The sequence below is a fragment of the Dendropsophus ebraccatus genome, chromosome 7, assembly GCF_027789765.1.
Source record: "Dendropsophus ebraccatus isolate aDenEbr1 chromosome 7, aDenEbr1.pat, whole genome shotgun sequence".
Lineage (NCBI taxonomy): Eukaryota > Metazoa > Chordata > Amphibia > Anura > Hylidae > Dendropsophus > Dendropsophus ebraccatus.
The window spans coordinates 56,419,958-56,708,315 of NC_091460.1; the positions used below are offsets into that span (position 1 = coordinate 56,419,958).

The 288,358-nt window shown below is 41.8% G+C and overlaps 2 protein-coding genes across 7 annotated transcripts; one reads left to right on the top strand and one right to left on the bottom strand.

The window, feature by feature from the left end:
* The first annotated feature begins 1,414 nt into the window (after window positions 1-1,414).
* On the top strand, window positions 1,415-207,638 carry LIMCH1 (LIM and calponin homology domains 1). Of its 6 annotated transcripts, none has more exons than XM_069977568.1 (35): window positions 1,415-1,651; window positions 68,843-68,913; window positions 104,261-104,330; window positions 135,574-135,680; window positions 138,203-138,233; window positions 147,831-147,941; window positions 151,615-151,810; window positions 156,062-156,314; window positions 159,842-160,084; window positions 162,253-162,528; window positions 162,834-163,088; window positions 163,675-164,001; window positions 164,525-164,785; window positions 165,020-165,313; window positions 166,490-166,726; window positions 168,186-168,218; window positions 177,786-177,912; window positions 180,353-180,507; window positions 181,856-182,264; window positions 182,960-183,187; window positions 183,299-183,389; window positions 183,900-184,048; window positions 184,927-185,023; window positions 189,027-189,101; window positions 191,471-191,499; window positions 194,455-194,562; window positions 195,803-195,895; window positions 196,713-196,847; window positions 197,536-197,663; window positions 200,747-200,847; window positions 202,154-202,247; window positions 202,728-202,805; window positions 202,891-202,999; window positions 203,503-203,605; window positions 204,326-207,638. In XM_069977568.1, the coding sequence occupies exons 1-35, from the start codon at window positions 1,559-1,561 to the stop codon at window positions 204,349-204,351; spliced, it is 5,193 nt and encodes a 1,730-aa protein (XP_069833669.1). In that variant the 5' UTR covers window positions 1,415-1,558; the 3' UTR covers window positions 204,352-207,638. The 6 variants fall into 6 exon arrangements, with proteins under 6 accessions (XP_069833669.1, XP_069833670.1, XP_069833671.1 ...); XM_069977569.1 differs by having other exon boundaries at window positions 200,750-200,847; XM_069977570.1 differs by having other exon boundaries at window positions 164,528-164,785.
* A 29,300-nt stretch (window positions 207,639-236,938) lies between these two features.
* PHOX2B (paired like homeobox 2B) lies at window positions 236,939-240,653 on the bottom strand. The gene is made up of 3 exons (XM_069976503.1): window positions 240,107-240,653; window positions 239,210-239,397; window positions 236,939-238,566 (listed from the first exon to the last, which is right to left on the bottom strand). The coding sequence occupies exons 1-3, from the start codon at window positions 240,345-240,347 to the stop codon at window positions 238,117-238,119; spliced, it is 879 nt and encodes a 292-aa protein (XP_069832604.1). The 5' UTR covers window positions 240,348-240,653; the 3' UTR covers window positions 236,939-238,116.
* Between the last annotated feature and the right edge of the window lie 47,705 nt (window positions 240,654-288,358).

Genomic DNA, 288,358 nt, shown 5'->3' on the forward strand with positions numbered 1-288,358 from the left:
TTCACGGATAGCGCGTTCAGGGGCCCACTCTGCTGCTGTGTAGTGTAGTAAGACGAACTTTCCCCGCTGCACACCCAACCATGTGTAGCGGCACACTGGTTGAAAATCACTGCTATAGGGGACAGTGTGTAATAAAAAAAAACCAAACAAACATAGAATTACTTTTTACTTCAGGGGACAAATTTCTTTCAAATCAGCTGGTGTCAAAAAGCTGTATAGATTTGTAACTGATTTCTTAAAAAAAAAAAAAAAAAAACTCAATTCTTCCAGTACTTATTAGCTGCTGTATGCCCTGTAGGAAGTGGTTTATTCTCTCCAGTCTGACATGGTACTCTCTGATGCTGATGCAGGAGACTTTTTCTATGGGGAACTGCTACTGCTCTGGGCAGTTGCGGTCATTGACCGAGGTGGCAGCAGAGAGCAGTGTGTCATACTGGAAAAATACACCACTTCCTGCAGGACATACAGCAGCTGATAAGTACTGGAACACTGAAATTGTTTAAATAAAAATAAAATTACAAATCTATATAACTTTCTGACACCAGTTAATTTGAAAGATTTTTTTTTATTTTTATTTTTTGCCAGAATACCCCTTAAACTCACCTTCTGTTTGTTTTACCTCACTGAATGGGTTATCCAGGATTGGAAAAACATAGCTGCTATATTGCAAAAACAGCGACAGTCTTGTCTTTGAAGCTTAGTTCGATTGAAGTTAATGGAGCTGAGTTGTAATACCATGTGCCTAAACAATATACAGAGTTAAAAAAAAAACAAATTAAGAAAAAAAAGAGAAGCAACACAATAGTGCACTATAGACCTTCATGTATCTGGCTGCAGAATTTCTGGGCAAGAAAAAAACACACAAGAAAAAAAAAATACCCAGGAAAACACTAATTCACCTACTAAAGAGGAGGGGGTATTGTTTAACATACAGACCTGACTATTCCAGAAGCCAAAATGAAGTCTACACTGAACTGTATAATTTAAACCCTATAAATCCAAGAGAGACCAGATGATTCATGGCAGGGCTTAGCTGCTGCAGGATTTATGCACATATAGAACATAAGGGGTCAGGTTCTGAGCACACAAGGCAATGGCAGACACTTGTTGCAGGCTATTGAGGTGCACTGCCTGCCTAATGATTCTCCCATCATGCCCTGTGGCAGACACCTGAGTCACTGCAGCCATCCACACAATGGCAGGCCTGCACCCAGGGCACTTGTCTGCCCAGCAGGCTGATGTTGCTGTGTAGCCTGTGCCTGCTGGTTGTTCCACCCTCTTGTGGGCTGCAGCAGTGAGTGCCTGGCTCTGGGTGAGCATGTAATGAGGCATGTGATTGCTGCCTCTGCTCCAGGAGGAGGTGGCTTCAGGATTTGCATGGGCTGAAGGCAAAAGCTGCAACAGTCTGATTATTTTTAGCTGGTGTGGTACAGATCAGGTTGCACAGAGCAGGGGATTGCTTGTCTCTTGCACTGGGAGCAGGAGGAAGGAGATTGTGGATCCCTTTTCCCTCAGCTAGCTCATCTGCCTAGAGAGGAAGGCACACTGCTGCCTGGACATGGCCAGCCCTGCACTAGATCTGGGGGACATCAGCCAGCCCCAGGAATCCCCCCCTGATGCTGCCTGCAGAGAAGCCCAGAAGTGGATCGAGGTAAATCAGCCTATTTCTCCTGCATCTGACAAGTTTCCCTCATCCCCAGAAGCTTCTCCTGTTTGTGATGTATTCATAAATATTGACATCAGAGGAGGCGTTTGTTTTAACTTCAGTGTTATTGTTGTGTTTATTTTAGTTCTATTGTTACTTGTGTCCCTGTAGGTGAGCAAAGTGCCCATTGTGGCCAGTGCACCTCTCTGTAGTGATGCATCTCCTTGTACACAGTGTAGTATTTGGCTATGAAGGTGTGCTGACAGACCACTAGCTCTTTGCAGCAGTCCATTGGTAAAGGCTGGAATAGCTATTGTTGTGTATCCAGTAGCTGGTTGACAGGCAGGGAAGCTGGTATTATTGTTACTACATGCTACTGTTATTGTGGCAGGAAAGAATGTTATATTTTGCACATACCGACCATGCTTTGTATTGTATCCTATTCATTGCCACTGACAATTCAGCTCATTTTGCAGCTTTTTGTCAATGCATGCCTCCTAAAATACCCATAGGGTCCATGCATGGTATAGGGAAAGCTGAATGCAAGCCAGGCTGCAATGTATAGAAACAGTTATATACAGTATGACATTTATTTCAAGTGTCTTATTTCCCTTGCAAATGACTGTGCTGTGGGGACTGCATACCTTGCTGTGGCTATAGCCTCTTGGCTGACAGCTCTCAGACACAGAGCCCTATTCATCTGTGTTTTAGAATGGGAGACCAGGGAAAAAGAGGGGGCACAGACGCTTCCTGGCTGGAAATACTCTCTTATTTCTCTTGGGGTTTTTTTTTTTATAGGCTACAGCTTGCCTGATACTTCTTCCACTGTGTGCCACTGACTTGTACAGCTGGAAAAAGGGTAAAAATTGGGAAGGGATAACTATGGGAAAAGAAGAGTCTTTCTGGGCCAAGTAACACAAGCATTATTGTGTGATTGATGCAATGTCTGTTGTTCCCTGGGACTCTGAAAAGACTGCAGAACTTTCCATTGCATTGCTACTGTGAGGCGGCTCAAGCTTCAGGCCCTTCATGGGACTGAATTGTTTCTTTTGTGAGGACGCAGGCGGAATGCAGATTTTTTTTTTCTCCCTCACTTTGGATGTGGTATAGTGCTTGGATTCATAGGCATGAATGTGTGATCCAGCAGTGCCTTTTTATAATCCACATTCTCATGTATGTAGTCTGTAATCATATATGTAATATAAATGCATACAGTAAGTGTCATTGTTGGCTGTAATTATAATTTGCAATATATTTTTATGTAGCCAATGCAAAATGTTAATGGCGGACATAAACAGAAACTATACATTAAGCATCTCGCTGGGACTCCTGGTTGACCTACCAGCCACAGGTTGTCAAAGTTAGTGGAGCCATTGCTGCAGCTGGTACATGGAGCTGACTAATGTTCAAGGCTAGTCATTTCCAGGTGACATTATGGGCTCCAATGGTAGTTCTCAGGTATATAAGAAATCAGATATTGGATGCAAGAGTATACATGGTATATGGCTTCTATGTCTGTGAAGGAAGATGGTGGTACGCTCAAGCTGGTTACCAGTCTCTCACTGTTAATATGTAATGTATTATACAATTTGGCTGTATGTTATCACTATAAAAAGGAATGTGCTTGGATTGGGGAGGCATGGCTTGTACTACAGTGATGTAAGCTTCTCTGTAGGTTTAAACCTTCCTATATGTTTATCTTTTACTTACCTGGGTAGAGAGCAGGCAATGATAGTCTGTACTGAGGTTTCTGTATAAGCTTAGCCTATGTACTCTAGACTGAATCTTGTTGGCCCTTGGACATATTATCTGAGATCACAGTATAAAACATTTATTTATTCATCTCCATAAAGCACCAGTTTGTAGGGATGTTCTAGTAAAGTTTACCAGTAGTAATGGATGCAAAGTCATGTTCTAATGTTTTTGTGTGCATAGGGTGACCATGTGTCATGTTATTGTTAATAGATCCTAACAACTTTCCCAGGTTCCCACTGTTTCCATGTGATCCAGTTGATGGATCCTGGTAATTTCTTTGGGTTTTTGTTCAAAATTCTTAATTATGATAAACATTTGGCTTTTAGGACTGAAGATCACAACACAAGACAAACTTATGGTGCATTTACAGAGAGATATCTGACAGATTTTTGAACCCAAAGCCAGGAATGGCTTTGAGAAGAGGAGAAATCTCAGTCTTACCTTTATGACCTGTTCTATGTTTATAGTCTGTTTCTAGCTTTGGCTTCAAAGATCTGTTAGATAAATCTCTCTGTGTAAACGCACCATTAGAGCAGGTCATTGAATTGGACTATGCAGACCACTAGTGTATGTAGATTTGGGGGGAGAAAGAGTTTGCTCCTGATCTACTGTAATATTTATTGTATGTTTTCATACAATCCCACAGGTTGGGCTCACACTTCAAATTTTGGTAGGTATTTTTATCCAAAGCTAGAAGTAGGTGCAAAACATAGAAAAATAATACACATATCCGATATAGACATTTTTCTGTGTGGGATTTACTTGGTTTTGGTTAAAAATACTGCCTAAAACCCAGCCACATACATTAGTGGATTGTCATAATCTGTAGGAAGTAAACCAGAATAACCCGCCTGTCTCTGTGTCCCTGAGTGCCAGGCAAATAGAAATTCTGTTACTAGAAAAATTCAGTCCTACTGTAAGCAAAAATGTATACAGGACACTTTTCTGCCATGTACTTTAGTTACTGTATGATTCCTCACAGCTCTTGTTACGAGGCAAAAGCAGCCAAAAGTAGATGACACTGGATATGTGTATGAGGAGTCACAGGTGACACAGCACAGTTTCCTTAGCTATATCTGTTATTGGCCTGCTGCTGTCCAGGGCTGGAAATAGTGTCAGTTCTCCCCTTGTTGCAAGACATCACTTGGTCAGTGTGGTGTCAGACAGAATGTTCCAGGATTATTTTTGGTTTTCATCCTCTACCACAGTAGAGGAATGTGGTGAGAGACACAGAAGTCACTTGCTCGTCCTTTTATAATTTTAGTATAAAGCTGCATTTTTTGGATTCCTGGAAGGTTTTAGGTGAATATGAGGGCATTGTACCCTAAAATACAAATCATCCGCACATCTTCCTGCGTAAAAAGAGTTATGTATGGGCCAATAATGATAAAGAGAAACTGACAGCACAAATATGTATATATTGGGTTCTGGGATATGTATATATCTGTGCTGTCAGTTTCCAGATCACAAGCAGTGTATACTTACCATCCGTGCTGCTTGTGATCTGGCTCCCCAATCCTCTGGCCGCTGGCTGTATCTTCAGGCCCTGACTCCTCCAGAATGGTTGACAGCCTGAGGGGTCTGAAAATACAACTGGCTGCCGGAGGACTAGCTAACCGGATCACAAGCAGTGTGGATGGTAAGTATATACTGCTTGTGATCTGGAAACTTACAGCCCTGATATATGTATATCTGTGCTGTCGGTTTCCAGGGCAGCATAAACAATACAGCCGCCCAATCTGTTGTGCGGTCTACTAGAGGCACTGCCAATGAGCAATGTTCTCACTGACTGACGCTCATTTGCAGCCCCCCTGACCAACAAATCTTTAGGTCTAAAAGGACCTTAATAGTCCAGCTTGGCAGGATAAGGGCTAATTTTATATTACTCGCTGGATGAAGAGCAACAAATGCAAAAATATAGCTGTAGTAAAAGTATTTTGGTGACTATTTGCTCAGGTTTCTTTAGCTAAAATTAGAAGTACATCCAAAACACACAGAAAAAGGTGCAAATTAGAGATGAGCGAACCGGGTTCGGGTTCAAGGCCATCCAAACCCGAACGATCAGCATTTGATTAGTGGTGGCTGCTGAAGTTGGATAAAGCTCTAAGGTTGTCTGGAAAACATGGATTCAGCCAATGACTATATCCATGTTTTCCACATAGCCTTAGGGCTTTATCCAACTTCAGCAGTCACCGCTAATCAAATGCCGAAAGTTCGGGTTCGGATGGACTCGAGCATGCTCAAGGTTCGCTCATCTCTAGTGCAAATCTTTCCAATATTGGTTTATTCTGTGGTTGTTCCAATCCAGGTTTTGGCTAAAAACTCCGACTGAATACAACGTGTGAACTCCCACAGGATATGTCACTTAGCCTTCCTGGAGTCTTAAGGCCCCCATACACCTTCAATAACAAATGACCGAATGATCTCCTGCCTGTCATCCCCATACACAGCAAACATTTGGCACCTCTGAGTTTTCCTGTGTTCTCTATGGAAAGGGGTATGCTGCGGCTTGTCTCTCTCTGAACAAAGGGGTTGGCCATGATTTTCCATCACTTCTAACCTCTATCACCACCACCATTTGTCGGTGGTAGTCCTAGCCTGCCCCATACACCTTATACCAGCAGTATACGGGGGGAGACAGAACTATTTTGTAAACAATGATGGTAGACGTGAAGAGCATATAAGCATGATAATTATAACATCCATTTTTCTTGATGGATCCCAGTGACTTTGTATCCGGTTTCCTTTGGGCCTTGTTGACTGATATACTTGCTACCGAGAACTTCTGGCAAAAGTATAGTGTAGGAACTAATGGTGTTTATTAGTATTTTAATGTCTAAATACTAGTGCCAATAGTATCCTGAGTATCTGACACAAAATAATATACAAATATACAGTTGTATTATAAGGGGCTCGTTCATATACTTTGAAACGTATGTGCTACTATTTGTTGTAAAGTGAAATCAGAAGAATGATGGAGATACTATTTAACTGACTTTTTTTTACTGTTTTGTTTGGTTTGCATTGATGAAAATGAACAGGAAATGACAGAGAGGGTTCATGTGTTACGCTCTGGGTAGTGTTCATATAGTGGAGATTATAAACAAGGCAAAGGCCCTTTCCCTTGAGGTTTAATGAGGATGGAATTCTAAAGTATCATATCTCATTTTTTTTGTCCATAGAATAGGCTCATTGTTCTCAATACACAAGTGTTTCAGCCCATAGTAAACCTCCGTGTGTAGAGCTAAACTGCATATCTCAGGAACTTTGGGTTTTACCCAGAGATCTTCTTATGTTGACAAGTTCAGAAAATGTGAGTGTGATGTGTGGACTGGTGAGGACTGTGCTGTATAGTATCATGGCTTTTCTCTGTTGTCAAGCACTGCATTATTAACATGGTGGCTCCTCTTACAACAAGCTGGTGTACATTTCATTTAGACCAGATCGGCATTGCAAGTGCACTATAAGACACAACATAAGAATAGATTCCTATTCACACACAGGTGTTTTTGTTCATTGTGTAACTGGTAAGTAACTGTACTTGTCAATCAACCCAACATAAAAGGGTAGTCTGAAAAACCAGTGTTCATATGCCCTATCAAGGTATAAGGGTTTTCTACTGCTTAGAACCCTCCTGTGTGAGTCAAAAGTGTGTGCTACTAAGTATCAGCTTTCCGACTCTGTCAAACCCAGCCCATGTGTTTTTGGTTGACCGTCTACTACTACTGTACTACTGTAAACTATACTGCCTGCACCTCACCCTAACGGGTTCTCAAGTGTGGATTCAAGGTGGCAATAAAGATCTATCTGTCGGATGTGAACATCAGGGAATCCCTAAGATTCATGCTGGTGTTGGGTGTCTCCATCATAGGCTCAGAAATACCAGATGAAAATTCTGGACACCATGTTGGCCCCCTGGCAGATCCTGTTAAAGGTAATGAGGACTGTTGTGCTTTGTTTGCGTTCTGTGTGTAATGGATCTGCCACCACTGTGTGTGATTCTAGCCTTAATATCCACTTTAACTAAAGGCTTAAGCTTTGGCTGTCCAGTAATGATGAGAATTGTAGTTTTGCAACAGCTGGAGGGCCAAAGGTTCCCCATCCCTGTCTTAAAGTGACTCTGTACCCACAATCTGACCTCCCCAAACTGCTTGTACCATCAGATAGCTGCTTTTAATCCAAGATCTGTCCTGGGGTCCGTTCGGCAGGTGAGGCAGTTATTGTCCTAAAAAACAACTTTTAAACTCCCCACCCTCTTCATCATTAGGAATGCCACTGGCAGAATTTTTCCTATTCCTCTGAGTGAACCCTGCACAGGTGCCTTAACGATCCAGCCCATGTGCCATGTTCTCACAACTGATGAATAGGAGACAATCTGCCTGGAGCGTTCCTAATGATGAGGAGGGCGGGGAGGAGGGACAGAGAGGGTGTGCCAGCCTAATGCATACACAATCTAGGCCACGGCTGTTTGACACAGGGCTGCAAGTTTAAAAGTTGTTTTTTGGACAATAACTGCATCACCTACCGAACGGACCCCGGGACAGATCTTGGATTAAAAGCAGCTATCTGAAGGTACAAGCGGTTTGGGGTGGGCAGATTGTGGGTACAGAGTCGCTTTAAAGGGAAGCATTGTCTCTTTCACTGTGCCTGAATGTGGAGTTGGGTTGGTCTCTTGCTGGTTCTCCCTAAACTGCCAGGCTTGTTTTGATCTTTCTTTATACCCATAGAGAGATCTATCTATCAATGGAAAGGCCTCTGGGGGCTGCTCTAATGACTAGTAGTTCAGCCAGCAGGAAAGTAATGACGGGTTTCCATTAGGACCTGTCTAAAACTAGGGATGAAGAGGTCCACTCTTGTCCATAGACTGTGCTTGGCAAAAGTATGTCTGTTTATGGTAAAAAGACGCCCTTTTCCTATTTTGAGAAGTGGAAGCACTGGGGATATTGTAGTTAAATTGTGTTCTAGAACGATGATTTGCTTAGTTGATGTAGTTATACAGTAAATTACTGAGAACTGAAGCGATCAGAGCTAGAGGTGTAATTCAGCAGTAAATACAGACCATAAAGCAGGTCCCTTCCAATTGTCTCAGCAGGGGTGTCACTTTGGAGTTGTCATATTATACACATGTAATTATATTCTTTGCATTCTTAGGAAATGTGCAGAGTGTCTGCTCTCTAGCAGTCTTCACAGCATTCGTGCAGTATGTGCATTATGTAGAAGTCTTTTGCCTGAGCTCTAGCTAGTGGCCTGCTTTTACTTTTTCATGCTTATACAGTATACGAAACCTCCAAGCAGCTTTTTATACCGAGGGGGATATGTAGTGTGTGCAAATGCATTGGATTTGCATTGAGTCTGCAAGATCTTGGATCCGTTTGTACATTATCATTTCTGTTAGAACAAGCAACAGTTTGGCTATTATAAGTAATAGTCCAGAAGTGGAAAAATGTAGCTATAGCTAGGTCTTTATAGATCTAGGCTGTAACAAGTATCTTTGGGGCCCCATAGCAGAACTTGGAATGATGCCCCAGTCCTTCGTAGCTCCCAACCGTGGAATGGAAGTAGGTCCCATTAGTTGCTGTTACGTCTGCTCCCCAGGTAATCATAGCCATGATATCGATCCTCTGATATTTTTTACGCTGTATAGGAAGAACAGGCTTTCACAAGTGCATGAACTTCTTACATACTCCTATGGTTAAGTGATTACACTGCAGCCTATTACCTCCATACACACAAAATGGAAACCTGATGGACCCCACAAGTCTATGGTATCCGCCAGGATTCTTTGGGATCTTTTCCAACAAGGATCATTCACCGCTTCATTACGGACAGAAACTGTGATTTTTATTATGGACAGAGCCTATGAGGGATGTATGCACCGCTCCCGCATTGTGTACTGTATATCAAGTTTAGTTTAGCATGCAGAAGTGCCAAATTCAACAAGGTCTGTGGCACAAATTCATTAAAGAGAAACTCCAATGCAAAAAAATAAAATAAATAAATAAAAAAATACATGAAGACAGTGGGTTGTGTGAACATAATAAAGATAGTATACTTACCCGTCCCCTTGCCTCTGTTGTGCTGCTCTCCAGTCTCTCTGACAGCCGCCAGAAGTCATTTTCGTCGTGCTTCTCCATACTTCCTGGCTCCCAGTCTTGCTGCTGGGGAATCCTGGCCCCGCTGATGGATTGCCCACTAAGCCAGTTCTCCCCTATGTCTTTACTGAAGTTTTATCTCAGAAAGTGGCCGCAATGCAAAGAAAATATTCCTGCAATAGCAAACTTACCACTACTACATCTGCAGCTTTATAGATATGTGATACAGATCCTATTATCTCTTTATAGTTCACATTGGGTTAAGCAAATTTAATACATAATACATGTGAATTAAAAAGCATTTTATAATGCTGATGGACTCTGCCCAGAAGCTGAAGCAGAGGCGATTGCTGGCCCCCCTGTGTTTATCAGTATCTGGAGGACAGGTACAAACTCTAATACAGAAGATGTCAGGTGCCGAGCACATGCTTTTCCCTAACAGATCTCTCCCCGAATCTGTGTAGTCAGCAGGTGCAAGCAGCTAAGTCACATGTGAACATGGAGGATTGTGTTTTTGCACCATTATCAGCATTCACAATCTATGGAGCCTTTGAATGGCATGATACCCTTATATACCATATACATACCGCTGGACTAGATTCACACTATGCAGGATTAATACACTGTGCAAAGCAGAGCCATGTGCTTTCATGTGCCATAGTGTTATACCCTTCATGCAATGCTTATAGAGGAATATAAAGCCATGCTTACACATTCTAAGACTCACAATTTAGCTTGTTTCACAAATAAAATGTAGGAATTTTATGCTCATTTTTGTTTTATGGAGTATATTATCCAAATCAGGTCAGCTTGTAATATGTGAAAAATGTAAAAGGCTCAAAACAAGTAATTCATCTTTTTCTAAGGCTTTGTATTTTACATGGGAACAGGCATAAAATTAGACTATATGGGAGCAGGTGTTTTCCCATTGAATTCAATGCAGACAACTATGTGTAAGCATAGCCCAAGGGCCCTATTGCACTTGATAATGCATGCTCTAAATGGCGATATCCTAAATCATCTCTCGTTTAGAGAGCTAAGGCTTAGATTGTGTAAGCAGAGCTACTCAAACAATTGTTCATGTGACCCTTTGCTGCCATCATTTTTTTTTTTGGACACACCTCTTAGGCCGGGTTCACACTATGTATTATACCGGTCGTTCTGTGACTGAAGATATGAGTACTAAAGATCATCCCGGCCAGTACTGCAGTACTCCATTGTGTAAACTGACTCTCTGCGGCTGCTATTCAATGAATAGCGGGCACAAAAAACTGACATGTCATTTTTTCACGCGGCCAGATGGAATCCCGGCCAGAGCGTATACTATGTGTACACACTCCAGCCGGGATTCCATTCATTCACATACAACGTGTGTTTTGCAAATTGTGTGAACATGGCCTTAGGCTGTGTATCTTCATATTTGTTTAAAATGCATTCAGAAAACAGTGGGAACCCTGCCCCATTTCTCCCTCAATGGTCCCGCGATGTTGCAGAGATTATCAGCAACATTCACAGGTTATAACCAAACAATCAGTCAACATACAAGCATTTTGCTCATTGTCGACTAATCGCTGACCCAGTTAGGGTGTGTTTACACAGACAGATTTATCTAACAGATTATTTAATCCAAAGCCAGAAATGGATTTGAAAAGAGGAAAAATCTCAGTCTTTCCTTTATGACCTGTTCTCTGTTTATAGTCTATTCCTGGCTTTGGCTTCAAAAATCTGTCAGATAAATCTCTCCATGTAATAGCTCCCTACCATACGGCATGTGATGCTCATCTATACCCTGTAAAGAGAAGCTCTAAGTTATAGTATGGGCCATTAATTATTTTATTTTTTTTAAGCAAATAGTGATAGGGGGTGTGTGCATCTTATTGTATGCTACCTTATATAATGTGGACAACTTCATGCAATATTAGGTTTGTTTTAAAACAATAATAAAGATTTATCTGGGAGGAAAAGGGGGGGGGGTGTAGGTCTACCCTTGTTTTAATGTCTATTTTATAATTCTCATCACTATGACTTAATATGTTTCCTATTTTTTTTTTTGTCCTTACAAATCTTGGTTATACAGGATACACTTACTTGCCTCCCACAGTTTGCTGTGATTGACAGACTGACGTTCCATCTGCTAATTTCATCTGTCAGATGTCTTAATTGGGAACACTTGTCACAGATGCTGTTCAGATATATGTCTGGATTTACCCTTTGTAGACTTGTGGATCCACAATAACAGGTGTAAAATGTCATGTTTTAGGCCGCAGGGCAAGTAAATTTTGTTATGTATATTCTCTCTATCTGGCATGGATCGCTTATCTAGTAATTTTGTGTTTTTTACATAATCTGCAATAAAGACTCCTAAAAAAGCACCAATTTTCTAGATACTCACCCAGTGTAAAGGAAAATCTACCTTGAAAACATTGTGGGAGAGTTGCTTTGCATATTCTTTCTTTAGGGTATGTTCACACTAAGGAGTACGTGTGAAAATTTCAAGTGAAGGCCGTGCAGTGGCTTGAAGTACAGGGCTGGTCTTTGGTCTTGAGGACTAAATTCTCTTTTTTTTAGCTCATTCTTCCTTCTGCCCACTTCTAGGTAAGGGCATTTTTAGTTTAACTTCGGCCTAAACAGGACTTTGATTATGCGCTGCACATATATTCCCATATATACTGACTTGACGTTCCGCCCGTCCAATTGACTCAATGAATTTCTCAAGCTCAATCCGCCGCCCGCCCAAAAAATTGACATGTCAATGGGATGGGCAGAACTTCAAGCGGAGTCCGCCGTGCAACCTCCGCTTGAAATTTCCATGCATATTCCATAGTGTGGACATACGTTGACATTGTACAGAGTCTCTGCGTATGGCCAGGCATTACTAGTTGATGTCACTGACTATTTTCATCCTGTATTGGGAACACCTAAATTAGTAGTTTGACTAGTCTGTGTGTTTTTATTAGATTACAGCTTACTTAGGGCTATGCCTTGAAAACACATAAAACCTAATCCTTTACAGTTCTCCAATACAAATGTTATCTCCTGTGTGTAAGGAGGATGTTATAGAATGAAATCATGTTTTGGGTGGAAAATAGTTTTGTTTTGATGACATCATGGTCAGGGTGCGTCTGGGAAAGTGTGCTTTGGTCATTTAATTTTAGACCCACCTTACATAGCAGTTCCTGTAGACTGAAGCGAGACAATGGCTGGACCAGTCCCCGGGGAGGTTGTGTTGTGGTGCCGGTCAGCATTTAACCAGCAGGCAGGATGACATGCTGGCTTTGCATCTTTCTTTCCTCCCAGCTGTGAACAAGGCCAAACAATACACAGTATAAGTGCTAATGCTGCCCTGTATATCACAGATAGTTAGATGTATAGTCACCATAAGATACTTGTTTCATTTCTCTTGTTCAGAAGAGATGACTGTCTTGAAATGGTGAGAGTATATAAAAGAATTGTTAGTATTTCTTTAATTTGATTACTCCTAATGAAGTGGCGAACAATGGATTAGCACACACACATAACAATGGGAGCAGTCCTAAGGCCATATTACACAGCACGATAATCTGGGGTAAGCAACCACTGACCTGTCAGTTCAGCACTTGCTTCTCCCTTATTCCTTGCTCGCTGCCTGTTACAGACAGAGAGTGGTGAGCAGCAGAAGGGGCCACCTGAAGGATCCTTACATCATTAGGGCGGCCCATTGAAGATCTGCTGCCTCCACTCCTATTGCCCCAAATTGTGATCTTTCAGCATGTTGAAAGACCACGATCTGTCGGCGGATCGTTGCCTTTTAACATGCACTATTACACTAAATGATTATTGGCTAGTAATCAGACAAGTTAGGCGGATCATTGTTTAGTGTAATAGTGTAAGAGCATCCTTTGTTGCCAATAGCAACATATTTATGTTCAGATTTCATTTTACTAAAGCTCAATAATATTTGAAAGCTGAGCTGTGATTGGTTTGCTGTGGGCTACAGAGGACCAATCAGAGCTCTGCTTTCACTTTACCAGTGCTCAGTAATATTTAAAAGCTGGGCTTTGGTTTGGACAACAGAGGACATTCTTAGTACAAAGACTTATAATTCTCCCCAAATCTGATCACAGGGCTGGTAAATACAATGCATACAATTGAGTTACATAAGGTAAAGGTGAATAAAATAAATCTTCACAGCCATTACGTCATGAGGTGGTAGTTGTTAAAGAAGTAGAAGCGCGCATGCGCGCGAAATGGCCATCTTGTTAACGCTGTAAGGTGTATGGCGTCTGCCCGCATGTCTTGATGTCTTCATGGACTTTTAACCGCACATGTTGTGAATAAAGAAGTCGTAGTGCCACATATGGGTGAGTGCCCTCATCTTTCTCTCTTTGTTTGGACTGTTCATATACTATTATATGAGGAGCACCCCATGGACGACTGAGACATAGTCCATAGTGCCTAGAAATCTTCCACAAGTAAGCCGCCGATAGAGAGTGGTGCCGGTGATCTCTACACACGTGTATCTGTTTGTTAAAGGAGTAACTTTAACCCTGTTGGTGATAAAGCTGAATACTGACAACATGGTGGACTGAGCAGACCACACTATTCAGATGGGAGAAGATACGTATGACTATAGAGATGGTTGGTGACCATGGAAGCACTTAGACCCGCACAGGGACTGTATATATAGCATATATATAATATAATAGGATATCTTTTATATCAAAACTTTTTTGCAAAGTTTCTCTTACTCACTGACCTGTGCTGATACAATGAAAAATAATCTGCAATTGTGTACGTATGATGATGCCGAAGCCTATGTCATAGCTTCCCATATAAACCAGGTGACTATAAACTACTCTGTAATCTTGGGATGATCCCTTTAAGCTATAGGCATAGCGTCTGCTCCGAGCTAAAGTCCCTACAATCTTGTACTACATAGGCATAGGCACACTTTTGGTGCAGTATGCTGGCTTCCTAGATCAGGGATGGGGAACCTTTGACCCTCCAGTTATTACAGCAGTACAGTTCTCATCATGACCAGAGTTTGCATGATGGGAATTGTAATTTTGCAACCGCTGAAGAGTCAAAGGTTCCCCATCCCTGATCAAGAGCATCGCAATTTGTATTTTTGCTCCCCAAGAGACAATGCATCTAAGTTAGCATAGCTATGAAATACAATGTCAATTTTAGCACCCCAATATTTGTATTCATTCTGTATAAATCCAATAGAAGAAAAACCTATGAAAGCCCTGGTGATGGGATATGAGGCCTGCAGAGGTACAGTAGGTCTATGGCCATATCCTCGCTCTATGTAACTAAGTTATAATACATCTGTGTGTATGTGACCCAGACACTGCATAACACAGAGGCTGGTTATAATACATCTGTGTGTATGTGACCCAGACACTGCATAACACAGAGGCTGGTTATAATACATCTGTGTGTATGTGACCCAGACACTGCATAACACAGAGGCTGGTTATAATACATCTGTGTGTATGTGACCCAGACACTGCATAACACAGAGGCTGGTTATAATACATCTGTGTGTATGTGACCCAGACACTGCATAACACAGAGGCTGGTTTTAGAATAGGCCATATGGTCACTCATTTAGGTTATCTTTAGTACATGGTCTACTATGATAAGTGCCACCACTTTCCCTGCCATTACCCCCTTTGTGTGTGTGCATTGCATACATACTATGTAGGATTACATTGTTACTATTTCTGATTACGCCATATGTAGTTTGTGTGATAACATTCCTGGCACGCTGTCAGGGCAGGTGATTACACTGAGGTAGGCCGTCCATCATCCATACTTGTCAGCTCCAGGGGCTCTGACATTATGGGTGGCAGCACTCCGTGTGGGAACAGTAGCCGTTTCATGTGGTGAAAGGTATTGGGTTTATTATGTTGCTACATCTCATAACTAAAACAACTGGCAGAAAGTATGTTTTCTTAGCTAATGAATATTCCTGGCGTGTAGGTGGAGATCACAAGGCAGGATTGTGGATTCTACACGCTCACATGCATGGCCATATTACTATTCATTTGGGAGCCTTTTATCCTTGTCTTTTATTTACTGTAGGTCCGAAGCTCTGTGTTGGATAATTTATAATGCATCTTTATAGGCGAGAGCTGTGTTTTTCTGATACAGAGCTGAAAATATGCTGCTTACTAGCTCCAATGGAAGGGACCAAGGCAGCAGACTGTAGATTGACTTTACTGAGTTCACTGTATAAAAAAAATAAAATAAATAACAGTAAAATAAGTAATTCTCTAATGGGGCAGTGTGAAGCCAGCATATTTTGTTTTAGGGTACCTTCACACATACAGTACCGTATCGCTGCGTATTTATCGCACAAAACTCGATGAAACTAACATGAAAGTAGCTGCGTTTTTTGTGGTGTTAAACTCTCCTGAGAAAATCAAAACTCGCATGTAAAAATCGCACCAAACACGCAGCAAGCATACACATACATTGACTTTATAGCAATCGGTATCACTGGATTTATGTGCGAGAAACTCGCAGCAATAAATACGCAGCGATAAGGTACGTGTGAAGGCACCCTTAGGGTCTGTTCACACGTACAGACTTGCTGCGTATTTATCGCTGTGAGTTTCTCGCACATAAATTCACAGCGATACTGATTGCTATCAAGTCAATGTATGTGTATTCTCGCTGCGTGTTTGGTGCGATTTTTACATGCGAGTTTTGATTTTTACATGATTTTCACAGGCAAGTTCAACACCACAAAAAAAACACAGCTGCTTTCATTCAAGTTTGATGCGAGCTCTGTGCCAGTTTTACACAGCTAGTCTGTACGTGTGAACAGACCCTTAAAGATATGTACATGCTGAGGGTTTGGTGCTTTGTATCAGAACAACAGAGCTTTGTATTCTTTGGAATTACTTGTGTAGATAGCTGTCCTGTCAGTCACATTTTACAAGCTTGACCTGACCCTGTGTATACAGCAAGCTAACAGTATCCGTGGAATCATCATTTCCTCAAAAGTAAGGATGTCAGTATGCTGAGCCCAGGGGCTTATGAGATTGCTGCTATTCCCAAGGCCCCATTCACATCACTGTTTCTCCACACTGCACTGGTATACCTCAATATATGCACTGGTATACCCAATGAGTGCTTCTTTAGAATTGGGGTCATCTATAGGAATGTGTAACTGTCTGTGGTGAAGGGGGCACCACGGGTGGCCTGCATCTGACTACCACAAATATTTGGTGTTGTGCAGGCTTAGAAAAACATGGCTGCTTCTTCCCAGAAATAGCGCCACTCTTGTCCCCAGTTGTGGTATTGCAGCTCAGTTCCATTGAAGAGAATAAAGCTGAATTGCAATGCTACACATAGGACAATCCCTTTAACCTCTGCACTGTATAATATTATAGCAGTGCGTAGCAGTGTAACTTTGGCAACTGTATGAAAGTTTTGAAATTATTATGAACACTATTGCATGACACTATTATTTGGGCACTGTATTGTATCACATGGTATTTGCAGAGGTAAGGCTGGGTTCACACTACATTTTTGCAATCTGTTTTTTGTCATCTATTTTTGCAAAAAACTGATGCAATTGTATGTATCTGTTTTGATCCATTTTCCATTGACTTTTATTATAAAAAAAAAAAATCAAGATGAAAAACATCAGTTTTTTCTAACATACACAAAAATAAGGCCAAGTACGTTTTTGTGTACATAAAAAAGGTGCGTTTTGATACGTATTTTTATAATGGAAGTCAATGGAAAAATGCACACAACTACATCCGTTTTTCCATTCGTTTTTTGCAAAAACTGATGAAAAAATGGACTGCAAAAAACGTAGTGTGATCCCAGCCTTAGCAAAACTACAGTAACCTAGTCCGAAATCGAATCTAACAAATCAGCAGTCAGTTTAGTCTGGACTAATTAGTTCTGCTTTAAAGTGTTCTTATCACCCCCTTTCCATATCAGGAGTTCTCAGCACCATTCTTAAACTTATAGTCTGGACATTTCATATCTTACCGTATAAAGGCGTATGGGGCACCACAGCCATTGAGTCCCGCCCTTATGGCACTGTCTACCAACACCATGCATTTTTGAGGGGAGAGGCCACTAAGAAATACTTTATACGGTAAGATATGAAATGTCTAGAATATATGTTTAAGAATGGTGCTGAGAATTCCTTACATTGAAAGTCTGAGGTACCATAAGATTTTATCCACCTTTTAAAAAAAAACCAAGCATTTTGAAAGTAGAACTAATTTGTCCAGACTAAATGACACAATGTAGATCTGCTAGGTCCAGTTTTGGCCAAGGTGACTGTAATTGAGCTCATCTCTAGTTATGTGTATTCTCTATGACAGTAGACCATATTTGATACGGCATGGAGCACCATCCATGATGAGGCTGACTATGACAATAACCCCTAGGTAACCCTACTAACTTGGACCAGTCATTTAGTTGTTATATAAAATAATGTTGGTAGAGGATTGAATACATTGCACTTCTCTCAGATGTGTGACCTTCTATAGCCCCCTCCAGTAATATCAGCCAATTGCTGACAGTTTCCGCAGCTGGACCCACTAATTTCATACATGGAAATGACATGTGACTGTCTAAGATGTATGTGGATGAAAGATTTGCAAGGTGGAAGCATATCTGTGTGCATGTGCGCATTCTCTAGGGCCTATAAATTGTGCCAACAAACCTTTCATCAGCACCGCCAGCTGTGGATTTCTGAGCCTGAAGAATGTCACGTCATGACTTCAGCCCCATGGAGAGGGATGTGACTGTCAGCAGCGGCTGTCGGTGGACATTCCTATATTGCAGCACGTTTCACGTGGCCATCATAATGGCGGTAGTCGGTAAATTAGGGAAATGGGTAGAATATAGGTTTTGACTGCTGTGAACCCAGCCTTAGGTGTTATTTCATGAATTGATGGGAAGGGGATTACATATATACACAGAGGAGTAGACATTTTTGTGGGACACTAGGGAGTGCAGCGAGGTTAGCATAAGATGTCTATGTTTAATAGAGCAGCAACATATGAAAAATAACCCCTTTAAGGGCTCAAGTATCAGTGAAATCAGCTGTACACTGCACAAAAATATATATTTTTAAATATAATTTGGCCAAAACTACTTCTGTCTGTGGATGTTTTGCCTGTGTTTGCATACTGTGATGTAACTAAGGAAACAGTAGACGTTAACACACCCATCAACTTAGATGCCTCTACCAGGAGTCCCCCAGGGTATGCCTTTGGCTAAGACATAATTTAGAGGGTAATAAAAGGGCAAGCACTGTGTAGAGTGAGCACTCTTTAATATACCCATTGTAGCATTTCACTCCAGCCAGTCCCTGATCTGTTCTCGAGAACCGTAGATAGACATTATTCTTTACAGATACATATAGTATTTCTGTAGCAGATGAATGACTGCATGAATCCCTATGAATATGTATTTGTCAGCTGTGGACATGCTCCATGTGAGATTCATGAAACCTGATCTTGTTGATAGAAATCTTTTCTTAAAGTGAGTTATATACAGGGATATGACAGTAGGGACTCGCCTATAGTCTTAAGGTTTCAGCATGTCACATGTATAGTTTTATTAAATGGACAAATAATAAATGTGTTTATAGATGTAAAAACAAACGCTCTTAAAACCTATAAATGTGCCCCAGTTTGCCTTATTGCTTAGACCCAGCCCTTCTCTTTTCCTAGTGTTCATCATCTTTACAGCATGGACGGCGCAGTGTTTATTACGGTCTACTGATGGAAAACAAAAGTGCCCTTCTCTGTAGTTAATGGGTCAGTGTTCCCGTACTGTAGGGTCAGGCGAGCAGCATTGGTCTCCCACAACCCCAGAGGATTCCTACACTCTCTTCCTGCAGTTGTGTTTCTGTAGGTTTAACTAGTATATACTGAAGTTCTTCAGAGAATACAGTCAGCTTGATGAGCATTCCCCTGGCTGGCAAGGCTCTTCCATCAATCCGCTCCTCGCACGCAGCACTAACATTGTGGTGTGTAGGAAATAAGCACAAGCATCTTGCATTGAGTAAACTGGTCCCGGATTGTTTTCTTCTACCCCATTCTTATTAAAATAGTTGGACGGCAGACGAGGATCCTTTTGGCCCACCGAGTAGTTTCCGCTATCCTACTGTATCTGTTTTTACTCTGTGTGACTGGAGATTAGCTCCTGCTTATAAATGTGAAATAAAGTACAATACATCCATGGCTGGGAACGTTCACTACTATTTATTATGTCTAATTGTTGATATCTTAAAGCTATGATGTCCTGAATTAAAAAAAAAAAACAATTCATGCTGTCACTGCTTATAGTACATTGAATACATTATACTTTTTTTTTATTGTTACTTTTTTTCCTTTTTACCCAGTGAACATAATGCTACAGTACAGATGAGTATTCCGTTATTAGCCATTCATTGGTAAGGAGATAGTAAGCTAATTGCGTGGGTCTGTCTGCTGAGACGTCTACCAATCACAAGCACAGAGGTCCCCTGATTGAATAAAGGGGCAGAATGCATGCTGGGCTGCCACTCCATTTTCTTACTATGGGACTTCTAAACATAGTTCAGAGAATTATTCAAGAGACGGCTGGCAAAAAGAAGAGTGGAAGAAGAGTGCTTCTTAGTGCAATATTATAGAGTTCATGTAGGATTGGTCAATAGAGGGGGGTAGGTACCTTGCCGGACCACAGGAACCACAACAGATCCACTAAATGCTAAGCGCAGGTGGTAAAACAACCCAAGTAACCTACTGCATCCAAACCACATTATGGTCGCTGTAATATAAGTTCACTTGAGTTTGTTTCCAACAGAAAATATTTATCAATATTCGTGACAATGCGTTTCGGCACCCAATTCCGGCAGTGCCTTTCTCACGCCTTAGGAGAAAGGCACTGTCGGAATTGGGTGCCGAAACACGTAACGAATATGAAAAGATATTTTCTGTTGGAATCAGACTCAAGTGAGTTTATAATACCGTGACCGTAATGTGGTCTTGATGTGATAGTTTTCTTGGGTTGTTTTACCACCTGCGTTTACCACCTTAGCAAATCTGTTGTGGTTCCTGTGGTCCAGCAAGGCACTTCCCCTCTGGAGAGATGGCTGGGCATACATGCTTCCTCTCTATTCACTTAGGGGATAGTGGACTTCTACTCATGTGATTAGTGGGAGTCTCAGAAGTCAGCCACCCGCCCCACAGCAAGAAAGGGATCCACAGGATGGGGGCTATTACTTATCATTGGGCTAACTCCTACAAGGTGCAACCACATGAGTAGTGAGCCTCATGCGGCAGAAGCAGCCTGTGGATCGGGAGCTGTCAGATGAAGAAACATTCAGCTGATACCTAAAATGTAGGAGATATATGTGCTGATGTTCGCAATAACAATTACAGCTGCATGCCTCTGGCCACTTGTAGGGCTTCCCCTTAACCTGCTATTCTAGTTAAATTTACAAGTGAATGAGGTTTATAGGAATGTATGCACCGTCTGTAGATAATCCCTTTTAAGATATACAGGTCTTATATTCAGTCACAGTTCCTCTGCAGTGCCTCCTTAGGCAGACGCATATGGTAGCCCTGACAACATAGTAATGCTCTTCGCTGAAAGTGTGGGGGCATGAAGTGTATTCTATAGACACTCATATACAAGACATTGACTCATGCAAGGACGCTGTACTGTGGCATGGTATAGCAGACCAATAGGAATTCTAGGAGCCTCTATAATAGATACCATATTCTAGGGGAGAATACCTCTGTAATACAGCAACAGATCCCAGAAAAGGCAGCACTCCAATATTCAGTGAAGATGTGCGACGTTTCGATCTCCAAATGAGAACTTTTTCAAGCAAAAAATCTTATTGGGAGATCAAAACGTAGCAAATTAATGGGTGAATAAAAGTAATCTTCTCTTCACTGAATATCGAAGTGCAGCCTTTTCTGGGATCTGTTGTACTACTTTGGTGGTCTGGAGTCCGACCACCTGAGGTTGTAGTACCCACCTGAGCCACAGTGCTGCACGGTGCTGTCCAGTACACTTTTGCTTCTGTAATACAGCATGTGTTAGAGCAAGTCGTCAACGGTGTGTTATGGATCCATTCAACACAGATCTGTTGTATGGCTGTGAGTCTGTCAGTATAAAACCTATGTTTAAATTATATGTTAAACAGTTTTACAAGGGTTTAAAAAAAAAAAAATCTTTAGGATAGGCTGGAAATAACTTATCAGTGGAGGTTTAAAGGCAATAACAGATTTTGCTTCTGGCGCCCCAGCAAACAATTGATTTTGGCAAAAAAAAAAAAAACCTGCACCCATCCAGGCATTGTTCTTTGTAGTATTGTATGGTGCAATTCACACAAATGGGTATACCTGTAATATAAGGATGCCTCTCATTAAAAGCCATGCTTTTCTGGCTCGCAGATGGGTATCCTGAGTGGGGGCCACCCTCTTGTCCTCATAAGACATATGGGCAGTAGTTGTCTTCATGTGATGACCCATTTAATGTAAAAGCAACTAGGATCTAAGCCAAGCGGAGGATCCCAGCAGTATTGCTTGTGCAGAGCTTTTTGTGATATAGAATAGCTGAGAATAGTCTAGATACCAACGTATAGAACGGTTTAGTCCAAGAACAGGTGGAAGGGTCACACGGATAAGTAATTTCCCCTTTTCAGATGAAAGACTTACACCACGGTGGCTGGGGACGCTCCTGCTGCTCTTCAGCTACAGTCTAAATATATGGCAGCTATTTCACAGGCTCAGCTCTTTCAGGGGGTTAAAGGTTACAGTGAAGTCAAATCACTTGACCCTGTCGCTCAGCATAACCCTCTTCATTCATGCTGATTGCCACGGTGCCAACAGCTGAGCCGGAGACCTGGAAGGGAGATTCAGAAATAATCTACTGTATGCTGCAAGATTTTACTGCAATTTACAACCTCCAGATGACTATGTCATTGTATAACTTATGTCTGGAGGTGTGTGATATATTCTATTCTATTATTCTTACCATACGTACCCTGTGTATGGTACCTGACGATAGCTGTCCACAGGTGCCATCCAAGGAGTGCACAGGACTCCTTAAAAATACACTGAACATTTTTACTTCTGATCCAGAAGCTACAGTCATGGCCAAAAGTTTTGAGAATGACACAAATATGATATTTTCACATGATCTGCTGCCCTCTGGTTTTTATTTGTGTTTGTCAGATGTTTTTATCACATACAGAAATATAATTGCAATCATAATATGAGTAACAAAAGTTTATACTGACAGTTAGAATGAGTTAATGCAGCAAGTCAATATTTGCAGTGTTGACCCTTCTTCTTCAGAACCTCGGCAATTCTCCCTGGCATGCTCTCAATCAACTTCTGGACCAAATCCTGACTGATAGCAGTCCATTCTTGTATAATCAATACTTTTCATTTTGTCAGAATTTGTTGGTTTTTGTTTGTCCACCCGTCTCTTGATGATTGACCACAAGTTTTCAATGGGATTAAGATCTGGGGAGTTTCCAGGCCACAAACCCAAAATCTCTATGTTTGTTCCCTGGGCCATTTAGTTATCACCTTTGCTTTATGGCAAGGTGCTCCATCATGCTGGAAAAGGCATTGTTGATCGCCAAACTGCTCTTGGACGGTCGGGAGAAGTTGCTCCTGGAGGACATTCTGGTACAATTCTTTATTCATGGCTGTGTTTTTAGGCAAGACTGTGAGTAAGCCGATTCCCTTGGCTGAGAAGCAACCCCACACATGAATGGTTTCAGGATGCTTTACAGTTGGCATGAGACAAGACTGGTGGTAGCGCTCACCTCCTCTTCTCCGAATAAGCTGTTTTCCAGATGTCCCAAACAATTGGAAAGGGGATTCATCAGAGAAAATGACTTTACCCCAGTCCTCAGCAGTCCACTCCCTTTACCTTTTGCAGAATATCAGTCTGTCCCTGATGTTTTTTCTGGAGAGAAGTGGCTTCTTTGCTGTCCTCCTTGGACCAGGCCTTGCTACAAGAGTCTCCGCCTCACAGTGCGTGCAGATGCACTCACACCTGCCTGCTGCCATTCCTGAGCAAGTTCTGCACTGCTGGTAGCCCGATCCTGCAGCTGAAACACTTTTAAGAGAGGGTCCTAGCGCTTGCTGGTCTTTCTTGGGCGCCCTGGAGCCTTTTTGGCAACAAAGGAACCTCTCTCCTTGAAGTTCTTGATGATGCGATAGATTGTTGACTGAGGTGCAATCTATCTAGCTGTGATACTCTTCCCTGTTAGGCCATTTTTGTGCAGTGCAATGATAACTGCACGTGTTTCTTTAGAGATAACTATGGTTAACAGAAGAGAAACAATGATGCCAAGCATCAGTCTCCTTTTTAAAGTGTTCAGTGGTGTCATTCTTACTTAATCATGACAAATTGATCTCCAGCCCTGTCCTCATCAACAGTATGTTAGCTGGTCCTTTTAAGGCAGGGCTGCAATAATGTTGAAATGTGTTTTGGGGGATGAAGTTCATTTTCTAGGCAAATGTTGACTTTGCGAGGATTTGCTGTTAAGCTGATGACTCTTTATAACATTCAGGAGTATATGCAAATAACCATTTTAAAAACTGAAGCAGTACACTTTGTAAAAATTTATATTTGTATCATTCTCAAAACTTTTTGCCATTACTGTACACTGGAGCACACCACTGACCACACCTAGACACAGAGAGATTTATCTGACAGATTTTTTAAGCCAAAGCCAGGAACAGACTATAAACAGGGAGCAGGTCATAAAGGAAAGATTAAAGCTCCTATTACACAGGCCGACATAGAGGAGCAAACAAGCACTGCCGCCGCTATTATAGCCTCGGCAACGAGCGCGTAGGTGCAGGGGAGCTGCCTGGGTGATCGCTAGATCGTCCTGGCAGCCCATAGAGGATAGCGGCGGTCTGCTGCTGCCACTTCTATTCCAGGAAGCGACGGCAGCAGATCACTGCTATCACAGTTGTTTGTCTTTCCAACATGTTCATCGTTCATGACTGCTGATCGTTGCCTTCTATTACACGGGACGATTATCGTCTGATAGGGCCTTGAGATTTCTCCTATTCTCAAATCCATTCCTGGCTTTGGCTTGAAAAATCAATCAGATAAATCTCTCACGCACCATAAGGGCCATATTACACCAACAGATTATCTAAAAGATTTTTTGAAAGCCAACGCCAGGAATGGGTTTGAAAAGAGGAGTAATCTCAGTCTTTCCTTTATTACCTGCTCTCTGTTTATAGTCTGTACCTGGCTTTGGCTTAAAAAAATCTGCCAGATAATCTGTTGGTGTAATATGGCCCTAAGACTCTTCCTCGTGTATCTTCAAAGGCCATTGGAATTATCCAAAGTATACTTATACCTAATGTATTCTGATTATTTCAGGATAGTAACATTCCATGTTATGGGAGGTTAACAAAAGCCAGTGCAATAGAAATATTTGCCATAATTGCTCATATGGCTTCTTGTAAGAAAAGACTAAGCACATTTTAGCTATAAGATAGCCTTTAGTATAGCCTTAAAGGAATAGTGTGAAATTAGAAACAAGGTCTATTTTTCCATAGACAACGCCTGGTACAACAGCTTGCTTTCTAATTTCATTCACCCTCTCTAAATAGATGTTAAATTACTTGACTTATGTCAGTGCCTAAACAATAAAGCATCCCCAATACAATTGCAAAAAATGGCTATGTTCACACAACGTTGTTTCAGCTCCGCTGTTTGCAAAAGACGTCCGGAAATAATTGACATGATCATTATTTTGACGTCTGCCCAGATAACATCTGTCATTTAATACACTGTGTGCATTGGATGTCCGTCATTCCGTTGAATCCAATGCATTGCATTGCAGTCAGTTAAATCACAGCAATAACAGACGTCTTTTTAAATCGGACGTCTTTTCTATTTTTTTTACGTTGTGAACATAGCCTGTCTCTGCCATAGAGAGCAGTGTTATGTGCAGCATGTCACCTTGTGTTTCTGAAGTAGCTCGGGTCTACCACAGACTTTGTTTACTACTACATTGCAAGTTATGAGCCAAGGAAGCAGCTTTGCTCTGGTTTGGAGGATGTGTTTTTGCTCTGGTTTCACTCACAGCTCTGCCTACAGTTCTGCTTCTTGTCACAGAGAACATTTCTATTGTAAATGGATGTTCGGTATAAAATATTACCTACTTTTTATCTAAATCTGACATCAATCAATGTGGCGGCTTTTGCATTAAAAAAAAAAATCCTCTTCAAAGAGACTACTATACTGCCCTTTCCTATAACCCTTTATTTGACTACTCTACCCTCTTCTTAGATATTACTAGTGGATTATTGGTAAGGTCTATCAATACCTATTCCTTAAAGGGGATCTGTCAGTAGTTTTTATGTTCCAAACCACTAACGCTGTTAAATGGCTGTCAGGACAAGGAGACACATTGCACCTTTCATATATTGATCTGTGCTTCCAGAACATAGAACAATGGTTTTATTCTTTGATACAAAGAGTCGAATTGAAAGCCCCTGAATAGCTGCGAGCTGGAATTCTTCCTCTCTCCCCCCTCCCTGTATGGATGATACCTGGAAGCTGAGTCCCAATCAGAATCCGGTATGGAACGGAGAGCGAGTAGATGTTACAGCTTGCTGCACTTCAGGGACCTAGAAAGCCCATAAAACTCCTTGTACTATAGCATAAATGCATTTTTCTACATTTTGGAGGCACAAAATGGAATTGTAAAGGTACCAGGTATCTCCCTGATCTAACGGCTATCGAATGCTGCATTTACACGGAACGATTATCGTTCGAATTTTCACAATAACGATCGCATTTGAACGATAATCGTTCTGTGTAAAGACAGCAAACGATCAAGCGACAAGCGAAAAATCGTTCATTTTGTTCTTTCCATATGTTCTTAAATCGTCGTTTGTCGTTGGCTAAAAATTCGCAGATCGCTTTGTGTAAACAGTCTTTCCAAGATTCATGTAAAAGATGGGCTTAAGTGATCCTAAAAACGGTCGCAATAATGATTTTTCTTACAAATTTTCTAACGATTTATTTTTCTAAACGCTGATCGTTATAAAAACCCAGATTGTTGCTTCAAAATCGTTAGGCGATCGATTGGGTGAATTATCGCCTCATGTAAACCCAGCATAACAGTGCCAGCAGTTTGGAACATGAAGTGCAGCTGACATTCATTTTAATCTTCTAGTGGATGGACTTGACTTCACATGTTCATACCTTTATGTACTCATAGACCTCTCTCTTGTTTTATTTTACCACGTTAGCTACTGAAGAGGTTTGGTCTCTCTGTAAAGCATTTCAATAGTGGAAATCAGAATTGGCCTAAGATCACAGATGTCACCAATTTAATCCTTGACCAGGAGATAATTTCAACTGACTTTCCCCCTTTTTAGCATCTCGGAAATTGGCCAACAAGGTAAATAAAAAAGGTAAGGTTAATTTTATATTGAACACAAAATCAACATTCAGGATCATAACTATAAGGCAGGGATGGGAAACTGTTGCACTACAGTTCTTGCACAACTATGATTCCCATCATACCTGGACAACCAAAGCTCTGTTTCTGGCTTTGGCTTCAGATCTTTGGCAGATAATCTCTCAGATAATTTTTCTGTGTAAATGGACCCTAAGAACTGGCATCAGAAAAATTTGGACGTGATGAATTAGTGTTGCTCCTAGTGTTTGTGCTACGCCTCCTTGTTTCCTTATACATCCGTCTAATGATTTACTTACTGAGAAATGTGCCGGACATGTGTTTTTCAGCTGTAAAACTTGGAACATTGCTTTGTGTTTGTGTATTTAAGGTTTGTCATTTTTTTAAATATCTGAGCTGAGTCCTCTAGATCAGTGATTTTGAACCTTTTTTGAGCCGCGGCACACTTTTTATACTTAAAAAATCCCGGGGCACACCACCAACCAAAATGGCACAAAATGACACTAAAACAGTACATATTATACATATAGTTAATAATATAGATTCTAAATGTATTTATACTCACTCAGTGTGAAACCTGGGCCTGTTTTCTTCTCCCCCTGTGCTTCTCTCCTGTGCTTTTCTCCACCATACTTCTCCCCCCTGCTTCTCTCCTGTGCTTCTCCCCCCTGCTTCTCTCCTGTGCTTCTCCCCCCTGCTTCTCGCCTATGCTTCTCTCCTGTGCTTCTCTCCACCATACTTCTCTCCCCCCTGCTTCTCTCCACCAAACTTCTCTCTCCTGTGCTTCTCTCCTGTGCTTCTCCCCCCTGCTTCTCTCCTGTGCTTCTCTCCACCATGCTTCTCTCCCCCCTGCTTCTCTCCCCTGTTTCTTCACCATCCCCAGGTTTCTCTCCCCCATTGTTTTCTCCTGTTTCACAGGGGCACCATAGTTTGGGGAACTTTCCCAACCATAGTTTGGGGAACACCCAACCATGTGTCGTGGCACACTAATGTGCCACGGCACACTGGTTGAAAATCACTGCTCTAGATGTTTACTTTTACTAGGGACTTAACAATCCAAAGCAGAAAATGTATGACATGTAACAATAAAATCCCTTAAAAAAATTCCTTTACTATGAACACTACGCTAGGGCTGCAGTAGTTACGTTACAGTGGGGTGGGAGCCCAGGCTTGGTCCGCCCTTCGAAAGAAGTAACATGGACTCACCTCTCCCACTCCAGCGCTGATTCCAGTTTCCTGCAGCTCCAGTCCCTCGATCCCCAGGTGCTTCCTGGTCTGAATGGGGACCTGGGACGTGATGTGTCAGGCCCACTCAGCCAGTCAGCAGCTGGAGCGGAGCAGGTGAGTCCATGTTACTTCTTTCATTCTTTCATCCTCCCTGCTACTCACACCTCGGAATTTTCCTTTTAAACTGTATCAGAGCTTGATGCCAGGAGTGCCAACTTTTGTAACTGCAGGACATGTGAATGACCCCTTACTCAGCGATCAGGTGCTTTCATGTCCCTCAGCAGTTTCCTACATGGTCACCGGTGTAAGCAGGCCTCAAACATGTCTCTGTATATAGCCTAGGCCTGCTTGTTAAGGTACTCAAAAGCTTTTGATATTGTGCTGCTCTTGTATAAATTATAATAAATATCTTATTCTTACCTTTCCATGCTTCCTTGTTGTCCTCCTGTGGCCTCTCTGAGTCCCCCTCTTATTGCAGCAGCCACCACTTTCGAGAGAAACTCTTACCAGCAGTGACTGCCCACTCGGTCAATCACTGTCCGCTGTTCTGGACTGTCTTAGTCAGTGATTGGCTGAGCGGACTGTCACTGCCAAAACGAGTTCACGCTGCAGGAGGACACCAGGGCAGCATAGTGAGGTAAGTATATGATGATTATTATTATTTTTATTTTTTTTTATAAAAGTGCAGCACAATTTCAAATGTGTTTAAGTGGCAGATAACCCATTAAAAGCTCATGCACTTTGCTGCCACCTTTAAGGTTTTTCTGTTTCACTGCAATGGATTTCATTTTATATATATATATATATATATATATATAGGCACCTGTAATTGGATGGGTCTCAATATTGGTGTTTTTAGATATACAGATGTATAGAACAGACACAGAGCCCCTAGGGCCATATGACCTGATTATATTGTATTACACGTCTATTTCTGTGAATGGGCTCTGTTCCTTTGCTTGGTAGGAATGTTGCTAAGTGTAACCTCATGATCATATCATCGTGGACCGGAGTGTCCTTGTAGCTATGAGCTCATCTGTAATAGTTCCCAGAATTTCGGTCTTTCTATCCGTCTGGCTTGCCAGTCATTGAGCTACGGTGCGGGGAATCCCTGAACATCTATGCCTGATAGAACATTTTCTTCTTTCTCCAGACAGTAGTTATTTCTCAGCCAGGAGATGAACAGCAGCAGAAATAGTTCCCAATAGATCTCATGTGGACAGAATTTTCCCCCTTTTTAGTCTAGCAAGTGAACCAGAAACTTGTGCTAAAGTGATTTGACAAAACCTAATAGCCATGACACCTGACGGGAGTACAGCGTGTATAAATATTTAAGGGATTATATTTGGCTCAACATCCTTCTTATCCTTCTGTGAAAATTCAATATTTTGGCATCACAGTTTAGCAGGTTTTGTCTGCGTAGATGGTTGCTAACTCTAAGCACTTAAAGCAATTTTGCTGCCCCCTCTCTTTTCAGATGTGTTTTCCAACTTTAGTATATGTTGTATCAATACATTTAAGCTTTTAAAGGACTTATCTGTGTTTTATATATATATATATATATATATATATATATATATATATATATATAGATGATATTTGTTTGTTCATTTATGTATTAATGTATGTTTGTATATATTTTATTTTCTCTTGTCCTCCATTACACAGACAATCCACTAAGGTTAAATATACACGTTGTATATTACCTATGGTGTCTAGGGTAGTGTAAGTTTCTCCGCAGTTTACCGCTGATCACTATTGATCCCAGCAAGTGGATCAGTTTATTGTCAAGGACCCTTTAAAGGAAATCAGTCAGCCCTACAGTATATCATACTCAGAGCTTGAGTGTCAGGAAATTGTTGCTGAGCTGCAGCGTGCACTCCTTCTCCCTCCCCCACCCCTCTCTGCCCTGCATGGCTAATTCTGGCTTCAAATATTGAGCCCTGTACAACTCAGCATGAGCTCTGAGTATGATATACAGCTGACAGATTGCTTTTCCACAAGTGAAACAGTAAGTTAAATCGTCAACGTTTGTTGTTGTATAGTGTAAATATCAATGGGCAAATATTTGCTACAGTAAAATGCATCAATAGGCCACGACTTAACAACGTCTTTTTTGGTCATCTGACGGACGTTTTTTGGACGCCCATAATTATGCACCCCAGTAACGAACGTTATTTTAAAACACCTGCCGTTATTCCACAAATAAAGCCATTATGTGTGAAATGAAACAGGAATGGCAGGGCGTGAAATGGCAGAATATGCTGTCAACATCCTTCTGCAACACTCCCTGTGCAGGTACGCACCAGAGACTGAACTCTTCTAGCAGCGCCATTGATTGCATTGTATAAAACAGTGCTGCCAGAAGAGTAAAATTGAAAAACGTGAGAAAGGCAGGGGGGTGCAGGAAAATAATAAACAAAGTATCTTTCCCCATGCTGTGTAGCACCACTCCCAGTTCTGGTGACAGCAGCAGGCGGCCTGAAGCTCCACCAGCGGCAACGTCACGTACCTGGTTGATCGATTGTCGCTCCGTCGATCTGTGACTGGGAAGGGTCTGGCTTAGTGAGCAATCGCTAAACTGGGCTATAATGTTGCAGCTGGAAGAGCCAGGTACATGACGTACCCGGATTCCAGACAAAAAAACGGTGGCCCTCAGCTTAACCTGGGAGTGGCGTTATTGAGGCACAGGGTGAGTTTACCTTATTATTTACCTGCACCCCCTGCCTTCCTCCTGTATTTCACAGGACTTCTCCTTTAACAAGGGTGGTCCCCTCTGTGTTTAGTTTTCAACAAGGACATGCTCAATGATCCCTGCTTTGGGAATCGACTTGCTTCACAAGAGAAGCTGTGGACCAATGCATGGGGAATGGGGAACCATGTAATTGATCTCCATAGCAGGAGACATACTTTGCAGCAGCTCTCTGCTTTGTCTAATACTCTTTGTCTTAAACCCTCTTTATTCTGTGTCCTAGTAGGGCAACTGGAAATGGGTTCTTCTAACTGAACTAACCCTTAACGCTGCACCCACCCAGCTACCTCTTAGTTTACTAGGACCTGTTCATCCTCGCAGTACTACAACTAATAAGGTTTATATGCCTTTTAGGGTAGGTGGAGTGTTAAGTGGCATCTGCTTATGGTCTTAGACCATCTTATAGCTGAAAAATGGCAAATTTAGAACATTGAAAGACGAGCGGATGAGCGGAGTCGTTTATCCGGAAATATAGAGGAGATTTCCTTTACAAATCCTCTTTTTAGAAGGACTTTCCCACTAGTCTGGGGTCACATAAGGTGACCTTGTGGACTTTTATTTTCTGTTTACACTAAGAATATCTATCCTGTTAATTCTTCACTAACCGATCCACTTGTACTCGTAGAGTTTTAATCAGCATGAACAACTCTCATTATTTTTAATTAATTTGCCATTACCGAGAGACATTTTTTCTGACCTCTTTCTTGTTCAACTAATTCATGTTTTCCGTGCATAAGGACAAGTGAAAGTAGGTTTACATGTCACTCACTCATTTCTTAGGTTTTCCACTCCGCGTCCCACTTTGCTTCTGCAGCTTGTTAATTTATCCTCAGTCTCTTGACGTGTCTGGAATCCTTTAGGAAAATGTACGTTTTCAAGAACAGATGAGCCATTCTTTAATTGGTCTTTGGTAGTGTAAGATGATTGACGTGTATTGCGCAAAGCATTTTTGATGCAATGCCAAACTCTTTTCTCAACTGCTAAAGTTCCAGTGGGTCCCACAGTTGATCTGTTTGTTCACTGTGTGCTTGAACCAGATAACACAGAGCCACCTCAGACTGGCCAATAATGTGTCATTTCTAGCATGTAAAATGTTTGTTTTCAGTATTTGTTTGCAGATCAAGACAATTTTATCTTCTAACAGTCTCGATCTGCCAACAAAAATAAATTCTGCGGCCCTTTTACATGGGGTCATTATCAGCAAAGAGGCCAATATTGCCCTTTATAATAGAGGATGTGCAGTCAAGGCAATGTGAACGATCAGTGATTGTTCATGCAGTTCTCCCTACATGTAATAAACTGTGGTGAGCTAAGGCCAGCTAATATGGCCCTAAATCTAATTAAAATGGGTTTTCTGGGAAACCATTAATGAATATAGCTGATTTTCAGGATGCCGACACCCCCATGGCACCAGAATGTACACAATGAACTAATCCAGAGATGGCTCTGGATAGGTCACCAATATCAGGGATGGCAACACTTTGTACCCTCACGGCACTTTAATGTACACACTGTGTGGAGCTAGAAGCTTCGGCTTTGTAGATTGTGTAGTGGCTTGTCTGTGTGCGCAGGTTTCCAGCTCCATACATTGTGTACATCTGGGTGCCATAGCTGTACCTCAGCTGATCAGTGGGCTACCACCACACCAATCAGCAAATTATGACCTGTCCAGCATCCAGTGATGCTCCCCCCCCCCCCCCCCCCCCCCCCCCCCCCCCCAAACCTTCTAAATTGGTGTTCCAAGAGTATACACTGGCTTATAGTTGAAAAGCATACCTGTCATTTTAGGTGACTTTTCAAAATAAGCTGCCATGTGTGTATATGAGGAGCATTGTATATGGCTCTTCTTCTTCCTTTTTTTTTTTTCCTGCTGGTGGACAGAGCCTGATGTCTATGACGTCTGTACACGCACAGGATGAAATCCTGTACTTCTATGTCTTTGTGCACAGCACAAAAAGGAGCAGCAGCTTGGAAGCTGTGATAAAGCTATTGTGAGCCCTGAGGTGAGAGCTCTTACAGAACCAAGGGAATCGCTAGGCATCAAGGCCCAGACATTTAAAGGCTAGCTCTGAAAGTTTGACCAGCTTGAGGAAACATGAAAAAAAAACAGCTTACCTGTCACCTTCTTCTCAGCAGCTCTTCTCGTGACGTGCCTTCTCCTCTCTCATCTTCTATAGAGGCAGCGTGGTACAGAGACAATACCTGCACCGGATGCCCACACATCATTTATCTGTGTATTTATTACACCCACAGATAAATGATAGAGGCTGCAGGGACATCTGGTTCAGGTAGTGTCTCTGTGCCATGCTGCCTGCACCAGAAGATGAAGAGACAATGTGCACCGTGAAAGAAGCTGCTGGGGAGCAGGTGACGGGATTTCAGAGAGAAGAGAAGGAGGCTACTTTTGAGACTGAATGCTCATGTGGGGGCACTAATGGGGTAGTAACTAGGATATGGGGCACTCACTTCAACCAAAATTGATGTACCACTCAACCTGTCCTGGTTGTGTCTCCATTACCAAAGAGGTACATACAACGCCCAGGAGCTGGCTGGGTGCACGGCAACAAATCCAAATCCAAAAATCTCTTTTAGCACTCTATTTCATAAAATCAAGGTCCCGTATTAACTCACAAGTAAAATACATTTTCACGTTTCCGTCTTTCACAGCATAAACATTACAACACAAGTAACATTACAAAACAAGAGGAACGGCACTTACCCTCACCCATCTTCCGGCATCCATGTGAAATGGTATGCGTATGTCTCTAATCAGAATAATGTATCAGATGAAAATCCCTAAACTCACCATATCCATCATCATATCATTTTATTCGGTTTCATAACCACAATAGTGTGAACAGCAGAACGTGTTTCGGCCATATGCCTTCGTCAACTGCCTAATACATAGTAAAAAAAATGTATATATGTATTAGGCAGTTGACGAAGGCATATGGCCGAAACACGTTTTGCTGTTCACACTATTGTGGTTATGAAACCGAATAAAATGATATGATGATTGATATGGTGAGTGCTGGGATATTCATCTAATTCATCTGTGCTCTTTTCCTCGTGCACCACCAGCTTGCACAGAGTGCCGCTCTGATTTCTCTCCGTTCTAATGAGAACCTGATAATATGATGTCAGTGACTCTGGAGATAGATGCCACTTCTAGTGGACATAAGCAAAGGCAGGTTCTAGTGAAAACAGCAGTAACACAAGATGCATCAATTAATATATACATAAGATCTTTGATAACTTTGAATTGCCCATGCCAGGCCGGCCTCCAGTGCTCAATGGGAACGTAGTAGCATTGCGGATTAGAGGCAAAAATAACGGCAACCATGCAACTGATTGAAATAGCACCACACCAGCTGATTCTCCACAGCGGCACTGACAGGCTGGTATGTAAATATCAGTATTGGTCGTTAAATTGTATATTCGCTTTAAACTATCGAGTCGTCTTTAAGCTTTTATTTAAACCATGGGGGAGAAAGGTAGACCTACGCAGCCCCCAACAATCTGCAAAACAAAGGACTTACTGGAGTGCCTCAACTGCTTCAAAGTTAACCCTTCAAAGACAATGTGGTGTGTCCATACCTACAGCTGTTTCTATAGCTCAGTCATGCTCATCTGATTAGCATTGTGTTGATTGAAAGAAGATCCCAATGTTTGGGCCCTAACGGATCATTCTAATGCCGCGTTTACACAGAACAATTATCGTTCAAATTTCTGCACTAACGATCACATTTGAGCAATAACCGTTCCGTGTAAACACAGCAAACGATCAAGCGTTCATTTTGATCTTTTAACATGTTCTCGCCAGAAAATCGCAGATCGCTTTGTGTAAACAGTTTTTCAGAGATTCGCCCTATGTGAAAGATGGGCCTAAGGGATTTTAAAAACGATCGCAATAACAATTTTTCTAACGATTTATTCGTCTAAATGCTGATAGTTATAAAAACCAAATCGTTGCTGCAAAATCGTTAAACGATCGATTGGGCGAATTATCACTTTGTGTAAATGCAGCATAAGCCAAGGCTTAACCATGTATACTGAAACAAGAGAATAGCTGAAACATTGCAATATTTGATGTATGTTTTTGTAGCATGGATATGAAGGCTAATTTTTATCCTAAAATTTTATATTTTTGGCTTGGTTAATCCTTCCTAAATTAGATTTATTGACACTTTTTTTTTTAAGCAAATCTTTACAAAGTTAAGATGGTGATGGCATATCACTAGACCACTGAGTTCTGCATGGGAAAATCTGGCTTACCGATGTTAGTAAAGATTGTGAAAGTCTGGGGCCTTTTTTTTCCAGGAGACAGGATGAGTATAGATGATCTCTTGGTGACAGACAACATAATTTGTTCTAGAAATATAGAACCTTGGTGAAATAATATTTCTTTTATGAAGCTTATATTGCATGTATCTTCCAGAAACAAGCTTAGTAGATCAGGGCACACTTTGTCTATGCTAACATTTTACAATACTTGAGTATTGTGTGCTACAGATGTGAAATTATCTTGTGTTCCTGTCTAAGCATATAGTGTAACCTTCTTTTCTTCGTTCTGGACAGTCCCATTAAGTTTGAAAACTACAGATTTTTTGTAGATTTAGCACCACAGATTGTTTTCTACAGAGAAATGTCAGACGAAGTACTAAATTTGAGTTTATACGGACCCAAAAGGGCCCATTGTCTTAATTTATCTTGGAAATATTAACTTTCATTTCTTCCATGATTTGGCAGTCTGATTGGTTTTAGATTGTATGGTATGTTACCATATATTATGGATGTATGCCTTGTAATTTACTTGCAATGGTCGATGAATAGACTACTATTGACCGTTTTTTTCTGCAGAAAATGATGCGTGAAATGATGGCATAGTATAATCCTGTGTGCACAGCAAGAATACGATGCAATGCTTACCTTGCAGGTTGCACTTTTCTTGGCAGCTATTTATCTTTTTACCTTCTCTGGCTCAATTTTAAGTAGAAAAGGCCACCGGGTCAAGTAAGATGTGTATGTGAGAACAAGAACATATGTTGAAGGTTCATAGTCTTTCTGTATTAGTAGACTATATTCAATATTTTCTATCAGAATATGCTGGGCTATAGCATCATTATGTAGCACTTAAAGAGGGAACCCCATCCTATTAAGTCATTCTTTATGCTCAAAGTATGGGATAGTAGATTGGTTGGTGAGAGTCATGCCACAGATCCCCAACAATTCTGAGAACAAGGATAAAATTTCCCCCCAGAGGAAAGATGACCACTATATGTACTTACTCCATTTATTGTCTATGGCTCTGCTGAACATTAAATTGTGCCAAATTCAGAATTATTCAGCGATTATTCAATTAATGTGAATGAATATAGGGCTGGCAATCCACACACATACACACCATCCAATCCAAGAACAATTATGTCCTTACTTTAAAAATCCCAGGGGTCAAAAGGGTTGTAACCTCGCCGATCAGCTTGTTCTCCTATATCGTTATAACTTCATAAGATTGAAATAGCCGTTTAGGTGGGATTATTATTTTCTCTCCTAAGAGAAATTTTTCACATATCTAGAAAGTTTGGTGCTAAAAGGAAATAGTTTCCAAATATAATTACATTTAATTACACAGCAACAGTGCCAACTATATTAATGCTGATTTATAACCTGTAAACTGCACTAGCAGAAGTTCATTGTTTTCTTTTACAGAGCATGGCCATTGAGGTTGGTTATAGAATTCTTGAAACTTAAAGGGAATGTGTGACCTAAATTTTCTTTTACTGATTTACTGAGTCAGATACTAAAACTTGTTCTTCATTTTATTTTTTTTCTATTTCCTGACTGTTTTTTTAGCATTTAGTGACATGCTTTTCAGCAAGCCTCATGAACATAGACGACAATAGACAGAGACTTTAACTGTCCGTGACAGTGGTAATTCCGCAGGGAGCTGCTATTGTCTCCTCTATCTACTGCTGTCACTTGTCGCTGCAATGCTGTACAGCCTTCTCTTATCACCACAGACACAACAGGAAGTGTCAGCTTAGTTTTAGCCCCAGTGGTGAGAATGAACACTACAAGATATCAGGATTATTTTATAACATAGAGAGAAAATGAGAAAACACAACATCACCAAAAAATGTAAAAAAATATATTTAACATAAAAACATTATTTAAACAATTAAGTCCTTTTCTGATGACACATTACCTTTAAGGCTACTACTAACCTCCTTCCGCCGCTGCACTATAAATTGCCTTATGCTGCAGCAACATTAATTTACGCTGCAGGATGACACAGGCGCAAGAGCTACGCCTGTGTCATCCATGGCAAGTCCCGGCTATCGGTGATAGCCGGGGCCCACCGCAACTCTCAGCACCAGAGCCACGCTCCGGTGCTGAGAGTTAACCCTATAGATACTGTGGTCAGCACGACCACAGCATCTATAGGGCTCCTGACAGAGAATTCTCCCTCTACAGAGCGAGAATTCTCTGTCCGGTATTCATCGGGGCCCTGCGAAGTTATTGCAGAACCCTGATGGTAACCATGGAAACCTGAAGCCTCAGGCTTGCAGTTTCCCGGCTGCGAAGGCCGGCGGGTGGGGGTCGGGGGGTGTTAGGGGTTCAGGGAGGGAAGGCAGGGCGGGTGGCCGTGAGCTCTGCCCCTTCCTCTCTCTCCCCTGCCGCTGTCACACGATTGTAACAGCGGCAGGGGACAGAGGAGAGGGGGCAGACATTGGGTCATCGGCTTATGGGATCATTATGATCCCATAGGCTGATGTCCAAAAACGACCTGGGCATTGATGCGTCAATGATCTCAGGTTGTGAAAGGGTTAAAGGAAAAGCAGAAAAAATTTTAATCAATTGGTGCCAATTAAATTTTGTTTTTTTACAGATCTGTAAATTATTTCTATTAAAAACCTGAGACCTTCCAGTACTTTTTATCAGCTATATGTCCTGCAGGAAGTGGGGTATCCTTTCCAGTCTGAAACAGTGCTCTCCTTTTTTTTTTTTTTTTTTTTTTTTTTTTAAACACAGAAAATATACATATCTTTAAAACTTTCTGGCCCCAGCTGATTTGTGAACATTTTTTTTCTGGAATAGATACTAAGTTACTGACTGGAGACTGATAGATACATAGAGATCCCATTGTGCTGTATAATGCGTCTTCAGTCATCTGTTTACTGGAAGCAGTGTAATGTAAGGGGATTTTGGTCAGTGTACCAAAACTATTGAGCTCCAACCGAGTTATAAAAAATATATTTTAAAGTGATTCATCAAAGAGCGGTAATAGATTCCTTCTCTTCAAACCATTTGTGTCCTGAGGGGTGACAAATCTTGGAATGGTTCCGATGATATGAGTAAGACCCTTTCTATGCTGCTGTTTATTGCAAGACTTGGAGTTACCATATTTGTACTAACCTGAAATATTCCCACACTATTTTATTAAAAAAGTACTGTGCTAAAATATGCCAGGTGGGCTAATAAAAAGAGAATACATTCATGAATTTATGGGCACCTTTCATTACTTTTATTTGTTTCCCTAGAGAGTGGTTTGTAAAATAGTTTAATGAAAAAGATGACCCCACCCTATTCAATGACTGGTCGTATTCAGTAGGTTTTATCCCTTTAGGTTGGTAACTGTGATGACTTTTGTTTCTATTTAAAGCGACTCTGTACCCACAATCTGATCCCCTAAACCGTTTGTACCTTTGGATAGCTGCTTTTAATCCAAGATCTGTCCTGAGGTCCGTTTGGCAGGTGATGCAGTTATTGTCCTAAAAACAACTTTTAAACTTGCAGCCCTGTGTCAAATTGGCATGGCCTACAGTGTGTGTGCCTAAGCCCTGCACTGCCTTTCCCTCCCTCCTCCTCGCCCTCATCATCATTAGGAATGCACTGGGCAGTATTTTTCCTATTTATCACTTGTATGAACACTGCACATGTGTTGGATCATTAAGGCTCATGTGCAGTGTTCAGACAGGTGATGAATATGAATAATCCTGCCCAGGGCATTCCTAATGATAAGGAGGGCAGGGAGGAGGGACGGAGAAGCGGTGCAAGGCTTGGGCACAAACACTGTAGGCCACGCTGGGCTGCAAGTTTAAAAGTTTTTTTTTTTGGACAATAACTGCATCACCTGCTGAACGGACCCCAGGACAGATCTTGGATAAAAAGCAGCTATCCAAAGGTACAAGCAGTTTGGGGTGTGCAGATTGTGGGTACAGTCGCTTTAACTAATGGTATAATAATAAAATGTGGGCACAATTGGATAAAAAAAAAATCACAAATCTCTGTACTAGGTTGTCACATGAATTACATTTCCTTGATCATCTGTTTGTTCTATATACCTTTTGCTGTTCACATTCCTGATTTTATATTTTAGACTGTGATTCAGTCTTCACCTGAGTATATTTGGCTCCCATACTGTATATTCCTTCCATGCATCTGTGGATGAAACCTTAGACTGTCCCAGCATTTTTTCTGCACTGTTAATAATCGCCCTCCACCTATGACTCATTTGTTAGTCGCCGTTCTGCCAAGAGTCACAGTAAGTAAAGTGCCCACACGTCCAAGATCTCAACCTTTTAAGAATTGAAGGCTGGATTGGCATTGTGAAACATCAGTGAGAATTTCAGCAGAGCCAAGTCTTCTCAATGGACAGAAGCAGGAAATCTCTGGACAGACAGTTTAAAAAGTCACTGAGCGGAGGAGGCAAAGGATTCACTGTCTGCCCTGGTTTGTTTGTCCTAATTATGATAAATACATGCATTTGGAGGCTTAACATTTTTATTAAAGTATTATATCGCCCTCCAAAAGTTATACAAATCACCAATATACACTTATTACGGGAAATGCTTATAAAGTGCTTTTTCCCTGCACTTGCTACTGCATCAGGGCTTCGCTTTCTGGATAAAATAGTGATGTCATGACCCGACTCCCAGAGCTGTGCCGGCTGTGGCTGCTGGAGAGAATGATGGCAGGGGGACACTGAGGGACACAGGGCACTGGAGGGACACTCAGCATCCCTCTGCCATCATCCTCTCCAGAAGCCACAGCCCGCACAGCTCTGGGAGTCAGGTCGTGACATCACCATTTTATCCAGGAAGTGAAGCCTTGATGCAGTAGTAAGTGCAGGAAAAAGTACTTTATTATGTGCATTTACCGTAATAAGTGTATATTGGTATTTTTTATAACTTTTGGGAGGTAATACAATACTTTAATAGTGGAGAAGTCATACATATGGCATACCCAATAAAGACATGATACAGACATGCCCTCAAGCCACATTTATACATTACAGTGTGATTTACAGAGCGGCAGATTGACCTCTGGTCATGTTTTCATTTTAAGAATCAATATTCAGTAGTCTTTGTCTTTGATAGAACTCCACATATCTTACATGATTTTTAGAGTGAAATCTATCTAAGCAGGAAGCTGATATCATACAGCCATAATATGGCCACAATTACCTGTATTATGGTTGTACACCATGGATATCTACATAGGGAAGGTTAAAGTAATCTAACTATAGTCCTTTTGGAACCATGGTGGTTCTGTATTTTGAAAGTATAACATTTAAGGGGATATTCAACGATTACAACTTTTCACTGTTAATGAAATAGATAAGTATTTGATTGGTAGTGATCTGACACCTGTGACCACCACCGACCATGACAAGAGGGGTCTTATAGCACCCTTTAAATTGAGCATTGTGCACTAAAAAGAATGAACAATGTGCAATTACTAACACTGAACGATAAGTGAATAAAATGTGAAATTACAGCAAACCATTAGTGAACAATTAGCAATGATTTTAGGGTCAGATCTAAACAGGACCCCTGTTTTCTTGGTTAGTTGGAATCCTAGTGGCCAGACCCTCAGCCATCAGATACTTTCATGTATCTTGGGGATCTTGGAATAACCCTGCTAATAGTTCCCATATACTTTAGTGAAAAGTCAGCTAACCCCTCCGGTTTCAACACAACCATCTCACTATCTTTCGACATATGAATCTGGGGAAAAGAAGGGACAGGTGGTTTAACGTGGTCTAATTTAGAAAGACCAAAGCTGGATACATGGAGCCATATGTAAACCCTTTATAAGCATTTTATAGCCCATGTTATCTTGTTTGGTCTTGTGAAGTGTTTACTCCAGGAAGCCAAAAAGAAAAAAATCTGGCTATATTTTTACAATAACAGGAACATTCGTTGTTTTGCACAGCTGTAAAATCTCCATTATATTCTCTCTTCTGTCTCTACAGGACTAAATTCTTAAAAGATTTTGTATTTACTTGCCCAGGAAGACCCAACCCCTTAAAAAAACAAGGTCTTGTATATCTTTTTCCTCACTTAGTAAAAGAAGCGGTGATGCATGCAGTCCGCCTTCTGTATTATTTCTCCAATACAAGCTTCCTATGAAAATCATCTGCAGCTACTTGTTCTATGGAAAGATCCAGCGTCTCACGCACTATTAGAAAAAGGATGTGCCAGGGTTTTGACTTGTCCCTGGAAATGATTGGCAGCCTGTTTAAAGTGCCTTGGTGCTGCCCAAGAACTATTGGGCAATTTCAGCTTCACACTTGGAATGAAAAACAAGTTGCAAAAAACTGTGTCCATCTCACAGATATCCTACACATGGTTGGACCTTGTTGCATTGGTAGCAAGGTCGCTGATTTTTTTCACATCTAATTATATCTGTGACATAGATCATCATGTAGACCTAGCTTTAGAGTGAATTATTTCATGGTAACAGTCTTATATTGAATCAGTCTTGTGAAGGGAGGGATGGAGATTTTGGGTAATTTTCTCTGGCTACAGTTTCCATTTCTAGTTGCAATCATTCCACTTGAGTATGCGAAATACTGTGGAAAGTAAGTTACTTTTACAAGTTGTTGCCATGCTTAGTAATACCCCACTCTTCCCATGACATTGGCTAATTCCCAGGAAGGCACATTTGTTTATAGTAGTGTCGACGCCACGATTGGGTGTTTTGTTGGGTTTGTTGGTGGCAACCTTGGCTGTTTCCAGTGATGTATGTCAGGCTAATACGTGTTTGTCATTTTTTAAATGCCTGTTGTTTCTCGGGGTACGGAATTAACCTTTTTGCTCATCATGTCCTGATGATATGTAGGCATGCCTTCTATTTTAGTGTTCTTGATATACTTAGCTCAGTGTTGTTACTACCAGGTCATACGATGATCTCTTAGCCTGTATTTAGGATAATTAGGAAACTGTAAATGCAGATCACTCTTTACTTACAGTGTCAGCGCTTCTTACCTTCTAGAAGGACATCTATTCTTTGATACAGAAAAGTAAATATCATAGTGACTGACCAGTGTAAATTACACTCTAATGTCTTTAATTTTATTGAACTACCACTGGTATTATAGGGAGGATCAAGGTCAGGAGCTTTAATTCCTTCTTAGGCTTTGATTAGAATTAATGTTCCAATTGAAGTCAATGGTCTTACCTTGAAACTGTTATTGACCCTTGAAATGTTGCCAGTGGTTGCATCTTTATCAAATCTAGTGTTACTTTGTGTTGTGTGTATCATTTAGAGCTCATGCACTTTGTATGGAGCCATAGAGGTCTATGAACCTGTGTTTTACCTCTTTATATCTCCAGTTTTATACAAAGGTACAGTGTATATGGATGTTTGTTCTATTCAGTTTAAATGAATATTTTGTGAGAATACCGTTAGGTCATTCTGCTCAGGCTGCTGTCGAATAGAAGTAAAATATATACTTGGCTTCCTTGCTCCCCTATTACCGCTATTATTAATGAGCTTTTTCTTTCTACTGTACAGCCCTTCCGGGGTCAGGTTGGCTTGTGAAATTGGCCGCTCAGCCAGTTGGTAAAGAAAGTAATTCCATAGCTGACCTCAACCCTGGAGGTGCTGTGCAGCTTAACCGGGCTCATTCATACCAGCGGTACCATGAGGTAGTGGCGAAGGCAAGTATGTATACATATATGTTTTATTTATATTGAAATACCCCTTTAAAGTCCCACAAAAGTAAACTAGTTGTGACAAATTTCATTGGATGATTCTAAGGTGGAGGTGTTCTTTAAGGGGACAATTTGTAATTATATACAGCATCTAATATAGGAGACAACATCCTTGCAGAGGACTCTATTTTTGTATTAGGCCATGCATAGGCCAATATAGTCTCATTCTTAGAATAGGTCCTTTCAAGCATAAGGGTTCCACTATGGGCACATATAAGGGATCAAACCCAAGTCGTGTAAGTGCCTGCTGGACCACAGTATAATGCTTTGCACACTGTGCATCCGCACGACATTATCTTATTAGTCATTCTGTTAATAGATCTATCTTATACTAGATGTATTCTTTTAAGTAGATTTATGTCAAAGTTTGTATCTACTACACGTAATCTACGCTGACATTGTTTTGTCAGTCTCCACTATGTAGAACACAATACAGTATGTGGCTGCAAATACCTGATAGCGTTGAATGCTTGAGCGCCTTTTGTCTGTGTCTTTTTTAGTCCAGAAATATAATCTGAGATCTATAGGATAGTACTGCTGTGTGTTTAATGGCTAAGCACTTATAAGGTTTACAGCTACCATCATTCATTTCATGGTGATGCAAATTGCCAGTATGCGTTTTATGACTGGTAGCTGTACGCGGTTTATGGCTGCTATTAAGAAAAAAAAGAACATCAAGACAAATCTTAGGCAGTTAACCAGTTCAGTAACTATACTGACCATTTCACTCCTTAGGACTGGTCAAGACTCCGTTTGTAGCCTAAAATCTAATAAGGGTTGTAGTTAGTATGTACCCCTAGATATAACAAACTATTGCGGGTCGTTGTGATCGTGGCGAATCAGTGCACTGGGAGAGTTAGTCCCGCCTCCAGTGCACCAAAACATTTTATAAGCATAGGGAATAAACTTTTCATACCCCAGAAATAGTACTGAGAATGAAAGGAAGAAATTTAACATCATCCTCAGGAGGTTACATACTTCTAACCTGCTTTAACCTAAAAGAATTTCTTTAAATTTCTCCAAATTTTTGAACCTGTTATTTTTTTTTAATGCCCTTAGGGTGCTCTTAAATTCTCTCATCCAGTTATGTGATTTAGCTTTATAGTCCCTGACATAATGTGAATGCTTGGCTCCAGTATGGAATATTTGTGTGACAGACAGATATAGTATAAAATCTTACAGATGTTACATAAGTGTATTTCATCCAACTCCCTGCAGTCTCCTATACTACGGCTGCTGCGATTTAAAGAGACGTCACGTAACAGGAAATATGGACACATGTATAGCCAGGAATAGGATTATCTAACACATGATGCTGTTTTGGAGCATGGCACACTTTCCAGATGATTCACAATATCCTGCAGCTAAGGCAGCCAGGAAAGTGTATTTAAGCCCCCTTACCTGGTGTAGCGCCAGTATAGCCTGTGCAGATGTGAGGAGTGAGAAGGTTAAGGAATGTTGAGCTTCAGATAATGTATCACAACTGTATGGGGTTTGGTCCTTGGGTCCAAAGGTCTGTTTCTATAGGTACTGTTTCTCTAAATATACTTAGTATGAAAAATACTGTGCCAATAATATATAGAATACGTAAACTGCTGTGTATATACTAAGCGCCCCAAATCAGCCACCTTCATGGTGAAAACCTGCTCCTCAGGGCCCCTAATACTGCTGTGTACATACTAATGAGATAATATTGTGCTAGAATATGTTCTCTTCATACAAATAAAACATGGTTTTTGCAACTATTATCTGGATTTGTTGTGATTTCACAAAAATTAGGACAAAGAATCCCAAACTGACTTCTGTGTTATAACACCTGTTCATAGATACTAATTAGAAAAACATGGGAATTGAAGGGGTATTTCATAAAGGTATTGATCTGTTGCTGGGGATTCTTATCCGTGCAGCTCTTGTTCCAAAGACCTCCTGCTGCTCCTCTTTGCCCTGCTTGAGGGATGAGAGGTAGAGAATAGCAGAGACAGGGCCCCTGTATATACCGAGTCCTCCCTAGGGGTGGCTGTAGGCAAAGTCCATTTTGTCAAGTCTAAAGCTGTTTGGTTCCCTCAAAAAAAAAAAAAAATATATATATATACTGTATATATATATATATATATATATATATATATATATATATATATATACACTAATGTACTGGATTTATTGGTTCACCAGATTTCACTTCAGTTTATTACAAATAGCATATAAGAGGCAAAGTTCTCTCCTTGTAAGAGCTGATCCTCACCCATCTGACATTTTAAATTCTCAAAGTAATAATGAACATTTTTTTTAATGAAATCAACTGTCAGGTTATGCCATTCTCTTTTAGGACACAGTTTGGTTACAGGGTCTACAGAAGTCTGAGATAGACCTCTTGTCTCATCTTTGGTGTAGGCGACAGCACTGCCTCATCAGATTTGCTGCTAAGTATAAACACAAGCACAACTCACAGGGGCTGGACCCACAGATCACAATGCAAAAAATGAACCATGTAGATGGAAAAATAAAAAAGCCATAGATGGGCTATAACAGGACAATTTTAATCATACTTGGTAAAAAAAGATTTTTTTTTTTTTTTAAAAAGGGTAAAATAATACAAAAGCTAAAGCTAAATATAAATCTGGATATTGCTGTAATGGTCCTGGTCCACAGAAAGTCCACTATGTAAAAACAAAACCCTCAAAATTGCAAAATTTTAGATTTTTAGTTTTTAAATATTTACTATACATTTTGGGGTAAAATGAAAGGTGCCATTACAAAGTACTGTACAATTAGTCCCACAAAAGCAAGCCCTAATATGGCTGTGTAGATGGAATAAGAGTTATAGCTCTTAGAAGGTGAGGAGGAATAAGCGTAAAATGCAAAAATATTATATACAGTGGTACCTTGGTTTAAGAGTAACTTGGTTTAAGAGCTCACAGTTTTTCAAAATTGTTGCTCGGTTTAAGAGCATTGCTTTGGTTTAAGAGCTCCCTGTACTGGGTGGGAGCGCGAGTTGAGGAGGGGCATGGTCTGCATAGCGGTGTCTACGGCTCTGTACTCTGACCTAGGAAGTCTCCCTTACCTTCCAAATCATTGCAGATCCACTTCAGGCTGGGGCTTACATCAGGGGACAGGACTGTGGAGGTAATCTCTTCATAGCTGTAACCCGTCTTTCCCCGAACAGAGAGCGCTGCATGTATGTGCCCACATCTGCCCTGCTCATTCCTTCATACTCCCTTGCAGTCTCTCTGCCCTTGTGTTTCCCATCCTCTCCATTACTGTACAGTTACTTATAATATCACAAATTCTGCCGTTTCTGAATGTTTGTTTCATCTGTTTTACATGTTGTTCAGAATGATAAATCCTAATTTTTGGGGTGTGGAACCAATTGTCTGCATTTCTATAATTTCTTATGGGAAAATTTGCTTTGGTTTAAGAGTGGATTTGGACTACGAGCATGGTCCTGTAACAAATTATGCTCATAATCCAAGGCACCACTGTGTATGTATATATCTATATCATAAAAATCAAAGTCTGTCTGTCTGTCTGTCCTTCTGTCTGTCTGTCTGTCCTCTATAGACTTCCAAACGCCTGAACCGTTTGACCCCAAATTTGGCCCACAGATACATTGGGTGCCCGGAAAGGTTATTGCAAAGGTCCCGTCGCCGCCAGTTGTACAGGAGGGGAGGGGGAGGGGAAAGAGTGCTCCATAGAGATGAATGGGAAAATCTCCTCACTGCAAACACAGGTGATATAATTAGCTGCAGCAGACACGGCAGTTGGAGCCTTAGCAACCAATAGGATTACTGCTTTCATTTTCACAGGGAGCAATGGTTGCTAGGGCAGCTGCCTCACAACATCCACAGTAATAACTGGTAGACCCCCTACTCCATCTATACAGTACATGTATATACAGGACCCCCTACTCCATCTATACAGTACATATATATACAGGAGCCCCTACTCCATCTATACAGTACATGTATATACAGGGACCCCTACTCCATCTATACAGTACATATATATACAGGACCCCCTACTCCATCTATACAGTACATGTATATACAGGACCCCCTACTCCATCTATACAGTACATGTATATACAGGACCCCCTACTCCATCTATACAGTACATGTATATACAGGACCCCCTACTCCATCTATACAGTACATGTATATACAGGACCCCCTACTCCATCTATACAGTACATGTATATACAGGGCCCCCTACTCCATCTATACAGTACATGTATACAGGAGCCCCTACTCCATCTATACAGTACATGTATATACAGGACCCCCTACTCCATCTATACAGTACATGTATATACAGGACCCCCTACTCCATCTATACAGTACATATATATACAGAACCCCCTACTCCATCTATACAGTACATGTATATACAGGACCCCCTACTCCATCTATACAGTACATGTATATACAGGACCCCCTACTCCATCTATACAGTACATGTATATACAGGGCCCCCTACTCCATCTATACAGTACATGTATCCAGGACCCCCTACTCCATCTATACAGTACATGTATATACAGGGCCCCCTACTCCATCTATACAGTACATGTATATACAGGACCCCCTACTCCATCTATACAGTACATGTATCCAGGACCCACTACTCCATCTATACAGTACATGTATATACAGGGCCCCCTACTCCATCCATACAGTACATGTATACACAGGGCACAATAGGTATACCAAACTGTGACTGAGTAACACTGCCACACCAGACCTGACCAATACCGCCATACTGTGCTGGATAACACTGTCATACCAGACCTGACCAATACCGCCATACTGTGACTGGATAACACTGTCATATAAGACCTGACCAATACCGCCATACTGTGAATGGATAACACCGCCACACCAGACCTGACCAATACCGCTATACTGTGCTGGATAACACTGTCATACCAGACCTGACCAATACCGCCATACTGTGACTGGATAACACTGCCATACCAGACCTGACCAATACCGCCATACTGTGCTGGATAACACTGTCATACCAGACCTGACCAATACCGCCATACTGTGACTGGATAATACTGCCATACCAGACCTGACCAATACCGGCAAACTGACTGGGTAACACCGCCACTCCAGACCTGACCAATACCGCCATACTGTGACTGGATAACACTATCATATCAGACCTGACCAATACTGCCATACTGTGACTGGATAACACCGCTATACCAGACCTGACCAATACCACCATACCGTGACTGGATAACACCGCCATACCAGACATGACCAATACCGACACACTGTGACTGAATACAGGTATACAGGACCCCAAAACTATACACTACAGGTATACAGGAACTCCACCAACTATATACTACAGGTATATAGGACCCCAAACTATACACTACAGGTATACAGGACCTCAAAACTATACACTACAGGTATACAGGACCTACACCAACTCTATAATACAGGTATACAGCACCTTCACCAACTCTATACTACAAGTATACAGGACCCCAAATATACTACAGGTATACAGGAACTCCACCAGCTATATACTACAGGTATATAGGACCCCAAACTATACACTACAGGTATACAGGACCTCCACCAACTCTATACTATAGTTATACAGGACCCTCAAACTATTTACTACAGGTATACAGGACCCCCGAACTATATACTACAGGTATACAAGACCTCCACCAATTATACACTACAGGTATCCAGGACCCTCAAACTATAAACTACAGGTATACAAGACCTCCACCAACTATACATTACAGGTATACAGCACCAACTATATACTACAGGTATACAGGAACCCCGAACTATACAGTACAGGTATACAGGACCTTCACCAACTGTACACTGCAGGTATACAGGACCTCTCTCAACTATACACTACAGGTATACAGCCCCCCCCCAAATACACACTACAGGTATACAGGAACCCCCCAACTATACACTATAGGTATACAGCCCCCCCAACTATGCACTACAGATATGCGAGACCTTTAAAAACTATACATTGTGGGTATACAGAACCCCTCCAACTATGCACTACAGGTATACACTAATTCCACTGATTAACTCAGATGAAACAATACCTTTAGCTTGACCTCCTGGGCACCTTAGAACAAATCTAATTAACACACTGACACTTTATACCCGGGCAGCGCCGGGTACATTTTCTAGTATATATATATATATATATATATATATATATATATATACACACAATTTTATTATTAATAAAATTGGCTGTGTCCACTAGGCTAAATCGGGTCTGTCATTAAAGGCAACCATATAAGCTCAGTTGGGTTGATATGGTTCCCTGGAGCACAGTATAAAGATCCTTAGCAGCCCTTGGCATGTACTGGCCCGTTACTGGCCTCTCTGGCCTGGCCTGGCCTGTCAATCATCCCCGCCAAGCGCACTGACAGGCAGAGAGCTCTGACTAGACACATGCGAAGAGCCGAGATGACTACCTTCCCACCTTTGCCTGCCGCTAGCCCAGGTAATAAAACTCCTTTTTTTTTTCTGTATAAAGCTTCTGCTGCAGACGCGGCCAGTATGTGCCGCAGGCTGCTCTTTATACTGTGCTGCAGGGAACCACATAAGCCCAGTTGGGCTGATTGGTTCCTTTTTAAGGGGTTAATCTCAATCTTTACTGACTGTTTAGTAACTAATTTAGTACAAAATTAAGCTTTATTGGGTTTGAGCCTGTGTCATGCCTGGTAATGGTCCCATAATGCACATGGGCCACTATAATAACCGTTAAACACAGTTAGCTAACTAAATGAGAAACAACTGGAACTAGTTGGAGGTCATGTATACACATTTTGGAAGATGACCTGTCCATAATTGTAAGTCCTATGTAACAGCCTATGATTTCCTAATCTGGTGACCAGCTCTAAATCTGTGGATGAGTCCGTCCAGTAGTTGCGACCAAAGAAGAATATTAGTCACAGAAGTGACAAATTACCAACACATAAACAACTACTATGTGGATGTCCCCTGTGCAATTGTTCTTCTTTATCACCATTTTACATTGAACGCATACAACTTTTCTATGTAAAAAGTTGAATAACTACAGTACTGCTTGTACATACATTGCTTTATTGTATGGTGCTTCAAGAGAACCCCAGACCATCACTCTTCCTCCTGCATAATAGCTGACGTCCCAACGATTTGTCTCTCCTGTCCTCACCATATACCGCATAGCTGAGTGTTCCTGTGTCCTATGAGGTCCTCTCTGACTCTGACTGTGGCTTATCTTTCAGAACAAAGGGGTGAGGCAGTGATTTTTCCATCACGCTTGACCCATTATCTTCACTTACATCATCTGTATGTGGACAGTCAGGAGCGTCCCATACACCCAACCACAAGTGGCAGGTACGGCCCACTAAATTATAAGTTGTATGGTGACTACGGATGAGTGACGTGTGCTTCATTAAGGTTTGTACGCCATAGGCTGTATCCATGTTTTCCAGGTGGTCCTCAGGATTTATCCACCTTTTTCCATGGTGCGGGCAGACAGCGGCATTTCAAAGCCTATTGTCTTTGTATGAACCTTAAAGTGTCACTGTCATTATAACTTTCTAAATTTAAATCAACCGTAGATATGATTATAAAGCAAGTTTGCAGTTTACATTTTTTTTTTTGTTTTCTTTAAAAAAAAAGTAATACTTATCAGAAATCCAGGTCCAGTCTCCTGAAGGCAGCTTTTTAGTCTTGTGCTGGTTGAAAAAAAAAGAGACTAAACACATGAATTACAGCAGTACAGAGTCACGGCTCAATGTGTCCATCAATCATATGACTGCCTTCTCTGTGAGCGCTCAGATGATGGGACGCAATGTTTTCCATGATAACAAAAAAAAAAAAAAAAAGTAAATTCATAGATTCTGTAATTTGCAATTTTGACAATTTAACTAAGCCTGCCTCACTCATTTCTAATGGGGACCTTGAGCTGTGACATTTTGGTATATTTTTGCCCCCTATTTCATCTCTAAACATCACATTTTCTAGGGCAGATACAAGCCCTCATCCTACAGTATATGAGGGTCCTCCAGCGCGCCAACAGATGATTTCATGTATTTTTTTTTTCCTTTTCCATCTGATAATCCTTCTATTCATGTTTTATACCTTGTGTTGGTTAGTTGAATCTTTTGACTTCATGGCTCATTTGAAAGTACTACATAACTTTCTGGATGAGGAATGTGAGTTTCTTCTTGGCTTCGTAGACTAGGTGGGAGAAAAGGATAGTCATCTATAAGAAGCCTCATTAAGCCAAATCTGCTTTGCATATGGCTTAAAGTGAACCCACCTATTTGCATACCAATGGTATTTGCTAAAATAGAATTAAAGATTACTTGATTGAGAAGGAGCATGAAACATGGATATGGAGAAGTTCTTCAGAGATTATATGTTTGTACTCTGACAATGGCGACCTGTGTTTCTTGAAACTGTTCATGAACTCTTTACAAGAGATTATAGAATTAGTGAATATATGTGGACGTCTAGTAATGACTAGATTTGATCCATTTTACAAGCGTATACTTTTTATACCGGACCCAAAAAGAATGGTGTACTGTACTTTTGAGTCCCACACAAAATAGTTAAAGGGAATCTGTCAGGTCTGCACCAGGTACAGAGCTGCAGACACAGGCATACAGGTAATAGGGAGATAAAATGAATTATGCCTTTGTCTTTGCTGATTTACCTTTTGCAGAGTTTAAAAAATTGCTTTTTTCCTTCAAAGGGAAGGTGCCACAGACGTAATGCTGAGCCGCAGCATGCTTGCTTTCTCCCTCCCCCACCTCTACCTGCTTTGGCTAATTGATTAGGAAGGGTGTAGGAGGGAAGCTTCCAAAGAATATTGCAATGTTATAACTCTGCAAATGGCCATCAGCAATCTGCCTGTGTCTGCAGCTCTGTACCTAGTACGGACCCAACAGTTCCCCTTTAAATAGAAATTGGAAAATGGATTATACAGTCTAGTAGACTATATTTATTTAGAGCCAATAAAGGTACTCCACAGTATGTGTTGGTTTGCTGTTTTTCTGCTATACCCACAATCTGCCGTATGTGATTTGAAGGGGCCTTATAAAAACAAAGTTATTATATTTGGAAACTTTTTTAAGTTTTCTGTTTTTGTTCGTTTATAATCGACTATATTTCTTTATTTCCTAAATGTCCTCATATTGACTTAGCAGCCATATATATTTCTTTCAGAAGAGCATAAAACACTTATAAATGTCAGAATTTGTGAAAGCAGCCATACCAGAGAACAATGCGGTTCTGTACTGGAGAATCTGGTTTGCTGTTCTGTGATGAAATAAACACATCTCTTTGGCAGGGAGCTGCTGAGGGATGGGACACTGGAGACGCTGACTCCATAAAGTGTTGCCATCAAAGCCTTTTTTTCCCCCTGCAATGAACATTGTAATCGTGCATATCAAAACACCCACCAGGCTCTCCCCCAAGAGCCTGTCCATGTATTGGGAATCCTTGGATGAGAGCCTTATTAACCTCAGATGGGCTAATAGAACAAAGCGTGGAACTTCTTTTGTGGTTCGTGTTTTGGCTTTGTCATGGTTCTCTTGTTTTTTTTAAAGAATTCTGGCCTTGCTTCTTGTAATTAATATCTGGGTAAAAGATCAAGAACCACTCCCTCCATATCCCACTGTAACCCTGTGTCTGGAGCTACTTACATTATAATTTACTTTTTTCTTTTCTTTGTATTGTTAAGCAATATCTTGGCACTTAAAGGTTGACCTGAATGGAGGCTCGTAAATAATAGCCCTGCCGGCTGCCCTCCGTGAGCGGAACCATTCTGGTTCTTTTCTGCTGCCATGTAAAACATTGCATGAAAGAACTAGCAGAACCCAATGGCTTGTGCTCTGCCAAGAAAGGAAAGCAAAGTCATTTTACTAGTGCCAATATGCTTCAGATTTAGAAAGTTTCTTATGAACTATATTAGTTACTTCATCAGAGACCTACCGCATTCTGCAGGTTTTATCAGATATTTTTTTAAAAACTTCATTGTTTCTATTTTCCTGTTTTTCAAGGAATCCAATAAATGGTTTTTATGAGCATAAAATAGATATTTTAGGTTTCCCATAGGCGCGGAGATGAAAGATCAATGGTTCCCAGAAAAATAGTGCAGTGTATATAGAGCACCAATGTCCATTGCATTGTGAATTCCAATGTTCACATAATATTAATAGTTTTATCTTAAATTTCTGCCAAAGTTTGCTCTCGTCTTACAATTTCCATCCATAATAAAATTCCTCATGTGCAAAATGGTAGAAGACTGTTAGTCATGGACCTGTGAACCTATAAACGTACACTGAGAAGAAGTGAATGATCAAAAGAAAATGAAATGGTCAAAGTAAAATTTTTGCTAAATTCTTAGACAAGAATAGAAATTGTCCTTTATGGTTAGCTTTTCTGTACTGTCTATGGGCATCTTTAGGCTTTACGTTTGTCACATCAAACCCTCTAATTCGAATATAATGGTAATATCCTGAGAGACTAGATCATATAGTGGTTGTCATTTTATATTGTAACTATTCTTACATGTTCTTATACTTTTGTTAATTTATCTTTAGGGTTGCAAATTCAAGGGAACCTGTCATCACCTTCATGCTGACTGAACCATGAGTCGTCAGAGTGGTCTCTGTTGGCTTCTCCTTGCCCCATTGGCCTATACCCAGACAGGAAGAGATTTATCAATCAAAGCTGGTGGGGAGAAGCCACTGGGGAGCAGCTCGATGACTGCTGGCTCAGACAGTGTGGAAGTGATGACAGGTTTCCTTGGTTGAAACTGACTGCATTGAGGTCTGCCTAATAATATGAATCTGCCATTAGGAAGTAATGATAGCTTAGCCGCAATGTTGTCTTCACTGACAAGTTGTTTGGAAAGGGGTTTGCAAAGCACCTATTAACCTGTTGATTGACCAGGTATCTCTGACTTCAATTACTTCCTGGGGAAAAAGGGTATCTAAGACCTCCTAAACATGAGCGTAAGTGCTCTGTAGACTGAAAAAATGCAGATCCATAGTCTACACTTTTCCCACATAAGACAAAAAAAATAAAAATATTAAATGTGTATTACAATCTGTGGAATCCATATGTTTAACGGAACCATTGACTACTTTGGGCAAGTCAGTTCTGCAAATATAGACCGTATAAGTACATGTCCTATATTTATGCAGGTAGGACTCCCTGCAAATACAGGGACTGTGTGTGTGTGTGGGGGGGGGGGGGGGGGGGGACAAAACTGTGTGTTGTCCCATAGAAATCGCTAGGTTCTATACTGTTCGTAATTACAGATCTGTTATTAACCCCTTCATGTCAACAATATATCTCTTTATGTTCCAACTGCCCTTAACCCCTCGCAATGTCCCCATGCAGTTTGTGGTGTAATCCTGCATCCGGTAAGGTCATTTGGTGAACTGGGGGCCGGGCCGAGGCAGATCAGCGCTCTGGGGGCTTTAGCCCTGCCCCCATTTGTCCAAGCATCCTTACTGGATGCAGGATTACACTACAAACTGCACAGGAACGGTGCTGAGGATGAAGGTAAGAGACTTACCTTCATCCTCAGTGCCCCATGCGCAATAGGGGGCTATCGGCAGGTTAGATTTGTTTAACCTGCTGATAGTTTCCCTTTTGTGTCATTTGGTAATAAAGGGGTTAAGGACAATATACAGCCAAATATACAGTTGTGTAAAGGAGGCCTAGCAGTTTTGTATCCAACCTGTCTATCACTTGCTCTGCTGCAAATGTTGGAGAACTGTCTATTGGCCTTGGTTGATTTCACTTATGCATTGCACGTATATGTGCTAATTAAAATGTAATGTCATTGACCGGCTTGCTGGCATGGTTTATAGTGAAGATGGTTTATATGAGCTCATTGCCACCCTCGCTATACATATTGTATTAATTTTAGTTTCCATAGTTTCTATATTGGTGACTGACATGTATGAGTATTTAACAGACGTGTGTTATTGGTTATAAAATAGTGCTAAAAGTTGAAGGTTGCCAATTTTTGGTCCTCTTGATATAAATAGAAGTGTAATAAGTGAGATCTCCCAGACAGCACTGTTAAAGGGGTAGTGTGGCGCTAAACATTTATTCACAAAATAAAACACATTACAAAGTTATACAACTTTGTAATATGTGTTATGTATGTGAATGGCCCCCTTCCCCGTGTTTCCCCCCACTAACGCTAGACCCGGAAGTGTTGGTGCATTATACTTACCGCATTCGTGTCGACCCCCGTCCGCCATCTTGTGACAATGACGTCCTCTTCGGGAAGCCGACCGAACCGCTCCATCCGTCCCTCATGCTGGCCCCCCTCTGACGCGTCATCAGCTGCTCAGCCGCGATTGGCCGAGCATACTGTGCTCAGCCAATCGCGGCTGAGCAGCTGATGACGCGGCATAGGGGGGCCGGCATGAGGGACGAATGAAGTATAATGCACCAACACTTCCGGGTCTAGCGTGAGTGGGGGGGAAGGGGGCCATTCACATACATAAAACACATTACAAAGTGGTATAACTTTGTAATGTGTGTTATTTTGTGAATAAATGTTTAGCGCCGCACTTCCCCTTTAAGTATTATTGCCACGTTAAAGGACAAGTTATATAACTCTGTAATGTGCTTCAATCACCTATCTGCCACCCTTCCCTGTCTTCCCCCCCCCCTTTCAACCCCCCCACCAGGAAGTGTCCTAACTCACACAGACCTAATGATTGTCGTCACCGTCACCAAGCTTTTCTCTTAGCTCCTTCTCTTGTTACACTAGCCTCCCCCCTCCCCTGCCTTGTCAGGTGACTCAGCTTGCTCAGCTCTCATTGGCTGAACAACTGCAAGCCATCACTAGTCACATGTCACTTGCTTATCTTCCCTCCGACTGACTCTGGCACATAGTCAGCTCCCCCCTCCCCTCATACTCTCTCCTGCTGCCGTGGACTCAGTGAGTGAATGAGTCATGTCACTAGAGAAGATAAGCAAGTGCCAATCGGAGCTGAGCAAGCTGAGTCACCTGACAAGGAGGGGAAGGCTGGTGTAACAGGATCTAGACCAGCCCTCCTGCTGATGACTCATCCTCACAAGAAGGAGCTGCCTGGTGACAGTGACGACAGTAATTAGGTCTGTGTGAGTTAGGACACTTCCTGGTGGGAGGTGGAAAAGATAGGAAAGGGAGGCAGATAGGTGATTGAAGCACATTACAGAGTTATATAACTTTGTAATGTGCTTCAATTACTGGGAAAAAGTTTTTCATGGCACTTGTTCTTTAACAAAGACATGTCAAATGTTTTGATCCATCAGGGTCCGGATGTTCAGGTGTCTGGATAGAGCCGAGGGAAGTGTGCAACTAAGTGATCACTTTGTGGCTTGCTGGCACTGTTTTTACTAATTATCTGCTGATGTATAAATTAAATGCAGGGCCAAGCTACCAGCTGACGGTCAGTCAAGCAGGGATAGGGATGGAAAGGGGAGCAAGAAGGTGAGAGGAACCATATTTTGCCACTCACAGTGCCTGTAGTCCCATAGGGACTATCTGCTCTGTTGTACAGACTCCATCACATGGTGTTACTGTCTGCATGAAGCTGCCGTGTAAAAATGAGCAAAACTTATTTCCAATCTAAAATACATTTTGCCGCACTGTTTTGCCTCATTGATCTCAGGGCACTTACCACTATGTAGCTGGACTGTACATTTCTAGGGTTGGTCTAGAAACCTGTGCTAACTATTACATCATGGAAATAGTGATGGTAGCTACTTTGTCCTAAGCTTGTGATTAAGGATGTAGTATAAGGAATGTTATGAGTCTATTTTCTGATCTGTTAAGTAAGTGATTTGTGCAGTCCACCGTCTCGAGGCCCCCAGGCACCTGGATTACCTTCAGCTTTTAATTACACCGGTTGTCCTGACTTGGTGCTGAAGTTTCCTTCCCTGCAAAGTAACTAAGTGTTCCATAACAGGCCTGGGAACCGGTCCCTTCCAGAGCGAACACGGGCACGCCGAGCACAATTGGCATTCAAAGCTAGTATTAACTATAGAGACATCGAAATGTAATCCATACCTGTAATTATCAAATTCATTTCAGACTTCAGGGCACAGTGTCCCTTCTTCTCAACCTTTTGTGTTTTCTGGTCTAATTAAACCATTGCTATAATCTGTAATTTCCCAATTTAAAGCAGAACAACACTGACTTGTGTTTGTCATGAGGAAATGTACATTGTAATTCTTTACTTGCTACTTTTAAATAGTTGTTTATGCAGATTTATATTTAAAGGGGTAGTGCGGCGCTACACATTTATTGCTCAGCCAATCACGACTGAGGAGCTAATGACGCGCCAGAGGGGGTTCGGCCTGAGGGAGGGCTGGAGTGGTCAGGCCGGCCTCCTGAAGACTACGTCATTGTCCCAAGATGGCGGCCGGGGTCGACAGTAATGCGGTGAGTATAATGCACCACACTTCCGGGGTGGGGGGGAACACACATTACAAAGTTGTATAACTTTGTAATATGTGTTATTTAGTGAATAAATGTGTAGCGCCACACTACCCCTTTAATACAGCGTATCTGCTGTTAATCTGGCCATGATTGTTTTCCATTGAGATAAAGAGAGAGATCATAAAGTGTAAATTGTACAGGATTTTATTACAATTTTAAACTCCTCACTCTATCTATCTAGATGTAATATATTTTAGTTGTACTGTATTGTTATTTAGGCTGGTCTCATAACATAGTTGCATTTATTTTATAGCTGCCAGTCCCAGCCTATTCATGGGTGTAATGACCCAAACTGACAGGATCATATAGATCTATAATGTCTATGATGTTGTCGATTTAGGTTATTAGACCCATGATGGGGCCAGTGGGTGTCACTAAAATATGAATAATGATAGCCTATCCTAAGGACAGGCCAGAAGGTTTATAGTCCTTCAGAACCCCTGGAGAACCCCATACTAAACTGCCTGGTTTGGCGAGGTGTGCTCTCAATTCTTCCATTTTCCTTTGCAGCTGCTACTTGTGCTTTGATAAAGAAAAAACAGACCAGTTTCAATCTAATCTTTTATAATATAAGTTAATGTACAGTATGGCATACAGCAGCATCCTTTTTCACCATCCATGGCTGCATCCATTTGGCATAGAACGAAGACTTAGGGTCCTATTACATGGGATGATTATCATGCAAAAAATCATTATATTGTTCGCATTTAAATAATAATCGCTCTGTGTAATTGCAGGCAACAATTGAAAAATCGTTTGTATGTCGTTGATCGTTGATTTAGATCTGAACCTAAAATCATTATTAATCGGTCGCTGTAATTCTACATTTGTTTGATCAAGTTCCGCATTCGTTCACTAATCGTTCAGTGTAATTGCACATTGTTTAGTGTTTGGCTGGGATCAGATGAAGTAAACGATTGTAGTAACGATAGTAACTAGCGACTATCATTCTGTGCAATATGGTGAACGATTTCAGGCTAACGATAAACAATCTCATTTGCGATCGTTTATCATCAATCAGTAATCTTTAAAAATCGATTCCTCTAATAGAATCGTTAGACTGGTTTCACACACAGCAGTTTTTTGGAATACTGCCACTGCAGTTTTTGTGCCAAAGCCAGATGTGGATTGGGAATGGGAAATATAGAGGAAGGACTTACACTTCTGCTTCCTACTGGATCCTCTTCTGGCCTTGGTTTGTGGAATTGCCCTAATGTGGTTTATTAGTCCGAGAGCCTAGGGCAGCACAAACTGTAAATACGGCCCTGGTAGAGACATGCAAATTGTGTTTTTTATGCCCTAGTGGACAAACGTCTGGTTTATAGCACAATCCGATAAGTACGAAGAAATTCATTTCAACTTAGATATATTTGTTTTTGGCCTCTTAATCTTCAGTGCAAGATATAGAATCAATGATTCTTTATACGTATGTACTCAAGTTCCAGTTGGCCGAAACATAATTCTATTCTATAGGTATGATTGGATGGTTATTCTTCGGCCCTATGGCAGGCTGTCAGGACATGCTGAGGATTGTAGTTCTGCAGCTGTTGCAGGTTGATTATGCCAAAAATGAAGGTAACAAGTGTTCTCCTTCTTTATACTAAGTACCAACCTATTAACTCTGAGTAGTTGGAGAACTTAATTGATGATACCGATTCTTTGCTGTGTGTTTTTAATGGGTGAGTAATGTATCCCTGAATGTCAGTTGTGCTTTTTTTTTCCCCCCTTGGAAGAGGACAGCCAAAGGGGAATGATCCGTGTCAGGCGCACACAATCCCATACAAAGAGTTAAGGCGGTGGAATTTCACACGTAATCGTTTCAATTATGCAGCATGCATTCTTTTGGAATTTTCTCACTGATCTCAAAAGACTGTTGTGCTGTATGCCAGTGCCTGTCTGATGACTGCGCAGACTGATCTTTCCAGTGAGATGCACTAGATTGGGGACATGGTTACTGGAAGTAATGACGTACAATCAAGACCCTAGTTTAAAATGACTAGACTTCTTTTGTATCTTTATATGTGTCCATCCAGTAGTAGTTGTGATTAATGTTTTGTTTTTGTATGTCTTACATGCTGTTATATATGCTTGCTGTTTTCAATAAGTGAGAGAAAAAAAAGCATTAGCCACCTTACCAATCCCCTGCAGCTGCTGTCCCAATCCTCACAAGGTTCCCATTGATTAATCTCCACTTAGCCAATTACTGGACACAGCATTGACCCCTGAGTAATTGCTATTGCAGAAAATGGGAGCAGGAAGTGGAGATCAGCAGGGACCACATGCTGAACTGTTCGAGTTTGGCAATGTTCTCTAAACCCGAACGCTCAACATTTGACTACTGGCGGCTGGATACAGCCATTGGCTGTATCCATGTTTTTCAGGACTCCCTAGGGAAGCATCCAACTTCTCCAGCTCTCAGGAGTCAAATTCTAAGCATTCGATGGAAAACATTTCCGAACCCGAACATTTCAGTAAGTTCGGTCAACACTACTTTTAACAGTTTTTTGCTAAGTTTTGCACCCACCACCTCCATAAGGTAATAGCTTAGGAAACAACTTTGTGGCCCATGGAGAAGCCGGACATCACCTGTCAATCATTCTGGAGGAGGCGACTGTCTGAAAATACAATGGTGGCGGGAGGATGGAAGAGCCAGAGAGGGAGATGCTGGATCACATGCAGCGCAGAAGGTAAGTATAGACTGCTTGTGATCTGGAAACTGACAGCACTGGTAAATGCATATCCGTGCTGTCAGTTTCCCTTTGCTATCGGTCGCACATCTCCTGTGTAGCTGATAACAATAAATTTTGAAGTCTGACTGAAAGATGCGATAAGCGAGGATTGGCAGTTTTTCCCGCTCCTCGGCTGATCGCAGTTACTTTTACATGGGCCAATTATCGGCAGAAGGAGCTTGTCTAAGAACACTCCTGGCCATTAATTGAACCATGTAAAAGCCCTTTAAGATAGGGTTATTAAATGCTTTTATGTAATGAGATATACTGGGTGGTACTGTTGTTAAGTAGTAGTTAGCTACTAACTTCAAAAAAACAGTGCCACATTTATCCTCAGGTTGTGTGTAATATCACAATTCTACTCCATTAACGTCAATGGAATTGAGCTGCAATATCACACAGAAACTAAAAACAAGAGTGGTGCTGTTTCTCGGAAAAAGCAGCTATGTTTTCCTAATTCTTAATAACTCCATTAAGGCCTTCAGGTCATACAGTGCTTCTTCTTTTCCGTATTAGCTGTCTATATATTCTACATTATTGGAATACAACCACATGGCAGATTGTCGCTATAGTTTTATCACACAGGAACTCATTGTACCATTGGCTTGTTTTGTATTAATTGAGGGAATTCATTTATATAAGAATTTCAGCCTTTATTGTGGTCTTGGCCATAAAATGCTATTACAGACTTCCTAGAGCATTTGGACAGCACCTAAAGTGGCATTAGTAATGCTTCCTCTTTATGCACTTTGGATATAACTGCGCCTGGTTAGATCTCGGATATAGCTTCTCTGCTTCTATTCAATTATTGCCATTTGTCTTGGCTGTTGTTCAGTCCTCCATATCACACCCCCATGGTGCACTTGTCTGCCTTCTCATACATTCTTACTAAGCTCTTATTTCCACTCTGTGCCAGATGACTACTGTGCTATTAGTGGCAGACGAGGATGCTGCTCCGTGTTCTGTAATAATGGTGCAGAGGCCGAGCGATTTTTTTGTTATGCTGCTTTTTGATGTACATTTTTATCTGTTAGAGAAAAAAATTCTTACGTTCACAATTTACCTTTAAAAAACAGATTGTGTGTGTATGGTTTATTTAAAACGCTTATTCCCACTGACAAGTAAGGCAATCTCAAAGATTTTTGCCCAAATGACGGCAAAGCACCATCCATGTAATGATCCTGATGTTAGAACCCCTTCATAATAGGAATTTCTTTTATATTTATCCTATACGTTCCTGTTTGAGGCTCATAAATCTGCATGAAAAATGCACAAACTGACTCCAAATGACATATTTGTAGCCCACAGGCCTCTAAATCACAGTGATAACAAACGTTGTAATGTGCACTGTGTTCCAGAACTGGAACTATTTCTGGGGTTGCGTCAGGAGATGTAAACAAAATTGTTGGCTGCTGGCAACAAGGGAGGATCTCCTATGTTAGATCAGGACACAGTTGCACCATTATATATATATATATATATATATATATATATATATATATATATATATAATTAATTTACATGCTGTATGCTATAAAACAAAGGCTAGTTATTATGGTACCAGGCATACCTTACCTATCTCATTAGTCCATGCTAAGATATAAACCTTTCTGTTAATATGTACATGAAGCTTAAAAGCCCAGGGGGCATTCCCCAGCACAGTAAAAGGCCAGGAGGTTACTCAAAACAGTGAGATCACAGGCAACTCAAGCCCATGTCCTGCTAATCTAGTGTCTGTCAGTCAAGTGCAGTAGATGTATACAAGTGGATACAAAGTCAGTGTTGCACTTTTCTGTGTTTTTGCCCTGCTGGTGAACACCCCCTGGGCTTTTTAGCCTCATTTACATATATTCAAAAAAGGTTTTTTATCTTACCAATGAAAAGGAGATAAAATGTATGACTTTTCCCTCTATTTTCCTGCTAACAGGTCTGCCTTAAAGGGGCTGTACAGTGTAACTCTCGCTGAGGAGGAGCCCAGCAGTACAGGATGTTGGAATTATTTTAATGGAAATTCATTAGTTGGAGCAGTTTATGCAAAATCCACCTGACCGATACCCTTTAAATGGACCTACCAGTGGGAGGTGTGCCACTCTTTCACAAGTTAAGCAGCCATGTTTTTGTAATCCAGGACCACCCTTTTAAGACCTCAGTGGATGGTACTGGTCACAGGTGGGAGTGTGAGTAGACGTGACCTCACAAGCAGTGCCAGTCCTACAAATTGAGCTACAAGACTCACAGCTGCTAGACAGCCATGACAGCTGTACCCAGGAGCAGAGATCTATTCATGTCTTTCTCTCTTTAACATTACACAGCAGGTGAAGAATCCACAGTCGGTGTTTATGATGATGTCATAATGAGCAATGTCAGTGACCTGGTGTCTCCGATAAGGGTGTAATGGTGTCATCAGAAGGAGTAGCAGTTAGAGATGAGGGAACCTGGAGCATGCTTGAGTCGATCCGAACCCGAACTTTCGGTATTTGATTAGCGGTGGCTGCTGAACTTGGATAAAGCCCTAAGGCTATGTGGAAAACATGGATATAGTCATTGGCTGTAGCCATGTTTTCCAGACAACCTTAGAGCTTTATCCAAGTTCAGCATCCCCAGCTAATCAAATACCGAACGTTCGGGTTTGGATCGACTCGAACCCGAACCCGGTTCGCTCATCTCTAGTACCAGTCCTAATGAAACATGGACAACCTCAGCTGCCTCTTTTGAATCTGTGGGCTCATCTCATAGGTGAATTGTATTGCATTGCAGCTGTTTTAAAGGGATTGATGATAAAACATTTAAAGCAGCAGATTATATTTTTCCTAGTCACTATTATCCCACACAAAACCTAGATCATAGTATTTTTAGATCTGAAAATGCTTGTAGCTATGAAGTACACCTGGTTGAGATTGAAAGAGCTTGGCTGGTAGTGTGCGGTATAGCTGCATGACATACAGTTAATGAAACGTTCAGGTTCCACACAGAGGTAATGAGACATAAACCCGGTGTGGGAGGACAAAAGGTGTAGGTGCAGCTTATTATAGCCGGGAACTGTTCCGGACGTCCGTGCTTCTTTGTCCTGTTAGACTACAGAAGAGTTGTGAGAATAAGAGCGTTCCAACAATCTGCAAATCAAAAAGCAATTTGCTTAGCCCAGCTGTTTTCTCTAAAGATGTTTCCAGAGTTCCAGAGCGCTGGCTTCTTGCTTCTCCCATCAAGCGTAATCTCCATGGGATAACAGTCATGTCTTTTTTTAGGTTTAATAGATGTCTGTGGTCCTGAGCGTGGTCAAGAAAAGCAATCTGAAACCCTGTCCAAAAAATCAGACCAGGTGGAAAAAACTATCTGACAGTGTTTAACTGGTGGGAAGTCAAATGGAACGCTAAAAAAAAAAAAAGATATCCACACCAGGCTTTCCATGTCTTAATCTGTATATTAAGAGGGATTGGTGTCTCCCTAATCCTTTAATAGATCCATCACATCTTTTGACCATAATCGGATTACTGCATTCAGTGTAACTTTATATTGTGAGCCTACCTCTTGGAAAGGTTTGCTGAACAGAACATGGTGGCGCCATGTCACTTTATGTTCTTATCTGTTCACTGAGTGTACTGAATAATGATTGCAGAATTACATTAAAGAAGAAAAATAAAGTACTTTTCCACTTAAAGTAAAAAATCACCATATAATCATAAGAACATATACAAAAGTGGGGCTCTGCACAAAAGTCAAAGTTAGATAGCACTTTTTGCAGTTGCTAATATTTTTGCTGTATAACCTTGTTGTATAACTTGCCTTAAAGGGGTGTTCCTCTCAAACATAACTTTTCATATGTTACTGCCCATGGTGAGAATAACAATTCATTCCACACTTGTTATTTTCTATTCAGTTTCCTTCCCCAAATTTTGAGCTTCTGCTTTTTGCTTTCTGCTACAAAAAAATACAAAAACGTGTGTGAGCTTTTCTCTCATCTCCCCCTCCTCTCCCCTCCCTTCTGAGATGGAAGATAAGTCCCTATCTGCAACTTTGTAGCAACTTTGTAATGCCAAGAGAGATAATCACTGTGAGTTGATCAGCACTTTGACCTCAGTTTTATCTCCCAGCATTACAAAGAAGCTAAAAAAGTTGCAGATAAAGCCTGCCTGGGACTTGTTTACATGAGTCATCTTGGAACCTGGGTCGGGAACGGGAACCCGGGTCGTGACGGGTCAGCCTCAGTCAGCTAGAGTCCCCGACTCTTTTGAAAAAATTTCCTGTTGCCAGACTTCTTCTTTAATTGCCTTGGACCACAACTATGGTGCAGCAGCCATAGTAACTGTGGGCCTATATGTTTAAAGCACGTGTTGCATTGACAGATGAGTTTTATAGGTAAAGAACTGTAGGAACACTTTGGAAGCTATTCAATTATTTTTTAAAGGATTATTGCAGTGTTTCCATCTGCAGATAGAATATATATTTCATTAGTCTCGATCCACTATTTTTATAAAGTTACTGTTTTTTGCTCTTATCAACCAACAAACACAACTTATCTTGTTTGGATATCCATACCAAGACTTGTTCCAGAAATTCTTTGCTGCAATAAGCATCACAAGTTTTCAGCGCTGCAAAACTTCCAAATCAGGTCAGAAGTTTATGAAAACGGGTATGTAATCCACTGAAAACATGCCTGTTATCCGCATACCATTGTATGTCAGTGCCGCTAACCAAAAATGTGTCTAGCGGCTCCCTCAGCAGTTTGTGGTGGGACAACACCCAGAATCCATGCCTGGCTTGTTGCTCTAAGACCATTGTATGTCTAAGTAGTAAATCATCAAAACCACAGCAGTCATGCCTTGCCGAAACGTCTTCTTAGCCACAGTCTATGAACTGGGCACGTTTTTTTTTCTCATGAATACTTAATTCCCCGAGAACGTACAGATTTCTTCAAAATTACATTTGCTAAAAAAAAAATGATTGAAAGGGGAGTCTAGTTTAGATAACTTGAGATAAAAAAAGGTAATCCTAAGGTAATAAAACTTCTGTCAGTAACCAGAAGGGGTCTGCATGACTGGAGGACCCAGCATGTCCATGAGTGATGGAGAGAAGCCATTGATTTAACTGGACGCTGTGTAATGCCGTATTTAACCTGTGGTGGCACTGCAGGGGATTTTGACACTTGCTAGGAGGATTTCCAGCAGAGAACCTAGTTGCATCTTCTTTTAAGGATAACCTTTTAGCAAAAAGTCATTGCCCTATAGGGACAAGCCACTTCTTGGTTATCAGAACTGAGCATACTGAGCTCTACAGAGAAAATGTATAGATGAGTGTATGCATGTATTATAATGGGCCCCATATATTATAATGGCCCTTCCCAAAGGACCATAACTGCATATTTAGACCTATGTCATTTTGTTTTGTGCCTATACAAGGGCTGCTACTGACATAGTCTTGTGCCGTCTGAATAATGGATGATGCTCTGTTGATAGAAATGGCAGGTGTTAAAATAATTGCAAGTGACCATACGTTTGTTCTTTCACGTAATGCTGCACAAAGTCTGGATCCTCAACCCTTTTACTAGCCCTGAATAGTGTCATACTGCACACCTAATATTGCCCTATAATCCACCTCTAAATATAATACTGCTACATACTGTACCCTGATTACAATACTGCCACATGCTGGTCCCATACTGCCAAACACTGTACCCTGAATTAAATAATTATGCCACTGTGCTGAAGCAAAGATGCTTCAGTGCCACTGCCCCCAATTAACTTTTTCACTGACCCCTTTGCTGCTGCCCCCCAAAGAGCCGTGCCAGTGAACGTTCACTGTCTTCTAATGAACTATACCACTGGGCCTTAAGAAACTTTGTAACTGAACCGTCACTTATGCCACCTAACATAGTGTGCCACTGTCATTGTGTCAACCTACAGCTCTCCAGCTGTTGCAAATTAAAACTCCCATCATTCATGGACAGAAGAGTATGGCTATTAAAGGGGATGTAGGTACAAAGTGCTGCTTGCTGGTCCAGTCAATTGGCTGCCACATCTGTTTGTTCCTGATCTCTGCCAAGTCTATGGGACTCAAAATTGATTTATATTATATATTTAGGTGCTGGAATACCCCTTTAAGAAAACTTCTTTTAAGTGCTGGCAGAAAGCTTTTTGACCATTATACTCAGATTTTCTGCGATTGACTTTGACTACATTGATTAGTTTCTGAGCATAAACGGTGCACGTTTTGTGCGATTGATCTGCAGGAAATCTACAGTGTGTGATTATACTGTGCATGTTATGTCTAAAGAAGGAGGAAGAGTGATTTCATGCTGGACAACCTACTTATGCCCAGAAAATAGTGTTGGCTAGGAGTAGTTACATATACAATGCTTTCTGACTTCTGATTAATCTCTGGGTCTTCTTCTGCTGATAAACGTGCATTGGGTTTGATTGGTCAGTCATAAACACTTAGGGCCCTATTACACCAACAGATTATCTGACAGATTATTAACGCCAAAGCCAGGTACACACTATGTACAGAGAACAGGTGATAAAGGAAAGACTGAGATTTCTCCTCTTCTCAAATCCATTCCTGGCTTTGGCTTAAAAATATCTGTCAGATAATCTGTTGGTGTAATAGGGCCCTTGGGGGTTTATTTATTACCTCAGCATTTTTTGTGCCTGTTCACTTTTTACTTGCTGTGCAAATACTCACAGACCTTGCTTAAAATGTATCATTAGACACACATGGTGGGGTTGTGATTTATCAAAGGGTGTAACATATAGAATGGTGTAAACTGCCACAGCAACCAATCACAGCTCAGCTTTCGGCACTGGTAAAGTCAAAGCTGATCTGTGATTGGCTGCTGTGGGCATTTTACACCAGTCTATATGTTACACCCTTTGATAAATCTGGGCCACAGAATTGATGAATCTACACAATTTTTGTATAACTGCCAACTCTTTTTAGGAGTTATGTGGCTTACAAATTGGCTAAAAAAACAATGCCAGGTTCTGGCTGGAGTACTGCTCCACTTTTTTATGCAAAAAAAAAAAAAAATTGCACATGATAGCTCTAGCAAAGAAAAAAAAGTTGCCAACTTAAACCATGACCCCACCACACCGTGTCCCAGCGAAAATTTTCAAAAATGGCGCAGCCAACATAAATTGCTTAAAAACACCTTGATAAATGTGGCTTAAAAATTTACTCTTTATTTGAATCTATATAGTCTGGAGAAAAGAAGAGAAAGGGGGGGGGGCATGATGGTGACCTTTAAGTATGTTAAAGGACTAAATAACACCAAATTAACCAAAATAATGGTGCAAAGATAATGATAAATGTGCGCCTTAATGGACATCATTTTTGTAATATTTCGTAATATTCTTGCTCATCAGTTGTCTGTAGTCTGCCATTGTACCATGAAAGGTTTTGTTACATTGCTTAAACAATTGGGAATTCTGACATGTTTTGATTGTTCTCATGAAGATTCCGTGTGCAGCTGCTGTCATGTAATCTACCGTCATTGACTATAATGCCAGTGTCAAACATATCAGCAGTGAGTGTTTAGCTAATTCTCTGTCAGTACTAAATATTTGTCATGTTATAAAGAGATAAAAGAAATGCCAATCTGACTATGACCATCACTGTGCAATACTGAGAACAGGAAATGAAGAAGAGATTTATTTTCTTTTAAAGTGAATCTGACACTGGCAAAACACATGTTAAACAGCCATCACTGTTACATACAGGAAATATGGCTTCAGTTCCACAAGGCAGCATCGCCTCTTTGCTTGTAGTTCCTGCCCTCTGCCTCAGTGCCAAGCCTTTCCAATATCCTGTGTATGCATTGTAGTGTCTTAGAGTGTTTGTCAGTTAGCCAGCTGGTGAGGATTACGAGCAAAACATTTTGTTTAGTTTTTTTGGCCCTGTGGCACTGAAGATACTAGGCCACACCTCTCTGACACTTCAACAGGCCTTATACTGTAAGTACTAATTTTAGTGGCATGAAGAGGTGTAGAAATATTTCACAGGCATATTCTGTGTGCTTTTATTGGGATGTACAGTATCCACTCTGTTGTATGATGTACAGCTTCATCCTATTGTATGACACTACTATGTCTATTCCATTGTATGATATTATACAACTTTATTTCATTGTATAATACTACCTCCCCTTCCTTCTCCTTTCTTCTCCTACCTTCTCCTTCTTCCTCCTTCTTCTTCCTTCTTCCTTCCTCCTTCTTGCTTTCTCCCTCCTGCCTTATTCTTCCTCCTTCTTTCTCTTCCCTTTATAAATCATTAAGTCTAAACAAGGATCATTTAGCAATTTTAAAGTTGCTGAACAATGTAATAGCGAACAGCCCTAAATGAATAGAGCTGATTTATAATACTACACAGGGGTGGTAGTGTTTTTCTTATCCTGGATAACCCCTTATGAACACAAAGTATATATGAGCCACTTTATCACACCAATAAATGGATATAGACCCCAAAACAGATCCCAGACCACCTACATAACACAAGCACCAGACGTATAAACTATATACAGACCTAGTGACCTTGCTAGTGAGTATGCCATTTACTTGTACAATACACCACGTATTCCATTGTATGATATTATTGATGATTTCATTATTTATTCAGGGACAACAAATACATGACAAGTTGATGACTGTTTTATATTAGAATGCCTATTATAATCACTTTATATTTTTCTTTCCATTTTCAGCAAGTTACGGGTAGAAGTTTTGGCGACAAAGATTTCCGTACTGGCCTGGAGAATGGAATCCTTCTTTGCGAGTAAGTCAGACCTTTTCCTTCTCTTTTCAGATTTTACAGCAAGTGATTTGTGCTGAAGTTCAGACATGTCTCAGACATGTAAAGCTTGTGTTACACATGTACATGAGCCGTGGCTTTTTATGTGTGATGATGCCAGCATCCCTGAGCTGGTTTCCCACAATATTAAGGGGAAAGGGTAAAATTTATAGGAACCTGCTAATGATACAGGTCCCATGCTCCTTGTTTAAAGCAGTACTGTCATTTGTAATAATTTCTTAAATGTCATTCAGCCTTGTCAAAAGTTAAGATTGGTCGGGCTCTCAGTCCTGAGGCCGGTTATGATCATGAGATATAGCCAGAGAAAGCATGCAATCCCATCCTTCACTTCCCGGCCAGCATCCCGATCTAAATGATATCAGAGGTCAGTCTCTATTATAAGCCCATCTCCAGATTGGGTGGCTGTGAACCGTGTGATCGCATGCTTTCTCTGGCTACGACTGCCGATTGCAGTGGGTCCAGACTGAGACCTAGTGTGATCTTAACTTTTGACAAGTCAGAGTGATAGGTGGAAACCGTTGACAGTACCGCTTTAATGTGAATAAATCTGCTGCCTTATTTTGGATAGTTTACTGCAGAGTCAGGTCACCAAGGCTTTCCAGATGTTGCAAAATTACAACTCCCATCATCGCCACAAAAACCTTCAGCTGTCAGGGCATTATGGAAGTTGTAGCTGTGGAACATCTGGAGAAACACAGGTCGGCAAATTCTGCTCCACAGGATAGTTCTATTGATGTCCGTTTTACACAGTTTAGCCACATTATGATCACCAGCTAATATCCGCTGTGTAACCGCTGTGTGCAGCATGGACAGCAGCTAGACAGGCCAGGAGTGACTCAGTAAGGTCCTGGTAGGTGTCACAGGTATCTGAGGCCATGCTGACTGCAGTGCATCCCACAGCTGCTGGAGGGTGCATAGGGGAGGATTCATACAGCAAATACAACAATCAAGGTGTTCCCACAGATGTTCAAGTCTGGATAGAAAGGGAGCCAGGGTTCTAACTAGTGTCAGAATATCTAAAGCTTTGTGACATGTTGCATTGTCTTGCTGGAAGATCCATTCTGCTGTAAGGAGGTAGCCAGCATGTATGGGGGGGGGTACATGACCTGCAAGGATGGTTTCATATCCAAGTTGGATAACATTGGCTTCCATATTGGCTCAGACAATGCCAAAAAACACATTCTCCAGACCATAACGCTTCCAAAGCCATCTTATGCTCTTCCAGCAGTGGTTGCAGGGTGTTTCTCTGATGTTTCAGAAATACTGCCACCTTTTCCCCTTTAACGATACTGGTAAATGTACAAACAGCAAGCATGTCCATCTGGATATAGACAAATCTAACCTCCTGATAGCTCCCTAGAGTGCATGGGACATTGAGGATAAAGGTATGTCTCTTACCTTCATCCTCAGCACTGTTCTCATGCTGTTTGTTGTGAAGTCCTCTTCCCGGTAAGGCCTATAGGAGACCTGAGGGGCGGGGCTGCCGCAGAGCCCCAATCAGACCCGCCTGTGGCATGCCAGCTCCATTCATAATCATTAGAAGGGGCAGGCCAACTGGGGGTGAATTGGTGTGCAGGGGGTGGCGGTAGCCCCGCTCCCAGTTCTCCTAATGGCCTTACCAAGCAGAGGATTTCACAACAAACAGCATGGCAACGGCAAAGGATAAGAGACTCCCCTTCATCCTCCGTGCCCTGTACGCACTAGGGAGCTATCAGCTCCTTCTCATTCAGTGAGAAGGATCATGCTTATAGACTTCTTATCTGCACATTAAGTCATTGAATAAATTGGGACTAATGCAATAAATATTTGTATCTTGGATTAGTGCTCTATGCATGCAGTATTATGGGGACTGGTACAAATATGCACATGAGTTTTTCAACTACATTGGTAATGTGCAAACAGCACACATGTCTACCTGGACATAAATTGTCTTTTAAATAGAGTAACCTAAAGCTTAAACTGAATATTAGTGCATTAAGAACTGGGTTAAAATGTTTTATCTGGATTTCTAATAAAGGGATTTTTTTTTTCTACTGCTGTTTCCATATGTAATATTATTATGGAATATCCCTAGTGTCATACTTCCACATAGGCTTTATATTGTATCTATGCAGATTGAGTTTTCTAAAGACAACTGATTGGCTGATAATAGTTTCCTGCTGGGATTAGCTGAACAGCAGCTGCAGATCTGTAGTTTACCCCTTGTATGATATTGGGGCTTCTATTATGTACTATGTATTCTGATGTCCGCCTTCTCTCCATACGTTCTTGCAGTGTGGGTGGCTTCTTGTCTTGTGTTTTTTACATGTACACAATTTCTTTTTCAAAAAGCTGTAATTTTAGTGTAATTAGGGTGAGTAATTAGAGACTCTGTTTCATCCATTGAACTGCTATGAGATCATGTAGTGAGCAGGTCCGGGGCAGGCATGTGGCGGTATAATAGGTGCGGAAGTAGGGGGAGCTATTATAGTCCTGTCTTTACATTGTGGTTTAATTAGGTCTTAGATGTAATTGAGTTCTAAGGATAGAACACTAAGAGCTGTTATTGTGAGGTATATTTAGTCTCTGTGTTTGCATTAGCTTGTTTAGAGGATTAGGTAACATGGTTTTAAGTAGCTACATTCTAGTGGCAATGTAATTGTTGCTGAGGTTTACATTTGGCCACATCAAGTAACTGCAAGTCATTTGGGTCAGATCCATAGACCATACAATATAATACAGCAGTGTCATAGTATGAAAGCATCACCAAATATTATATAAGTTAGCTTTCCTACAGAAAGAAAACTACAGTACAGTGTCTCATACTAGTCATCTAGATCTAATATACAGTGATCCCTCAATAGACGATATTAATTGGTTCCAGGATGACTATTGTATGTTGAAAATATTGTATGTTGAGACCAAAATTTTATGCAGTACAGGACATGTAGTATCACACTATACTCTGGAGAATCAGTACCAGACAGCCAACCAATGCAGGCATTACAGTAATACTGGGGTTGTATCAGTAAAATGCCCAGTGTCTTTGGTTGATCATCTAGTTATTCACATGTGCCACAGATCCTGACTGTCCATAGCATTGTATATTGAATCTGGTCTCAAATTATGATGGTCCAGAAAGGAACATTATATGTCGAAAATATTGTATCTTGAGGCCATTTTAAGTTGAGGGATCACTGTACATTCCCTATAAAGCATTGCCTGAAAAAGTCTCCATATACCACTAATCTCAATTAAAGCAAGTACCCTACTTCTATGGAAGGACATGAAAGCTATTGAAATAGCGTAGCACCATGCTCTCCTCTCTCTGCAACCAGGCAGGGTGGGGTTGTGGGGCCTTATTCTAGACATTAATATGCTATAACTGTCTATGATGGCAATACTCCTTTTTGTATTGTACTGTATAACTGCATAAAGCAGTTGTCTAGGAAAAACATAGCTCCTTTCTTTTAAAATGGTACATGATACATCAACCCAACAGTAGAGGACAAAATACCCACATATGTATAGGTAATACATGCAAAAATGCAGAGCAGTAATGAGTATCTGAAAAGTATGCACAGCTTAAATTACATACACAAAGAAATGCATACAAAAGTAAAAAAAAAAAAAAAAAATATATATATATATATATATATATATATATATATATATATATATAAATTGACAAACCAAAACTGTTGAACTACGTCCCATAGAACATAAGTGCGATGGGTATACACCTCCACAACTATATACTTGCATGAAATTAACAAAATAACAATAGCAAGCCACAATCTTGTAGTAAGTAACAATGCTAAGTAATGCATTGCAAAGAAATACATAGGATTCCAAAGAGATAAAACTGAGCCCAGACCTACACAAGTTATCAGGCTGAATTATCAATTCCCCCAATCTAAGGATCGATGGGGGTCTGAACACCTAAACCCAGATTTTTCAAAACCTTTGACACGTCTGTGCCCCCTTAAACATCTAGGCAGCACTAAGAATGGTAAGAAAGGGACACTGTATACGGAGTTATTTATTTATAGCCGTCTTAGTGAAGGACTTTTCTTCTAAATGAATACTGGTGGACACACATGTTGCCTTGAAACAAGATTAGCATATTCAGCGAGGTCATGGATCTCTCAATAATGGCAGCCAGCCAGCACCATATTTCCAGGAGATTTTCATTTGGTGGGTTGAGGTGACCCCTACAGTCAAGGCTTCATTTGGGGATAAGATACAGTAGCTCACCATTTCTGTTGGCACGGGGCCAAAACTTTCATCATCCAGAGGACAAGTGTCTACTGTACTGTGTCTTATCATTAACTAATCCTCTGACAGAGAGGCTTTCTAGAGAAGTACTACAGCTTGCAGACCTCTTCAGAGGCTCCACTGCTCTCCCTTTCTTAACAAATTGGCAGCTGTTGGTACTTGATGGTCTTCTTATGTTTATGTAAATGTGGACATTTTCACTATTTCACATGTTGCACAAGGGGGCACTGAAATTACTGTTGTACCAGAGAGGACATGAAGAAAATTAAATGTTGATATCATTGGATCATATTACTATGTTAACATGGCACCCTAAACCTTGTGGGGGACACTGCATTACCTCTATACTTGTAGAGGTGAAACATCTACAGAATTAAAGGACCCATCAGAATAAAGGCAATGTTGTTACAATTTACACCAAGGAAATATAATGATTTGCCAGAAAATATCCACTGTTGTCATTGAGTAGTGTTTGGTATTGCAGCACATCCTCAACCAATGGAATGGGACTTCTAGCTGACCCAGTGGCATACACAAGGGAGCAGTAACATGGTTACAATGGCACCCTTGCTATAGGACACTTATCCAGGGACAAAAAAGTTATTTTATATATGGATGGGGGAGTGATAAACATTAAAAAAAATCATACTCGCCTACCTTAAAAGGGTACTCTGGCCAATGAAATGTTTTGATATAGTGTTGGAGCTGCATAGAAAATATTAAACATCCTATTTTTGCCCAACCACTAGAGATAAGTGGAAGTATGCTTAAGTCTGATTGTCCGGTATTTGAATATTGGTGGCTTAAGAAGTTGGATGCAGCCGTAGGGAGTAAGCTAAAACATGAATACAGCCATGGACCTCTTTAAAGGGGTTATGCAGCTTTAGAATTTTTTTTTATATAATGCTGCCCTTTTGGAAAACATAATATGTTATGCTTACCTCTCCACGCTCTGCCGGTGTCCCCCGCTGACTGCAGCCGCCACCACTTCCAAGACAAACGTCTCTTGAAAGCATCACTGGCCGTGGTGCTGTCCCATCTTAGCTATCACTCCCACTCTGAGTTGACGCCGTCTGCAGTCAGCAGGGACACTGGCGACAACGCAACAGAGAGGTAAGAATAATATGTTTATTATGTTTTCCAGCAGGGCATTATATTTTTAACACACTGTTCTTTCTAACCTGACCACACTGGATCCTAACACCATCAGGATAAATTGAGCTGCAGCATCCTGTGTGCGGTGTCCTGATGCTGGCTGGTGTCCGGACTGTGTGTGCGCTGGTGACTGCAACAGTTGAGAATTGGGAAGTGGTGAGTATTAGGTGGTTTTCAATCTAGGAACTCAGTATTTCTTTACTTTGGTTTGAGGTCTGACTTAAGTAATGATTTTTTAGTTTAGTAGTAATGTCTGAATTTAAGGGTATGGTTTGGGTTTTATTAATTTTCAGGTCTAGTTTTGGGGTCTGATTAATTTGTATTGGTCTAGTTTGTTTTGAGCTTGGCTCTGGAGTCTGTTGTCTTGTCTGGGGCCAGAATAATGAAAGGGTCTCTTTTCTGAGATCAAATTAAATTAGGGGCCCTTTTAATGTGTGGTCAGATCTGAAATTGAATTTTAGCAATCTTGTCTGGATTCGGTATGATTCAGGGGGGTCTGGCCTGGGGGTCTGAATAAATTTGATGGTTTTCTCTACAGCTCTGCTCTGATTTAATTTCAAAGTCTGGTCTGGGGTCTGCATTTATTTTGAGGTCTTAATCTAGTCAGAGGTCTGGTGTGTATGAATGTGTCGCATGGCTCCTGTGTGAGCTGGGTGTGAATTCATCTTACAAAAAAAGAAAACATAAAAAATGGGCTCCATGTGGAGTTATTATTTTACCACTGTTTGGCAATATTATTTCAGAAGTACATTTTGGTTTTAATTATGTTAGTAATTTTGTAGGGTCACATATGGAAACATTTTCGGTGTAAAGGAGGGTGGAATTTCATGATCGTTTAGATGTGCTGTATGGGTTTGTTATACACTGAGTGCCTTCATATTAAAGCACATCTATGTGTCTGTAAGATGTTGGGACTTTTGCTGCACAGGGTAGAGGCAGAGTATGCTGGCGATCCTGAATTGAGGAAGCACTGCAATGGGTAATAGACACAAGTTGTGATTTCCTGTTTTTTACAGCCAGAACGTGACAACATTAAGGGCTTATTCCCATGTCCTGTATTTTGCGGATGCTACGGAAGGGGAAGCCCTGTAGATGAGTGTTTTCCCACCTGGCATCATGTATCAATATCATGCCAGGAACAGGGACACTGTGTGAATCTCTGCAACACTGTAATGACAAAGCCATGCAGCTCTGTCACTACAGTGATTCCAACATCCCGGCATGATATTGATATATGATGCCAGGCAGGAAAACACTCATCTACAGGGCTTCCCTATCCGTAGGACATGGGACATGGGAATAAGCCCTAAAGGTCCTATTAGACAAACCGTTTTGTAACTATTACCAATTAAAGATAAACTATCGCAAATGAGAGCTTTTGGGAACAACCTGAAATCATTCACCATAACACACAGAATAGAGCATGGCCGGCCTTCTGCAGGTCCTGCTCCTGCAATGCCGCAGTTCTTCTGAAAAGGTATTTCCTGCCTGCGGCTAGTGAGTTGTGAGGAGGCTATCAGGATGCTGGTGGCGCTGCAGGGGCACAGGGACGGGTATTACAGTATATACATTTTACTAGAGGGGCCTAGTTTGAATTCACTTAGGGGTCTATTGTTTGTGTGATATGACAAGTAAAGTATACAGAAATATCTATAAATATATGTAATTGTATATTCCCCCCCCCCCCCAAAAAAAAAAAAGAAAAGAAAAGAAAAAGAATGTTACAGTGGTTGCATTATTATTATTATTATTATTGATCACTGATCTGTGAAGAATTTAACAGACAACTGGGATGGTGCTGCAGGGTGCCCAATAAATCAGTACATGTTACTGTATTGATCCTCGTGAGTTTTAGCTTGAATGTTACTGGTGTCATCAATGAGACTCGCTGTAATGGAAAATTCATATCATCCTGTAGTTACACTATATGGATTGTTTGCAGTAAAAAAAAACAAAAAAAAAACACTTCAATACTGAGTAGTCAGGTAAAATCCACTGATGTATATGCCGAACAAAGAGCCCTAACACAAGCACCTCTATGCCATAAAACTGCATGTGTTGCCCATATAAAGAAGAAAATAGGTTATTGTGCCCCATGTGTTTCCTTGTGTTGCTCACTGGTTTTCATAAAAGTTATGCTGCACAACTGCTACCACCTGCACATGTACCAATAGAATACTTATATGGCATACTGTACGTAGGGTCCACAGGAGTGTGTGCACATACATTCAGCCTATGCATTAGAAGTATTTGCGGCACCTCAAATAAAGTAGAAAGGCAAGGTCTGAACATGCAGCCAAATTGTGCTGGGGTTAAAAAAATTCACTGTTATGATTGAGAAGAAAATGTATGAATTACAGAACACAAGCAGAAAATCCATGCCACAGGTCAATTCCTGCTGCTTTTTTTTTCTTTTGCAGCATACAGATGCAATTAAAGAAAAAAAAAATCCGATTCTCTTAGTTGCTACTGTATTTGCTGTGGCTATTCAGAGATTTCTTATATGCCACATGTGACAGCATCCCAAGGAAAAACAGTATCCTCCTCCACTCCAAAACGGGTAAAACAGGCCTAAGGGGTAATAGTGATATAAAATGTATTAAAAGAATTATGCCAGCAACACAATGCGTTTCGAGACCGCACCAGTCTCTTTATCAAGTGTCCAACGTCCCAAGGAGAGAATGCTTTGTTGTGCACCAGTTCCTTTAGGTCCAACATTATGAGACAGTGGAGCAGATTTACTGAACCATGCACCAAAATTTTAGCGCAGTTTGTGGCAAAAACAACTGGTTAACATATTTAACCGTTTCACCATATAAACATATAACCGATTAACCATATTTATTCTGAGCATCAGACACTTTTGCATCTCAACAAGCTCTATGGATACCAACATAAATATGAGCCTAGCCATATACAGCTTTTTAAACAATTAACCCTTAGGGGACACAGCCAGATTTCATTTTTGCGCTTTCCTTTTTTCCTCCTCATGTATATAAGGCCATAGCGCCTGCATTTTTCCACCTAGAGACCCAGATGAGCCTTTATTTTTTGTGCCACTAATTGTACTCTTGAATGGCAGATGTAATTTTTGACTGAAATATGGCATGGAAATAGAAAAAAATGAAATATGTGGTGGCTGTTTTTACGCCGTTTGCCCTGGGGTAAAACTGACTTCTTATATGTGTTCCTCAAGTCGGTACAAATATGACGATATGTAACTTTCATTTTATTTGATGGCCTTTAAAAAAAAATATGTTCCTTAAAATTGCTCCATTCCCAGGCTTATAACACTTTTATCCTTTGGTCTATGGCGCTGTGTGAGGTGTAATTTTTTGCGCCATGATGTGTTCTTTCTATCGGTACCTTATTTGCGTATATGCGACTTTTTGATCGCTTTTTATAAAAAAATTTCTAGATTTGATGTGACCAAAAATTCGCAATTTTGCACTTTGGAATTTTTGGGCGCTTACGCTGTTTACCGTGTGAGGAATGTGATAATTTAATAGTTCAGGCGATTATACATGCTGCGATACCAAACATGTTTGTTTATTTATTTTTATTTATAAAATGGGAAAAGGGGGGTGATTCTGACTTTTATTAGGGGAGGGTTGTTTTTTTTTTATTAAAAAAAAATATTTATTTATTATTTTTACACACCTACTAGAAGTCCCCCTTGGAGCGGTTTTCTAGGGTAATTTGTTACTGCTCTGGACAGTTCCTGACCAAGACAGAGGTGGGAGCAGGGAAAGCTGTGTCAGAGACCACTTCCTGCAGGACATACAGCAGCTGATAAGTACTTTTCATTAAACTCTCTGTAACCACATACTGTATGTAATTATATTATATGACTATAACTCACTGTAAGTGTGTTGGGGTATTGCTATAAATCTATTTGGACTTATACATTTATATAGATATCCATATGAAGCTTGATGAAAGTGCGGTGAGATCTCCTCTAAGCTGTACTGTAAATTGTCTCCTAAGTATGACTGCAGCGTTTTGAAATTCAGATGAAGTGTTTAGTTGTACAGAACAGTTGACTTTAGACTGGAGGAAATGGGCATTCATTTGATCACGCCACCGAAGTGAGACACAAAGGGAAAGAGGCCGTATAGCACATCATTAAGAGCCTTTTTAGCATTACGTAAAGGGGATTTTGAAGGAATGTGGCGTATAAAGCTGAGAAAGTAATTTTTAAAGATCTATTTGCTACTTTTATGATCTGTAGTAACAGACTACACGTCAAGTAAAGTTGATGGGCAGAGACCCTGAGTGAAATGATTATTCATTTCCAGAGTTTAAGGAATACCCTGGGAAATTAGACTTGGAAATGTTGATCCTTCTGGCTGCACCAGCGCTTGTCTGGCCAAGGAAGAAAATAACCATACAGGCTGATACTGAGAAACATGTTAGAAGGAGAAATTGTGCAAACCTTGTGAAGCCTGTCTGCTAGGTTCCAATAAGGAAATGAAAAGCGGAATACCTTGCTGGTGAGGTATATGGCTGAATTAATTGTAGCGTGCTGGATTTCATCACTCAATTATGTGGTTGTATCCGATGTGTCATAAGATGGTGTTAAGAGTAATTACGTGACTGCATTTACACGCTTATTACATGACACCTTTTTAACTTAAAGGGAAAAGTCCAGACTTTACGTGTATACGCAGATATTCAGAAGGAACTGGTAACTAAATGTCAAGTTGCTGCAGCAGGTGCATATCCATTCTTAATTTATTGAATCCTTGTTTAATAAAAATAATATTTCTACTGTGCCAGCGACTGTTTCAATCTTCGACTACAAGGAATTATACAGGAATAAACTGCTATAATACCTGGATAGATATTGCTGGGAGTGCCATACTGTGTCCAGACAGTGCTGTAAGCACCAATCTTGTGCAAGCTCAGATGCATGGTTTGTACTATATTGCTCATATCTTACCATAACTTACCCTTCATACAGTGATTGGAAATGATTAGAGACGAGCAAACCTCAAGCATGCTCGAGTTGATCCGAACATGAACTTTTGGCATTTGATTAGCGGTGGCTGCTGAACTTGGATAAAGCCCTAAGGCTATGTGGAAATCATGGATATAGTCATTGGCTGTATCCATGTTTTCCAGACAACCTTAGGGCTTTATCCAAGTTCAGCAGCCCCAGCTAATCAAATGCCAAACGTTCGGGATCGGATCGACTCAAACCCGAACCCGGTTCGCTCATCTCTAGAAATGATATAATGAAGTAGAATGTAAATGGACATGGTCAGTTTAAAAAAACTTTTTATATGTTGTGGAGACATTTTAAATTGATTTGATTTGATTTGACTAATGGTGCGTTTACACAGAGAGATTTATCTTACAGATTTTGGAAACCAAAGACAGGAATGATTTGAAAACAGGAAAAATCTGTCTTTTCTTTATGACCGTATCCCTCTTTACAGTCTGTTCCTGGCTTTGGCTTAAAAAATCTGTCAGATAAATCTCTCTGTGTAAACGCACCCAGGGCCGTTTTAATACATTGGTGGGCCCAGTGCACAGCCCTCAAGAGTGGGCCCCCCCTTCCCTTTCGGCACATTGTATAATGTACTGAATTTGCCCCCACACTGTATCAAGAGCCCCAATACATACAGTAGTTACCTTATAACACTATTTCCACCATACAGTGATTACATATTACATAAAAACTGCACTGAACAAAACAGAAAGATATCACCAATGATACCATTACATAATACCGCCACATCATGACCCCTAACACTACAACCCTATAACAGAGTGCAGTTACATCCAGTGACTCACCATGGACGTCTTCTCTGATCAGAGTCTGTCACCTTTTCTTTTTCTCTCCATCCAGCCTGGGCCACCTTGAAGTCTTCTCCTGGCTGTGAAGCTCTCTCCAGAATCTGCCAAACAAATATTTTAGGCTCCAACACATACAGTAGTTAGGTCCCTTGTACCCCTATACAGTAGTTACATCCCTCTGTACCCCTACATAGTTACACCCCTCTGTGCCTCCATAGTTTTAAGGTGTCCCTGTAGTATATAGCCCCTCATGTGCTCCTCCAGTTATATACAGCCCTCCTGTGCGCTCCCCCATTAGTATATAGCCCCCCTGTGCACTCTCCCCAGTAGTATATAGCCCCCCCTGTGCTCTCCCACAATAGTATATAGCCCCCCTGTGCTCTCCCACAATAGTATATAGCCCCCCTGTGCTCTCCCCCAATAGTATATAGCCCCCCTGTGCTCTCCAATAGTATATAGACCCCTATGCTCTCCCACAATAGTATATAGCCCCCCTGTGCTCTCCCCCAATAGTATATAGCCCCCCTGTGCTCCCCCCAATAGTATATAGCCCCCCTGTGCTCTCCCCAATAGTATATAGCCCCCTGTGCTCTCCCCAATAGTATATAGCCCCCCTGTGCTCTCCATAATATATAGCCCCCCTGTGCTCTCCCCCATAGTATATAGACCCCTGTGCTCTCCCACAATAGTATATAGCCCCCCTGTGCTCTCCCACAATAGTATATAGCCCCCCTGTGCTCTCCACCAATAGTATATAGCCCCCCTGTGCTCTCCAATAGTATATAGACCCCTATGCTCTCCCACAATAGTATATAGCCCCCCTGTGCTCCCCCCAAATAGTATATAGCCCCCTGTGCTCTCCCCAATAGTATATAGCACCCCTGTGCTCTCCACCAATAGTATATAGCCCCCCTGTGCTCTCCAATAGTATATAGACCCCTATGCTCTCCCACAATAGTATATAGCCCCCCTGTGCTCCCCCCAAATAGTATATAGCCCCCTGTGCTCTCCCCAATAGTATATAGCACCCCTGTGCTCTCCATAATATATAGCCCCCCTGTGCTCTCCCCCATAGTATATAGACCCCTGTGCTCCTCAATAGTATATAGCTCCCTGTGCTCCCCAATAGTATATAGCTCCCCTGTGCTCCCCAATAGTATATAGCCCCCTGTGCTCCCCTATAGTATATAGCTCCCCTGTGCTCCCCCATAGTATATAGCCCCTGTGCTCCCCCATAGTATATAGCCCCTGTGCTCCCCCATAGTATATAGCCCCCTGTGCTCCCCAGTAGTATATAGCCCCCTGTGCTCCCCAGTAGTATATAGCTCCCCTGTGCTCCCCAGTAGTATATAGCTCCCCTGTGCTCCCCAGTAGTATATAGCTCCCCTGTGCTCCCCCATAGTATATAGCTTCCCTGTGCTCCCCATAGTATATAGACCCCTGTGCTCCCCAGTAGTATATAGTCCCCTGTGCTCCCCCATAGTATATAGCTCCCCTGTGCTCCCCCATAGTATATAGCTCCCCTGTGCTCCCCCATAGTATATAGCTCCCCTGTGCTCCCCCATAGTATATAGACCCCTGTGCTCCCCCATAGTATATAGCCCCCTGTGCTCCCCCATAGTATATAGCCCCCCTGTGCTCCCCCATAGTATATAGCTCCCCTGTGCTCCCCCATAGTATATAGCTCCCCCATAGTATATAGCTCCCCTGTGCTCCCCCATAGTATATAGCTCCCCTGTGCTCCCCCATAGTATATAGCCCCCTGTGCTCCCCCATAGTATATAGCCCCCTGTGCTCCCCAGTAGTATATAGCCCCCTGTGCTCCCCAGTAGTATATAGCCCCCTGTGCTCCCCCATAGTATATAGCCCCCTGTGCCCCCCCATAGTATATAGCTCCCTGTGCCCCCCATAGTATATAGCCCCCTGTGCTCCCCCATAGTATATAGCCGCCTGTGCTCTCCCATAGTATATAGCTCCCTGTGCTCCCCAGTAGTATATAGCCCCCTGTGCTCCCCCATAGTATATAGCCCCCTGTGCTCCCCCATAGTATATAGCCCCCTGTGCTCCCCCATAGTATATAGCTCCCCTGTGCTCCCCCATAGTATATAGCCCCCTGTGCTCCCCCATAGTATATGGCCCCCTGTCCTCCCCCATAGTATATAGCCCCCTGTCCTCCCCCATAGTATATAGCCCCCTGTGCTCCCCAATAGTATATAGCTCCCCCTCCCATATAACATTGAAAAAAACAAACACTGTTACTCACCTAGGTCCACGCGTTCCTCTTCTCTTCCCTCTTGTGGCCACACTTCCTGCAGTCACAAGAGGCTGCACTCCCCTTACCCTCGCGCCGACGCTCCAGTGACGTAGGGCGCTAGAGGGAGAGTGCGGCCTCTTGTGACCGCAGGAAGTGCGGCCACAAGAGGGACTGACAGGGAGGGAGCCAATGGCTCTCTCTTTGTCAGTGTCGCTGCTGCTGCAGCGCTGAAGCGCCGCAGCAGCAGCGGGCGGGGGCAGCGGCGAACGCCGGGGGAGCCCTGCAGGGGGCGCCATGGAGGGGTAAGTAGATTACCCATCCATGGCGCTCCCCCCTGACAGGCTGGTGGCCGCAGCCCTGTGCGACCGGATTGGTCGCACATAGCAACGGCCGGCCTGCTCGGGGGCCCCTTTAACCAGTGGGCCCGGTGCACGTGCACCATGTGCCCTCTGGTTAAAGCGGCCCTGAACGCACCATTAGACAGAGGTATCTTGTGTGGCACATACACTTCTCCCTGCTTACTCTGCTGAAGTGACAGGTACACATATTATGTTATAATTTTGGAGTGCCAGGACCATCACTTGTAAAGTTTTGTCTCTACATCTCTATTTATTTATTTATTTATTCATACATTTATTTTTTGGCATTGACATGCCTTAGAAGTCAAAAGGTGCACAATTTGTGTATATAAAACTATTACTGTTATGGATAATTTTTTTTTAAATTAAATTGAGTGTATAAGGGTCCATAGCATTTAAAGCTCACACTTGTAAAACACATTTTCCTCACCCAGAATACCTAGAATATCATGCAGACAGATGCTCCATATGTAGAACGGAACGTTATGACTTTCAGATTTCTGGCTATACAATTTTCTTGTTGGCGGATCTATTGTAACATTCAATGTGCAAACTGTGTAGCCCTTAGGCATATACAAAATAAATAATTAAAGCAGGTTTTTTTTGTTTTTTGTTTTTTTTGGGGGGGGGGGCATAGATTGTGCACTCATCATCTGTAGTTCAGCAGTGCCATCTGTTTCATCCAGCACAGCTGCACCCATGTGTTTGATTACTGTAATTGTCATGTGCTCACCAGCCTGACCCAAAGAAAATCGCAGTGTTTAATGTGTCAGAGGAAGTGATTGGTCCTGGGTCAGCTGACTTCCTGTAAACTACAGGATAATATCACCACCTGTTAAATCTCTCATCGCAGTTCACAAATCTCTCTTTGTCTAACTCTACCTGTATGTTGCTGCTGCTATCTCTATGGGATCAGGATACTTAGTAATTATACACCTCCTCTGAGGCTAGTAATTATACACCTCCTCTGAGGCTGTGTTCACACACTGCATTTTTGTCCTGCTTTTTCCTGCTTTTTTTGCCATGATTTTCCAAGGCAAAATGTTTGTTAGTTTTATTACAGTGAAGATGCATAAGAAATGTGGTAAAATGTAATGTGTAAACACTGGCTGAAGCCATAAAACCTTCATTAAAAAAAAACTAAGTTGTGATTTATAGATCAGAGGCTTTATGGAAAATGTAGGCGCATTAGAAAATCAGTGTGGTAATAGAAATCAATATGGCTGAAAACCCACGCTAGCTAAAACAGGTAAGCACAAAGCGTATGCAAAAATTTTTTTTAAAAAAAGGTCTGTGGTTCCTCAGTCACAAGTCTCAAAACACGGGAACAGCCAGATATTCCTCCTTGGAAGGAGATCCATTGCTAAGGGATGCCTCCCACTGGCGAGATCACCAAACTACCCTGATGTGTAGCCCCTTAAGTCCCACTAAGTTGTGAGTATTAGGACACAAATAGTGAAATACCAGGGTGGGCACTTTTGCGTCAAGGTCTAACTCTGTTGCGAGTATTGTGACATGACAAGGGTTTACCAAAGCCAGGCATCCATCCACAGACAGCTGTTTCGGGGTATTGCCCCTCATCAGTGTGGAGCAGGATTCTTGCTAACGGGGGTAATGAAAAGTAGACCAACAAAACACCATAATCGCTGAGCTCAGAGATCAGCAAAAAAATTCAATGGAGTAGTCAGTCAAGAGTCTCCATTGATACATTGCCCCCTAAGCACAAGGCATACCCAAGAACATCTACATTATTCTGATAATAGCCTATGCTGCACTGTATAAGTTAACAAAAAAGTGCTTATAATTAAATTACATTGTGTCTTGTATGATCTCACATTCAGGTTTTCAGAGGTAATTTTTGAAGCCAAATCTAGAAACGGATCATAAAGGAAGGACATGTATTAAGCATAGGCTGAGACTTCACCTGTCTGTAAATCCATTCTTGGAAGCAAAAACTGAATGTTTTACGGTGTTTTTCATGATTTTAGAAAATCGATGCTAGAATGAGCATGGTTTTCATGGGTCTGATCAAATCCGCTTTAGCATCTCCTTGGGAGCCAATATCCTGATTCTTAGCCTATTCATGTTTCTGTTATGCACTGCTGCTCACCATTTTGTAAGGGGATTTAATGTGTAGGAGTTGGTGAAGGAACAGTTTTCAGTATTACACTTTATATAGAATTTAAAATGACCATGATGCTTGTTCTGAGTATGATTGCATACGATTGTTCTACCTTGTTTAGCTTATTTAACTTTTCAAAAGGTTCAATCTGAAATATTTAAAGTGCATTTGGGAGGTTTCCCCTTCTACCACGTAAGGGTATGTGCACACTACGGATTCCCGACGGACACTCGTCATGGATTCCGTAGCTCGCACCCACTCACAGACTTAGGTGGCCGTGTGCATCTCCGCTGCTCCCATAGGCTTCATTCTATGGTTTGACAGATTCCGCTGTCTGCCCGAAGAATGAGCCTGCTCATTCTTAGGGTAGATGGTGTAATCTGGTAAATCATAGAATGGAGACTGTAGGAGCAGAGGAGATGCACACGGCCGCCTGAGTCCGTGAGTGGGTGCGAGCTGCGGGTGTTCCATTGGGAATCCGTAGTGTGCACATACCCTCAGAGAATAAGTAACATGGGATAGAAGGGGAGTCATTGTTTTTGCATTTTCATATCAGAACAATTTAAAGCGGTATTCTTAACTGACAGAGCTATCCCTAATCCACAGCTCTGTTCTAATGGGAGACCTGGGTCCCTGTTCTCAAGATCATTGGAGGGTGGTTGGTGAGGGAAATTAGGGTTCCAGCACATGAACGCTATTCATTCTGTATGGGAGCTGCCAGCAGCAGCTGAACACTACTCTGGACTAGAGATGAGCGAATCTCAAACATGCTTGGGTCCTTCCTAACCCAAACTCTTGGCATTTGATTACCAATGGCTGAATAAGTTGGAGGAATCCCTAGGGAGTCCTGGAAAACATGGATACAGCCTTTTCCAGGTAGCCTTAGAGCTGCCTTCAACTACTTCGGCCACCAGTAATCAAGTGCAGAGAGTCCAGGTTTGCAGAAACCTTGAGCGTGCTTGAGATTCACTCATCTCTACTTGCGATGCAAAGACTTTCCTGGTAGCATTCCTGCATTGAGATTTTCTACATTCAGATTAAGTGTTCCTGAAATTAGATATGACTAGAAGTCTGGATTCTTTCAGAGGGGAGCGAAGAAGTTGGTGTGATGTGCCGAAATAAGACAAAGATATCTGTAAAATGCAGTTTTCGGTAATCTGAACGGCATCTGAAGTTCCTGGAAATAATTTAACACACTGGTGGAATAAAGTGGACCTAGATTTGTAACCCTGTATAGAGTCGGCATCTGCGTTTGAGAAAGAGGGCTCCTCCCTCGAAACGTAGCTTCCCAGAGGGTGAGAGCCTCGGTGGGAAATCCGCTTCCCAGAGGGTGAGAGCCTCGGTGGGAAATCCGCTTCCCAGAGGGTGAGAGCCTCGGTGGGAAATCCGCTTCCCAGAGGGTGAGAGCCTCGGTGGGAAATCCGCTTCCCAGAGGGTGAGAGCCTCGGTGGACAGAGACCAGCAGAGCACCGTGCCATGGTGTGAAGACCAGCGTTCAGCTGTCCAGTACACTATGGTGACTTTCTTTCTTTTTGTTTTTCTGTAAGAGCAACTTTGCCTTGTACTATTGAACATGGCAAGATACAGGGCCGTTTCTGGGATCCCTGCTGCCTGACGCAAACCTCAGACGGCCGCCCCATCACTAGCCACCATTTCACTTTCACTTTGCTAAAGATAATGCAGGACAGAGGAGGAGGGAATATAAGGTGATGGAAGACTGAGGAGGAGGGCAATATAAGGTGATAGGGGACACAGGGAGGAATATAAGGAGATGGGGGCACAGGAGGGAATATGAGGAGATGGGGATACAGGGGGAATGTGAGGAGATGGGGGCCACAGGAGGAGATTATGAGGTGATGGGGACACAGCGAGGTGAGCGGCTGCAGGGCTGTGACTGTTGTCATTTTTGTTAAGTGAAAATCACAAAATAACAAAAATTACAGCAGGGGGAACGTAGTTCTGCCCCCTGCAGGACCGCAGAATCTGCCGCCTGAGGCGGAATACTCATTCTGCCTCACGGCAGAAGCGGCCCTGGCAAGATATATATATATAAAAAGAAAAAATGTTTTTTGCAAGTACTATTTTGTTGTGTCCCATGTTTACATATTTATTGGATGATACACCAAGCGAGCGACTTGGCTTGGGACTCAGTGTACAGTGTAATCAGCACCACCTTGCGGTTTTTTTTTTAATTGAGGCATCTGAATTATGCCATAGGGGTAGTTCAGCAATAACATTATGGAAGTGGGCCATCGATGTGGCATATTTAAAGGACTGTCTCCTTTATAGATAAGGGGCATATGTCTTCTTCTTCTATGAAGGAGTATTTAGAGAACAGACCATGCAGCTATTGAAATGAATGTACTGCTCATGGAATGGGTAGCCTGGACCCGATAACTGATTAGCACACCCTCATCTCTGGCAATGACCCTTATCAGTACATCATTTTGGACCCCGTGACTTAGTGTGCGGTCTGGCTCTCTTTGCATGTCAAGCTGTAAATTTTAAGGTTCTTTTTATCATGTTACGATTCATGGAGGCCCACCTCTGCTGCACCCACTTTAATTCCTGTTATTTTGTCCAAAAATGAAGGTCTGGATAAAACATGTGGAGAAAATCTTACTGGCAGAATATGGATTGCAGCTTTATTTATGGAGCTTAATATACAGTATATGATTTCAACATGGAAATATAAGAGCCCTGAAAGGTTCAGGTTATAGTTTTCTAGAACGTCAAATTAACTTTAAAAATAATCAGGAATAGAAATGATGGTATTTACATGTAGATTAAGTCAGTCAGTGACTGAGAATCACAACAATTTATCTGAATGGCTGACATGCAATACTACATTTTGCATTTCTCTACAGACTGGCCACAGCTTTCCTGGAAAAATCAACTGATTGCTCAGATATGAGGGAGCTGAACTCTATTGTGCAGGTGATGGATCTGTGTAGCAGGCAGATGTCCAGCTTTATGACTCTGCAATATGAAATGGACCCCAACTCCCAAGAATAATAAGTTAAACCAAAGAACACAAAATAAAGACACAACACATTGTAATCAGGTGTCAAAGGGGCCCAATTTTATTTAAAATTACATGACACTGAAAATAGCATATCCCCGACTCACGAAGAGTCACCCTCCAGCACTCAGGCGAGGAAAAACCCCCTGTGGAGGAAACCTTGAGGGAGCCGTGGCTGGAGAGTTGCCCCTCCCCTGGGCTCAGAGGGTAATATCATGCTATAAATATAATAATCTGGATGTGAGAGAAATCTGGCTGCAATATCTGTAACCTTATTGATGGCTAGGGGGATGTATCTCTTCTCCATCACAGATCCAGGTCCACTTCTCAAGAAGGTGGAGACTTAATGAAGGGGTAGTCTAAAGCAGACCACCCCTTTTCCCTGCTAGAACCTCCAAATTACATCAAGGGTAGGGGGCAGTAAAGTAGTAAAGCTCAAGGTCCTCTGGTGCATCCAAGATGGCACTGATCAGGGCGCGGTGCATTGCTTTATGGAACCTTCTTTATGACACAAGCGCTTGTCATCACAGTGCACGGTTGCCATGGTTACTGCAGGTAAACACATCTGAAGCATTGACCCATTAAGGACTAGCGATGCCCTTTACTGCAGAGGTCACTAAAGACACTTGTAACCAAACAGCTTATGGTTAGGCCGCACTAAGATCACTAAATAATATGGTTTAATGTGGCCCATAGCAACCAATCACTGCTCAGCTTTTATTTCTCAAATTACACTGGTAAAATAAAATCTGAACTGTAATTGGTTGCCATGCGCAAGACAGATTTATCTAACAGATTTTTGAAGCCAAAACAAGGAACAGATTATAGACAAAGAACGGGTCATAAAGGAAACACTGAGATTTCTCCTGTTTTCTAATCCATTCCTGGCTTTGGCTTAAAAAATCTGTCAGATAAATCTGTCTGTGTAAACGCACCATTACACTGTCTAACTTGCCCATAGCAACCAATCAAAGCTTAGCTTTAATTTTATAAGAGCTTGATTAGATATGAAAGGTGAGCTGTGATTGGTTGCCATGGGTGAATCAGACTGTGTTTTGTCTCTGGCAGGTTGGTAAAGCTGCTCTACTGCTGTAAAGATGATGCTGATGATGATGACTGAAAACACATGACCTCAAGCTCCCCCATAATGCTTTGCAGTCAGCCCTTCCTCCATACCTCCCAACTTTTTGGAGGGACGCTTGTGGTTCACAGACATTTCTATACACTACAATTCCCAGCATTTCCAGTCACTCAGTTTAGAATCCACTGGTATACAGTTATATATGGCGGGTTTGTTAACATGAAGGAGACTGCTGACAATCTGATGTAATTGTATGTTGAAAGGGCGGCCAAAGAGTATGATAAAAAAAGCTGAAATGAAATGAATAGACAAGGAGGGTGTCCCTACCAGGATATTTATGAAGCGATTTGGTTGGTGAGCTCCCAAGTCTCTCAATAATTTCACCAATCAAAATGCATGGTAAAAACGTAACAGATATACCATACCTCCCAACTGTCCCGGGACAGTCCCGTTTTCAGGGTGCTGTCCCGCGGTCCCGGAACGGCACCCAGTGTCCCGCATTATATGTGGCCCCACCAAAAAAAAAAATAAACCAGTAACTCACCTGTCCGCCGGTCCCAGCAGCTCCTCTCCTGGCAGGGCGCGCGCTCCTGTCATCCTCCGGGGCGGGCAGCGGGGTATACAGACACTGACTGTGCCGGAAGTGACCTGCAGCCTCTGTCATGAATTACTTCCGGCACAGTCAGTGTCTCTGTACCCCGCTGCCCGCCCCGGAGGATGACAGGAGTGCGCGCTCTGCCGGGAGAGGAGCTGCTGGGACCGGCGGACAGGTGAGTTACTGGTTTATTGTTTTTTTCGGTGGGGCCACACAAATGGGAGGATTGGCTACTATGTGGGGCGCTATATGGGGGGATTGGCTACTATGTGGGCACTATATGGGGGATTGGATAATATGTGGGGCACTATATGGGGGCATTGGCTACTATGTGGGATACTATATGGGGGCATTGGCTACTATGTGGGGCACTATATGGGGGATTGGCTACTATGTGGGGCACTATATGGGGGGCATTGGCTACTATGTGGGGCACTATATGGGGAATTGGCTACTATGTGGGGCACTATATGGGGGCATTGGCTACTATGTGGGGCATATTTGGGGACATTGGCTACTATGTGGGCACTATATGGGGTATTGGCTACTATGTGGGGCACTATATGGGGGCATTAGCTACTATGTGGGGCACTATATGGGGATTGGCTACTATGTGGGGCACTATATGGGGGTATTGGCTACTATGTGGGGCACTATATGGGGGATTGGATACTATGTGGGGCATATATGGAGGCATTGGCTACTATGTGGGCACTATATGAGGGATTGGCTACTATGTGGGGCATTGGCTACTATGTGGGCACTATATGGGGCATTGGCTACTATGTGGGGCACTCTATGGGGGATTGGCTACTATGTGGGGCACTATATGGAGGGATTGGCCACTATGTGGGGCACTATATGGGGATTGGCTACTATGTGGGGCACTATATGGGGGGCATTGGCTAATATGTTGGCACTATATGGGGAATTGGCTACTATGTGGGGCACTATATGGGGGCATTGGCTACTATGTGGGGCATATTTGGGGACATTGGCTACTATGTGGGCACTATATGGGGTATTGGCTACTATGTGGGGCACTATATGGGGGCATTAGCTACTATGTGGGGCACTATATGGGGATTGGCTACTATGTGGGGCACTATATGGGGGATTGGCTACTATGTGGGGCACTATATGGGGGATTGGATACTATGTGGGGCATATATGGAGGCATTGGCTACTATGTGGGCACTATATGAGGGATTGGCTACTATGTGGGGCATATATGGGGGCATTGGCTACTATGTGGGCACTATATGGGGCATTGGCTACTATGTGGGGCACTCTATGGGGGATTGGCTACTATGTGGGGCACTATATGGAGGGATTGGCTACTATGTGGGGCACTATATGGGGGCATTGGCTACTATGTGGGTCACTATATGGGGATTGGCTACTATGTGGGGCACTATATGGGGGATTTGCTACTATGTGGGGCACTATATGGGGATTGGCTACTATGTGGGGCACTATATGGGGGCATTGGCTACTATGTGGGGCACTATATGGGGGCATAGGCTACTATGTGGGGCACTATATGGGGGCATTGGCTACTATGTGGGGCACTATATGGGGGCATTGGCTACTATGTGGGGCACTATATGGGGCATTGGATACTATGTGGGGCACTATATGGGGGCATTGGATACTATGTGGGGCACTATGTGGGGGATTGGATACTATGTGTGGCACTATAATGGGGGATTAGATACTGTATAGGGCACTATTTAGTCAGCAGCATGTGGTGACTGTAGGAGAGTGGCTATGGAGGGTTGTTATGGGGGCGTGGCTATGGAGGGTTGCTATGGGGGCATGGCTATGGAGTGTCACTATGGGGGCGTGGCTATGGAGGGTCGCTATGGGGGCGTGGCTATGGGGACCGCGGTGCACATGTCCCTCTTTGCTCTTTGCAAAAGTTGGGAGGTATGGATATATGCATTGTGTGAACACAGCCTTCTACCAGAAACAGCTCCACTCCTGCCTATAGGGTAGCTCTTCCTTAATTATATCCAATAGCCACTGGTCTCTTGCAGCTCCTCCAGCTGCAACATCACATACTCGGCTCATTGATGGCCTGTTCAGCCAATCACTGACTGGGGATGGACACCGCTGTAGTCATTGACTGGCTGAGCAGGCAGTGCATCAGCTGAGTATGTGACATTGCAGCTAAAGGAATTGGGGCTGTGACATACACAGAGACCCGGTCGAAAATTACTGAAAATGACTTCCAGCGGCTGTGGGAGAGAGAATGGCACAGGGGCTCGGGGACTGGTGAGTATAGTCTCTTTATTATTTTCCTGCATCCCCTGTCTGCCCGTCATTTTTTCATTGTTTCACAAGACTTCTCCCTTAAAGGGAATCTGTCAGCTGTAATTCATGTTTCCAACTGCTGACACTGATGCTTAGGTCAAGAAGACACATGGTACCTTAAATATATTTGTCTGTGCTTCTGTAGCATAGATAATGGTATTATTCTCTGGTACAAAGAGTCAAAGAGGCTTCTCCAAGCTCCTGAATAGCTACAAGCTAGAAAGTCTCCTCCCTCCCTGCTTATTTGACACCTGGAAACTGAGCCCACAGCAGGTTTAGGTGTGGGAGGGGGAGTTACAAGTGAGTGCACATAGTATGTACATACATATTACATACAAATATGCATAATACATACACAGATATAAAGAAATGCACATTATCTATATGTAACATAGTGTGTACACACACACACACACACACACACACAAAGAATACACGCATCTACACATCTAAACAAATGCACATTACATATACACATAGATAATACACAGACAAATGCTCCATACACACAGACTCACACAATATTCATACTTCATGTGGACACACACATATTTACCTCTGCTACAGGAAAGCACCAGGTACAGCTCACATGCTGTCAGATTTTCAGCCCCAGTGCCACACTGTACAGGCTGCAGCCCCTCTCCTCCTGTGTCCTGACTGCCAGCAGCAGCACATAGCAGAGCAGGTGGCAGAGGGTCCCAGGGGAGAGCAGAGGGGCTGCACTAAATCTGCACACTACATGCTGCTGCTTGTCAGCCCAGTCACTCCCTGCCTCTATATAATAAGATGAAACCCAAGGTTACAAGATGGAGGCAGTAAGTAATAATAATAATAATAACAAATAATAATAATAATAATATTTATTTGTATAGCACTAATAGGTGAAAGGCATGTGCAGCAGTGTTGGGGGATTATATGTCATCCTGGAGCTGCTAGAAAGGGAGGCCCACCTCCTGTTTAGGGGCCCACCAAAGGTTAGGGCCTACCGGGGGATTCCTCTGCTCCCTTGTGGGCCAGTCCGAGCCTGTCAAAATGTATGGCTGTGCTGAAGTTAGTACTAGGGATGGTCCGAACCTGCCGAGGTTCGGGTTCGTACGAACCTGAACTCTCGGCAATGATTCCGCTGTCTTCCACCTCCTTGGAGAGGGTGGATACAGCCGGAGGACCGCCTGGAAAACTGGGATACAGCCTATGGCTATGGCTGTATACCAGTTATCCAGGCTGTCCTCCGGCTGTATCCACCAGCTGCATGGAGCGGGCAGACAGCGGGAATCATTGCCGAGAGTTCAGGTTCGTACGAAGCTGAACCTCGGCAGGTTCGGACCATCCCTAGTTAGTACCATGTTTGGCTATCTTTAGCAGTCCTATAAACTGAATGGAGTGGCAGCACGCATACTTGACAGCTGCTGAATTCAACCGCACTCGCGTATCACAGTGATGTATAGATTGTTTGCATCCAGGTTCACTTTACATTCATCAGATGTAAAGTAACAGGAGCAGGGATTCTGAAATTAAACCGCAGTCCCTGCTCCTAGACATACAGTGGCATACATGGCACCCTACACTAATAGTATAGTTCACAACAAAAAAGAGCAGCATGTCCCTGTGGTGTTGGTGGCCTTTACATTTATTTCCTTTGTATAAGTGATATGTTGTAATTTTAGCAACACCATATAAACCAGCTTGTACTGTGTAGACCCCACAATATTAATGTATTGATAAGTTTTCATAGGTTTTAAAGTTGCATTTCTACTTGGAAGCAAAGCTGTGGACATTTTATGATTTAATCCATATAAAGAACAACTGTGGCAATGGCTGATGCACTGACGTTAATGAAATCACCTGTGAAATAATAAGGAAATCCTCAAAACATGGCCTGTTGGTGGTCCCTGAGGATTGGTTACTTAAATAGAACCTGACACACTGAAAACGCAGTCCAATCTGCAGGCAGCATCTTGTGGAGCACAAATTTCCCAGGATAATTTGCCATTCATTCATGTAAACCATTGTCAAAGTGGTTGAAGTAGTCAAGTTGGCAGCCCTACTCAGTGATTGACATCCCCATTAGACGCCTATACACTAGTTATCCTGAAACTTTACCACAAAACTTTATTTAAATGTGCTCAGTTCCTTCTGCTATATAACATGCTTCTTGTTGGTTGGGCCACATTTTCAATATGACAGGTTCCCTTTAAGAACTACCTTCCTATCCCTTGTTTGTGAATAGACCCTTAACACTTGAATGTACTTTTTTTTTTTCTTATTTTCTTTCACATGTTATCACATGGACATTATTTATGGTCCTGTTTTTCTTCATTGCCCAAAATATCCTCAACAAATAGAGGGAAAATCCTGGAAGCAGATTATTAGCGGTGTCTGAATAAGTCTATTTAATACATTAGAGACCAATACATTTTGTTACACGTACATTCTTTTGCCAGGATACGGCTTCTGTCTGCCTGCCAATAAATGGCTTACTGCTGCCCCTACATAGAGCTCTCTGTTAAAATCGGGTCTGGAAAGAGTGATGTCATAGTTGGACAGATAAGTTTTAATCTGCAAGAACTGGACCCATTTAAGCTAACAACTGAATCTCCATATAAGACTTATAATATCAAGGCTTTGCAGATATTAAAAGGTTTATCCACCTAAGAGCAAAAAAATTGAAATGCTAGCTGGTCTTACTCACCAAGTCTCCCTGTGTAGTTTGAGCTGCCTCATGTCTTTCTAGCTGCTGCCGTTCCTGAGTTACAGGTTTTTCTAAAAGCCGATCTATAACCAAGATAGGAAACTACATTTCCCATCATGCATTTTCCTGATCTGTCCATTTATGTACTCGCCCCCTTAGCTTTCTTTCCTGCCCACTGCTCTCATTACTTTTGCACAATAAACTCAGGACAGTTTTTTTCACTGATTTTGCATCACACCACCCCAATATGTATTCCATACTAGCTGATGATGAAGCAGAGCTGACGCACGCATGGTGTAGCAGAGCTGCATGGTGTAGACATGTGCTGCATAATTGGCATCTGTTTACCAGGAGGTGGGGGTGTAGTGTAGGTTTAGATTGCTGCTTGCTTACTACAAATGAAAACATTCTAGTTCCATCCAGACTCTAAGAACATCTATAACGCTTACAATATAAAGAGCTGAGACACCAAGACAGGTACATATGCCTGCATTCACTGACAGCAAGCAGAGATAAAACTGTAACTTTTCAGATTACAGAAACCTAGGCTCAGGGAAACATGTAAGTCTACGGTAAGTCTAAGCAGCACAGGTGCATGGAGATGATGCAGATAATGTCTACTGGGGGTTGGGTTACCAAGTCAATAGACAGCTAACCCAGCCCCCAGAGAGGAGATCACATGTCCTGTGCCCACAAAGGTAGGGGGGAAGAGGGAGCTGAGCGTGGTCTGAGTGGACCTAGAGTAGAGGATTCTACGTGTCCCAAGCCGATTAAAAACAAGAAAAAAACAGGGACAGGGTGCAAGATAGGTTATACATTTATATTAAACATAGGGTGGTATTGGGAAGGGGGATCGTTTAGAATATTGTTTTGGTTACCCGGATAACCCCTTTAAGGCGTCAAGTCAAAAAAGAAGTTACTGCAATGACTATTCATTCTAACAAGCAGCAAAGCCCACTGTTCACTAAAAAAAAACAATTGTAATATTTGGTGGCATAACTATTTCTGGGATCTTTGCTGTAGGCATATCACTTGTATAATCACCTGGAAAATGTGTCAATCCTTAAAACTTTTTGTATTGATAAAACTTTAAAGCAATAGCGTCAGCCTGTAGTTTATGGATGTAGCAGAGTGGAGTTGTTCTATCTTTTTGAATAATTTTAATAGGAAAGTATTTCTTTTAATGGCTTAGGATGATATAAAAGAGAGAGCGACTTATTTAGCGCTGCTGCATCTGTTTATCTCGTTCCAGAATTGTAGAAGTATTTCCAAGAAAAATATAGAGCAGCGAAAGCAAATACAGACTCTTGGGTTAGCAGCTGGGAATTTACCAGCACTGTATAGTACCGTAGACACAGGCCATCATAAAACAGACTACACCTGCCTTATAGTGAAAGACTGGACACAAGGAATTTCATTTTCATCCATATTGTTGGAATTGCTTCAACTCATAAAGTAAAGGATTCTAATAGTCTGAGTATAGCTTAGAGCAATTCCCTAATATACAAGTATGGATTTGTCTGAGGCCAACGTAACATGGAATAAAAATACAATAGGGATAACACAAGGTGGTTTGGTATATGTTCATTTGGATAGTCAAGCCAGTTTAGAGTTGTAGCTGCAGGCTATTAAATGAAAAACAAATCTGTGTGACAGCTCATTACAGTACTATTGATTCCAATGGATCATCCAGCAACATGATGCCGCAGACAGATCGCTCTAATACTTCATGGGGCCCTTACTTAAAGGTGTAATCTGGAGAAAAACATTGTGTCAGAATGTTATACACATTTGTAAACTACTTCTATTTAAAAATCTTAAGCCTTCCAGTACTTATCAGCTGCTGGATGTCCTGCAGGAAGTGGTGTATGCTTTCAAGTCTGACACAGTGCTCTCTGCTGCCACCTCTGTCCATGTCAGAGGCTGTTCAGAGCAGCAGCAAATCCATATAGCAAACCTTTCCTGTTTTACACAATTCCTGTCACAGACAGAGGTGTCAGCTGAGAGCACTGGAAAGAAAACACTGCTTTCTGCAGGACATACAGCAGCTAAGAAGTACTTTGAAGGTTTCAGTTTTATAAAAGAAGTAATTTACAAATCTGTATAACGGTGTGTTTACACAGACAGATTTATCTGACATATTATTGAAGCCAAAGCCAGGAACAGACTACAAACAGAGAACATGTCTCTTCTTTTCAAATCCATTCCTGGCTTTGGCTTCAATAATCTGTCAGATAAATCTGGGGCTCAGTGTGTAGTGGTTCTATTATGGGGGCACAGTGTGTGGTACAGTTATATTCAAAGGGCACAATATATGGTGCTGTTATATTTAGGGGCACGTTGTATGGTACAGTTATATTTAGGGGGCACAGTATATGGTGCAGTTATATTTAGGGGGCACAGTGTATGGTGCAGTTATATTTAGGGGGCACAGTGTATGTGCTATTATATTCAGGGGGCACAGTGTATGTGCTATTATATTCAGGGGCCACAGTGTATGGTGCTGTTATATTCAGGTGCATAATGTATGGTGCTGTTATATTCAGGGGCCACAGTGTATGTGCTATTATATTCAGAGGCATCATGTATGGTGCTGTAATATTCAGGGGCCACAGTGTATGGTGCTGTTATATTCAGGGGGCACCGTGTATGTGCTATTATATTCAGGGGGCACCGTGTATGTGCTATTATATTCAGGGGGCACCGTGTATGTGCTATTATATTCAGGGGGCACCGTGTATGTGCTATTATATTCAGGGGGCACCGTGTATGTGCTATTATATTCAGGGGGCACCGTGTATGTGCTATTATATTCAGGGGGCACCGTGTATGTGCTATTATATTCAGGGGGCACCGTGTATGTGCTATTATATTCAGGGGGCACCGTGTATGTGCTATTATATTCAGGGGGCACCGTGTATGTGCTATTATATTCAGGGGGCACAGTGTATGTGCTATTATATTCAGGGGGCACAATGTATGGAGCTGTTATATTCAGGGGGCACAGTATATGGTGCAGTTATATTCAGGGGGCACAGTGTATGTGTTATTATATTCAGGGGGCACAATGTATGGAGCTGTTATATTCAGGGGGCACAGTATATGGTGCAGTTATATTCAGGGAGCACAGTGGATGGTGCAGTTATATTAAGGGGGCACTGTATATGTGCTATTATATTCAGGGGCATCATGTGTGGTGCTATTATATTTAGGGGGCACTGTGTTTGGCATTATTATATTCAGGGGGCACAGTGTATGTGCTATTATATTCAGGGGCATCATGTACTGTATGGTGCTATTATATTCAGGGGCCACCATGTATGGTGCTGTTATATTCAGTGGGCACAGTGTATGTGCTATTATATTCAGGGGGCACCATGTATGGTGCTATTATATTCAGGGGGCACTATGTATGGCATTATTATATTCAGGGGGCACAGTGTATGTGCTATTATATTCAGGGGCATAATGTATGGTGCTATTATATTCAGGGGGCACAGTACATGTGCTATTATATTCAGGGGGCCCAGTGTATGTGCTATTATATTCAGGGGCCACAATGTATGGTGCTATTATATTCAGGGGCCACAATGTATGGTGCTATTATATTCAGGGGCCATAGTGTATGGTGCTATTATATTCAGGGGCCATAGTGTATGGTGCTATTATATTCAGGGGCCATAGTGTATGTGCTATTATATTCAGGGGCCACAATGTATGGTGCTATTATATTCAGGGGGCACAGTGTATGTGCTTTTATATTCAGGGGGCATCATGTATGGTGCTATGATATTCAGGGGGCACTGTGTATGGCATTACTATATTCAGGGCATACAGTGTGTGTCGCTATTATATTCAGACAGTACAGACTGTGGCTCTAGGAGGTTTATGTCCTAAAAGAGAGGGAAAGGATTTGCTCTAGAGACACAAGGGTTGGTGAGGAGAAGTTGTTGAAGTCCAGGGCATTATTCTCTCTGCAATGTCCAGAGAATTGTTTTTACTCTTGCTTTCTGGTGCATAAATGTGGTAGTTGAAGACGGATAAGAAACCTAAGTAATACTTCTACTGAAAGTGAATTTGTCAGCTCCGCACTAGGTGCAGAGCTGTAAATGCCCTCAGGTAGCTTACAGGAAGAGGGAGCCAACCAAACCTCTATCTTTGTGGATGTGTATTTGTAGGAGACCCCTTTATCCCTATAAGCCACCCACAGGTGTCTGCAGCTCTACATCTGGTACTAAGCTGGGGAAGTACAAGATGGGGAAAGTACATTAATTTATATCTATATCAGTAGAAATGCATCATTTAACCTGGCAGAATAAAGAAAATGTGCCCATCCTGGCATGATAGTTGTAGTCTTGCAGCCTGAGTAGAACACTGCAGTGTAGTAAGGGCTTTAAATGTCAGGCTAATTCATTGCCATAATAAGTTTATTAATATGAGAGGCTTTAATAATGTGTTACAGTTGCAATTTCCTTCCTTCCTTAGTTTCTTGGAACCATTTCTAACACATTGGAATCACAATACTTTATACAGTTCTGTCACTTCAGCCTGATAACAATTCTCCCAGATATACAAGAGTGTAACGCTTATTGACCCTGTCCTATCAGTCTGTTTGTTGTTCTAGTTTCCAGAATGCACAACTAGTTATCAGGGTTTCCTAATCGGTGTTTTATTGAGAAGAGATTTTTGAGAACATTTCCAGCAGAGTTGGATGTTGTTGGCAGCGCCGGAGTAATCGCTGTTTCCCTGCCAGAACCAGCTGCTTTCTAATTCCCAACAATTAGGGAGGAATCTCGGCTCGTACTTGAATCCAAGAAGAAAATTCCCACCACACCTTAAAAGAGCAAAACAAAAGTGCATCAAGTAAACTTATTGTATAGGAGATGGAGGTTAAACTATAGCCCTCCAAGGATGTCCTGGGACATAAAGCTCCATTATCTTATAAAGCTAAAACAGTATAAAAGTGGGAATAGTAGTTATGGTGTAGAGTGCAAATGTAAAGTCTCTACTAGCTACTGGTAGGATAGTTTGTAATTGATCTAAATGTTCAGATTACAAGAGAAATGAAGGCACCAGTAGTTATTTTGCAGATATATTGGTACCTTCCCGTTGTTAGCAGATTATACTGTATGAACATAGAGATGTTTCACTCATTAGATGAATAACAAATAGAATAATCAGCCCCACTCCAAAGTTATTTGGCGAATTAGCGACGGGCACAGTCTGTCCCCCAGAATAATTGAATCCAGAGAAAAGCCAAAGCACTGGACTCCACTGAAAGTTGCCATTTCACATCTTTGTTTAGAGTACGCTACAAAAGCACGAAAAATGCCTGAAATGTCAAATGATATCATATCAAAAGGTCTTTTAGGATCAAACTGTTGCCTGTTCCAGGCTATGTATTAAAAGGCCTTGTGTTGGCAAAACTTTTCTTGTTCTAAATCCTACATTAAAAGACTTTACAATGCTGAAACGTTGCCTTTTCCAGTGTGTATCTCAAAAGGTCTTTGTGGCCAAAACATTGGCCGTCCCATGTCATATATCCTGTATTTATCTATATCATACAGCCAGAATGGCGCCTGTTCCAAGTCATATATCAAATGCTCTTGTGTGGCTGAAATGCCACCTGTTTTAAGAGATCCTGTAGACTGAAATGTTGTGTGTTCTATGATTTTGTACCACAGGAGGGAATAAAGAGTTGAAATGGCTTTTCCCTGGATTGGAGTTAAAGTGTCACTGTCGTGTTTTTTTTTTGTTTGTTTTTTTGTTTTTTTTTGCAGAAATCAATAGTACAGGCGATTTTAAGAGTCTTTGTAATTGGGTTTATTAGGCAAATATGCCATTTAGAGATGAGCGAACGGAGGAGAAAATCGTGCTTTATGCGGATGATCTTCTCCTGTTTGTACGGGAACCAGCAAAGACTATCCCCTTAATAATGGAGAGATTAAATGAATTTAGTAGGGTTGCTGGGTTAAAGGTAAACTGGAGCAAATCTTCCCTACTGAACATTGGGCATGGGGGGTGTACGCCCGATTTTGGGCTGAAGGTGGTTGCATCTGATCAGAGATTTAAATATCTTGGTATTTGGATTTCAGATGAAGTAACCAGATTCACAGAACTAAATCTTAAACCATTGTTGCATAAAATAGAAAAAAAAGTAGAAATTTGGGCCAGATTGCCTTTATCGATGGCCGACCGGTTGGCTTTGATAAAGATGGTCCTCCAACCACAGATCCTATATAATTTAAGGGCCTCCCCTGTATGGATATCGGACTGGTGGTTTAGAGGAATAGAGAGGGTACTCAATAAGCTGATCTGGGGACGCAAACGTGTTCGCATTAAATATTGTAGCTTTAATTTACGGGAGGGAGAAGGAGGTTTCTCTATGCCAGACTTTAACCTGTACTTTTTGGCGATACAACTCCAGAATTCTATAATATACCATAATCAGCCCTTTCTGGGGATGAGGTTATGGGCCTCAAAAAAAAAAAAAATACTTTGATAACATGTTGAGCTTTTTAGAAGCGGGGCTGACTCGCAGTCCACAAGGGGGTGGTGTACTTTATGCACTGTTATGGATTAAAGCATGGGCACGGGTGAAGAAAATCTGTGGTATTAACCACAGTCTTAAATGTACCACTCCTTGGGGAAATGACAATTTGGTAGAGTTTAATAAAAATATTGAATATAAATTCTGGACAAATAGGGGGATTAGAAATATTACATAGATATTTTCTTCTGGTACACTTTTGCCGTTTGATACAATGGTTCAGGATTACAGCCTTTCGGCTACACATTATTTATATTATAAGCAATTAGAACATGCGGTTAAGTGCACACAGGATAAATCTATTTTCTATACACAGGATCATGAGATCCCTACACAGGTTATGAAAATGACAACACATAAGAAAGGGGACTTAGGTAGGCTATATAAATTATTGGTGAGATATGGCACAGAAGGAATGCAAACTAAAATGAAAGGTAGGTGGGAGAAAGAAATTGGGTCCATTCCAGGCACTGATTGGGACAGTATAGTAATGAATAATAAGGTCACTGTATTAGATTATAATTATAGGATTATTCAGTTTAAAATAGTGAATAAACTACACTACACCCCCGATAAATTGGCTAAGATGGGACTGCGGTCTGACTCCAGATGCAGCAAGTGTGGCATGGAAGAAGCAGATCATCTTCACCTATTTTGGAGTTGTATGTATATACAGGAATATTGGAGGGCAATAGCTGAGACTATTCAATTAAAACTGAGAGTCATTGTTCCCTTTACTTTCTTGTGTATGGTCCTGGGCTCATCTATGGACCTTCTGGGCAAAAAACTGTTGATTACCAAACTGTTGCAGTTGGCACAGGTTACTCTTATGAGAGCTTGGATTGATCATAAACCCCCGTCGGTCAAGGAATGGGAAAATTTAATAAAACAGACTCGGCAATATGAAAAAGTCTATTATTATCGCACTATAAAGGGCCGAAAGAATTTCCACTATATATGGGACTCTTGGGAATAATGATATAGATGAGAGTCTATCTATTATTATACTTATGTAGGTATTGGGGTTTATTTCATTTCATTTATTTATTTATTTACTTATTTATTTATTTTTTATTTTTTTACTTTTTTGTTGTTTATTTCTCCTCCTCACCTTTTACCTCCGCTTCCCCCCTTCCTACTCCACGGCATGGGCAGGATGGGTTGGGTTGGGCGGGTTTTTATAGGGGCTAATAAAGATTTAGATTTAGTTGCATGGGATTAGGGGTTGCAGATAACAGTCCGTATACCCTGAGGGGAATATGCTAACGATAAGATGGACTGAAGAGTGGTGATATTCTTTTGCTGTTTTTTTTTTTTTTTTTTGTATTTGTATTATGTATATAATATATATTTATTTGAATAATGTACTGCAACTCACTAAACATGTACAATGAATTGTTAAATATATATTGTGGAAAATAAAAAAATTATTTGAATATAAAAAAAGATGAGAGAACCTCGAGCATGCTGGAGTCTATCCAAACCCGAGCATTCGGCATAGCGGGGGCTGCTGAACTTGGATAAAGCCCTAAGGCTATGTGGAAAACATATCCATATATTAATGTTTTCCAGGCTGCTTAAGAGCTTTATCCAACTTCAGCAGCCCCCGCTATGCCGAATGCTCGGGTTTGGATAGACTCAAGCATGCTCAAGGTTCGCTCATCTCTAATGCCATTATCTGTATTCAAAAAGCCTTTCCCCAGCCCCCCCCCTCCCTACTCTCTCTCTCATCCACTGCTCATTATCAGGAAATCTTGACTCTTTTACATCAGTCGGACTCTGTCTGTTCTATGGGGAGGGGGAGGATGGAGATTAGTCGGCAGCAGAGAGCAAAGAACAAAGGATTATACTGCTTGGAGCTATGTGAAGCTGGCATTCAGAGGTCAGAGGAGATAGCCCTGTGATGTAGCTGTAAATTAACTCTTTGTTGTCCTGTTTTAGTGCCTCATCCCCCTCCACCCTTCCCCTCTCCATAGACAATCATGAAGACTGGGGGGAGAGCTTCAAACAGCTTTTTCATTATAAAAATGCATTTTTCGGCTAATAAACCCAATTACAAAGTTTCTTAAAATCGTCTGGACTATTGATTTATGCAAAAAAAAAATAATTTAAACGACAGTGACACTTTAAGTTATGATGTGTTGATAGGAGTTATGTCATGTCCATATGTTTGATGTTTAGGTGTAGATATATAGAGGCAATTTCTTTTTGGACCAATTTCTTTTTGGACTGTGACAGCAGGCCCATGCTCTAAGCTTCGATCATTGTAGTTTAACCGCTTAGATGCTGTGGTCAAATTGTGATTGTGGCATTTAAGTGGCTTCTGAATTTTTGTCACCCCGTCAGCAGCGGGGTAATGCAGTTGCTGGGATGGAGATTGCTTTATATAGCAGCAGGGGGCCTAATGAAGGCCCCAGGTATGCCATATATTTAGGTCTACTTTGTTTTGCCCCTGGCAAGGCCGGTCAGCTCACCTGTCAGTGTTGTGCTGACAGGATAATACACTGCACTACAACAGTAGTACAGTGTATTATATTAATGCTCTGAATATTGCATTTCAAAGTCCCCTTGTGGGACTAATATAAAGTAAAACTTGAAAGTTTTGGAAAATATAAAATTTTTTTTTATATTAAATATAACCCAAACCAAAAGCCTTTTATTTGTCTCGTCTAACCTTATTGCACAATTCAGTTTGCTTATCCAATGACATTTTGCAGAGTTCAGATGCTGTAGTTTGTGGCTGGCGGTGTGGACAGGCCTCTTTTATGGAATTTATCCAAAAAGCATCTGGTCAAGGAGATGACATCTAAAATGTGCTGTGATCTTTGGCATTCCCTTTTCTCCTGTTCCTTCCTAGCAACATTTCAGCTCTTTATTGCTTTTTAGGTCCTTAAATTATCATCTTGATTGGGCCTAATACCTTATAAGCAACCTATATGTATACAGTGGGTTGTGTCGCAGGCCTCCTTCAGAGGGATATGGTGGAAGCTCTTTACAATGTATACTTTAACTGGAGGCCTGGAACAGGATCTTTGTAATATAGCTCCATTATGTCCTTTGATTAAAATAATTTTACTGGCTTTTTTGTGACCTTTTTATAATTTTGCAGGTTATTGAACGCAATCAAACCAGGACTAATAAAGAAGATCAATAGACTGCCTACACCCATTGCGGGGTTGGTAAGTTCAACTAACTGTTTTTTTATGTAAATATTACTAAATGTGCATCTTGTGATATTTGTAGTTTATGGACTAATTTCAACAATACTCATTTTATTTGGACAGGCCAAGCGTTAAAGGTTTGTCTATTCAGGGGATTTTCCAAGTTTATACTTGTAGACCCCAATCCCCCATACACAGGATAATTGATATATCTCTGATCGGTGGGACATCTGACTGCTAATTGCAGGCTGAACCCTGAGACCCAGGCTTATAAAATATTTTTTGGTGATGGGTACAAGGAGATAGTTGAGCACTGTACTTGGCTTTCTCATTGGATCCATAAAGAGTGGATGGATTTGAGAAAACACCTTTAAGATCACAGGGTGAAACCCCTTTTTATTGGAACTGGCATGGAGAGCAGAAGCCACTTCAGAGAAAATAGTGTTTTGTATAATTTTGTGATATTTTGTAATTTTCTGAGACTGCATTCCATGTGATTGGCTTAGCTTTAAGGAAATCTGTCAGCTGGATATCATGCTCAGAGCTGCAGATAGGTGATAGGAAGAAAAACCAAATGACCCCTGTGTTTTAGGAGATAGGTGTTTGCAAAGTTTTACTTCCAAGCCCTGGTGTCAAAGAGGCTGGATGAGCTGCAGCATGCAAACCTCTTCCCTCCCTTAGCACCCCTGCATGGGTTCCAGCACCGGGCCCTGAAAATCATGCAGGTTCGGTAGGAGTGTGGGAGGGAGGAGGAATGCATGCTGCAGCACAGCCCAGCCTCCTTGACACTTAAACTTGAAAGGAAAGCAAGATTTTATAACTTTGCAGACAGCCAGCTATGGTATCTGCAGCTCCATGCATGATATATAGCGGACAAATTTCCTTTAAAAAGTTAACGGGCTTGTCTAATTAAAACTAGCTGATTTTGCTGTAGCATTACTTAGCAGGGGCAAACATTAATAGCAATGGCCATCATATACTACATGGGCTACTTGAGTCTGCCAACACAACTCCTCTTTTATGGCTTCAGAGAGTTGGATCCTGGCATGATGGAACCCTTTCTGTGATGTCCAGCCAGCCACCCGTGTTATATTCTGAGTGAAAGCTGAATTTGGGTATTTTTTTTCCTCACTTTAGAATAATCCTTACTAGTTGTGACATTAGTATGTAAATAGAAGTATTGTATGAAAGAAAAACTGTTCTGAGTAAAATTAGATCATAGCTGATGGCACCTCCACAAAGGGAAAAATACTTTCCAGCAATGTTTTGGTGTATACACGTGTTTGTGATATTAGGTTTTCATCCTAGAAATAGTAACAGCACCTAGGGGAGGCTGGAACTCCGAGAGAGAGAACTTTATTTGCTTTATTTGCAACATCTGTAAGGAATGTTCTTCACAACCGCACACAGTTCACTCCTGCACTAAAATGTTGCACTCTATTGTAATCCCCATTACTTCTATGGGAATAAACCGCGCAATTCATACAAAGATGGCTCTGTAATGTCAGTCTGTATTAGAGCTGCTAAATCCCAGTGGCTACCTTTAAATTAACCCCATGGTGTAGGGCTAATCTGAAGCCCTAAATCTGAACTGTGACCAAATGTGCAACATACAATGTGTGAACATACCCTTAAGGTCTATAGTATTTCAGTCCTGGGCTGTAGAGAAGAACATTCCCATTCCTTGACTGTTAGTAAAGATCTTAAAATGTTGAGTACCTGAAATAATAAGTAATGTATTGTAACTAATAGAAGGGGATTGTGGCGAGGGTCCGTTATTCATGACACCAGTTAGCGTGGATCAGCTGATTTTTCTCCTCAGAGCTCTCTTGGAGTAGAAGTATCTGATCCGCTAGCCTCTCATTTTATATCCCTGACTTTTGCAGTGTGGTGTGGATTATATTGTAACTCAGTAATTCTTGTATTTTTTAGTACTTTTTTAGCCTAGTTTTCTGTATTAGGGTCAGTTTTTGTAGTTTGTTTCTATTCGTCATACAAAAACATTTCCTGACTGCCATTTATACACAGTATTTGTAGACACAATTGGTTCTGCTCAGGGGGGCATTTGAGTTTGTAACATGTTTTCCCCTTCCTTTTGTAACTGTGGTGACACCAGAAAGAGGGGGAGAGGGGGGGGGGGGGGACACTATGCTTTCGCCCTGCCTCACTGAATTAAGAATTTGTGGCAAAGCAGTGGGGGCATATGGGGAACTACCAGTGGTCTGTGCTTGCAAGGGGACCATGGGACAGGATCAGATCACTGCTTCTCCCCATTTTGGAGAACCATCTGCTGTTTTAACAGGAACTGGGGATAACCAGCTGTCTCTCATCTCTGGTCCTCCTGTACGTTTGAAGGTATCTGAGTAATGGGCATCATTGTTAGGACTCGAGATAGACGATTACTGTGACTGATGTAGGTAAAGGTTGTAGGATCTGTTCTGCCATCTTATCACCAGCCAGCATTGTTACAATGCCTTAAAGGGGTTATCCAGCGCTACAAAAACATGGCCACTTTCCCCCTACTGTTGTCTCCAGTTTGGGTGGGGTTTTGAAAGTCGGTTCCATTGAAGTAAATGGAGCTTAATTGCAAACTGCACCTGAACTGGAGACAACAGTAAGAGGAAAAGTGGCCATGTTTTTGTAGCGCTGGATAACCCCTTTAACTATTGCTCAGAAATGAGAAGGCTGTCTGTACAGATCTCTTCTATGCTACTGTCTGACCTCTCAGCTCGTGACGTTATGGTATTATGCTATTACACAATGATTAGTTGATAATGTCATTAGCATGCAATAATCCCTTGTTGATGTGATTTTCTAGAGAAGTGTGTGACATTGACAATGATGTTTCCAATAGCCACTTATAGCTTAGAAGGCAATGTCTGTCTTCACTTACCAGATATTATATTACAGTAACTCATTTGTTTGTGGATTTCCCATGATAAAGCTTAGATACCCACTGATAAGGCATGTAGATGGCACATGTCATACCCATGTGTGTACACAATCTTGCTCCTCATTGGATTTGTTTTTGTAATTGCGTAAGACCTAAAATAGTTGTTTACTGTGCGGCTGTGGATTGAAGTCTTACTACATATTAGGGAATTTCATACTGAGCTACTTTCCAGCCAATAGGCAAAAAAGGCTTGTGAAAAACACACAGTTTATATCTACTACAGAGACAGATTTAGGAACAGTTCCTGGAATTGCTTATTTAAAGGGGCTGTCTCGCAAAGAAACCCCCTGTAGACTGAATCAGCTCCTCAACTGGGGTATGTAATCCACTTTTTTTTGTAAGATCCTAGAATATTGTTTTCTTTTATTATAGTATATACTGTATATATAATATATATAGCTTTGTTGTTGCTGAATCTAAAACTGTGCTGTAATGTTACATAATGCCTGTACCGTAGCAGTTGTTTCCGCTTCTAAAGGGCTCTTATTGTTTCCGCATTTGTTCTGTACAGTGTGTCTTTGATATACGCTTTGATTGAAGTGTATGGCAAACAGGAACATGCTGGTGTCCTGCTGTGTGAAACAATGTAAAATCTTGGAATTTTAAGGAATAATATCTTTGGAACGAGGTGATGCAAGTAGGCACTAAGAACAATAGCTGCAGATGGAGAGCCCACGTTCTCATATGGCAATAAAATGAGCTGTGGGCGCTCATTTTTGTTCAATGAACTCAAAAGAAGGTGATCACAGGGACCATTGTCTGGTTTTACAGGTTACCAGGTTTCTATATCACTTTGGGGGGGTCAATTTCCTGTGTTAAATAAAAAGCGCAACAATTATCTATGGGTGTGTCTAGCATACTGCAGTAGCGGTTACTGCCATGAACATATCCTCTACCCACAAGAGGTTGAGGGTCTACTGGGACCTAGGTATGGAGGAAACTTATTCCCCAACTGGAGTGCAGTACTCATGTACAGCCAGCACTTACTTCATTTTCTACGGGCTTCAGAACATTGCTATGCACTGACCTCTAAACTTTTGATGTTGAGAATACCCCTTTTAAGTACTTAAAGGGGCAGCTGTACTAATACTTATCTAATACTAACTGTCAATGTAGACCAAATCGTATATAAAATTATCACGATAGCTTATGCTACTTATTAAATTCGGCACTGTCTAGTTTATGTTTAAAAGTTTATGTTTATGTTTTTATCTTTAAAGGGGCACTACAGCAAAACTTGTTTTTCCTTTCAGTTCAACTGGTTTTAGAAAGTTTATATAGATTTGTAATTTACTTCTATTTAAACATCTCCAGCATTCCAGTACTTATCAGCTTTTGTATGTCCTGCAGGAAGTGGTGTATTCTCTCCAGTCTGACACTGTGCTCTCTGCTGCCACCTCTGTTTATGGCAGGAACTGTTTGAGCAGGGAAGTTTTTTCTTTGGGGATTTGTCAGGACATACAACAGCTGATAAGTACTAGAGGATTTTTAAAATAAATTACAAATCTATATAACTTTCTGACCCCAGTTGAAAAAAACTTCCCCTTTAAGCCACATCCCTTTCATGATTAGCCACATGTTGAGCAAGGTGCATATTTTCAAGCCACTTAATTGAGAAATCATTGGGGCAGTCCCCTGTGGCTTCAGTCTGCCCCACTGGCTTTGATACATGGAGATATCTGTCAGTCAAGGATGATAGGTTGGAAAGAAGCTGCTGGGGACCACCTCGAAGACTGTGGTTCAGGCAGCACGATATGTTATGTTCTTGCTGCATTCTCTTTTCCTAAGAATAGATGTGGTCCAATATAGCTTTCATGTCATACAAGTTAGTAATATCTACACTATGATCATTTACACCCAAAGCTCAGGCGATTTCCCATTGTCATGCCAGGACTCCTGTCAAACAGCTGATTTTATAAGGGGAGATTGTCTTGACCATTTTACCCCACTTAAGCTGTTATAGTATTGCGAGTAGCCATTAGAAATGAGTGATTCAATTCAGCACAAATCTAATTCTCTTGAATTTCCAACCTATATTAATCCAGGGAACCTGAAACCTGTCAGGGTCCTGGACCACATTTTAGCTGGAGAAGTAGCCAGTGTGAAGACCTATAGGTTTCTGTAAATCCCAGTGACTTGTCAGAAGTTCCTTCAAGCCGTAGAGTTTGATTGCGCGGCTGGTAACATTCTGTAGGAAATGTCACTTGTTCTGTCTAATTGGAAATGATTTACAGGAAGTCATAAGAATAGGTGGTGATATTACTGGGGTCACAGTACTGATGGGGGCCTTGACCTGCAGTCACGTCTCCATTTACATAAACATACTTCTCAACGTGCTTGTCCTTGAATGACATGGAACATTTGCTCGGAAACACAGTGAGCAGTGTTAACAAAAATGGCACCTGACCTTTCATAAAAAGCTGGCATTTGTCACCATTAGCACAGTGCTGCCACCAGACTATAATGAGGGGGTCATGTTGTCTTCCTTCTGCTTATGGAGTCTGTCCAAAAGGATTGTGTTTTTCTCCCCCAGAGCCCAGTCTTGCATTCCACAATTATGGCTTTGAAGCATCAAACTGGCTATATAATGTAGATTATCGGGTTTGGAATTGTCATATTTCTTAGATATTCCAGATAACACTGGAGGTCTGTATCCAGATGAAGCTTTAGCTTTCTATAAATGAACAGTTGTGCAAGTTATATAAACATTGCCGTGTAATTCTTTCTTTTCAAGATATGTGTTTACTGCCAGTGAATGAGTAGCTTGTCTTCATTCACATGCACTGCGTATATATGTGTATATATATATATACATTGTAGTTAATTATCTGAAAAAACTTGTCCAGCTTCTAAATGTTTTCATTCACTGACAACATAAATGTTTTTTGTAAATTGTGAGAAATAAAAGCACAAAGTATATTTGAAAGTTGTAGAACTTTCATTCATACAGGGGTTGTCAGAGGAAAACTCAGAGGAAAGTGCTCAGGGTGGCAGTAAAACATAAAATATGTATTCATCTCCACTGGTTCCCCACTGGTGTTGCTCAGACAGTTTGGTTCCCTTGTAGTCCTGACCCACTTCAGCCAGTTATTGGCACTCCCCGTATGGTGGACTGGAGAACATGAAGATTGGAAATGGCAGTGGGGATGGCACTGTTGGAATCACACCAGTGGGAAACCAGTAAAAGACCAGTATTTTTTTTTACCTGCTCTCGACATTGCTGCACCTCCTTATATCTTCTTCATCATCTCGGTCTACCACCCTACCTACCCGTGCTTTACGCTCTGCTATTGACCTACACCTAACATCCTCCTTAATCCGTACCTCTCGAGCTGCACTACCCAAAGCTCTTAACATGCCCTCAAAATTCATCTTTTTAAAGAGGCCTTTTAGGTTACCTAATTTGGTTAAACCCCAACCCCCCCCCCCCCCCCATCAAGCACTTAGGGTCCTATTAGACAGACAGACGATGACCCAACCAATAATGTAAATCACTGCTCGTTTACAGAGCCTATTACATGGCTCGATGATCATTTAGCAAGGGGTGCATGGACATCATTAGCGATGCCCTAAACTGTTAATACATTACCTCTAAACGCCCCTGGCCTACTCCTGCCCTCTGCTTGCTTCCTGGAACAGTGGCTGCAGCTTCAGAACGAATCTTTGAACTGACAGGCCTCTCAGTCAAACACCGGCTGGGACCCCTGCTATTACACAGAGCGATAATCACCTGAATCTGCTGATTCAGCCAATTATCGCTCCGTGTAATAGGGTTCTTAGACCTGTAGCATGCAGGCATTGGTTGGTGACTGGTTCACTCACCTCTATCTGTAATGTCCTATTTAAGGCTATGTTCACACAACGTATCAGACCGGCCGTTCCGTTCTGTGCCCGGATCATCGCGGCCGGTACTCAAGTACCGGCTGGATGATCCATCTGGCCGCAGAGCTCTGATGCGGGCGCGTGCTGATGCAGAACTCCCCGCAGAGCTCTGATGCGGGCGCGTGCTGGTTCAGAACTCCCCATAGCGCACAGTGAAGCCAGCGGCCAGAGCCGCTCGCTTCACTGTGTGAACTGACAGGTCTTTCTGCGCCCGGAGTTCACTGAATTCTGGCTGCAGAAAATTGACATGTCAGTTATTTTGCGGCCCCATATGGGATCCTGGCCGGAATGTATATGATGTGTATACGCTCCGGCCGGGATCCCATATCAGATAAGGTTATGTTGCGCTCCGCAAAAAGTACAGCCGTTGTTGCCGATGGCGACTTTTACGTAGTGTGAACATAGCCTAAAAAAGATGGCCAGACCATAGTAACAGGGAAGCACTTTTGCTCCTCTCTTTTGTCTCTCTCCTCTGTAAGCTCTTTTGCGTAGGGCCCTCATTTCTCATGTTTGGCTTGATAATTATATGTATATCTCTGTAATGTCTGATTTTTTTTTCTATGTATGTACCCCCAGGATGGTAAAGTGCTGCAGAATCTGTTGGCGCTATATAAATAAAAAAATATTATTATTATTATTATTATTATTATTATTATTATTATTATTATTATTATTACTCTGTGTGGTCCTCCGCCCCTCCCACAAGCTTGTTAGATTTTAACTGCCAGGGTCTTTTGTTCTTAGGGACACAAGCTGCTGCCAGATGTGTCTGGCAGTGTTTTGCTCCCCTGTACCCATTCACAGACTTATAAATGTAGGAGATAGTTATAAAGCTTTTATGCAAATATATTTGTTTTTCTTAAAGGAAAATTCCTTTTTTGCAAGTTTCAGCAATATGACACCCATTCATTTGGCATTAATCCTGAATCCCTCTGTGTTCTTCCCTATTCATCTGTAAAGCTGCATTCATAGTCCTGAGAGTAGTACATTGTAGGAGCCCAGATGTAGGATGAGAGCTGAGCTGTTGTATCGCACATCTGACAGCAGAGAAGACATAACCCACTGTCTGATCCTAAGGGCAGCAAAAAAAGCATTGCCCTATGTATAGGAGTGTGTGTGTGTGTGTGTGTGTGTGTGTGTGTGTGTGTGTGTGTGTGTGTGTGCGCGCGCGCGTGTGTGAATAGAGACATCAACATCAAGTAACTGATAGTCAATAAACTAATATAAAACACAAAGTATTTGCAAAATAACTCAATATTGTATGTCAATGTAAACCAGGACAGTAAAATCTGAATGATATGTTATGTATTTGGTACTCTGCCTCATACTTTTAATAATATACCATCTATTGGACATTTGCGTCGATGTGCCTTACTCATACAGGACACTGCACTATTGGCTGTCAACTTGTTTGCTATTTTGTTTATAAATGGAACTTTAATGTCTATTGATTCTCTGTGTAATTCTGCTATTGATTTACATGCAGGCCTGTCTGCTGAAATGAGAGCAAGGAGCAGTGCTTAGCAAGCCACTGTCAAGCTGTGCTTCATTTCTTAAAGGGGTAAAAATAACCTTATTAAATCAGCTTGTGCTAGATAGTTATAAAGATTTGTAACATCTTTATTTTTAGTCTAAGCCTTATCAACTGCCGTATGTCCTGCAGGATGTGGTGTATTCTTTCCTGTCTGACAAAGTAATCTCTGCTGCCACCTCTGTCCATGTCAGGAAGTGTCCAGAGCAGGAGGTTTGCTATGGGGAGCTTCTCCTGCCCTGGCTAGCTCCTGACAAAGAAAGCAGGGCAACAGGGAGAACTATGTTAGATTGGAAAGAACTACAGGACGTCCTCAGCTGCTAAGTACTGGAAGGCTTGATTATTTTTTAAATAGAAGAAATGTACAAGTCTGTGTAGCTTCATGGCACCAGCTGATTAGATTGTTAGCTGATCCCTAAAAATCAGAAGGTTCCACCAACTCACAAGTCAGACTGTCTTTCGTTTCCCACATACACATACATGCTCAGCTTGGGTGAGTGTGCAGGTATTCTGAATGGTGAAAGGGGAGAAAGCTGCTGCCAGGCAGTTCTGGCAGTAACTTGCCTTCCTGAGAGCAAATGGGTCCTAACATGTCCAACCCTTCTTTTCTGTCAGGAGAGTAAGGCCTAATTTACATATATAAGTTGCATCCTTTTCCGTTTTTTTTTTTTGTGGATATTGACCACAACTGATGTCACAACTGATGCCAAAAAGGCATCAGTTGTCATCAGGTTTTCTATCCGTTTTTCAGAAAAAAACTATCAGGTTCTATCAGTTGTATCAGTGTCTATACGTTTATTTCATCATTTTTTTCCCCACGGCATTACAGGGGGCCATCTATATAGGGGGGCAGCAGGACACCAGAGCCCTCTACTTTGGGCAGCAATATATGTGGCCATCTCCTACTACAGTGGTAAAGAACCTTGGCTCTCCAGCTGTTGCAATACTACAACTCTCATCGTGCCTGGATATCCCAGACATGATGAGAGTTGTAGTTTTGCAACAGCTGGAGATGCAAGGTTCCCTACCCCTGTCCTATAGTACTGCACCTGTACAGAGGAGCTAGGGGCTGGCCACCTGCAAGGGGACACTCTGTTGCAGAGCCAGGGTCACAGGGGGGGCAGGGACAGGGACATCTCTATGGAGCACCGGAGGCAAAAGCCGGTGGTGCATGCGTCTGCACACGGCATGCCTCCGGTGCTCCATAGACTTTAGTGGATGCGGTGCCGGATAGCCTAGCGGGCCGTACGTCAGGACGCTGCATGCTGCGTTCTCCCGTACAGTCGGTCCAGCGGCATCAGTTGTAGAACGGATCATCCGAACTGTCCCATTGAAAACAATGGGATCAGTTCAGAGATGCGTTTCCCTCCGGTGCTTCTCTACTGCACCGGAGGGAAACGCCGCCGGATATGTGTAAACTAGACCTAAGGAGGCCACCATACAAATAAGATGGACAGCTATTTCCACATAAATCAGCAGGTTTAGCTGCTTTTATCTGGTTATCTGGTTCAAAGGGGTACGCTAGAAAGTTAAGCCCCTATTCCACGGGCCAACTAGAGGAGCAAACGAGTGCTTTCAGCGCTCGTTTACTCCTCGTTCCCCACTCACTGCCGCGGCTATTACATGCAGCGCCAGCGAGTGGGTAAGTGCAGGGGAGGCTGTGGGGAGCTGCGGGGGGCTGATCCCTAGATCTTCCAGGCAACACGTTGAAAGACAAATGACTGCAACGATCAGCCGACATCGTTCAGTCGTTACGGACGATAATCGTTCCGTGTCATGGGGTCTTTAGTAGCAATGTTGTTATTTCATGCTCTGCCTAAATATGACATTACAATTATCATCTTGTTATTGGTTCATCTCCTTGTTGCTAATGGCTGACATCTATGGTGCTCTTAGGGAATTCTTTACATGGACAGATAGTTGATATTAGAGGAATACATTTTGCATGTCTTTCATTTTTATCAAACTGTGTGATGTTGTAATATCAGCATCTCTGGACTGGCCGGTATAAGAGATGAAGAGCGTTTCAGTGGTAATCTCCTGAGCACGCTGTTACATTCTCAAGTAGCAGTCATACATACAATCCAAATCTTACAAATACATTTGCTTTGGAGCTAGCGGAACACAGTTCAGTCTGTACTTTCTCTCGGTACTGTACGTGCATTTACTCATGACTTGCAGCATTATGTACCCTCTCAGATATTTAGTTATAGATGGTAATTTATTTAGACCACGTCTAATTTAATATTTAGACCACGTTTACACAATGTCTTTTTTCATGATTTTTTTCCAACGTTGTTATTAGCAGTCGCAGTGCTGCCTGGCAAAGTGTCTGGCAGTGGGTGGCCCCCTCAATCCGTTGACCTCCGGTTGACAGCACCATGGCGCTGTCAGGTAACTTCATACATTTATTCTAAGCAGCCTGGCCACAACTGGAGGCGGAGATCATCCTCCTCTGGCCCAATCCTGGGTAAGCAACCGCTACATGGCCCTGAGGCCTTGCGGCCCTGTGACCTAGTGGGGAAGACGGGCGCGGGGGGCACATGCCTCTCTGCCCCCCCCCCCCCTCACCCAGCCTGCCCCTGACCCCAAACACCCTGAGTGGCTGCATATACTGTACATTTTCCAATGGAGTTTTCTTTTAAGGGATCTATTACATTATGATATTACATTATATGATCAACTATTACATGGTAATCACCCTTTGGTCAGCTGACAAATAAGCATAATCTCGTTCCTCAGCTAATCACATGGTTCTAACTGGCAGGTTAACCTGCAAAAAATCTTCAATGGTCAGCCGCACCTGACCCTCTATGATAGTGGATATGAGGCAAATGAATTAAAGAAGAAAAAGGCCACATATAGGATCCAGCAATCTTACATGCAGCCCTGCCCGCCAGATACTGAGTGCTGATATACGGATGGGTGTTCATATGGGGCAGAGGTCAGGATAAAACAGCCCTAAGGTAGTCTGTTATTATTTAGGGTTACTAAGCTATGAGGAACAGTACATAAGAGTGCATCTGAATATAATTACATTGCTATGCCATAGTTTATAGATACCACTGCCTGCGTATAGTGTTCTGCAATTTAGCCTATAGCTGTAGGTATCAGGACCCAGTGATGACTGGTACCTCTGCACCCCCTCCGCCCTTTCCATTTATTACTTGCTGGTTTAAAGCTGTGTGTTGTTTGAATCGAACACCTTAAGATAATGTCCAAATCTGTCTTTAGTACTCAACTTTTTTTTTCATCAAACGCTCCAGTAGTTGTGCATAATTTTCCACAATGAGCAGTTCAGTAGAATTCCCCAAGCTTTGAAATTTTAAGACTTGCATTGCTTTCAAAGAGAAAAAACTAGAGCAGATGTTTTCTATAAAGTAACTTATTACTGCACATGAGGCAAAGACATCAAACAAAACTTCATGTGATATAATAAATTATAGGCGAGCGATCGTTCGATGTAACCTATACTGTAGCAGACAGTAAAAAATGTTGTTTATAATGGTAGACCCCAACCTGAGGAATTCATGCTCCGGCCGGTGACTTCCTTGTTTGTACAAACCTGACAGGGGAACATGCCAGCGCAGCCCTTGTACATAACAGCCGGACGTTGGAGTCTGCCAAAAATGTGAAGGTATTGGTTTTATTTTCCTTTTTCTTCAGAGGAAGGAGGGGGAGGTGAAGTCTTATTAATGGAGAGGAAGGGATACTTGTGGTGCAGCTCTTGGGAAGAAAAGCACTATTGATGATTCCAAAATTTAGTAATGCCTTATGTAATGTAATCCAATGCTTTGTAACCTTGCGGTGGCAGAGCTGGCTGGACCACCCCATGCGCTCATCACCAACTCTTATTAACTATGGTTCATTCAGACTCAACCTGGACCTTTTCCCCCGTAAACTTGTTGCTCCAGAACTGACACACAAACCCCGGATTAGATTTATCAAGGTAATGAAATCTCTCAAACAAAAGAGTCTTTGGCTCCACGGAATGCAAGCAGCGGTTATTAAGCTCAAGGTTGGCTCAGCTTTCATTTTTGCAGCTGGGAGACATTGATATGAGCTCCCGAAGTGTAACATCTGGAGCACCTGGAATGAAAAGCTGTACAGGCAAAGCCTGGATGAAGTGTCCATTAATAGTAATATCAACGAGCCCCCCACTATGTACTGTACACGTTGGGCATCATAATGTAGAACAGGGCTTTTCTCATAACCATTATATAAGAAGTGCATAGACATCATAGGAATGATTCAACTATGATTATTTTTTGCTCACCAGATTTTGACCAAAGGGTAGTGTGGCTCCTTAAGGAGACCACCAAACTGGCATATAGAGTTTTCAAGCAATGCAATTACCCATGGAAAAAAGTATGCAAAGTACAGTAGCTCTCCTCCAAGAATGAAGAACTTACTCTATATTGCCACCTACTGGAGGAAGTTTCCCTTCAAATCAGTGTTTAACCCTTAAAGGGAATGTGTAATCAGAAAATAACTACTTGTATAAATGTTTTTATGTTAAAAGTATTTTTTAAGACATTTTGGTGATATTTTTTCTAATTTTACATTTTTTTTATCTATATTATAAAAAAAATTCTGAAATTTGCAGTTTTTATTCTCACCACTTTGGCTAAAACTAAGCTGAGACTTCCTTTTGTGTCTGGAGTGATAAGAGGAGGCTGCTGTAAAGTGATCTGAACAGCATTGCAGCATCAGCAGCTCCCTCTGGTATGACCTTTTTAAAGGTCACAGAACATGCTCAATGATGTTTTACATTCATGTCGAGGTGGCAGTCTGTCTATTGTCATCTATGTCCATTAGTCCTGCTGTAAAGCATGCCAATAAATGCCGTTAAAAGCAGCCCAGGCAATATGGCAGCCCCTATAATAATGTACAAATAGTAAAATAAATGAACATGAAAGTAAGAAAATAAAAACACAACAAAACACAACACAAAAGAACAACTTTTAGTAGCTAAGTCTAATAGGTAAAAATTCATCACTGTCATGCTGCCTGAACCACAATTTATCTGGAAGGTCCCATGTGGCTTCTCCTTGCCCCACCAGCCTTGGTTTAGAGATCTCGCCTTGAAGGGGAAGGGGAGAAGCCCCTATGGACTGCCCCGATCACTCTTGGTTTAGCAATATATTAGACATAGCAGAGAGAAACTGCACTGATCAATTAACGAAAAACTTCCTTTCTTGAAGCTCCATTAAAAACACAGGAGAATGGGAGTTTTTAAAGAGAAGCAGGCAAACAGCTGTTTTAGCATTGGTCACACTAAATTACGATGTGGTAAGCGGGAGCACCACTTACTTGAGTTGAGGTGAGACCAGGAAGTGCTGACCACCCAAAATGGCAGTGGTGGGAGATTATTTGTGTGTCTGGGTTTTTTCTTTTTCTTGTCAGCACATTAAAAAAAACATTCTATTGCTTGCCAACCCCTTTAAAATTAAGTTTTCACACTGGACCAACCCTTTTTGGAATTACATGGATCCCAAAAAGTCTAACCTTCAGCAAACAGCTGAAGCCCCTGTGTGCAGTTTGCAGGTGCATTTTATTATTACGCAGGTCATCCTTCAAGTGAACAAGTGAACATGACATGCGTGATTGTGTATGGTACACCAGTCATTGCAATGGCTGTCTATTCTGGGTCATGTGGAACATAGAGCTTATGGAAAGGAATTTTACCACCAGGGCAAATATTCTTAACTTATTGGGACAGACACAGCTTGGTGATCAAAAAAACGAAGCTACCTGAGATCTAATCAAACTAGTGACCATGGTGGTTATAGCTCATGGACTCCCAACAATGACATCTTCTGACTTGATTCAATGTAAACAGAAATACGTAAATGCCATAATGTAATGGGTGCACGTCGCCTTGTCCTGTAGATGTTGGAAGCACTCATTAATAACAAGCAAAGCCAAGTAATTTACCTCTATAATCCCTTCAGCGTGTATCCAAAAATTAGATTGGTTCTCAACTAGTGAGAGAGAGAGAAAATTCCTTTAGGAATGGCTTTCTATTGTCCTTCTCCTGGTATGTGTTTCTGTTATTGGAAGGAAACATGAAGGTGAAGTGCACTTGTTAATATGCCCTTAAGCAACTCCCTTATGTTTTCTCAAAGGGTCACTGAAAGTGACCCTACACATACAGTAGTTCTTGCTCTGCTAACTGCTAATGTCTTACACCAAGTTGTGAGGTTGTAATACAAAAATGGTGCCTCCTGATTCACTGACTTAAAGATTTGCTGGTTTATAGAGTAATAGCCCTATTTCACAGAACGATTATCGTTCATAGACTTGCTCCAACGACCGCTCGTTAACAAGCACTTAACGATTTTTTTAAGCGAACGATAACACATAATACGTGTGGGAACGTGAACGATATCTGTAGTGTAATGATTTTTTTGCGGTCGTTACATCGTTACATGGTCGTTTAAAACGTGGGGAAATGTAGGTAGACATTTCAAGAACGACTGAAAGATTTTTTATTCAACGAAAAGATTAGCGAATTATTGTTGAAAGACCAACAATTTTTTTTCGACATGTTGAAAAAAAATAGTGAACGACTCAACGACTATTTTGCTGTTGTCGTTTGCTCGTTTACAGCTATTCCACAGAACGAATATCGTTAACGAGCGGTCGTTTGAGTGATTTTATGAACGATAATCGTTCGAAAACGTTCCGTGGAATAGGGCCTTAAGGGCCCTATTCCACTGGACGATTATCGTTTAGATTATCGTTAAATCGTTCGAATCTAAGCGATAATCGTTCGGTTGAAATGCAGTTAACGATTAACGACCGAACGAGAAATCGTTGATCGCTTTATAAGACCTGGACCTATTTTTATCGTTGCTCGTTCGCAAAACGTTCGCAAATCTTTCGCATTGAATAAGACATCGTTCGGTCGTTCGCAATAGATACGAACGCAATGGCGAATAAATAGCGAAGAAAAAACGATCGCAATTACGATCATAAGTAACGATTATCGTTCCATGGAAATGAGTGAACGTTTTCAGGTCTTTCACAATAGCAGTCGTTTGAGATTGTTAATCGTTAACGATTATGCAAACGATAATCGTCCGGTGGAATAGGGCCCTAAGATGGGAGAATTGGCTTACTTTTTATTATTATAGATTTGCAATAAGCAAGTTCCAAATATGGCAATGGATTGGCCAATTTTATCCAAGCTAGGGAATCATAAACCAGAAAGAAAACTGTAACCTGTATCCTTGAGACACTGAAAACATTGTAACCTACCTGCCCATAGAGCCCATGGAGGACAGTGGCCGAGGAGCAGGGCTGGACTGAGCATCTGGCAGTTCTGGCAAATGCCAGAGGCATTGCAGTGCTCAGTGGACTGGTCTCCTCTGGCTGGGCTGGGCAAATCACTGGCTACAGAAGGCTGTGTAGTGCAGACACGATAATCCAGGGGAAGAGCAGCGTAGCAGTGTAGCCATCCAGCCAGATATTCCTCCTCTACAGCATCACAGCAGACCCCACCTCCTTACAGGCATAATAACAGGAGGATTTGTAAGTCTGAAAATCACAGCCCTCAAGAGGCTGTGCTTAATAGAGGGGCAGGGTTAAGAGGGTCAGGAAACTTAGGTGCAACATTAAAGGGGTACTCCGGCACTTTTGATATTGTGCTTCTTCACCACGTTTCTCCCGTGACCTCCTGCAATGTCTACAGCGGTACACTACCGCCTCTACTTCCTGCTCAGCCAAACACTGACCATACTGCTGTCCCATCTCAGTCAGTGATTGGCTAAGCCGGCTGTCACTGAGATGAGCTTGTCTCAGAATTGGCGGAGGCTGCGGTCAGTGGGGGAACTGGAGACACTGCAGGAGGACACAGGAGGAACATGGTGAGCGAAGCATAAGAAATTTATCATATTTATATAGGGGCAGCAATATATCAATAGTTTCTAGGTGCTGACAGCAAATGGTGCTTTGTGCCCTCCAATGCCAGGGCTGAATTTCAGTCCCAGTCCGGCCCTGCTAGGGGTGTACCTATAGGTGATGCAATGGTAGCAGTCACATGGGAAAGCAAATGATCTCTACATCAAAAGTCACCAATAATATCGGTTACACCTATGCATGTTTCTATTCACTTTCAGGAAGATAAACTATTAGATACTCCTTATGTCCTGTCTGCCATAAAATGCAATGCTATAATAGAAGTATGTCTTATCTGCAGTCGTCTTAAAGGACAACTCCGGTGAAAAGCTTTTTCCCAGTAATTGAAACATGTTACAAAGTTATATAAATTTGTAATATGCTTCAATCACCTATATGCCCCCCTTCCCTATCCTTTCCCCCCCTCAACCCCCGCCAGTAAGTGAAGAATACTCATTCTTATCTAATGACTCTTGACCCCAGGCTTTTCTGTGGCAGCCATTTTGTGACAATTACATCATCAAGAGGGAGGCGGGTCTAAGCCCTGTTAGGCCAACCTCCCTTTGTCAGATGACTCAGCTCTCATTGGCTGAACAAGCTGTAAACCATCTAACAGTTCTAGAGAGTCAGACATCACTGGAGACAAAGTGCATCTTGGGAAAGCCCAAACCAGGAATTGAAGAAAAAAATGAAGACACGGACTGGAGCTTCAGTTAAGTTTTTTTTTTTTTTTTTATCAGCGCCGGAGTTGTCCTTTAAGTGCCCCTCTTTGGCCATGGAAAAGTGTATTTCCTTGGAAAGAATACAGTGAATTTCCGACGCTAAGATCTGAGCTTTTGCTCTTATTTCAGAGCTCACTGTCGGAGGAAAGGATTAGACTTGCTACAGTTAGAGACATGTTAACCTTGGAATGACTTCAGAGATAGTAACACAGCTTCAGAGATAAAATGTTATAGTAAAATTGGCAGCATTTACAATAAAGTATTTTATGTTCCCCTCTTTCTTTATACTGCCTCCTAAACATACAGGGATCTTAAGGATTTGAAGGAAATCTTCTTAATGCCTTCAACACTAATGGACGTATCTCAGCACCTTGTTGCTGGTAAGGTTTCCATTTTAGCTTACAAGCTATTAATAGCGTTTGCACATTGTTAGTCGTCTTGTGGTTGTGGATGGAAGCAGCTGTTGTCTTACTAGCAGCCAAGATTAGGTTACAGGTTCCTAGATGTAGTGGGAAGATACTTAGATTGGAAGCCGCTTCTGTGTCTATGGGAGCTTAGATCTGGAGTGTAAGGGTAGCTTCACACGCGCGGGCTCGCAGCGAGATTCTCGCTGCGAGCCCGGCAGGTCCTGTCAGTTCCCATAAACTACATACTTGCTGCGGACCGCAGCGAGTATGTAATTGTACCGCGCTTAACCCCTTCTACTCCCGCCGACTCCCCCGCTGTAAGCAGCATACATTACCTGTCCTTGCTGCACGGGTCCGGCGTCCTGCTCTCCCGTCCGGCCAATTAGTGGCTGCGGCTGGGCAACACACTAATTGGCCGGGTGGGAGAGCAGGACGCCGGGGGGAGTAGAAGGGGCTTACAGCGGGGGAGTCGGCGGGAGTAGAAGGGGTTAAGCGCGGTACAATTACATACTCGCTGCGGTCCGCAGCAAGTATGTAGTTTATGGGAACTGACAGGACCTGCCGGGCTCGCAGCGAGAATCTCGCTGCGAGCCCGCCCGTGTGAAGCTACCCTTAGGGACCTGTTACACTGAGCGATTTTTAGGGTATAAACCCACACCGTATAAGCAGCGTATTTACTGCTGCGATACGCAGCAAATACGCAGCAAACACGCAGCAAATACGCAGCAAAAACGCAGCAGATTATATCTAAATAACTGAACACAGCATCAAATCTGTACCAACAAATCTGCTGCGTATTTGCTGCGTATTTGTTGCATATCTGCTGTGTATACGGTGTGTGGGTTTGTACCCTTAAGGATAAACGATCGCAAACGAGATTGTTTATCGTTAACCTGAAATCGTTCACCATATTACACAGAACGATAATCGTTAGTTATGATCGTTACTATGATCCTTTATTCCTTCTGATCCCAGAAAAACAATGAACAATGTGCTATTACACTGAACGATTAGTGGACAAATGCGGAACTTGAACTAACGTGGAATTACAGCAAACGATTAGCTAACAATAATTTTAGGTTCAGATCTATATCAACGACATACGAACGATTTTTCGATTGTTGCCTGCAATTACACAGAACGTTTACATTCGACCGATTTAACGATTTTTCGCACGATAATCGTTCCGTGTATTAGGGCCCTTAGGGTCCCCACACACTGGCCAATTATTAAGCAGGAGTGTTGCTAGAAATTCTCCTTCGACAAATAATCGACCCATGTAAAAGTGACATTGATCAGCTGAGGAGCAGAAAAAAAATGCCCGCTCCTCAACCGACCGCATCTTTTGTGCAGGCTTTAAAAACTATCACTATTGGCCGCACATCTTCATGTGTAAACAGTGGATGTGTGGCCCATAGCAAAAGATTTAAATGGCCACCCAAACTATACAGTCGCTTGGCTGCTCGATTAGTTGTGCCGTCTAAAGGCACTGCAAACAAGGGCGGATCTCGCTAGACGGCACTCGTTTGCGAACATGGACGGATGAAGATCTGGTAATATCAATGGACCTTTAGACAGCCGAACCCACCGCACATGGCGCATTCGGCTGTCAATCTAAGGTGTATGGGGCCATTCCAAACAACCACCAAAAGATGATGTCAGTAGTGGTAGGGGTCAAGCATGATAGAAAGTCACGGCTGACCCCTTTGTTCACAGAAAGATACCCCACCCCATAGAGAACACAGGAACACTCAACCATGCCGAATATTCCTGTGTATGGGGTGGACAAGTGGCGGGCAGGAGACATATCTGACGCTGAATGATCTTTGGCCATCCGTTATTGAAGGTCAATAGGGTCCTTTAAAGCAAAATTAGACTTTGTTCACATCTGCATTGTGACTTCTATCACCTTGACGGAATCTGCGATGGAAAGCTTTGACACATGTGAACACAGCCTAACCTGTACTTTCCATGTCTGTAAGGCCACAGATATTATTTAAAAGGGATGTGAACTTGGTTGAAAAGAGAAAAGAGTCTCTCAAGTTTAACCTCACTACTGTGTTGATCTGGAGGAAAGCAAAAAACTTTTATGAGGCAGATACTAATTTCCTCAGGATTGTCTGCTCCTGCACTGTTTGGCACGTCTGCTTAACACTACTCCTGTCGAACATGGCCGATTTAATAAAATTATACTGACTATTGCATGCACTGATATTATGGATCTAACCTCCAATTCAGATTGCCCGTGTCCTTGTTTGCATGACCCTTCATGTGGGTACAGTTTTTACTAAAATCTGCAGTAATAATCTTTGGATTTGCACAGCTCAATAGAAGTATTTGCAGTTTTATATGTGGAGGAGAAGCAAAATGCATTTATCTTGTTGGATGTGTAATCTAAAAATAAAAAAAATCTTATTCCTATATAAAGCGAAACAAATAACCAAGTCTATTCAGTGAGGATTTATCTTTTGTGCCTGGTACAAAGATAATAGGGGAATAAATGAGTGTGGGTTGTAGAAAAAAAAAGCCCTTTGTCCCATTCTACAGATCCGTCATGCAGATGTGTAAGCCAGGAATTTGTTGTTTGGAGGAAACAGTGATAACATTTTCGATTGATGTGTCCTAGGAGCGTTGTGTAATGAAATTTAAATTGCATCGCAAGACCACCCAGCCCCTACATTTACTGAGATGCATGGTTACTGGATGCCAGATCATTGAATTGTGTGTGTGTAGCAGGACGTTGCCACCGTCGGCTGATACCTGTTGAGTTGCTCATGTAAATATTCTTGATTTTACATAGGGGGTGGTTTATACAAAGCCTCTGGTCCCATTATAGATACCTGTATTTGGTTTTACCTAAGTGTAAATTGTCAGTGACCTGTTACTTGAGAGAGAGAGAAACTTTAGTAAAATTGGCAAAAATAAAAAGGCAACTGGCTTTGACTGCTTGCTATAGGCAAATGCTCTACTTTTCTTTTGTACTCATATTGGTAAATCAGCTCAACTGTATCTTCCAATTTAGTTCAGCTTCTTACACGTTAGGCAGGTTTTACACAAATGTGTTACATGCATGTTTTTCTATCCATATTACAGACACAAATCCCAGCCTAATCGCAGGTCTATTGAATAGAACTGAAAGCTTTTAGCTTTTTGTGGTCTGCCCGGGAGTGGGTTGTTTGAAAATAATAAAGCACACACACCTTCCTGCCCCCCATGCTGTCATCGTACCACTCTGTCTCTGCTGTGTGGCCAGTTTTGGGACCTGTTGTCGTGACATTACAGGCCCACCCAGCCAATCATCAACTGAAGTGGGACACCCCTGCAGCTGCTAATTGGCTGGGCAGGCCTGCAACATCATTACAACATGTCTAGAAAACAGACACAAAGCAGGGTAAGATACCAGTAGGGGGCAGGAGTCAGGGAGATAAGTCTGCATTATTCATTTCAAGCAACCCATCCTGGGCAGATCTAAAAAAAAAAAGGCTCCTGCCCAAAGTATCCCTTTAACTTGGTCAGGCTGGAACAATAGCGAAAATATACATGCAACAGTTTTTGGGGTGTTGTTTTGCAGCCCAAAAATGTCATGTAAAATTTGGGTCTAATGGAATCCTAAAGAATTTCTTTGTAGGACTTAACAAGTCCATGGATTACAAAGATGGACTTGTAAATTTCCTATTATCCTGGATTGTTGATCCAAAGAAAGACAAAAAATAAAACAAACTAAAAAATGATGTAGAAGCCAATTTTCCTAAATTTAGTAAAGAAATTTTCTTGACTCAAATCTAGCAATTGGAATAAACTTACCAATGAAAGCCAAGTAACACCTGGGCCTCACTAGACAGGCCGAGAGGATGCCAAGGCCTCACAATCTATGGTTCAACCATGGTAAAATAAAAACTATTGCTCAGTCTAGCCTTCATTTGTCTCCTAATCTCCGTAAAACATTAAATAAGTATAAAATGAGTCAATACTGTTCCTAAACCAGAGATTGTTACAGCCAGGGAAAGAACTGTGCAGCTTATATTCATTTTTGTGAAAACTGCCTCCCCAGCTGTGCCTCACCAACAACTAGGGGGTGCCTCACTGTTTGAGAAGCACTGGTCTAGGTTACTGACCACCACTCTAAAAGCAGTGGTCTGGCTGGTGTATACATAGCTATAGTATACATATTTATATATATTAGACCGTATATATACACAATATCTTAATTAGAGATGAGCGAACCTCGAGCATACTTCAGTCGATCCGAACCCGAACTTTCGGCATTTGATTAGCGGTGGCTGCTGAAGTTGGATAAAGCCCTAAGGCTATGTGGAAAACATGGATATAGTCATTGGCTGTATCCATGTTTTCCAGACAACCTTAGAGCTTTATCCAAGTTCAGCAGCCCCAGCTAATCAAATACCAAACATTCGGGTTCGGATGGACTCGAACCCAAACCCGGTTTGCTCATCTCTAATCTTAATACATCTACATTTTATTGCTATATATACACCAGCCAGACCGTTGCTTTTAGAGCAGAGTCGTGATTGGTAACCTAGACCTAGCTGTCAATGGAAAGAGCAGCATATAAGGAGAAGGAGGCAAGTTTGCTAAATGAATGTCTTTGCAAAAGTATTAAACTCGCCGTGTCTGACAAGTATAACTCCTATTAGAGGAGATGAGAATCTCTCTTCTCCAGAATTTAGTGACTATAACCTATTTATTAAGCTAATGTTATCACACTCCAGAAATCGTTTTGCAAATAATACTGAACAGTTTTGAATCATGCACAATTTTGGCTGTAAAAACTGGACAATCTTTATTCTGCTAGATAGCGCACATTGAGAAATATTTTAATAGCGTTTCTATCTCATTTTATTTATACAGGGTTGCAAACTTGACACTGTGCATGACTGTGACTAGACCTTTAGTTGATATACAATCCGAATTCCAATCTGTGCCACTCTATCCTCCACTTACATCCGGTAGCCAGCTTTCCAGAAAACACATGATTGATGCGATAAGTTTCTGTTGTACATAGGGTGGACTTAAGGAAGAGGTGTTGACTTTTAATCAACTTTTTTATTGAAAGGTTTTCATATATATTTTTTTTTTTTACAGAATAGATAATAGTATCTACTATACAAACAACAGTAGAATAAATAAATAGAAAAAAACATACACAGACACTGGGGGGAATTTATCCAACATTGTGTAAAGTGACACTGGCTCAGTTACATTAGCAACCAATCAGGTTCCACCTTTCATTTTCCAAAGAGTCTGTGAGGAATGAAAGGTGGAATCTGATTGGTTGCTAGGGGCAACTGAGACAGTTTCACTTTACACCATGTTTGATAAATTTCCCCCACAATGTTCAAAAATGAGAATATTAGTGGCCAGAAAATCTAGGCAGATACACCCCAGCACATTAGCACTTGATGTTGTTTTGTTTTTTTCTAACCCATATGCCATAATATCTACCACAAATCTGCACTCTCAGAGGTTAATTTACCCACATGTACTTTGTTGCCCCTCAAAGCTCCATTTTATTCCACTTTTTTCCTGGCCCCTATTGGACCATTCCCAAATATATAACATCACTCCAAATTCCCATACCCCCCCGAATGGGCACCGACCCATAAATTCCATTTGGATCTTCTATGAAATCTGAAATATACACAAGTGGCCTGTATGGAGGTGGGCCTACCATGGCTTGCTATAAAACTGAGGATAAAACAAGTGCTCCCACCAGTGGCAAATTCTAGCAGCCCATAGATTACAGGATTGTTTGGGCAGTGGTCTTCTATCCTCATCTGTTTTGGCTTTTATTGTATTACTTTTTTTTTTTGCACACATCTAAAATTTATTTTACAGGACTATGCAGTATGTTGGCGGTAAAAATGTAAGATAATTTATATCTTATTATTATTATTTTTTTTCTGATGGTTCATATATTACTATAATTAATGAAAAAAGGAGAAATCGCTGTTTGCTCTGTCAAATCTGCCCAGTCTAGTAGCTATTTCTCTTGTACATTTCTGCCTTTTGTTGATGGACTCTTAGTGGCGCCTAATCGCAGACCCTGACAAATGTCCTAGTCACATGGCGATGTTATCTCTATATACATGCTGTGTTCCAAGAGATGTTTTTCAAAGATGGCGGCAGCCTGTACTCACTGGTAGGGTGTTCTGGTAGCTCCTGTGTTTGTACAGCCAGTGTGCATTGTGTGAACTACGAGCAGGGAGCTATGAGAGGTAATCTCTAGGAAGGAAACCGTGCCAGTCTGAGGACTCTGGAAGAATACAGCACTAAAGATGATCTCGGGAGACGGTGCCAGGCAGCTGTAACCTGAGTTGCAGGTCTGTTGGGTATCAGCTGAAATGCAGCTAGACTTTTCATAGTTTGTACAATTAACCCCATGTTTATCAGTACAGTGTTCATTACTTTATTAAATGTGCATTTTTCTCCTTAAATATACAAATTACATGTACCTAGTAACCTATAAGGCATTGAGTTATCCTCTTCCATTAAGTTATTAATACATATATATTCCTCCGCTATTTTTGTTATATCCAGAACGACAACTAATGCAGCCCATTGTATAAATATTTGTTTTGTGTGTGTGTGGGGGGGTTATATAACAATAAAAACTACAAAACACACCTGTTGTCACATTTACAGAGCCCCATTGACTTCAATAGAGCTGAGCTGTAAAACCAGACCTAAAACCCATTGACAGGAATTGTCATATTTCCAAAAGAAAGACACACTTTTTTTTTCCAATTCTGTACAATCCTCTCGCTAGTATGTACGCATGATGTACGTATGGACGTGATCTGGCAAAAATTCTAAGGGTAGCCTCAGATTTCTGACACTCTCTTTTACCATTTGTATTATTACTATGTGGATTAGTCCCCTTCTGTGCCGCTCGTATGCATACTAAACTTCCCGCCTGTTATTTAATTCAGTAGTATTTGATATTATGCACAGGCAAAAATATATACCACATTTTGCAGCATAAACTATTGTGCATATCCCTACTTATAACAATGGGACACCCATGGCTCACTTTTTTTTAAAGATCTCATATTACATATTACTTGCCAGAATGCACTCCAAAAACACCACGGTAACTGTACCTAAACCTAATCAGTTGTGCCACCATGAAGTCTAGGAATGCTGCCTGACACCTTTTGGGGTGTGGTAATAATTACCATGTTGGTTGTTATCCTGGCATCACCACAAGCAACTAGATAAACAATATATTTATGTTTTATGGGAAGGGCTGGTTACTGTTGCATTACAATATGTTACCACATTTATTCTTTCCCCCACGCGTTTTGGTCCAGAATGTAATCTACTACATTACGGTCTAATAAGCTATTGAGTCTACCATTAGGATTTATGGCAAAAAATACTGAAGTTTTACCACTACAGTAATTTATCACCTATCTACAACATAGTATAATCACTGGGGTCCAGCCACCGGATAGAGAGAACAGAGGTTCCTAAATGCCCCCTGTGAACAGAGTGGCAGTGCACTTGCATGACTGATGATAGATTCACTGCTATAAGAACTCACATGTACATTTCCATCAGTCCCATAGCAATGAATAGAGCAGAACCCTTTAAAGGAGATTTAGTCTGAAAGTGTAGCACTTTAAATACACTACATATTTTGGGGGTTGATTTGTGAGTATTTGGACAGATTTCACAGATGCGGTAACACCGATGATGGATGTGTATGTAAACATTTACATGGTAGCTTTCTTCCAAAAACAGCATCAAAACAAAGGTGTCAGGCCTTGCAACTTGGCACCATAGTAAGGAATAGAGCTGAGCTGTGGACAGGTGTGGTGTTGGTTTTGGAAGAAAGCAGCCTTGTTTCTGTCATCTAGGTCTTCCCTTTAGATTGTGTTCACATTACCCTAATACAGACATATTTTTCTGTCTATATTATGAACAAAAATCGGTCTGGTGTGAATGTGAACCTAACCAACAAGAAAATATCTACCAAAAACATTGCCTATAGATTGACCTCATTGACATAGACATTGGAGCAGCAGGCAGCCATGTCTGCAAAAGTGACGCCACATTAATGATATTTCAGAAACGAATAGTAAATAGTTGTTATTGATCAAGTAGGTAGGCATAGATGTATAAATGTCTTTAATCAATGTTAAAGGGGTACTCTGCTCTATGTCCTGCAGGTGGGGTATTCTTTCCAATTTGACACAGTTCTCTCTGCTGCCACCTCTGTCCATGTCAGGAACTGTCCAGAGCAGTAGCAAATCCCAATAGAAAACCTCTCCTGCTCTGGACAGTTCCTGAGATGAGCACAGTATTGCACTGGAAAGAAAAGAGCAGCTGAGGAGTACTGGAAGGCTTGAGATTTTTAAATGGAAGTTTTATTAACAGGTCTGTAAAACTTTTTGACTCCAGTGGATTTAAAAACATTTTTTCCACCGGAGTACCCCTTTAAATTAATATAAGCATGTTTGTCTGATAACCACATTCATACATACAGCAATATGTTGATACCATCTGAACAGTATTCCCCAGGATAATCCTTCTGATCGCAGTAAAACCCATACAAAGGAACAGGACTAATGCTTTTATCCAGATCTATTTCTATAATATATTTTACATCTGCCGAGAAACACAAGCGGTAGGCTGACAAATATTTCACAAACCTCATTATTTCGGGAAGAAAACTTGTTATCTGCAGTCCTGATCTACACTGAAATGTCTGGCATGACGATACTGCCTTTGGGAAGAGACACTTGGTATGCAGCTTGTGCGCCAAGATCCGCACTCCTGGATATTTTATTTGTGTTAAGAGTACCTGGGCAATGAAACCTCAATGGGACATCTTTTCTCTTCGGGTAGCTTCATCAGGGCTGTGTATTGGTCCTAAGAGATAATACCCTACCAAGCAGAAGTGATACACTCACATTACTTTATATACAGAACAGACCAAGAAAGCGCCTGGCACATACTGTAAGGGTATCTATAGGCCACCATTCACCCAGTAGAGACATAAAGAGTTTTCTTTTGGCCTCCACTGTACACTGTGTGATATGTGTGCTTACATGCTATACAGTATGGACTGTTTGTGCTGATGCCACTACCATACCATGTGTTCTAAAGCCACGTTTAGTTTTGGAGTCTACATGTCTTATTGCCTGATACCTTGGCCATCTTATCAGATGAAGGGGGAAAATACTTGCTTGTTGGCTGACCTATTTTTGTTGGCCATACATTGCTGTAGGGAAACGAGTGACGTAATGAGACTAAAGGACTGCACTCATAATCCTCTGATCAATCACATGGCCCAGTCCATTCAATCTTGTTGTTTGGCTATTGTGTAAAAGGACTTTAATCCCTGGTTCCGCTGTTGGAATGACAAAATGCATGCTCGATCACTGCTCCATATGCATTTCCCCATACCACAGCCATGTATTCCAGGGTGGTAGAGTAGCAGGTTTTCTAGTTTTTCCAATACATAATGTTCCCAGCAGCAGTCTCCCACCAGGTGTATATAGATGCTCTGAACTGAAACGGCCTTTGGGTTGGGTTATAGCATTCTTTATACAGCCATGAAATCATTGTGGATGTCCATCAGATCGAATCTGGTCTGACGTCTCTTGCTCAATACCTAGCTTATAGCAGCTATACATCTTCTTTTATTGCTGACATTCTAAATAAGATACTGTAGCTTTCTAATCTGAACAGAAAGATAGAGGATCAATAAAACAAAGCATATCTGTCTATGTTTGTGTATGTTTGTTTTTATTTCGGGCTGCATTGTTTGTGCTTTGACGTAAGGATAATGCAGCCCAAAGATAACACAATGTGATAACTGGCAGAATAGCCACCTCAGCTCCTAGTGCTGACCATGTTGATCACCCTCCTGTAGGCACACTTCTGATATCTCCCATACAGAGGTGTCCCGTCTATACTAAAAACCCTTATTCTATCAGCATCTCCGTAAATCCATTGGTTAAAATTTACACATCGCAGCCAATTGGCAGCCACACAAAGGGCCTTGTAAACATTTCAGCTATTAACATGAATACAGATTCTTTTAACTGCATTTTAAGTCTTGTTTTTGTCTATCTGTCAAATTAAGCCAAATTAGCTTTCATTTAAAGCCAATAAACTGTGATAATTCGCCAAAACTACTAATCTTATTATTACTGGGAGCCAACTTTTTGCTTTGCGAGCAGGAATGTTAAACCTGTTTGTCAGATCTAGGTTTAAATATGCTTTTTTTCTGCTTGGAGTGCTTCTTGTTTTAGTGTGGGGGTCTAGAGGGGTCTATGCTGCCCACCACAGTTCATATTCATCTTTCTGCAGACCATAATTGATACTAGGTGATGGCTAATTTTTTTAACAACCCAGTGTATTTAATTTCCCATTTCGTAACTTTTGGTAATGACTAGTTTTAATCACTTCCAGACACTTTGCTTCACTGTATATGCTATGTGAATTGTTTGCAGGGGATATAAAATAGTTGTAAGTGAATTTCTGGTTCAGTCTTATATATAGGCCTTATTAATATATGGAGTCAAAAGTCTCAGGACATCCTTTTATTCCAGAAAAGAAATGGAAAAGACATATCTGAATACCCCAGCAAGTAATGGGTGAGGGGCCCATCTTTTAGGCTTGATATTGGATCAAGGACACATTTTTCCAATGTAAAGGTGGTCATGTAGCATATCAAAGAAGGCCAGAATTGTCTCAGAAATGGATTGCCACAATCAGATTACCATACTTCATGAGTTATCAACACAGACATTTTCTTTATAATTAGCTTAAAGCGACTGCTTTTAATCCAAGATCTGTCCTGGGGTCCGTTCAGCAGGTGATGCAATTATTGTCCTAAAAAACAACTTTTAAACTTGCAGCCTGTGCCAAACGGGAGTATCTGTGCCCTAACTTTGCACCACCCCTCCGTCCCTCCTCCCCACCCTCTTCATCATTTGGAATGCCACTGAAACATTTTCTGCATGCTGAACATTGCACAGGTGCCTTAACGATCCAGCCCATGTGCCGGGCTGACACAGGTGGGGAACACGAGGCAATCTGCCTGGAGCATTCCTAATGATGAAGAGGGTGGGGAGGAGGGACGGAGGGGTGGTGCAAAGTTAGGGCACAGATACTCCCGTTTGGCATGGGCTTCAAGTTTAAAAGTTTTTTTTTTTTAGAACAATAACTGCATCACCTGCCGAACGGACCCCAGGACAGATCTTGGATTAAAAGCAGCTACCTGACGGTACAAGCAGTTTTGAGGGGTCAGATTGTGGGTACAGAGTCACTTTAAGCTCTGTGTTCAGCACCATGGACAACACATTGAACGCCTCACATAGCTGTCCATCACAGAGAATGTTCCAGATTGTGGCTGAGCTTTAGCATTCGGAGGACTTTTGATCTCAGTTCTTGGGATTGGAGATGATCTGACTGCTAGTTACATACCATTTATGCATGAACTGGTAGACACATCACACCATGCCACTTTTATGGAGTAGTGTCATTGGAGGGACAAAAAAAATTATATAAGCACCATCTAATTTAGTTATTGCTGGAGAATCAACCTCTAAAACAACAAAGTATCAAGTCCAAGTTTTTTCCAGAGGTTGTTCAAGATGATCATACCTGTCAGTATTAGCATTAAAATAGATGGTGGATAGAGATATTACTTAATTGACAACCTTAGGTATGATCTTTCATATTTGTTGTCCTTTTGACTTTGAATGATATGATTTGTATGTAATATTTATCTTTTAGGCTTGCAAGTCCATCGCGTTGCAAGTCCATCTTTTTACACATACTCAACTTCTTAAATTCTGTATAAACATTTTGTTGCAGATTACTTCAAACTGTCTTCTCACACAAAGAACTTAATCCTAGAACTATGCTTGCAGACTCTAACATTACCATATATAGTTCCCTTTACACCTTGAGCACATCGAATACATCAGGGGTATGTGGATGTTTTTGAGGTGGTAATCTATATAAAATATCAGAGCAGGAATCATGATTCAAAGCAACACTATTTAGACAACTTGACGGGTTCTCCGGAAACATAACACCCAAAGTGCAGTTCAGATCTCCAGGGTTATGTTTAGCTGGTCTTCATACAGGCAAGAATGTGAAGGGTAGAGATGATGGCATCTGGAATGTGATTTCATTTTTAGCACGGAAGAATGTGAACATGCCATGTTGAATTCAACAAAAAGATAAAACCATGCGGATTGGAGCCCTTGAGCACAGGGAATATTTCAGGGCAGAATGTGTTTTGTTATGGCTGCTATAGAGCTAGAGTAATACACATGTTCACCTCCATAATAGGGCTCTTTAGTCTGGTCTTGTGTTTGGACATCTTCACTTATATACAGATTATATCATGAAGATGATACTCTCCAGTCCAACAGCTACTGATATTTTCTTGCATCAAGTACATGTAGACACTTGTGGGACTTAAGGAGAAATGGCTTCTTTTTCAAGTTAGCCCCATCTCCCTTCCTCTTGAACATTGTGGAAGGGATTGTCATCACTTTAATGCTGCCTGAACCTCAAGTCATCAGGGTGGTCCCCCGCGGCTTCTGCCTGCCCCACCAGTCTTTATTGATAGTTCTCTACCTACACCCTAATTGAATGAGATTCATTAGTCATGGATATTCTAGGACATGGAGAAGCTGCTGGGTACCACCTTTTTCCGATAAAATCCCGGCGTGGGAACATAGCCTGAAAGTGTTGACAGGTTTTCTTTAAAAATAATCATCCCATCCATTTGAAGACTTATCAGTCTTAGCTCTGATGCAGCCAAGATCTTATGTATTATTAGGTGAATGGAAAGAGTCCTACACACAGATTTACACTAGAGAAGAGTCAGTCTAACCAACAACAACAAAAAGAGACATACCGTAAACTGCTTACTTTTAGGAAAGTTTATACTGCTATCATTTTTACAGACTTTGTTAGATTGCCCTAACAACATACTTAGCATTGTCATAGGCAGTAGACTTGTGCTGACTAACTTACTTGTATAGGGGCTATTGACCCTCCACCAACAGGTGATATCAAGGGGGAGCCAAGGATCGTTCATGTTGCCTGACTCTCTTGTTCTCAGGGAGACAAGTCTGACATCTTAACGACCCTTCATCCCCTCCCCTCATGTGTATGGGGTGATCAGGAAAGATAGTAGTTGGCGAAATGAGCCAACAATGGCCAAGTAGCTCGAAACTACTGCTGCTTCATGCTACATAGAATACATGACTACATTTTCCAGCTATTTTTGCGTTATATCCTAACAGTTCTGGTTCCATAGCTAGTTAAACAGATAATTTGTATGGCTCCTCATGGAATTTGGAACAAACTTCTGAATAAACCTGGAAATTGCTTTCTCTCTTATTACTGTGTAAAAATAGTAACACGCAACTCCACCACTTAGCATGGCACCATACACTCTTTTGTTAGTATTTCCACTTTGACACATAGATGTCTTCTGTAAAAGACAGCTGCTATCCATTCATAAAGGTTGCTTACACTGTATACGGGAGATCAGCTGTTCCTAGTCCTGTTGCGTAAAGCTTTAAGCTGCTTACATCGCTAAGGAAATAATGAAAAAAGAAACCTTTGTCATTCTTATGACACACTGTACTTCTTCCTGCTGTTAAGTAATTGTACCAAAGGAACCATTTTTCCTATTTTTGTTTTATTATATAAGTATTTATTCTTTTAGATATAAAATGTTTTTGATACAATGGATGTATTCCTATATTTTTTATCCAAGCAATGTATTATACATTGTAAAAAAAAAACAAGAATTATTTATATTATTATATTTAAGTAATTGTTGATCTATTTTTTATTGTAGGATAACGTAACCTTATTCTTACGAGGCTGTAAAGAACTTGGTCTGAAAGAATCGCAGCTTTTTGACCCTGGTGATCTGCAGGACAACTCAAACAGAACAACAGTCAGGTGAGTAGTTACATAATGAAATGGTTATTCATATTTTCCATTTGTAATGTCCATGAAGTTATATAGGTTATAAGCAGGGAAGATACATAATGAATGGGTCTAATACAAAGGGTCAACTCCCTTACAAGGGGTGTTACTGTAAATGGTGGTGTATTGCTAGGATACACCACCACTTTGTCTTTTAAAATCCAACCTCTGAGACCCCACTGATTGTGAAAAACTCACAGGTGTAGCAGTATGTCCTGTTCAGTTTCTCTCCTGCACCGCACCCCCTGGTCACCCGCAGTGTAACACAAGTGAATAGCTACATGCATTTCCCTGCAGAAGTAGGCACCCAGGAGCAATGCTGAGCAGGGTACAGACACAGCTTCCTTTTGTAATTCCTTGATCTTGTCTCTCTCAATAGAGCGCCAGACATCTCACCAATGGTGTTAAATATAAATAAATAAATATATATATGTATATATATATATATATATATATATATGAAACTCCATATAACTAAGGTGCAGGATTGGTCTCTGCCTGTAACAGTCTGCTCCAATGGGTCTTTTTAATCAGTAGTTACCACTACAGACATATCTGGTTGTATTTTATAGTTTACAGAAATTTGCTCCATGTCTATCACCATAGATATAGGTGCTCTGACAGCAGATGAGTGGACAACTGCCTTGTCGTACACCCCCGCTGCATAGACTTAGTTTTCGCATTCCATGCCCAGTTTTCTCACATGGTGTGTGCATGCCCTGTCCTTCCTCCACACTGGAGGGGTGCTCTGGACATTATTCATAAAGTGTATGGTATCTGCTTTCATCTAGAGCCTAAGCATTGTATTCTGGGTCTTACTGCATGTGCAGATGAACCTAGTGGGGGGGATTGTAAATGCTCCTAGTTCTCTATCAGAACCATAAACTCATTGTTTAGCATTGGATTAGGCCTAGCCTGACAATTGTCTCTAAACTTGTTTCTAGGGTATTCCCAGTGTGGGACACCAGGAGAATGTTGATGCAGACTAGCTGGGAGTAGTAGTTCTTTAGTCACGTGGTAGGGTAGTATAGTCAGCCTGAAAATCCTCTCTGACCCAACTATTTTTTGTTAATGTTGTTGTTCCAGTTATGCAAACTCCAGGAATGAGAGTTCTGCACACTAGGAGGCTATGTTCACAAAACATATGTTTAGTACTAATCAGGGCCGTTGTTGCCGATTTGCAACAACGGCCGTGATGACTACTAAACTTACATTGTGCTGTGAGTAGAGGGAATCCTGGAAGGAGTGTATACACATAGTATATGCTCTGGCCAGGATTCCATCCGGACGTACAAAAAACTGACATGTCAGTTTTATGCGGCCGCTATTCATTAAATAGGCAGTTCACACAATGGAGTGTTTGGAGTGTTATACGTAGTGTGAACCTGGCTGGATTCTGTAAAAACAACTATAACATCTATTTCACCTTAGTGTATACAATGAATACAATGTAATATGCATAAAACAATAAACAAACTTATACTACCCCATACAGGTTAGAGTAAGGTTTATTTATAGTCACACAGAACCTTGTTGATGAATGGTAGCTAGGCCATAGGTGCTCGGTCACTACACCAGTAGGAGATGGCATTATGTCCTATGCCCCTACTTACCCTCCTTATAATCTGAGCCTGCACATGAATCCACAAGTTGCCCCCACAGTTTGAATTATAGAGTCACCACTATACCCTGTGTGTTATTCTTTAGTCAGACCAGACTTTCTGTCCCAACGCTGAAAAATCTCAGTATCCTATAATGAGATGTTTAATGGAGCAGTTGCCTTCTCCTGACCTTGCATCAATAGGCATGTGTACACAGATATTCTTGGCACCTCGCGGCTGTCTCTATAGCTTGCAGCATGTTTAGTTATTTTATTCCCCAGAAGAATTTCTCTGGTTTGATGAATTGCTCTCATGCAATTGGACTAATATGCAATGTACCTGTTTGTCTGTGAGCATAAGTCTGCCAGACTATGGGGTGAACTCATATTCAGACCAACACTGCAGGAAGAGAACTAGAACATTATTCTATTTATACACTGAAAATCTTTTACTCAGCATTGTTCCTTAACTGTTCAACATAAACCTCAGTTATTAAAGGGAGAGCGAGAACAATAGTAAAATGCAATTTTAGCACAGTTAGAAATCCCATTTATTGCTTGAGTTCCAGGTGCCTTTTTTGCAAGAATTTAGGATTTAAGGCTTGAAATGTCTCTTATTAAAATGACAACACACCTTTGTATTTTTGTATGAAGACTGTGAACATCTGTACATAATGGGGAATCACTGTAGAGGGTTTTGCAGACAGGAAGGGGATGGGTTTAAAAGAGATGTATGCATTGTCGATGAGCTGAGCGGTGAGTACTGATTTATGGAAATGGGAGTAAAACCCTTTAATGACTGTTGTTTTCACAGTGGCCTTAGACATCTCTTAGAATATTTTAGTAATATGCTTGATGCCGGATGTCTAATACCATGTTCATTTTCTTCTTGCAGAATCTCTGATTGCAACAGAAAACTAAGAAATGTAAGTATATTGATTATAAAAAAAAATCAGTGTGTTCATGAGCAGTCTGTGTTGTATAGTTGTGTATATTTTAGTATTGATCACAATTACAGACATCTTGCCTGAGTTCCACAGATCTTCTAGCGAAGACTCCTGGTTGTGTGAGCTCTTGAGTCATGGGACTCCCTTGTATATTCACGTGCAGTGTTCACTAAAAATTAGAATCAGACCTTAGGAATACGTTCAGAGATACTTAATCCACTGCGGATTTTATGGATTTTATCAGTATAATAAGGCTATGTTCACACTCCGGAAATCTATGGTCATTGTTTTCACCTGGCCGGACATGTGCGCCTAAAACTATGGCCGTAGAAATACGCTCATATGGTCTAGTGGTGAAACTCCGGCCGTTGTATAATTTTGCTTCCTAGCTTGTTTCTGAGCGGAATGAAACAGGTCATTTATTTGGAATACTGCGCCCAGCCCAATAAACCACACAGAATTTTTTTTATTTCAAAATCAAGTTTAATTTTGCAGAAATAAGTATTCCATGCACAGCCGCATTGAAATCCACAGCCGTAGTTGGAACATTACCGGCTGGAAATAAATGACATGTTCATTTTTCACGGAGCCGTGAAAACAACGGCCGTTGTCTGATGCATAGTGTGCATTGTACGACCGTAGTTCGTATATATTGCAGCCAAGGCATAAACCTTAAAACTACGGCCATAGTTTTGCGGTTCGGACTACGCCCGTAGTTTTACGTAGTGTGAACATAGCCTAAATGAATAGGTGAACTCTGGAGCGTCAAAGCTGTAGCGTGAAATCTGCAGTGGATAAAGTGCATTATGGTATGTTGACACCTATGTTATCTACCTATCTGTAGATTTCAAACAAAACAAATCTGCAGGTATTCATATCATGTAATCAGGGACTTGTATGTGAAAGAGTCACTACGTTCTTTGAGATTACCTGCAGATTTCCATGTGTGTGTAACAAGTAAGGTACCTCTGAAAGTAAAGGTGTGTTCCAATCTCAGCCATTTAGTGCATGAGGCGGGACCCTGTTACGGCTGCTTACTGGCTGAGCGGACCTGACACGTCATGACCTGGGTCCCAACTTGGCCGGCAGCATCAGCGCTGAAGCCAGGGATGTGAGAGCATGTTATTTCTTTTAGCCTCCCCCTCACTGGCACTATTACAAAAAATCACCCTGCCCAGACTTCCCCTTTAAATTTTTTTGCAAATACATTCATTGAGTAAATTTGCCTCATTCTTCTGATATGCTGTTCTTTGCCTCCTATTGTTGACAGCTCGTGGTCTAGGTTACCAGCCACCACTCTATTCTAAAAGCAGTGGTTGGATTGATATAAGTATATATAATGTTGCTGTATAGAGATATAGGGGGAGATTTATCAAACATGGTATAAAGTGAAACTTGCTCAGTTGCCCCTAGCAACCAATCAGATTCCACTTTTCATTCCTCACAGGCTCTTTGGAAAATGAAAGGTGGAATCTGATTGGTTGCTAGGGGCAACTGAGCCAGTTTCACTTTACACCCTGTTTGATAAATTTCCCCCATAGTGCATATCTATTTTAATATATATATGTTAAAGTTGAGCGAACTTCGCTCATACTTGAGTTTGTCTGAACCTGAGTGTGCATCTTTTGATACAGCCATAGGCTACATCAATGTTTTCCAGGCAGCCTTTAGGGCTTTATCCAACTTCAGCAGCCACTGCTAATCAAATACCGCACACTTGGGTTCTCTTAACCCTAATAGCAACCAATAGCAACTTTTGAAGCAGAGTGGTGGTCGGTAACCTAGACCAGTGCTTCTCAATTCCAGTCCTCAGGCCTCAGCAACAGGTCATGTTTTGAGGATCTCCTTAGTATTTCTCAGGTGATATAATTATACTCAATGCATTGGGTATTAGCACAGGTGTCCTTTGTATGCGATATCCTCAAAACATGACCTGTTGGTGAGGCCTGAGGACTGGAATTGAGAAGCACTGATCTAGACAACGAGCTGTCAACAATGGAAGGGGAAGAGTGGCCTTATCAGGAGAAGGAGGCAAGTTTGGTAAATGAATACTGTATATTTGCAAAAATATTTATCTTGTTGCCATGTTGTACAAGTTTTACTATTTTAGTTGAGATGGCAACACCTCTTCAAACTCCTCACCCACAAAGCTCTCACCAGTGCTGCAGTTACTTAAACAAATACTCAAATAGTCTGTTTATTTGCTGAAGTAGCAGCCCACCAATCAAAGAATGTATCCAAGGGGCGCCACACATGGGCATATTACGACTGCATTTTATTTTGCTTGTGTTATGCTGTAAGTTTCAGCAGGGGCGTAGCTAATGTCTCATGGGCCCTGGTGCAAGAAGTGAACTTCGGCCTCCCCATGCCGTGCTATGCAACTCCATATAGTAATAATGTTCCCTGTTGTGCCCTCCATATAGTAATAATGTAACTGCTGTGCCCCAATATAGTAATAATGCCCCCTTCTGTGCCCTCCATATAGTAATAATGCCCCCTTCTGTGCCCTCCATATAGTAATAATGTCCCCTTCTGTGCCCCTATATAGTAATAATGCCTCCTGCTGTGCCCATATATAGTACACATACACTGGGTGATAAATAATTGTTTTTTAAGTCGCCCTAAAAGAAGTGATCAGCCAGTGAAAGCGAGTTGCTAATCATTGGGCCTATTACACAGGGTAGTATTGGCCTGTTTGGTTGTTAAGCATGCTCTGTAATGGTGCCGTCATCAACTATATTGGTGGGTAATTGCTTCAGGGAATCCTCTGACTTTTATGATAAATGTTTCAGTTTTGCAAGTTAGTTTATATTTAAGGCTATCAAAAAATACTATTCAGCCTGCAATGTGAAGGCACCACCTATGGCAGGGTTCACATACAACGTTCTTGAGGTTTTTTGCTTGCATTTCTTTGTTATCATTAAGCGATGGCATAAGGCAATTCTTGTAGGGAGGTCAGAGAATTGGAATGACGTTGGGAAACCCTTCTCTTCTGGTGGACGGCACTTCACACGCACATCATTTCATCTGATCGAATTCTTTCTGGCTTCCTTCTCTTCTGGCAGAGCATTTCTGACAAAGGAATTACACTTCTGGTGCCTGATCTGAAAGAGATTAGAAGCCGCCTATTCTGGCAGCAGAAAAAGTACTGTACAAATGGAACTTGCCAGAAGCTAAGCAATTATTCGTTTGCCGTAAATCATATTAAATGATGTGCCATAACTCGCCTCTTAGGGTTCATTGGGGCAAACCAATTTCTAAAACAGAGCCAGCGTCAGTCAAATCCATTCTGCCCTGTGAGGCCGAATCCTGACTGAGCTGTCATTCTCTATGTAACTTTCCATTCTGGATTTGACTTTTTCCTCTTTCAAAGCAATGTTCACATTTGTCAACAGGAGGGTTTTTACAAAGGGATTGAGCTCTAATCCAATTGACTCTAATTCTCTGTTGATTTATGCCAGGAGAAGCACTAATGAATATAATTGTGCGCTGGGAACCAATGGCTGTGTATTGTATCTGAATGGCGGGATTCTCTAGAGCTGTGCACAGGGCTGCAGACGTGCTTGCTTTCAGCCAGCGTTCTGGACGTTGCTCTTATAAACCACTAGAGATTGGGAGCTTTTATCAGGCACAGTTCACAATCTGGTAACAATAAGTAGAGGTTAAGAGGGGAACACTCCATTTATCAATATTGCGACAAGGGTCAAATAAAAGGAAGCTGGGAATAACTTGCAATGGAGCAACTTGTTCATCTAGGATGTACGACAGACCTGTGATACACTCTACTATCTTTAAGATGTTGTGTTGCGGAATTGCAAGATTGCACCATAATTACAAGTGAGTAGGGTGCATATTGTCTGCAATTTGTATTTTACAGGGGGGAGACTATGTCTGCCAGGTGTTACATAGGGGCTTTTAATCCTCATGCGCTGGTCAGCTTCCAGTCTGTACGTTTGGTTCCCAGATGCATTTACTTTTCAGCCAATGCAGGTGATATCCCTGAAGGATTTTTGCCTTTATCCAAAAGAAACTGATTGATTGTATTTGTATAGGGACCAAAGGGGTAATGTTTCTCCTTAAAGAGAACATCACAAAGACATGTGGAGATGTTTAGGCCATTCATGTCCTACTGGGAATTTCTGGAAGGAGGATATGCTAAGCAGCTCTCTGATACCACAGAATTCCCAGTGGAGCATAAATGGCTACACATGGCTTTATGTCACTTTCCTGACAGAGAATTATTATTACCCCTTTATTTCCTTGATGGTAGGACTCTCTGCAGCCAGCTAGCAGTTTTGCTCTGCACTGTGAGAGACAGTTACCATGAAAAAAAGATGTTACAGGTGGGTAACCGGCATTGCTTTTAGGACTTCTAGAGAATATACAAACTCTTTACAGATGTTGCCCTTGGTGGGATTTGAACCCCAGCGCTGCAAGGCTACAGTGCTAACCACTGAGCCATAGTGCTGCCCTATTATTGACTTGGCTATTGACAACTTTATACACAGTTATACACACAGCTGCCAATGACTGAGTTGGACCTCCCACTTGACTACAGTACTTGGCCCCATATGAATAATTATGACATGTCCTATTTTTTCACAGAACGAATTACGGATCCGTGAAAAAAAAAAAAGAAACGGAACGCGTGAATAGCTCAATAGAAAGCAATGGGCTATAAAATTGTCCGTGATCACGGACAATTTCACGGAACGTGTGAATAAGGCCTAAATCACAAGTCATCTTGAACTTTTCCCACAAAACTAAATCTGCTCAGCCTCTCCTGTTCAGTAACATCATGCTAGAAGATTGCACTGTGTTTTCAATGAGACAGGTTCCCTTTTAAGAGATCAATGAAAGGAGGAAAAGACACCGGGATGATAGATTGGAGCCCCAGTGTTGCTTTGACACCCTGCTTTGCAATAGCTTACTATTGTACTGTATGTATGAAGGTTATGCCATCTTGTTAGAATAATATTAGGACGTAGATTGTTAGAGATGGAACAATCCTGATAAAACCCTGATATAAATATTTTAATACAATGTCATATCTGCACTGCTGTCTCCCTATAGCCGCCTCATGTGTTACAGTCTCTAGAGGAGTGCACTGTGCTGAGGAAGATTATGTTGTGATGATGTCATTGACAGAGCGATCAGAGCAGCTGTTTAATATTGTCAACTTGTGTGAAATTCTTTCACATTTGAGGCCTTGTAGACATCCCCAGCCTATCTATCCTAAGCCCCATGGCACCATCTCGTCTGGATAGTACTGCACCTTTCATTTCAGGTATGCAGACCCTAGGTTTCCTGGTACTTAATCATTTTACTTGCCGTCTTATCGTTCTATCTCGGATAGAGTGTCACGGTATTTTCAGCTGCCCTTTCAATTACCCAGCTTATTCGAGCTAACAGTCCCATGTTTTCTGCCTGGTAGAATTCACTGCATCTGTTCCCTATTGATACTAAGGGGAAAGTTAAGAAGCTTTAAAGTGAATCTTTTTAGTTTGTTTCTTTTAGGTCTTTTTTAGGTTTAAACACCAAATAAACTAATAAAATATTTAAGGCTGTATAATCACTTTAAAGGGATACTCCAGAGGTGGGAAAAGGTTTCAAATCAACTGGTGCAATAAAGTTGTAATGACTTGTAAATTACTTCTATTTGCAAAAAAAGTCTTTGAGTGCTTATGATCTGCTGTATGCCCTGCAGGAAGTTGTATATTCTTTCCAGTCAGACACGATACTCTCCGCTGTCACCTCTGTCTGTGTCAGGAACTGTCTAGAGCAGGAGAGGTTTGCTATGAGGATTTGCCACTGCTTGAAAAAGTTCCTGACATGGACAAAGGTGGCAGTGAGGAACAGCTTGTCTGTTTGGGAGAATACATTACTTCATGTAGGGCACACAGCATCTGATAAGTACTGGAAGGCCTGTATAACTAGTTAATTTAAAATATCCTGTATAACTAGTTAATTTAAAAAAAAAAGTTTATTTTTTTCCTCTGGAAAAGCCTTTATGCATGTAAGCATTTATGCATACAACCATGTTACAGATCCATGTTGAACAGACCTATAATATAAAAAGTGGGTTCCATTTGCATGGCATTTCAAAGTGTACCTGTCGTTATAACTTTCAAAATCTAAATCAACAGTAGATGTGAAATAAAGCAAGTTTGCCATATACATTTATTATTTTATTATTTTTCTGTTGTTATCATGCTGTAAAACAAAGCTGAACTTACCAGAAATCCAGGTCCAGCCTCTTGAAGGCAGATTTTTTGACTTTTGGTGTTGGTTGAAAAAACAGACTAAACACAGGAATTCTGGCCAGTACAGAGACTCTCGGCTCAGTGTGTCCATCAATCAGATGACTGCCTTCTCTCTGTGAGTTCTCAAATGGCCTGGGATATACAGGACTTCCTGTTTTCTGACACTTTGAGAAAAAAAGAGTCATAAAACAGGAAGTGCCGTGTTCTCCATGATAACTAGAAAAAAAATAATGAATGTGAATTGCAAACTTGCTTTATATCACATCTACTGTTGGTTTAGATTTTGAAAGTTATAACGACAGGTACACTTTAAGGGTCCTATTACACAAAGTGATTTTCAACGATTAACGACTAACGATAAACGATCACTAACGAGATTGTTTATAATTAACCTAAAATCATTCACCATATTACAAAGAACTATAGTCGTTAGTTATGATCGTTACTGAAATCGTTACTATGATCGTTTACTGCTGATCCCAGCAAAACAACGAACAATGTGCAATTACACTGAACGATTAGTGAACAAATGCGGAACTTGAGCGAACGAATGTGGAATTACAGCGAATGATTAGCAATCGATTAACAATAATTTTAGGTGCTGATTTTAAGGCCGTATTACACGTAGTGATTATCGTTCAAAGGTTCGCTATAGCAATTGTTCGCTGGCGATAACTAGTGATTTTTTTTTAGCGAACGATTCTGAGGTTATTACATTCACTAATTCCTGTTATGAATGATCGTTTTTACGTTGTTATATGGTTGCTAATCGTTCCTCAGGACAGTCCACACAACATGTTTTATCGGCAAACGACTTATTACACGAACAAATATGCGAATAATCGGCGAACCACCAACGATATTTTTTCAACATATTGAAAGACCAAAATGAACGATTTTTCATTCGTTGTTTCATCGTTGGGTGCTATTACACGAACAGATAATGGTTCATTTCAATAATTTTAGCGAATTTTTAAACCATAATCGTTCCGTGTAGTAGGGCCTTAAGTAATCTCCCTTATAAAGAATACATTGCTGTCCAGAAGCACCACCCAGTGGCACACAGGTTGCATATGGGTCTTGCGGATATAATGAGTTTATGGGCCAGTGCCATACACATAGTTATGCCCTGTAGATAAGACCTGATGTAGATTTTTTTCTTTATTTTCATTTTAGATGTTTACCTCTAAAATAACCTGATCGTTTTTTACAGTATGTCATGAAGTGCAAAGTAGAACCTCATTGTGCTTTATTTTACTTGTGTATGTGCCATGACGTCTAAGGCTATGTTCACACTTTGTATGAGACCGGCCGGTCTCAGAAAAGATCATCCCGGCTGGTAATGCAGTACCAGACGTTTGATCTTTAGCGCCGCTGAATCCGGATGCGGACACATCTGTACGCACCCGCATCCGAATTCCCTTCTCTACTAAACATCTTGTGGAAACTTTATCATAGCACTTTGGGAACATATCAGGCAAAGGCAAATGTCTTGTTATATAGACTCTGTTAGTAATTTTCATAATCAGCCCAAACTAGTTAATAGTTTTGCTTCAGCTTTATTTATTTTTTATAAATTTTTATAGCATTTTATTGTACGTGTATCAGATTATTATCCAAGTCTGCGCAGTGTATTGTAAATCTAGCCTTATGGCCCTATTCCACGGAACGATTATCGTTCGTTTGCGGACGATATCGACCGCTACGGACGATAATCGTTCCGTGGAATAGAGTGCAACGATCAGCCGACGTCGTTCATGTTGAAAAACAAGCGACTGATATAGCAGCGATCTGCTGCCGTCGCTCCGTTGAATAGGAGCGTCGGCAGCAGATGCTGCTATATCCTATGGGCTGCCCGGACGATCAGCGATCCTCCGAGCAGCCCCCCCGCAGCTCCCCGCCGCCCCTCCCGCACTCACCCGCTCGCTGCAGCCGCGTTGAATAGCGGCGGCAGCGAGCGGCGAACGAGGAGCAAACGAGCACTAATAGCGCTCGTTTGCTCCTCTAAAACGACCCGTGGAATAGGGCCATTAGCCTTAATGACTATAATCTAAAAACTATTTTTTTTTTCTGGAAAAAAAACCCCGTCAATGTGTTGTTTCTGGTTTACCCAAATGTACCAGGGATCAATATAATGCCAGTGGTTCTTACATTGGAATAATGCTTTATTTGTGAAATAAATTTAAAGTCATGCATTCCCTTAAAGACTGTTAAAATATGCCATTAAATGTCACACGTGATGTATTCACATACTTTTCAGCTGGCCTTACACATATAGGCGATTGTGTAATGTTTGGTGTCAGCTTCTCATTTCTTAAAGTGGTACTGAATAGGCGATAAATGCTAGACAGGTGGGAGTCTCTTGTGCTCAGCTGTTTTCACCAGTGCCATGAACACTGAATGGAGTGACAGGGCATGTGCTAGACTACTGCTCCATTCACATTTCTCCAAGCCTTGTTCTTGTGACTTGAGATTACTGGAAAATTGGGTCCCCCATTCTGAAGAAAGGCAGAGTACCAGTGATCTAGCTGCCACCTATCCAGTGATAAGTGAATTTGATTTTCCCCTTTAAATATATATGATGCAACAATAAGTAAATGCCTTTTGGAGAGTTGTTTCTTAAAATGCTTTTTTACTAGGAAGAATTCTGCAACTTTTTGTGTCAACCATGAAACTTTGACCTCTCCCAATTTTAGCCTTTAGTAATGCAACTTTCTAGTACTAGTATACTGTATGCTGTGTAAGTGTTGGTGCCCCCTTGGGACCTGAGCTGTCTGTGCCGTCCTCTGGGCCAGTCTGTCTGGGCGGTGGCAATCATGGCTTGATAAAGTGGTATGAGTGGTGTTGACACGCTGACTTCCACTGAGAGTCATGCTTATCAACTTTGTTTGAAGGATGAGTTTGACCTAGACATGTATTCTCCACCCTTCCTGTTTAGTATCATGTACACCAATGTGATCTGTGTTAACCTTGTGAAAAGCCATCTGCTGCGTGTAATGGAATAATAAGCAGAGTAGTGTGTTTTGCCAGCAATTCCCATGCATCAGCTCTGAAAAATGACGCTTTATGCTCTACTACTGGCAGCATATCATTCATCTGGATGTTTCTGAAAATGGCAGGCAATGGTGTGAAGTCATATTAGGTTTTATTCTTCTTAATACACTCCTGATGTTTCTAGAATCACATATGAACACATTCTGTCCACTGACTATATCAGTGTGGAAGCTTCATAAATCAGAATTTTGTAGATCCAAATATTTATTATAAATTTGAATTATTTTTTTGCATTGAAAATCTTTGTTTTTTATTTCAGGTACTAGTCACTGTCTATTGGCTTGGAAAAGCGGCAAACAGCTGTGCTTCCTACAGTGGAAACCACTTAGATTTAAAGGAGTTTGAGGGTCTGCTGGCACAGATGAGAAAGGTATGGTAAATCTAAGTGAGAGCCAATCCTATGACTCAAATTAGACTCAATTGACCTCTATTCTTCTGTTGTTGTTATTAACTTATTTATTTTTTACTCTGAAGTTTGTATGATTTTTCCAAGTGCAAGTATAACTTAAAGACGATGTACCACCAGGTCACGAGGTCCTGTCACGAGGAAGCTGGTGCCGCAGTCTGTTTGAACCCTTGGTTACCGGCCGGTGCTCAAGTACTGGAGGTCGGCCAGCCGGCCCGCCCCCAGTGGGAGGAAATTCCCTCCCCTCTATGACGCGGCTCCTTTGATTCTAACGGACCCGCTTCATAGAGGGGAGGGAATTCCTACCCACTGGGGGCGGGCCGGCCTACCTCCAGTGCTTAAGAACCGGCCAAGAACCGTGGAAAAAACGGCGCCATACACGGGAACCGGGCCGCGGTTCGGAAAACAGACCGCGGCACCGGCTTCCCCATGATGGCGCCGTTCTATCCCTGTGTCAGGTTAAAGAGGATGTACCTGGTGGTGCATCCTCTTTAGAGGACAAGTGCCATGAAAAACTTTTTCTCAGTAATTAAAGCACATTACATAACTCTGTAATATGCTTCAATCACCTATCTGCCTCCCTTCCCTGTCTTTTCCCCCCTCCACCCCCCACCAGGAAGTGTCCTAACTCACACAGACCTGATTACTGTCGTCACCGTCACCAGGCAGCTCCTCCTTGTGAGGATGAGTCATCAGCAGGAGGGCTGCTCTAGGTCCTGTTACAGCAGCCCCCCCCTCCCCAGACCAAGTGATGGCTTGAAGTTGTTCAGCCAATGGGAGCTGAGCAAGCTGAGTCACCTGGCAAGACAGGGGAGGGGGGAGGCTAGTGTAACAGGAGAAGGAGCTGAGAGAAGAGCTTGGTGACGGTGACGACAGTAATTAGGTCTGTGTGAGTTAGGACACTTCCTGGTGGGGGGGCGGAGGGGGGAAAAGACAGGGAAGGGAGGCAGATAGGTGATTGAAGCATATTACAGAGTTATATAACTTTGTAATGTGCTTCAATTACTGGGAACAAGTTTTTCATGGCACTTGTCCTTTAAGTTATCTGTCTTAGTACTTCTTCCCTCATCTGCACAGTGGCGTAACTACCACTGTAACAGCCACAGCGGCCGCTATGGGGTCCACCACATACGGGGGCCCATCCCTGCAATATGCTGAGCCTCCTGAGCTGTCATCATACTACCAAGGGAGATGCCTACCATGGGGGGACACTATGTACTGGGGGAGAGGGGAGGCAGGATAGTAAAGGAGATGTCTATTTTGGGGGACACTATCTATGGGGGGATACGAGGTGAGATGCCTTTCACGGGGGACACCAGGGGAGATGTCTACCATGGTGGGCACTATCTGCTGGGGTTGATACCAGGGCAGAGGGCTAACAAACAGGGTGATTACCTACAGTGTGATGGGGGTAAGGAGGGTGGTCCTTTCTAGTTACGACTCTGCATCTGCATGATATGAAATACTCAAGTCCAGAGTCAAATACCTTAAAGGAATAGACATAGTAAGACTGAGAACTTTAAGAATATGGACTCAAGAAAAAAAAGATTTTCTATATGTTTTTGCTTTTCTTTATGCTAAGCTACAATATTCAGACCTATATTCATTTTTCAAACTTCGTGGTTAACACTTTGCACTCTGCTCCTAGTTTGAGTTTTTGCATGTGGACATGTTCTTCTCAGTAATGCATTCTAGATGTAAGATCTATAATTTCAGGATGCTGCTGTCTTTGCTAGATCAGGGCTTTGAAAGGGGTTATGCGGGTAACAAAAACATTATTCTAAATTATCCCCCTACCTAATACCACCCTATGTCTAATATACATGTATAACCTAACTTGCACCCTTTCTCTGCACCCCGCACTGGACATCCGAAAATCCTCTACTGTAGGTCCACTCTTACAACGCTACTCCCCCCCCCCCCCCCCCCCCCCCCCCCCCCCCGTGGCCCATGTAAAAGTTCCAGAGATCAGTCGAAAATCACAATCAGTAAAAATGACCATTACGATACACACGTTTCTCTGTCTAAACAGAAAGGCGCTGCATGCCAGCTTCAATCTCATTCTCATTCGGTTCTTATTTGGAGCCAAACATGGCGACATATCAGGCTGTGTAAAAGAAAACTTAGTTACAATGATATCTGCAGCATCAAATCAGTTACAGATCATGTTGTCTGATCATGTTGTCTCCTGATGCTGCTCTTTCTTTACCATTGTTGACAGCTCATTGTCAAGGTTACCGACCAGCACTCTGCTCTAAAAACAGTGGTCTGGTTGGTTTATGTATAGCTATGATCTATCTATCTATCTATCTATCTATCTATCTATCTATCTATCTATCTATCTATCTATATTATAGCTATACATACACCAACCAGACCATTGCTTTTAGTGCAGAGTGGTGGTCAGTGACCTAGACAATGAGCTGTCAATAATGGAAAAGAAAGAGCAGCATCAGGGGAAGGAGGAAATTTTGCTAAATGAATGTATATGCAAAAATATATAACCTGTCAAGTCCTACAAGTATAACTATATTAATTAACATGTGAAAACCCCTAAAGAGCATAAAGGGAAGTAGATGAAAAATGTATGCATAACAAGTACACTGCTGACAGAGAGATGTGGAGGTTCAGATGAAACACTATTCATAATTGTCAGGTTGTGGATTTAAATATGAAATATTTTGGAGAGAATGTTTTTATTTTTCCTGTCATTTTTTTATCCATATTTGCAGGTTTGGCAGTATTAGTGAATTATTTGTTGACATTCTTAAACCAAAGCTCTTGATGTTTGATTAGTATTGAGCAACTTTGACTTTGCAAAGAAGTAACCCATCTGGTCTGGTCTTGCTCGACTGCAAAGACAAAAGCAAATACCTTTATGGAAATAAGTGATGATATATATATTTATTTATTTTTTCCTTGCCTTCCTTATGAACTTTTATTGGCAGTTTGTAGATTAGCATACAGCATATAAAATACAGACATGTGTATATTGATGTAAACAATATTCTGACATCACTGGTCATAAATTACCTCTGGTCAGACCAAGCCTTAAATAATGATGTGATCCCACAATGCAGACGGGTCACTATATGTGTCTGTATTTAGCTTTTTCCTGCCTGTGCTGTTCCCTAAGTGATGCTGGAATTAACAAGGCCTTTATTTTACAAGAGTTAAGGGTGTTTTTTTACTGACCTTTCTTCCAAAGGATTTCCCTCTTTGGCTGAATACTGCTTGCCCTGGGAAAAATGTCGCAAGACTAGACGGTCAAAGGCGGCCATTGTTCTTGTACTCAGAATGTGTGGGTCAGCGAGGAGAGTTCTTGGTCCCCTGCAGTTATGAGCTGGCAGAGACTGATCTGTTTTATTCAGTTATATGCATAGTACTGTACTATCTCCTATACCCATTCAGTAATGAGAGGGCACTGTTTTCATATGATATATGTATGTATGTATATATATATATATATATATATATATATATATATATATATACATACTGTTTATATACATTTCCACCTATTAGAGCAATTCCTTGTATTACAGGACACTAGTCATACACATTTGCCACTGTTCCTCTGGTAATATAGAAACACTGAAATCTAATGTACCCCAAATTTCCTTCTTTTTTTTTTAAGGAAAATGAAGAGATTGAAAGTCCGAAAAGAAGCATCCGTGACAGCGGTTATATAGACTGCTGGGATTCCGAGAGAAGTGACTCCCTGTCCCCACCAAGACATGGAAGAGATGATTCCTTTGATAGCCTGGACTCTTTTGGTTCTCGATCACAACAGACCCCGTCTCCAGATGTTATACTGAGAGGCAGCAGTGATGGTGAGTGATCTGTGTATCTGTGATCTAGATATCCATAAGAAATGCTCACATTTTCTTCAAGGTTAATGAGGCAAGTTGGGATGAACTGTTTGTGGTAGGAGGACAGTATGTATCTGCTATAAAAAGTTATTTTTTTCAGTATGGGACCAATGTTTGGAATATACATTTGTATTTGATGTTCTGTTTAAATTTTAATTCTGCTCTGGCGAGAGGGCCTTATTGCTTTATCTGTGACTTTAGTGTAGTGGCAGATATATTAGGAAACTTTATGGTATAGTCCAAGCTTAAAAAAAACTATTACTTTCTTCCAGAAACCACAACAATTTTATCTGTGCACTATGGCTGGAACTGCACAAAATGAGCCCCCACACCACTTTATAGGTGACAAAATAGTGATATTTTTAGCACAGATTTGAAACAACAAAACCTGTTTCCCCAGACCCAATTGATAGGTAACTACAGTATTGTGCTAGATCCCCTTCTGTTTATTTAGCTTGCTGAGGATGTACTTAACTCACAGAGCACATCCTAGACAGGATACATTTGTATCCATTTCATCTTATTTGGCTTTCCTTTTAGTACACAGTTTGCATATAGCTTATTGTATTTTGCGCTATTCATTGTGAAGCTGAAGAATGTCTAGTGCTTCCGTGTACCCAGATTCCTGACTGGGAGAAGCCTGTACTATTATAGAAAAATAATGTTTCTGCTTTTACTAAAATGGTTGTCACTAAGACAAGAGACATATGGATTTTAAGGTCCCCTTTACATGTATCCAGCCCTGTTTAGCAACTGATGGCTACTGTTAGTTATTTTAAAATAAAAAAAAAAAGGATAGAAATCCTATTGGCAACTTATGCATTTTTACCATTAGTAGTGTCATTTTAACCAACTTCAGCAGCCACCGCTAATCAAATGCAGAACGATCGGGTTCGGATGGACTCGAGCATGCTCGAGGTTCGCTCATCTCTAGTCATGAGAGTACTTTATAGTTCAAATATGTCAGCCGAAATAAACAGCTTCCGGGCACCTTTACAGAGCTGACTTCTATTTACCCAGAGTTTATATTATTTGTGCAGATGAAACCACTGTGCATATGACAAGTCAGTGTGTTATTAATTACGTTTGGTCCATGTTGTCCCAAAAAGCCATTAACAGAGCTAGAAGTTCATAAATGAAGGCTATTATTTTGTGTTCAGTTTTTGTTTTCCACCATGTTTAAATTGTTTAGGCAACATACGTCTCCTATTCACCACTTCTAATCTCTGTGGTGAGACGAAAAACAAGAGCAGATGTCTTTAAAAGGTGTATTTCCATCTGATAAAGTAATGGTATATTGCTAGGGTATCAAGAAAACACAATGACCGAGCTTAGGGAGATCAGCAAAAAAAATAAAAATCCAATGGAATATTCATTCAAGAGTCTCCATTCATACATTGCCTCCTATTGATCCCTTTCTTGCATATTCACATTTTATAGGGGGCAATGTATCAATGGAGACTCTTGATTGAGTACTTTATTGGATTTTTTTTCACTGATCTCCCGGAGCTCAGTCATTGTTGTGTTTTGTTGGTCCACTATTCATTGCCCATGTTAGCCAAAATCCTGTGTCTGTGGATGGATGCCTGGCTTTGGTAATCCCTTGTCATGCCACAATCAGGGGCGTAGCTAGGATTCACAGGGCCCCATAGCATATCTGCTTTACTGCTGGTGCACTGATAACCCCTGACCTCTGCAGGAGCTCTGCACATTTTCCTTTCCTACTTGATTGCCAGCTGGAGAACAGAGGTCAGAGATTATCAGTGCAGTGAAGCTCTAAAGCTCAGTGAAGACTCTGTCTTCTGCTTGTTAACCCTTTTTTTGTGTTGCAGCATGTAAGTAAACATTGGGTTACTTACACACTGCAGTACATAAGGGGTTAAGCAGAAGAATACAGGCTCTTACTTTCTCCCCCACGCCCCCCTCCTGGGGGAGGCCCTATAGCAACTGCCTACCCTGCCTCTATGGTAGCTACGCCACTGGTCACAATACTTTCAACTGAGGTAGATTTTGATGCCAAAGGAGCCACCCTGGTATTTCCCTTTTTGTGTCCCAACACTCGCAAGTGAGTGGGACTTAAAGGGGTAGTGCGGCGGTAAAGAATTATTCACAGACTAACACACATTACAAGGTTATACAACTTTGTAATGTATGTTATGTCTGTGAATGGCCCCCTTCCCCGTGTGTCCCACCACCCCCACCCGTGTACGCGGAAGTGTGGTGCGCTATACTCACCTGTCACGTGCCGACCTCCGTCTCCGATCTTAAGCCAGTGACGTCTTCTTCGGGCGGCCGGCGAACAGCTCCGACTGTCCCGAATGCCAGCCGCCCTCTGCAGCATCATCCGATGCTCAGCCGCACAGTTATGCTCAGCCAATCGCGGCTGAGCATCGGATGACGCTGCAGAGGGCGGCTGGCATTCGGGACAGTCCGCCGGCGCCCGAAGAAGACGTCACTGGCTGAAGATCGGAGACGGAGGTCGGCACATGACAGGTAAATATAGCGCACCACACTTCCGGGTACACGGGTGGGGGTGGTGGGACACGGGGAAGGGGGCCATTCACAGACATAACATACATTACAAAGTTGTATAACTTTGTAATGTGTGTTATTCTGTGAACAATTCTTTACCTCCGCACTACCCATTTAAGGGGCTACTTATCAGGGTGGTTTGGTGATCCTCCCCCTGGGAGGCACCCCTTGGCAACAGGTTTCCTTCCCTGGAGGGATATCTGGCTATTCTCATGTTTTAAGACTCACAACCAGGCTCCACGAACCCATTTCTTGCATATTGCTAGGGTATGTCATAACATTGTGATATGTGTAGGTCTCACCTATGAGATTGTGATGGTAAAAAGGAGAATAAATAGTGTTGTGTCCCCTACTTAGTTTATCCCTGCACAGTGATGCTCCTGGCCACCTGGTTATGCAAAGACTCTGCACTAATGTAGTGCTGTATCTGCTGGACTTTTTCTCTCCTTACACAGCAGCCCCAGCAAAGTGAAGCAGGCTGGCTGCAATTCTCTGCACAACTGGGTGCCTTAGGACACCACTGTACATATGCTCAGCTGCAGAATACGGTATGTTGGTGCTGTATACAAAAAAATATTAGTAGGTTATGCGGCACTTTACTAGCATTGCACCTCCTCTATTCTATTGAGTGGTGGAGATCCCAGAGTTTATATGCTTTTGATAGGCCATCATTATTATACATGTGTATGTATAAATAAATATATCTATAGTGTGTGTATATATATATATATATATATATATATATATATATATATATATATATATATATTATATATATTTTTATGTATTTTTATAGTGGTCATATACATGTGTTCCTTTAAAGAGTCAAAAGTGTGAGGATCACTCGTATCTGACACTCATCAGCCCCATAAAACACCATCTGCATTGGCTGCATTGTAAACTGTGTTAAACTTTGGCCACTCTCCCCAATGCTTACATAAAGTAGTAATTCCCTTATTAAAGCAGCAGTGGCCAAATAGCTGAGGAATGTAATAAAGTTAAAAACTGCACAGAAAACAAACAAGCAGTGGAGGAAATAAGACCTAGTATATATATCTGAACATGGAGGATTGAGGCTTGGCAGGAAGACTTGCTAGGATACCCGGCATGGAAACAAAGCAAGGTTAAGTGGTTTTGCTATAAATCTGCCCACACAAGAGTTGGGTTTCAATGTTGACATTTGCTCAAAACATAATGAAATATTTAGAAAGCACTTATGTCCATGGCCTCCAAAATGAGCTCTAAATATGCACAGCAGGAGCTGGAAGGGCTAATGGCTTTAACAAGTCTCCGGATAAGTTCTGGCAGATTCTTAGGAGCCTGTTATGAATCTGGCTTTGACAGAAGATTGCATTGACATATCTTATATAAGATCTATATTAGTTCTAGATCTATATTATCTAGATCTAGATATAGATCTATATTAGATCTAGATCTATATTATATTATATATTATATATTATATTATATACTATCCTGCATTCTTGCATTCTTTTTCTCTGGGTTAAAAAGGGGTCTACTTCTTAAACACAATTTACACCTTCAAATTTTAGGGAAGAATATGAACTTTAAAATAAACCTTACATTCTGATGACCAATACCTTCAATATGTGTAGACTTTTGTTTTCGCAATGACTCTGCATACTAATGTCATTTTCGAATGTGATCTTTCATTTTTAGGAAGAGGAAGTGATTCCGAGTCCGATTTACCTCACAGACGTTTACCTGATGTTAGGAAAGATGATATGTCTGCCAGACGGGTCTCTTTTGGTGAAAACAAAGTAGTAGTGCCTTTTAACCAGTACCTCCCCAACAAAAGTAACCAGACTTCATACATCCCTGCTCCCTTACGCAAGAAAAAGGCTGAACGGGAGGATTACCGGAAAAGCTGGAGTACCGCCACTTCACCACTAGGCGGAGAAAGACCCTTCAGGTAATTATGTCTGACCGTAGCCAATAGTAAGATACTTCCTGCAAATCTTCATACCATTTATTTCACAGCTTTGTGTGAACCTTGTAGTACCCCATGACTCGCTCATGACTAGGATTTCAATGCAACAGCAAATACAGGTCTAATCTGGAAACTTTTTAATACAGACATAGGATGATTAATAGGTTTGTTCAGTATTTAACAAAGAGATCAAAATTTCATACATGGACATATAGTTTAGAGGAGTCTCTTACTTAAAAAAAAAAAAAAAAAATTAACTCACCCTTAAATTTGTCCCTACTCCATTGTTCCCTGCTGGAAGTACTGCAATTATGTATACATACAATTTGTGTACATACACATGTGATGCTACAATTTACAATGAACACAAATGTCATTTACCACCATGGAGACTGGAGTGGCAAAAAATGTAGAAATGTAGGGTTCAGTAGAAAACTACATACACATTGAACTATAGGCAGACTATATATACCATTTAATAATATGTCTATGCAAGGAGCCCCTACCATTTAATACTATGGCAATGCAGGGAGCCCTTACCATTTAATGCTATGCCTATGCAGGGAGACCACCACCATTTAATACCTTGTCTATTCAGGGAGTCCCCTATCATGTATTACTATGCAGGGAGCCCCTACCATTTAATACTATGCTGGGAGCCTGTTACCAATTATTACTACAACTATGCTCTGACTACAGTAAAGCTAGGGTAAGAAATGAATCCACGTATGATATTTGCCCCAAAATGACATGGTCTTATAAGGTGGACATTGACTTTAAGCCTTTGTACTGCTGAAAGTATAGAGGATATGGGTGCACCCAAACATTAGTGTCCAATAGTAACATTCACCCAAGGGCACAGCAGTACACTTTCTCCAAAGGGCATGGTGCACTTTTCGCAGAAGCCAGATATTGCTCCGCACAATGCTTGTTCACCTTGTTCTTGTTGATGTAGAGACTTTCAAATTGGACACACAGACCTAGCATAATACCAATAATATCCAGTTTTACTTCCTTTCTGGTTTCTATTAGCCGTAAGAACATTATATAACAACCAAAGAAACCAGACTCTGAGAACGGCATACATTGGCGGTGACTTCCAGGAGGTCACACTTGGTTGACGTTCTGGCTTCAGTGTAAGAAAAATGATCCAAACCCTATTCATATGTCTGGTTTTATAGTTAATTATTTATGAAGTAGCCTGGTTCTATTATGTTGGAGAAAATATGCCTCTGATGTATGTTCTTTCTCATGGTAATGTATGGCCCATCGTGTAAGTGGATGATTACTTTCCCCTCCTGTAAATTTAAAGTCCAGATTAGATATACAGAGTTTTTGGAGGCAGTACAGTAACATATGTAACTAGCAAAGCATTGAACATATCTCGGAGGTGACTGCTTTGGTACAGTTCCAGAAGGAGTATTCTATAACATCCAACACATTTTTCTCAAAAAGCAGACCTCTCTGGCATGCAGACAGTTTAACGTAAACCATGTTCACATGGTTTATATAAAAAGTATATTCAAACAGACATGACCAGAGTAAAATCGAGCTCTCTTAGATGTAATATTGCTATAAGCACTAGGATAATACATACTTGACATGCCTAGTTGCAGATTTATATTTATATAGTTATTTTTTAGAAATTCAGGGTTTGCAAACCTTTTTTTAAATTCCTAGACTGTTTTTCTGTCTGACTGTAGTAAAGTCTATACATCATGAATGTATTAGGCTGATTGGACAATGATTGTGGTAATCCCGCAAGTCTCCTCTCTAGGTGGTCTTCAGAATATAGAAAATATAACATAGGATGAATTGCATTTTGTGCAATTATAAAGACTAATCCCACCCAATTATTCAGGTGGGATTGCAGTTAACCCCAATATTTCAACCCCTGCCCTCATCACCATGGCTAACTTTGCCAGCAGATTTGTAGATTTCTTTGGCAAGGTGTTCATACTGTGAGGACCTAGTCAGCAAAACTTCTCCCATGTTTGGCATGGGGGAAATCCAGGGTGGCCTCCCCTGCACTTACCTGCTTGCTGTTGGCGCGTGTAATAGCGTCGCCAGTGAACAGGGAACAAGGAGCACTTCACTTGCTCCTCTGAATCAGCCCATGTAATAGGGCCTTTACTGATAACTATTTTTTATCTAAAGATCACCTGTTTGATACATCTGCATTTGGACCAGCTTTTTCATCAGCAATAGATGATCTTTTGATATCAGAGAACGCACATAACTTATATAAACACTTGTATACATGGGTTTTATTGGATAAATAATCTGTATGGTTGTGGACAGCTTTAAGTTATGGCTCTAGACATTTAAAGTGGTAAAAAGAAAAGACTTGTTATTCTAAGCCGACACCTCTGTTGGCCCCTCCACCTAATTCCCTCTTCACTGTTTTATCTAGTCTTCAGAGAAACATAAATTAATTACAATTATAGACCCACTGAAATCAATAGGGTTTTAAAGGGAAACTGACAGCAGGGATATGCGTATGTCCATGCTGCCAGTTTCCATATACCTATCACACAAGCATAGCAAATATACCTTTATGGTGCGTTCACACCTACAGGATCTGCAGCTGATTTTCTGCAGCAGATTTCATTTTAATAACTGCATCAAATCTGCTGCAGATCCTGTAGGTGTGAACGCACCCTTAGTGATACTCTGTGGACCGGCATCTTTGATAAAAACATAGTTTATTCTGGGCTGACTGTGTCAAAAAGGTATGTCTGTGTCACTTTTAGCACGAAATAAACAATGTTTCTTATGAAGAAGCCGGATACTCAGCATTGCTAAAGGTATGTATGCGATGCTTGTGTGCATATCCCTGCTGTCGTTTTCCCTTTATTGTACTTGTTTGCATTTGTTCTGTCAACGGAGAGAAAATGTGGCATGCACTTTTTTCCATTCCAAAGTGCAGAAAATAAATGTATGTTCAAAATGTTCCATTGAAACCTGTGGTGATGGATGTAAACAGACAGGTGTTCCATTTGTTTTCCATCAGTGTCAGTTATCATCTATGTGAACTTAGCATTAAATAGTAGCTGACCCAGTAATCTGTTGGTCACCATGGGTCTGACATTAGAAACCACTGTCTATCAATTGGTATTTCTGGAGCAAGCAATGCCCTGTCCTTCAGATGTATGGTCAACCATGAAGTGGGATTGTATTAGGATTGGTTCACATATAATATTTTGGTCAGTATTTTTAGCCAAAAAAAAAATAATATAGAAAGATTTGCCCTTTTTTGAAAATACTAAGAAATGTGAAACACTAACAAGGTTTTGGCATAATATGGTACGGCTTCATCTTGTATTTTTATAGAAGTTTATTTTTCTCTCGCTATGCCCTTCTGAATTTACACTCTCACAAGGACTATAAAATATGCAATAGTATGCACAAGAAATTGAGTAAACCTTTCCATCCCACTTTTTGTTTAGCTTGGTCCTTACATTTTGCTGTTCTAACATTATCATTTTTGATGTATAATAAACTATTAGCCCAAATCGTCCAGAGACTATTGAGGAGGAACATAGTGAGGGACTCAGTGAGGAAGATGGGACCATTCAGGTGGTTCCCCTTAAAGGGCTTCTTGGAAAAGCCACCAAGCTTAAAGAACAATTTGATCATCAAGAAGAGGATACAAAGGATCAGCCTGATCTGGATGATGTAGAGGGTCGGAAATTAAAAAGCCTTCAAAAAGTCGGAATTAAAGTCATGCCTGCAGCAATGCGATATAGCAGGTCAGCTGCGCTGTATTGGAATGCCTGTCTGGAGTGCAGCATTTTCTCACTATTGTCTGCATATGTGGAGCTTGCTGTCTTGTATAAAAGCATGGGAATGTGAAACTTATCCTATGGAGACCACATGCAGGTCACTGAATGCATGTGCACTGGAACAACTTGTCAGTAGTGTAATACGTATGCATGTATTGTACGAAATATGTCTGTTGTCTATTCCAAAATGTAACCGTTGATGGTTGTGCAAATAAACATAACAATGCTAAATTATGGGGGTCCTTGCTCACATTCTAATGTCTACTGGCATTTCTTTTTTTGAAGGTCCTCTGAAATAATGTCTGCTTAAAAAACACTTGTTCTGCCTTAGGGAGATTAAGGGTACTCTGTAGGAGACCACATGCCAACTTTTAGGTTTGTCAGTCGTCTCCAAGGCTGTCTATATTTTCTACAGAGCGGGAAATCCTCCCTTGCTTAGTCTATAAAGTCCATATAACCTAATGGCCCACATGGAGAGTGGTTGACTTTATAAGGCAACCACTATAATGACATGTCATAAGTTTGATTTGTTCAGGGTCTGAGCATTTAGACCCTGATCGATCGATAGAGCGAGCTGGGACAAAAGCTTGTGGCTGAGCACTTCTCTCCTTGCTCTCTGCGTTTAACCAAAAAGATTCACTAAACTTACTCTGGGGGTCTGTCTTGGTCATGTGGGACAGATCTGGGAGAGAACACACTTAGTGCACTTTTCTCCCAACTCATTATAGTAATTGTTGGGGATCTGAGCTCTCAGCCCAACCAATCAAATGTATTGATAGGTCTATAACATGTCAAAAGTTTTGATAATGACAGTAGCTGTATCTGAGCAGAGCCTTATCTTGTAATGCTATGTTAACACTGAGTTTTTTTATGTGGGTTCCAAAACCACAAGCAATGTGCATCCCATTGTTTTCAATGGAAAACCACACATCTGGCAAAGAATCTGTTTATTGTGCATCTGGTAGGCTTGACATGGCTTAGTCCCATCAAGCCTAAATCCATAGTATTGAAAGTGTAAATCTCTATAAATATGCCTTTTTTCTATGGGAAACTGTGTTAACATACACGTACTGTGGCTCCAGAGTCATCTAATGCGTTAAAAAGTTTATTGTGACGTTTTGAATGATAATATGTAAGATCTTCAATAAAAAAAAATACAGTATATAAAAATCTGATTTGTCATCCAAGTTAACCTTTTTTACTGCAGTCCATGAGAAGTCTAAGTACATCTTGTGTTCTGTTGATGGATCGAATGGGATCAAAAGTTGTAGATTTTTTGTTTTATTTTTTGAAGATGAGATATATGAGAGAGAGAGAAAAAGGAGATTGAGGACAGCATCGTCTTCCAAGTGTGCATCTAGTGTTGTGATTTCCACGGACCCAGCCCAACTTTGTTGCATATGTGTGTATATATATATATATATATATATATATATATATATATATATATATATAGTTATAATACTTTTATTTAAGGCTGTTCCACAGGTTGCACTTTGGTTTAAAATACTAAAGTTTTTGCTAGTTTTTGTTCTGCTGGTGTATGCATCATATAACCCACTGTTCGGGTTAATCCACTGCTAAATTAAATTGGTGACAAGTTATAAACTTGCTGAAGTCAAGCGTGAGATTAACATGCATTTGTGGTTTATGCTTTTTCCTCCTTTTGTTTTACAGGAATAGCTTTACTATTAATCGTATTACATTAATCATTTGTGTTTATGTGGGCATGGCATGGGATGAATTGCTGTGAATAGATGTTGTAGTGGTCTGAAAATTCACATCCCTCTGTTACTGAGTTGTTCCTAACCTAGTGCATAGAAGAGTAAAAAAAAATAAGAAAACTTTAATAGAACTTTTATGTATCAGTCAAATATAAAAACATACCATATATAATATGAACATTCACTTTTAACTGTAATATTGAATGTGTTTTTTCATCCCTAAATATGGAGACCGGAAGAAATTGTATTTTTCAGGAAATTGCTCTGTTACTAATTGTCTGCTTGTCTGTCACAAGAATGGAGTACGTCATCTCTAACCACTAATGTTCTGCATGGGGGACCTGCCTTTTGCAGTTTTATGTGATATTATTTCATTTGCATATGTGAATAATGTCATTTTAACTATCTCAGTCAAAAGCAGTCTCCTGAAGACCATGAACCAGAGATAGTCCTTCGGAAAGAGAACAGTAACCCAACTAACGTGGACTCTGAGGAGGAAGAAGAGTGTAGAGTTCCAGATATTGAACGAGATGATTTGGCCACAAGGAGAGCAAGAATGAACCAGCCTAAAATTTCCGCACATTTTAACCCATATATACAGGGCTCCTATATTAATAGATCTAAACCTCCTCAGGACAGCACCTTGGCTTCCAGCCCTGCTTCCCCTAAACATACTGTGGAGAAAAGGTGAGCAACAAAATGAGAATTGTGTGTGCGAGTCTACCAATCTGCAATTTATTAGAGAGCTATAGAAAGGATGCATACCAGATCCATCCAAGGACACTTAGTTGTTGGAAAAGTTCAAAAGACTGTTATAGGATGCATGTGTGCAGAGTTTGACTTTGCCAAGTGGGCATGGAAGAAAGCTCAAAATATTATTTGGCATTGTCGTAGTTGGCAAAGTCTTCTGTAACGGGTTTGGTCATAACATGAGCAGGAATGAAATGCAACCTATAACATAATCATAATCTTCTGAATTTTACTGTGTCCAGCAAACATGAAAGCCAAGACCAAACAATAGAGATGCCGGCTGTCAGTCTCAAGGGCAATCAAGTTCAAAGACCTGTAGATGTCGAGTCAGACCAAGAAGAAGAAAAAATTCCTGATATACAGCGAGATGATTTAGCAAAGCGCAAAACACAGGGAGCAGCCTTGCATCAGAAGGAGCCTAAGGTTTTTGGAACATCCTCAATAACCAAAGCCGATCTTGCAACCTGGCAGAGACTTAAGCTTTCTTCTGAGGATAGGTTTGTTGTTACTTGGTGGAGTGTGAATAATTGTCATGTAACATAAGACCTTCACCTGCTTTTGCAAAATTGCAAAATTAGGCGGTTGCCCCAGTTATCTGCATTAGTTGCACTGGGTAAGATGGTGTTTAGCATGAACATCACATGTATAAAGGTCAATGACACTTTGACTAACACAAATTACTTTTTTGTTTGTGTCCCTGAAGAAGTGCAAATAACTTACTAGATGTTTTCTACCACTCATCTTATAAAAAGTGGCAGACCTGATTAAGTAGTGGTGTCTGTATCTCTCCCAGGGGAATACAGCCCACAATTCTCTGCTTGCTAGACTAACAGACTACTCCACTAATATTACAATTTTTAAAAAAACTCCAATTGTGTTTTGAGCACCTATAGGAATTCCTAGAGCGTCACACATTTGGTGAAGCACACCTATGAGGCATTAACCCTTAATAAAAATATTAGTGCTTAATAGATGCCATCTATTATAGCTGGTGTGTTTTTTCCATACTAACCCAGTTTAACCAAACTAAGACACTTAGTTTTTCCCATTAATTCCTTGTTTCTTCTTTTCATGGAAATAAAGTGAAAATACTCCTACAGCCCAATCCCAAGAGAACATCCAAAGTCCCAACATTGATTTAGCCAGAGCAGCTAATGATGACTTTGGCAAACGCAAGTTGTCATTGCAAGAGAAGAGGGCCAGGAATAAGCAGAAATTTGTCCGCTTTGGTCCAGTTACTGAAATTGATCAACAAAAGTGGGATAGACTGTGCATTGCTAAGCCTGGTGCTAGTGAGACGAGTGCAAAGGAGGAAAAGGCCTCTGAAATAACATGCACTAAAGCTGTGATATCAGACGGTTCTAAAATTGAAGTTGTGGAAACAACTCCACCCTTACAATCCAGTCCAAGGTATATTGCAGAGTCTTTTTAATCATTGTTATTGTTTCCATTTACTGTTCTGTGTTATTTGTATATGACCAGTGTTAGACTGTTGAGTGTGATAATTAAAGTGTATATGTTTCATATGGCAAAATAGGATGTATTTATGAACAGCATTATATAGCCACTATTACTTTTAAACTTTTTCGACTATTTATTGGTCAAGGTCTAAACTTGCAGAACCTGACCGATAGAACAAGCCCAGAGAATTTTTCTTCTCAGTTCCGAATATGTCTGTGGGCCCATCTGATGCTGTGCACCATAGGAGAAGAACTCTGACACACTCTTTTCCGCACTCGTCTTAACAAACAGACCACACCTGATTAAAACTTTTGTCATTTCTTTACACTTTCAAAAAAAAATTTTTCCTAAAAAAGTGGCCAATACACTGTGTCTATAAATGTCAAGAATTTTTAAATGTTTAATGTTTAAATGTTTAAACCAGTTACTGTGATATTGTTATATTTAACCATTGTGAATATTGCTATGTAAGTAGGCCTACCAAACCTGAGGTCTGTAGACTACCAGATGTTTCTGCACCTCCTGAAAATGAAGCTGGTGGACAGCTCTTAGATACCAAACGGGATGACATGTTGGCACGCAGAATGGGAACTTTTCAGAAGTGTGCCAGACTCAATAATCCATCACCTGCCTCTGATGACTCACATGGACATGCAGATCATGGAAAAACAACAGAACAAATGATGGAAGTTAATGGACACAGCCAGCCATTGCAAGAGGACATCCAGCACGTGTGAGCTTCTTGTGTGCCGTGTACTGAGCAGAATAATCTGTGGTGTGGTCCAACCAATAACTTTCCAGGGCATGCATTTGCTGTGACTGTAGTTTTTTAAGATTTGATATTTAATACTAATATTACAGCAACTTCTAAGTTTGATGTGTTGAGGATAACCATCCCTAAAGACAAAAGCATGTTGTGTGCTTTCGACTTCGCAAAGTTCCAACGTCCTGTCACCTGTTCCTGCAGGAGTAAGGTGCCGCCATGCAATGCGGGAGAAACAAACTCTGCCGACTCTTGTGACAACCCTGTTGCAGAACATCCTGATACTGTAGCAGATACTGGTAAAGTAGATAAGAACTTACAGAAGGACAGAAGCACTCCAGACCCGGAGAAAGATGATATGATGGTCAGAAGAATCTCTGTCACCCAGAAGCCCCCCACTGTAACATTGAGTCACTTTCTTCCAGTGCCATTTTCTGCCCAGCAAAAAACTGAGGAAAAAAGACAGATATGTCAGCCAAAAGAAAAGAAACAGCAAAGGTCAGGAATAGTTCTTTGTCTAGAGTCTTTTGATCTGATATGACTTGTGGCACGTGTTGGGTATTCCAAGTGTTGTTTAACTGTGATTGAACAACCCATTGTGAGTTTGAATGCAATTTTACTTTAATATGACCAATTCAGTAGCAAATTGGCTGAGCTTGGAGGCCACCAATGTCAAGTATCTTTTAGTATAGACCGTTTCAGCACGATTCCCACTGAGTGGCAATAAAGGCAAAATAATTTGCAACTTTATCATACCTTTTTTAAAGCTTACACTTTCCCCTTTATGCCAATTCCAATTGCGTAAAATTCATCAAATTGTCTTGGGAGGTATGATAAATGTTCAATGCATTTCATTTTGTGTGTTTTGGAGTGGAATGGAGTTGCGCAAAAACTTTCCGACTTTTATTATGAAGTTTAAGAAGTTGCATATAAAGGGGCTAAAAACTCACTATAAAAACCCAAAAGGAATTGCACAAACTCAAACAGTCTTAAAAAAGAAAATACATAAGTGTCTTTACTAATAACAATTCTTCTAAAAACTCGCTCTACTTGAGCCCATATTTATACCGCAGATCAGTCCCCTTAGCAGAAGAGGTGCAACATAACTAAAACCATACAATTTTTAGCAAAAGCAGGCTTACACTAGACAAAATTTGCCTTTTTTAAGCCAGAAAACTGGCAAACCACCTTTGATAAATAACCCTTCCCTGTACCTTCTTGGCCGTGCCACCAAGTGGAATTGGGGATTACACAGTGCCAATTTAGATTCATGGATTCCTTATGTGATAAAAGACAAAACAAAACCTTAAGCGTGAGATAAAAACTTTTTCTAAAAGACCTCCGCTCTGATCAAGAGATGGAGATCCTGAACAGGGGACCCCGCTGTATTAAGTCAGAATTTCTTCACAGGGTGTATGAGGATGGGTTTTCTGTATTGGTCAAAGCCTTAATGTACCGTACAAATAGAATGGCTTGAAATTATTGACCTATTTCTGTATTGTACTAACATGGTTATCTGTTGTATTTGTAAACCTGTTGCTTATGCTTGTAATGCTGTCCGTCATGTATGGAAAACTAAATAATTCATTTTCTGTGTTTCTTATCAATAGCTTTGTTTTTTAAGTGTAAAATGCAGTCCATACTGTGTAATAACATCTGAAATTACTTCCATAGCTCCCTCCAAGCAGTCACCCTTTTGCCACCTTGTACTCCCCAAACCCCTGCCACCTCCAGCTCTGACAGTCCATCGCAACAGATCGAACCCAGCAAAACAGAAGCTTCACTTGAATTAAGCAATGATGATCTGACAAGCAAACAAATGTGCAGCCCTATTCAGAACACTCCTATGTGTGCAGAGCCTAAGCCCCAGCCAGAAGAGATCAGTGAAACTCCTGACCTTGAGTTTTTGAGGTCAGAAAAATAAATTAGCATTTTTTTTAAATAATTTTTTTATAAATTGATATTTTATTTGTAGCAGAGCTAAGTTTAATAGGTGCCTTTGGGCTGAAAGTCGTCACAATACATAAAGTTCTACAGACAACTATAGCATGTCAGCAGGGCAGACGTTTATAATACATCCGGTACATATGCATATAAGTCTATTATGGTTACATACACACAGACACAGATGTGTCCTTCCTTACCGTAAGTCAATATATACCAACATTTGTGACATGGGATGACGTGAAATGTGTGATGTGAGATCTTAGAGCAAAAAAAAAAATCATGATATTGTGAAATTGGAACATGAGCATGCTATAGTGTTTAGAATGTGAATTGTAGTTGAGGATTCTGGTACTTTGATATCTTGTTGAATTTATTTAGTGAGAAATCCCTAAACAAATCCAAGAAATGGTAATGATGCCCATGCACACATACATGCACACACAGACATACACACACACGCACTCTCTCTATACACATATGTACTGATGCCTGTTCAATACTAAACATTATTTTGCACAAAGAAACCTGATACTTCATTTTATGTATGTAGGCATACTGGCCCATATTTAAAACTGTCTAGGTGCAAACTTTAGACTGGACAATCTTTAAATGTGCCAGGTTTATCAGGCTGTTTGATAAATCTGGTGCACTTAAAGATGGTGATTTTTTTGGTGCAAAGTTTACACCATCTATTAGTGTCTAAAATGCATAATAAATGTGGAGAAAAGTCCTGTGCTTTTTATTTGGATTAGTGAGTTGCATTATTTTCGCTTGGCTAATATGTATTTTGTATGCAAAGTTGTAAGCTGTCTGTTTAGGGGTTTAAAGGGATATTTCCATTTAAAACATGTATCCTCCTTTCACAGGATAGAGATAATGTCAGAGCTTAAAGGGAGGGGGGGGGGTTAAACCTTTGGCCCCCTCTGTGATCTTAAGACTGGGCACCTAGGTCTTGTTTTGGTATTGAGCGGCGAGTGGAGATAGCTGCGTACAATGCAGTCTATCTTCAGCAGTTCCATAGACAGTGAATGGAAAGAAGAAGGAGGTGCATGCTCGACTCACTACGCCATTCTGAAGCACGACGTGAGTCCCTGTTCTCAAGATCCCAGCTGTTGGACCCCCTCTGCAATCTGGCAATACTTCCTTATCCTGTCTGTAAGGTTGTACAAATGTTCTAAGTTGATTGTTGAGGGTGGTAGAACAGTGACCTATTTACTATAAGGGCTGCTGTGAGGTCTGTAAATATACAGTACAATGTTAGTGCTCACGCCACTAAAATTTACTGTGAAATTGGAAAGGTCTAATATCAGAACTCTTTTTATATAGAGACAAACTTATATGAATAATCCTGTAGTCATCATGGTGAGGATGTTCTATTATCTCTTCTCCCAACAAGTATCTAATTCTACATTTGGTCTCATAGATTCAGCAGCCCAAGGTCTGCAGATGATGCAGAGTAAGTTTATTTCTTTGCTTGGAGAGTTTAACAACCTAGTGCATGTCCTCCCCCCTAAATAATCACTATGCATCTTATTTCTATACCCCCTCAGTACTAAGCAGTATTAATAACCAGTAACATCACCAATAAGAAACATGTAGCATGAAACTAATATACTCAGTTGTCATCTAAGGGTGCTGATAATGATTGTGCATGATTCTTGGTGACTCTGGCTTAATATGCAATATATATGAAATTAAAGGGGTACCCAGCACAAAAAAACATTCTTTCAAGTGAACTGGTGCCAGAGATTTGTAATTTACGTCCGTTAAAAAAAATCTCAAGTCTTCCATACTTATCAGCTGCTGTATATCCTGCAGGAAGTGGTATATGCTTTCCGGTCTGGAGAGGTTTTCTACGTGGATTTGCTACTGCTCTGGACAGTTCCTATCACAGACAGAGATGTCAGCAGAGAGCACTGTGTCAGACTTGAAAGAATATACCACTTCCTACAGTACTGGAATAGAGGTAAATTACAAATCTCTGTCACTTTCTAAAAATCAGTTGTTTTGAAAGAATTTTTTTTCCCTGCTGGAGTACCCCTTTAAAGCATTTTGTTTGTATGCTGTAAAATGCTAAGCAAGGGTAAAAGCACAGATGTATTGGTTGTTTTTGATCCCATACTTTATTGCTGCTCCAAGAGAAAGCTGCAAAAATAGTATGCATGTGTGTTTTCTATATATAGTGTGTGTATTTCTAAGAAATGTTCTCTAAACTGTTCCCTATTGAACATGCAGTTAGGGCCATCATATAAGGAAGAAAGAACCAGGGCAAACTCTATCAGGGTCCTCCACTATCTAGCATTGCTCTTCTCAAAGCTCAACTGCTAGTCTTTGATATGGGGCTCAAAACCTTATGGCTTGATGCCTGTTTTATGGTCACTATAGAGCAGTTTTTTTTTTAAAGGGGCTTTCAGGATGAGAAGAACATAGCTGCTTTCACCCAGAAATAGCACCACACATGTGTTCAGGCTGTGTGTGGTATTACAACATCAACTCCATTCACTTAAATGTAACTAGGCCAATACAACATACAAACTGAGGACAGGAGTGGTGCTGTTATTGGAAGAAAGCAGATATTGTTTTTTTTTTAATCCTGTAAAACCCCTTACATTACTGTTTTTGATTTTAATCGTGTAGTATCATTTTCAGACAGGTTTTTAATAAAAGGCCTAGGGAAATATACAGTACTTGATCAAAAATATATCCCATGGTTCTGTATGTACAGTTCCATGTGTTTTCATGGTTACAGACTACTGACAGCCCCTGTGTAGTCTGATCCTGCAGTGATGTGTTAACATACAGACCGAGAAGTGTAAAGGCCTCATTCATAGTATGTTTTCAAGCTATGTCATCGGTAAATACAGTGGTGCCTTGGATTACAAACATAATTCGTTCTGGCACCGTGATTGTAATCCAAATCACTCTTAAACTAAAGCAGATTTTCCCATATGAAATCAATAAAATGCAGATAATTGGCTGCACACCCCAAAAATAATGATTTTGTATTCTGAATAAACTCTAAAACAAATAAAACAAACATTTAGAAACAGCTTAATATGTTATATTATAAGTTATTGTGCAGTATAGCAATCAGCATGTGGAGTATAATGTATAGTAACCGCATAAACCTGAAAAAACAGCAGCAGCTTGTAGATACAGGATGGAACTGCAGATCTCCATAATGCAGTAGTGTAGTACGACAGATGAGCATAGAAAAGCAGGGCTGCTGTCAGAGGTCTGTGTGGTCACATGACAGTAATGGGGAAGGGGTGTGTATTCAGCACGGAACAATCAGGAAATGAGAATCACAGAGCTGTGCAGGAGAACAGTGTCAGAGACTTTTCTATACAGCAGTGTGAATAGCTGAGTGTAAGTGCAAGCATATTATAGCAGCAGTGTGTATAGCTGAGGGTAAGTGCGGGCACATTATAGCAGGAATGGAGAGGTTGGGAAACACAAGGGCTCACAGAGACTGCGGGGAGCATAAAGGAATGAGCAGGGCAGATCTGTGCACAATATAGCAGCACTCTGTCTGGGGTAAGAAGGGTTACATCTATGAAGAGATTACCTCCACAGTCCTGTCCCCTGATGCAAGCCCCAGCCTGAAGTGGATCCTTTATGATTTGGAAGGTCCATTCCCTCCCCCGCTCCACCTCCGACCCAATTTAGGGAGCTTTTAAACCAAAGCAATGCTCTTAAACCAAGTCGCAATTTTGAAAAACTGCGAGCTCTTCTTGCAAAATGCTCTTAATCCAAGTTACTCTTAAACCAAGGTACCACTGTATAGCAATACCTGCAAAAAGGTATGCCAACTTATACCGTAGTGGGCCTATTCACTTTAGATTGAATGTAGACTACATTAGGTCTGTTTCCTGAATTTTTTTTTTTTTAAGTTTTATTTTTTTTTTTTTACTATACTCCAAAGACAGAAAACATTTGATCTTAAAGTGTTCCTGTCATTAAAGAAAACATGGCAGCACATCTATGACTCTGTTCACACTGCAGATTCCACGCTGCTTGTGGCTTAAGTACAGACACAAAAAAAAAGGTGCAACAGCAACCCACAGGTTCAAGGGCTTACCCTATATACTCCTCCCAGCGTACACACGGTAAACACCTGCTCTGTAGATATTAAAAAGTGAGGATCTTCGCAAACTATTTGATCAAACACAGTGTACCATGTCGCCACGTTAAGGCGTCCTAGAGACATGGTCCCTACTCTAGCATTTTCACACTAGCAATGGCCTCTCCTGTGCTGAATAAGGCCTCATGCACACTGAGCAAAAGAGGCAGATTTTTGAGCGGATTCCGCGCGAAATTCTGCCCGTTTAAATTAAGCAATGCATTTATCAATTGTTTTCAATTGGCTTTGCACTGTGCTATTTACACAGCGGAATTTCCGCCCGTAATTTTCCGTCGCTGATCCGCTTTCTGCCCCAAGAAGTGGCATGTTACTACTTTTGGGCGGGTTCACACTACAGAATTCTCACTGACAATGTCCGCGGAATTCTGTCAGCTGTCCGCCCGCACATCTGGGCGCCTTTCCGCCGGCCCCATAAACACGATTCTATGGGCCAGCGTATTCCGCTATACGCTGAAAGAAGTGTCATGTCACTTCTTTCAGCGGATCGCGGAATACGCCGGCACATTGTCCGCGAGAATTCCGTAGTGTGAACCCGCCCTTTGGCAGAATCTGCTAGAGGAATCCTATAGAAGTCAATGAGGCTTGATTTCTGCTTAAAATTCTGCTTGAATTCCGCTTGCATTCTGCTTAAATTCCACTCGAATTCTACTCAAATTCCGCTCCTATTCTGCCAGAGCAGAATAAAAGAGGAATTTCAAGCAGAAATCTTCAAGCAGAAATTCCGCCTCTTTTGCTCAGTGTGCATGAGGCCTTAGCCTACAACTGAGCAGATAGGAGCCAAATATTCTCTTTTTATAGCACCCTTGCGACATGGGTGGAGTGCAAGCCAAAATAAGGTAGCCACCCCCCCCCCCACATTCAACGGAAAAAAAGGAAAAATTGGCAGCACATCTATGACTCTGTTCACTCTGTTTTTGTCTGTACTTAAGCCACAAGCAGCGTGCAACCTTCAGTGAAGACTCTTGAGTGAGTAGTTCAATGCATTTTTTTCACTGATCTGTCTGAGCTCAGTGATTGAAATTGAATACCATACAGGTGCCCATTTTTACCCTCTCTTACTATGCGGCACTTTTCTTCTGTGTACATATATATCTCAGCAGTGGTAATCAATATCTTTATTGTCATGCTGATGATATATATATTTAGTCACACAAGCTATAACACCAGTGCTTGAAGGACTCTTGCTTTGCTATTAAATCCCGCCATTGATGTGAACTGTTTGATGTCCAAGAAATACTAGATTGTGGGCAATTTACTATGAAGCAGAGGAAGACGTGTGCTGCTAGACATGGCAATCTGCTTTTGTTGCATGATGAGCTTCAAAGAACGTTACCAAAGTGGCCAGTTTGGTGGATGTGTGGTATCCCAGGCCTCAACCTCAAATCATACAGCCGGGGCTTCAAATAGACTGTGTCGCTGAGGAAGTGTTCTGGACCCTGTCATTGTGGTTAACAGAGGAGAGTTAGGCTGGTCATGATGTCAAATCTATGTGAATGAGAGGACTTTATAGTTAACAGACTGGGTAGTGAGAGAGCAGATATAATGTAGCAATCATGCTGCATAGAGGACTAAGATTCTGTATAATGCATGTCTTCCGGTATACATGCTACTTTTTGTTTAGTTTCAGTATTATACTATACTTTTATATTGGGCTATTGCCAGCTTAAAGGGGTAGTGCGGCGCTAAACATTTATTCACAAAATAACACACATTACAAAGTTATACAACTTTGTAACTGTGCTTAGCCAATCGCGGCTGAGCAGCTGGTGACGCGGCAGAGGGGGGCCGGCATGAGGGACGGATGGAGCAGTTCGGCCGGCCTCCCAAAGACTATGTCATTGTCACAAGATGGCGGACGGGGGTCGACATGAATGTCGTAAGCATAATGTACCAACACTTCCGGGTCTAGCCATTCACATACATACATAACACACATTACAAAGTTGTATAACTTTGTAATGTGTGTTATTTTGTTAATAAATGTTTAGCGCCGCACTAACCCTTTAACAAGAACAAAAAAAATGGCATTGAGTGCTTAAAATCATACTATATCAAACCAACATGCAGTCTACTTGCAGGACTTGGAGCCTAGAAAGAGCCTAGATTAAAGTATACCTGTCATTTAGATAATTTGAAGTCCCAGTATAGGTCTATGGGGAAATCCAGAGAAACAGGACGAAGATCAATGTGAGCCAAGGAGTAAACCGAGCTACTGCTGTTTCTCCCCACTCGTGCTACTGATTGTGCGGGTCACCATGCTGAGACCCTAACCGATCAAAGACTCTAACTGATCCAAGTTTTCAAAATGCAAAAAACTGATGCATTTGTGTGCCTCCGTTTTGATCCGTTTTTCTATTGACTTTCATTATAAAAAAAAAAGATCAAAACAGATGCAAACAAATGCATCAGTTTTTTGCAAAAAGGGCTGAAAAAAAACAAATTGCAAAAACGTAGTATGAACCCAGCCTAAGAGAATGTTCCCAAGGTGTTAAACTTTCCGCAGTAGATTTGCCTGTGAAAAATTTGAAGCCTGCTAAAGAAGTAGCACAGTGGATGGGATTTGTAGAAATTTTGTCTAGAGATTGCAAAAATGTGCAAAATTCAGACATACTGTAAATTGACCTGCAGGGCCACTTTTACCTCCTGGAAACAATGTGGAAATAGTGCAGATTTTACTTATTGACTTCAAGGCGCAAATCCACAGTAGAGATCTGCAGCAAAATCTACAAAACCTGCAGTTAATTGGATAAATCTGCTATCAATCTACCGCAGATCCAATGCAAAAACTGACATGTTGTGGAGTCAACATCTGGAGTGTGTGGTAGGGATTTTAGAGCTCTCATCCACTTTGCTGCTACTGCAAATGTAAAGTTTCCCCATTAAAATCAGTGCTGAAAACAGAGAATGTGCTGTGTATTACATATTGTGTCTAGGCTCTGGTATCCATGAGGTCCATTATCAAGATTAGTGGTTACTAACCCCAAAGAGCACAAGAAAACTGGCCAGGTACATGAAGAAGATACAAATATCACATTTAATGTACAGTATACTCTAATATACAGGACACTACGTCAGGCATGTCACTGGTCACTATTATATGTTAGGATTTGATATGCTGATTTGGTATGGCACACACAGGTTTTACTCACTTTATGTATGCGAGCTGTATATCAGTGCTCTCCGGTTGTCAGCCTCCTTTATGGAGGCTGCTATATTCACAACACCATAGGTTTTCCGCTCTGTGTTAAGGTTTCCATTGGGCCAGCCTGAAATGCCCTCTAAATGGTCTGTGACATTGCTCTGTATGCTCCATTTTACATTGTGCACAGTGTTCTCTGGCTATATAAAAGTTATCTAGGTGCTGTGTGTATTATGTTTTTATATATTTCCCCTTCTTATACACGATTTATCAGAATGACCTCATCCTCTCCGCCTAACTTGAGTTTATCCTGCAGTGGCAGAATCTTTCAGTCACACCTGCCAGCATAAACATGTATGACTGCTTTATGCAATGTGATATTCTAGTGTATTTATGCAGGTGTGTTAGTGACTGCCGCTGCCACATAGCTGGAACACTCTACCTCATAGAGAAAGACAGTATGCCTTTAACTTTTTTTTTTTTTTTAGTTGGTTTTACCTTAACTTTGTTCCCACAATGTAAAAATAGGGAAAAATAACGGCCATTGTTGGAAAAAAAAATCGAAAAAAACCTGTAAGGCTAGGTTCATGCTGCTTTTTGCAATCCGTCTTTTTTTCATCCGGATAAAAAACGGATAAAAAAAAAACCAGATGCATTTGTTTTCATCCATTTTCCCATTGACTTTCATTTAAAAAAAAAAAAAAAATCCATTTTTTTTTGCAGACACAAAAGTAGTGTCAGCTATGTTTTTGTGTTTGTCAAAAAAAAAACAGATCCGGTTTGATCGTTTTTTTTTTTTCTACAATGGAAGTTAATGGAAAAAGGGATCAAAATGGATGCACACAAATGCATTTGTTTTTTGCAAGAAACAGATCAAAAACACGGATTGCAAAAACGCAGTGTGAACCTAGCCTTATTGATGAACATAATCGTTAATAGCGGTTGTTGTTTTGCAACAATAGCTGTGAGTTACCCTTATTTTTACATAATGTGAACATAGCCTAAAGGGGAATTTAAATGTCTGTATTGCACCTATGTCCAACACTGGACCAGAATAGGTGTTTGTCCAATAGAAGTCCGCAAAGAAGGTTTCCATTTAGTGACGGTAAGCAGAGATCCAGCAAGAATTAAAACAAAAAGCATATTGGGAATTGAATAACTTACATTTCTTTGCTCACTCTTGAATACCCCTATAAGCCCATGCTATTCTTGTAGCTATTTTCTTAGCTCACTGTTCTCTCCCCATCCATATGCTTAAGATAAACTACTTCATAAACTTTCATTATTTAGTCATATTTTAAAGATTTTACAAGAATAAGTGTGGTGTATGCTCGACCGATCATTTGCTAGATGGTAACGTGTGATGCCACTCCTGTGGTGGTTGGTCGGAATATAGCTCAGCCAGATGTTAGGTTGCTGTGACGCCATAGCCAGTTGGGCACACAGGTATGGTGGCACCTGCTTTTATTTTAGATATACCCTTGCTATACCCTTTCCCCTGTGGTCAGTAACCTGCCAGGATGCGAGGGGTTCCCTTGGGTGCTTATCACTGTGCTCCGGAGTGGAGTTCTGACCCACCCAGACTATTGGTACTGCCACCCACAGAAAGGGGAGATTACCCAAGGAAGATGCAATGGCTGTGTAGGTGCTTAGCGAATAACCACTGAGTCCAGTTAAAAGAAATAAACTCCTCTTTACTGCAGGAAGGCTTAATACAGTGATATACAGCAGGATCTTGACTTGACAATATACTTTAATCTTTAGTGACACGACCTGTGCCGAGAGTTGAAGCAGAGGTGCAGCCGTACTGACTGAGTTGTGTGCTAAGAGGTAGAAGAGGTTCGGAGAGGTAGAGAGGAGGATGTTGACAGTCCTAATCCAGGGTAAAAGTGTGCTCTGCCAGAACTTTAGAAGGAGAATAAGTAGAATATTTGAGAGTAGAGAGAATACTTGTGCTCGTGTTTTGACTCTTTGGTCTTTGCACCACCTGTTCCCCACCAGTGTCGGGCGACAGGTCCTAGAGGGTGAACACAAGCCCCAGACCTTGTTACCTGGGTTGAGCAGAGTGGTCAGAGTTCTCTGATGACACCAGCACTTTGAGATAGAGTACGTAGGCTTCTAGCAACTTTGCTCTATCCGGATCAGTTCCTCTTTCTTCAGGATACTGTCCTGCACTTTTACACTGGTTCTCGGCGTGGGTTGGGATGATCCTTGACTTGTCCTCTCTAAGTGTGCGTTCAGCACTGCATAGTGTGTGGAAGTGCTGCTGTCTAGAAAACAGTGCTAAGGTATCTCATGTAGGTCCGTTCACTACAGAGACTGACCAAAAACTCCACAGGGGACCTGGCATAAGCCAGGGCCCTACTTGGCTACTGCAGGGACCTTTCTGGCTTGCGTCCATCCTCTACCAAAGCCAGAGTAAGACTCACTAAGGTGTGACTACACTTCCTCTTCCCATGTGACTTCCCTCTACTGCGTCTGCAACGTGTGCTGTTAGTGGGTGAGAAAAGAGTGCAAGAGAAAGAGGATAGAGATAGGCAGGAAAGAGAAAAAGCTCTTATTAGTGCACAGAAACAATAACCCTTTATTTACCTACAGCTGTGTAATACGTAGGTACACAATATACATACTAACGACATCTAGTGGCAAAACTTCATTACCACTTTAACTTTGAAGTACAGACTTTTGCGAGGGGTGTAAAGACAAGAAAGACCCGTGGTGGGACACCACATAAGTTGTGCTAAATTTTTTGGAGTGGAATGTAGCTAGAGAAAGAATAAAGAAGAAATAAGGCTAGGTTCAAGAGAGTCCATTTGGCGTCACAGAACTGAACCAGACAGTCCATTCGGTAACAGACGTTAACGGGGTCGGCCACTTTATAGTAAGATTGTTCAGTGTAGTATAAGTAAGTGTACTCACTGCACTTACTGACCGCAGCTCCCTGTGTACCTCATAGAGCTAAAATCAAATTCTCCACCTCCAGACAAAGCTCAATGAAACCTACTGTACTATTTTTTTTTTTATATTCATTCTTGAGTAATTTTTGGGATGAAGCAGTGACCTCCAACCCATTGATCTCTTCCTGTTACAAAATTACAATTCCCAGCATGCCATGACCCTATATTGGGAACTGTAGTTTTGCAATAGCTGGGGAGCCACAGGTTGGGGATCACTGGGATAGAGAATAACACTGTAGTTATTGGACCAGTCATTCTTTCTGCACAGTCTTAAGCAGTAAACTTATTCTCACTATCTGTAATCTTGCATTTTTCCTTTCTGCATATTTCTGCCCACGTAAGGCTGACAGTATTTGGTACATTCATACCTTGATACCTTGATAAAATCTCATGCTGGGTATATGTTTTATGTATACAAATCTAACATCGCTGAGTGCCTTGACGCAGGTAACCTAAAAAAAATACAGCTTCTAGTTAATATGAAACATTTATATTGGGTGCTGTCTGTGTTGGGTCACCTATAACCCCTATTAGTCATGTCAAGATACTGATCTGATAATTGCACAATAATGCTCGCATGCTTTACTAGACCTTCAGTGCTTGGTTTTAACTCCTTTTCTTAACAAATGTCTCCCCCTCCAGGGCGACCATGGAAAACTGCATTCATAGACATCCAAGCAAACTGTGACTGCACGTTGCTTTACCGTGTAGCACCATCTAGTGGAACATTTACAGAATGCTTGCAAAAGATTAGTAAATTGGATTTTTTTGTGTTCTTTCCAGGAGTGTAAGCATGTTGGATATGAGGTATGAAGAGGAAGGAGCAATGATTCCACATAGCAGAGCCCACCAAGAACATCTGCAGTTTGTCAATGATCTACTTAAAGAGGAGGATGACACGTGGCAGGATGTAGGTAGTTTTAACCTGTTACAATGCAATGTCTCTTTCTAGGCTGCTTCTCAGCATACAATGCTTTTTTGCTCCTGGACACTTCCCACTTGTTTTGTATGTTTTTATCCTACAACAGCTGGATTTCTCTTGCACAATGTACACTACAAGGGAAGCAAATAGATATACACCCTGCCTGTCTCTTAATTCCTACTGACTTACATTAGGAAATAGGAGATAGATGAGTGGCAGTAGGCTTGTATTGTGATACTATGGAAATACAGTATATAAGAGCTTTATATACAAAATACAGAATATCATTAAATTAATGCAAGCTAGGAAGTTAGGGAAAGTTGTCATAGCCTTAGGGGAGTTTGTCATGTTGAAAAATAAAGTCAGATCTATAGAAGGAATAATATACAGCAGGATATGCTGAGCAGATTGATCTATATAGTTTTGTGGAAATACATTTAGAAAACCTTATAAATACTGTACTTAAATTCCTGCTTATTCTAGGCTTCAGTGGGTGGTTCTAATGAGAGTGGGGGCAACCCACTGGACTCTTAAAGTGTACATTTCATTATAAATAAAACTTTGATATGTCATAGAGACATGTCAAAAGATTTGATCAGTCTTGGTCTGAATGGTCAGACCCTTACCGATCATGAGAATGAGACGGGAGAAGACATCGCTAAGCATGGTTCTTTCCTGTCTCTGTTTCACGTTTTTCACGATTTTTTTCCCCTGACACAGAGTGGAATGTGCAAAAGAACACTGCGGAGACACCATCACATGTCTCAACGTCAGTGAACTAGCCAGACCTTCCCTCCGGGAAGGAACAACCAAGCCAAAGGCGTTCTCCAGTCAAGGAAACCACCTCAGCAAGGTATCCATCCACAGACAGCTGTTTCGGGGGTTTTGCCCCTCATCAGTGTGGAGTAGGTTTCTGGCTAGTGGGAGCAATGACTAGTAAGTGCATGCAAAAGGACGCTGGTTGACCTCAGGGAGATCAACCAAAACACCGCAGAGACACCATCACGTGTCTCAACATCAGTGTATTCTAGAACATTGCCCCCTGGGAAATCAAATATGCAAAAGAACACTGCAGAGACACCATCACATGTCTCGACGTCAGTGAACTAGCCAGACCTTCCCTCCGGGAAGGAACAACCAAGCCAAAGGCGTTCTCCAGTCAAGGAAACCACCTCCGCAAGGTATCCATCCACAGACAGCTTACTAGTCATTGCTCCCACTAGCCAGAAACCTACTCCACACTGATGAGGGGCAAAAACCCCGAAACAGCTGTCTGTGGATGGATACCTTGCTAAGGTGGTTTCCTTTACTGGAGAATGCCTTTGGCTTGGTTGTTCCTTCCCGGAGGGAAGGTCTGGCTAGTTTACTGACGTCGAGACATGTGATTGTGTCTCTGCAGTGTTCTTTTGCATATTTGATTTCCCAGGGGGCAATGTTCTAGAATACACTGATGGTGATGGTGTCTCTGCGGTGTTTTGGTTGATCTCTCTGAGGTCAACCAGCGTCCTTTTGCATGCACTTACTAGTCATTGCTCCCACTAGCCAGAAACCTACTCCACACTGATGAGGGGCAAAAACCCCGAAACAGCTGTCTGTGGATGGATACCTTGCTAAGGTGGTTTCCTTTACTGGAGAATGCCTTTGGCTTGGTTGTTCCTTCCCGGAGGGAAGGTCTGGCTAGTTTACTGACGTCGAGACATGTGATTGTGTCTCTGCAGTGTTCTTTTGCATATTTGATTTCCCAGGGGGCAATGTTCTAGAATACACTGATGGTGATGGTGTCTCTGCGGTGTTTTGGTTGATCTCTCTGAGGTCAACCAGCGTCCTTTTACAAAGAGTGGAATGGACATGCTGCAGTGCAGTCCTCCCCTGACTCGTTCTCATGATCGGTACAGGTCTGAACACTCAGACCAGGACTGATCAAAGCTTTTGGAATGCCTCTATCCAAAAGCTGTTTATGATGTCATTCTTACAAAAAAATATATATATAGAACATGCTACCTAGAGATTGGATTGTATTTTCAATGTGACAAGTTTGCTTTTAAAGGGACTTTTCAAGGATTTAAAAATGGAAACAACAAACTGTGCAAACTGCTTGCTTTACCAGGTCAGCTCTTATACATTACCGCTGAATTCTTGTACCTCCTGCTGCTCTGGTTGTTCCTCAGTACATACGGATGGCCGTAGTGATTACTTTTCAAGTGGCTTTATTAAATCATTGGATGGCACACTGGTGCACAGAAAGGAACAACAGGTGCCAGGAGTTGTACCAGCATTGGAAAACTGGAATATATATGTATATGTGTGTGTGTGTGTGTGTGTGTGTGTGTGTATATGTGTGTGTATATATATATATATATATATATATATATATATGAGAGAGAGAGAGCTGTCTTTCTTTGATGCTAAACCTTGGGCATTTCTCTAGGACCTTGCTCGATGGAAGACTCGCAGGAGGAGCGCATCGCAGGACTTGATAAAGAAAGAAGAAGAAAGGAAAAAGATGGAGAGGCTGCTTAGTGGAGATAGTGACTCAGAAAGGAGGAGAAGTATAAAAACATATAAAGAAATAGTGGAGGAGAAGTAAGTAGTCTTTCTGGTAATGCATTGTATATGTGCTAAATTATAGGGTTATTTCCATCTGTTACTGACATATCGCTAGAACATGGTCTCTAGGAGCCTCACGAGTGCAGAGAATGGAGAGAGCTGCAATACAGATTTAGCATTTTGTCCCTCTCACAGTTTTTTCCACTACACAATGGTCTCTAGCCGCCCACTCTGCTGGAAAACTGCAGTACAGCTGTATTCAAGTAAATGGGGTCAGGCTGCAGTGCCCTTCACTGTGTTGCAGCACCTTTATTTTCAGGATTAGTGGGGGGCTCAAACTCATAAAGTGTTAGAATATCCTAGTCCTGTACCGTCACTTTATTTGATTGGGATAGCCATTAGCTGTTTAATATGTCAGTTGTCACATCACAAAAATGCTGAATAGTTAAAGTCCACTTTCCCTCTTTAATTCAAATAGCGATCTCTGTTGGGACCACATGTGATCAATTGCTGCGGTTGACAAATAAGCACTTGCATTTTTGCCTGTTTGGCTGATAATAACCTCTTGTCATATGTCCCTTAGAGATTTAAAAATAAAAAATAAACCTTTGATGTGGTCTCTAATCTGTTTCCTACAAAAAAAAACTGTCTGTGCTCACAACTTTGATGTGTATTTACTATTATTGGAATGTTTACACAAGCCAGATTTGTTGCAGAAATTTCTGCTACTTACACGTTCATTCCATACAACTGAATGGGGCTCTTTCTGCAGCATGTGCATGGAATCCTGCATTCTCTATTCAAATGAAAGAGACAGTCACACACATACATACATATCTATCTATCTATCTATCTATCTATCTATCTATCTATCTATCTATCTATCTTTCCTATCTATCTTTCCTATCTATCTTATCTATCTATCTATCTATCTATCTAATGCTTATATCACTCTAAAGTGGACTGTACATTATAATTACGTTATTCAGTACATTTTTATACCCAACATATTTTTGAAATCATAAAGTGTTATTCAAATAAACTTTTGATATGACATGTCAACATTTTTGATGAGTCAGGGTCTCATAACCAGGAGCAGTCTATGGAATTCATTTCATGCGATCAGTCAGAGACAGGCCGATTCTGGTTTTCTGTCATCAGAGAGCAGTGGATTGTGGGAGTTTGCATTTGCATAGATAGAAATAAAGAGTAAAAAAAAAAAGCTTTCCACTAAACACACCAGCTGCCATTGGTTCCTCTCAGCCTATATGCACATTGGTTGCAATAGTTGTGTGCCCTTTGGTTGCAATAATATTATAGTATTAAGCATTGTACATAGCCGGTAACTGCATCACAATTCCTGCCATTATTTTTTCCCTAACAGAGAGCGGAGAGAAAAAGAATTGCATGAAGCCTACAAGAACGCAAAGTCAAAAGAGGAAGCAGAAAAGATTTTGCAGAAATACATAGAAAGGTTTACAATAAGTGAAGCTGTTCTTGAAAGTTTAGTGATGCCAAAAATTCTTGAGAGAAGCCACTCTGTGGAGCCAGGCTTACTCTCCTCTACAGAGGACCCCAACCCATTGAAGTATCTGAGGCAGCAATCTTTACCGTCTCCTAAATTCACATCTACAGTGGAGGCAACCATATGTCCTACTAGTGAATCAGACTTTAAAGCACCAGCAGGTCGGACATCACCATCTAAAAGTGTGGTTTCTAAGGCAGTGCCTATGCTGACACCCAAGCCTTACTCCCAGCCCAGAAGTACACAGCAGGTCTTGAAGACTTTCAAGGTAAAATTAGAGATTGGACTGATATTAGCTTTAGCACAACAGCAATAAATAGTATGCCTGCATGTAAAGAAACCTTGTGGATTTGCATTGTGGAGTTGGGTGGTAGATAGAAAAACTAAATTCATTTTAAAGTTTATGCACTCCTACAAATATGTTATCCTTCAACTCATTTGTCATCTACATCATACACATTTTGGTGTATTTATATGGGTTGTCCAGGCTGCTTTCTTCCAGAAATAGCCCCACTCTTGTCCTCAGTTTATGTGTGGGTTTTGCATGTCCATTCCATTAAAGTGAATGGAGCTAAATTGTAATGCCACACACAGCTTGGGGACAGGGGTGGAGCTTTTTCTAATCCTGACAGGTCAGTTTGCATTACTACTAATGTAACATTATAGGCGGAGAAGTTATTTAAAGGGTTGTTCAGCTCCACAGAAAAATGCTCCTTTGTTGCAATTGTGCCGATGATACCTGGTCCCCTCAGCCAATCATAGGCCACAGATGTGACATGCCTCATCCAGTGTTCCCTGTGTTTTGATTCCTCACCAGGGGGCTCTCAGCAGGAGGTGGACAATCCCTGTTAGAGAGGTCTCCAAGCAAACTGAGCTGATGAGCTATCCATAGATTACCTTGTTTTTTTTACATTATATGTCTTAACCCTTATTTCTAAGCACATATTGCCTTAATCTCTTTAGGTAGATGGAAAGATCAGCATGAACGGAGAAGCACTTAACGGCACAGAGGAACAGAAGGACAGAGAATCATCTTTAACCTCCACCTTCGCTTCCTCGCTAACCAGATCACAGAGGTTTGAAGGTGTCGCCAGAGTGGACACACCAACAAATGAACCGAAGACAGATGTTTCTTCTATTGAACTTAACTTGACAAGACCGAATGTGCATAGTCCTGACAAGGATCCAGAAGTAAGGAAAGCCATTGTTGTGCTGAGCAACACACATCCTGTTCCCCAGTATTCTGTGAAGGCCTGCATCATTGCTTTTACTGAATAAATGTACTTCCTATGTTTTCACCAGGTTACCTCTGAAGGGATAAACCACACAAACCAAGTGGAAGAAGTAGATTCTTCTTTGACAACTGAACATGTCCACACAGAACAAACTAAAGGTTTGTACATTGTTTAATCTAACATACCCTAACTGTAGTGCACACAGATTAGAGCTTTAAAGAGGTTGTCCATCCTCCGTAATCTCTGTTGATCTCCATATCGGCTCCTGGCTCTTTTGTTATGAATACAGCCATGGGTACAGCATGTGACCCTTGTCTCTATTTATTCCTATGGAGCTGAGTACAGCACTCAGCTCTTGCCGGCTGCTCCATAGGAATGAATAGAGCCGAGGGCCATGTTCCATACCTGCGGCTATATTCATTATAAAGGAGATCAGCGGGCGGTGCGGAGGTCAGACTTCCTGCAGTCTCTTTTTATATTTATATTTATTTATATTATCTCTCCTGTGCAACCACCATGGCTTACCGTATATAGTTGTATTAAATTACTTTTTCACTCTCCTGGTTAGCCAAATACTTTGATATAAAGGTGTTTTTTCAATTCCCGTGTATACATGGTCATTAATAGTTATTTATTCTGTGGTGCATTGTTTGTGATTTTTCTCTTAGATTCAACACAGCATCCTATCATAGGCAAAGAAGAAGCCACTGTGACCACGTCAGAGTTACAACCAGTCCCTAACACGGAACCCACTGTGAATGGAAAGGATCTGGAGGAAGAACAAAAAGAGGGCTCCAAACCACTGGTTATGCATTGGGTAATTGTTCCTTCCATAGAGCTAAGCTTGTGCTGCAGCCCCGTTATATGTCAGCAATGTAAAATCTGTTTATGAAATCTCTTAAAAGACAAGTAGCATGTACATTAAAGGAGAAGTCTGGCGAAAATTTTTATTAAAGCATTGTATTACCCCCCCAAAAGTTATAAAATTCCCCAATATACACTTAATACGGAAAATGTACATAAAGTACTTTTTTCCCTGCACTTACTGCTGCATCAAGGCTTCACTTCCTGGATAACGTGGTGATGTCACTTCCTGGATAACATGGTGATTTCACGACCCGACTCCCAGAGCTGTGCGGGCTGTGGCTGCTGGAGAGGATGATGGCAGGGGGACACTGAGGGACACAGGGCACTGAAGGGACACTGAGCATCCCTCTGCCATCATCCTCTCCAGCAGCCACAGCCCGCACAGCTCTGGGAGTCGGGTCGTGACATCACCATTTTATCCAGGAAGTGAAGCCTTGATGCAGTAGTAAGTGCAGGGAAAAAAGCCCTTTATAAGCATTTCCTGTAATAAGAGTATATCGGTGATTTGTATTTACTTCAATAAATATTTTCGCTGGACTTCTCCTTTAATGGGAGACTTTGCTGAAGGGCTATATCTGTTGCTGTCTGTAGTCACCTATAGATGCAGATCATACACATTGTTCTATAGAAGTTACTAATATTGACAAGCAGCAGGTACAGAAAAAATCCCCTGCAGGTACAGGCCACTCAATCTGCTATTCGGGACTAATATGTTGTACATTATTATATATTAAGGGTAAACTATTTAACTCCTGTTTGTATGGAGCCATAGGATTTGCATATGCTTTTAGTTCTGTGTTTAATTCTAGTTATTTTTGTGTTTTTCAGTCTTTGGATTTCTCTATTAAGGAAAATGATACTGCCCTGTGTCAGGACAAGAGAAAGACTGAAGATGACAAAGATGCACTACAGAAAGAGAAGCATGGTGCGTACATATAGCGCCTCCCACTGATGGCATGACACACCTTTCACCCACATGGACTGGAATAGGATCGGGGTTGCAGTGTTGTAGCAGACATTGTCCGTCAGTGTTTTAAGCCATTTCTTATACTTTTTGTACATAAATGAATTTGCCTACTATGCAATGTAGTATTGTTTATTCCACTAAATAAAAGCACATTTACAATGAAGCCCTAGTGTGAATCTCCAATAAGTATCCTGAAGATACTCCTGGAATATGACCAATGTCTAGAACCATTATAGATATTGGAAGACTTCCTCAAGTAGACCTCTATAATGGTGCCATGGTGGAAAAGTGACAAAGACCTAGTTACTTGAATTAAACATTAGATTTAAGAAATAGAAAAAACTAGGGCAAAAGATTTTGGAGAGTAGTAGACCAAGTACTTTCTATATATTACTCTCATCTTTTGATAGATATTGCGCAGGGTTCCATAGATCTCTGAAGAATTGCTTATAAGCTGGTACAAAAAGGAGCAATGTTCTTCTATTCCTGCAGTTAAAGCCTTAAAATCCAGTGGATATTTTTTCTACTGGGTTATTCATCTAGTGCCCTATACCAGTGATGAAGGCTTCTGCCAGTATTAGACAACTGTGCTCACTTTATTTTTTAGCAGTGTGCAATATACTACATGTCTAAGTGAATAGCTTCATGTTCCTTTCCTCATACATTTCTTGCTGATTTGAATGAGACCATCCATCCTTCCCCCAATGAATAACGTTGGTGGAGAGAAAAATTGACCTTCTTGAATTCCAGCTGCCTGTTCATTTTGTTCTTGGGGAGATAAGCCGTTACTAGAGGTGTGTAGCAGCAGCCTCTCTGCTCAGAACACATGCACGCTCTGCCGAGTGTTCATGTACAGGAGGGAGCGAAAGAGGAAGCTGTTGACCAAATGTCCAAGAGATATCTTATGTATTTGGCCCGATGTAGATGGGAAGGAGAAAGATTTCTTGTCATTCATGCGTTTTTTTGTAAATAAAGTACAGTAGAAATATCCGTTGCCCGTCTCTTTGTGAGACCGCCTGCTGCCTCCACCAAAAATATATCAAACATTAAAAAAACAAAACAGTACCATACCTGTCCATAGCTTTAAATGTGGTGTCCCATGATCACATTTTAACAGGACAGGTGATAAGTATTAGATTGCTGTGGGGTCACATCACTACATGCCTATCACTCATGAGAATGGCAGTCCTGTGTTACTGACTAAATCTAAGCTGATTGAGCATGTACGTTACCGATCCTTTCAATCCATATTAGACTAAGCAGATAGCTGAGTACATGGGACCCTCTTCTCAAGATTGGTGGGGGTCCTAGTGGAGAATTCCTCCAGCAATCATAACTGTTTTGTAAATAAGTGAAAAGTGTTAACCCTGGAACAACCCCTATAATTTATACACCAAGGCTCAGCTACAGTACCAAATCCATGGACAGGTGTAGTCAGGGGCGGACACAGACTGCATTGGGCCCCCCCTATAAGCAAACCATGCCACCACATTCCTGGCTGCCCCCCCATCCCCACACACTACCCATCCTGGCTGCCCCATCCCCACAAATAATTCATTACCTTTTCAGCAACTTCATGCACACCTGGGAATACTAAGGCGAAACCACATACAAGTACACTGCCTTTGTAATACAGTTTGCCCATAAGATGTCCATACAGAGCCCACTCCAGGCTCAGGTTCTAGAAAGACCATTGAGCTTTATAGTAGTGGGCCTTATACAGTCCCAACATAGTAAGGGAAAGTATAATTGCTTTAACACCCCCCAGTGGTCCTTCAGGTCATTAGGACTCCCGATGCCACGATTGCCAATGTACGACCACCAGGTGACGTCACTGGTGCGCCGTCCTGAGGCTGGGCAGGAGTGTGGTGCCACTGTGGTCGGTCATGGCTCACATATCCAATGCGGAATGTGGGGCGGCCCGTGGGTGGCAGGACATCTGATCAGACACCTGGTGCATGGGTGGATGGACAATACATATCACCTATGTGGCGGGTCCCTGGGCAGTGGAGGGGTCCACTAGGCTGAGGCTCAGTGTCCGAGTCTGAAGGGGCCCTATGTTGGCCTGAGCCCCTGTGCAGCTGACCCGGCTGCACAATTTATATGTCCGCCACTGGGTGTAGTGCTTTTTTGAAAGAAAGTGGACATATTTTTTAATCTTGGTTAAAACCTGACACAAAAAACTTGACATTTCTGAGACGTGAATAGTTTTGATGAGTATGTGTCTGGATTTTCAGACCCCCTCAGATTGTTAGAGGAAGCTGGGAGAAGTGTGGGGGTATAGGCTGTATTACATAGGCCAAGCTGCTTAGTAAACAAGTTCCAGTCTCATTGATTTGACACTTGGTCACTGACGCTATTATACAGCTTGGTAATGGTGCAGCCAGGGCTGCATGGTAGATAACTAGATTGTGCTGCCCTTTGCTTTAATCAGCCAATTGTTGCAGATCTTGCAAAGTTGCAAATCCCCTATTACACATGCAGTCGATCTTTTTTAAGCAAGTCAGAATTACTCGATCAGAACTTCTTCAGCTAATTGCTGGTGCTATTACACAGGATGATATTGGCTGTTTTCTATGAGACACTTTAAGAAGAATCTGCAAATGTTTAGGTTTTGGTGCCAGTAGAGTCTGTGTGGAGAATTTTACCATTTCCAACAATAAAGAATGGGAAAGTAGCCAATAGCCAAAAGTGACATCTGCCATCCTGACATTTCACATTAGTGACTATGTGGCTAGCAGAATCATTATTAAGAATATATATTGTTGCATCTATTTGCATTTCTTCATATTGATCACTGGAAGTGGGGAATGATTTAGTGGTAAGTGAATAGCAGATCGAATTTGAATCTTTAAAGTGGAAGTGCGGCGCTAAACAATTATTCACTTTATACAACTTTGTAATGTATGTTATGTTAGTGAATGGCCCCCTTCCCCATATTTCCCCCCAGCCACCCTAGACCTGGAAGTGTAGTGCTCTATACTCACCTGATCCATATCGACCCCCGTCCGCCATCTTGTGACAATGATGTCATCTTCCGGCCTCTGCCACGTCATCAACTGCTCAGCCGCAATTGGCCGAGCACAGTTATGCTCAGCCAATCGCGGCTGAGCAGCTAATGACGTGGCAGAGGGGGGCCGGCATGAGGGACGGTCGGAGCAGTTTGGCTGGCCCCCCGAAGATGACATCATTGTTACAAGATTGCGGACGGGGGTCGGCACGAATCAGGTGAGTATAGAGCACTACACTTCCAGGGGGGGGGGGGGGGGAAACATGTGGAAGGGGGCCATTCACTAACATAACATACATTACAAAGTTGTATAACTTTTTAATGTGTGTTATTTAGTGAATAATTGCTTACCGCCGCACTACCCTTTTAAAATACTTAAATTCTATTTTGCTATCTTACAATTTCTTGGTGGTCATTATAGTGTACATGATATCCTTACATTATGTGATAATATATGCTGCAAATATGCATTTTTCAAAGTGTCACTTGGCCTCTTAGGCTAGGTTCACACTGCGTTTTCAGCATCCGTTTAACGGATCCGTTTTTTTTAACGTCCAGAAAAATAGGGTCAGCAACGTTTTTTGGTCCGCCAAAAAAAACGGATCCGTTTTTTTTTTATAATGGAAGTCAATGGAAAAACGGATGCACACAAATGAATCCGTTTTTTGCAATCCGTTTTTCATGCGTTTTTTGCAAAAAACGGATGCGTTAAACGGATGCTGAAAACGCAGTGTGAACCTAGCCTTATCTGTATAGAATATGTGGTCGTATTCCAGTATATTCACAGAGTTCTCCCTTCACTTGACCATTTGAGTTCTGTATCAGTTAAGAAAAATGACTTACAGTATTGTAATTTTCCACATTTTAGCACATTGCCTTTTGTTGTATATAGTAGAGTTATTTCTTTATTTTATTTTTTTATACATTTGTTTCCCAACTATTGCACTTTAGAATTCCCCCACAAATTCTGCTTGTACGTTAAGATCCAGAATGTTTGGCAGCGTTCCCAGTTATTTTCTCAGACAGGTAACTGTAGTAATTTCAAGGACTTTGAGGTATTTGCACACAGTCTTGGTGTAAGGCACTCACAAATCACTTGTGTGGTACTTCTTTGGGCTCTCACATGAAAAAAAAAAATCACAGGTTTGTAAACATTTTGAAGTATATTTGAATCACTGGCACAGAAACAGGGTGTGATGTAGTACACTGTCACATTAATCTTAACCACGAGTTGTCTTGCCATCAATGTATTACTAAATAAGATTCAGTTTTGACTTTTTTCCTCCTATTTTCTATTCACTAAGACTGAAAGGTATGTACAGTAACTTTAGGTCAACCCACGTTTGTAACTTTAAGGGAACCTGTTATCAGTTCTATGCTGCCTAAACCATAGACAGCGAAAAACACTGACAGGTTACATTATTACATTGGTACATGATTTAATCTGAAACGGTGTAGCCTTTCACCGGGGTAATAAGGGAGCCTATCCGTGTTTTATGCTACAAACCGTCTAGGTTACAGGTTTCCTTTAAGGCTGGGTTCACACTGTGTTTTGTGTTTACATTTAACTGTTTTCATTTAATTACTTTAAATTTTGCTGTAGACAAAAGCATAGCAGAGTAATAGTGTATTTTTTATATGTATAGTAGAATATATATAGAATGGAAGAATCCATTTTTAGCGTTTTTATCCTTTGTAGGAGTATATAAAGTATATGTTAAATGTAAACACAAAGGCAGTGTGAACCCAGCCAAGTTACTGTATGCTCCAACTGTCTATGTATTGTCTATAGGGGCTGTGAGACCTAAAGTTGGAAAAATATTGTACATAGAGGTTGGATTTTCTTCTCTTAATACAATTGTTTCCAGCATGATTAGCACCACTACAAGTCTCTCATCTACCAGATGCTAGTACTGTTTAATGGGGAATCAGTCACTGTAACTGTTGATCAAGAGCTGTTGTGGCCAACAATTATTAGCGGGTATGACCAGCTTTGTGAAGCCTTTTACATTCTAATATGTAAGCCAATGGAGATGAACATGACTCCTTAACAGCTGTGCCGCAGGCTATAGAGAGAGAGAGAGGACTTCCTCCTTGCTCCTTCTTGGCTTTGGTATTGAGAAGAGAGAACAGAGGAATCACCCTATTATAGTGCTGTGTTCTCGTGGATGGAGCTTTCCATTCCACAGTGTCCCAGCCTGACACCATTTGCGCCCCATCAGTCTAACCCTTCATTTTCCCACAGGTAGACAACTATACAAACTTACAAACACATGCAATTCATGTAGGCTCATCACCAGTAATATTTATCCTGAATAGAGATGTGCAAAAATAAGATTTGCAATTTGTAAGGCACCAAAATTCTCGTTTGATTCGTGCTAAAAATGTGTACATACCTTCCATGGCATTATTATGTATTTTAGACTTTTTGCTTCTAAGTACAAGGAACATGGTTACCAAAAAATGGTGTGGCTTGGAAAGTGGCACCATGGGCCAAAATTTTGAAGGTTTTGGAAAAAAAAGGATGATCTGTTCTTGTGTTGAAAACAGATCTTGTGCAAAAATCCTCTTAAAGTCATATGGTAAAATGTATAGTAAAATGTTGCTTTCTTTAGAAAACAGTGTCCTCAGGTTGTGTGTGGTATTACAACTTCACTGCAGTCATCATCAGATCACCACAGTAGTTTGAATCATCTGCAGACATGACCATGTTACTCTTTTGCATGCTTTATAATAACATAGTCACCATGAAAATGCAGCCCAATATATCTGCACCAGGTCATAGAGTATATAGATTGATGTATAGTTTTGTGGGGAAAAATTTAGTAAAACTTTTAATTTATTCAATGAAATTTCTGTTGTTTCTAAACTTAGGAGCCTGGTGGGCGGTGCTCATCAGCCTCTACACAGGGATATCTGTCAATAATTGTGTGAGACCGCCTACTGGACTCCTAGGCCCAGAATAAGCAGGAATTTCACTGAATAAATCACAAAGTATACAGAAACCTTTCTTACAGAGCTAAATCAGTCAGTCCAGCTCCAACATTTCCATGGGGTCAGGTTCCTTTTGACTATATTTTTAAATCTGTGTTTGCATTGTCTATGATGCTGCTTTTATTCACCTGTTTGTCACAGGAATTATCATGTCACCTAATTCACGAGTGGTGGTTTTACTAAAGCACCAACCACACAAACCAGTGTTATAGTAGTAACAGTTGGTCATTCCACTTTCATCTCCCACTAGAGGGGTAATATAGCATAAATGTCTAGGCTTCACTCCCTGGTAAACAATCCCCATCAGAGCACATGCACTTTATCAATAACCTGTTCTTACTTGAGTTTTTTTATGCAAGAGTTAAAAGAATAAAGTTGTTTTGTTCGCTTCTGTTTGACAGGAGAGCTGGATGTCAGTGGGAACTCAGCAGTAAGTAATTTTACTTGGCGTGTTTGTGTTGTCGGAGTGCTTAAACTTTATTTTGCAAAACTGGAGAGGCGGCAAAGTATTTCACAGTCTGCCAAGCTAAGACAATAAGCAGTAACGTCACACACCATCGGCTTTATTGGATTGTGTATGACTGATCTGTCAGCAGCTCCTTCTACCTCAGCGCTTGTTTTTAATCAGCTTAATGTACTGTTCATAGAGATTCTAACCTCCAACGTGTTCTGCTGTAGTGTCTATAAGTGTGGAGTAGACATTTTAGACCCAGTTTTATGTCTATGAGCGGGCTATCAGCAAATGTAGGGGTGCGGGTCAGTGTTTGCTCTCTGTTATGTTATACTGAGCATTTCCCCTTAGTAACACCCGCAGATCTGGATCACTGACATGTCCTCTTTTCAGGTTTGCTAATAATGTTGCCTTTTTTTTCTGGGTAAAGGTGTTGACATCCAATATGGCTGCCATCATAACTTCCATATTTCTGCTAAACAAATCTACCATATGGGTGGCAACAACTCTGGCAGATGGACAAGTTGCTGTATCGATGGTCACTTAGCTTTCCCAGAAACTCAGTATATGCATAGAATGGCTGCATAGAATTATCTAGTACATTGGCAGAACAACATATGACAAGGATTTAGGTCTACTGATGGTTTTCTGTCTTCGGGGGAAATGCTCTAACCTTCTTTTTAGTTGCAAGTTCACCTCATTATTAAAATAACAGTGTATTAGTGGCACACCATAGAAAATTATGGAAAAACATGGGAGAAAAGTGTAAATACCCACACCCCATGAGCATAGCAGCCTTTTTTAATGTCCCCAAGATAGCTAATGGGTTTATGGGGTTAATCCAATGATTAGTGTAATACAAAACCGCGATCAGCTGACATGCACAATGTTGGCTGATCGTTGTCTTTCAACAGGCTGAACCGCTAGCAATCAGCTTGACAACGATCTGCTGCCATCGCTCTGCGTAATAGGAGCGGTGCCAGCAGACCGCTGCTATCTCCTATAAGCTGCCTGGGCAATCTGTTGATCGCCCAGGCAGCCCCCCCCCCAGCACCTCCTCGCTTACTGTCGACGTGTGTAATAGTGTTGGCAGCGGGTGAGGAACGAGGAGCAAGCGAGCGCTGACCTGACAGATCAGCACTCGCTTGCTCTCTAGATTGCCCAGTGTAATAGGGGTTTTAGGGTGCCTTCACACATACCGTATCGCTGCGTATTTATCACACAAAACTCGTATGAAACTCGCACAAAAGTAGCTTCGTTTTTGTGGTGTAAAACTCCTGTGAAAATCATGAGAAAATCAAAACTCGCATGTAAAAATCGCGCCAAACACGCATCAAAATCGCACCAAACACGCAGCGAGAATACACATACATTGACTTTATAGCAATCAGTATCACTGTGGATTTATGTGCGAGAAACTTGCAGCAATATATACGCAGTGATACGGTATGTGTGAAGGCACCCTTAAAGTGCATTTAAAATTGTAAATGTAAAATGAAAAAAACATATTTTGTACTCCCGCATAAGGAATTGTTATTAATCCCGCACAGAAAATGTTGTAAACAAACAAAAAAAAAATACTAAGTGCCAGAATTTCAGGTTTTTTTGGACATTTTTTGGTCATTTTGTTGATCAATATTATACATCAGGCCACAAAAAATAAGACCGCAAAAAACTAGCCTGTATATGGCTCTGTAAATGGGAAGATGAAATCAGCTCTTAGAATATGTGGAGGGAAAAAAACAAATGCAAAAATCAAAATTTATTAGGTTCTAAAGGGTTTAAATAAAGTTCACACCCACCTGACTTTTTAGCGAAAAATGTAGATAGTCAACCAAGTGGTATAATCCTCAAACTGATTTATAACTAAAGATATATGGACTAGATATTCATGATACTGTGGGATTTATTTTAAAGTGACACTGTCACCCCCTTTGTGCATTCTGACATCTCTACACAGGTGTAAAGGGTAAATTTAGCAGTTTTCATACCTTATTTTATATCATATGTCATGGTGCTTGTTCAAGTAAAAAGTCATCTTTTATCATCAGCAGATTGTGTTAAGTGGGTGGGGCATCGCGGCATTAGCGCCACTTAGCCCCGCCCCTTGGTGGGGTGTTGTGGGCGGGGCTAGGTGTCGCTAATGACATGAAGCCCCGCCCACTTAACACAATCTGCTGTTGATAAAAGATCACTTTTTACTTGAACAAGCACCATGACGTATGATATAAAATAAGGTATGAAAACTGCTAAATTTACCCTTTGCACCTGTGTAGAGATGTCAGAATGCACAAAGGGGGTGACAGTGTCACTTTAAGGCTATGTTCACACAACGTACAACTACGGCCGCAGTTCTCACCGCAGAACTACGGCCGTAGTTTTGCAGGGTGGAACAAAGCCTATTGATGAATGGGATCCCGTCCGGAGCGTACACACATCGTATGCGCTCCAGCCGGGAGCCCATGCGGGGCCGCAAAAAACTGACATGTCAATGAATTCCGGACGCAGAAAGACCTGTCAGTTCACACAGTGAAGCGAGCGGCTCCGGCCGCTCGCTTCACTGTGTGCTATGGGAAGCTCTGATGCGGGCGCACGCTGATGCGCCCGCATCAGAGTTCCGCGGCCGGACGGATCATCTGGCCGGCACTTAAGTACTGACTGGGATCATCCGGGGCAGAGACCGGCCGTTCCGTGACCCAGCCGGGGTCACGTAACGGCCGGTCTCTAATGGTGTGTGAACATAGCCTAAGTTCTAGAACCAACAGGTAGAATATCAGAGAGGTAATGTGGATAAGGCCAACGACAGGCGTGCTTAACCATCATGAAATTTTAAATAATGTTTTTTTAAAAAAAAAGCTTTAGCGTGTTATTACCCTGTCTTGTTGTAGGAGCAGCCGAAACATCAGAAAAATAGCTGATTTATGTCTTTGATAGGTCTTTCAGCCCGTTCTTAATTCCCCAAGTCGATTTTGTGCTTGGGACCCAGAAGAAGAGCGAAGAAGACAAGAGCGGTGGCAGCAGGAGCAAGAAAGGTTACTTCAGGTATAGGAATAGTTATTATTTATATTTAATACAATAAATTGGTATTCAACCATTAAAGGTAAAAACTATACCCTGTGTTTTTTTTGGTTTGTTTTTTTGCTAATGGCCAACATGTGGCTGCTGCAGCCAATCTGTGGCCTTAGTAGTCATGTGCTACTGGCATCATGGCTCCCATGCAATCACCTTTAAAACTATTTTTACATATGTACTGGATAGATGATCACCTAACAGGTCCCAGCTATTAGAACCCCACCAAGAGGTGTTAAACACTAAAGGGTACACTCACTCTTACGTAGGTGTTAGGGGTGTGTTCTGGGGCCGTGATCTGTACCACAATAAATGCTGGTAGGCCCTAGCGTGGACCACTGTTGTGGCCTGGATCACTATACACCTATGAATAGGTCCTTGCAGACTGTTACAGATGCGCATTCGTATTGCTGTCCATACCTGCAGGTCTGTGACCACAGATAGCGGTATGGCAGTGTGAACCTTGCCTTAGGCTGGAGTATCCCTTTAACAGATGCAGTAGAAGTAATATGACTACTGTTTTACAGCATTACTAGGATAAGTACAAGGGATAAAGGTTGAAAGTCTTAAGATTTTACCAGATTGAAGTCTGACCTGGATTCTTTTTGAGGGATCACACAGATTTTGTCTAGGAATTTTCAGCCGGCATAAATGCAGTAGATGATAATGCTAGGACTGCACTGCGACCACACAAAATACAACATCTCTATCCAACATTCAGTACTCAGTATCGGACAGCCAGACAGCACCAATACTTGTCCCATGTTGTTCATTTATATTGGTGAATATATAAGAAATGTACGTCACATCCGATCATCACAGGATCAGTAATGCAGGAATTCCTTAGCTGACAAAGAATTCACATGGAATTCTGAAACACTAATCTGCACCAAATTATGGCTATATCTGTATCCATGTTTTCCAGGCAGCCCCAGGGCTGCATCCATCTTCTCCAGCCACCAGGAGTCAAATGCCGAGTGTTGGGGCTTTTGGGTACCCGAACTTACTCTAGTTTCGCTCATCAGTTTATATCCCTGTGTTTCCAGTTCTCTTTGCTGATGGGAACAATTTTACTCCTGGGTTCATAATAGTTTTAAAGGAAAGGGAACAGCCAGAAAATTTTAATGAATTACTAAGTAGACCTATGAAATATATATTGAATCGCCAGTCCCTGTTATGTTACCTACTGTATATTTGTCTCAATTCACAATAGGAAAGGTATCAAAAAGAACAAGAGAAATTAAAAGAAGAGTGGGAGAAGGCTCAGAAGGAGGTGGAAGAGGAGGAGCGGAAATATTACGAGGAGGTATTTCTATGTAGTCTTTTTGTTTCTCACTTCAGCTCTCCTGGCCTGTTTAAAAATGAATTATTAGGAAATAATAATCCTGGAACATCTTTGTTGTGCTGTTCCTTGTTATTCCTTCAGGAAGTGTATGAATATATTGACAACTGGGTGTTAAAGATTTGAGGTGGATTCCTATGCAGTATTACACTCCAATCAGATCTAAGCGTCCTATGGTCAGTAGAGACACACCCCTTTGACATGTGGGAAAAATTAAACCCAGTTTTTTATTTAAAGGGGAACATATATTAAGACTGGTGTACTCGTACCCCATTTGCCCGGCGAGATTTGCTAAGAGGCCCACACCTCTTAGTAAATCTAGTAGGACCTGCGCCTGTTGCAGGGCTTGGGCAGCAATCTATAACTGCCCTGAAGCAGGTGTGGATTTCTGCATGGTTTATGCCTTTGGTTTAAACCATAATACATTAGGGGTGTCCATTTAATGAATGTGCCCTATAGTGTACCTAAACTTTCACACAACTTCTGACAACCCACCACCCGGACCCCCACCAATCACAACTTCTCACATGTCCATCTGGCTTGTAAGAATTTTGTGAAAGTTTAGGTGCACTTCCCATGAGGCAGAGGTATAGGAAACTACATCCCAGGATTGTTATTTGTACAGCTGCATTAGAAGACATAAGGTAGACAGTGCCACCATTAAACAGAACAGGCCGGACAGTTAATTTACAGAACATACACATTTCTTGCTGGGAATAATCCGCATTAGTTATCAGTCTGCCTGAAAAGCTGTAATGATCAACAATGTGTGTGCCTCTAGGAAAGGAAGATCATAGAAGACACCGTGTTGCCATTGACCGTGTCACCAGTCAGCAGTGTCCATCAAAGTTTATCTGAAACAAATGGGACTTCAGGCTCCAACCACAGTGAGCCAGGACCAGGGGTGATGGCAGAGGTATGTTCTTTCTCCAGGTATACAGCCATATAGTCATGGCAAACCTTACGGCTCAGATTATAATATTGATGGCCTATCATGTATAACCCTCCTTTTGCCACCAATGGCTGTGTCAGGAAGTACAAGATTAGCTATATGTAACTGTGTCAGGACCATGGCTTGTGCAGCCCTGCTGTTCCTGACACAGCCATTGGTGCAGCTCATTTACAAAGCCTATACATGTCTGGAGCATTTTGTGGGCAGGTCTTTAGGAATGATCGCTGGATCGTTCATGTGTCCATTTACTGCCATCAGTCATCAGCTGCACATTTTCTATTACATGGGAATTGCATGGTCAACAACTGATGATTTTTTGACTTGTCAAAATTGTGACTTTTGACTTGATCGGCTAAAGAAGTTGTTGCTGGCCCTGTCACACAGGGTGATATGGCTCTGCTTAGCCGATATTTGCTCTACGTTGTAGGGCCCTAAGACAATAAAGGCTCCAGTTCCCCTGATAGGTCATGTTGGGGGAGAGAGGGATCAGGCATATTATGCAACCCACTGTCCAACCATTTTTTCTCATAGCAGCAACTTACTATCCCTCACTTTATTTACAATGTATAGAGGAATTGGTTGAGATAGCTGGCACATATGTATTAATACCTTTAAACATGAAAAACTAATGAAATATCATGTATTTTTTCAGCCCTGCAAACAAGATGGAAATCATCTAATGGACACTTCACACTCAGCTGCAAATAAAGTGCAAACCCAGTTCTTGACTAGACATGGAGCCACTCACAAAGCAGTCGAGGATCAGACAAAAAGGAACAGGTATATTTTCAACAAAGGTTTATGGGTAGAAGATGGAGGGAGGGAGGGAAGGGCAGGTATTCTGTGTGTGAGATGTCCATACACCTTCAAAAGCTGAATGTTCTTTCAGGATCTGTTCAGATCCTTCCATACACATGCAAGATCACATCTTCTGAATGGAGAAGGGCAAGTTTATAAACTACTGCCATGCTCCCCTGGAGGCTTGTCTCAATTTTACCTTCACTTGGAGAGGCAGAGTGCGGAGGCCTCCATACACATTAGATGGCTGGTCACTAGGGACGAGCGAACTTTTGAAAAGTTCGGTTCGGTTACATCCGGCGAACTTTCGTGAAGTTCGGATTTGATGAACTGAACCTAAAAGGAACCTTGCTATAACGGCTGAATAATTGCAGCTACAATAGTAGGAGTGTGATAGGGTATAGTTTCGTGTAGTTGTAGTTGCTATTACAATGAAAAAAGTGGAAAACAATCAAAAAGTGCAAAAATAGTGAAAAAAAAATTAGCCAAGGTGTAAGTGATTACACGGGACATAGGACACAAAGTTCCTTGGGCCCAGTAGGGTGGAAAACAGACATTTGACAGTGGAACCAGCAGCAGTAATAGTAATTTATTGGACCCAGTGTGGAGGAGGGGGAGGAGGAGGAGGCAGTAGCACTTGATTGCAAACAGCCCAGTATGGTTGAAAAGAAACTATTGGAGGAGGCGGCACCAATTGATTGCACCAAGCCCAGTATGATTGGGAACAGACTATTTGAGGAGGATGAGGCAGTACCTTATTGCACCCAGGCCAGTATGATTGCGAACAGACTATTCATGGAAGAGAATGGTTAGTTACTGCACTTTCCAGAATACGGACGAGTGGGATGATGTCCTTGATGCCTGCTCAGAGTCGCGTCCTCAAAAGGGATCAACAATTGGCACGACATGTTCGAAGAAACCTGTGCACTATGAGGTTTATCACATGTGCCATACAAAGTGTATGACGCAGCCCTCCCTGCTGCACTGCAGAGAAAAGGTGGGCTACAACACTTCCCACCGTTAGTTGACCTTGGGACAGCCATTCATATACCTCCTTCTCCTCCCTGATGGTCCGGAGGAGCTCCTGCCCACTGTGGCTTCTTTCACCCAGGCTCACAAAATGGAGGACAGCCTGAGAGCGCCGGGCCTGACATCGTTGGTAAGACACCGGGGGCAGGTTGGACTGCAGTCAAAGCGGTGGATGGTTGCAAGCTGGTGGAGGCAGAACTTGTGCAGAACTGGCCCCCTAAAGCACCGGGGAAGTGATTGGGCTAACTTTCTGGTGGTCTTCTGGGGGAATGTTGACCCAATGGGCAGTAACAGACATGTACTGCCCTTGCCCATAATTAAAGGACCAGACATCAGCACTGGAGTGCACGGTCTTGGACACCAAGATACCCAATGAATCGCCAACATTTGTCTACACAACTGTGCAGTGATGGGACAGACGATGAGACAGCTGATGGGACTTTTTTTTTTGGCCTTTTTTTGTTTCTGGGACAGTGATGGGACTTTTTTTTTGGGACTTTTTGTTGTTGTGGCTAAACGGGGTTCTTCTATTTTTTTAACCTGATTATAAAGATATGAACTGATTTTCCCTTAATAAATTCGATAAGCTTGAACACTGAAGTTGCTTTCATGTGTCTTGGTTAATACTCACAGACAGCTGTCCCATTACATTTTTGATTAGGCAGCACCCAGGTATATCTGAGGAGACTAATTGAAGGTCTTACACTAACAGGGGTGATGTCACACTATACAAGTGATTCTAGGACAGGCATGTCCAAAGTCCGTCCGGGGGGCCATTTGCGGCCCGCGTTCCGAACTTTTACGGCCCCCCAGGTATCCAGCTTGCTATTATCTGCCTGTGTTATAAAGCATATAGCATGTAGCATGTAAAATGGTCGGCCCTCGCACATGTTCACTTCATCAAATTTGGCACTCTTCAAAAAAAGTTTGGACATGCCTGTTCTAGGAGTAATAATCCCTTGTATCCTGGTCTAACGGTTCGGTTCGCTCATCCCTACTGGTCACCTAGGTCACCTATGGTCAAAATCGGCCAGCTTTTCTGTAATCTGTTTAAGGGTTTAAAATAGACCAGTCAGCAGGAAAACAGGGGTGGAAATAAACCTATGGCTAGTTAGGGCTGGTCATCAGTATTCCAGGTTTGAGATATAAGACTTTTTGTTAATATGTAAATGAGGCTCAAAAGCCCAGGGGATGTTCCCAGCATAGTAAGAGCCCAGGTCCATGGGCTAGATTTACCTGGGCTCTTGCTGTGCTGGGGGACACCCTCTGGGTTTTTGAGCCTCATTTACATATAAGGTTTAAAAGGCCATAGAAATGGTGATATCTCAGTGCTGGAATGGATTATGGAGATTAAAAAAAAAAGGTATGTCAAAAATCATGATTGCTAGTCCATTCTAGTCAACACCCCTGTTTTATTGCTGACAGGTCTGCTTTAAGGCTTTGTGCACACTGTTGTGTCACAGTTTCATGTTGTACAGATTTATAATACAGCCCCTATAGACTGTTATTGGTCCATACTGTATCTTCCTGTTCAAGTTTTATATAGACGTCAAGTACTTATAAGCTGCTGTATGCCCTACAGGAAGTGGAGTATTCTTTCCAGTGCTATTTGCTGCCACCTCTGTCTGTGTGATGAACTGCCAAAAGCAGTAACAAATCCCCGTAGAAAACCTCACCTGCTCTGGACAGTTTCTGTCATGGACAGCAGTGGCAACAGAGAGCACTGTGTCAGACTGGAAAGAATATACCACTTCCTGCAGGACAGAGTTTTTCTGCAGATTTTTTTTTTAAATAGAAGTAATTTACAAATCTGTAAAATTTTCTAACTTATTTTCCCTGGAATACCCCTTTAATATTGACTGGAGAGATTAGGAATGCTGTCCTATACATTTTCTGCATTCAGTCACCCATTGTGGTAATGATATAGGGTTCCCACATAAAATATTCAGAATACATTTTTATGCATTTTGTAGCATATTAGTTTGTGTTCAGAATTGGTGTTTCTATTAATAACATTTCCTTTCTGCCATTCTAAGCAGTACTGATACAGAAGAGTACAAGTCTACATCAGTAAAGGAAATGGACCAAAAGCCTGCACAGCAGCACAATGCTTCTACCAAACTTCACCTTCAGTTAGGTAAGCTGTGTCCCCCTCTAATTTTTTTTTTCAGTGGCATAATTTACAAGCAGCATGTTATGCAAACTTATGTACATTGACTCAGGCTGGGTTCACACCACGTATATTATTTCAGTCAGTATTGTGGTCCTCATATTGCAACCAAAACCAGGAGTGGATTAAAAACACAGAAAGGATCTGTTCACACAATGATGAAATTGAGTGGATGGCCGCCATATAACAGTAAATAACGGCCATTATTTCAATACAACAGCCGTTGTTTTAAAATAACAGCAAATATTTGCCATTAAATGGCGGCCATCCACTCAATTTCAACATTGTGTGAACAGATCCTTTCTGTGTTTTTAATCCACTCCTGGTTTTGGTTGCAATATGAGGACCACAATACTGACTGAAATATACGTAGTGTGAACCCAGCCAAAAGTGTCACTGTTGTTTTGCACTCTAAGTATATGCCCTGGGTGTTATTGCCATAGTCTTTGAGAAAGTTGCGTTGGCAACGAAACATGTCAGACACAGGGCTGTTTTAATACTTTTCACACTGCCGTATAGGATGACACTGCTACTGACAATACGGGGGGCTAGCTAGCTGAGCGTAACGCGTTAAATCGCTCAAGGGTCGAGATAGGTCAACCCAGTCACAGTGTCATCCTGCCAATATACATCATAGGATAGGAGGCATCTAAACCCACAGGGGTGTCTTGCTTTATCCCCTCTGGGTTAAGTAAATCGTTTGTGGTGACTCAGATGTGAGTACTAACCGTTCATTGATGTACTCCTATTCCTTATTTGTATTCCTTATTATCGAGTATATGGGCAGATCGTGAAAAGCCTTTTAATTCACTGTTCACATTTTGCGTTTTTGCTGTCTTTCAATTTCATAGATTTTTTATATTTATTTAATAAAAGTTATATTTTAACCAATAGGCAATATAGGTGTTTATGGGGTCTATCGCCCCAGTAGATTACTAGTTAATGATACCTCCTATTGGACTTAGGATCCAGTTATCCATTACTGGGTGTTATTGCTGACACTTTCTTTTTTTACATTTTGAATATAGCTGCTGTCCTATAAGGTGAACCTGAAATAATTATTATTACATTGGTTTATGTAATCCAGTCTCACTTACCAGCATTGACAGTTCAGCTTTCAAGGGTTTTCAGTAACAAATGTATTTTTATTCCATCTATTAGAGTTAATAGTGACTGATGAGATGTCTGTGACTAAATATGGCAGTATTTCTTGCACTTGGTTTTGTTCTTTCCTTTTTACAATAACATTGTTTTCACGCTTTATATTTGGTAGGGCTGACCCCCGAAACACATGTATCTGAGGATGTTAATAACTGTGTGGGTAATAATAGTGTCCAGCAGAGGACGCCCTGCTTTGAGTCAAAAGGGTGAGTCTTTGGTTTATTATGTTAGGACCAATTGTTACGTATTATAGCATGTTTTTATATTTTTTAATAATGGTAATAAAGTGAGGGAAACTTTATATTTATGGCAGAATGTTTGTTCTGGTCATATCCCTTCAGGTACTGTATTCCTAATGGCATTACTGTATGTCAAAGAGAAGAATATAGCAGGCATCATTGGTCATGTATATCAATGGTCATGTAACAGCTCTAGGCTATCACATGTATAAACCATCGCCCTAATCCAGAAACCATGCCACTTCTCTCCATGGACTGTCCCTGGGATTTTTTTCTATTTACATACAACCCCTTTAATATGACAACATGTTATAACTTTTTGCTCATGTCACCTGTTTAAGAGCTGTTGTGTTGTGCTATACACATTAATGGAATTTATCACTACATAGCACCACTTCTGTTACCCAGCATCAGTATGATGACTATTATGTGTCTCTTGGAAAGCAGATTTATCTCCCAGGACAGCCCCAGGGATATTGGCTACTCCTCGCCATCTCCAACCTCTCCAGGCCAGTCACTCAACAGGTACTAAAGGACAATTGTATTAGAATGTGGTTTTCCATTAATAATGTGCAGGATTCTGTTGTCTAAGTCATTTGCTGTTTTTCAGATCTGTGAGTGGAAAGAAATTGTGTTCTACATGTGGACTTCCTCTTGGCAAGGGGGCGGCCATGATAATCGAAACACTCAGTCTGTATTTTCACATCCAGTGCTTCAAGGTTTGTGGTTTTCTTTTGTGATTAATAAAGTGATAAAACTTTGAGACTCCCTTTTCAATGCTCTTTGTATGCATTTGCCCTTGGAATCCATACTAATCACGTCATACAACTGGCTCCATGGTAGTGATTATCACTAAGACCATTGACTCCATCCATATGGATAACATGTTGTCTGACACTGTTTATAGTGGTCGTTGTGGGTCGAAGAGAGTAGTGTACACAGGGGTCGCATTGTGAATCTGTTGTTTGGAGTCCGAAATAAACCTAGGGCTGCTTCTTGAATAGTATATTTCTATGTATGTATGCTTCATAGAGAACTGATGCTTTTGTCTTTAGAAAATATACCATTCAGGCAGTATTTCTCTCAAATTTAACGGTTCCTTGCTGCAAGCACTAATAGAATGTTAATCTCTATGAATCCGCCAAGTTGTAAAATCAGGGTTGCTGTACCTGGCTTACACCTTTTGGGAGACTGTCAGTAACCCTGTTTTCCTTATTTTTAGTGTGGACTCTGTAAGGGACAGCTTGGTGGTGCAACTACTGGAACAGACGTCAGGATCCGCAATGGCCTGTTAAACTGCAATGAGTGTTACGCAAGATCCAGGAGTGAGTTTCCTATTTTCTTTTCTTTTAGAAGACCTTTCTTTATACCTACTTAGCTAAAATATTTCTTTCATCTTAACATTATCCTAAATACATGCTGTCCTGCCATTGCTAACCTACTGACATGGGTGGACAGGTCATTACCCACTGAAAGATCAGCACAATCCTTCCTTGTAGGTGTTTGGACCATATTGGGTGAGTTGATCTCGGTAATCGGTGCTCATTTTACAGAAACTTCAGAAGACCAATCAGTTTGCGTTCGGGTCGTACAAATAACCACTGTATCGCTTGTCCGGCCCTTTTCCAAAATCAGCTCATGGCCACGTATTACCTGTTATATTGGGGAGGTGTGTGGCCGATGATTTCTTTAGCGGGTCAGGACAAGCTGATCAGCCAGTGATCGTCAGCTGCTTTTTGGCCCTGTTTGGCTGATAATCACCCCACATAATAGAGCCTTCACTATTCTCATGTTCATTTTCTATATTCTGAAAAATATATATTCCTATTAAAGTGAATGCCCACCACTTAACACCATGTCATTCTGTACTGATTTTATCCTAGTTAGAGCTCAATTTTTTGCCTAATAAAAAAAATTCCACGTTCCTTCCATTAAAATTAGTGGCAATCCTATTGGTGAGATTTCCTCTGATATTCTGTTTATAGGGCAAAAAAACATGTTGTAGGAAGTTAGTAATGAATTCTACCCATCGTTATTTCTTCCAGCGGCGGGTCATCCTACCCCATTGTGATTCCAGCATTTGCCATGAAGACCTTCCGTAAAGAAGAGCTTACACTCTCCCATGAAGGCGGACTTCAGACAATCACTTTTACCTGCAGCGATCCTGACGCTCATCTCATGTCAAGAAGGAAGAACTGTGTGTGGTGCTTGCTAGTATACTACATGATTTGCTTAACATATGCAGATGGTCATTTGCAAAACAAATCCAGTAGATTTAAACCTAACAAACACCACAAAAGAGCATTGTGTATTTGCCAAGAAGGGTTCAGTCAGGCCCTGGTTTACAAATAGCCTGCACGCGGGGGTGGCAAGACTTTGATAAGTAACACACCCTGGAGGTGCCTCTTAATTCTACATATGGTGCAACTGATTGTATATCTACACATAGGGCTACATTGTACACACATGTTACATCACATGTAACCAGAGAACACCTCTATCCTTACACACATGATATTAATGATTGTGGTGTTGTGACATACTGAGACACTACTTAGACCTGTGACGTGGAGGCTCCAGGTCCCACTTACTGGTGTCCAGTGGTTTGCACCTTTATTGCTTTTGGGCTGATGAAGCGCTAAGTTTAAGATTCCTATTAGGTAACACCGACTGTACCATGAGTCTTACATACAAGGAAGATATATGCTCTAATCTTGGGTCACTTGATACAATCCTTCCAGCATTTGAGAACAATAGTGATGTATCTGTGTGAAACTTTGCAGACAGCTGATAGATATGAATGTTATTGGGTATAGACATTTTAGCACAATAAAAGGACTTTGCTGTTTTGGTCTCTATAGAAGTTCTCATCATAGAATGTAACCACAGTTGGAATGTGTTGAATGCATATACTAGTGTGACTGATGCCTTATCATATGTGCATACCACTTAATGTCCTACTTTGTGCATTACATGTAGGTAATCTAGGAATACTCAGCTACATTTATTCACTGTGGCACTAGGTGGTGCTATGACACCGAAAATAGTGCTAGGGGTCATGGGTGTGTTGTCCAGTATGTATTGAGGTATTGACTGATTTAGACAATTTGTGTTTACACTGAGCGTTGGGTTTGGCACTGCCGGTTGGATTTTACATCTATAGTGTCGCCAGGCTTTACGTGCCACTCAAATGTACAGGGCAGGCCTGGTCACTCAACTAATGTGCACTATGAACGATATGGCTGACTAGGGATGAGACAGCCAATATAGCTATGGCCGTGTCAGTAAAGTTTAGTAGATGAAAGAGACAGAACCATATTTTGTATTGTGAAATGTGGTCTTTCAGTGTCTGGTAACCCAAATGCTCAGAATTTGCAGTGTCAGCTTGACCTTTACATTGTGAAGGAATTACATATTATTGGAAGCTTGTGAATGTTGTTGAGCCATTTGGAGAGGCAGAAGGCTGGCTGAGTAACAGCTATACCAGCACATGGCACCCTAAGAAGGGGCTATTGGATGCCCCACCATAAAAACAATGGTGCCCTATTAGTGTGTAATGGACTGTATGTCCTGTCTATGTTTGTAAGAGAATAGAATGCATATCTGCTGTTGCATAAGCAATAATAGGTCTTCTTGAGCTTATAGCAACTATTTATTTTAGCACTAGCACTGATTATTTTGCATGTCGTCTATAAATAGGTTCTTTACCATGTGTTCACCATGTACGGCTTTGATACATCTCCAGCACTTGCTATATATTGCGACATACAAATGGTGCCTTAAAATGCAAAACTGTTGCATGTTCCTGCAGGTGCAACAGATGCAATACAGCTACATTATTAAGCAAGGTGAGGGAGACAGGATGGGGTCTGTGCTTATCATAGAGCTGTAGCTTGAATTATAAAGGAAAATATATGGTATTTAAAAAAAAAAAAAAAAAGTTTTGAGTTTGTTTTTATTATTTTTCCGATGTGTTTTGCATGGATCTGTTTTTTTTTTCCATAACTAATGTTTACACTTTGCATGGTGTCTGTAGACTCTATAGCTTCCTGCATTGCACAAAAAGCGCCCATTGTTTTATAACCAGGATTGTGTTCTGTGTTGGAGCGATAGTTTAAGCTATACATATGGGTTTCTGCTTCAGCGATCATCAGTGCTTTTATCCGGGATGGGGTTTACTATTTATCTGCATTACAACACATGGGGCAGTATGTACATAACAGCAGAAATCCATGCTTTACTGAAGCCTCACCAGCACACTGTAAGCATTCGGTATTCTATGGTCCCTTTACCAGCTACTTTAATACATTGGTATGTGTGTATTACATCACAGTCTCTTTCAGACGCAACTTGGATGAATGGGCTGTACAGTTGAATCGTAAGGGTTGACTCAAAATTCACTTATGGAATATACTCATTGCAACATGGTATTATTGCAGTGCTCCAGGAAGCTACATATAGAGTTATTTGGTAGGGTCCACCACTGTACAGCTGCTTTAAGCCCCTGTTTACACCTGTGACATGGAGACAACAAGGCACTGCAACAATACATAGCCAAAAATAATTTTTTAACCATCATTTTTTTGCTATTCAAGAGAAAAAAAAACACCAATGTGTCCCCGCCATGTGACAGTACAGGTAAAACCAGTCTACGGTAACTGGCTAACCCCACCAAACAGCCTCCATATCTAAGCTTTCTATTCCTTTGTATTATTCAGCTTGAGGCATCAGACCTTCACACCTGAATTTTCTGGTTGTGATTAAAGCTGGACTTTAAGGTAGATTACAGTTTCATGTTTCCAGCATCCTCCGAACTTCTTATAAATAGTCATTTACTGTCAGGCGTACCAAATACGGGGTTAGTGTGTGACTACATTGTATATTTTGCTAACAAAGTGTATTGTGTGCAATCTGCTGCTACTTGTGGCAGTGATACAAAATCTTTGACTTTCTGTACTTCTGGTGTTGCTGAGTACTAACCTTGTCAGTACTATTGGAAATGTATTTTTGGTGATGTTATTTTTTTTTTTTAATATTTTTTTTTTTATATTTACAACACACTGATGGACTTCACTGATAGAACAGGCCTACTCTCACTACATCATAACACGCCATGCTTAGTGGTTACCGAGAACATCGGCTAGCCACCGTGTCTGTGTTAATTCTGTCTATTGTGACGTTATACTGGTTTGGTGCATATTGCCTTAACTGAGGAAAAATGTTGTGTCGGTTCCTATGTCCTATCTGGTTCATATAACACTAGAGAGTTGGAAAATAGATCAGTAAAAAAAAATAAAACAAAAACATGCAACAGCTTTTATAGTACATGTATGTTTATAAATAAAACATTGGACAACATTTAGACTCCGGGGTTTTTTTTTGTAACAGGATATGTAATGTAATGCTATTGTATACATCCAAACACATGAAGCTGCAGAAACCTCACCTGGCTGACCTAATAAGCAGGTAATCGAAAGCTAGTTTGCAATTTGCATTCATTATTTTTAAGTTATCATGCTTTTATCCAGGTCCAGTCTCCTGAAGGCAGTGACTAAACACAGGAAAACCAGTAGAGAATGTGACGGCTTATTGTGTCCACCAATTACAGCGTTCAGATAATGGGACTTCCTGTGTTTAGTCCCCTTTTTTTTAAAGAGACTAAACACAGGAATTGCCATGTTTCCCATAATAACTATAAAAAAAAAACCAAAATGAATGTAAATTTCATACCTGCTTTATATCACATCTACTGTTGATTTAGATTTAGAAAATTATAACAGGTACACTTTAAACCTTTTCAAGGTATACAGGTCCACTGCAAAATTTAAACCTCTGTAAAATGTGCAATATTTTTTTTATTCTTTAAGGTTCTGGTGCTGAAAAATTGATAACCTAACCTTAGGACAGTCTATCAATATTTGCTTATTGAACGTTCCACTCCTAATACCTCCTTAGTGGATTGAAGGTGCCACAGTGCTCTTTCTCATGCCCTCTATGAGTTGGACACCTCATCACATGATCATATTGATAGGCCATTACTTTTATTTTCCCAGCAGATTTGGTCTCGCTTTGAGCAATTTGCTTATAATGACCAATCTACTGATCTACTTGGTCTCCTTATTTATTCACACCAGTATATATGTGTGTGTGTGTGTGTGTGTATACTTACGTGAGTATTGCCTCCTAAATGGGTATTCTGGCCATGTAAGACTTTTTCTAAATTACTGCCCTTCTGTAGAACATAATGCTAACATAAGGTGCTATTCTTACCTCTCTGCGGTGTGTCCTCTTGCGATGTCTTTGGGGTCCCCTAATGAACGCTCCAGCTGTCACTTCTGAGATGGTCTTGTCTCTGCAGCTACACAAAAACACAGAAAAATACAACAGCTCACCGCAATGGCAAGTAACAGACCAACTACAGACATGAAAATAGTTAAAAGCAGCCCCCCCCCCCCTCCCAACTGCTAAAAAAAATTCCTACAAAAATAATGAGGTTCTTGGTTACCCTTTGCAAACAGTGTAAACAACCCCACCATGATAAGGTGGCCTCATATTGGGGCAGACCCTACACTGTACTATGGCCTCTTCATGGCGTATAATACGCCTATGCTCTAAGCATGCAAAATCCGTCTTATACCTGCAAAAATAATGGCACCACCTGGGTGGAATGGGTGGAGTGCACAACCAAGTAGAGGCAGCCACTCCCCCCATCTGTAACATAGAAGAAAAAAGACAAATTTGGTCAGCTCTCCGAGAACACCATTCATACTAGGCAGAAGCACGTTGCTACCTCATTTAACTCTTTGAAAAGACCTTTTACTTATTCAAATAATGAAAATGCCCATCTGCCCACTTTGATGCCAGTTTTTTTACCCAGAACCACTTTGGGCCAGGCTGGACTCGCTTAGATGTGATGCAGGGCATCCCTCTCTGCGTATTATCAGTGTGAGATCAGTGGCACGAACTCATTTAATCCTTTGAAAACAGCTGTTACTTATTCAAATCATAAAAAATGCCCATCTGCCCACTTTGATGCCAGTTTTTATACCCAGAACCACTTTGGACCAGGCTGGACTCTCTTGGATGTGATGGGGGGCATCCTTCTCTGTGTACGCAGTGTGCGATCAGTGGCCCAAAATCAATTTTATTTTTAAATCATAATTTTGTTTGTACTTTGATGCCCATTTTTATGCCAACAGTGGCGTCCTTTTGGCCATTTTTATCACCAATCCCCTCAGGGCAACTCAATTATGCGAAGGTTATAAATATTATTAATTTTCTGTAAGAATAATAGCTAAACAGGAAAAAGAAAAATCCTCTAAATAAGAAACCAACTTCAGCCTCATACCACCCCTTTAATAGATAAGCACTATACAAACTATATACAGTGGTGCCTTGGATTACGAGCATAATTCGTTCTGGGACTGCACTTGTAATCCAAATCCACTCTTAAACCAAAGCAAATTTTCCCATAAGAAATCATAGAAATGCAGACAATTGGTTCCACACCCCAAAAATAATGATTTATTATTCTGAATAACTGTAAAACTAATGAAACAAACATTCAGAAACAGCAGAATATGTGATATCATAAGTTACTGTACAGAAATGTAGAGGATGGGAGCATGAAGGAATGAGCAGGACAGATGTGGGCACAGTATAGCAGCGCTCTTTGTCCAGGGAGAGAGGGGTTACAGCCATGAAGAGATTACCTCCACAGTCCTGTCCCCTGATGTGAGCCCCAGCCTTAAGTGGATCTGCTATGGATTGGAAGGTGATGGAGACTTCCTGAGTCAGAGTACAGTGCTGTAGACCCCGCTATGCAGACCATGCCCCTCCTCCACTCGCGCTCCCACCCAGTACAGGGAGCTCTTAAACCAAAGCAATGCTCTTAAACCAAGTCACAATTTTGAAAAATGGTGAACTCTTAAACCAAAACGCTCTTAAACCAAGTTACTCTTAAACCAAGGTACCACTGTACATACAGGATGGTAGAGTAGTATATAGATCTGTAGCAGAGCGGTGATGAGGCACCGGTGGTGTTAGGTGCACTGTTGGGTTGGGTTAGCTGAGCGTGTCTAGGGAACTTGTCCCGGCAGCCTGGAGTGGTATGGGACCCACCCTGGACAGCTTGGTGCACCGCCTGCACGAAAAGATTAACTCAAGTTTAGATGTGAAGAGGTGCGAGGTGCGGGTACGCAAGAATAGGCCAGAATCCAACACTTGGAAAAATGGGACAGTTTACTGGCAAAATCTTAGTGCAATACAGTTGTGCTTGGCAACAATACAGTTCAGTACGATTCAAGACTTGAAGTTGCTCAGGTGCTTGCGGTTGGGGTAGAGATGAGGTGCTTGTAAGAGAAGGTTAAGCAGAGGAGATAAAGGAGAGAGGATGCCTAAAAGAGCCTTGTCCAATTAGACATGTACTCTGCCTAGAATGGTTTGAGCTGGAGAGGGTATATAAAGAGAACACTTGTGCTCACGTTTAGACTGTGTTTGACCGCCTTCTGCCCTAAAGTTGCGAGCTACTCGTCCTGTCAGGGTAGTTCAAGCCCCAGGCCTAGTTATCTGGTAGTCCGGAGTGGAGTTATGACCCACCTGGACTGTCGGTACCACCACCCACAGAAAGGGGAGATGGCCCAAGGATGGGGTAACTACTGTGTAGGTGCATTAACCACTGAGTCCTGTTATAATAAATAAACTCTTCTTTACTGAAGGAACACTTTAGTACACCAGACTTGACTGGACAAAATCTGTGCCGAGAACTTTAAAGGTAAAATAGCGGTGCTGACTTGGTTGCGTGCTGAGAAGTAGAATGAGTTCAGAGTAGAGAAGAGGAGTAGGTCGTGAGAGTTCAGAGTAGTGGAGAGGAGTTTGCCTTGAGAGTCCCAACCCAATTTAGTACTGTGCTCTGCCGGAACTTTAGAAGAAGAAGTAGAATACTTGAGAGTAGAAATATACTTGTGCCTGTGTTTCGACTTCTGTCGTGATACCACCTATTGCCTTGCAGTGTCGGGTGACCCATCCTAACAAGGTGACACAAGCCCAAGTCTTTGTTACCTGAGTTGAGCAAGGTGCCAAAATTACCTGGTTACACCTGTGCTGAGAAAGAGAGTACGTAGGCTTGTAGCAACTTTGCTCCATCCGGATCAGTTTGTCTAGCTTTAGGATACTGTCCTGCACTTTTAGAGACGTTCAATGGCGTGGGTTGGGGTGATCCCTGACTTGTCCTCTCTGTTGTTGTTTAGCACTGCATATTTGAAATAAGTGTTGCTTGGAAGAAAAGAGTCTCTGTGTTTCCTGTGTAGGTACACTACAGCTGGTCTGTCCCGAAGGGGGAACCTGGCAGAGCCAGGCTCCTGGATAAACTCTGCAGGAGACTCTGGTCTGTATGTCTTGCCTCTACGAGAACCAGAGAAGAAGCCCACTAGTGTGGGTGTACACTTCCTCTCCCCATGTGACAACTCCCTACAGGGTGTGTAACAATTTCTGTGAGTGATGGAGAAGAGAGTGCAAAGAGAAAGGAGAATAGCGATAGGTGAAGAAGGAGAATAGCTCTCATTTGTGCACAGATCACAAGCAAACAATAACCCCTTGCTCACTACAGCTGTGCAATATACAAGTATACATATACATACTAGTGGCAAAACTTCATTACCACTTGACTTTGAGTACAGGCTTTTGCAAGGGGTGTACAGACTAGCAACACCCCTGGTGGGACACCTATGGGGTCAGTTCCTGTAACTGCCCTGCACTTTTAGAGAGGTTCCTGGCGTGGACAAGGTGATCCTTCTGTGGCTTCTCTCCCCGTGTACTTTCTAGCACTGCATAGTGGAGAGAGAATCTGTAGCTTCCTTCTTACAGGGGTCTAACTGAACCTTCCTGTGATTAGTGGGGAATGTGTGTGCAAAAAAAAAGAGAGAGGGCCATCAGAAGACACAGGAGTCGGAGTAGGACCCGCACAGAGAGAGAAACCTTACAGTGTGGAGAGCCGCCCAACAGAGAGAAAGACGGAGAAGACTGAGCTGTAAGTGCTGTATGTGTCTATGTCAGTCTCTCAGTGTCAGCAGTAGTGGATTATAATTGGTCCGTTTTGGGCTGTAGCCCGGGGCCCTGAGCTCCTGGGGGGCCTTTGGCCACCAAAACAGAATCATACTTATAGTGGTATATTGTCTCCTGGCTACAGTTTTGCCATGATTTTCAAAAAAATAGCTGCTTTTTACAGTGATCAGGGCACAAATCAGGGCAAAATCACAACCAGGAGACAATTCAATAACATTAGAGAACATACTGAAGGACCTTAACATGTGACTATGATGGAGGAGGAATACTAAAAGTAATGGCAAAAATGCAACTTTTTACTAAGAATGGGATTGATTAGTTAAAGGACAACTCCGGCGCTGATAAAAAAAAAAAATCAGCCAATCAGAGCTGAGCAACCTGAGTCATCTGACAAAGGGAGGCTGGCCTAACAGGGCTTAGACCAGTTTCCCTCTTGATGATGTCATTGTCACAAAATGGCTGCCACAGAGCAGCCTGGGGTCAACAGTCATTAAGTAAGAATGGGGTTACTTCACTTCCTGGTGGGGGGTTGAGGGGGGGAGATAGGGAAGAGGGACAGATAGGTGATTGAAGCATATTACAAAGTTATTTAACTTTGTAATGTCTTTCAATTACTTGGAAAAAGCTTTTCACCGGAGTTGTCCTCTAAGCTTTCTAATGGTAAGATTGTCTTTGTTGCCCATAGCAACCAATCACAGCTCAGCTTTCAGGTTCCCAGAGCAATGTGAGAAATGAAAGCTGAGCTGTGATTGGCTGCTATGGGTCTCTTGATATAAGACAGCACAATACATTTCCCTTACTGTCCTTAGTAGCCCACAGCAATCAATCAAACCTCCCCTTTCACTTTACCAGGGCAAATATGTTGAAAGCTGAGCTGTGATTGGTTGCTATGGGTCTCTTACTATAAGACGGCACAATAAATTTCCCTTAGTAGCCCATAGCAACCAATCAGAGCCCCCTATTCACTTTACCAGACAAAATAATATGTGAAAGCTAAGCTGTGATTGGTTACTATCTGTAAACTAGGACACTTTGCGATAAATCCACTGAGACCCCTGCGAGAGAGAGAGAGAAGGGCTGGAGAAGGGGGGAGCTCCTGTTTTCGGCGAGTGCTGCGTCTTTGGGGGAGCAGAGCTGACAGGTACAGTGTAAGACAGGTGGTGTATGGTGTTTATAGTGTCCCACATTATCATTTTTACACACTTAAACCTTTGAGACACTATAATGTACAGTGACATATAAAATTCTGGTCTATAATAAATCCCCCCTCCATGTTTATTTTCTAATAATAAAAAGTACACATGTTTGACAAATAAAACATTTATTTAACTTTTTAAATAATTTGCTGTCGGCAGTAAGGATGTCCCTTGGAGAGTGGTGGTGGGGAAACCACTGAGCACTTCCTTGGAGATGGTAGAGATGCACCTTGTCAGCTCCTCAGTACTGGTTAGGCATCCCATAAGCAGTCTGATGGTCTGTAGGAAGCAGATCAGCATCCTGCTGGTGGTGTTGATCCAGGTCAATGTCTCACTTGCAGTTATCAGCCAGAAGCACCTGTTGCAGAGGCTGATCACCCAGGTGAATACAGTAGCTGGTGGTAGACATCCAGCTGAGCACATCACTAATAGCGCTGAGCCAGCTAAGCATGCCAGTGAAGGCGGTTGCTATGCTCTGCAGATGGCTGGTGATGGAGATTAGGCTGATCTGGTCACCGGTGATCATATTCCAGTTAAGCAGGTCTCCAATGGTGGTGTTCGGACTCTGCATTTTGAAGGTGCTGGAGTTGCTACACTGTAGGTTGCTGGCAGTAAAATTGGGCCTCTGCAGGTTGGTGGTGGTAATTTTCCAGCTGATCCGATCCCTAATGGTAGTGGTCAGCCTCTGCAGGCCCCTAGTGATGTTGTCCTAGCTGAGCGGGTCTCTGATGGAGTTGCCCCAGCTTAAGTTGCTAAAGGTTACAATTGAGGTGAGCGGGTGTCTGGTGGAGAGACAGCCCACCAGGATTGTAATTGCATAGCACAGGATGTTGCCAAAAATGGCAAGATCCCTGTCAATCTGACAAATATCAGAAGCACTAGAAACGAACTGGCAGTATTCACAGGCAGTATGCACAGGCAGTATAGACAGTGAGGACAGTAGTATGGAGCCCCTCAGGACAGAGTCTGTGTCTCTGCACCTTCTTTTCTAGGGCCCTGGGATGACCAATTATGTCAATTACTTGATGTCACTGCTTGTTGTATTCTAATGTCATGAGCATGCCTTAACAGGTTTACAGGGCAGTTGTTTTTGGTTGGCGCACATTCCACTGCAGTCTTAGCCATGTCACCTACTATACAATATCACAATGTGAAATAGGCTTTTATGGCCTCTTAGAATGATGTACTGTAGAGTTCAGACATGGAGGATATGTTGCAGATATTTACAGCCCAATACATGTGACTAGCAGTTGTACAACCAGGTCCAAGGGCACAGCTAAAAGCTGATGGGCCCTGGTGCAACATTTAACACAGCTATAGTCTATGGGTTCACTGTTTTGTACCATGCGTTTTGTGCTGACCTATCACAGGTGCTCTTTCCTTCTAACCTATCCCCTTTAGTTTTTCTCCTGCACACACTCATCCCCACCGCACATACAGGCAGGCATACAGAAGGCCCCTGTAAGAGGAGTTTCACTGGTTGAGGAAGTACAGTTCAGTTCTAGTCTGATTTTAAGGAAGAGAGGACACACAAAACCCAAGTTCCTTCTGAAGTTAAGCCAGGGCCTGGCTTATTGCAGGACCCCTGACAGGAACCAAGTGCAGATGCAGCTAAATACTTATTTCTTTGTGCAAACAACCACTTTCACTTTCAAGAGAGAGCAGCCACCTAGAAACAGCCTAGCCCACGCCAGGAGCTCTAGGCCAATTGCTGAGGGAATATCTCTTTCTTAAAACCCTGTAACAAACAGGAAGAAAACACTGCACAAAGCAAGAGGTACATGTTTTCAAATCCCCATCTGAAGGAACTTACAAAAGGCCCTTATTCTCACTGTCTGGACAGACATTGTCTATATGTGAGTATAAGTATCACTCAAGATATATCTACTAAAAGTTCCATCAGAGTACAGGGCTCCTCTGGCAAACTCTTCTCCTCTGCTCTTCACTCTAAGGCTCTGTTGGCCAAGGGTCTGCAAAAAACTGAAGCCTGCCCTGGATGTATACACTTATATTTATAAGGCAGTGTTTCAGTTCCTCAATGAAGGTCACATCAGTGTAGTGAATATTATATTAGTTTGACCATAAATAAATTTGAGCATTAGAACAATGACAAAACTGCATGGCGCAACTATACAGTATATAAATTACAGTTATAAGCAATAATCACAGGTTTGTACATGCAATATTTGTCCATACAAGAGTGGAAGGAAAAAAAATGGTCCAATAGTACTAGGCTCAAAAATTGCCAAAACAGCATACAATGTCAACACTGGCTGGAAAAATTGGACGCTCTCCTTGTCTGTACGGACGTGTCCTATTGGCAATGGAAACGGTACCCAGCTGTTAGTTTATTCATACCTTTCCAGGAGGAAGAACAGATGAACAACACAGTGTAGATTTCTAAGAAAAGATGCTTCAAAAATTTTATTTTTTTTGTACTTTAGAATACATGCATTTACTAAAAGGGGTACATTAGGAGAACTGACTCCAAGTGGTTACAGTGTTTCTGTATGCTGGCTCACTACGCTGTGTTAATAAATCTGATTCCCTTCAGAAATGCTTGCTCATCACATTTGGTGAGGTTATCACTAGAGGCTTCTCCTCCTTGCACAACACATTGTGGTGACAGCTTGCATTAAATTAATGACAAATACCTTACTTTAAGATTACACATGTTTTTGCTTTTAATGCAAGAGCTAAATTGAAATCCCAAACAGGTGATTACTACATTTTGGCTTCCTCAGCGAAACAGCCATTAAGGACATTGTGATGGTCCAAGGGCCATACTTCCAGCAGACATTTGGCTCGAGCTTTCAGGAACATGAACCAAGTTTTAATTAGATTTCCATGAGATGATGGATGTTGTTCTTTAATGCAAGAATATGTGCTACATTAACAAGACTGTCTGTTTCATTTCCATCTGCAGCCACACAAAGACCCAACTTTGCTAATATCTGGACATGAAGTATTGCAATATTTAGGCAAATTCTTCCTTGTTTCATCTTTTCTTTGCAAATTTAAAATGTTGGCATGTGGCCTATAATTTTATTAGACTTGTTTTATAGCAACAGGATTTTTCCACCCTCTTCTGACTTTGGGAGAACAATGATCCAACGGTTTCCTGCACTCATTGCTAAAAATATAAGAATAGGCTGTCACACATAGGACAAGAAGGTCCAAAACTTACCACAATTCAACCTTTCTTTAGCTACAACTATCAGAAATAACCGTGGGCAATTTTTGAAGTTATATTTTGTAAATATAATTTGGAACTTAAAGTGGTTGTCCAGACACTTAAACACTTCTGTCCTCTCCCTGTCTCCTTAAGGTCTACTCTATCGCCCTTTTCCTGTGTTGTCTGCTCGCTCACTCAATCACTTGGTTAGGCAGGTGACCACTGTAGTTGGTGACTGGTTGAACCTGCATTTCTTACTTGTCAAGACACAAGCAGGAAGTGCTCAGCAGTAATATGGTTGGAAAAGCATTGGTGGGGGATCAGTGGAAGGTGAGTACTGGGGGGGGGGGGGGGGAGTTCACCACCAGAATGAGCACTTTTAAAATATTTATTCTGGCACTTCCTTTAACTGTTGTCTGGTTGATTTTGTAATGCTTGTTCTTAGTCCTATCATCCGTGCAAACTGTGTATCATATCCACATCAGCTCCTCTCTCCTTTCTTCCACTATATATTGCTCCTATGCCCTGTTCTCAATTACTTTCCACCCTATAACAATTCCTTCCACTGTGCAGCACAGAAGTCGCACTCACAAGCCTTTAAACTACTTGTTGTCTCTCTCTATCCTGTTGCTTCTCGCTGCTGGTGATATCTCTTCTAATCCAGGTCCACCTTCCTCTACTGCTATTTCTTCCCTTCTTTCTCCTGCTAAGAACTGTTTTAACCTGATTGGGAATCACTATCTGCCATCTTTTCTTTCCTCTGTCTCTCCAGTATCCTTCACCTGTGCTCTCCTGAACTATTGCTCAGTGTATAACAAACTCACTGAGATTCATGATCTCTTGATTACCAAATCCTTCACCCTTCTGGCTCTCACTGAAAGCTGCCTACACACATCTGACCATGCTTCCCTTGCTGCTCTATCCTATGGTGGACTTCATCTCTCCCAAACCCCCTGACTTGAGGGTAGGCATCGTGGAGCAGTTGGTGTTCTTCTCTCACCGCAGTGCACTATTCAGGTCATTTGCCCGAACCCTTACATTTATTCCCCTCCCTGAAGTTCACACCCTCAAACTCTTCTGCCCACTTTCCCAACAAGTTGCTATTTTCTATCGCCCCCTAAATCCCCCCCCCCCCCACAATTTCTCTCCTTAACCCCCTCTTTTGGCCTTTCACAGCTAACCAACTCTCCCACACCTGATCTTCTTCCGCCACTCTTCAATATCTAACTTTACAAATGATCTACCTGAGTTATCAGGCCACTATCTTCTCTCTTTCTCACAAACATCCCCCCCACCTTGACACTCTTTCCCTATAATATACAGAAATCTGTGTGACATCAACGATCATCAACACCTAGACACCCTACAATCTTCACTGACCCCATACACCGCATACAGGCTATATGCCATATGCTGCACTGTGCACAATATTTACTTTACTAATAAACCTTATTTTAGAATTTTCCACCAGAATATGTTTCTGAGCAGCCGTTCATTCACCCCAGCACACGTATGCATTAGGGGAGGAGCCTTCCACTGTCTCTATATCACCCGACTCCAGCATGAGACCCAGAGCCATAGAATTACAAAGGGCTGGGTACTACACTGGAGACCAGTGCAATGTTGATGGAGTGAGGAGCTGTGTCTCCTTTGCTTAGTTATGCACGACAGGGAGACTCTGCGATCAAAAACATATTCTGGTGCTGAACTCAAAAGTAAATTACATTAGAAAAATACACAACTGGAAGTCAACTTTACTATAGGTGCATTATGCACAAAGCAACCTCCAGGTCTGGTAGTCAGGTCCTGGGACCACCAGTATACTAAAAAACCTACCACTAAGTAAAACGTAACTTTTAATAACTTTCAAATAGAAATAATAAGTATAAAGTTGTGCTCATTAAAATCACAGAGCTTCCATAACCTTCTACAGTGAATCAACCTATATCTGTATAGTCATAGTAGCTGCAGACTACTGACTACCTCGTAGTATAATACTGTCTAACTGGGCTATGAAAACAATGAATTTAAAATCAACCGCACAGCCCCTCAACTAGTTTCACCCACACATGGGCTTCATCAGGAGGAGGGCTTATGCGTTGTGCGGTTGATTTTAAATTCATTGCTTTCATAGCCCAGTTAGATAGTATTATACTACGAGGTAGTCAGTAGTCTGCAGCTACTATGACTATACAGATATAGGTTGATTCACTGTAGAAGGTTATGGAAGCTCTGTGATTTTAATGAGCACAACTTTATACTTATTATTTCTATTTGAAAGTTATTAAAAGTTACGTTTTACTTAGTGGTAGGTTTACTGGATGTGATCTGGGCTTTTGGCCCTTATAAATTTGTTTTGGTATTTGAACCATCCAGATTACCTACCTTTAGGGCACTTTATTTTTGGTTTGTTTCACCAGTATACTAGTCACAGGTTATGTACTGGTGGTCTATATACTGGACCACCAGAGCAGGACAGTTGGCCTGTTCACACATTTGGGCCCACATGACAATTCAATTACAACCCCCATCATCTACTACATTTTAATGCATGGTGTGGGTGGTAATCGAATCTCCATGTGTGTCCAAATGTGTTCTAACCCCTTAAGGAACCTGGTCAGTTTTTTAGCAAAGATCCCAGCGACAGCGTCCATTTTTAAAAAAACACTGCCTGGTTCGTAGTGCATAGAGCAGGCCGCTGTATGCACTGGAAGTGGATCCGGTGCCCCCAGTGTAACAATATCCCCTCCCCTCGGTGACGCGGTGAGACTTCATCTTGATGGAGGCGCATCATTGAGGGGAGGGGATAGTGTTACACTGGGGGCGCCGGGTCCGCTTCTAGTGCATAGAGCAGGCCGATGGACAAGAAGAAACCAGCGAACTAAGAGGTGTTTTGAAAAATGGAAAATGGCTGGCGCCAACCAGGTGGTGTAAAGAGAATTCAGCAAGTGAATTAGTACAATAACTTTAAAGGGGAACTGTCAGCATGTTAGATTGATCTAGCCCCCTACTGGGCACGGGGCACAGAGTAATAAGCTAAGTCTGTTACCTTTCTCTGTGCCATTCCCGTGCTGTTAGCAGTGGGGATCTGCAGTGTTTCTACAGGGGAATGTGCAGCACAGAGGATTTATTGCATATTTTGACAATCTTAAGAATTAAATGGGAAAATCCGCAATAAATCCACTGTGTTTCCCAGATGAAAACTGTCATGCTGTGTTTGGCTATGTGCACACTTTGTAAGAGACCTGCCATTCCATGACCAGGCCAGGTCATGGAACGGCCGGTCTCTGAAAAGATCATCTTGGCCGGTACTGCAGTACGAGATGGATGATCTTTAGGGCCACAGGGTTCTGATGCGGGCAAATCCGTATGCGCCCGCATCAGAACTCCTCACAACATATTATGGAGCGAGCGGCTGTAGCTGCTTGCTTCATAGTGTGCACTGACTTGGTTTTCTGTGGCCGCTATTCACTGAATAGCGGCCTCAGAAAACTGACATGTCAGTTGTTTGCGGCGCCGCCAAGGATCCCGGCCGGAGCGTATACCCTGTGTATGTATATATGTGTATATACGCTCCGGCTGGGATCCCATACACAGCAAGGTACCATATCTTCGTATAAATCACGGCTGTTGTATAACGGCCATGGTTTTATGAAAATATACGTTGTGTGAACATAGCCTATAGGTGTATAGATGGGATTTTTTTTATCCCATCTGCTGCTCCTGTAGATGGGGCAGATTTACCACACAGATATTTTATGTGCAAAATTTGCAGCAGATAAACCACAAGTGACTCTACCCCAACCCCAAACATATCTTCCTACTTCTCACACATACAATAGCATACACACACACACACACACACACACACACACTTACACACCCCATGCATACAGAATCAGCTGGAGGAGGGGGGGGGGCAGCACAGGCAGGACTATGGGGAGGAGGGGGCCACTGAGAGGAGATGATAGGGACACTGAGAGGAGAAGACAGGGAAGGCACAGCACAGAGCAGGCAGCATGAGGCTTCAGGGTGCAGAGCTGCTGTTTGGCCCCATCAGGCTGCCGTGCTGTTAGTCCCTCCCCCTCCTCTCTGACCCGACAGTGAAGGAAGGAGGAAGCTCCGGAGAAAAGGAGGAGATGAATGGAGAATGTGCAGCATATACTGGAATGCTGCATGTTCTCCATTCTTATATGCACCTGTATAAGGAGGGTTATGGTGCACACCCAGCTTCTCCCCACTCTCTCCTAATGGACTGAACCTGCTTCCGGTTTCAATCTGGTGGAAGCCCCAGGGTCCTCTCCTGGACTGCCCCCCTCCCCCTCTGCTCTCTGATAACAGAGTCTGGCTGAGACCAGACCCTGTTATCAGAGAGACGCCCCACAGTATCCACCACCCGGCCAGGCAGGGGCGCTCCGGCAGACAGCTGCACTGCACACCTAACTTAGTAACAGCAGTTAGATGTGCTGTGTGTCTGCAGGAGCGCCCAGACGAAACCACTATAGTATAAGGGGAGGCGGCCAGCTGGGGGGTGCTCCTGCAGACACACAGCACATCTAATGTCTATATCTAAGATAGATGTGCAGCTCAGCTCTCTGTCTGCTGATGCGCCCCCTAGCTGGCCGGGAGTGAGGCGCCCTGTGCAAGTGCACAGGTCGCACACCCCAAAGGCCGGCCCTGACTGCGAGATAGGATACGTAGACCTTCTGATAGATTTGTCCTATCCAGGCTAGTTCCTCTTTTGTATCAGGATACTGCCTTGCACTCTTTAGACTGGTTCATGGCATGGGCTAGGATGTTCCCAGACTCTTCTCCCTTATTAGTGTTTAGCACTGCATAGTAGATATAGTATGAAATATTGAAAGAACTGGTTGTCTCTAGTTGCATCTGACCACACATGTGTTAGCCTCAACCAAATACACCCAACTAGACTAGACTGAACTGACTTGTCCCAGACAGAGCCAGGCCCTGGCTTGGCTACAGCAGGGATGTCTGCTCTGTGTGTCCTTCTCCCACGAGAATCTGGTTAAGAACTGACGCTACACCTCCTCCCACCAAGTAACTTCTTACAGGGATGTGTTATCTACGCTGTGAGTGGTGGAAAAGAATGTGTGCAAAAGAAAGAAAACAAGAGAGAGGCTAGAAGTAGAGAGCATCTCCCATAGGTCAACAAGGGCACATGGTACATATAAAACAGTAACCCATTACTAACTTCAGCTGTGCAATACATAAGAGCATACATATATAAAATAATGATATCTAGTAGCAAAACTTTAAAGTGTACTCCATCACCACTTAACCTGGAGTAAGAAGCTTTTGAGAGAGGTGCAAAGGAGAAATACGAAAAAACCAGTCGTGGGACACCACAAAACACTACCACCATACCCTAAAAACTACCCGAGACTCTCCAAACACCCCACCACAGATGTTAGCAGCCCTGGCACACACCAAAAACTCACTTTCTTCAGCAATGCTCCAGGACTGCTAAACATCTATGGAGGAAATTTAGATCCTTGGCAGATTTTCTACACTATAAATTAATTCTCAAAAACAGCTATTCTGCCCATCACCTCACTAAACAAGCCTACTTCACCTCTCTCATCTCTTCACTGTCCAACAGTCCAAAACGCCTCTTTGAAACCTTTAACTCTTCTTAAGCCCAAAGCTCAATTACCCATCACTGACTTCTGTGCTATACTCTCCCCTCTCCAGTCGATCAGAATGCAGCAGCCAGACTCATCTTCCTCTCCCCCCATTACACTAAGATTTCCACCCTATGCCAGTCACTGCACTGGTTGCCCATTAAATCCAGAATTCAATTTAAACTTCTCACCCATAAAGCTCTTCACAATTCTGTCCTTCCAAAATCTCTTCTCTCATTTCCACCTATCATTCTACCCGTGCTCTACGTTCTGCCAATGATCTTAAACTAACATCTTCCATAATCAGAATTTCTCACTTCCCCCTCCAATACTTTTCTTGTGCCCCACCTGTTCACTGGAACGTTTTACCCAAAGACATTAGACTCATTCCTAACACTCACAGTTTCAAGCCTGCCCTAAAGACTCGTCTCTTCAGACATGCTTATAACATCCTCTACATTTTGTTTCTGCCTCTGCTGTCCTCCCACCTTCTACTGTACTCTGACATTGGCTGATGACTGGTTCTCCCCACACTCATAGGCACTTTTTGTAATTCTATGTACAATGGCTGGACCATCTGCAAATGAAGCTCTTACTGCATCGTGTGTTACCCACTAGTCCTTCTAGTCTGTAAGCTCTTGTGAGCAAATCCCTAACTCCCTTAGTATCTTAATTTAGTTTAATTAATTAATCCTGTAATGTGTAAATGTAACCAGTGTATTGTGTGCAGGGCCGCTTCCAGGCTTTCTGCCGCCTGAGGCAAACCTGGGCTGTATAGGGGTATACAACCAGGCAGTTGAGCATGCAAAGAATAGCAGGTCCAATCATGTGTGTAAACAGCTAAACTCCCTCTCTACCCTAAAAAAAAACATGCTTAAAATACACATTCTATAACTATACAGTAACTAATGTGTCAGAAATAGCACCCAAATGTAGCAGGAAAGATACATAAATATCAGCAAGATATCTTTAGAGACAGTGTATAAAACTGAATGCACCATGGAGGATGTTTGTTGAAAACATTATATTAGTGCTCAATGTCAATTTGGAGCAGTAAAGCTAGTGAGGTATTATCCATGATAGAAGATATTGATGGATGGAAAGAAAATACAATTTTCTCTCATTAAGTGTCATTGTTAAAACCACAGGTTGAATATGGAGCACGGTTCCTGCTTTAGTGCATAGAAGGGACAGTATAGAGTTGGAAATATTCCAAACCTGGACAATAACCAAATCAAGGGTTGTTGGAATTAATTCCTGGAAAAAAGCTAATCCGCCTTCATAATGTCTATGGTTATTGCATATCAAACAAGGATCTCTCTCGATAATTGACAAACTGACTCCTATGATCTGCAGGCATCAAATTATTAGAAGGCTTTTGGACCATCCTGGGATATTAATATTCAGATACTCTTGAGAATGGAAATCAATATTTGACTCATGAATGTTTCTCTTGACAGGGGTGAAAGATGAAGCTTTATGAAGGAATGCTTTATCATTTCCCTCTTCTGGGATCAGATTTTCATATTTAAAGGGGCAATCTAGTTTAGAGTCTGTTGGGGTATTCTTAAGCTAAAAACAAGTAGTCAACCATTCTTGCATTAGTCATGGAGAAGAACAGATACAAAGCATGTCTTCTGCTCTGCAGGAATAGACACCTCAATGTACCTCTACAAAACCTCTACAAAACAACACCTCTTTGAGAAGACAATTTTTTCATGGATTTTGCATAGTGGCCATTTTATTTGAGAAGACACTCCTACAGATTTACAGTATTACAGGAGACAGACTTGATTCCAATGAGAACTGTAATTTTTAATCCTCCTTTACATATTAGAGCTGAGCACTTATTGGTCAGCTTGGAAATTTCTAACAATGTGACTTATTTAAACTATTGGGCTACAGAGCTAGTCCTTCTGGCTGCCTACTTTTATTTTGCAAACATAAAACAGCACGACACCTGTCCCCAGGTTGTGTTGGTAATACCGTTCAGCTCAATTCACTTAATAGAAGAGAGCTTCAAATTTGACAGCACTGTGCTTGCATGCAAAGCCAAAGGCAGACCAATACTGTACTGTGATAGGGAAATCTGCTTTTGGTCCTTCACTAAAAATTTTCTGTACCTGGATGATTATAACCTAAGGTATTTCTAAAGCTACATGAAGACAATAGATTTAATGCTAAAATAGAGCAAGGTCATAGGTTATATACAGGGCCGTTTCTAGCTTGAGGCAAAACCTGAAAGACACATCCGCCTTCAAGTAAAGTGGTAATGAAGTTATGCCTAAGTTTTGCCACTAGATGTTGCTATTATTTGTCTATGCACTTTTGCACAGCTGTAGTGGACAAGGGGTTATTGTTTGTTTGTAATCTGTGCACCAATAAGAGCTCTTTTCTTTTCTCCACCTCTCTCTATTCTCCTTTCTTTTCTTGCACTTTCTTCTCCACCACTTACAGGAGTTATTACACACCCTATAGGAAGTTGTCACATGGGGAGAGGAAGTACACACCCACACTTAGCCTTATCCGGGTCTTGGTGGAGAGAGGACGCAACACAAGACGGCGCCTGCTGTAGGCCCAGTCCAGTGTAGTCTAGTCTCGAATGTGGCAGTGGATGGACACACATGGGAGACGCGGAGACTTTCTTCCTAAAAGCAACTCTTATTCTAGTTATGCAGTGTTAAACTACTCAAGAGAGGACAAGTCAGAGATCACCCCAACCCATGCTGTGAACATCTGTTAAGGTGCAGGACAGTATCGTAAAACAAGAGGAACTGATCTGGATAGAGCAAAGTTGCTACAAGGCTATGTACTCCATCTCGCTGCGCGGGTGTAACCAGGTAATTTTGGCCACCCTGCTCAACTCGGGTAACAAGGTCTGAGGCTTGTGTCACCCAAGGAGGATGGGTAGTATCACGACAGAGGTCAAAACAGGGGCACAAGTAGTCTTCTACTTTCAAGTATTCATAAGTATTCTACTTATTCTTCTTCTAAAGTTCCGGTAGAGCACACTTCTACCCTGGGTTGGGATTCTCGGTACAAACTCCGCTCTGCTACTGTGAACTCTCAAGACAAACTCCTCTCTGCTACTCTGAACTCACTCTACTTCTCAGCATGCAACCAAGTCAGCACAGCTCTTCTGCCCCTAAAGCTCCTATCGCAGATTGTGTCAAGTCAAGTCAGAAGCCTATTGTCAGCTGGTATATTAAGTATTCCTGCAGTAAAGAAGATTTTATTTATGGTAACAGGTTATTGTTCAGGCACCTACATAGTTGTTACACCATTCTTGGGTCATCTCCCCTTTCTGTGGGTGGTGGTACTGATAGTCCAGGTGAGTCGCAACTCTGTGCAGCCTGCGGCACGTGCCAGACGCGGCTGCAGCAAAAGCTTTATATCACAGTAAAATGAAGTTTTAATCTACCAGCACACAGCAGGCAGAGGCGTGCAGGTAGTCGTGTCTAGTCACTGCTCTCTGCCTGTCGGCACGCTCAGAGGGTCAGGCAGAAAGCGGTGACTAGACACGGATGGGGAGCCGCCCAGATGACTACCTGCCTGCCTCTGCCTGCCACGCGTCGGTGAAAGCTGCTGCTTCAGCTATGGCGGGTACATGCCGCAGTCTGCACAGGAGCTTTATACTGTGCTCCAGGGAACCATATCAGCCCAAGTGGGCTGATTAGTTTTAAAGGAAACCAAAATAATTTTTTTTGTTTTCTGATGTATTACTATTTTGCCCTAAAACAAATTAGCTATCTGTTCCAATTTTAACTAACAGCAATAATCCAGTGTTATAACTCAACTAGTGCTGATGCAGTCTTGAGTGTAGGTACCATAGGCCACTACAAAAATATACTCAATTTCCAATATCGTATATGTCTTATATTGGTTCCCTAACAATTATAGATCTCTACTACTAGTTCACTGAACTAGGTTACCTCATACATTACAAACTTTTTGCACTTTACCTACCTATGTCTCCTTCATGTCACATGTCACATGTTACATACAGCAAATTACAGTAAATTTATTTAAATAAATAATAGTGCTATACAGTACTAAAGTAACATGATACAGAAGCTAGTTGCTTCCTACTCTTTCACCACCAGAGGGCACCACTTACCTTTACAATGCAGAGCTTGGTTCTGTTTAGTGATTCTCTTCATAGTATTAATTTTTGTACCAAACTGCACAACTAAAGAATAACATTAAATCGGATTTGTTTGCGATTATAAAATCAGGACATCAGAAAAATAAAACAAAAGCTACTGTATCCTGTCTGAATAGGAGCTGTGGTAGAATGACACATAGGGGGACATTTACTATTGAGTCTAAAATGTGCGATTTTTGTGTATTCTGAGTATTTGTCTGTTTTTTTACCCAGCTAAATAGAACTAATAAAAAAAAAAGTTTTATACATTTGTGAGTAGAATATTCCAGACGTAGGTCTGCACCAGTTTGTGCAACTTTTTAAAACGTTGCAAATTATAAATTTGGCCCCAATCTTGGATTATGCTCATTTTTGGGTGAATACTGAAAACAGGCAGGTTTTTTTTTTAAAAAAAAGTTGCATCTGAAAAATATTCATCCATCAAATACTGGTTCATAAGTAAAACTTAGACAAAAAATGGTTAAAAAAAATCCAATTATTCACCTAAAAGTAGGTGCAAAGCCCCTCCCCTACCTACTCTTTTCACTACTTCCTGGCTAAGCAGTTGCTCAGCACTACTACTACTACTTCCCAGAATGCTTTGCTTCCACTTAGCTCTCCATCAGCCCCCTCCCACAGGAGTAGTGCCAGTTTCCTGCCCAGGGCAGGTGTACATCTTTGTTAAAAGTGTATTCCCATTTTTACAAACAAATTCAATTAGCAAACTCGCTTCCTTTTAATATGCTGCTCTTTCCCTCCCATTGTTGACAGTTTGTTGTCTAGGTTACTGACCACCACCCTGCCCTTGGGGTTTGGTCCTGTGACAGTGGGGTTGCAGGGCCATTCTGGGGTCCCCCTTCTCAGCTTGCGCTTGCTTTGCAAGGTTGGTGGTCGCTGACCGGCACAGTGTCGTTTAACATAGGGATGTGTATCAGAAGACCTGCACGTGGACGTGGTATATGAGGCAATATGGTTTCATCAAATTATATACTAACTTCTGATGTTGGTTTTTAATGTAGCTGATAGGCTTTTGTATCAACCATGGGTGCGATGTGCTGCCATTTCTGTCCTCCAGGCTTGTATAGCTATAGTATATATATATATATATATATATATATATATATATATATATATATATATATACACACACAGTGGTGCCTTGGATTACGAGCATAATTCGTTCCGGGAAGGCACTTGTAATCCAAATCCACTCTTAAACCAAAGCAAATTTTCCTATAAGAAATCATAGAAATTCAGACAATTGGTTCCACACCCCAAAAATAATGATTTATTATTCTGAATAACATGTAAAACAGATGAAACAAACATTCAGAAACAGCAGAATATGTGATATTATAAGTTACTGTACAGTAATGGAGAGGATGGGAAACACAAGGGCTGACGGAGACTGCAGGGAGCATGAAGGAATGAGCAGGGCAGATGTGGGCACAGTATAGCAGCACTCTCTGTCCGGGGAGAGAAGGGTTACAGCTATGAAGAGATTACCTCCACAGTCCTGTCCCCTGGTGTAAGCCCCAGCCTGAAGTGGATCTGCTATGATTTGGAAGGTGAGGGAGACTTCCTGGGTCAGAGTACAGGGCTGTAGACCCCGCTATGCAGACCATGCCCCTCTCTCACTCCCCCTCCCACCCAGTACAGAGAGCTCTTAAACCAAAGCAATGCTCTTAAACCAAGTCACAATTTTGAAAAACTGTGAGTTCTTAAACCAAAACACTTTTAAGCCAAGTTACTCTTAAACCAAGGTATCACTGTGTACACATATATATAAATAAATATATATAAATATATTATACAGTATATATTCACTATATCCTTATATGTCTACATTATTGTGATATATACAGTGGTACCTCGGTTCTCAAACTTAATTGGTTCCAGAGGGCAGTTTGAGAACCAAGCAGTGTTTTCCCATAGGAAATAATGTAAATGTGTTTAATTGGTTCCAGCACCCACCAATAATTACCTACAGTACCCATATATTACATTGTAAAGTGCCCTGTATAATCACTACAGGGCATTACAGAACAGCCATATAATGTACAGGACATTATATACAAGAAACATTCAACAAAACCAGAAATTATATTACAGTAGTCACCAACTCCTCAATCATCCTTTACTTTATAGAGTCCCCCCCATCCCAGCACTGTAATAGATGGGAGGTGGTGGTGCACTGACTGTACTACTACTGTAGGGTGTATGCACTCCAGCAGTCTTATACACTACTGTACAGGATGGTAGATGGTGGTGCACTAACTGTACTACTACTGTACTGTATATGCACTCCAGCAATCTTATACAGTACAGGATGGGAGATGGTGGTGCACTGACTGTACTACTATTGTACTGTATATGCACTCCAGCAATCTTATACAGTACAGGATGGGAGATGGTGGTGCACTGACTGTACTACTACTGTACTGTATATGCACTCCAGCAGTCTTATACAGTACAGGATGGGAGATGGTGGTGCACTGACTGTACTACTACTGTACTGTATATGCCCTCCAGCAGTCTCATACAGTACTGTACAGGATGGGAGATGGTGGTGCACTAACTGTACTACTACTGTAGGGTATATGCACTCCAGCAGTCTTATACAGTACTGGACAGGATGGGAGATGGTGGTGCACTGACTGTACTACTACTACTGTACTGTATATGCACTCCAGCAGTCTTATACAGTACTGTACAGAAAGGGAGATGGTGGTGCACTGACTGTACTACTACTGTACTGTATATGCACTCCAGCAATCTTATACAGTACAGGAAGGGAGATAGTGGTGCACTGACTGTACTACTACTGTACTGTATAAGCATTCCAGCAGTCTTATACAGTACAGGATAGGAGATGGTGGTGCACTGACTGTACTACTACTGTACTGTATATGCACTCCAGCAGTCTTATACAGTACTGTACAGGAAGGGAGATTGTGGTGCACTGACTGTACTACTACTGTACTGTAAGAACATTCCAGCAATCTTATAAAGTACAGAATGGGAGATGGTGGTGCACTGACTGTACTACTACTGTACTGTATATGCACTCCAGCAGTCTTATACAGAACTGTACAGGATAGGAGATGGTGGTGCACTGACTGTACTACTACTGTACTGTATATGCACTCCAGCAGTCTTATACAGTACTGTACAGGAAGGGAGATGGTGGTGCACTGACTGTACTACTACTGTACTGTATAAGCATTCCAGCAATCTTATAAAGTACAGGATGGGAGATGGTGGTGCACTGACTGTACTACTACTGTACTGTATATGCACTCCAGCAGTCTTATACAGTACTGTACAGGAAGGGAGATGGTGGTGCACTGACTGTACTACTACTGTACTGTATATGCACTCCAGCAGTCTTATACAGTACTGTACAGGAAGGGAGATGGTGGTGCACTGACTGTACTACTACTGTACTGTATAAGCATTCCAGCAATCTTATAAAGTACAGGATGGGAGATGGTGGTGCACTGACTGTACTACTACTGTACTGTATATGCACTCCAGCAGTCTTATACAGTACTGTACAGGAAGGGAGATGGTGGTGCACTGACTGTACTACTACTGTACTGTATAAGCACTCCAGCAATCTTATACAGTACAGGATGGGAGATGGTGGTGCACTGACTGTACTACTACTGTACTGTATATGCACTCCAGCAGTCTTATACAGTACTGTACTGTATGTGAAGCCTCACCAGTGCTAAACTCACCAGGTACAACACACCATCCACACTCATAAAAACGTTCAGATACCGAATACTTCAAGACTGGGGGCCCAAAAAGTGTTTGAGAACCAAAGCAAACTTTCCTTGAAAATACAGTTTGAGCTCCAAGCAGTTTGAGAACCGAGCAGTTCAAGAACCGAGGTACCACTGCATATCTATATCAGCCGGACCACTGCTTTAAGAGCAGAGTGGTGGTTTATAACCTAAACAACAAGCTGTTAACAAGAGGAGGGAAAGAGCAGTATATCAGGAGGAGGAGGCATTTAAATGAATGTATTTGCAAAAATGTTTAACTTAGCGAGTCCTACAAGATTATTTATATTAGTTAGAAATGAAATACCCCTAGATTACATATAGAGATGAGCAAATTTACAGTACGAACATAGGGAAGCACTTCCTTCCTATCAGGACTCTGCTCATTAGGCTGCAGGCTTTAAAGTCAGCTCTGCTCCCTGCTGCTCCTTCCCAGGGGGTGGGAAAAGATGGATCCAGTCCTGGGAAACTGGATCCATCTTTTCCCAGCACCCGGAGCATGGAGGCATGGAGCTTTGCTTTGTTCCTTCATCTCTAATTACGTACAACGCAATGTATTGCTGGGGAGCGCATCTGTAACTTTAAGTTATGTTTACACACAATGAAATAATAACAAAATTCAGCAGTAATTTTGAATGAAAACTACGGCTGTATTTTTTATGATGTACTGTATTGAAGTCTATGGGGAAGTGACCATCGGTGCACACACAGTAGAGAAAAAAACACCATAATTTAGTCCGGGCAGGTGAATAATGAGCATTCACCTGTTCACATATTGTTTTATTTTTCACTCAAAATGACAGCCTTATTTTTGTATTATATTGCTGTGTATGAACATAGCCTTAAAAGTACTAGCTGAAAAAAAGGCATGAGAAATGACCGACAATGCCCTAGTTGTGCAATCCCAGACTGAGAATACCCTGGTATGAATTCCCCCTGAAACTTCTGCAGCCATCAGCAGGGAAATGTCTGGCCTCAGACTGCGATCAATAATAGAAAGGAATTGTTCACATACTGTAATATCATCAGATCGTCACATAGCTGCAGCAGCCTGGAAAGCCAGCCCTGGATCACTGGGGAAGCTGCACAATATTCAGCCACTGCCCCATTGAATCTCCTGTGATTATTGCAATATATATATTACAATTCATTGTGATTGCATCAAAATTAAAAAAAATGTTTCCTATTAACCTCCAAATAGATAGAAGCAGCAAGAGGAGAAGACTGAGTACGCCTGGTATTATATGCCATAGGGCCACATATAGATACATGTACAGCTAACCATACAGATCCCAGCAGGAGGAGGAGGAGGCTGTGGGTACACCTGGTATTATATGCCATAGGGCCACATATAGATACATGTACAGCTAACCATACAGATCCCAGCAGGAGGAGGAGGAGGCTGTGGGTACACCTGGTATTATATGCCATAGGGTCCACATATAGATACATATACAGCTAACCATACAGATCCCAGCAGGAGGAGGAGGAGGCTGTGGGTACACCTGGTATTATATGCCATAGGGTCCACATATAGATACATATACAGCTAACCATACAGATCCCAGCAGGAGGAGGAGGAGGCTGTGGGTACACCTGGTATTATATGCCATAGGGTCCACATATAGATACATGTACAGCTAACCATACAGATCCCAGCAGCAGGAGGAGGAGGCTGTGGGTACACCTGGTATTATATGCCATAGGGTCCACATATAGATACATGTACAGCTAACCATACAGATCCCAGCAGGAGGAGGAGGAGGCTGTGGGTACACCTGCTATTATATGCCATAGGGCCACATATATATACATGTACAGCTAATCATACAGATCCCAGCAGGAGGAGGAGGAGGCTGTGGGTACACCTGGTATTATATGCCATAGGGCCACATATAGATACATGTACAGCTAACCATACAGATCCCAGCAGGAGGAGGAGGAGGCTGTGGGTACACCTGGTATTATATGCCATAGGGCCACATATAGATACATGTACAGCTAACCATACAGATCCCAGCAGCAGGAGGAGGGGGCTGTGGGTACAGCTGGTATTATATGCCATAGGGTCCACATATATATACATGTACAGCTAACCATACAGATCCCAACAGGAGGAGGAGGCTGTGGGTACACCTGGTATTATATGCCATAGAGCCACATATAGATACATGTACAGCTAACCATACAGATCCCAGCAGGAGGAGGAGGAGGCTGTGGGTACACCTGGTATTATATGCCATAGGGTACACATATAGATACATATACAGCTAACCATACAGATCCCAGCAGGAGGAGGAGGAGGCTGTGGGTACAGCTGGTATTATATGCCATAGGGTCCACATATAGATACATGTACAGCTAACCATACAGATCCCAGCAGGAGGAGGAGGAGGCTGTGGGTACACCTGGTATTATATGCCATAGGGTCCACATATAGATACACATACAGCTAACCATACAGATCCCAGCAGCAGGAGGAGGAGGCTGTGGGTACAACTGGTATTATATGCCATAGAGCCACATATATATACATGTACAGCTAACCATACAGATCCCAACAGGAGGAGGAGGCTGTGGGTACACCTGGTATTATATGCCATAGGTCCACATACATATATATACACATATACAGCTAACCATACAGATCCCAGCAGCAGGAGGAGGAGGCTGTGGGTACACCTGGTATTATATGCCATAGGGTCCACATATAGATACATATACAGCTAACCATACAGATCCCAGCAGGAGGAGGAGGAGGCTGTGGGTACACCTGGTATTATATGCCATAGGGCCACATACATATATACACACATATACAGCTAACCATACAGATCCCAGCAGCAGGAGGAGGAGGCTGTGGGTACACCTGGTATTATATGCCATAGGGCCACATACATATATACACACATATACAGCTAACCATACAGATCCCAGCAGCAGGAGGAGGAGGCTGTGGGTACAACTGGTATTATATGCCATAGAGCCACATATATATACATGTACAGCTAACCATACAGATCCCAACAGGAGGAGGAGGCTGTGGGTACACCTGGTATTATATGCCATAGGTCCACATACATATATATACACATATACAGCTAACCATACAGATCCCAGCAGCAGGAGGAGGAGGCTGTGGGTACAGCTGGTATTATATGCCATAGGGTCCACATACATATATATACACATATACAGCTAACCATACAGATCCCAGCAGCAGGAGGAGGAGGCTGTGGGTACACCTGGTATTATATGCCATAGGGCCACATACATATATACACACATATACAGCTAACCATACAGATCCCAGCTCCCTGTACTGGGAATAAGGACAATATCTGGGACATCGTTCAGACACCTGAACCTGTTATTTTTTCTGAGGTTGAATCTGAGCCAACAAGTGGAGCCGCTTCTCTGCAGGACAAATCCAATCTGTATATAAAGAGAGTGGAGAAAAGCACAAGAGTGGACTCCCATGTGGTTGCAGAAGGGTTTTGTTCTTCTTGTTGTTATACTGCCCGATCCATCTTATTGGAGCTTACAGGAATCCTTCTGCTTGTGCCTGATTCCCATTCACATAAATGGATTTTCTGTTGAAGAAACGTCTGTACCAACATTTGCCGCGAGTGTATTCACATGCTGCATTGTTGTTTGCGTTTTCTCACGGATTGTCATGTTTAAGCTCAGGAAGAAGGTGCATGAAAAAAAAATGTATGCATTATTGTTAGTCACGTGATTGTCTGCTCCCATTACAGTGGTTTCTAACATGCATTTCTCCCGTGCAGTTAATACGCAGATGATATATATAACGCAGAAAAACTGCAGCGTGTAAACACTGCGTACAAAAATGCTACTGTAAAAAATAAAAAAATAAATATATATATATATATATATATATAAAATAATAATAATAATAATATATTATTATTATTATTATTTTTATATTGTTGTTAATAGTTATGATATGATAATTAGAAATATACAGATCCATATAATAAAATACCTATTCCCACTGACTCCTTAGGACAGATGCCTCCAAACGACCTTTTAATAGCATAATAATAAAAACCCATAATAGGAAAATAATAATAGTAATAAATAGTCTATTGTGATAATATTACTAACATTACTAACTGTAACAATATCTGTAATGAGGAAATAATGGTGGCTTGTATCATGTAGATTATAGTCTTTACTCTGATTAATACTTGATATTACTTATATCTCCTAACTATGGGAACACTATAACAATAGTCCTATCATTGTAGTAGAAGTATAGGAAGAGCACTGCTTCTTGTCAGACCCCCTCCCTTCTATTATATCTATCACAATATAATTCCCAGAAACCGTCTCAGAAAACCGCAAATAGAAAAAGAGACGCGGAGAGCGGACGCGATTTTATTCTATTCAATATTATGCGGAGAGTTATGTGAAGATGGAGAAGAAATCGCATGGTATGAGAGGCTATAACCAATTACTGATAGTAATATGACTGTTGTAAGAGGATATAGAGTATATAGGCTCAGCGCTAGAGAAAGCTACAATAAACGCACCTGATGGAGGACAGCAACTCTGTATATGACATCCCTTATATACAGGACCTAGGCTACCTAGGGGGGCAGGGAAAGCTGTGTATCCAGATAAATACATGGTACAGAGAAAACTGTGTATAATGGCAGCATGTACAGTATGGGATAAATCTAGGACAGGTTGGTGTATATACAGTATAGAGCAAAGTGTATTATTGAGGAATATATAGGGCACAGTGCTTTGTACTATCAATATGTTGTGGAATAGAAAAGGCAGTATAAGGTCAGACAGGGCTCTGTGTACTAGCAAGGTATATAGAGAGCAGGAAGGGTTGTCTGCACTAGCAAGGTATATAGAGAGCAGACAGGGCTCTGTGTACTAGCAAGGTATATAGAGAGCAGGAAGGGTTGTCTGCACTAGCAAGGTATATAGAAAGCAGACAGGGCTCTGTGTACTAGCAAGGTATATAGAGAGCAGGAAGGGTTGTCTGCACTAGCAGGGTATATAGAGAGCAGACAGGGCTCTGTGTACTAGCAGGGTATATAGAGAGCAGGAAGGGTTGTCTGCACTAGCAGGGTATATAGAGAGCAGACAGGGCTCTGTGTACTAGCAGGGTATATAGAGAGCAGGAAGGGTTGTCTGCACTAGCAGGGTATATAGAGAGCAGACAGGGCTGTATACACTAGCAGGGTATATAGAAAGCAGACAGGGCTGTGTACACTAGCAGGGTATATAGAGAGCAGACAGGGCTGTGTACACTAGCAGGGTATATAAAAAGTATACAGGGCTGTGTACACTAGCAGGGTATATAGAAAGTAGACAGGGCTGTGTACACTAGCAGGGTATATAGAAAGTAGTCAGGGATGTGTACACTAGCAGGGTATATAGAAAGTAGACAGGACTGTGTACTAGCAGGGTATATAGAAAACAGACAGGGCTGTGTACACTAGCAGGGTATATAGAAAGTAGACAGGACTATGTACACTAGCAGGATATTTAGAAGAGAGGCAGGGCTGTGTGTACCAAGAGGGTATATAGAGAGCAGACAGGGCTCTACCTATTAGCAGGGTATACAGAGGACAGGAAGGGCTCTACCTATTAGCAGGGTATACAGAGGACAGGAAGGGCTCTACCTATTAGCAGGGTATACAGAGGACAGGAAGGGCTCTACCTATTAGCAGGGTATACAGAGGACAGGAAGGGCTCTACCTATTAGCAGGGTATACAGAGGACAGGAAGGGCTCTACCTATTAGCAGGGTATACAGAGGACAGGAAGGGCTCTACCTATTAGCAGGGTATACAGAGGACAGGAAGGGCTCTACCTATTAGCAGGGTATACAGAGGACAGGAAGGGCTCTACCTATTAGCAGGGTATACAGAGGACAGGAAGGGCTCTGTACTGGCAGGCTACTCAGCACGTAAATGAGGCAGGGGTGAAGCCCCCTTATATTACTGTAGCTGGGGGCACTTGAAGTGAATGATTTGCACTTGCTGGTAGAGCTGGTAGAGGTCAATGGCTCCTTTCATTTGAATGTATGCAAAGCTTAATTGATGCTAATCTCCTCTGCAAGACTGATCACTGATGTTACACAAAATCCACATTAAAGAAGCCCCCACCTTATTCATACTCACCACAACTGTCTTCTCAGATGTAGAATTATCAAATGCACCAGACACGATACCATAAATAACAATACTCACCATTCCACATTTGGACTTAAAAAAATTGCTTACCTAACCTATTGTATGAAAAATAAAAAATAAAAATTTTAAACTGATGTATGATATCTAAATACAAAAAAATAATATATATATATATATATAAAAACATATATATATATATATATATATATATATGTTAAGGGTACAGTGATATATTGGCCAACTACACTGCTATAACACAAACAATATACATCGCTTTTGTCAAAAAATCCATAATAATAATAATCATGATCATCATCATCATCACTATTATTATAATATTATTAGTAGTAGTATATAAATGAATAATTAAATGATAATTCCTATTTTCCCTGAAAATACCATTACAACTACAAGGCATTTTATTTGTATTTTGTATTTTATTATTAACAATCAATCAAATAAATGGCACACTTTTCTTTTGGAAAACAAAATGCACATGTAAAAATTGTTCCCTTTTTAATAGGCATTCATAATAACTACATATAAATAAATGAACCCTGAACATTCAATCGTTGTGGTTAATATGCTCAGGACAGGGAGGGGGGAAATCAAAGACAACGTGCAGATTCTAAAGAATAAAAATGTTAAAAAAATAAATAAAAAGTGTGAAATCCATTTGAACAATAAAAAAAAAGAAATAAATAAAAATCTCAACGAATAAACGGACAAACAAACATTAAGGAGGACCCAGATCCTTTTCTCCATAGAGACATTGAATAGACTAAAGGATTCCACATCATTTACTTCAACAATTGTCGACATTGTGTACTTATAATAACACCATACAACTGTCACATTATAACACTGCTGGAAAGGACACAGAAAGAGAAAGCATCAACATCCAACTAATATCTAGAGGTCTTGTGCCTTTAAAAATCAATTAAAAAAACATAAACATAAAACAAACAACTATTTGAATGTGAAACAATGTAATAAATAGATTCTTATTACACCCAATGCAGAATAAGACAGACCCTGCAACACAGTGCAAATTATTCCTGTCAATGTAGAGAGTCCAGCAACGAATAGTCGTGATGTACGAATAAACCAGAAGAAACAGGGTGAAAAGCAGTTTTAACATAGTGCTAATAATTCATATATCGGACATGTAGGGGATGGAGCAGAGTCCTCGGTGCCTTGTTTAACCCTTCCACTGCCTCAGTTGCCTGTCCCGCTGGCAGTGAAGGAGTTAAATTGTCTATACAGCTAAAAATGGTCCTTTTTTGAGATGATTTTGTGGAAGTCTGGGAGGTCTAGAAAGGATCTGCTGCTGGGTGCTCAGGCTTTTGGCATCCTCCCCAAACCCATTCTACTAGGTGGTCTCAGCCCTAGTACCAGTCTATGATACTATTTGCTGGAGTCTGCACTCAACCTTCTTTCCCTGAAGCCAAGTGTCACCTGTGGGATCCAGAGTGTCCACCAGATGTGGTTCCACCTGCTGGCTGAGCCTGGTTGTGAGTTGTCCTGGGCAGGTACTGGAGCTGAGGTGGTAGATGTCCCTCATCATCGTCATTGTTATTCACTAAGAACATCCAGCAGGCAGCGAGTGACCTTGCAGATCTCAGCACTAGTGCTCATGCTGGGGGGCTCAGAACATGCTCTTGACTAGAGTGGCTTTGGTACTGTTGGGTCTCTGCAGGGAGGATAACACACTGGCAAATGGACCTCCTAAGGAGTCAGGGATGGAAGTGATGGTGCCACCTGGACCAGTGGCCCAGCCTTGTGCCCCTCCTGTGCCCCCTACCACCGATGCAGATGACAGGCCTCCAGATCCTTGCACTCCTTTGACTTGTTCTGTTGGGCCACCAGATCCTTGGGATCCTGTAGGGCTAGGGCCACCACCGCAGCTTTGGGTTGGGTTGGGGTTGTTACCTGGGCCCCCAGTACTGTCAGGGTCGGTGATCTTGGTCTCTTTACTCTCATCATCTCTGGAGGAGTCGGATTTCTTCCCAGAGGAACCATTCTTGGCTGCAGCAGCTGCGGCTGCTGCTGCTCTTTCCTGCTTCCTAAACTTTGCCCGACGGTTTTGGAACCAGACCTAAGGGTGGGGAAGGGGTACACAGGGTACCAGGGTAGAGGGGAGAGAGGCACAGGGGACCAGGGTGGGGGAGAGAGGCACAGGGTACCAGGGTAGAGGGGAGAGAGGCACAGGGGACCAGGGGGGGGGGGGAGAGGGGCACAGGGTACCAGGGTAGAGGGGAGAGAGGCACAGGGGACCAGGGTGGGGGAGAGAGGCACAGGGTACCAGGGTAGAGGGGAGAGAGGCACAGGGGACCAGGGGGGGGGGGGAGAGGGGCACAGGGTACCAGGGTAGAGGGGGGAGAGGCACAGGGGACCAGGGTGGGGGAGAGGGGCAAAGGGTACCAGGGTGGGGGAGAGGGGCACAGGGGACCAGGGTGGGGGAGAGAGGCACAGGGGGCCAGGGTGGATGGGAGATTGGTAGAAATATGGGTCATATAAGAGGAAGTGTATGGAGAGAGGAAAAAAATATGGAGGGGATGGAAGGAAGGAAAGGAAAAAGAAATAGAAATGTTCATTAGATTTGATTCAAGAAATGACATTTGCTATATAAACTTTAAGGAAACTGTCTCCAATTGAACTAATATATATATATATATACATATATATATATATATATATATATATATATATATATATATATATATATAGTACAACCGTACCTGTACTCTGGCTTCAGTGAGGTCTATCTTCAGAGCCAGCTCTTCTCTGGTGTAAATGTCAGGGTAGTGGGTTTCAGCAAACACCCTCTCTAACTCCTTTAGCTGAGCGCTGGTGAAGGTGGTCCTGATCCTCCTCTGCTTCCTCTTCTCATTGAGACCACCATGGTCAGTGAACAGCTTGTAGGGAACTGCAGGGATAGAAGAAATAGTAAGTTTAAAGAAAAGCAAGAAAAGAAAAAAAAACATGAAACAGGAAGCAGTGCGGAATAGTACAAAGTGATATATATATATATATATATATATATATATATATATATATATATATATATATATATATATACTAAAAGTGTGTGTATAGATCAGTTTAATTTTAAAACTCGCTGAAATCGTGTAGTGTCTATAGTGTCTAGTGCCATGTATGTGGGAGCATCTCTGTGAAATCCTGCTAAAGTGGCTAATAATATGTAGGGTGATGCCCAGGTGTGAACTGTGTCCAGCAGCAGCAGCTGCGGTTGTAGTCCAGCCGAGTCCCAGCATTTTAGGACAGTGTCTTCTGGTGTGATGAGTCTTTCTCTTGGGTTATTTAATTATTTGCTAAGCTTTACGTCTCATCCCAGAGTAAATAAATTATGCCTATCATTTTGGCAGCTTAAGATAATTTTGTTGGCGGTTCGGGTGTGACTACCAGGATAGTGTAACCCTGTAACTGAATTACTCCTCGCCTGCAATCGCTTCTAACGTGATAAATTCTTTCATTTGTGTAAGCAAATTTCGTTTGGTAAATACTAAACACATTTCCATTTTCAAATGCAATCAAGAATTCCTATATACAAGGGGAAAAGAGCTCCTTGCAAGGATTGGGGTGGGGGAAGAAGAGCTTGGAGAAGAGCTCCTTACCTGCTGCATAAGGGCTGCTCTGGTGATCCCTGAGTGTTCCAAGGCTACAAGATCCTGGGGTGAGGGATGGACAGCCTGAGGTAGCCCCAAAAGTGGTCCTGATAGGGTTGTACTGGAAGCCACTGGCTTGGCTGCAGGAACTGAAGTCTGCATAGGCTGATGCCAGGCTGGAGGTGTCCATGCCAGCCATGCAGGACTCATAGGCAGAGGAGTTAAGGTAAGAATATTCCATTTTATACATTGAAAAGGCTCGGAAAGTCTCACCAAGGAGGTAAAGAAGAGACTGAGAGCTGAGGGCTGCTGGTGATGACTTGGAGGAGGTGATGTGCTCTGCTCCACGCCTGCCTCAGCACTGGCCTCCTTACTAGCAGCAGAGCCTAGTTTTATGAAAAAGCCTCCTATGAGATGCCTTGCCTGAGGTCTCCAGAGCATAGAGTCCTCATAATAAACTTGGCTCTTTCCACTTGGACAATAGCAAAGCGGTTGGTCTTATTGCTGGCGCTTTTTACATGACAATAACTCATCAGTCTATTGGGCTGGCACTGGGGGGACTTAGCTGTCCAACCTCCCTATCATTGATTCCTGCATCTCTAATTAGAATTTAATAGCACACCATCCTCTCCCTTCTAACCAGCTCCCTGCCCTTTAATTCAATCACACTCTTTGCAAATAATGAAAGTTGGGTGACGATTCTCCCTGATCCAATTTCCCCCCCAGCTTTTAACCGATCATATATACCTTTGGCAATAAATTGAGATGCTGTGGTTTTTTTTTTAACTCTTATTTGCTGTGTGTGTTTTTCCTAGCCCCCCTAGCAGGCTTCATGTCAGAGCAGCCATAATGTAAGGGGTAGCTACATGGGTGCCCAAAGCCACATGCGCTGCCAAGGCGGCAGGGGCACCATGGAGGCACCAGCACCTCGGTCACTGGGCTCTATACTGGGGGCTGGGGGACACACTGCTCAAGGCTTGTGCTATATGCACATAGATGGACCAAGGAAATCAGCAATGTAGTTAGTAAGTGGCTTTGCATTCGACTCCTGTATGTATTAAAATCTCATCTGCCATTATATTTATGGGTGCACAATATTACATCTTGTTGAAATGTCAATAATTTAATACCTTTGTTTAATTTTATTTTTATTTTATATATATGTAGCAGTGCTGATTTTGTATGCATATGTATATCACATATCTCCTAGTCACATATAGTATGTGGTTGTAGAATCACATTACAAAATAGAATGTTTTTCTATCTATATACTATCTATCTATCTATCTATCTATCTATCTATCTATCTATCTATCTATCTATCTCCTATCTATCTATCTTCTATCTATCTATCTATATACTATCTATCTATCTATCTATCTTCTATCTATCTATCATCTATCTATCTATCTATCTATCTATCTCCTATCTATCTATCTATCTATCTATCTATCTATCTGTCTATATATCTCCTATCTATCTATCTATCTATCTATCTATCTCCTATCTATCTATCTTCTATCTATCTATCTATCTATCTATCTATTTATCTCTTCTATCTATTATCTATCTATCTATCTATCTATCTATCTCTTCTATCTATCTATTATCTATCTATCTATCTATCTACCTCCTATCTATCTATCTATCTATCTATCTATTATCTCCTATCTATCTATCTATCTATCCATCTATCTCCTATCTATCTATCTATCTATCTATCTATCTATCTATCTATCTATCTTCTATCTATCTCCTATCTATCTATCTATCTATCTCCTATCTATCTATCTATCTATCTATCTATCTATCTATCTATCTATCTATCTATTATCTATCTCCTATCTATTATCTATCTTCTATCTATCTATCTATCTATCTATCTATCTATCTGTCTATTATCTATCTATCTATCTCCAATCTATCTATCTATCTATCTATCTATCTATCTATCTATCTATCTATCTCCTATCTATCTATCTATCTATCTATCTATCTATCTATCTATCTATCTAAATTTGCATTGTTGTTGTTTATTATTACTATAATGCTTTATTAGATTTACCAGCCTGTCCCTAAAGTGCAACCCCTCTCCCTCCACCATGAACCTCCTGCCGTAAATTGCGAGGCAAGTGACATTATTGCACAGAGATGATGGTTCCCATTCCAGTGCCTGGGGTGGATCTAGTGAGGAAGAAAACATTCATTATTCTCTTCATTTCCCCTGCACACAATTTCATTTTGGAGTCATTTGTATCAGTTTGGCAGCATGTACTGTGCTCACTGTGATCTTTCTACATCATCTTTTCTTCTTCTCAGGCCACCAGTGGGTGAGGCACCTGCAAAGGAAAGAAAAATCCCTCTAAACCGAGTGTGGGTATTTTCCATGATCCTAACATGTGGATAATTAGTTCCAGTGCATTCATTACCCCCAATAACAAGTCCATAATTAAAGGAACACACTCATAAAGGCTTAATGGGGGATTTAAGTGCTACACTACTTACCAGCTTTATTCACAGCTTGAGTCAATAGGCAAAAACCAGCACATTAAGATGACACTTTGTGGCTACCGGGTGTTTTATTGCATTTGATAAAAATAAAGTCTCTGGCCAGAGTCCTTGTCTGAAACAAAGATGCACTTTGGAGTCCCAAGGAGTCATAAAGTTCGTGGAGTTTTATGGCCCAAGCTGATAGGTTTATGGCCTGGGCTGGGAGCCCAGTGTGTCTGGGATGATGAAGGGAGAGGAAGGCTTTGCTGGCTGCTGCCTGGCACCATGGTGGTGCTAGGGATGGGAGGAAAAGAAATGGCTACAAGGTTTTAGTGACAAATTGCAGGATTCTTCATGTGCTTTATTTTGCTTTTCTGGTGGCCTGGACAGCAGGGGAGAATAGGGGCAGAGGCATCAGTCTTCTCCCCTGCTCCCTATGTAAAGGCCTGGGAAGACTAATGCGAATCCAAGCACACTTACTCCAGCAATTTATCTCTATGCATTCTTGTCCTCATGAATATCAATACACATTTTGGTCACCTCTGCGGAAACTAATGGGTCATTTTTCCCCCCAACAAAGAATCTGGAATGTGAACCCGGTGTTATTCTGTATTGCTGGGATAGGACTCTGCCTGGAAGCTGGGCACTGTGTATTACATGCGGCACGAGGCTAGATATACTGCTCTATGGACATCACTGTTCTCTGGAATAGGGATGGAACAACTTTTCTTATCTGAATTTTTTTTTTTATTCCTTTTTTACTGTGATTTCATTGCATTGATGTTGTTATGGGCAATTTTATGTATTTATAGTTATTTTCTATCAATGAATCAAACTTTTATCTCTTTGATTTATTTGCCTATTGTTCTATTGTTTTGTATAGTTTAAATATTTATATTTGATACTTATGTATAGTTAATATTTTGACTTCTATTTTTACTACTAGTATGGCTAATGTAAAATAAAAAAAAAATTATAATAAAAGAAGGAAAAAAATAACATGAAATTCTACAGTGTTTGCTGCATCTAAATGTAATATTTCTCATGTCTAAAGAAAAATCAGATTTCAATTAAATACATGATGACTATATAGGGGAATAAATAGATGGAATAATGGCAATTATTAATTTACTATGCTTCATGTTATTACATATAACACTAAGGATTACATGTTTCTTTTCCCTTTTCAATGCATGCTGTATTTACTCGTTTTTTTTTTTTCATTTTCCAAATATATATGGGTTCCTGGTTTCTATCCCCTTCGTGTCTGCTCTTCACTCATTGCTCATTGCTCTGATTATTTTTTCTTTACGTGTCTGCTTATACATTCTGCTAGTAAAAATCTAAGCACAAAATCTAAAAACAAAAAAACACACACACAAACACACACACACAAAAACCCTATTCTTCTCTCATACTCCTGTGTATATACCTACAGCTTGATGATCCTTTGCTTCATTCTATCTTACCCTCACACCGTTTCTATATTCTCCGCTATTTTATTAGTGACATCTTCTTATGGGATCTCAATTTGCTCCGACAAGAAACCTCCAGTCATTTACAAGGAGACTTCCCTGGGTTTAGCAACCAATGAGCTCAATTAGTGCTAATCCAGTTTTACCTATTCCAGTGTCCTCCTAATAACATTTATCGGTTCAGTACAGTCCTTTGTGGTGTAAAACAGAAGTACTCCTGGGCTGGGAATTGCTTTACTTATTTACACTGAAGAGTCGTCCTGGGATTGACAATGTGGGCCGCTAGGTGGCGCTGTTTTCTCGGTGTGTGTATAGAATGTTTATGGGAAGTAAATAGAGGCGGTAACAGTAATGAATGGAAGAAACTTTGTTTCTACAGCGTGTTGTCAGACATTTCTATTAAACATATACAAAATAAAATAAGAGATCTATCTATCTATCTATAATATATATATATATATATATATATATATATGTTTTTAATGTTTTATGCAGAAATATATATTTTTTTCCCGTCTCTGAAGTCTGTACTATACAGCCTAGAGTCACATAAGCCTGAAGTCTATGTTCAGTTTTTTGTTCTTTTTGACTACATATAAAATGAAAGATCTATTCTGCTTCTATGTGTCTCCATGGCAACAGACAGCAAACAATGCGTGTAGTCTGATTCTGTGTTCATATTCCCTGCTATATATTCTCTAATTCTAATACCATCACATCTACTAACTAGCTTACCATCAGGGAATATGTTGCCAGTTTGGCAGAATGATTTGCAGACATATACATTACTGCATTGAGATCAATTGACCAAAAACTACAAGTAACTAAGTTTAGTCCATTTCAGAGCATTTATACTTTAGTTTTCTGTGAGATTGAATAGGCTGCCATTCTGCCAACATAATCACTGAACATATTTAAGTGTAAAATAAGGGGCAAGTGGATGAAAGTATGAGACTACCAGACTGCAAGATTACACAACATAGCATTAGTTTTTTGTCTGTTGCCATGGAGACACATAGGCGTAAATAAATAAAATTGTGTGTGATTCTTAGACTAGGCATTCTACATAAGACCCAGATTATTAAAAGTGGTGCAGAATGGTTAAAAACCTGGTGCACCTTTAGGCTATGTTCACACTACTTAAGTATCGTAATGATCACGGTCGTTGTTGATCATGGCGGTGACTACTATGGTACTTACGTAGTGCTAAACCTGAGGGAATCCTAACCAGAGTGTATACAATCCCGGCCGGAGTGTATACACAGAATTCCTCACTGCATCAGAATTCAGTGGCGGATGCGCCCGCATCCAAATTCAGTGACGGTAAAGATCATCTGGCCGGTACTGCAGGGATGATCTTTTCTGACACCAACCATTCCACGACCTGGCCGGGTCACGGAACAACCCGTGTCTTAAGCAGTGAGAACATGGCCTTAGGATGTGTACTTTTAAGGGGTACTCCGGCAATTATTATTTTTATTTATTTATTTTTCAAATCAACTGGTGTCAGAAAATTATATAGGTTTGTAATTTACTCCTATTCAATAATCTCAAATCTTTTCTTTTTCAGCTGCTGTATGTCATGCAGGAAATGGTGTATTTTTGCAGTGCTCTCTGCTGCCCACCTCTGTCCATGACAGGAACTGTCCAGAGCAGGAGAGGTTTTCTATGGGGATTTGCTTCTGCTGTGGACAGTTCTCAGTCATTGACAAAGGTGTCAGCAGAGAGCACTGTGCCAGACTGGAAAGAATACACCACTTCCAGCAGGACATAAAGCAGCTGATAAGTACAAGAAGACCTGAGATTTTAAAATAAAAGTAAATTACAAATATAAAGACCTTTCTTAAACCAAATAATTTGAAAATAAATAAAAATAAAATAATAATAATAGCTGGAGTACCCCTTTAAGTTTACGTCTTATATAAGTCTGCTCCATTTCATGGCGCAATTATCCTGCACTTTTTGTACAATTTTGGCACAATAAACATCACAGCCTATATAAGAGGTGTAGAAAGAAGACAAAACTGCTCTATTTTTTCCCATCGCTCTCTGTGAGTTACTCTTTGGTTCTCCATAGCGCAGAATATCTATACAATATAGCATACAATGGACACACCACAGTGTTTTTCCTCACTGATTTATAAGTAATCCATGAGAAGCAGAATTCTTGTACCGTCAAATAAAATTTAGGGCAAATATAGGGACAGAATGGGCCTACCTATAGCAACAGGAGCAATAGGAAACAGCAGAGTACAGTGTTCAGCTATTTGTGACATGTGTGACCCATGACTTTGAGAGAGAGGGTTTCCTGTTCCTGATAGTGGATAACTTCTCAAGATGGGAATATTCCTTTAAGGATTTTACACTCACTGTGGTGCTGCAATATTTCCTCCATCAATAGGGTTTATTAGAAGAAAAGCAGACAATGCAATAGCAGTTTTTACCATTTATGTGGTTCTTGTATAGCAGCCATGGGGACCTTGGGCTCTCCAGCCGATGCAAAACTACAATTCCCATCATGCACGATAGGAATTGTAGTTTTGGTGGTCCAGAGGTTACCCATCCCTGTCTTATAGTAACAATCATATGTGCATTGCCTAGTGTTATATCCTTTCATACAATTGCAGTGGATATCGCTGTTGTTTGCAGCTTCTTATTCATATGTGAACAATTCATGATTAACATGTACCTGTATATAGAATTTCTTTTCTTCCTCCCTCCCCCTCCATGTCCGTATGTATAAAATACACAGGTCTTTTTTTCCCCCTGACACTTTACCTCACCCATTCCCAATGAATTTTCACCGGTCCTCCCTCTATCAGTAGCTTTCAACCTTTTTACTATGGTTCGGTGAGCAAATGTGCCGTGGACTTCATTCCTCCCTTTGTAGTGTCTGTAGGTTTGTTTTTCTGTGTAAAAACCATTGTTGCCATCTGAAATCGCCTGTAAGGATAAAAGCCGGGGAGGGTTTATTGCAGGCTGACAGCTCCCAGCCCACTGTTTTGTTAGAGTTGTGCTTTCTACATGTGCGCCCTCACTAAAACTTGTACCAAATGGTTAATTTGATTATTCAAACTATAGGCCAACTGCTTCACCAGCCTTCCACCACGCGTCTGGAAGGGAAAAAGAAACCATCTCTGAGGAATAATCTAATAAAACTCAAGTGTGGAAAAAAAGGCCTCTGATATCCAAGCGGCACAAATAGAATTAGAGCTTTAGAATTCTCTATCCAAAATAGGCCCTTTGTGTGCGACGCAGAACCACATTTATCTAGCAGCAGCCCACGGACAGGTTCTCGGTTTGTTCGTCACGTCCATACATGCAAACGCAGGGTAAAATAAAATTACGTGGGGACGCCATCTATCAAGGGACTATGTAGAATGTCGGCTCACCCCGCAACAAAGACCCTCAGTTGTGACCCAAATATCGGATAAGATGCCAATCTCCATAATGCCTCAATAAATGAATTTCTATTGAGTATTTTAAGCGCTTCTGTATTCATTGATTAAACTGTGGATCTCCAGCAGCAGATCTATTCTGTTCAACTCAATAATATAGATTTTCTTCTCCGAAAGGATGTAAGAAAAAATCCTATAGATAACAGGGCTGAAATCTATCACATATAGATATGTAGCAGATTTGCTTCAGTCAGTTAAATGATATGGAGAGAAGCCTACTGTACATAGATTAGTGTATATAAGATGCATTTTAATGTGGGCCTGTCAGCAGTTTTGAGATACCACAACTGCTGACAGGCGGCTATAGAGGTTGGAGAAGGGAGTCCATACATAGCTGATGTCCTAGTCATATGGTAAGCATGACCAACGTTATTATAAGTCCTGGCCACCATCTCAAGAGCCCTGGGTGGGTGGGATTTTCTTTTTAGTTGCCCCTCCTCTTTGCTAGGAATAATACTACAGTGGTCGTCTTATTGGATGTTCGAGCTATAAGTCATAGCTGAGAGGAGGGGCTGGAAATAATAATAATAATAATAATAATAATACTATTTATTTATACAGTGTCAATATATTCCGCAGCACATTACAGTTCTGAGGGTACCTATATGGACAACATAAACATGATAGAAAGACATGATAGAAATATAATCAAGTCAAACATGAGGAGCGAGGGCACCTTAAACCATGAGGAGTGAGGCCACCTAAAGTAACTTGCCCCCTATCCACAGGATAGAGGACAAGTAAGAGACTGTGGGAGGTCCGACCTCCATACCCCCCCCCCCCCCCCCCCCCCGGAGATCTCCAGATTGGACACCAGCTCCTTTATTTTGCATATAGCCGTGGGTACGGCACATGACCCGCAGCTCTATTCTTTTACTATGGAGCCGCCGGAAATGGAGGTCGTCCCCTTTCCTCCCATGATCTCTTATTTGTCGCCTATCCTGTGGAAAGGAGGCAAGTTAGTTTAACGTGGAAAACCTCTTAAAAGTGTCACTGTCGTTTGTAAAAACTTTTGACATGTCATAGAGACATACAAAAAACAAAATGTGCAACAGCAACCTGCAGGTGCAAGGACTTACCGTACATACTCTCCCTGGCATACACACAATAAAAACCTGCACTATAGATAATAAAAATCTTAACAAACTATTTGATTAGAGTGTACCATGTCACCACGTTAGCCACACACCCCAACACCTCCTGTTGGCTTGCACTACACCCATGTCCTGTGGGTGCTATAAAAAGAGATTTCTTGGCTCCTATCTGCCCAGTTTGTAGGCTTAATGTTAGTCCATGAGAGGTCATTGCTAGTGTGAGAGTGCTACAGTAGGACCACGTCTCTGAGGAAACCTTAACATGGTGTCAGGGCTGCGGCGGCGTCCCGCGCTCCTGACCGCCGCCGTACCCCCTCACCTTGTTCTGCAGCCGCCGGTGTCCACATGCAGGGACCCGGCGCTGCTGCCACTTCGGCCCCTGGGGGCGCCTCACCTCGCCCCGCTCCTGTCCGTCGCCGTCACACTCTCCTATAAATTCCAGCCTGCCCCACCACAGGTGTTGGAGCCTCTACATGCTTTCTATAGCGTTTGGTCCAGCCCCCTGTTGTTCCTGTCCTCAGTCCTTGTTCTTTGTTCCTAGTTCCTGTCCGCTGACCCGGTCCCTAGCCCCTGTCCGCTGCTTAACCCATTGTTCCTGAGTACTGTCTGCCACCTGCGGTTACGCCTACAGACCTCTGCCTGCATTACCATCTGCCTACTGCTCCTGCCACACCTCGCCTGCTAGCAACCAAGCCAGGGGTAGCAACCTGGGGGTCGCCTGCCGCAGCAAGCCCATCCTGCCCTGCGGCGGGCTCTGGTGAAAACCAGCGGCCCCTTAGACTCCGCTCCCTGGTGCTGTTAGTGCTATCGCTAGTGACGGTTCAGTGGATCCACGACTCCAGGCGTTACACATGGTTACATGGTACAGTCTGTTTGATCAGATAGTTTGTTAAGATGCTAATTTTTTAATGTCTATAGAGCAGGTTTTTATCGTGTGTACACCAGGGGGAGTATGTACGGTAAGCACTTGCACCTGTTTGTTGCTGTTGCACCTTTTGTTTTTTGTCTGTACTTTAACCTCTTAAGGACATAGGACGTACCGGTACGTCCTATGTCCTCACTTGCACTTCAAAGCGGGGCCGCGCGGCGGCCCCGCTTTGAAGTGCCGCGATCCCGGGTGCCGCGTGTAGCCCGGGACCGCCGCTATTAGCGGGCACGGTCTGATCGCCGTGCCCGCTAATTAGCTAATCGGAGGCAGCTGTCAAAGTTGACAGCTGCCTCCGATTACCGGAGGCAACGTTTCCCTGGTGTCTAGTGGGGGAGATCGCTCCTCCGGGACCTTGTCCCGGAGGAGCGATCTCCGTTACTGATGCCGGCCGGGGACGCGTCCAAGATGGCGCCGTCCTCGGCTCGGCACTCGTTTACTTCCGGCTGCAGCAGCCGAAAGCAAACGAGTGCCGATCTCATGGATCTCTGCAGCATATCTATGCTGCAGAGATCTCAATGAGAGATCCAAGTGTATATACTAGAAGTCCCCCAGGGGGGCTTCTAGTATATGTGTAAAAAAAAAAAAAAAAGTGTTGTTTATAGTAAAAAGCCCCCTCCCCTAATAAAAGTCTGAATTACCCCCCTTTTCCCAGGTTTTAAATAAAAGTAAACAAATAAATAAATAAATAAACATGTTTGCTATCGCCGCGTGCGTAATCGCCCGAACTATTAATTAATCACATTCCTGATCTCGTACGGTAAACGGCGTCAGCGCAAAAAAATCCCAAAGTGCAAAATTGCGCATTTTTGGTCGCATCAAATCCAGAAAAAATGTAATAAAAAGCGATCAAAAAGACGTATATGGGCAATCAAGGTACCGATAGAAAGATCAAATCATGGCGCAAAAAATGACACCTCGCACAGCCCCATAGACCAAAGGATAAAAGCGCTATAAGCCTGGGAATGGAACGATTTTAAGGAACGTATATTGGTTAACAACGGTTTGAATTTTTTACAGGCCATCAGATACAATATAAGTTACACATGTTATATATCGTTTTAATCGTAACGACTTGAGGAACATGCATAACAAGTCAGTTTTACCCCAGGGTGAATGGCGTAAAAACACATTTCCCCCAAATAAAAGAAATGCGTTTTTTTTTTCAATTTCACCACACTTCGAATTTTTTTCTGGTTTCGCAGTGTACTTTATGCAAAAATTCAGCCTGTAATTGCAAAGTACAATTAGTGACGCAAAAAATAAGGGGTCATGTGGGTTTCTAGGTGGAAAAATGCAAGTGCTATGACCTTTTAAACACAAGGAGGAAAAACCGAAAACGTAAAAACGAAAATGGGCCATGTCCTTAAAGGGTTAACCACATGTGGCGAGCAACCTACAGTGAGGCATTAGAGTGCTGCCAATTTCAGTTTTTTTCTATGTCAAAGAGACATGTCAAACGTTTTGATCATTACCGATCAGGAGAACAATCCAACTCTCTATGACATGATCAGTTGGGCTTATCATGTAAGTCTAAGGAGCCCGACACTTTTTTTCTCACAAAGAGCAGGGAGCGGACATGCTGTAGCACGGTCTTCTCCTTGCTCATTCTTTCGATCCTGTATGGGAGATGTTTTTACAAACGACAGTGACACTTTAAAGACAGGAAACAGGTGGGGAGAAAAGGCAAGGGGCTGAAGTGCTTAATTTCTACAATGTGCAAGTGAAGGTGGGTGAACCTGTCACCGACCAATGACTGCGTGTACAGGTCTATCTGCTTGGAGTGTAGGGGAACGGTGATACTGGGGTGACAATTCCGGAAACCTTATAATCCTGCTGAAAAAAAAATCGTTTTTAGGGCAAGGTTTTAAGTATTAGAAGTAAGTCTGACTTTCTGAGGTAAAGCATTTCAGAGAACTGGTGCAGTCTCTGAAGACAGGAGAGAAAGGTGCAGATTATGAAGGATGTTAGCTGTATGTCATTAGCAGAGTGTGGGGTGGTTGACAGAGATGAGGAAGGAGATGTATGGAGATGCAACACTGTGGAGAGCTTTGTTGGTCATAAGGTTAACTTTTGTTTCATAAAGTCAGGCACTCCCCAGGATAGGATGGTTTCTAATCGAGAGTTAGCAGCTGCAGTTCTGCTTACAACTTAAAATCACAGACACAGACAGCTGATGTATGTATCAGTAACATAAGTTGGGGAAGTGCCCCCTTTATTGATTTGTGTTAGCTTTTATAGACAAAATAAGGGCAGTGTTACTCATGCGCAGTGTATTCAAGTATTGCACACTTAACGTATGCGTCAGAGTTCCTGGAAAATATCATTGTGAGCAAGAGTTCACATTACTTCCTTTCTTTCAGACCATCTTTCTGTCACGTTCTGATCACGTTCTCCTCTAATTCAGAGAGCTGTATTTATAGGTGTAGTCCCATAGGTCATGGTGGAAGCAGGTAAAATCACATCACCTAACCTTATCAGTGGGTGAGCAAGAAGAGTTTATATTACCCAGGATCACATATCCAGGATCCATCATAAAAAAATAATTAATCAGTCTCTGGACTTATTATCTTTATCAGTCACAGAGATCTCATCCTTGACACCAGACGAGAGAGAGAGAGAGAGAGAGACAAAGAGAGAAAGAAAATGGTCTGAGAAGTGGACTGAAACATAGAGCCATCTTAGATGTGTCAGAAAACAGGAAATCTCGTGTTCCCTAGGTCATTTAAGCGCTCAGAGAGAAAGCAGTCATGGGATTGAGGGACACATTGAGCCGTGACTCTCTGTACTGGACGGAATTCCTGTGTTTAGTCTGTTTTTTTTCAACCAGCACAAGTCAGAAAATCTGCCTTCAGGAGACTGGACCTGGATTTCTGGTAGGTTCAGCTTCCCTTTTTAGCATGATAACAACAACAACAACAAATAATTAATGTACATTGCAAACTTGCTTTATTTCACAAATACTGTTGATTTAGATTTTGAAAGTTATAACAACAGTGACACTTATCTCGCTTGCACCTACATTTTGATAAATTTCATGTGCCTGAAGAGGCCTGACTACCGACAACCTATCTCCCTGTAATCTAGTGTTGCTGAAGAAATCATCATATAAATACCTACATGGAGACCACTGTGATCTATAGCCACTTATTGATTTTTTTGTATCAGCAATTTCAAGGGGTTAAATGCACTAGACAACCCTAGACAAGACACTAGACAAGTATAAATAATATTAATGCACACATTTGGAATATATTTTGAATAGATCTACATATTGCATCTATAAAGTGAGAAAACCTCAGTAAGTCCTAGACCCATTCAAGTAAACTGGCCCACTCTGCAATTTAAAACATTTTTTTTTAGCCTTTCATAGATATTTTCTATTGGAGATAATGACAGATTAAAAAAAAACATTGGGGCAGATTTTGCACCAAAAAGTCTGGTGCAAAGATTCTGGTGCAAATAAAGCCAACAAATATAAGTCCCCCGATGACACAAGTCTCATGATCAGGAGAGTTGTCTTGTGCTGGACATTCACATCCAGGATTTTTTTTTAAAGACTATTCTCTGCCAATGTTTAGAGCAGATCCCTACTTCCCATTAGAATTGGTCTATTCTCTCGAGAAGCCCTATAGAAGCCACAAGCACTTCTTTTTACAGTGTGCGTGTCCTTGCTTCAACCACAGTAATAAACATAGTAATTTCTAGAACTTTACAATATACTTTATGGGGGAAATATTACATGTAGGGAAACAGTGAACCCTGAACTGAACCCAGCCCACTGTCCCTGCCTATTTGGAAGATCTGCCCAAAATGACAGCTCCCAACTGGGTGATATTCCCTACTCTCACTAGGTGAGTGATGAACCAAGGTCGTCAGTCCACGTCTAAAGCCTCTCGGACAGCCAAAATCGGGATACCAAGTTAAGACAAATACACGGTCAGAATCCAAACCATGAACAATACCAAAATCTGAGCCGAGGTAAAACACGAGAGGTAGCAGGGTAGATTTATGAGGCTGCCTAATATTTGCAGTCTAATATGCAGAGGATTATCTCCAACGATTCAATGATGGTGGAACCCAAACTAATGTGCATGAGTGTCAGAATTGTATGGCTGTGGACCCACACAGTAAGTACCTACTACTTGTATGCTGGATTAGCTGGAGATATGTGTATATTAAAGTTCTATATGTACAGCCTATGAAGTGCCAAGTGAATGGTGTATGAGTAATGACTTTACCATCAGTGGCGGCACTAAAGCCTGGTTATCTATGAATACGATTGTAGAGTTGAATGGCTGCATGTAGGAATCTGTGGTGAATGCTGCTTTCCATGATAATGAAATATTTACAGGCTATGTGGAACGAACAGCAAGAAAGGTTGAAAGTTTAAAAGACACTTTTCTCCTCATTCTTTGCCTTTCAGGAGCTTTCTATCCCCCTTGAAAATTTAGAAAGAATGTTGGGGAACAATGACACAAAACAAGAGACAAAATGCCATTGTGCTGGGCTAGCAATTCATGAGCAAACACTTGTCAAGGAGCACATAATGTCTCACTTTTACCAGCCTCATTTCACCGCCGGCAAAGTACAATGACATGGAGATGAATACAGCATTAACCCTTTTGCCCATCAGAGCAGCAATTTGCAGTTCACAGCGCTCATGACCTGTCATTTCTGTTGGGGGGTTTTATCAATTCTCCCAAGCGGCTGGAAAGGTAATATGGGGTCCGCAGAAAGGAGGCTATGGGCAGATAATTCAACATTATGAGAAATGCAAAACTGCTACCGGGTTGTATTAGCCTTCTGTCTATGACAAGGGAACAAAGGCGCTCTACACATTAGAGATTCCAACCTAGGGGGCTAAAGATATAAAGAATGGCAGATCCTTACTAAGAACTTTTTATACTGTGCTTGTTCTATTTGATATCTTCTTCTCCCTGTAAGTGTCCAGGAGGGTCACCTACTGTATGCATCATATAAAGTCGTAGGGGGAGATTTATCAAAGGGTGTAAAATTTAGACTGGTGCAAACTACCCACAGCAACCAATCACAGCTCAGCTTTAGGCAGTGCTGAAAGGAAAGCTGAGCTGTGATTGGTTGCTGTGGGCAGTTTGCACCAGTCTAAATTTTACACCCTTTGATAAATCTCCCCCGTAGTCTCTTCTCCCTTCTGAATATGAAACATTGCCTATTTATTATCCCCTGTATGTCAGTTCTCTCACGTACATAACTCACAATTATTTGCGCAAAGCTCATTTGTGCTAAATGTGTGACTTTTTGGTGGTTTTATGCTATACTTGTCTTTTGAACATGGATGGGGCAGCACTTAGCAGAGTACTGTACCCCTTCGTTTTTCGACAGTCACTGCTTGGCTCTTCTCAGAGAGTAGTATAAGCTATGTACAGATTCATACCTAAGCCTTGCTGTCCATTCTTTTTAGCGCTCAGCAGGGGTCTCTGCACACAGGGCCCACCAATCAAAACTGTCTATACTTCTATGTGCCTTATGATGCCAGACATATTTTATTATATCTCCTGGCCCTGCCAGCAGGAAAACAGGGGTGTGAATAAGCTAATGGCTAGACAGAGATAGTTTACAAGATTCCGGGCCCATTATTTTTTGTTTCAATAGTCCTGCCCATCATTAAGATATAACACCTTTCATTATTATGCAAATTAGGCTTAAGTGTCCAGGGGGTGTTCCCTGCATGGCAAGATTTCTGGAGTCAAGTCCGCATCCTTTTTATCTAGTGTCTATCAGTCAAAACAGGTAGGTGGATGCAACTGGGCTGTGAGACAATGATACAGAGGATGTGGACTGGGCTCTTGCTGTGCTGGGTAACGTCCCCTGGGTGACTGAAAACCCTATTTTCCTGCTGACAGGTCAACTTTCAAATCAGCATACAAAAAGCTTCAGTGGGAGCAGGGGCAATATAATAAAAAGTAGCAATGCATCACTTCTTTCCAGTGCGGTTCAGCATTGGACCACCCATTAAAGTCAATAGGGGCTTCAGTAGGGGAACCAAACTAACCAAACTAACCATTCAGGACAGCTTGTCTAGAATAGGAAGTTCAGATTTCATAGTCAAGATGCCAGCATTCAATTGTAATTCCCTCACTGCATTTTCACATATACATCTTCAGCCTGTTAATTTTTTATTAATATTTTCTAAATTTAGATTTAAAGAGACTGTCAGCAGGTTTATGCTCTCCTATGCAGGGTGGCATACAGTAGTGACAGAAGCTGAACAGAATGATGTATCACTTACGTTGTTCTGTGCTGCTGATCCACAGATATCTTTCTGAATAGTATGGAAAATCAGTGGTCCTCTCAATTATGTGCATGAGCCCAGTCTTTTATATTCATAAGCAGAAAACTCAGCCCACCAGCTGCTGATTGGCAGTTATCTATCCATGCTGTGTATAGGCAGTTAACTGTCAATCAGCAGCTGGAGGGCGGGGGGAGGGGTGCAGCAGGAATCCTATTCTCCTGCATATTAGGAGAACGGCTGAACAAAAAAAGTAAGAAATACACCAATCTGTTCAGCATTTGTTTCACTCATTTATGCTGTCCTAATTTAAGACACCTAGTGACAGATTCCCTTTAAACAATCAATTGTTTAAACTAGTGATGCATAAAAACATAAATTTTAGCACATGGATTACATAGATGTAAAATATAGATGTAAAAATGTATTACATAGATGTAAAATCTCTACATAGATGTGACATAATCCTTTATGATGAGAAACCCATAGCATATAATGAACAAGACAGGATTTAGCAAAGAACAGAGGGTGGGACTGGCATTGAGGGACTAAATTTTAAAGGTACAAGTATTCATCCTTGATGCATATATAATATATAAAAGGTGCCTTATGGATCTCCAATTTCTTAGAAACAGTCTGGAGCACTGTCAAAGTAATATTCCTAGGTCCAACAGTTATAAGGGATAACAAGCTGATTGATGGGGTCCAACCACTGGGACCACCACTAAGGGCCTTTACATAGTACTCCACAGCCGACATGGATTCCGCCATGCACTGCAGATAATCACTAAGATCCGGCATGGGTTTGGTTGAGCAGGGTAGCTTCCTTTTTTATTTTGCATGACAATGTATTACAGACTACAGACTTCCACAGGCTGCACCCCTGGGGGATCACCTCATTCTCCAGAGAGCTGCAATGACAAAGAGGTTTGAGGACAACAACCCCTTTATAGTGGTTTCCTGGTGTATGTGTTAAAAATAGTTTTTTACTCTGCAGTCCTTTTCTCCTAACCTGGCTGTAATGTCCATAATGTACTAATTCCCTTTGTTACAAGTGAGTTTTGCAAACTGTTACTGATATGTCTGCACTGTACATTAACCTATGACACATAATGCAGAATGTATGAAAGTGCCCTTGATGTCTAAGAAGCCGCTGTAGCATCTTTCCCATGCATTGATTTTCTCTGGGCTGTGTTAAGTATAGTGGTAAACTAAACTAGGTGCTATTGATTTCTTAGACACATTAAAGGGCAGAAGAGCAGAACATCTTGAGAATGAACAATTTCTTACTTCCAGTTTTTTCTTCAGCCATACATTAGGTGTTATCTACTGGAAGTGATCCACTGTGTTCATATGTATAATGCAATAAGGACATTGCTGCCTCTCAGCTTTCGAAGTTGCTCCAATCTTGGCCAAGTGTTAGATAGTTACATATGGTATAATGGCTCACAGCATGCAGATTCTAAGCACCTGACTTTAGGTTAGTGAGGTCAGTATCTTCAAGGGAAACTATATAATCCGCTCTTTTAGAAATAATCTTCATTACAGGTTGTAGTATAGCAGAAGCATGACCACACTGGATTTTATTTTTTGTCACCCTGAACATGGGTTTTCTACATTAAATCATTGTTATAAAAGCAAAAAAAAAAAAAAAAATGACAACAACCACACACATACGCTACAGCCAATTACATCAAACGTTAAAGGCGCAGTGCGGCGCTAAGAAATTATTCACAAAATAACACACATTACAAAGTTGTACAACTTTGTAATGTATGTTATGTATGTGAATGGCCCCCTTCCCGTGTTCCCCGACCCCCGCCCGTATACCCGGAAGTGTAGTGTACTATACATACCTGATTCGTGTCGACCCCTGTCCACCGTCTTCTGACAGGGATGTAATCTTCGGGAGGCCGGCCGACCCGCTCATGCCGGCCCCCCCTCTGCCGCGTCATAACTGTGCTCAGCCGCGATTGGCCTCGGTGAGCAGATTGCCAATCGGACCACACGGAGGAAGGTGAGAGACCTCCGGCGATCCGATACAATGCAGTGTGACAGCGGGGGTCCCGATCGGTAAGTGACAGGGGACTCCCCCTGTCACTTACACTTAAAGGACAACTCCCACAAAAAATTTTTTTTGCTCATTTAACACACATTACAAAGTTATATAACTTTGTAATGTGGTTAAATATCCGGCCTGGCCCCCTTCCCCCACTTTCGGACCCCCGACCCCCCACCCCGGAAGTTAAAGAATGTATACATTACCTATTACGATCGTCACGGTCCTCTTCTCCGGGGCGGCATCTGGTGACGACGACGTCAGAGGCGAGGGGCGGTCCGGGTCTTCTTCCTCCTCGGCGTCTTCATGCAAAGTGAATGGGGATGAAAAGGCTGCTGGTGCACATGCGCACCAGCAGCCTTTTCATTGGCTGGAGCGCATCACATGGCTTCCAGCTTGCTCAGCTCTGATTGGCTGAGCTTGCTGGAAGCCATGTGATGCGCTCCAGCCAATGAAAAGGCTGCCGGTGCGCAAGCGCACTGGCAGCCTTTTCCATCCCCTGGACCCGGAAGTCGGAGACATCGCTGGATGGCGGAAGGCGGCGACGGAGAGGCGGACGGCGGGCGAATCGAGTGGCGATCATCACCGGAGAGATGGTGAGTATGGTGTCTGTGTGTGTCTGTGTTTTTTTTTTTTTTTGGGGGTCCCGCGGGAGTTGTCCTTTAATGTTTTAATATATTTTTATTAGTGAGTTTTTTCAAATTTTAACAAGCAGTGGAAAAAAAGCATAAAGATATAAGATGCAAATACAAGGCTGGTAAGTGCGATAAAGGTACAACTATGCTGTAAAGACCGTAGACATATATAGAGAAGAGGAAATACACGCTAGTGAATGCAAAATACGAGCATAACAAACAGTTGGCTGTGTACTCAGTCAATCAAACACAAAATAGTGCTAAACAACACAGCAGGGATAAGCTTAATAATAACGTGTCAGTAGGCTATATAAGCAGACATGACACGAAAAAGAGGGGATAGTAGGGGCACTAAGTCCGGCCTATTCAGAGACCTAGATAGTGACCAAGGTGGAAAGTAGCTTAAACAATGTCCCAAGTGTCCAGCAGACGTTGGCCCTCCTCTGGGCTAGTAATGCGTTGTTTTGTATTTTGATAGGAAACCAACAACTGAGAGGAATTTATCCACTTGTATGAAATTCCTTTCTCTCTCAGAATCTTCGTGACACAGGAGAAGGCTCGACGGTTTTGCAGAGTCACTGGAGAGAGATCTGAGAACACTGTGTCACTTAAACTTAAACGCTGCGATTGCAGTGTTTAAGGGGTTAATGACACGTTGCAGCGCGATCGCTGCAGCCTGTCATTAACGGTGAGGTGCAGGCTACTCACTGCAGCCATCCCCAACCTCCTATGAAGCGCACTTGGCTCCGGAGCGTGCTTCATAGCAGGAGAAACACTCTGGACGTACAGTTACACCCATGGAGTAGGGAATCCTCAAAACTTAACCTGTTGGTAGGTCTTGAGGACTGGAGTTGAGAAACACCAGTTTAAACTATCTGGTGTTTAAATCTGGTTGCCGGATCACCAGACACGAAGAATGGAAGAATACATCTTGCAACAATCTTTTGTCTGGCATGTAAAAAAACTGATGGTTAACCCCTAGACGACCAAGGACGTACCGGTACGCCAGGGAAGTCTGTTCCCAGACGACCCGGGGCGTACCAGTACGTCCTTTGCTATGAAGCACGCTCCGGAGCAGAGCACGCTTCATAGGAGGTGGGGCTGGCACCTCACCATTAATGACAGGTTGCAGCGATTGCACTGCAGCGTGTCATTAACCCCTTAAACGCTGTGATCGTGGTGCGACCGCAGCGTTTAAGTGTAGGTGACAGGGGGAGTCCCCTGTCACTTTCCGATTGTTGTAACGGACCGCCAGAGGTCTCTCACCTGCCTCCATGCAGTCCGATCGGCGATCTGCTCACTGCGCCTGCACAGGCAGGCTCAGTGAGCAGATTGTCTATCACACTGATTAATGCTATGCCTATGTACATTGTATGAAATCAAAGTATTGTATGTAAAAGTCCCCCAGGGGGACTTAAAACGTGTTTAAATAAAAAACAGTTGGGAGGGCGTGGTTTGATGGCCGGCTGAGGTAGACGTGCCTCACAGGAGCTCCTGCATACCTTGGTTTATCATCCTGTTCATCTATCCTGCAAAGCTTCCCTCCCGACCCCGTTGGACCCCCAAAGAGCCAGGAGACCCCCGAGATCTCAGATAGTGACTGCCTCCTCTTTGAGGCCCCCCAGTGCCTGAGGCCTAGGCCGGATCCTGGAGCCTCGGACGCTCCATTGCTGACGGCCCGGCTGAGGTAGTTCCCCTTCCAGCCTCTTTTGGTGCCCTCTGGGAGCGGGGCGAACTCCGGAAGACCCGCCGGACGGCAGCACAGGGGGTGAGTGACTCTGCCCCCTCCCCTCCTGCACATCGCGCATCGCGCGCCTTCCTGCCTGCCATCACTGACCGGACCGGGTGGTCCCCCTTAACGTGGTGGAGTCGGACGGCCACGGGCGGACGTGCCCCACGGCCCTATTGCCTCTGGGACCGGCTTTTGAGTCCGGGGCGCCGCGGACGGGCAGGCTCCTCTTCTCCCTGCCATCCTCTGTAGCCGCGGGCACCATCTTGGCCACGTGACAGCTCTCCTCCAATCACCCTGCAGCTGCTGGATCGAACGGAGCTGAGGTTCTCTGCTTGTCTCCTCCGGTGTGTGTCCTGATCCCCCTGTCTACCTGCACCTGCTGGTGCTGCCTGTGCCTGCACTCTTCAGCGGGGGAGAATTCTCAACTGCGGTGCTGGGGAGTGTGAATGCTGGGGCCTGAACTGTGTATCCCTGCCTGCCTCTTCATGGGTGCCTATCCCCCTGATACATATACAGAGGAGAGCCACTAGCTACTGAACCGTGAGGCGCATATACTGGGGCTGGTGCGGTGCGTCCCTGCCTACCCCTCATCCAGTGACTGGTTCCCCTTTACATCTAGGGGAGGGGAGAGCCCTTGGCTGTTGACCTGCGGGGTGCATACTCTAAGTGCCTAAGCTACATCCCTGCCTGCCTCTCTCCAAGTGACTGTGTTTTCCCTTGTGCATTTAATGGGGAGAACCTTAGGCAGCTGATCTGCGGGGTGTACGTACTGGGGCTCACGCTGTACTTCCCTGCCTGCCCCACACCAAGTGATTGTGTCCCTTCTACATCTAAAGGTGAGAGTCCCTCGTTGCCGTGTGGTGGGGAGCCCATACTGGAACCTTAGCCACGCTTCCCTGCCTGCCTCTGGACAATTGGCCGTGCTGTGTATACTTCTACGTTGTCAGCTGCCATTACGGTGTGCACCAGCAGTGTCCATCCCCGGTGAAATATGAGAGGCTCCAGGGGGGGCAACAACTCCAATAAAAACAAAAAGGGGAAGGCGTCCCAGGTGATTCCCTCCCGTCCTCCATCTGACGTGGACTCTGGGCCTGAGGAAATGGATGGGGCCTCAGGGTCGCGCAGCCCGCTCGCTGCTCAGGCACAGACCCAGGCGGCCAAACAACTTGAACGATTCTCCAGGTCTGCAGACTACCGCAGAGATGCTTCTCCTGAAAGCCGTGAGTCCTGTTTTGAGGGCTCCCCCAGCCCACCCAGATTGCACTCCCCGGAACGTTCTCAATACTCGACCACGGCAATTGACGGGAAATTCTCCGAAATCCTGGCTGCGATAAACACTTGTCAATCAATGTTAGTCTCCAAGGTGGATGAGCTTCGTCAAGATTTCGTTATCTTCAGACATGAAACCCAAAAGATTAGAGAGAGAACTTCTGAGGTGGAAAGGAGGGTCTCGGAGGCAGAGAATACTGTCCGTCTCATTCCTGCACAAATTGTGGATCTGCAAAGGCAGGTGAAGGTTGTCATGGCCCGTGCTGATGACTTTGAGAACAGGCTGCGTAGGAACAATGTGCGTATTGTGGGGCTTCCTGAGAAAACGGAGGGTGTGGATCCTGTGGCATTAACTGAACAGTGGCTGTGTCAAACTTTACCTGCTGAGACTTTCTCTGAATTTTTCACGATCGAGCGTGCCCACCGCGTCCCCGCCAGGCCCCCGCAGCCGGGAGCCCCTCCTAGGCCTTTCCTGATTAAACTGCTCCACTTTCGTGATCGAGATGCAATCCTGCGAGCGGTCCAAATCAAAGGTGAAGTTCTCGTGGATAACCATAGAGTATCCTTCTATCCGGATTTCTCCGTGGAAATACGGAAACAACGCACACAATTCACGGAGGTCCGCACCAGACTTCGAGCCAAATGTTACAAGTATTCTATGATGTATCCTGCTCGCCTCAGAGTGGTGGACGGCAACACCACGAAGTTCTTCACGTCCCCGTCCGCAGCCCTGGAGTGGGTGGAGGCGGCTCCACATGCTCATCCTCCGGACTGAGGACTCAGGCCTGGTTTGTTCCTGCCGGTCCCATGCCCTGATTATCCGGGACTGCCCGTACCTATTGCATAAATGCTGGGTCTCTAGCTAAAGGTTATGGTTTTAGATGTTCACCCTTTGGGGGGGGGGGGGGGCGGGGGGAGGAGGACCAGTTGTTGGAGTTAGCAAATTAGCTCGGCTTAGGCGGTAGCCAGCTCCACGAGTTGTTTTAGTTAGGGTCTAAGGTCTGCACTGCTAGTTATATAGTGTTAGACAGGGAGTTGGGTACCCAGTCAGGTTGGCTAGGATGTTTCTGTTCTTCGCCTGTTTCTTGTTTTGTGTTTGTCATCTGTCTGTCCAGTTGGGTGTGTGGAATGTCTGGTGGTGTGTATGGCGGTACTGCTTCCCCCCTTGGTCGGCGCTACCCTTTTTTGGCCTGTATGATGGCGTCCCTTAAAATTCTTAGTTGGAACGTTCGGGGCCTCAACTCAACTAAGTTTAAACGAGCCCTGGTACTAAACTTTGTGAAACAGCACTCCCCCCCATATTATTTGCTTACAGGAGACTCATGTGGTCAGACAGAAAACATTAGCCTTGAAGAGAGCTTGGATTGCCAAAGGGTACCATGCCACGTATACTACATCCTCTAGGGGTGTCTCGGTGCTAATCTCTAAGGCCCTGCCCCTGTCTGTCTCCCGGGTAGTTTGCGATCAGTTTGGTCAGTTTGTGATTCTCCACTGTACATGCGTGTCTCTGTCATTTACTCTGGTTGCGATATATGTTCCCCCGCCCTTCTCTGAGTCACTCCTGGATGGTGTATCTTCTCATCTGGCTTCTACCCTGCAGATCCTGTCATGGTTGTTGGAGACTTTAATGCAGTCCCTGACCCCAGTTTGGACCGGACAAGTGGTGTGGATCCGGCCTCATCCCATCTCAATGCCTGGAGCGCTGCCCTTCATTTAAAGAATGTTTGGCGTTGGAGGTTCCCTCAGACGGTAAAATACTTGTACTTCTCGCAAGTACATGGCACCTTTTCTAGGATTGACCTGGCCTTTGCCTCACCTGATTTACTACCCCGCATAGGGGAGGTGACCTATACCAGTAGGGGAATCTCAGACCACTCGGCTTTATTAGTCTCTCTTAAACTTTCTGCCCCTTCCACTTCCAGACTGTGGCGTATGCAACCCGGGTGGTTGACCTCAGAGGCGGTTCAGGAGGCTATGTCGGCAGCTCATTCTACTTACTGGGAGCATAATTCCGACTTCCCGCCCGTTGCTTAAATGGGACGCTTATAAGGCAACCATCAGAGGGGCATACGTTACTGGGGTTACCACCCAAAAATCTATATACCGAGCACAGGAGGCCTCTCTGACCTCCCTCATAGACTCTCTAGAACCGGTGGTGGCCGCCACTGGGGCAGAGGACAAAAGGAGGGAGTGGGCTAGGGCCCAGAGGGACCTTTTGTTCCTGCAAAAAGAAATCACCAGGAAAAAACTTTTTGCTACAGAGGCAGCCATATTTGAGTTTGGTGACAAAAATGGTAGGCTCTTGGCATACCTGGCGAGAGCGGAGCGCCCGATGGCTTCTATCCCCTGTGTCCTTAATGACCGTGGGGATATGGTGGCTGACCCCGCTCTAATTAACTTGGTTTATAGGGCCTTTTATTGTGACCTATATTCTCCCCATTGCCCGGACGACTCTTCGGCCAGGGCTGCCTTCTTAAATCAAGTCCCCTTAGTGTGCCTGACTTCATCGCAGGCAGAAACTCTCGATGCCCCCCTTACTGTCGAGGATATAACGGAGGCGATTAAATCTATGCCCTTGAGGAAAACACAGGGTACGGACGGTATAGTCATAGATTGGTACAAAAATAACGCTGGGACGGTGGCCCCACATCTCCTTAATATGTATAATGACTCTTTGGAGTTGGGTCGTCTTCCAAGCTCCCTTCGTGAGGCCCTGATCGTTCTGCTCTTGAAACCAGACAAAGATCCGCTATCCCCATCCTCATACAGGCCTATCTCGCTTCTCACAGTAGATGTCAAAATCCTGGCTAAGGTGCTCGCGATGCGGCTGAATGCTGTTGCTCATTCAGTGATCCATCCTGACCAGACCAGGTTCATGCCGGGAAGAGCCACTGATGTTAATATCTCCCGCTTATTTATGAACATTGCTGCCAGTGCATCGGATGTAATTCCTGGGTATGTCCTTAGTTTAGACATACACAAGGCATTCGACTCTGTCGAGTGGCCGTATCTGTGGTCTCTTCTTGGCAGAATGCGGTTTGGTCCGAGGTTCCGGGCCTGGGTCCGTTTACTGTATACTGAACCCACGGCTAGGATATGCACCAATATGGATATCTCCACCTCTTTCTCCCTGGGGCAGGGGACTCAGCAGGGATGCCCGCTATCGCCCCTGCTCTTTGCCATTGCCATTGAGTCGCTGGCGGCGGCCATCCGTGCCTCACCCTCCATCCGTGGCCTCCAGAGGGGATCGATAGTTGAAAAGGTGTCGCTTTATGCAGATGATACCCTGGTGTACCTGGCGGATGTGGGCCCTTCCCTCCTTGCCTGCATCCCTCCCTCCTAATGTCCTGCATACAAGACTTTAGCCGTATATCCGGTCTAGTCGTGAACTGGTCCAAATCGGTGTTGATGCCCCTGGCGCTTTCCCTCCCCCTGCCCGCTAGCCTCCCGGACAGTCTATTGGTGGCCCATCAGTTCCGTTACCTGGGTGTGGAGGTCACAGCCTCTTTAGATAATTATCTGCCCCTAAACTTAACTCCTCTCCTGACAGCAACCGATCTCCGCCTACAGAAATGGGGATCACTTCCGCTGTCATTACTGGGTAGAATCAACATCTTTAAAATGATCTTCTTACCTAAGTTCCTTTACCTGTTTCATGCCTCCCCTGTTTTCCTCCCTAAAAAGTTCTTTGCGGATCTAGATAGGATTCTGAGATTCTTCTACTGGCAGGGCAGGTCTCTTAGAATAGGTTATGCGCACCTCCTAGCGCCCAGGCATCAGGGGGGTCTGGCAGCTCCTAACATGTATCACTATTTTCTGGCCTCCCAATTGTTCTATGCAAACTGGTGGCTGGATCTGGACCTCAGCAACGCGGCGGTGGCACTGGCTGGGGCAATGGTTGGATCCTATGAAGGCTTAACCAATACTTTGTATAAGTATACCCCCTCTGCATCCTGGCGTCCTCCTCTGGCCACGGTGCAAAGGGTGTGGTCGACGGTGCAAAAGCAGGTATCCTCGACATCTTTTTCCCCTCGCACGCCTTCGTGGCTGAATCCTCATCTGCCAGAACTCATCGGCCTTCCGGGTGCTTCCCTCTGGGGTAAACATGGGGTTCGTTACCTGTCCCATCTTTTCTCCTCGGACGGTGTGTTCCGCTCCTTCTCTGCCGTGTGTGAACTATATGGGGTACCTCGTACAGCTTTTTTTCATTATCTTCAACTACGGCACGCTGTCCAGACTCAGTTTGGTAGTCTCACGGTCCCCCTGGAGTTCACTCCGGTAGAGGAGCTGCTGGGCTCACCGGATCTTGACAAAACCCTGACACATAGCTACCTACTGTTGTGTCGGGATGATACCTCCCCATTCCAGAAGGCCTATAAGAGGTGGGTAGTGGATATCCCTTCTCTGAGTGATCAGCAGTGGAAGGAGGTGGTGAGTACCTATTATCCTACGGTAGTTAGTGCCCGGGACCGATTGATTCAGTTTCGCTTCTTGATGAGAACATACTATACCCCGGAGAGGCTCAGGAAGATGGGGGCATCTGCCTCGGATACTTGTTTTAAATGCCAGGCTGAGGTTGGTACCTTTATGCATGCAGTATGGTCATGCCCTAAAATTCAGGCCTTTTGGCGCTCGGTTCTGCAATTCCTGTCCGACCACTTTGATTTTCCGCTTGTCTGCACTCCCAAGGTCTGTTTACTAGGTATTATTAACTAGATTACGCAAAACAAATATTACAGGGTGTTCATACGTTTTCTTCTATTTTGTGCTAAGAAAATTATAGCGATGGAGTGGAAATGCCCCGACGTTCCCCCCTTGACCCGCTGGAAACAGCTGGTTAACAAATATGTCCCACTATATGAGGCCCTATATGAGCATCGTAAATGCCCTAGGAAGTTCAAAAAAATTTGGATTCACTGGCTCATGCTTGATGTGACAGTGGACGATTAAATTTATCTATGGTCCATGATGGAGGGGGGAGGGGGGTGCCGCTGTGTTTTTTGTGAGTGGGTGAATGAGTGTCTGTGTGGTCTGCATGTTCTGTTCGCCCCCAGCTCTGTAGCCGCACGTTCGTGCGGGTAGTACTTTTTGGGTGCTACATACCTATTGTTGCCCTCTTGGTTAGGTTATCCAGTATTATGACCATATTTGTTCTTGTGGTTCTCTGTTGGTGTACACCCCCGCAGAATATACAGGGCGGACTGTGCCCGTTTCTGTTTTTGTTTCTGTATATTTTCTATATGCAAAACTTAAATAAAATCTTTTAAAAAAATAAATAAAAAACAGTTAAAATCATTATTACACTAGGTAAAATCTGTATAAGGCTAGTCTAGAAAAGACTTGACCTAAGCTGCGCCACACCCCTCTAGATGGTGCTGCACAGAGCAATGGACACAGCCTACCACTGTCCAAACAAAGAAACTAAAATAATGCTGACAAGATATTATTACACTACCCCAAAGCCCCTCCCCCAATAAAATTTTAAATCACCTCCCTTTCCCATTATATAAATAAAACATATAAAAATAAATAAATAAATAAACATATAATATAATATATTATAATAAATAATATATAATAAATATAACAACCTTCATTGCAAACAGGGATGGCGTACACGAAAAGAGGGGGAAAAATTGTTACATTATATTTTTAAAAAAATTATAAAAAGTGATCAAGACGTCTGATCTTCACAAATAGGGTATTAATAAAAACTAGAGATCATGGCGGAAAAAATTACACCCCATACAGCCCTGTAGGTGAAAAAAATAAAACTGTTATTATAACTGTTAAATAAAAAAGCGTCACAATAGGCCCATTTTATTAATAATTAATTGCAAAAAAAGGATTTCATTAAAGAAATATATATAACATTAGAGAATCTGTGTAACCTGCATATGGTTGTGTTCGGACTGACCTATAAAATAATGGTATCATGTCACTTTTACCATATAGTGCTTTACGTAGAAACAGGAACCCCCCCCCCCCCCAAACATTACCATATTGCATTCTTTTTTACAATTTTACCAATTAATATCTTCATAAATAATATATTTGGGATTCCGTCATACATGTTACGGTAAAATGAAAGACGCCATTACAAAGTACAACTATTCCTGTAAATAACAAGCACTTACATGGCTTGTAGATAGAAAACTGAAAGTGTTAGAGCTCTTAGAAGGGGAGGAGGAAAAAACAAAAACACAAAAATCTAAATTTGCGCGGTCCACTAGGTCATTTTGGTCTTGGTCCTCAAAGGGTTAATGAAAAAAAAGAATAGGATGCCTGTTAACAACTGATGCATGTTTCGCCATCAGTTGTGGTATCAGTTTCTGGTAAAAGAAGGATGCCAGCCCGCCTGATATATGTGAGCCCTGTCCACTGTCAAGGTAGTAGGCATTGTTCATTCAATCAGATTCCACCTTTCATTTTTAAAAGAATCTGTGAGGAATGAAAAGTGGAATCTGATTGGTTGCTAGGGGCAACGGAGACAATTCTACTTAACACCAAGTTGATAAATCTCCCCCTTTATTCTTCTCCTTATAACTACAGCAATACATAAAACATTTTCCCATTCCAGAGTACCCCTTTAACCCCTTAGCGACCCATGACGTATCTGATACGTCATGGTGCCGCAGGGGGTGTTCAGAGCAGGGTCTCGCCGGGACCCCGCTCTGAACGGCGCTGATCCCGGCTGACATGTGCAGCCGGGCAGTGCCTCTGTTAGCCGGCGCGGGTCCCGTTGCCGCGCCGGCAAATTAAGCACTTCAATGCAGCTGTCAAACCTGACAGCTGCATTGAAGTGCTTTATGCACACTATCCCTGGTGTCTAGTGGGTCGGATCTCCCCCCCGCGATGCGATCGCGGGGGGGAGATCCGTTCTTCTGCCCGTGCCGGGCCTCAGCGTCGGAATGACGCTGATCCCGGCTCGGCAATAGATTGCTATGGCCTGCAGCAGGCCATAGCAATCTATGACCGATCTCATGGATCTTTGCTGTGTATATACACAGCATTGATCTCTATGAGAGATCAGTGCTGTCTATATACAAGCCCCCCAGGGGGGCTTCTAGTCCATGTAAAAAAAAAAAGTAAAAAAGTGTTTTTATTAATAAAAAATCCCCTCCCCTAATAAAAGTCCAAATCACCCCCCTTTTCCCATTTTATAAATATAAATTAATAAATAAATAAACAAATAAACATATTTAGTATCGCCGCACACGTAATCGCCCGAACTATTAATTAATCATATTCCTGATCTTGCACGGTAAACGGCGTCAGCGCAAAAAAATTCCAAAGTGCAAAATTGCGCATTTTTGGTCGCATCAAATCCAGAAAAAATGTAATAAAAAGTGATCAAAAAGTCATATATGCGCAATCAAGGTACCGATAGAAAGAACGCATCATGGCGCAAAAAATGACACCTCACACAGCCCCATAGACCAAAGGATAAAAGCGCTATAAGCCTGGGAATGGAGCGATTTTAAGGAACGTATATTTGTTAACAACGGTTTGAATTTTTTACAGGTCATCCGATACAATATAAGTTATACATGTTATATATCATAGTAATCGTAACAACTTGAGGAACATGCATAATAAGTCAGTTTTACCATGGGACGAACGGCGTAAATGCAAAACTCCCCGAAATCAAAACAAATTAGTTTTTTTTTCAATTTGACAGCGCAAATGATTTTTTTCCGGTTTCGCAGCATATGTTATGGAAAAATAATGCCTGTCATTACTAAGTACAATTGGTTTCGCAAAAAATAAGCGCTCATATACGTCTCTAGGTGAAAAAATGCAATCGCTGTTGAATTTTAAACTTAAAATGGAATAAGCAAAAGCGCAAAAATGAAAATTGGCTTTGACCTTAAGGGGTTAATCTCTAATGCTCCTCTTCTCTCAGTGGGCTAATCTAGGAGAGACCTATCTAAATGTTTGCTATTACACCACTATGTTTATGCTTTAAAGGGGGTTCATTTTGGAGGGGGGGGGGGCATGATGAATTTTATATGACATGGAAAACCTCATGCAATTTCTGTTTCTGTTCTGATTTCAGAGAGAAAAAAACAACCTTAAAGAAGAAGTCCGGGCAAAATTATTTTTTGATATGTTATTACTTACGGTAAGTTATACAAATTTCTAATTTACATTAATTATGGGAAATGCACATGTAGGGCTATTTCCCTTAATTTAGTATATCAGGAAGGAGGAGGAGTGGGGAGCGCTCCTGTGTGATGAGCGGCTCCCCCATGCGCCCGGCAAGTGATAGTCTAGTGCCATAACCCAGCTAGACTCCCATCACCTGCTCATACAATGAGCAGATGATGGGAGCAGTAGTTCAGTGTATCGGCGGGAGTTTGGCGGGAGTGTGGCGGATCGGCGGGCTTACTGTGATAAACCTAATGTACTGATTGAATACACTTATGCAATACTTTGGGGAGCAAGGACACTTGCTCCCCAAAGTATTCCATAGATGTATTCATTCAATAAAGCATACGGTGCACTACATTACATTACTTTACATAGAAATCCATAGAAACAATAAAGTCCCATAGACTTCTACATATAGAGCGCCCCCTGCTGGACACTCCATAGGAATTTCACCTTTCGTCGTGACGTCACTGTATCTGAGAGAATTCTAACACTTCCTGATCTACTAATATAAGGGAAATAGCCCTATACGTGCATTTCCCATAATTAATGTACATTAGAAATTTGTATAACTTTCCGTAAGTAATAACATATCAAAAATTAATTTTCACCGGACTTCTCCTTTAAAGCATTGGAGTTTTTATTTTAGCTTGGAGGTTATTTTATAATGTCATTAGCATAAGTATTTAATAGAATCTGACTGGAATTTCACATCATTGACACATTAGATCCAAATCATTCCTGTCACTTATATGGTTTATATTTTATTCTAACTATAACTTTTTGGCCTAATCTTTTAGATGTTGCTAAGTGATACTTTTATTTTAATAGATATAGAATTAGAGGAATAACTGTAAATTATGGATCCAGTATGTACATAATCAAATTTTATAGCAAAAAAGGTCAGGGGTGTTTACATAATATCCATCAAATATTTGTCCAAACCAGACTAAAAGTTTGTCCTTTATGAGGGCTGCAGAATGATCAGTTTTCAATGGAGCATTGGTCTCAAGATACAATGTTTTAAACATACAATGGCCGTCCTGGAACAAATTAATATTGTAACTATTGTAAGGGATTACTGTACATGGTAGTAGCACACAGGAGCCATACACATAATTACATCCTAACTTAGTTTCCTAGCCAAGCATAGCTCAGAAGAGCACAACATTTAGTCCTAAATACATAGTCCTAAATACATTGAATAGACTAGGACTATTATAGATGGCAATGGGGGGTGGGGGGTCCTGAAACACTATCCTGAGCTTTATGCCTTGTGGAAGATAAGAAGATGAGAAGCCTTGATTTGCCTTTTAGGAACAGTGTGGATCATCTTCAGCAGGCAGACTGACTCAGATTGCAGACACACTTTTTTTTCTGCTCATAGTACATGCTAAGCACTGTTCCCACGCATGCTGTTTACTAGAGACAGATTTCCCTTGAAAACATGTAGTTATAGGAGATTGCAGGGAAGCGATAACCAAGTAGCCAAGACTAGAGCTGTTTTACTGCAGTAAGGAGTCATTTTTGGCAAATTAAATAAATATGTTAGTAATCACATTGGCTATAAAATAAAGGGAAACACCACTGACCATTTAATTTCTATTTAGAACTCATAAATATCAGAATGTTAATTTATCATTTTAAAGCAGTTGACGTGCTTAGAATGTATCAGAACAACTTCAGGCCTTATAGAGAAATATTGCAAGTGGATACATCATGAAGAATGTGGAGAAAGTGTGCAAAGTTGATATCAAGCCTAAAGTTGTCTACACTAGAAAACAAAAGAAAATCCTTGTTTACAGAATTACATTTTTGTTTCTTTATTGTTTATAAGTGCTGATCCTTTATATGAGTAAGACTGTATTCACATCTGTTTTGGAGGCTCGCAGATTCCCATCAAAATGACTGCCACCACAATAAAACCAGACAGGCACTCTGTCATTTTAATTTTTCTGCTTCTGGAATGCAACAAAAATACAGAATTGACAGCGCATATGTGAGTTCAGAAAGGGGTGGGGGTAGGGTACAAAAGTACTAGTTATTGTAGAAAGATGGCAAAAGTTAGGTGGGGGTCCTGATAGATTTTGCATTTGGCACCAAACCTTAAGGTGAAATAAAGCAAGTTTGCAATTTACATAAATGTTTTTGTTAATTATCACAGTATATACACAGGAAGTCCACTGTGTCCCAGGTCATCTGCGCTCTCAGAGAAGGCAGCAAGTACTTGATGGATACATTGAGCCGTGACACTGTGTACTGGCCGAGAGGGCTAAAATAATAAAAAAAAGTGCCATTTGGTGATAATGTCCAAGAAAAAACAAAATCAGGTAAGTATGGATGTGCTATACCTGTTTGTGTTTTGCTAAGAATGCTGTGGCAGCCGGTTCTGAGGGAGTACGCTGTGATCCTTAGCCAGGACCATTTCTAGGTAATTTTGACTACAGGGCGAATCTTGATAAAAGCGCCGCACCCCCCTTCCTAAATGATTTATTTGTGTTGTCGCTAGAAAGAAGCAGTGTGTGTATTGTGGCATAGTTACCCAACCTTTCAAAAGTCATTTAGTAACTCACAGATGACGTCTTCTTTGATTTGAGGCGTCACTTTCCTTTTCCTCTTCATCCGTCCCAGACCACCATGATGTTTTCTTCCAGCTACAATTCGTCTTTTCTGAACCTGTCAGACAAACATTTTAGGCTCTACACTTTTACAACTTCCACTTTTTTGTGTCACGTCAGTAGTTATGTGGGTTGCCTTATGTATATAGGATCCCCTGCTGTGCTCCCATATGGTAATAATGCCCACTGCTGTGCTACCATATAGTAATAATGTCTCCTGCTGTGCGCCCATATAGTAATAATGCCCCCAGTGTGCCTTCCAAATAGTAGTAATGCCCCTGATGTGCCCCCATTTAGTAATAATGTCTCCTGCTGTGCACCCATATAGTAATAATGTCCCCTGCTGTGCATCCTATATAGCAATAATGCGTCTGTTGTACCCTCCATATAGTAATAATGCCTTCTCTTCTGTGCCTCCTATATAGTAATAATGCGCCTGCTGTACCCACCATATTAATAAGGTTCCCCTCCTGCCTGCAATTAACCCAACCACCATCCCAACACACACTACCCCACCTGACCCTCCCCACATACACACTACGCCATTTGACCCCCCCTTACACACACACACACACACTATCTCCCCTGACCCCCCCTCCTCCACACACTATCCCCCCTGACCCCCCCTCCTCCACACACTATCCTCGCTGACCCCCCCTCCACACACTATCCCCCCTGACCCCCCATACACACACTATGTCCCTGAGCCCCCATACACACACACTATCCCTCCTGACCCCCCATACACACACAGTATCCCCCTTTACCCCCATACACACACACTATCCCCCCTGACCCCCCCCCACACACTATCCCCCCCTGACCCCCCCATACACACACAATATCCCCCCTGACCCCCCCATACACACACACAATATCCCCCCTGACCCCCCATACACACACACTATCCCCCCTGACCCCGCATACACACACACTATCCCCCCTGACCCCCCCATACACACACACTATCCCCCCTGACCCCCCATTCACACACACTATCCCCCTGACCCCCCATACACACACACACACACACTATCCCCCCTGACCCCCCCATACACACACACTATCCCCCCTGACCCCCCCCATACACACACTATCCCCCATGACCCCCCATACACACACACTATCCCCCCTGACCCCCCCATTCACACACACTATGCCCCTAACCCCCATACACACACTATCCCCCATGACCCCCTATACACACACTATCCCCCCTGACCCCCCCATACACACACACACTATCCCCCTGACTCCCCCATACACACACACACACTATCCCCCCTGACCCCCCCATACACACACACTATCCCCCCTGACCCCCCCATACACACACACAATATCCCCCCTGACCCCCCCATACACACACACTATCCCCCCTGACCCCCCATTCACACACACTATCCCACCTGACCCCCCCATACACACACACTATCCCCCCTGACCCCCCATACACACACACTATCCCACCTGACCCCCCCATACACACACACTATCCCCCTGACCCCCCATAAACACACACTATCCCCCCTGACCCCCCATACACACACTATCCTCCTGACCCCCCCATACACACACACACTATCCCCCTGACCCCCCATACACACACACACACTATCCCCCCTGACCCCCATACACACACACTATCCCCCCTGACCCCCCATACACACACACTATCCCCCCTGACCCCCCCCATACACACACTATCCCCCATGACCCCCATACACACACACACACACTATCCCCCCTGACCCCCCATACACACACACACACACACACACACACACACACTATCCCTCCTTACTCCCCCATACACACACACACTATTCCCCCTGACCCCCCATACACACACACTATCCCCCCGACCCCCAATACACACACACTCACAGTACCCCACTTATCAGATGGCTGCCTTCTCCTCCGACCTGCACCAGCATGATGAGTGCTGCAGTAGTAGTTTCACCTACCGCTTCACCTACTGCCCGCCCGAAAAATCGATGTGTTCTTCAAATCCAATCAGCGCAGGGCGGGAGTGTGGGGCCGCTGCGGCTGGCTGTAGTGCACGCAGCCAATCAATGCGTGCGCCATGCACCCACCCTGCGCTGATTGGATAGGAGGAGCGCATGCGGGCAGTAGGTGAGGCGCAGGGCAGCTGGGGCAAGTCGCGGCGGGCGGGGTAACTGAGATAAGCGCAGACCAGGGGGCGGGCGGCCGGGTGACGGTCTGGGCGTGGGGGCGCGTGGTGCGCTATCCAACCCAGGCTGTGTGAGGTCCCGGGGTGCCACCAGCGCCTCCTAGCTGTCGGTGCCCTGTGCCGTTGCCCGGCCCGCCCGGTGCAAGAAACGGTCCTGTCCTTAGCCACTGGATCAGGAGTAGGTAAATGAATAAAGGTGTCAGGTCCACAGAGCTTACCGGGGTGTATAAGAACCAGTGAACAGTGCTCACGGCATCAGTCAGCGAGGTAAATGAAGTAGTAGTTTATTAGTTTTAATAACAGAGACCTATAAACTACTACTTCAGTTACCTTGCAGATAGATGCCGTGAGCGACATTCACTGGTTCCTATACATCCGGTAAGCTCCATGGACCTGACATCTTTCTTCACTCTGTACTGGCTGGGACATCATGTGTTTAGTCTGTTTTTTTCAACCAGCAAAAGACTAAAAATCTGCTTTCAGGAAACTGGACCTGGATTTCTGGTAAGTACAGCTTTGTTTTACAGCAAAAATTTAATTTAGACTTTGAAAGTTATAACGACAGGAACACTTTGACGATCAAAATAATTGGTGGGTCAAATGTTTGCGATGGACACTGTTCTAAACTGTTCTAGAGAATCATATTACTGGCAACTATTGGCAACTATTATACTGGCAACTATTGTGCCATATTAGTTATATAGTGAAAAATATTTTGCAGCAGTGCACTAACACTATCATTATTCCCATGATTCCCGTTTGGGTCCCACTATTCTGGGTTCCAGCTATTCTGAGCTACAGTACAATGGTTTTACGTTGTCAATATTTTACTACTACAGCCAAGCATAAAGGTCCCCATATACTTCATACTGATGTTGGCTGAACCAGTTCAACTGTCAGATATCAAGCCGCCAGATATATATGAAGTAGGCCTGACTGTAACATATGTTAGAATTGTAAAGTGCTGCGGAATAGAATTGTAAAGTGCTGCGGAATCTGTTGGCGCTATATAAATAAAAATTATTATAATAATTATCAAAATTATTATTATTATTATTTTGTTCCAACTTAAGCAATAATCTTTCCACCTGTATGCAGGCAATGATGACAAGACTAACAAAAAATTTTCATGTGTCGTTGATAGCATCTTTTGAGCTGACAATAAAATCATTGTCATTTGCTTATCATTTACAAATCATTCGGTGCATGTACACATCGTTCGGAATTATGATAGTTCGTATATTAGAGTATACAAACGATCGTAATTGTGATTGTAACTAATGACTATTCTCATTTTGTGTATTATGGTAAAGGATTTTAGGCCTTTTCCAAAAGCACTTGTTTGCAGTTATTTATCAATAATCATTTAAAATGAAAAATTGCTTTGTCTAACCATTAAGATTCTACTTGAATCTAGCATCATTAAGATGTATGGAAACTTACAGGCCATTCATGCTTCACTGGGAATTCTGGGAAGAACGGATATCCAAAACATCTCTCTCATGACCTTTTCAAGTTAGCTTTACCTTAAAGGGTCCCCTTAAGGTCAAAGCCAATTTTCATTTTTGCTCTTTTGCTTTTTCCATTTTATGTTTAAAAGTCCATAGCGCTTGAATTTTTTCACCTAGAGACTTATATGAGCGCTTATTTTTGCGAAACCAATTGTACTTTGCAATGGCAGGCATTATTTTTCCATAAAATATGCTGCGAAACTGGAAAAAAATCATTTGCGCTGTCAAATTGAAAAAAACAAAACAAATTTGTTTTGATTTCGTGGAGTTTTGCATTTACGCCGTTCGCCCTATGGTAAAACTGACTTGTTATGCATGTCGTTACGATTACAACGATATGTAACATGTATAACTTTTACTGAATCTGATGGCTTTTAAAAAATTCAAACCATTGTTAACAAATATATGTTCCTTAAAATCGCTCTATTCCCAGGCTTATAACGCTTTTATACTTTGTTCTATGGGGCTGTGTGAGGTGTAATTTTTTGCGCCGTGATGTGTTCTTTCTATCGGTACCTTGATTGCGCATATACGACTTTTTGATCCCTTTTTATTACATTTTTTCTGGATTTGATGCGACCAAAAATGCGCAATTTTATCACTTCGGGATTTTTTACCGTGCGAGATCAGGAATGTGATTAATTAATAGTTCTGGTGATTACGTGCGCCGCGATACCAAATATGTTTATTTATTTGTTTATTTATTAATTTATATTTATAAAATGGGAAAAGGGGGGTGATTTGGACTTTTATTAAGGGAGGGGATTTTTTTTACTTTTTTACTTTTTTTTTTACATGAACTAGAAGTCCCCCTGGGGGAATTATATATACACAGCACTGATCTCTCATATAGATCAATGCTGTGTATATACACAGCAAAGATCGATTAGATTGGTCATAGATTGGCCACACCAATCTATTGCCGAGCCAGGATCAGCGTCATTGTGACGCTGAGGCCTGGCACGGGCAGAAGAACGGATCTCGCAGGGGGGGGAGATCCGACCTACTAGACACCAGGGATGATGACGGCTGCAGATTGCAGCTGGGAGCGGTGCCGTTCAGAGCGGGGTCAATGCCATGGGTAACCTTTACTTCTTGGCATTTCCAGTGATATTTTAACTGGCCATAGTTGGTGTGAGACACTGATTATAAGGGAACTGTCAGGAATGTGACTTTGCGCTCCTCGGTCCGTGCTGAGCGACCGAGGAAGCGCTGAGCCTCTGGTTGCTTTTTGTTTGCAGTTCTGTCTGAATGCTGTCTTAGTTTCCCAACCACACCCGCATTGCCTGTTACACTCTGGCAGTGCAGGGGTTACTCCTTATAAGACCAGTCCAGCTGAGCTGGGTGCTGGGATCAAGGCTGATCCAATCAAGTGCTGGACCCAGTCCCTGATTCCAGATAAAAAGCAGCAGACTCTTCATTTCCCTGCTGGCTATTGAGTGTTACTCAGCTAAGCGCTTTATCTCTCCTGGTTCTGTTACTTCTGTTGCCTGACCCATTGCTTGACTCTTCTTCTGCCTTACGTTTTTGTACCTCGCTGACCGCCGTTACTGACCCGGACCATAGACTCTTCATTATTGTGTTTGTTTCGTCTGTCTTGTTTTGTGTATCACCTGGTGTAGGACAGGGACAGACACTGTGGTTGTCCACGGCCGTTTAGGGCCATTGAGGCAAGTAGGTAGGGTCAAAGGGTGGGTTCTAGGGGTTAGGGCTCACTGTCTTGCCCTGTTCCCTACCTACATCCGGCGCATTTGTGACAGGAACATAACCATAAAAAGTTGGTGTGAGGGTTGTTTGCATATCCTTTGTGCCCTCAAGGAAAACAAAGGATTAGGGAACTAAATCTAACCAGCAGATCCTTCTTTCTCCAACGTTTGCCATCAGTGGACAGTCAGGAGGCCCACACTGGCCGGTTTGACAGACATTCATCTGATGTGTATGGCCAGCTGTAGGATTAGTACAAGATCTATAATACAATGCATTTATAAGATTACTCAACTGTTCCTGCTCTAACTGTAAAGCCCCTATTACACAGGCCGATCTGAAGAAGCAAACAAGCGCCAACCTGTCAGGTCAGCGCTCCTATTACATGGAGCAATGGCCAGCAGACCTTGGTTATCACTGTACTTTTTATCAACGTGTGGAAAAACAAGGATCAGCCGACATTGTGCATGTGGGCTGTTCATTGCCTTTTAACAATGGCTATTACACCAAGTGATTATCGGCCATAACGGCTCATAATCAGCCAAATACGGCCGATAATCGCTCGGTATAATAGGGCCTTTAGATTATGTGGTATGGTGATCCTGTGCCCCAAAATGTTATAAATTAGCCTTTTCTTTAGTAAGGAAAAATTGTAGTACAAGAGAAAGGGTCCTTTTACACGGAGCAATTAGTGTTTACATTTTCACGATAACGATCGTATTTGAGTGATAATCAGCTTGTGTAAACACAGCAAATGATCAAGTGATGAGCGAGAAATCATTCATTTTGGTTTTTCAACATGTTCTCATATCATTGTTGGTCGTTCACTGATAATTTGCAGATTGCTTCGTCTAAACAGTCTTTCGCAGATTCATCCTAGTGTGTGAGATGGCCTTAAAACAATCGTAATAATGAATTTTTGAACGATTTTTGAATTTTATCTCTCCGTGTAAACATTGCTAAAAAACAAATCGTTATTTTGAAATTGTTAAACGATCGATTGAGCGAATTATTGTTCTGTGTAACAGGACCATTAGGCTCCTACACGACTAGGCGAATTTAACGATTAACAACTAACGATAAAAATGTTCAAAAATTTGTTGTTACGATCATTTTAAGAACTCTAAAGGCCATCTCACAGACTACGATGAATCTGCGAAAGACTGTGTTAGATGAAGCAGTCTGCAAATTATCAGTGAACGACCAACGATGATTTGAGAACATGTTGAAAAACCAAAATGAATGATTTCTCGCTCTTCGATTGAGCGTTCGCTGTGTTTACACAAGCCGATTACAGCTCAAAAACAATTGTTATTGTGAAAATTCGAACGATAATCGCTCTTTGTAAAAGGACCATTAGTTACAATCATTACAACGACTTTACATTACTTATGATCTTTAATTCTATCTGATCACAGCAAAAGAAGGAACAATTATTGAACGAATGCGGAATTACAGCGAACAATAAACAATGATTTTGGGGTGAGATCTTTATCAACAATCAACGACACATGAACAATTTTTCGATTATTGTTTAAATTTGAACAATATACCAATTTTCCGCATAATAATCGTCCCGTGTAATAGGTCCCTTAGTATAGATAAGCTGCAAGGATTGGAAATGGCTCCAAATATGAGGTTTCCAGTTCATGATGCTTTTGTCCACTCTGCTATCTGCATGGAAGAGGAATGCACCTTATCTTATAAGAGAGACAAGAAACACACTCTAACCATCACAAGCAACAAAGACTGGCTCCAGAGATTGATTTTACCAGTGCTCTTAACAACAGCAGCATCTGCTGGCTATAAGGGAGACTCAGCATTTAAACAGACAAACAGATGTAAAAGTGACATCTGTTTGTGACAAAGGATAGGAAGAAGTAAATTAAATTATAGCAGCCTCTCTGTCCGCATGCAGTACAGCAGGATAAAGTGAGCCCTATATAAACAGGCCTTCAGTGTGACTCACTGAATTACAGCCCACATGGCATTAAGCTTTGTCTTGGGCTTAAACACACAAGACTGAACAAAAAAAAGAAACTCAAGAAAGCGTGTGAATGAAAATGGACAAGTGGAAACGGAATTATCATTTACACAAATCATCATTCTTATTTTCTTACATTACAGAAAGTCCCTTTTTAATTTATGGCACCCAAAAGATGTACAGAGGAGCTAGTGCTTATACGTGTACCCATGGACAGTTGTAGGTCTGAGAGATACCCAGCGCCATGTACACATGAGGGTGGAGAAACATTTTAGATGCTCTTCAAGGGCCTTTTACATTAACCCAAAACAATTAGAAACAATGATAATTGATAACTGACCTATGTACAAAGGCCGGCGATCAGCTGATGAGTGAATAAAATGTTAATTTGTTGGCTGATCAGATCTTGTGTGCTGGCCTAAAAATAATCTTTATCACACACACAAATGTGCTGTGTGCCTGCAATACACTGAACCCTATTAAACAGGTGCTGATCACCAAGATTGGAGCTTGTTATTTTTATGTTTTAAGCTCACAATCAGAGGATTATAACAAGACACCTAATAGGAAGCAACAGGAAAAAAAAGATGTCACCATAGTGTTATATGCAGTAAATATCATAGTCTAGTTACCAAAGTGTACAAAGATTAGTAGGGATTTTTGTTGGGATTATCCCATTTACCAACCTAAGGTTTGTTCATATGGATCATCATATGGGTGTATTTTTATGTCAAAGTAACTAATACAAGAGCACAGTTCACAGTTGGGATGACGCTAACATATTTATTATACAGAAACTGTATGATCAGCATCTAAATCAATGCTGGAAATAAAAACATAAAGTTATTGATGAATGGCTGTCTTTTATAATTTGTCGCCATTGTTTTGGACAGGAAGATGCATAGATATAATAACCATTTTATAGGCCATCTAGAACTTATGACATTGAGAAAGCAAATAAGAGGGTGGACTTGACTGAACTTCAAATACTTATGTGAAGACAAAGGGGGAAATGTATCAAGGACTTTGCGCCTATTTTTAGGTGAATAATTTAATTTTTCACTTAGTCTAAGTTCTATTTATGAACCAGTATTCAACAAACGAATATTTTTCAAATGCAACTTTTTAAAATCTTCCTTTTTTCAGTATTCACCAAAAAGTTTCCATAATCTGGGATTAGCGCAATTTTGCAACTTTATCATTTGTGGCCTTTTACGTTTGGTCATAAATATGCTTGCGCAATTTTTGCAACTTTTTCTGCAACTTTTTTAGCAACTTTTCCTTATCTACATTTGCTATAGTAATGCTACATTTTAATAAATCGGTTACAAGATATTGGAACAAAATACACACCAATCGTCATTAGAAGAGTCGCACAAATTAGACTCCTTAGTAGAGATGAGTGAACCTTGAGCATGCTCGAGTCCATCCGAACCTGAACATTCGGCATTTGATTAGCTGTGGCTGCTGAAGTTGGATAAAGCCCTAAGGCTATGTGGAAAACATGGATATAGTCAATGACTATATCCATGTTTTCCAGACAACCTTAGAGCTTTATCCAAGTTCAGCAGCCCCCGCTAATCAAATGCCGAAAATTCAGGTTCGGATGGATTCGAACCCAACCCGGTTCGCTCAACTCTACTCCTTAGTAAATGTCCCCCAAAGTTTTCATGTTAAACATATTGTTAATGAATTTTAGTGATGTTTTTTCAATTTTACTAGGCAGTATTCTTTTTAGATATATGCTCAGGGATGAAGTAAATAAAAATAAAAAAAGAACCGACACTTACCTTCCTTGTTCCTATGCTCCTGCTGGTATCATGGCCCTGTTTCCTACTGTGTGGCACTTTCAGGGATGTGATCAGTCGCTAAGGTGAGACACCACCTAGCAATAGCACCAAAGCAATCATTACCTGTTGTGGCAGTACCCCCCTGGGTACTGTATATAAGAATATACAATACACGGAGGGAGGACAACTTGTGGCAACGCTTGATCAGGGGATCGGGAACTGCTTACAATGGCGGCAGTAAAGGGGGCCACGTTGCCCCTTACTGCTGCCGCTCAACAGATGTTAAATGGTAGATTAAAAACTATACATTTATTTTAACGAAGTTATATTACAAAACCCTTAAGATATTAAGAACATTTCACCTAAAAAGACATGGGTGACATTTATTAACTGGCGCATAAGACATTTTCAGAATAAATTTCTAATAATAAATTAAATAGCTCTCCACTTGCGCCAGAAAGGTGGGGAGATGGCAATTTCCGCATGGTCCACATTTATCATTTTTCAGGCGGAAAAATGGCAGTGAAAGGTTTCACTTTGTCCACATGGATGGGTTTCCGTGCGCACAGGATATATGTATGCAATGCAGAAAAAACGCCTAACTTAATAAATGTCCCCCGTGATGTATTAGTTCCCTATTGAAGAGCACCTTTGAGGAATTCTGCAGAAAAAAACTTTTTAAAAAAGCAGATGAGTTCTCAGCGCCTTATGAGCTGCATCTTGGAGCAGTCCAACACTGCAAAACTATTCCAAACTTTTAAGTTAATTTTATATTGAAGTTTTATATTATGTTACCATTTTCTTCTCTGTACCGGCACTGGTCGGGCCCCATCAGCCGTGCGCATAGTACTTTATTCATTTATCTTTCTTTAGTCAAGCCTATAATTTGTCTTCCACATTTTAGTGCCTGGTCGGAGAACACTCAGAATAACAGACATCTATTATTTGCCCCAAGATCTGCAGCAGCCGCCATGTCTTCGAATGATAAAGCGTATCACAATATGATAATAAATTGTAGTCAAATTCTTGTTTACCTTCTCCTTTACCGCCACATAAGAAACCAGTAAAATATGTGGGTCAGGCTCAAAATGGATTAAAATGGATTTTGATTCAGGTTTTCAAGAAGAATTAAACATTGGCAACATAGCATTTAAGTCAATACAATTCTTTCCAGAGCAATCTTTCTCTCTGCCCTACATTCCTTCATTTTTCATCCACCGGCCAAAGGGATTGTGTTTAATAACATAATTTACATCAGTATGTCCCAAATGGCCGAAACACTGAAGCAGGAATAGATTAGCATGGTAATCTCATTCTGATGGATAAAATTAGCAAAGATATTACTCTCAACATAGAGCGGGCATTGGCGAGCTGCCGTGCTTAGAATCAATTACTAAATTACTTTTAGCTCTAAGTCGACATTAACAGAAAAAATTGCTATCGACCGAAACAAAATAAGATAAAAATATGCGATCATTAAATCTCTCGCTACTATTCGCGAATGTGACTTGCAAGAATTGTACAAATAAGATAGAATTTAATTTTTAACGTTAGCCCCTGTCATCATTTCATCTAAAGCCTCGAAATGAATTTAAGGGTAGTGCAGACTTTGTGGCATGTCATTAAAGCCCTTTGCCAGAAAGGAAATTTTCTATTCTCTCGGCTCTGGCACAATACGTCTACACAGCCGAGACATGTAACCTTGCTATACCCTAGACTACAATACTTATTTCTATGCCATTCTTGTAGTAAATTAAATATTAAAATTTATTCTATCTATCTTCAATATATCTATCTATACTGTCTCCTAGCTATCTTCACAGAAGTCAAGGCAGAACTCAAAAATTGTGAACAAAATGTGCATTTATTCAGCCAGATGTAACTGTAATGTTTGGTGCCATAGGCAGATACCTGAGAGATTTGCCTTAAAGGGGTTATCCAGTGTTAGAAAAACATGGCCACTTTCTTCCAGAGACAGCACTCTCGTCTCTAGGCCAGGTGTGGTTTGCACTTAAAGGGGTTATCCAGCGCTACAAAAACATGGCCACTTTCCCCCCTCTCTTGTTTCCAGATTGGGTGGGGTTTCAAACTCAATTCCATTGAAGTAAATGAAGCTTAACCCTTAGGCGACCCTGGACATACCCATACGTCCAGGGCCCCCTCCCCGCGTTCAGAGCGGGGCCGCGCTCTCAACCGCCGTGATCCCGGGTGCCGCATGTAGCCCGGGATTGCGGCTATTAGCGGGCACGGTGTGATCGCCGTGCCCGATAATCAGGTAATCGGAGGCAGCTGTCAAAGATGACAGCTGCCTCCGATTACCGGCTGCAGATGATCTGTGTTGGTATAGTGGGGAGATTGCTCCTCCGGGACAACTGCAGCCGAAAGCAAACAAGTGCCGATCTCATTGATCTTTGCTGTATAACTATACAGCAAAGATCTCAATAAGAGATATTAGTGCATATACTAGAAGTCCCCCAGGGGGGCTTCTAGTATATGTGTAAAAGTAAAAATAAAAGTGATGTTATAAGTAAAAAGCCCCCTCCCCTAAAAAAAATCAGAATCACCCCCCTTTTCCCATGTTATCAATAAAAATAAACAAATAAATAAATAAACATGTTTGCTATCACCGCGTCCGTAATCGCCCGAAATATTAATTAATCACATTCCTGATCTAGCACGGTAAATGGCGTAAGTGCAAAATAATCCCAAAGTGCAAAATTGCACATTTTCGGTCGCATCAAATCCAGAAAAATTGTAATAAAAAGCGATAAAAAAGTCGCATATGCGCATTCAAGGTACCGATAGAAAAAGAACACATCATGGCGCAAAAAATGACACCTGACACAGCCCCATAGACCAAAGGATAAAAGCGCTATAAGCCTGGGAATGGAGCAATTTTAAGTGACATATATTTGTTAACAATGGTTTGAATTTTTTACAGGCCATCAGATACAATAAAAGTTATACATGTTATATATCGTTGTAATCGTAACGACTTGAGGAACATATATAACATATCAATTTTACCCCAGGGTGAACAGCGTAAAAACACAAACCCCCCAAATAAAAGAAATGTGTTGTTTTTTTTTTCATTTTCACCACACTTTGAATTTTTTTTCTGGTTTTACAGTGTACTTCATGCAAAAATTCAGCCTGTCATTGCAAAGTACAATTAGTGGCGGGAAAAATAAGGGCTCATGTGGATTTCTAGGTGAAAAATGCAAGTGCTATGACCTTTTAAGCACAAGGAGGAAAAAACGAAAATGCAAAAATTGAAATTGGCCGGGTCCTCTAAGGGTTAATTGCAAGCCACACTTGAACTGGAGATAAGAGAGGGGGAAAAGTGGCCATGTTTTTGTAGTGCTGGATAACCCCTTTAAGCTCCATTCACTTCAATGGAACTAAGTAGCAAAACCTACAACCAAACTGGAGAGAGGAGTAGTGCTGTCTCTGGAAGAAAGTGGCCATATTTTTGTAGCGTTGGATAACCCCTTTAACCACATGTTGCTCTGGTAAAAATGGAGCTCAGCAGGGGCGTAACTAAAAAAGGGTGGGTCCCATAGCAAACTTTTCATTGGGGCCCTTGCCTTCCCGACTGACCACTAAGCCATCAAGTCTAGTCATAACTGCAAGCACTTATGAGGAGCACTTGCAGTTAAACGGACATTTGTGGATTCCGGGAGGCCCACTTGGCCACCTGGTGCTGCAAATGAAGACACCTCAGGGGGCCCACTGTATTGCAGGAGCAGGCAGTGGGACCCCCTGATGTGGTGGGCCCCATAGCAGCCTCTATGGCTGCTATAGTGGTAGTTACACCCCTGGCCCTCAGTGCTCCTAACAGTTTAGCATGAAAAATGCAGAGACCCCGCTGTGTTATCTATCTGACTAATAGAATCAACTCTATAGCCATTACTAAGGTGTTAGCACCTCAATAATGTGTGTGCCATGCTTCCTACTGATATGGCAGGACCAGTGGCTTTGCCAAATAGTACCAACACATATTGTTTGAATTATATCATCATATTTTTACTGAAAAGTAAGATCAGTATACCATCCATACAGCGACTGTAATACAGGGGTTTTAGATACTATATTTGTTCATGACTACCATGATGACTTTTTCCAGCCATGGCTAGTCTCTGCTAAACAAATACTTTTTCCAGCAACCTTCCTGTAATAATATGCATATGTTGTATATGACCTATAGGTTTCTGACTATTTTTATTGGTTTAGAGGGGTACTCCGGCAAAAATCTTTTTCTTTCAAAATGTTATATAGATTTGTAATTTACTTCTATTTAAAAATCTCACGTCTTCCCATACTTATCAGCTGCTGTATGTCCTGCAAGAAGTGGTATATTCTTTTCAGTCTGACACAGTGCTCTCTGCTGCCACCTCTGTCTGTGTTAAGAACTGTCCAGAGCAGGAGAGGTTTTCCATGGAGATTTGCTGCTGCTCTTGACAGTTCCTGTCTCGGCCAGAGATGTCAACCGATATAACTATGTCAGACTTAAAAAAAACAAACAAAAACATTTCCTGTAAAACACACAGCGGATGAGTACTGGAAGAATTTAGATTTTTAAATAGAAGTAAATTACAAAACTATATGACTTTCTAAAACCAGTTGATCTGAAAGAAAAAGATTTTCGCTGGACAACCCCTTTTACTGTGTTATTGCATCTTGTTGGTTGTTGTTCAGTAGTCCACCTCATGTGTCATGGCCTAAATGTCTGCTACTCGCTTCAGTGTGCGACCATTTGAATAAAAGACCAACATACAGAACATGGTGACAGCACTACAAGCTGAACACTTCCTACCTTTTTCCCACCTCTATATGAGTTCCCCATCCATAGTGCCCCAAATAGTAATACTGCCACCTTTTGTGCCCCAAAGAAGTTATAGTGCCCCACACAATAAGGCCCTTATTTGTTCTTCCCCTATAAAATGAGCACTTATTGCCCCCACACACTAATAATGACCCCTCTTTTATTCTCATTAACCCCTTAGGGACCAAGCCTATTTGCACCTAAAAGACCAGGCTCATTTTTCAAAATCTGACCTGTCTCACTTTATGCGCTTATAGCTCAGTGATGCTTTAACATATGCTAGCGATTCTGAGATGTTTTTTTCGTCACATATGGCACTTTATATTAGTGGCACAATTTGGTCACTACTTTGTGTGTTTTTTGTGAAAAACATCAAAATATCATGAAAAATTGAAAAAATTTGCATTTTATGAACTTATCGGAGGTCTTTGGTCACAGACTACGTCTACAGGCACCCACTCTTTGGAACTTGTAGTGTCACTCTTCATCTTATTTTCTAGATAGATAGATAGATAGATAGATAGATAGATAGATAGATAGATAGATAGGAGATAGATAGATAGATAGATAGGAGATAGATAGATAGATAGATAGATAGATAGATAGATAGATAGATAGGAGATAGATAGATGATAGATAGATAGATAGATAGGATATAGATAGATAGATAGATAGATAGATAGATAGATAGATAGATAGATAGATAGGAGATAGATAGATAGATAGATAGGAGATAGATAGATAGATAGATAGATAGATAGATAGGAGATATATAGATAGATAGGAGATAGATAGATAGATAGGATATAGATAGATAGATAGATAGATAGATAGATAGATAGATAGATAGATAGGAGATAGATAGATAGATAGATAGATAGGAGATAGATAGATAGATAGGAGATAGATAGATAGATAGATAGATAGATAGGAAGGAGATATATAGACAGATAGATAGATAGATAGATAGATAGAAGATAGATAGATAGATAGATAGGAGATATATAGACAGATAGATAGATAGATAGAAGATAGATAGATAGATAGATAGATAGATCTCCCATATAGTAGATATAGTACTAATATGCAGTGACTGTGTGCACATTATGCATATATATCTTTATGTGTAGATGACTATTTCGACTGTTTATGTGGTCTTTGTGAGTCCTGGGCTCCTACTTGCATGGTATGAGTGGAGCATGTATGTGTATGAAGGTGTTAGGGGGAATGAGCATTGTCTGCCAGCAATCTAAGGCCATCTCTAGTCGCAGGAGTCAGTCTTCTGGAGATTTTAGATACTCTCACAGTTCTTTGCCAATACCAGTGAGCATAATAATTCTGGATTATCAGATGTTGGATCAATAGATTGGAAAAATGTAAACATATTCACAGTATAATTCCTGTTTATCCATATATTTACGTATGTGTCATTTTGTATTGCATGTTAAATTATTCCTATAGAGAAATGTGAACTCTTTTCATTTTGCTTATTATCTTATATATTAGATCATTCCTATGGAGAAATCTGAGACTCTTTAATTTTGTGTTACATCAATAAATTATTAGATATGTAAAATCAGTGGGACAAGGTGCATAAGCGTCAAAAACATCATTTCATTGGTAACTGGTTCTGCTGGAGCGCCGTCTCCCCTGTCATTGATAACATTATTAACAGAGTATACATATCAGCTGTCTCGATATTATGAAGACTGAATGCATCCCCTGCTGGGAGAGTCAGGGTCAACATCATTAACTATAGATCCTGCCTTGGTTTACATATAGGAGCCTTAGGCTAAGTGTCTACTAGATACATCTCTCTATCTGTACATATCTATAAGATGTGCGGGAGGCTAATACACAGGAAGACATTCAGCTTTTGTTGATGTGGAGGCTTACTTGGAATTAGCCGATTAGTGTCAGCTTGATACAATAACTTTTGCCTTTAATGGCGTACATCATGTTGATAGCTTTATTGATGGTTGGGTTCTAATGGAAGAGTTTGGGGCTGAGGAGACATTTCAATTAACATATAATACTAAAATGTCCCCATGCAGTGTTTGCTTCTGAATGTAT

Bases quoted from the DNA above. Each gene is read 5' to 3' on its own strand.
- LIMCH1 (XM_069977568.1), top strand. From the start codon at position 1,559: ATGGCCAGCCCTGCACTAGATCTGGGGGACATCAGCCAGCCCCAGGAA. The intron at 165,314-166,489 runs GTCAGGAATAGT...TTACTTCCATAG, and splicing joins AAAGAAAAGAAACAGCAAAG to CTCCCTCCAAGCAGTCACCC. The intron at 189,102-191,470 runs GTAACTGTAGTA...TCTGTTTGACAG, and splicing joins CCAGTTATTTTCTCAGACAG to GAGAGCTGGATGTCAGTGGG.
- PHOX2B (XM_069976503.1), bottom strand. From the start codon at position 240,347: ATGTATAAAATGGAATATTCTTACCTTAACTCCTCTGCCTATGAGTCC. The intron at 239,398-240,106 runs GTAAGGAGCTCT...CTATCCCTGCAG, and splicing joins GAGCAGCCCTTATGCAGCAG to TTCCCTACAAGCTGTTCACT. The intron at 238,567-239,209 runs GTACGGTTGTAC...CCCCACCCTTAG, and splicing joins TCACTGAAGCCAGAGTACAG to GTCTGGTTCCAAAACCGTCG.